A 288,358-nucleotide genomic window follows, 5' to 3' on the forward strand; every position below is an offset into this window, starting at 1 on the left:
ACTGGCATGACCTAGAGAGATACAACCTACTGTAACCGACTGGCATGACCCAGAGAGATACAACCTACTGTAGCCTACTGGCATGACCTAGAGAGTTACAACCTACTGTAGCCTACTGGCATGACCTAGAGAGATACAACCTACTGTAGCCTACTGGCATGACCTAGAGAGTTACAACCTACTGTAGCCTACTGGCATGACCTAGAGAGTTACAACCTACTGTAACCTACTGGCATGACCTAGAGAGATACAACCTACTGTAACCTACTGGCATGACCTAGAGAGTTACAACCTACTGTAGCCTACTGGCATGACCTAGAGAGATACAACCTACTGTAGCCTACTGGCTTGACCTAGAGTTACAACCTACTGTAACCTACTGACCTAGAAAGCTAAAGTTATAAAATTCCTGGAATTTAAATGCATATTTTCCAGTAATAATGATAATTTGTATCTTCCTATCCACATGTGGGATCCCTCTCCTTTGTCCTCCTCTCTACACCAATAACAGACAACTACTGTGGAACTCCCAATCACGGCCGGATGTGATACAGCCCGGATTCGAACCAGGGACTGTAGTGACACCTCTTGCACTGAGATGCAGTGGCTTAGACCGCTGCATCCGTGTGTGTGTTAACTATTAGAATGCTGTACTAGAATGCTTTAAAGGCCTCTAAAATTTTAAATACCGGTTATCGGTATCGTTTTTTGGGGCAAGGAAAATATTGGATATCGGTATTGGCCAAAAATGTAATATCGGTGCATCCCTTTATTCTAAAATGTATCACAATACCCCATAATGACATCACAATACCCCATAATGACATCACAATACCCCATAATGCCAAAGCAAAAACAGGTTTAGGTTTTTTGCAATGTATTGAAACTATTCCCCAGGATAACTAGTCTCAGAGTAATGTAAGATCTCAGGATAACTAGTCTCGGAGTAATGTACGATCTCAGGATAACTAGTCTCAGAGTAATGTAAGATCCCAGGATAACTAGTCTCAGAGTAATGTAAGATGCCAGGATAACTAGTCTCAGAGTAATGTAAGATCCCAGGATAACTAGTCTCAGAGTAATGTAAGATCCCAGGATAACTAGTCTCAGAGTAATGTTAGATCCCAGGATAACTAGTCTCAGAGTAATGTTAGATCCCAGGATAACTTGTCTCAGAGTAATGTAAGATGCTTGGAAAAAGAAGCTGAAAAGAATAACAGAACGGCACCATTAGAACTAAAATGTGTATCCTGGATGTCAGACCCCGAACCCTCCAAACTGTAAATAAATAATACAATGTGTGTCCTGGATGTCAGACCCCCAACCCTCCAAACTGTAAATAAATAATAAAATGTGTCCCTGGATGTCAGACCCCCAACCCTCCAAACTGTAAATAAATAATAAAATGTGTATCCTGAATGTCAGACCTCCAAACTGTAAATAAATAATAAAATGTGTAGCCTGGATGTCAGACCCCCAACCCTCCAAACTGTAAATAAATAATAAAATGTGTATCCTGAATGTCAGACCCCCAACCCTCCAAACTGTAAATAAATAATAAAATGTGTCTCCTGGATGTCAGACCCCCAACCCTCCAAACTGTAAATAAATAATAAAATGTGTATCCTGGATGTCAGACCCCAAACCCTCCAAACTGTAAATAAATAAATAAATGTGTATCCTGGATGTCAGACCCCCAACCCTCCAAACTGTAAATAAATAATAAAATGTGTCGCCTGGATGTCAGACCCCCAACCCTCCAAACTAAATAAATAAATGTGTCTCCTTGGCAACATTAGAACCTCGGTACGTTTACTGTGTACTGGGTCGAGACAAAAGCTGTAAACTAATAATCCAAAATATTTTGTCAATGAGACAGTATATAAACAAAGGAATGACCGAACCCCCTTTGGTGACTGAATGCTTGTAAAGAAAACTAGATGATCAAAACATTAGATCACATCAAATAAGCCTGAGTGGTTTCACCTCCTCCCAGACTATACTGGATACTACAGTTATAACTATACATAGTTATACAGGATACTACAGTTATACAGGATACTACAGTTATACAGGATACTACAGTTATAACTATACATAGTTATTCCAAAGGTGGGCTACTTACTATCCACTGTTTGCAAGCCACCGTTGCTGATCTATTTAATTTATTTATTTCACCTTTATTTAACCAGGTAGGCAAGTTGAGAACAAGTTCTCATTTAGAACTGTGACCTGGCCAAGATAAAGCAAAGCAGTTCGACACATACAACACACAGAGTTAGTTGTTGATATGTGAAGTTATGGGTTCTACAGTAGGTCTATGTTATTGTTAGGTGAAGTTATGGGTCCTACAGTAGGTCTATGTTATTGTTATAGGTGACATTATGGGTCCTACTGTAATATTCAGAATACATTGTGAAAACTAAAATCTTCGCTCACCATTTTTGCTCCAGGCAGATATACATCCATAACTAGTGGTTTCCTCATTAGCAGATATACTACATCCATAACTAGTGGTTTCCTCATTAGCAGATATACTACATCCATAACTAGTGGTTTCCTCATTACCAGATATACTACATCCATAACTAGTGGTTTCCTCATTACCAGATATACTACATCCATAACTAGTGGTTTCCTCATTACCAGATATACTACATCCATAACTAGTGGTTTCCTCATTACCAGATATACTACATCCATAACTAGTGGTTTCCTCATTACCAGATATACTACATCCATAACTAGCGGTTTCCTCATTAGCAGATATACTACATCCATAACTAGTAATCAAATTGTGCTTTGCCCTCCTGCTGCAATTGTATCAAACACAGGAAGGGGCCTATATTGGAGACCAAAAGTCGTCTGGCACACTGCTTAGAGTTTCAACAACATGAATAACTTATTTCTAGTCTACAATCTTAGATGTTACTACTAATGTGAAAACAAGACAATATATGACTATTCTTGCTCCTTTTAAGACAAATGTCAAATCATTACATTCATTACAGACGTCAATTGTTGTACAACATCATGGCTACGCTGTTGGCATCACCTTTTACAATGGATTTCTGCTGTTGTGGGCCTTTAACCATCTGTATGACTTTGTCATTCACACAGGAAAGAGACGTGACTGTCCTGGATCCTCTGGGGAGCCTCAACAACCTCATGATGCTAAAAAGGCAGAGAAGAGTCTCTCCAGATCAGAACTCCTCAATAAACACCAGCAGAGTTCCACAGGGAAGAGAACTCACTGCCGCTCTGACTGTGGAAAGAGATTCATCTCATCAGGCATTAAAATTCATCAGAGAACACACACAGGGGAGAAATCTTGTAGCTGTGGTCAATGTGGGAAGAGTTTTTCTACATCTGGAGCTCTGACTCTGCACCAGAGAACACACACAGGAGAGAAACCTTATAGCTGTGGTCAATGTGGGAAGAGTTTTAGTCAATCTGGACAGCTGACTCAACACCAGAGAATATATACAGGAGAGAAGCCTTACAGCTGTGATCAATGTGGGAAGAGTTTTGGTCATTCTGGCCATCTGACTCAACACCAGAGAACACACACAGGAGAGAAACCTTATAGCTGTGATCAATGTGGGAAGAATTTTGGTCGATCTGGAGAGCTGACAGTGCACCAGAGAACACACACAGGAGAGAAACCTTATAGCTGTGATCAATGTGGGAAGAGATGTACTACATCTGGCACTCTGACTTTACACCATAGAACACACACAGGAGAGAAACCTTATAGCTGTGATCAATGTGGGAAGAGATGTACTACATCTGGCACTCTGACTCTACACCAGAGAACACACACAGGAGAGAATTCTTATCACTGTGATCTGTGTGACCAGAGATACTCTGATAAAAGATCTCTGATCAAACATCAGAAAATACATACATGAAGGAATTGTTTCGTGATATCAATGAAATAATGTCACAATGTAGAATGTTTTTAACATTTTAGTTGGAGTATTTTAAGGAATTTCACAATGTAGAACCCTAAACGTTTGCCACATTCAATTGATTTCAGCATGATTTGGATATTAGCCTCTGGGGGGAAATCCAGGCTCTGATTTGGAAGAGTACTATTTGTGTGATTTAACAAAAAGTGACTAACACAAAAAGAGCTGTGTTACACTTACCATGTTGGTGACCCACTTGAATGAAAATGCGACACTTCAAAATGTAGCTAGCTGTTTTCTACAAATTGTCCTCTAACCAGTGATGTACACATTATTCCTAGATTAGCAAATGTAGCTAGTACACATTATTCCCAGATTACGTGTGGTTTTTGAGCTGTTAGTTTTAACAGGACGTGCAACCTCATCTCCCTCCTCTTGGCACAATTGATTTCAACATGATATTGATGAGTGATGACAAATGTTTTTTTATTTTTTTATTTCACCAGGTAGGCCATGATGTCATAATGATAGTTTAACCAGGTGACCATGATGTCATAATGATAGTTTAACCAGGTGGCCATGATGTCATAATGATAGTTTAACCAGGTGACCATGATGTCATAATGATAGTTTAACCAGGTAGGCTAGTTGAGAACAAGTTCTCATTTGCAACTGCGACCTGGCCAAGATAAAGCAAAGCAGTGTGACACAGACAACAACATAGAGTTACACATGGAATAACATACAATAAACAAGCCAATAACACAATAAGCAAGTCAATGACAGTAGAAAAAAAGAAAGTCTATATACAGTGTGTGCAAAAGGCATGAGGAGGTAAGCAATGAATAGTCCATAGTAGTGAAGAATTACAATTTAGCAGATTAACACTGGAGTGATAAATGAGCAGATGATGATGTGCAAGTAGAGATACTGGTGTGCAAAAGAGCAGAAAAGTAAATCAAATAAAAACAGTATGGGGATGAGGTAGGTGGACTGGGTGGGTTATTTACAGATGGACTATGTACAGCTGCAGCGATCGGTAAGCTGCTCAGATAGCTGATTTTTAAAGTTAGTGAGGGAAATATAGGTCTCCAACTTCAGCAATTTTTTGCAATTCGTTCCAGTCACTGGCAGCAGAGAACTGGAAGGAGAGGCGGCCAAATGAGGTGTTGGCTTTTTGGATGATCAGTGAGATATACCTGCTGGAACGTGTGCTACGGGTGGGTGTTGTTATCGTGACCAGTGAACTGAGATAAGGCGGAGCTTTACCTAGCATAGACTTATAGATGACCTGGAGCCAGTGGGTCTGGCGACAAATATGTAGCGAGGGCCAGCCGACTAGAGCATACAAGTCGCAGTGGTGGGTGGTATAAGGTGATTTGTTAACAAAACGGATGGCACTGTGATAGACTGCATCCAGTTTGCTGAGTAGAGTATTGGAAGCTATTTTGTAGATGACATCGCCGAAGTCGAGGATCGGTAGGATAGTCAGTTTTACTAGGGTAAGTTTGGTGGCGTGAGTGAAGGAGGCTTTGTTGGGAAATAGAAAGCCAAATCTAGATTTGATTTTGGATTGGAGATGTGAGTTTGGAAGGAGAGTTTACAGTCTAGCCAGACACCTAGGTATTTATAGTTGTCCACATATTCTAAGTCGGAACCGTCCAGGGTGGTGATGCTGGACGGGGGGGTGCAGGCAGCGAACGGTTGAAGAGCATAGAGAGCATTTGGTAGCAGTTGGAGGCCACGTAAGGAGTGTTGTATGGCATTGAAGCTCGTTTGGAGGTTAGTTAACACAATGTCCAAGGAAGGGCCAGAAGTATACAGAATGGTGTCTGCGTAGAGGTGGATCAGGGAATCGCCTGCAGAGCAACATCATTGATGTATACAGAGAAAAGAGTGTTGTGTTGTGTTCCTTTGTTTAGCAACCCCTACATTTAAATGCATCACTCCCAAATGTAGCTGACTGTCTTCTACAAGTTGTCCTCTAACCAGTGAGCTAAAATATATCTCCCATTTCCATGTGTTTTTTTAGTTGTGTTAGTTTCAACAGTGCGTTCCTTTGTTTAGCGACCCCTAAATTTAAATGCATCACTCCAAAATGTAGCTGACTGTCTTCTGCAGGTTTTCCTCTAACCAGTGAGGTAAAATATATCTCCCATTTCCATGTTTTTTAGTTGTTGTTAGTTTCAACAGCACCTACAACCTGATTTCCCCCCTAATCGATATCAGTGATTTATTGCTACTTGTCAAAACAACAGTGTTTCTGGTGCTTGTGCAGATTATAAGGTGCTTGTTTAAGTAATATGATTATTGTGGCAGATGTTTGTGTATATACCACATGTTAGGTTTTCAATTTATCCCAAACTGTTTCTGCATATTGGTTATTGATTTGTACACTTTAAAACTGTGTTTTGACATTGAGGCTATCCCACCTAGCACAATGTAATTGAAAAGCCGTTGAAAATAATACTATGCAACCAAATATTTCATATTTACATTTCATGTAACATTTAGTAATGAAAATTATTCATGCAACCAACTGACAGTTTTTTGGTACAATTATATTGACATTGTTGCCCTGTTTTTATAATATCAGGGTTCATTCTCTCATGTGCCAAACCAAATGTATTAGAGCATGACATTGGGGACTGGGCCCCGATCCAACAACATGCCTATCTAGTGAACCCTGAAAAGAGAGAGAAGCTCTGCAGTGAGGTGGAAAGTTACTACGGATATTGCAGGAGTTTCCTCTTGAAATCAGACATGTCCGTGGTAAGAACAACCTGGTTGCTGATTGTCTCAAGGGGGGCAGTCAAAATGTTTTGTGTTTTGCGTTTAGCCAGTGCATTGCCATGGATCACAGTTTATTTTTACTGCACGTTTTTCCGTATTGGAGATGAGTTTTGTTTGGGCTCGTTCCAAGGGGACGAGAGTTCTAGAAGCGAGTGAGTTTTAGGAAGACGAGAGTTCTAGAAGCTATAGAAAGAAAAATCTTTGTGGGAATAATAAAAAATAAATATTGTTTTTAATTGTTGTTTGCCAGTAGACAGACACCATGTTTATATTGGTGACGGTGAAGCATTGTAGTTGATTATAATGTGAAATGGAAGTTGTTTTCTGTTGTTGGTGAGCAAACTCTTAAGGTGTTAGTTAGTCTTTGGTTTTTCCATTTATGTTTTGAGGTTGGACTTTGGCACGTCTAGCTCGTTTAGCCCGTATAGCTCGTCAGCATGTAGGATGCACTGATTAGTGTCACCTCGTTAGTCAGTATGTGTTACACCTGTGCTGGCTTGTCCATCTCGTTAGTGGGAAGGTGTTTCACCTGAGCTGGTCCAGGTTCTATTTAAGAGTGTCTGGCCCAGTGCTCCAGTTGTCTTGATAGATGTGGAGAGTCAACACCTTTAGTTGCTCCACCTTTTTGGTTTGCTTCCTGTCTTTAAGTTTGTTGTGGGTTTTTCTTTTGTTTGTCTCTTCTTGGGCAGATTTAGTGGGTCTCATGGTGGGTGTCTTTTATGTCCCAGTTGTTGTTACTAGTCAACTTTCAGTCGACACCCCCATAGTGTCTTTGAGAACCCCTCCTAAAAAACAAGCTTATATTTTGGGTTGGATATTGCTTTCAATTCGTGTTTTAATCAATGGCATTTCCTTAGAATGCTCATTGGTCTTTCAGTTAATCTTCTGTTTTTTTTATCCTGTTATTTTTGTGTACTACGTATTTCTGTTTATTTTCATTGTTTTCTCCTGTGAAGCCATTGTGTTGCATCCATGTCTGAAATGTGCTGTATAAATAAAGCTTGATTTGATTTCAACAAATGAACCCAATGACTGACCAATCAACAGACCCTCCATCTTAGTATGAAAAACAGAATCTATCCCACTTTTCCAGCCTGCTGAAGGCGTGGTGGAGTGGTAAACACCACCCCCGGCTCTACCAGGGGCTTGAGGTGGTCTCCCACAGCTCTGCTGGTGGAGTGGTAGACACCACCCCCGGCTCTACCAGGGGCTTGAGGTGGTCTCCCACAGCTCTGCTTATGTCATGTTCTGTGGCCTTGCAGTTCCATTTCTTGACTGCCCCTGCAACACAGAAAGAAACATATTTAGTCATATTATATAAAACACTCAAAGTAATGGATATGGAGCATCTATGGCCTCAGTTACACCTGGCACCTAAATGTGACTTCTGTCATCTGATCACTCCAAGCTGAATTAGGTTCAGATCTACCAGGATGGGCCTTTGACAGTCTGGATGCAGTCAGGTCACCACATATAAATAAGCAATGTAAATAGATGGGGTGAATGAGTGGGGAAAAGTACATTCTATACAAATGACCTTCATAATAACAATCAACTAATGTGTGTGCCTGAGGGGAAATTAATTTTCCTACTGACAAAATGGGTGAGAAATTACACCAAAACCAGCGGACAATTTGCACTGCTGCTGAAAAACATCTCCACAGCATGATGTTGCCATGACCACCGCTTCACCGGGATGGTACCGATTTTCTCCAGACATGACACATGACATTCAGGCCAAAGAGTTGGTTTAATCAGACCAGAGAATCTTGTTTCTCATGGTTAGAGTCCTTTAGGTGCCTTTTGGCAAACTCCAAGCGGGCTGTCATGTGCCTTTTACTGAGGAGTAGCTTCCGTCTGGTCTCTACCATAAAGGCCTGATTTGTTGGAGTGCTGCAGAGATGATTGTCCTTCTGGAAGATTCTCCCATCTCCACAGAGGAACTCTGGAGCTCTGTCAGAGTGACCATCGAGTTTTTGGTCACCTCCTTGACCAAGGCCCTTCTCCCCCGATTTCTCCGTTTGGCAGGGCGGCCAGCTCTAGGAAGAGTAATGGTGGTTCCTAACTTATTCCATTTAAGAATGAGGGCGGACACTGTGTTCTTGGGGACCTTCAATGCTGCATACATTTTTTGGTACCTTTTCTCCAGATCTGTGCCTCGACACATTCTTGTCTCAGAGCTCTACGGACAATTCCTTTGACCTCATGGCTTGGTTTTTGCTCTGACATGCACTGTAAACTGTGGGACTTTATATAGACAGGTGTGTGCCTCTCCAAATCATGTCTAATCAATTGAATTTACCACAAGTGGACTCCAATCAAGCTGGAGAAACATCTCAAGGATGATCAATGGAATCAGGATGCATCTGAGCTCCATTTCGAGTCTCATAGCAAAGGGTCTGAATACTTAAGTAAATACATTTGCCAGAATGTTTACAAACCTGTTTTTGGTTTGTCATTATGGGGTATTGTGATGTCATTATGGGGTATTGTGTGTAGATTGATGAGGGGAAAAATATTCCATTTTAGAATAAGGCTGTAATGTAACTGAATTTGGAAAAAGTGAAGGGGTCTGAATACTTAACGAATGCACTGTATACCACTGGCAGAGTCTTCTACCGCTGGCAGAGTTTTCTACCTCTGGGAGAGTTTTCTACCTCTGGCAGAGTTTTCTACCACTGGCAGAGTTTTCTACCTCTGGCAGAGTTTTCTACCTCTGGGAGAGTTTTCTACCGCTGGCAGAGTTTTCTACCTCTGGCAGAGTGCAGAGTTTTCTACCTCTGGGAGAGTTTTCTACCGCTGGCAGAGTTTTCTACCACTGGCAGAGTTTTCTACCTCTGGCAGAGTTTTCTACCACTGGCAGAGTTTTCTACCTCTGGCAGAGTTTTCTACCGCTGGCAGAGTCTTCTACCACTGGCAGAGTTTTCTACCGCTGGCAGAGTCTTCTACCACTGGCAGAGTTTTCTACCTCTGGGAGAGTTTTCTACCTCTGGCAGAGTTTTCTACCACTGGCAGAGTTTTCTACCACTGGCAGAGTTTTCTACCTCTGGCAGAGTGCAGAGTTTTCTACCTCTGGGAGAGTTTTCTACCGCTGGCAGAGTTTTCTACCTCTGGCAGAGTGCAGAGTTTTCTACCTCTGGGAGAGTTTTCTACCTCTGGCAGAGTTTTCTACCGCTGGCAGAGTTTTCTACCACTGGCAGAGTTTTCTACCTCTGGCAGAGTTTTCTACCACTGGCAGAGTTTTCTACCTCTGGCAGAGTTTTCTACCGCTGGCAGAGTTTTCTACCTCTGGCAGAGTTTTCTACCGCTGGCAGAGTTTTCTACCACTGGCAGAGTTTTCTACCATTGGCAGTTTTGTACACAGTCACGTGATACGTGGTATAGAAAAGTCCAATCTTAGGAGAGTTCATGGGAGGCACTATACTGTGTGTCTGCAGGTGTCTATCTGGTCAAAACCACTGATACAGGTGCCCCTCCACCCTCTGGTGGGATGAATCATGTCTACAGAGAAACCTAGATTCAAATACTTAGATGTGTGTGTATTGGGTATATGTTGTGAAATTATTAGATATTACTTGTTAGATATTACGGCACTGTCGGAGCTAGAACCACAAGCATTTCACTACACCCCCAATAACATCTGCTAAACACGTGTATGTGACCAATAAAATGTGATTTGATTTTGATTGTCAATAAACGTCCTATTTATCAAAGGTGCTTTTGGCTGGGGTCAAAATGACTCCAAAGGATTTGAGTCTGTTAAAAGTCCATTTTGATACAGAAACACTAAACCATGATTTAGATTTATTAACAACCATTTCATTGTGGGTGTAAAGCTTGTTTTAAATTCTCACTCATTAAACACGAATCAATCAACACATGCTTCTCTTTGAACGGCATAATATAATATTAAACTTTTATGAAATAAATGAAAAATAAACTTTTGGTTCCTCAACTTTGGTTCCCACTCCAGTCAGCAGATGGCGATGTGCGTCTTTTAGGTTCAGGCGATGCTGCCAGTGTGACGTATAATCTAGTGGACGGGACGCTCCTTCAACAACAACAGCTAGTCAGACACCTCGGTAGCTTTCTAGCAAACATAGCTACAACATTCACCCTCTTTACACTGTTTTGGTGTATATTAGGCGCTGTGTATTAAACACACTTCTGTCGTATGTACTTGTTGGCCCATTTAATTATATATTTACGTTGTTTGTCAGCTAGCTGGTTTGCTAAGTTAGCTTTGAACTAGGCTAGTCGCTAATGCTAGCTAGCTAACATCTCCGACCATGAGTTCACTAAGCTACTCTCCTCCTGCTATAGAAGAGGGGGACTGCTGGACGGAGAAAGAAGCTTTCGTCAAAGAGGAGGAGGCTGTTACAATACAAATACAAGTAGAGGGTGAGGCTGTTACTGTGAAAGAAGAAGAGAAAGACGTTACAGGGAAAGAAGAGGAAGACGCGTTCAGAGTGAAAGAGGAGGAAGATGTTACAGTAAAAGAAGAAGAGGAAGAGAAAGAGGAGGATGCAGTTTTTGGAGTGAAAGAGGAGGAGGAGGAGATGACTGTCACATTGAAGGAGGAGAAGGAAGAAGAGGAGGTTGGAGATCTGTTTAACACCAGTAAGTACCGTCTCTGCAGTCGTTGAACCAATATGCAGTAAAGGGGTTCTACACTTTAATGTTGTTCTGTAGGAATGGCTGAAGCTACACTGTAACGTGTAGAACATCAAGAGTGGACCATCAACAAAACGTTAACAATTGATCAAATGCATCTAATGACAATGCCTGAAATACTGTAGTCCTCAATATCTCCTATTAGATTAGCCCAATATGTAGTCTTAAAGGGGCAATCAGCAGTTGTTACATCCATTTGGGGACTTATACATTAATGATATGTACCCATTGTTTCTTGAAGAAATCACTTATAAATGCCTGATCAGCTTAGTTCAACTGTCGTACCCCATCAGAACCCAAAATATAAGCATTTTTTTATTCCAATGTTTATCAGTAAATATGAACAAACACTGTATATCCTCAACATGATTAATTGATTTGAGTCTCAAGAATTTCTAAAACATTTAACGTTCTCATTTAATTCTTTAAAAAAAATCTAATTTAGAATAAGTAACGTAACAAAATGTGTAAAAGGGAAGCGGTCTGAACTTAATGAATGCACTAGGGCCCCAACTAAAAACATCTTGGGTCAACCAAGAGTCGTCTTTTCTTTCTACCAACTGATTGGTAGAAATGTTATAACGTGTATTTTTCCATATATAGACACACCCCATGTGTTTTAATTAAATCAACTATATGTACTGAACTGGTCTGATGCTTTAAGCACGCTGTTTGATTAAATAATTAAGACACACAAATGACTCGGAAGCCAGAGATCAAGATAGCCTAACCATCAGAAAAAAACTCTTCCTCCTCCCGCTGCTGCTGGCCTTCGTAAATTCTGATGTTATGCTCCTATAGTTTCTGGTAATAAGCTACACTAGCAGTCGGCGACCTTTTCCATTCCATCCATCCTTTGGGTTCCTTTTGTCAAACTCCAAGCAGGCTATCATGTGTCTTTTACTGAGGAGTGGCTTCCGTCTGGCCAATCTACCATAAAGGCCTGATTGTTGGAGTGCTGCAGAGATGGTTGTCCTTCTGAAAAGTTCTCCCATCTCCACAGAGGAACTCTGGAGCTCTGTCAGAGTGACCATCAGGTTTTTGGTCACCTCCCTGACCAAGGCCCTTCTCCCCCAATCGCTCAGTTTGGCCAGGTGACGAGCTCTAGGAAGCGTATTCCATTTAAAAATGATGGAGGTCACTGTGTTCTTGGGGACCTTCAATGCTGCAGAATTTTTTTGGTACCCTTCCCCAGATCTGTGCCTCGACATAATCCTGTCTTGGAGCTCTACGGACAATTCCTTCGACCTCATTGCTTGTTTTTTTCTCTGACATGCACTGTCAACTGTGGGACCTTATATAAACAGGTGTGTGAATTCCAAATCATATCCAATCAATTTAATTTACCACAGGTGGACTCTGAACAAGTTGTAGATACATCTCAAGGATGATAAATGGAAACAAGATGCACCTGAAAGCAATTTTGAGTCTCATAGCAAAGGGTCTGAATACTCCATCAGAACACGGTGACAGTAGAGCCCAGGGGGCTGTTTGTCCACCCCTCAACCCCCTTCTCATTAACAGGGGACAGTCAGAACAGGCCCACTTGTCACCACACTGACACCCCAGTCATCCCATTAGAAATTAGGGCTAATTAAGCAATAAGGCACGGGGGGGTTTGGTATATGGTATATACAGAGCCTTGGTAAAGTATTCAAACCCTTGACTTTTCACACCTTTTGTTACGTTTCAGCCTTATTCTAAAATGGATTACATATAACAATTTCCTCAGCAATCTGCAAACAATACCCCATAAGGACAAAGCGAAAACAGATTTATGTAAATAAGGTATTTCTGTTTTTTACCTGTTTTCACGTTGTCATTATGGGCTATTGATGACACCCCTCTGAAACAAGATAACCATCAGAAAAACCTCTTCCTTAGCCTACTCCTCCCGCTGCTGCTTGCCTTCGTAAATTCTGATGTTCTGCTCCTATATTTTCTGGTAATAGGCTACACCAGCAGTCGTTATGCTCCTATAGTTTCTGGTAATAGGCTACACCAGCAGTCGTTATGCTCCTATAGTTTCTGGTAATAGACTACACCAGCAGTCGTTATGCTCCTATAGTTTCTGGTAATAGACTACACCAGCAGTCGTTATGCTCCTATAGTTTCTGGTAATAGACTACACCAGCAGTCGTTATGCTCCTATAGTTTCTGGTAATAGACTACACCAGCAGTCGTTATGCTCCTATAGTTTCTGGTAATAGGCTACACCAGCAGTCAGCAACCTTTTCCATTTGGAGTGCCAATTTATCTGACCATTTCTACTGATCTGGTGCCAGTTAGGATTTTCATATTCACATTTTACTGGAACAGTTTCATTTAATTTATAATAGTAATAATAATTATAATAGTCTTTATCTCAACATCATTATCTGTGATTAATCTACATTCTATCTAAATGAAAATTATAAAAATCTAAAAGTAACTTTTATTGCCGTTGCCAACTATGTAAAAATAGCCTACATGAAACCAACAAACAAAAACATTTGCAGCCTGCAGGTAGAAAATATCCTGATTTTTAAAAATAAATATCCTATAAATCACATTGGCTGCACATGGCCTGTCAACAACGAACTTGAAACATTCTATCAGCTATCAACTGGGTCCTCTGAAACTTGCAACATTGTATAAAATATTCTGGGCCCTCAGTTTCCCGCGCCAGTGAGTTCTGGACAGACACATCTGTTGTCTATTTGTGCAAAGGACAAGAAGTAATCAGGTATTTTATAACATTTCCACTGGATCAGAGCATTACATTTTTCCCTTTAATGCTGAGTGGTTATCGAAAGGGCGAAAGCTGGAAATAATTTACAAATACTTTGAGCAACTATTGTCATTCGTAATGAATTCTAATAAGACTTTGTTAACCTGCTGTTTGAGGTGAAGAAAAAATTAGTTGGAGAAGTTGAATCATTTTTTTGTTGAGAAGCTCCACAACTCATTAGTGGTGGTGCGTTAAGACAATCTGAAATACTATCAGACATCCCCAAATAGGCACATTTGTGTGCGGGCCATGTAGACTAATCCTACTTCTATATGTGTAATCAGGAGTGCGTCCTTACTCAACATTGACAGGAGTGTTTCAAACAAAAGACAATGAATAAATTGACAAAACTGACGCATCTTGCGGGGTCAGGTCTGGGTGGTCTGCAGGGGGCCGTGGCGGGGATTCCAGGAAGGCGTGGATTTGATAGTATGTTGTACCTAGTTTCCCTCCTTCAGGGAACAGTAGTTATAGTCATAACATGTGGATATGATAGTATGTTGTACGTAGTTTCCCTCCTTCAGGGAACAGTAGTTATAGTCATAACATGTGGATTTAATAGTATGTTGTACCTAGTTTCCCTCCTTCAGGGAACAGTAGTTATAGTCATAACGTTACGCTTGTCATATGATGAACTTCAACTTAAATACTGGATCTTGCAGTGGGACAGTTTTTTTGTATTCAGATCTCTGAAATGCTCTCTAACTACGTCACATTTAGTGTCTCCTTATGTTACGCTGGGAAAACAGTTTTCAATCATTTCAGAGTTTGCTAAATCCAATGGTTCTAACCGAAAGTCCCCTTAACTTTATTGACAACACCCAAATGGATACTGTCATTAACATGGTTTTTCAATAATTACACACAATTCTTAATACTGTAGCTGTTTAGTTACAGTCACATGTTCAACTATCATCAGCTGATCCAGGAAATCATTTTCTGAATGACAGTCACATGACATCACGACATGCAACAACAACCAAAGTGCTTCTTCATTCATTACTCTGGTAAAGACAGTTATGCCGTGCTCCACGTTGGATCCAACATCCCTAACAAATTGGTGCTTATAATGTTATTGTCTGCTTGATTTACAGTAGGGTCTCGTTAGTCTGTTTGCACACAGAGATACTTAGCTCATAATGTGTGGAGAACTGTTCCTTGATGGATAGGCTATTGTATAACACACAGAGCTATTTTCCTTTATTAAGGACATTTAGAATGACAACACATTACAGAGTAGCCTAGTGGGATTATTCACAAAATTATCTGGTGATCAGGTTATGAGATGTCATGACAAAGACATTTTTGTTTCCATGTTTCACCTGAAATATTAAATTGTATATAGTCCTAGGTCTATGTTGTTGTTAGGTGAAGTTATGGGTCCTACAGTAGGTCTATGTTGTTGTTAGGTGAAGTTATGGGTCCTACAGTAGGTCTATCTTGTTAGGTGAAGTTATGGGCCAATTTGTTAAACACTTAATGTACAAACCCTCAGTTTCAGGCTGATGGCAAAGCCTAAGAACATTTTACTGGTTGAAGTGTTTCAGTATAAAGCAGTTGATTTGTGACAACAACACAAACATATTAAGCAGGAGTTTCAAACGAGCCTTAAAATTATAATCCAATAGTAATGTGAAATGCACTCATAATCAACCTGTAAAATGGAGGCTATTATTGCTGTCAGCCTATGAGAACTCCCCTGAGTTTTCCTCCACGGTGGTGAATTAGTGAATAGACACAGAGCTTAATGTGAGTTTCCTTGAGTAGCACTCCTGATCTTGTGCTGTAATATTCAGAATACATTGTGGAAAACTAAAATCTTTGCTCACCATTTTTGTTCCAGGCAGATATACTACATCCATAACTAGTGGTTTCCTCATTAGCAGATATACTACATCCATAACTAGCGGTTTCCTCATTACCAGATATACTACATCCATAACTAGTGGTTTCCTCATTACCAGATATACTACATCCATAACTAGTGGTTTCCTCATTACCAGATGTACTACATCCATAACTAGCGGTTTCCTCATTAGCAGGGAGGAGTTTCTGCAACCTAATTGCATCAACCAAATTGTGTGCGCATCGCCCTCGTGCCGCAATTTTAGCAAACACAGAAAGGGGCCTATATTGGAGACCAAACGTCGTCTGGCACAGTGCTTAGGATTTCAACAACTTGAATAACTTATTTCTAGTTACCACTAATGTGAAAACAAGACAAAATATCACTATTGTTGCTATCTTGACTGTCTTAATTGTTAAATTTAACAGAGGTCAATTGTTGTACAACTTCATGGGTACGCTCTGGGCATCATCCTTTACCTCAAATAAACAATGGATTTCTGCTGTTGTTGGCATTTAACCATCTATATGACTTTGTTGTTCACACAGGAGAGAGACGGAACTATCGTGGATCCTCTGGGGATCCTCAACAACATCATGATGCTGACAAGGCAGAGGAGAGTCTCTCCAGATCAGAACACATCAAGAAACACTCGCAGAGATCCACAGGGAAGAAATCTCACTGCTGCTCTGACTGTGGGAAGAGTTTCACCTCCTCAGCAGGCATTATAATTCATCAGAGAACACACACAGGAGATAAACCTTATAGCTGTGATGAATGTGGGAAGAGATTTATGAGGTCTTGCAATCTGATAACACACCAGAGAACACACACAGGAGAGAAACCTTACAGCTGTGATCAATGTGGGAAGAGTTTTGTTTCATCTGGCCTTCTGACTGTACACCAGAGAATACACACAGGAGAGAAACCTTTTAACTGTGATCAATGTGGGAAGAGTTTTACTCAGCAAAGCAACCTGATAACACACCGGAGAACACACACAGGAGAGAAACCGTACAGCTGTGATCAATGTGGGAAGAATTTTACTCAGCTAAGCAGCATGATAACACACCAGAGAACACACACAGGAGAGAACCCTTTTAACTGTGATCAATGTGGGAAGAATTTTACTCAGCTAAGCAGCATGATAACACACCAGAGAACACACACAGGAGAGAAACCTTACAGCTGTGGTCAATGTGGGAAGAGTTTTACTACATCTAGCAATCTGACTCTACACCAGAGAACACACACAGGAGAGAAACAATATAGCTGTGGTCAATGTGGGAAGAGTTTTGGTCGATCTGGCCAGCTGACATTACACCAGAGAATACACACAGGAGAGAAATCTTATAGCTGACAAGAGACAAAGATCTCTGATCAAAGGAGTTATTTTGTGATATCAATGAAATGATGTCACAATGTAGAATGTTTTAACATTGTAGTAGGAGTGTTTTAATGATGTCACAATGTAGAACCCTAAATGTTTGTCCCCTGTTCTATTGATTTCAGCATGATATGGATATTAGCATCAGGGGGGAAAATCCAGGCTCTGAAATGAAAGAGTACTATTTATGTGATTTATCAAAAAGTGACTAACACAAAAAGAGCTGTGTTACACTTACCATGTCGGTGACCCACTTGAATCAAAATGCAACACCTCAAAATGTAGCTAGCCGTTTTCTACAAGTTGTCCTCTAACCAGGGATGTACACATTACTCCCAGATTCTGTGTGGTTTTTGAGCTGTTAGTTGTAACAGGACGTGCAACCTCATCTCCCTCCTGTCACACAGTTGATTTCAACATGATATCGATGAGTGATGACAAATAAGTGTTGCGTTCCTTTGTTTAGCGACCCCTAAATTTAAATGCATCACTCCAAAATGCAGGTTGTCCTCTAACCAGTGAGCTAAAAGATATCTCCCAGTGTGGTAGTGTAGTATATTCTAGAATTCATCCATGATGTCATAATGATAGTTATGTATAATATATCTCCCAGTGTAGTAGTGTAGTATATTCTAGAATTCATCCATGATGTCATAATGATAGTTATGTATAAAAGATATCTCCCATTTCCATGTGTTTTTTTAGTTGTTAGTTTCAACAGCAGGTACAACCTGATTTCCCCCCCTAATTGATATCAGTGATTTATTGCCACTCAAAACAACAGCGTTTCTGGTGATATGATGAAATGGTGAAATTATTATGATATGATTATTGTGGCAGATGTTTGTCTATATAGCACATGTTATGTTTAGGTTTTCAATTTATCCCAAACTGTTTCTACATATTGGTTATTGATTTGGACACGTTAAAACTGTGTTTTGACATTGAGGCTATCCCACCTAGCACAATGTAATTGAAAAGACGTTGAAAATAAGACTATGCAACCAAATATTTCATATTTACAATTCATGTAACATTTAGTAATGAAAATTATTTATGCAACCAACTGACACATTTTTTTATACAATTATATTGACGTTGTTGCCCTGATGTTAGAATTCCAGGGTTAATTCTCAGATGTGCCAACCCAAATGTACTAGAGCATGACATTGGGGACTGGGGCCCGATCCAACAACATGCCTATCTAGTGAACCCTGAAAAGAGAGAGAAGCTCCGCAGTGAGGTGGAAAGTTACTACAGATATTACAGGAGTTTCCTCTTGAAATCAGACATGTCCGTGGTGAGAACAACCTGGTTGCTGATTGTCTCAAGGGGGGGCAGTCAAAATGTTTTGTGTTGTGCGTTTAGCCAGTGCATTGCCATGGATCACAGTTTATTTTTACTGCACGTTTTTCCGTATTGGAGATGAGTTTTGTTTGGGCTCGTTCCAAGGGGACGAGAGTTCTAGAAGCTAGTGAGTTTTAGGAAGAGGAGAGTTCTAGAAGCTATAGAAAGAAAAATCTTTGTGGGAATAATAAAAAATAAATATTGTTTTTAATTGTTGTTTGCCAGTAGACAGACACCATGTTTATATTGGTGACGGTGAAGCATTGTAGTTGATTATAATGTGAAATGGAAGTTGTTTTCTGTTGTTGGTGAGCAAACTCTTAAGGTGTTAGTTAGTCTTTGGTTTTTCCATTTATGTTTTGAGGTTGGACTTTAGCACGTATAGCTCGTCAGTACGTAGGATGCACTGATAAGTGTCACCTCGTTAGTCAGTATGTGTTACACCTGTGCTGGCTTGTCCATCTCGTTAGTGGGAAGGTGTTTCACCTGAGCTGGTCCAGGTTCTATTTAAGAGTGTCTGGCCCAGTACTCCAGTTGTCTTGATAGATGTGGAGAGGCAACACCTTTAGTTGCTCCACCTTTTTGGTTTGCTTCCTGTCTTTAAGTTGTGTGAGTTTTTCTTTTGTTTGCCTCTTCTTGGGCAGATTTAGTGGGTCTCATGGTGGGTGTCTTTTAGGTCCCAGTTGTTGTTACTAGTGAACTTTCTGTCGACACCCCCATAGTGTCTTTGAGAACCCCTCCTAAAAAACAAGCTTATATTTTGGGTTGGATATTGCATCCAATTAGTGTTTTAATCAATGGCATTTCCTTAGAATGCTCAATGGTCTTTCAGTTGTTAATCTTCTGTTTTTTTTCATCCTGTTATTTTTGTTTACCAAGTATTTCTGTTTATTTTCATTGTTTTCTCCTGTGAAGCCATTGTGTTGCATCCATGTCTGAAATGTGCTGTATAAATAAAGCTTGATTTGATTTCAACAAATGAACCCAATGACTGACCAATCAACACACCCTCCATCTTAGTATGAAAAACAGTATCAATCCCACTTTTCCAGCCTGCTGAAGGCGTGGTGGAGTGGTAAACACCACCCCCGGCTCTACCAGGGGCTTGAGGTGGTCTCCCACAGCTCTGCTGGTGGAGTGGTGAACACCACCCCCGGCTCTACCAGGGGCTTGAGGTGGTCTCCCACAGCTCTGCTTATGTCATGTTCTGTGGCCTTGCCGTTCCATTTCTTGACTGCCCCTGCAACACAGAAAGAAACATATTTAGTCATATTCTATAAAACACTCAAAGTAATGGATATGGAGCATCTATGGACTCAGTTACACCTGGCACCTAAATGTGACTTCTGTTATCTGATCACTCCAAGCTGAATTAGGTTCAGATCTACCAGGATGGGCCTTTGACAGTCTGGATGCAGTCAGGCCACTGAATATAAATAAGCAATGTAAAGAGATGGGGTGAATGAGTGGGGAAAAGTACATTCTATACAAATGACCTTCATAATAACAATAAACTAATGTGTGTGCCTGAGGGGAAATTAACTTTCCTACTGACAAAATGGGTGAGAAATTACACCAAAACCAGTGGACAATTTGCACTGCTGCTGAAAAACATCTCCACAGCATGATGTTGCCATGACCACCGCTTCACCGGGATGGTACCGATTTTCTCCAGACATGACACATGACATTCAGGCCAAAGAGTTGGTTTAATCAGACCAGAGAATCTTGTTTCTCATGGTTAGAGTCCTTTAGGTGCCTTTTGGCAAACTCCAAGCGAGCTGTCATGTGCCTTTTACTGAGGCGTAGCTTCCGTCTGGTCTCTACCATAAAGGCCTGATTTGTTGGAGTGCTGCAGAGATGATTGTCCTTCTGGAAGGTTCTCCCATCTCCACAGAGGAACTCTGGAGCACTGTCAGAGTGACCATCGAGTTTTTGGTCACCTCCTTGACCAAGGCCCTTCTCCCCCGATTTCTCCGTTTGGCCCGGGCAGCCAGCTCTAGGAAGAGTAATGGTGGTTCCTAACTTATTCCATTTAAGAATGAGGGCGGACACTGTGTTCTTGGGGACCTTCAATGCTGCATACATTTTTTGGTACCTTTTCTCCAGATCTGTGCCTCAACACATTCTTGTCTCAGAGCTCTACGGACAATTCCTTTGACCTCATGGCTTGGTTTTTGCTCTGACATGCACTGTAAACTGTGGGACTTTATATAGACAGGTGTGTGCCTCTCCAAATCATGTCTAATCAATTGAATTTACCACAAGTGGACTCCAATCAAGCTGGAGAAACATCTCAAGGATGATCAATGGAATCAGGATGCATCTGAGCTCAATTTCGAGTCTCATAGCAAAGGGTCTGAATACTTAAGTAAATACATTTGCAACAATGTTTACAAACCTGTTTTTGGTTTGTCATTATGGGGTATTGTGATGTCATTATGGGGTATTGTGATGTCATTATGGGGTATTGTGATGTCATTATGGGGTATTGTGTGTAGATTGATGAGGGGGAAAATATTCAATTTTAGAATAAGGCTGTAAAGTAACTGAATGTGGAAAAAGTGAAGGGGTCTGAATGCTTAACGAATGCACTGTATACCACTGGCAGAGTTTTCTACCACTGGCAGAGTTTTCTACCATTGGCAGTTTTGTACACAGTCACGTGATACGTGGTATAGAAAAGTCCAATCTTAGGAGAGTACATGGGAGGCACTATACTGTGTGTCTGCAGGTGTCTATCTGGTCAAAACCACTGATACAGGTGCCCCTCCACCCTCTGGTGGAATGGATCATGTCTACAGAGAAACCTAGATTCAAATACTTAGATTTGTGTGTATTGGGTTGTGAAATTATTAGATATTACTTGTTAGATATTACTGCACTGTCGGAGCTAGAACCACAAGCATTTCACTACACCCCCAATAACATCTGCTAAACACGTGTATGTGACCAATAAAATGTGATTTGATTTCGATTTTCAATAAACGTCCTATTTATCAAAGGTGCTTTTGGCTGGGGTCAAAATGACTCCAAAGGATTTGAATTTGTTAAAAGTCCATATTGATACAGAAACACTAAACCATGATTTAGATTTAATAAGAACAAGTTGATTGACAAAGTCATGAAAAATTGGAGGAATTGAATAACCCACATTTGGGCTATGATCAAAGATATGCCTCTGGGGTCAAAATGATCCATGTCAGAAGTATGGTTCAATGCAAATATGTAGTGGGTGTAAAGTTTGTTTTAAACTCTCACTCATTAAACACGAATCAATCAACACATGCTTCTCTTTGAACGACTTTATATAATATTAAACTTTTATGAAATAAATGAAAAATAAACGTTTGGTTCCTCAACTGCGTTTCCCACTCCAGTCAGCAGATGGCGATGTGCGTCTTTCAGGTTCAGGCGATGCTGCCAGTGTGACGTATAATCTAGTGGACGGGACGGTCCTTCAACAACAACAGCTAGTCAGACACCTCGGTAGCTTTCTAGCAAACATAGCTACAACATTCACAGCTTTACACTGTTTTGTTGTATATTAGTCGCTGTGTATTAAACACACTTCTGTCGTATGTACTTGTTGGCCCATTTAATTATATATTTACGTTGTTTGTCAGCTAGCTGGTTTGCTAAGTTAGCTTAGAACTAGGCTAGTCGCTAATGCTAACTAGCTAACATCTCCGACCATGAGTTCACTAAGTTACTCTCCTCCTGCTAAAGAAGAGGGGGACTGCTGGACGGAGAAAGAAGCTTTCGTGAAAGAGGAGGACGAAGAGGAAGCTGTTTCAATACAAAAACAAGTAGAGGGTGAGGCTGTTACCGTGAAAGAAGAAGAGAAAGACGTTTCAGTTAAAGAAGAGGAAGACGCGTTCAGAGTGAAAGAGGAGGAGGGTGTTACAGTAAAAGAAGAGGAGGAAGTTACAGTAAAAGGAGAGGAGGATGCAGTTTTTGGAGTGAAAGGGGAGGAGGGGGAGATTACTGTCACATTGGAGGAAGAAGAGGAGGTTGGAGATCTGTTTAACACCAGTAAGTACCGTCTCTGCAGTCGTTGAACCAATATGCAGTAAAGGGGTTCTACACTTTAATGTTGTTCTGTAGGAATGGCTGAAGCTACACTGTAACGTGTAGAACATCAAGAGTGGACCATCAACAAAACGTAAACAATTGATCAAATGCATCCAATGACAATGCCTGAAATACTGTAGTCCTCAATATCTCCTATTATATTAGCCCAATATGTAGTCTTAAAGGGGCAATCAGCAGTTGTTACATCCATTTTGGGACTTATACATTAATGATATGTACCCATTGTTTCTTTAAGAATTCACTTATAAATGCCTCATGAGCTTAGTTCAACTGTCGTACCCCCATCAGAACCCAAAATATAAGCTTTTTTTACTCCAATGTTTGTCTGTAAATATAAACGAACACTGTATATCCTCAAAACATGGTTAAAACTATAATGTTGGTATCATGGATGGTTGCATTTCTCCAGCCCCATCCCTCAGCTTTTTACCGAAACGGGCAGGGAGTACGCTTTGTTATTGTTTCTACTGCTGATTCTCTGCCCCCGTTACTCCTCAAAATAATTTCACATAATAATTTCATATCACATAACAATTATTTCACACAATACTTTCATATCACATCAAAATAATTTAAAATACTTTAACATCAAAATAATTTCACACAATACTTTCATATCACATCTAAATAGGTAACCAGTCTGTATAGATAGATAGCTAAGTGAATTAAATATCACCAGCTACCTAACTTCATATTAGCTATCTTGATGTATTTATCACTGTAAAAAACAAACTCCAAATGCATTTGTAGGTAGCTAGCTAACAGCCATGGAGGGTGAAAGGATAGCAGCCCCAACTGTCAGTGAGAGAGGAGGCTATTCTGGATAGGGCAGGTACTTTTGTGTAGTTCCTGTCCCTAGAAGTGAGGACGGAGATAATAGTAACATAATATTCAGTGTGGTGTAATTTGACTATAATGAAGTGTGTTTCTTGTGAGGTTTTCTGTCCTCAGATAAAGAGCTCTATGAAAGCCAGTCTACATATGAAGAGGTCCCAATGAAGAGCAGTGGTTCTCAGTCCTGGGGACTCAAAGAGGCACATTGTTGTTTTTGCCTCAGCACTGCACAGCTGATTCAAATGATCAACTCATCATCAAGCTTCAAGTGGTATTTATGTATTCATTTGTGATGCTGTCCTTGATATGATCCTGTTATTGTCACATGTACACATGTACATATGTGTGCCCATGCATCTATCAATCCAATGTTATCATGATTTGTTATCAGGGATATTATACTTTAGTAATCCACAATGACCTGTTGATGTAAAAGTCTAATAATGACATTGTCTTCCATATTCCTACAGATACCTTGTAACTGGAGATTCCTTCAAAACGATTGCCTACAGTTACCGTGTAGGGCACTGCAAGGTTGGGTGACCAGGGTCATCTGGGACTGCCTCCTGGAGGAATTCAGATGTGTGAAGGCTACCTGTGTCCTGCGTAACTTCATGAGGATGGACACGAGGACCAGGAGGGGATCTGCAGCTCGCCGCCGTGTCCCAGAGGAGGAGTCTGCTGCTCTGCAGGATGTATCAAGGATGGGGTCCAACAACGCAGCAAGAGAGGCAATCCGTGTGCAGGAGATCTTCACCTCCTACTTCTTCAAAGAGGGTGCTGTTCTCTGGCAACACCATAGACTACACTATGCACAACCAAAGGCTCTTTTAAGAGGGTGCTGTTCCCTGGCAACACCATAGACTACACTATGCTCAACCAAAGGCTCTTTTAGGAGCCATTCACATTGCAATAAGATTATTCTTCCATTTACTTAGCTATGTCAACTTCAGTTGTTCAATTCATAGTTTCTCTCCCTTTGATTTCTACTTCTCAGGTGAGGGTGCTGTTTAGGTAAGAGTGTGATGTCTGTGCAAAAACAAAACAGGCTATTTTAAATCACCCATATTGAAAACATGTAGAACAATTAGACACCCTATAACCCACACCCACACACTCATGTATCAATCTGATTGATGGATTGTGTTGTGCAGTAAGCAGGTTCAGGTGTATAACTGTGGCTCCTTCCACCTTCAAAGAATAGGCAAGAGGGCCAACCATGGAGAATAGTAAGACACTTCATTATTTCTGTAACTACGCTATATTGTTTGTCCTCGTGGGTCCGTTCATGTTTTTCAGCATAAAGTACTCTGCAGCCACTTAGTGTGGTGTGGACACCAGGTGAGGCCACACACAGATTCCTGTTGAACACTGTGGCTTTAACTACCTTATTTTCTCAATAACAGTATCTCTCCTTCACTTCATCCCTCTCTCCCCTTCTCCCTAAATCCTCTAGGTTATATCAGCTGTGTCGGTGAACCCCTCCTGCATCTGAACTGGCTACATAGAGGGCACAGCATGGTCAGAGGTGAGAGGTCACTTGGTCAGGTCAACAGGAAGTATTATTAAAGAGATGCTTTACATTGAAATACAGATAGATGCAGTAGTCCCAGAGTTAATGATCCCAGGTCAGTTTTGCATTTCACCTCCTGATTGATGATTAACAATGTTAGAATAAAAAATAAAAACAAGGCTTAAACATGCTCTCTCTCTCCATCTGTCTCTCGTCTGCAGATATGTTTTGATGTGAGAGAATGCCAACCCCCAGTCCCATCATCACCACCTCACCCTCTTTTAAGATAACCTTTGGGCCGACTAGAGACACTATTATGTAATTGTGATGAACTGAGAGAATATTTAGGTAGCACCGTGTTTCATTAATCATGTGCTGCCTTCCCTGCTCCTATGTGCTTACCTCTTTCCCTTTCTGTCTTTTACACCTCTCTCTCCACCTCCTCTTTCTTCCTCTGTTTTTATAATTCACAACAGATTGAAGGACAGATTGAACTTGTATTTACAACACTTGGATAATGAGCTTTTCAATAAAGCGTTTCACATTCTCTACTGGTTGAAATGAAGTGTAATGTGATGAAATACTCCACCTATCCTGTGTTTATCAGATCAATGCAGATGAAGGGTATTAGATGTTGAGATGAACCGGTGTTGGAGTATTTACATGATGCATAGGAAGTGTAGTGTTCTGGCTTTTAACATTATATTTCTGTATATATGAATTAACTAGTTAAATCCTGTTTCTAGTCTATTAGTTACAATGTGTAACCATTGATGTCCCAGGACCAAGATTGGTAAACACTGTTGAAGTGTATAATTGTAATACATACATGCAGACACAGCATCATTCAAAGACTGGAATTTGATACTCCTGGTATTGGATATGACTGAAAAATCATCTCAAAGACATTCATACCTAAACTGCACCTTTATTTGCCAAGGTAGAGTACATGATCAGTGAATATATTAAATGTACAGGCTACAATGTGGGGATCTCATGCATGGTAATAACTACATGTATATACGACTTGCATCCTTGGCACAACATGATATTATATTCTACTCAATCCATAGGCTTCATTAATGTCATTCAGGTTGTTTTGAAGTTGATACAACTGGCTATGATAGCTGAGGTTCATAGCTAGGTTCTGAACTAATATGTATACCAAACGTTTGGGTCCATACACAGATCGGCTAGATAGCTAGCTACACATCCATGGGCATACAGGGATTTTAATCATCCACTGCACAATAAGCAAGAGCATAGCTAGCTACGTGATTTCATCTATCTGCATGGCAAATATCAGCAAGACAAGCTTACAAAATTGTACATTCAATTTGCAGTAAATTCTTCAGCTAGCTAGATTCTTTACATCCACTGTTACACAAAACGAAAGCCTGGTTTGCTGGTTGTTTCAGGAGTCCTTAAAACAACCAGAATTACAATTTCATACTCATGTCACAACACCCATAAAGCTAGTCAGCTAGCTGGCTAATGTTAGCTGGGTCAGCTAGCTGGCTAATGTTAGCTAGTCAGCTAGCTTGCTAAATCACGATTTTTGGAAATGAACTTTATGATTAAAAAAATGCATAATCGTTTGTCTCTACATTAACTAACATTCCTGTCAACTGTGCATGTTTTTGCATGATTCGTTTTGACGTTATAATCCCTTACATTTGCTTCCATCTTAGTACTGTTGTCCACCATCTTTGATTCAGTTCTGTGTAGGGGTTCCCCTCTCGAAGTATTTCTTTCAGCCATCTTTGCTAACAGTCACTAGTGCTGCAGCAGCCTCCCCCGGTCCTAGTGCCGGCCCGGTAAGAAGTTTAAGATGCGATGGAATGGTTGACGAAAAAAATAAATCACAGAAAAAATATATAGACTGATATTGATTTATTCAGGGGGGGGGGGGGCTAATTAATATTTTAGTTCTAGCGACGTCTCTGGTTCCTACCCTTTAACTTTTTGTCTGAAAATTAAATATACATTTTACTCAACTACCCAATCCAGTCAGCAGTTGGGGGTGTGGGTATTTAAGGCGACGCTGTTGGTGTGACGTATAATTTAGTGGACGGAACGCTTCTTTCAGCAGCAGCAATAGTTAGTCAGACACCTCGGTAGCTTGCTGGACACAATAGACGAACCAATAAAGCTCTTTAGATGATTTCATTTTTTTATTAGCCACTGTGTTTTAAACCATCTTCTGTCGTCTAGTTAGTTATCCGATTTAATTTAATTTAATAATTTTGTAATTTTGTAATTTAATTTTACGGTGTTCTTGTTATTAGTCAGCTGGCGGGCTGGTTAAGTTAGCATTAGCCTAGCTAGCTAACATCCCCGACCATGCGGTCACTAAGCTACTCTTCTCCTGCCAAAGATAATATCTGCTGGACGGAGAAAGAAGCTCTGATCTTTCCGGTGAAAGAGGAGAAGGAAGAGGAGGATATCACAGTAAAACAAGAAGTAGAGGATGAGGCTCTTACAGTGAAAGAAGAGGAAGACGCGTTCAGAGTGAAAGAGGAAGAGGATGTTACAGTAAAAGAAGAGGAAGAGAAAGGGGATGATGCCGTATTTGGAGTGAAAGAGGAGGAAGGGGAGATTACATCGAAAAAGGAGAACGAGGAGGAAACTGGATGTCTGAGGCCGGTTTCCCAAACGCATCTTAAGGCATCCAACGATGAAATTAGCCGTAAGATGGTTTTGAGAAACAGCGTCCTGATTAATACTAGTAAGTACTGTCTTAAATACCAAACTCAGCAGTTGTTGAACTGATGTGTGGCGTTAAAGGGGGAAATATGCAATTGACTTTTAAATTATTTATATATAGCCATTGATTCTTGAAGAATATAACACATGCCTCATGAGCTTAGTTCAGCTGTTTACCCCATCAGAACACCAAATAAGCTTTTTTTACTCCAATGTTTAGAAACAATGTAAACCAACACTGTATCGCCTCAACATGGTTAAAACTATAATGTTGATATCATGGATGGTCTCTCTATGAATTTGAAAGTAGTTACATTTCTCTTATTACCAAAACAGTGGTGGAATGATTTTTTAAAACCGCAACAAAATGGCTGCTCAGAAACTTGGTTTGGTAAACAGCTGAGGGATGGGGGCTGGAGAAATGTAACCACTCTCAAATTCATAGAGAAAAGCCATTGTAGCAACCTTCAGGCTATCCCCCGAATTCACTACACTATGAATACAAAGACTAGCCATCCATGAGGTCAAAAGTATTGTTTTAAACAGAATTCTAGGCTATATAGTATATTCTAGAATTCATCCATGATGTCACAATGGTAGTTTAACCAGGTTTCTAGGCTATATAGTATATTCTTGGATATATAGTATATTCTAGAATTCATCCATGATGTCCTCCGAAACTTGTGATAGCAAGCTTGCGACATTGTCTAAAATGTTCTGGGCCCTCAGTTTCCCGCGCCAGTGAGTTCGGGACAGACACAGCTGTCGGCTATTTGTGCAAAGGATAAGAAGTTATCAGGTATTTTATGACATTTCCACTGGATCAGAGAATTACATTTTTTCCCTTTCATGCCGAGTGGAAATGTTTTACGAAAATAATTTGAGGAACTATTGTCGTACGCAATTGATTTTGATTAGACTTTGTTTACTTGCTGTTTGAGGTGAAGAAAAAATTTCTTTGAGAAATACTATCAGACATCCTCAAATGGGCACATTTATAGGCCTACATTTGCACACAGGCCAGGTAGACTAGTCCTACTTCTATATGCGTAGTTAGGTGTGCGTCCTTACTCAACATTGACAGGAGTGTTTCAAACAAAAGACAATGAATAAATTGACAAAACTGACGCATCTTGCGGGGTCAGGTCTGGGTGGTCTGCCAGGGGCCGTTTCATTTAGTATCCGTTTGGTTCGGCATGGGGAATGATTGTATTTTCCCATAGTATGTTTTACTGAAGTTGACCGACTGAAAGGGAGTGTAACTTTATGACTATTGTTGGGTTCGGGCTAAACTTTGAAAATTGAGATATTAAAGACATGATAGATCAGACGCAGAGTATATAAAGGAGTGAGATCTGTAGAAAGACAGTGGCTGTGGAATGTGCTGGGTGGATGGGAGGAGATCACAGGATTGCTTTAGGGGAAGCGGATGGACATCTGTGGATTAGATAAGGAGGGGTTGAGGTCAGGTCAGATCCCCTGAAGGGAGTAATAAGGGTTTAGTATCCTGTTATCCTCTTCCTGTTGACCCAGAATATGTAAGGACTGGAGAGGAGGATTGCCCAAAGTGGGGTATATATACTTGTGATGGTGAGAACATGTTGTTGTCTGAATTACAACTTTAACGACCCTTTGGGAAGAATTAAACTTGGTTAACCTCTCTTGTGTATGTGGGACGCTAGCGTCCCAACTCGACCACAGCCATTGAAATAGCAGGGCGCCAAATTCAAAACAACAAAAATCTCATAATTCAAATTTCTCAAACATACAAGTATTATACACCATTTTAAAGATAAACTTCTCGTTAATCCAACCACAGTGTCCGATTTCAAAAAGGCTTTTCGGCGAAAGCATACCATTAGATTATGCTAGGACAGTGCCAGGACAAGAAAACCACACAGCCATTTTACAAGCAAGGAGAAATACAGCTAAAATTAATCACTAACCTTTGACGATCTCCTTCAGATGACACTCCCAGGACTCAATGTTACACAATACATGTATGTTTTGTTCGATAAAGTTCATATTTATATCCAAAAACCTCAGTTTACATTGGTGCGTTATGTTCAGAAATACTTTGCCTCCAAAACTCTCCAGGGAAATTCCAGAGAGCCACATCAAATGACAGAAATACTCATCATAAACGTTGATAAAAGATATAAGTGTTTTACATGGAATTAAATATAAACTTGTTCTTAATGCATCCGCTGTGTCAGATTTCAAAAAAGCTTTGCGTCGAAAGCACATTGTTCAATATTCTGAGTACAGCGCTCAGAGACAAAGCAAGCCATACAGTTACCAGCCATGTTGTGGAATCAACAAAAGTCAGAAACAGCGTTATAAATCTTCACTTACCTTTGCTGATCTTCGGTGGAATGCACTCGAAAGACTCTCAGTTCCACAATAAATGTTAGTTTTGTTCGATAAAGTCCATATTTATGTCCAAAATCCTCCGTTTTGTTCAGGTGTTTCCTTCACTCTTCCAAATGCACCAGGCGCGCTCAGAACATCAATACGAAAAGTCAAAAAAGTACCATCAAAGTTCGTAGAAACATGTCAAACGTTGTTTACAATCAATCTTTAGGATATTTTTATCAAAAATCTTCAATAATAATCCAACCGGTCAATTGCGTATTACAGAAGAAAAAGAAAGTAAGGCGAGCATCACGGGAATGCGCGAGAGTGCACTAAGGTTCTTCAGGAAGCCCCCTCGTCAAACAGCTCTTATTCTCTCATTTTCCACAATAGAAGCCTCAAACAACGTTTTAAAGACTGTTGACATCTGCTGGAAGGCTTGGGAAGTGACCCCATAGACACAGTATATTAGTAAGTCATTCAATTGAAAAACTACAACCCTCAATCTCCAACTTCCTGGTTGGATTTCCTCAGGTTTTTGCCTGCCATATGAGTTCTGTTATACTCACAGACATTATTTTAACAGTTTTGGAAACTGTAGAGTGTTTTATATCAAAATCTACACGTTGTATGCATATCCTAGCTTCTGCGCCTGAGTAACAGGCAGTTTACTTTTTGCACGCTTTTAATCCTCTTCGAAGGGGGTGACACTCTAGACCCAAACTATTACAGACCTATATCCATCCTGCCCTGCCGTTCTAAAGTCTTTGAAAGTCAAGTTAATTATCAAACAGATCACTGACCATTTTGAATCCCACCGTACCTTCTCCGCTGTGCAATCCAGTTTCCGAGCTGGTCACGAGTGCACCTCAGCCACGCTCAAGTTACTAAACGATATCATAACCGCCATCGATAAAAGACAGTACTGTGCAGCCGTCTTCATCAACGTGACCAAGGCTTTCGACTCTGTCAATCACCGTATTCTTATCGGCAGAATTAACAGCCTTGGTTTCTCAAATGACTGACTCGCCTGGTTCACCCACTACTTCTCAGACAGAGTTCAGTATGTCAAATCGGAGGGCCTGTTGTCTGGAGCTCTGGCAGTCTCTATGGGGGAACCACAGGGTTCCATTCTCGGACCGACTCTTTTCTCTCTATATACCAATGATGTTGCTCTTGCTGCGGTTGATTCTCTGATCCACCTCTACGCAGACGACACCATTCTGTATACATCTGGCCCTTCTGTGGACACTGTGTTAACAAACCTCCAAACGAGCTTCAATGCCATACAACACTCTTCCGTGGCCTACAACTGCTCTTAAACGCTAGTAAAACTAAATGTATGCGCTTCAACCTATCGCTGCCCGCACCGGCCCGTCCAGTATCATTACTCTGGACAGTTCTGACTTAGGTATTTATAGTTGTCCACATATTCTAAGTGTCTGGCTAGACTGTAAACTCTCCTTCCAGACTAATATTAAGCGTTTCCAATCCCAAATTAAATCTAGAATCTGCTTCCTATTTTGCAACAAAGCGTCCTTCACTCATGCTGCCAAACATACCCTCGTAAAACTGACTATCCTACCGATCCTTTACTTCGGTGATGTAATTTTCAAAATAGCCTCCAACACTCTACTCAGCAAACTGGATGTAGTCTATCACAGTGCCATCCGTTTTGTCACTAAAGCCCCATATACTACCCACCACTGCGACCTGTATGCTCTCGTTGGCTGGCCCTCGCTACATATTTGTCGCCAAACCCACTGGCTCCAGGTCATCTATAAGTCTTTGCTAGGCCGCCTTAACTCAGCTCACTGGTCACCATAACAACAACCACCCATAGCACGCGCTCCAGGAGGTATATCTCACTGGTCATCACCAAAGCCAACACCTCTTTGGCCGCCTTTCCTTCCAGCTCTCTGCTGCCAATGAATGGAACGAATTGCAAAAATCGCTGAAGTTGGAGACTTATATCTCCCTCACTAACTTTAAGCATCAGCTATCTGAGCAGCGTACCGCTCGCTGCAGCTGTGCACAGCCCATCTGTAAATAGCCCATCCAATGCTGACCTCATCCCCATGTTTTTTTTTTTTTTACTTTTTTTGCTCTTTTGCACATCAGTATTTCTACTTGCACAACATCATCTGCACATCTATCACTCCAGTGTTAATATGTTAAATTGTAATTACTTCGCTACTATGGCCTATTTATTGCCTTACCTCCTTACTCCATTTGCACACACTGTATATAGACTTTCTATTGTGTTATTGACTGTACTTTTGTTTATCCCACGTGTAACTCTGTTGTTGTTTTGTCGCACTGCTTTGCTTTATCTTGGCCAGGTTGCAGTTGTAAATGAGAACTTGTTCTCAACTGGCCTACCTGGTTAAATAAAGGTGAAAAACGAAATTTAATTCAAAATACTTTTAAAAAATCATAACTTTATTGACACCACCCAAATGGATACTGTCATTAACGCGGTTCTTAATACTGTAGCAAACATTATATTAAAAACTTCTCTAGGGGGCAGATTTTTCACTTAGGGAAAAATAGCGTGCCCAATTTCAACTTCGTTCTACTCATCCCCAGAATGAGATATGCATATTATTAGTAGATTTGGATAGAAAACACTCTGAAGTTTCTAAAACAGTTTGAATCATATCTGTAAGTATAACAGAACTCATGTAGCAGGCAAAACCCTGAGGACTAACCTTTTTTTTTAAGTCACTGTCTGTTCATTGAGGTTTTATGGGCAGGCCAGATTTATAATCACTCTATTCTCAGTTCCTACTGCTTCCACTGGATGTCACCAGTCTAGGGAAATAGGTTGAGGTTATTCATTTGTGAAATGAAGAAGAAGGCCACCAGGAAGTAGAGTAACGTCTTGTGTACTGTCTTTTGTACTGTTTGAGAGCTGCGCAATATCTCCTGTATTGAAAACAGATTGACCCGTCTTCAATTTGATCGATTATTAACGTTTACAAATACCTTAAGTTGTATTACAAAAGTACTTTGAAATGTTTTGGCAAAGTTGAGGTAATTTTTTAGATATTTTGTCGTGACTTTGCGCAAATTGGAAGCTGTTTTTTTCTGGTACAACGGCGCCAAATAAATGGACAATTTGGATATATATGGACGGAATTAATCGAACAAAAGGACCATTTGTGATGTTTATGGGACATATTGGAGTGCCAACAAAATAATCTCGTCAAAGGTAATGCATGTTTTATATTTTATATCTGCGTTTTGAGTAGCGCCGGCATGGTTGAAATAGGCTACACTCTCTTTGTTGACATTGTGCTATCATCAGATAATAGCATCTTATGCTTTCCCCGAAAAGCCTTTTTGAAATCTGACATGTTGGCTGGATTCACAACGAGTGTAGCTTTAATTTGGTATCTTACATGTGTGATTTAATGAAAGTTTGATTTTATCATTTTTTTTTTTTAAATCTGGCGCTCTACATTTTAACTGGCTATTGGCCAGAGAGGTTTTAAGCAGGACATTCAAGAAAGCCTTACAATTATAATCCAAAGTAGTGTGAAATGTACTAATAAGCAACCTGGAAATGGAGGTTACTCCCCTGAGTTTTCCCCCATTCACATTCAGAATACGTTGTGAAAAACTAAAATCTTTGCTCACCATTTTTGCTCCAGGCAGATATACTACATCCATAACTAGTGGTTTCCTCATACAATTTTAGCAAACACAGAAAGGGGCCTATATTTGAGACCAAAAGTCGTCTGGCACACTGCTTAGAGTTTCAACGACATGAATAACTTATTTCTAGTCTACAATCTTAGATGTTACTACTAATGTGAAAACAAGACAATATATGACTATTCTTGCTCATTTTAAGACAAATGTCAAATCATTACATTCATTACAGACGTCAATTGTTGTACAACATCATGGCTACACTGTTGGCATCACCTTTTACAGTGGATTTCTGCTGTTGTGGGTCTTTAACCATCTGTATGACTTTGTTGTTCTCACAGGAGAGATATGGGACTACCGTGGGTCCTCTGGGGAGCCTCAACAACCTCATGATGCTAAAAAGGCAGAGAAGAGTCTCTCCAGATCAGAACTCCTCAATAAACACCTGCAGAGATCCACAGGGAAGAGAACTCACTGCTGCTCTGACTGTGGGAAGAGATTCACCTCATCAGGCATTAAAATTCATCAGAGAACACACACAGGAGAGAAACCTTATAGCTGTGGTCAATGTGGGAAGAGTTTTGCTGCATATAGCATTCTGACTCTACACCAGAGAATACACACAGGAGAGAAACCTTATAGTTGTGATCAATGTGGGAAGAGTTTTAGTCGATCTGGAGATCTGACAGTGCACCAGAGAAAACACACAGGAGAGAAACCTTATAGCTGTGTTCAATGTGGGAAGAGTTTTGGTCAATCTTGCCATCTGACTCAACATCTGAGAATACACACAGGAGAGAAACCTTATAGCTGTGGTCAATGTGGGAAGAGTTTTGCTGCATATACCATTCTGACTCTACACCAGAGAATACACACAGGAGAGAAACCTTATAGCTGCTGTCAATGTGGGAAGAGTTTTGGTCAATCTAGAGCTCTGACAGTGCACCAGAGAACACACACAGGAGAGAAACCTTATAGCTGTGGTCAATGTGGGAAGAGTTTTGGTCAATCTAGAGCTCTGACTGTACACCAGAGAATACACTCAGGAGAGAAACCTTATAGCTGTGGTCAATGTGGGAAGAGTTTTACTACATCTGGCTCTTTGACTCTACACCAGAGAACACACACAGGAGAGAAACCTTACAGCTGTGATCAATGTGGGAAGTGTTTTACTACATCTAGCCATCTGACTGGACACCAGAGAACCCACACAGGAGATAAACCTTACAGCTGTGATCAATGTGGGAAGTGTTTTACTACATCTAACCATCTGACTCAACACCAGAGAACCCACACAGGAGAGAAACCATATAGCTGTGATCAATGTGGGAAGAGTTTTATTCAATCTGGCCATCTGACTCAACACCAGAGAACACACACAGGAGAGAAAACTTATAGCTGTGGTCAATGTGGGAAGAGTTTTGGTCGATCTGACCAGCTGACATCACACCAGAGAATACACACAGGAGAGAAACCTCATAGCTGTGATCTGTGTGACAAGAAATACTCTGATAAAAGATCTCTGATCAAACATCAGAAAATACATGGAGTTATTTCATGATATCAATTAATTAATGTCACAATGTAGAATGTTTTAACATTGTAGTAGGAGTATTTTAATGATGTCACAATGTAGAATGTTTTAACATTGTAGAAGGAGTATTTAAATGATGTCACAATGTAGAACCCTAAATGTTAGTCCCCTGTTTTATTGATTTCAGCATGATATGGATATTAGCCTCAGGGGGAAAATCCAGGCTCCGAATTGAAAGAGTACTATTTATATGATTTAACAAAAAGTGACTAACAAAAAAAGAGCTGTGTTACATTTCCCACGTTGGTGACCCACTTGAATCAAAATGCAACACTTCAAAATGTAGCAAGCTGTTTTCTACAAATTGTCCTCTAAGCGGTGATGTACACATTATTCCCAGATTCCGTGTGGTTTTTGGGCTGTTAGTTTTAAAAGGACCTGCAACCTCATCTCCCCTCTCTCGCTCAATTGATGTCAAAGCGATATTTATATGAGTGATGACAAATAAGTGTTATTTTTCTTTGTTTAGCAACCCCTAAATTTAAATGCAACACTCAAAAATGTAGCTGACTGTCTTCTGCAGGTTGTCTAACCAGTGAGGTAAAATATATCTCACATTTCCATGTGTTTTTTGTTTTGTGTTACTTTCAAGAGCTGGTTCAACCAGATTTTCTCCCAAATCGATATGCGTTGCCATGGATCTTAATTTATTTTGACTGCATATTTTTCCGTATTGGAGTTTTGTTTCGTTCCAAGGAGACGAGAGTTCTAGAAGCTAGTGAGTTTTAGGATTCTATAGAAAGAAAAAGGAGAAAAAAAATATGATTGTATATTATTATTTAGAAATAGGTGTTTTTAATTGTTGACAGCAAGTAGACACTATGTTTATATTGTAGAAGGTGAAGCATTGTAGTTGATTATAATGTGAAATGGTAGTTTTCTGTTGGTGGTGAGCAAACTAGTCCAACAAAAATATAGAATTTATTTGTTGTCTTAAGGGGAAGGTGTTACAGGCTTTGGTTTTTCCATTTATGTTTTGAGGTTGGACTTTAGCACCTATATATATAGTATAGCTCGTTAGCTCGTCAGCACGTAGGACGCACTGATTGGTGTCACCTCGTTAGTCAGTATGTGTTACACCTGTGCTGGCTTGTCCATCTCGTTAGTGGGAAGGTGTTTCACCTGAGCTGGTCCAGGTTCTATTTAAGAGTCTGGCCCAGTGCTCCAGTTGTCTTGATAGATGTGGAGAGTCAACACCTTTAGTTGCTCCACCTTTTTGGTTTGCTTCCTGTCTTTAAGTTTGGTGTGGGTTTTTCTTTTGTTTTCCTCTTCTTTGGCAGATTTAGTGGGTCTCATGGTGGGTGTCTTTTAGGTCCCAGTTGTTGTTACTAGTCAACTTTCAGTCAACTTTCAATTTTCAGTCGACACCCCCATAGTGTCTTTGAGAACCCCTCCTAAAAAACAAGCTTATATTTTGGGTTGGATATTGCATCCAATTAGTGTTTTAATCAATTGCATTTCCTTAGAATGCTCATTGGTCTTTCAGTTGTTAATCTTCTGTTTTTTTTATCCTGTTATTTTTGTGTACTAAGTATTTCTGTTTATTTTCATTGTTTTCTCCTGTGAAGCCATTGTGTTGCATCCATGTCTGAAATGTGCTGTATAAATAAAGCTTGATTTGATTTCAACAAATGAACCCAATGACTGACCAATCAACAGACCCTCCATCTTAGTATGAAAAACAGTATCAATCCCACTTTTCCAGCCTGCTGAAGGCGTGGTGGAGTGGTAAACACCACCCCTGGCTCTACCAGGGGCTTGAGGTGGTCTCCCACAGCTCTGCTGGTGGAGTGGTAAACACCACCCCCGGCTCTACCGGGGGCTTGAGGTGGTCTCCCACAGCTCTGCTGGTGGAGTGGTAAACACCACCCCCGGCTCTACCAGGGGCTTGAGGTGGTCTCCCACAGCTCTGCTTATGTCATGTTCTGTGGCCTTGCTGTTCCATTTCTTGACTGCCCCTGCAACACAGAAAGAAACAAATTGAGTCATATTATATAAAACTCTCAAAGTAATGGATATGGAGCATCTATGGCCTCAGTTACACCTGGCACCTAAATGTGACTTCTGTCATCCGATCACTCCAAGCTGCATTAGGTTCAGATCTACCAGGATGGGCCTTGACATAGTCTGGATGCAGTCAGGCCACTGAATATAAATATTCAATATAAAGAGATGGGGTGAATTAGTAGGGAAAAGTACATTTGACACAAATTACCTTCATAATATCGAAGAACAAATGTGTGTGCCTAAGGGGAAATTAACTTTCATACAGCCAAAAGGCGTGAGAAATTACACCCATATCAGTGAACAATTTGCACTAATGTAAATAAACATAGATGATGGAACATATTCCCTTTTGCTGACGTGATGCACCCCTGTACCTGTACACAGCCAATCTGTAACCCGACTACCTCATCCCCATGTTATTACTTGCTCTTTTGCACCCCAGTATCTCTACTTGCCCGTCATCATCTGCACATCTATCACTCCAGTATTCATGCTAAATTGTAATTATTTTCACCTCCAGGGCCTATGTATTACCTCCCTACTCTTCTACATTTGCACACACTACATAGATTTTTCAATTTTTCTTTTGTGTTGTACATTTGTTTTCGTGTGTTGTTGTTTGTGTCGCACTGAGAACTAAATGAGAACTTGTTCTCAACTGGCCTACCTGGTTAAATAAATAAAAAATGGGACATAAATATTTACCATCTAAACCATGTGTGACCTCTCACCTCTCTGGCTGTAGAAGTGTTCTTCCTAACCAGTCCCTCAACAGCTCTCTGACTGAGCTCCACCCTCACTGGGTCTTCAGAGGAGAGGAAGGCTGAGGAGGGATGGAAGGATGAATGGATCAGTCAGTCAATAAAGTGTAGAGCTGCTGTCTGACAAAATCACTATTTTAGTAGTTCATTAAAGTAAATAAGGTTTTATGACTGCTGAATACCAACTATCAAACACTTAGATCATGTATTTTCAGGTAGAGATAAATCCTTGGGACTTCCCTAGCCCATTGAAGTTGACATTTAAAATGGTTAAGGTAGGGGTTATGGTTAAGGTTTAGGGTAGTGATGTCCCAAGGATTCCAGATTGCATTGACCATTGCACATTCTTCTGTCTCTTTCCTCTACTTCCGGCGCCGACCGAGATGGCCGCCTCGCTTCGCGTTCCTTGGAAAATATGCAGTATTTTGTTTTTTTATGTGTTATTCCTTACATTGGTACCCCAGGTAATCTTAGGTTTCACTACATACAGTCGGGAGGAACTACTGAATATAAGAGCAACGTCAACTCACCACCGTTACAACCAGGAATATGACTTTCCCGAAACGGATCCAGTGTTTTGCCTTCCACCCAATACAATGGATCTGATCCCAGCCGGCGACCCTATGCGACGCCGTAAAAGGGGCAAACGTAGCGGTCTCCTGGTCAGGCTTCGGAGACGGGCACATCGCGCTCCACTCCCTAGCATACTACTCGCCAATGTCCAGTCTCTTGACAATAAGGTTGATGAAATCCGAGCAAGGGTTACATTCCAGAGAGACATCAGAGATTGTAACGTTCTCTGCTTCACGGAAACATGGCTAACTCAAGTGACGCTATCGGAGTCGGTGCAGCCAGCTGGTTTCTTCACGCATCGCGCCGACAGAAACAGACATCTTTCTGGTAAGAAGAGGGGCGGGGGTGTATGCCTTATGATCAACGAGACGTGGTGTGATCATAACAACATACAGGAACTCAAGTCATTCTGTTCACCTGATCTAGAATTCCTCACAATCAAATGTCGACCGCATTATCTACCAAGGGAATTCTCTTCGATTATAATCACAGCCGTATATATTCCCCCCCAAGCAGACACATCGATGGCACTGAACGAACTTTATCTAACTCTTTGTAAACTGGAAACCACACACCCTGAGGCTGCATTCATCGTAGCTGGGGATTTTAACAAGGCTGATCTGAAAACAAAACTCCCTAAATTCTATCAGCATATCGATTGTGCTACCAGGGCTGGTAAAACCTTGGATCATTGTTATACTAACTTCTGCGACGCATATAAGGCCCTCCCCCGCCCTCCTTTCGGAAAAGCTGACCACGACTCCATTTTGTTGCTTCCAGCCTACAAACAGAAACTAAAACAACAAGCTCCCTCGCTCAGGTCTGTTCAACGCTGGTCCGACCAATCTGATTCCACGCTTCAAGACTGCTTCGATCACGCGGATTGGAATATGTTCCGCATTGCGTCCAACAACAACATTGACGAATATGCTGATTCAGTGAGCGAGTTCATTAGAAAGTGCATTGACGATGTCGTACCCACAGTCTACAGTCAATCACGGATTACAAAAAGAAAACCAGCCCCGTCGCGGACCAGGATGTCTTGCTCCCAGACAGGCTAAATAACTTTTTTTCTCGCTTTGAGGACAATACAGTGCCACTGACACGGCCCGCTACCAAAACCTGCGGGCTCTCCTTCACTGCAGCCGAGGTGAGTAAAACATTTAAACGTGTTAACCCTCGCAAGGCTACAGGCCCAGACGGCATTCCCAGCCGCGTCCTCAGAGCATGCGCAGACCAGCTGGCTGGTGTGTTTACGGACATATTCAATCAATCCTTATCCCAGTCTGGGATAACACCATAGTACCCTCCAAACTCGTCATCAAGCTCGAGACCCTGGGTCTCGACCCCGCCCTGTGCAACTGGGTCCTGGACTTCCTGACGGGCCGCCCCCAGGTGGTGAGGGTAGGTAACAACATCTACACCCCGCTGATCCTCAACACTGGGGCCCCACAAGTGTGCGTTCTGAGCCCTCTCCTGTACTCCCTGTTCACCCACGACTGCGTGGCCATGCACGCCTCCAACTCAATCATCAATTTTGCGGATGACACTACAGTGGTAGGCTTGATTACCAACAACGACGAGACGGCCTACAGGGAGGAGGTGAGGGCCCTCGGAGTGTGGTGTCAGGAAATAACCTCACACTCAACGTCAACAAAACAAAGGAGATGATTGTGGACTTCAGGAAACAGCAGAGGGAGCACCCCCCTATCCACATCGACGGGACAGTAGTGGAGAAGGTGGAAAGTTTTAAGTTCCTCGGTGTACACATCACGGACAAACTGAATTGGTCCACCCACACAGTCAGTGTTGTGAAGAAGGCGCAGCAGCGCCTCTTCAACCTCAGGAGGCTGAGGAAATTCGGCTTGTCACCAAAAGCACTCACAAACTTCTACAGATGCACAATCGAGAGCATCCTGTCGGGCTGTATCACCGCCTGGTACGGCAACTGCTCCGCCCACAACCGTAAGGCTCTCCAGAGGGTAGTGAGGTCTGCACAACGCATCACCGGGGGCAAACTACCTGCCCTCCAGGACACCTACACCACCCGATGTCACAGGAAGGCCATAAAGATCATCAAGGACAACAACCACCCAAGCCACTGCCTGTTCACCCCGCTATCATCCAGAAGGCGAGGTCAGTACAGGTGCATCAAAGCAGGGACCGAGAGACTGAAAAACAGCTTCTATCTCAAGGCCATCAGACTGTTAAACAGCCACCACTAACATTTAGCGGCCGCTGCCAACATACTGACTCAACTCCAGCCACTTTAATAATGGGAATTGATGTAAATTATGTAAAAATGTACCACTATCCACTTTAAACAATGCCACTTAATATAATGTTTACATACCCTACATTACTCATTTCATATGTATATGTATATACTGTACTCTATCATCTACTGCATCTTGCCATCTTTATGTAATACATGTATCACTAGCCACTTTAAACTATGCCACTTTATGTTTACATACCCTATATTACTCATCTCATATGTATATACTGTACTCTTTACCATCTACTGCATCTTGCCTATGCCGTTCTGTACCATCACTCATTCATATATCTTTATGTACATATTCTTTATCCCTTTACACTTGTGTGTATAAGGTAGTAGTTGTGGAATTGTTAGGTTAGATTACTTGTTGGTTATTACTGCATTGTCGGAACTAGAAGCACAAGCATTTCGCTACACTCGCATTAACATCTGCTAACCATGTGTATGTGACAAATAAAATTTGATTTGATTTGATTTACATAGCAGGTGTAAAAGAAACACAGACAAGACAAGTAGGCACGCAATGGATTATGGTCATTGTAGTTAATTATGTTTTATGTGCTAAATTATGTAGAATATTGGCCTGTTGGAAACTACAACTCTACTTCATCACACAGTTCAGGCTGGATCTGATTTATCTCTAGAGAAACTACAACTCCCTACTACATCACAGTTCAGGCTGGGTTTGATTTATCTCTGTGTTGTGAGGGAAAAATCTATGTTAACCTCTTTAACTTTATACGACTTCTAATGTGTTGAAGGATCTTTAAGGTTGAGAAGTTTATGTGTATGTTTGTGGGGGTCTGTAACCACACACCCTCTCGACAGACAGGCCAAAGGTGCTCGGACCAATTCAGGGAACCAGTGATCTACTTCAGAGGAACAGTGTCTAGAGTGACTTCCTGTTGTTTTGACACCTCACTGGAAAACTAGAATAACTAGCTGTTGATACAGAACGAGACGACCAATTCACAGTTAGTCTGTGTCTCGTTCTCCACACACGGACACACACCAAGATCAGGTGTTTTCTATATGCACAAGATAGTTTGACTATATAAGGCTTCTGAACTCCTTGTGTCATCGAGCTCTCGGCCTTCCACCTCAGAGTGTAGGGCTGACCAGCTACATTATTGCAATTCTTATCAAATAAAGGTTGATTGTTTGAAGAAATGACAAAGTCTCTCCTGATTGGTTAGAATTTCCACCACAATGTGCAGTAGGCTTTTTCAATACCAACAATGATAGACCAGACTGAGTACAGAATGAATGACTGACATTTCACTCTAAAGGTAAAACTCAATTTGATTTGATAGACTCATAGTTCAGAATGAATGACTGATTGCCCGGTTCAACATCAGTTCACCGTCTCACCTCATACTGCATTGGAGCAGCAGCAGCAGCTGACTGCCCGGTTCAACATCAGTTAACCATCTCACCTCATACTGTATTGGAGCAGCAGCAGCTGACTGCCCAGTTCAACATCAGTTAACCATCTCACCTCATACTGTATTGGAGCAGCAGCAGCTGACTGCCCAGTTCAACGTCAGTTCACCGTCTCACCTCATACTGTATTGGAGCAGCAGCAGCTGACTGCCCGGTTCAACGTCAGTTCACCGTCTCACCTCATACTGTACTGGAGCAGCAGCAGCTGACTGCCCGGTTCAACGACAGTTCACCGTCTCACCTCACTGTATTGGAGCAGCAGCAGCTGACTTGATCGTTGATGCTAATCATCATGTGTTGAATCTGAGAGTAAATAGAGCCGACTACAACTCTAAAAATGAAGGGTTCAACTGGAGTTGTTCTCAGATCCCCTAAGAACCGTAGGGTTCTTGGTCAATGAAAAACAGCCCCAAAAGGTTCTTCAAAGAACTTGTTAGAAGGTGGGTTCATCGAGGAACCTCCGTTGTTGCTGGACTTCTTCCGGGAACTTCGCAATTACAACTGAAAACGATTGTGACAAGTTTGGATGCGACAACAGTTAAAAAGGTTAAATTGGGTTGATGTTTGGCTCTGAATATGTCTCGAAAATGTTTATATAGTAATATAACATACTAATAATGAATAAGGAAGAGAATGATGGTTTTCTGTGAATAGCTTCCATAACGTTACTATAGCTAATTACCGTAAATATTTGAAAGCCGGGTTTGACCGTCGTCTGACCTCTGTCGAGTTGAAGTATCTGCTCTCCAGTTGAAATTTCAGCTCTGGTGCAGATGTGCCCATCTGCTCTCCAGGTGTAGACCCAGGGGGCCCGTTTAGAACCTTTTTAGGACATTTCGAGATGACAGATGTTTGTGTTTGGTCTATTAATGTACCTGTGAGTTGAAATTTTTATCATTTTTGCATTTTTGACAAAATTAGACTCCTTTAAAGTGCCAGTTTTTCGCTCAGGTAGGGTATCAGCCTGAGCTATTTAAAAACACGTTTTCAACATTTCAAGATAGTAGTTAGTTTAGTTTGATGTAAATAAAGATAGCTGAGAAGTGGGACTCTGTCATTGTTTCTGACAAGATCTCTCATTGATCTCGGGCTCAGCCACCAGGGGGCACCAAACCTCTTTGAAAAGTTCATGTGAATAGTTACCACTTCTCAGGAGATGATAGACTTAGCCTTTCAAATGTTTTGTAATGATGGGATGGCTATTGAACAGAACTTTAAAACCTGGTTTTCTTGTATGTACCAGTTCATGAAATCACACATTTGACATTTATGCTCACTGAGTCTGTACATAGTCAAAGCTTTCCTTATGTTTGGGTCAGTCACAGTGGTCAGGTATTCTGACCTTTCTCCGCCTCTCTCCCTTTTCACTCCCCTCTCTCCCTTTTCACTCCCTCTCTCCGCCTCTCTCCCTTTTCACTCCCTCTCTCCGCCTCTCTCCCTTTTCACTCCCTCTCTCCGCCTCTCTCCCTTTTCACTCCCTCTCTCCGCCTCTCTCCCTTTTCACTCCCTCTCTCCGCCTCTCTCCCTTTTCACTCCCTCTCTCCGCCTCTCTCCCTTTTCTCTCCGCCTCTCTCCCTTTTCACTCCCTCCCTCTCCGCCTCTCTCTCTTTTCACTCCCTCTCTCTCCCTTTTCACTCCCTCTCTCTCCCTTTTCACTCTCTCTCTCCCTTTTCACTCCCTCTCTCCGCCTCTCTCCCTTTTCACTCCCTCTCTCCGCCTCTCTCCCTTTTCACTCCCCTCTCTCCGCCTCTCTCCCTTTTCACTCCCCTCTCTCCCTTTTCACTCCCCTCTCTCCGCCTCTCTCCCTTTTCACTCCCCTCTCTCCCTTTTCACTCCCCTCTCTCCGCCTCTCTTCCTTTTCACTCCCCTCTCTCCGCCTCTCTCCCTTTTCACTCCCTCTCTCCGCCTCTCTCCCTTTTCACTCCCTCTCTCCGCCTCTCTCCCTTTTCACTCCCTCTCTCCGCCTCTCTCCCTTTTCACTCCCTCTCTCCGCCTCTCTCCCTTTTCACTCCCTCTCTCCGCCTCTCTCCCTTTTCACTCCCTCTCTCCGCCTCTCTCCCTTTTCACTCCCTCTCTCCGCCTCTCTCCCTTTTCACTCCCTCTCTCCGCCTCTCTCCCTTTTCACTCCCTCTCTCCGCCTCTCTCCCTTTTCACTCCCTCTCTCCGCCTCTCTCCCTTTTCACTCCCTCTCTCCCTTTTCACTCCCTCTCTCCGCCTCTCTCCCTTTTCACTCCCTCTCTCCCTTTTCACTCCCTCTCTCCCTTTTCACTCCCTCTCTCCGCCTCTCTCCCTTTTCACTCCCTCTCTCCGCCTCTCTCCCTTTTCACTCCCTCTCCCCGCCTCTCTCCCTTTTCACTCCCTCTCTCCGCCTCTCTCCCTTTTCACTCCCTCTCTCCGCCTCTCTCCCTTTTCACTCCCTCTCTCCGACTCTCTCCCTTTTCACTCCCCCTCTCCGCCTCTCTCCCTTTTCACTCCCTCTCTCTCCCTTTTCACTCCGCCTCTCTCCCTTTTCACTCCCTCTCTCCCTTTTCACTCCCTCTCTCCGCCTCTCTCCCTTTTCACTCCCTCTCTCCGCCTCTCTCCCTTTTCACTCCCTCTCTCCGCCTCTCTCCCTTTTCACTCCCTCTCTCCGCCTCTCTCCCTTTTCACTCCCTCTCTCCGCCTCTCTCCCTTTTCACTCCCTCTCTCCGCCTCTCTCCCTTTTCACTCCGCCTCTCTCCCTTTTCACTCCCTCTCTCTCCCTTTTCACTCCCTCTCTCTCCCTTTTCACTCCCTCTCTCTCCCTTTTCACTCCGCCTCTCTCCCTTTTCACTCCCATCTCTCCGCCTCTCTCCCTTTTCACTCCCCTCTCTCCGCCTCTCTCCCTTTTCACTCCCTCTCTCCGCCTCTCTACCTTTTCACTCCCTCTCCCTCTCTAAGAACTTCCCATTTGAATCAATAAGGATTGCAGTTGTGGGTGACTATCTGGGTGGAGCAGACTGGGAGGCTGGTATTCTGACCTGGGCTGGAGCAGACTGGGAGACTGGTATTCTGACCTGGGCTGGAGCAGACTGGGAGACTGGTATTCTGACCTGTGCTGGAGCAGACTGGGAGGCTGGTATTCTGACCTGTGCTGGAGCAGACTGGGAGACTGGTATTCTGACCTGTGCTGGAGCAGACTGGGAGGCTGGTATTCTGACCTGTGCTGGAGCAGACTGGGAGGCTGGTATTCTGACCTCGGCTGGAGCAGACTGGGAGGCTGGTATTCTGACCTGGGCTGGAGCAGACTGGGAGGCTGGTATTCTGACCTGGGCTGGAGCAGACTGGGAGGCTGGTATTCTGACCTGGGCTGGAGCAGACTGGTAGGCTGGTGCAGTGTCATCAGGCTGTGTGGTGGAGGCCATCCTGTTCTCGGGTTCTGCTTGTGTTATGCCAACCACCAGGTCATTATAACCACCAGGTCATTATAACCACCAGGTCATTATAACCACCAGGTCATTATTACCACCAGGTCATTATAACCACCAGGTCATTAGAACCACCAGGTCATTAGAACCACCAGGTCAGGGAGAAAAGACTCACCTTGTCGCTCAGGTAGGGTACCGGTCCATACTTCTTTCACTTCCTTCGACACATGTTCCACGATAAGTAGCATTAAATCTAATGAGCATTTGTTGAGTATTTCACCCCAAATTATAATGTTGGAATCATGGATGGTCAGTCCTTGCATCCATAGGTCTGTCTATGAATTTGAGAGTAGTTAAATGTCTCCAGCCCCATAATCATCTTATTACCTAAACAGTGGTGGAATGACAGATTTGTTATTGGTTGAACTGCAGATTGGTTGATTGATTTGTGGCTTTTTTAAAACCTAGGATTTAAACAGAAGCAAAATGGCAGCCCAGAGACCTGAGCTGTGTTCGAATACTAACCGTACTATTTGTGACGTAAATAGAGTATATAGTATGCTTGTTGGTCATAGTATGCATATAGTTAGTATGCCAAAGGTTCCTGGATGTTGTACTACATTTGCCAAAATACGAAGTATACGAGCAGTGGACACTATTTCAGTTCTAAAGAAAATGGCCGTGGCTTCACAATTTGTTCAGAATCGAAGAAAATGGCGGAAAACATGCAAGTCAGGCGAGAGCCGATACAAATTCATTTCTTTAACTAATTATGACAAATGTTAAGAAAATGTTGAGCATTGTAAAAAAGTAATGGCTTTTCAAATAAGTTAACTGGTGATAATTTGTTAGCTACAATGTCCTTATGAACCACATAACATATCATTACAGCAGTATGTACCGGTATGTTAGCTACACTGTCCTTATGAACCACATAACATATCATTACAGCAGTATGTACCGGTATGTTAACTACACTGTCCTTATGAACCACATAGCATATCATTACAGCAGTATGTACCGGTATGTTAACTACACTGTCCTTATGAACCACATATCATTACAGCAGTATGTACCGGTATGTTAAATACACTGTCCTTATGAACCACATAACATATCATTACAGCAGTATGTTAGCTACACTGTCCTTATGAACCACATAACATATCATTACAGCAGTATGTACCGGTATGTTAACTACACTGTCCTTATGAACCACATAACATATCATTACAGCAGTATGTACCGGTATGTTAGCTACACTGTCCTTATGAACCACATAACATATCATTACAGCAGTATGTACCGGTATGTTAACTACACTGTCCTTATGAACCACATAACATATCATTACAGCAGTATGTACCGGTATGTTAGCTAGCTACACTGTCTTTATGAACCACATAGCATATCATTACAGCAGTATGTACCGGTATGTTAACTACACTGTCCTTATGAACCACATAGCATATCATTACAGCAGTATGGACCGGTATGTTAACTACACTGTCCTTATGAACCACATAACATATCATTACAGCAGTATGTACCGGTATGTTAGCTACACTGTCCTTATGAACCACATAACATATCATTACAGCAGTATGTACCGGTATGTTAACTACACTGTCCTTATGAACCACATAACATATCATTACAGCAGTATGTACCGGTATGTTAGCTACACTGTCCTTATGAACCACATAACATATCATTACAGCAGTATGTACCGGTATGTTAGCTACACTGTCCTTATGAACCACATAACATATCATTACAGCAGTATGTACCGGTATGTTAGCTACACTGTCCTTATGAACCACATAACATATCATTACAGCAGTATGTACCGGTATGTTAGCTACACTGTCCTTATGAACCACATAACATATCATTACAGCAGTATGTACCGGTATGTTAGCTACACTGTCCTTATGAACCACATAGCATATCATTACAGCAGTATGGACCGGTATGTTAACTACACTGTCCTTATGAACCACATAACATATCATTACAGCAGTATGGACCGGTATGTTAACTACACTGTCCTTATGAACCACATAGCATATCATTACAGCAGTATGGACCGGTATGTTAACTACACTGTCCTTATGAACCACATAACATATCATTACAGCAGTATGGACCGGTATGTTAGCTAGCTACGCTGTCCTTATGAACCACATAGCATATCATTACAGCAGTATGTACCGGTATGTTAACTAGCTACGCTGTCCTTATGAACCACATAACATATCATTACAGCAGTATGTACCGGTATGTTAGCTACGCTGTCCTTATGAACCACATAGCATATCATTACAGCAGTATGTACCGGTATGTTAACTACACTGTCCTTATGAACCACATAACATATCATTACAGCAGTATGTACCGGTATGTTAACTACACTGTCCTTATGAACCACATAACATATCATTACAGCAGTATGGACCGGTATGTTAACTACACTGTCCTTATGAACCACATAGCATATCATTACAGCAGTATGGACCGGTATGTTAACTACACTGTCCTTATGAACCACATAACATATCATTACAGCAGTATGGACCGGTATGTTAACTACACTGTCCTTATGAACCACATAGCATATCATTACAGCAGTATGTACCGGTATGTTAACTACACTGTCCTTATGAACCACATAACATATCATTACAGCAGTATGTACCGGTATGTTAACTACACTGTCCTTATGAACCACATAGCATATCATTACAGCAGTATGTACCGGTATGTTAACTACACTGTCCTTATGAACCACATAACATATCATTACAGCAGTATGGACCGGTATGTTAACTACACTGTCCTTATGAACCACATAACATATCATTACAGCAGTATGTACCGGTATGTTAACTACACTGTCCTTATGAACCACATAACATATCATTACAGCAGTATGTACCGGTATGTTAACTACACTGTCCTTATGAACCACATAGCATATCATTACAGCAGTATGTACCGGTATGTTAACTACACTGTCCTTATGAACCACATAACATTACAGCAGTATGTACCGGTATGTTAGCTACACTGTCCTTATGAACCACATAACATATCATTACAGCAGTATGTACCGGTATGTTAACTACACTGTCCTTATGAACCACATAGCATATCATTACAGCAGTATGTACCGGTATGTTAACTACGCTGTCCTTATGAACCACATAGCATATCATTACAGCAGTATGGACCGGTATGTTAACTACGCTGTCCTTATGAACCACATAACATATCATTACAGCAGTATGTACCGGTATGTTAGCTACACTGTCCTTATGAACCACATAGCATATCATTACAGCAGTATGTACCGGTATGTTAGCTACACTGTCCTTATGAACCACATAACATATCATTACAGCAGTATGTACCGGTATGTTAACTACACTGTCCTTATGAACCACATAACATATCATTACAGCAGTATGTACCGGTATGTTAACTACACTGTCCTTATGAACCACATAGCATATCATTACAGCAGTATGTACCGGTATGTTAACTACACTGTCCTTATGAACCACATAGCATATCATTACAGCAGTATGTACCGGTATGTTAACTACACTGTCCTTACGAACCACATAGCATATCATTACAGCAGTATGTACCGGTATGTTAGCTACACTGTCCTTATGAACCACATAGCATATCATTACAGCAGTATGGACCGGTATGTTAACTACACTGTCCTTATGAACCACATAGCATATCATTACAGCAGTATGTACCGGTATGTTAGCTACACTGTCCTTATGAACCACATAACATATCATTACAGCATTATGGACCGGTATGTTAACTACACTGTCCTTATCAATCAATTTTATTTTATATAGTCCTTTGTACATCAGCTAATATCTCGAAGTGCTGTACAGAAACCCAGCCTAAAACCCCAAACAGCTAGTAATGCAGGTGTAGAAGCACCTAAGCACCTTATGAACCACATAACATATCATTACAGCAGTATGTACCGGTATGTTAGCTACACTGTCCTTATGAACCACATAACATATCATTACAGCAGTATGTACCGGTATGTTAACTTCTTCTGGCTGCAAGCCCGAGGCCGCCCACAATATGACAACAGCCAGCTCAAGTGCAGGGCGCGAAATTCAAAATATATATATTTTTAAATATTTAACTTTCACACATTAACAAGTCCAATACAGCAAATGAAAGATACACATCTTGTGAATCCAGCCAACATGTCCGATTTTTAAAATGTTTTACAGCGAAAACAGCACGTTTATTTATGTTAGCTCACCACCAAATACAAAAAAGGACAGACATTTTTCACAGCACAGGTAGCATGCACAAAATCAACCAAACTAACCTAGAACAAACCAAAGAAACCAAGAAACAACTTAATCAGATGACAGTCTTATAACATGTTATACAATAAATCTGTTTTGTTCGAAAAATGTGCATATTTCAGGTATAAATCATAGTTTACATTGCGGCTACAATCAGAAATTGCACCGAAAGCAGCCAGAATAATTACAGACACCAACGTGACATACCGAAATACTCATCATAAAACATTTCTGAAAAAATACATGGTGTATAGCAAATGAAAGACAAAGATCTTGTGAATACAGACAATATTTCCGATTTTTTTGTGTTTTACAGCGAAAACACAATATAGCGTTATATTAGCTTACTACAATAGCCTACCACACTACCGCATTCATTCATCAAGGCACGTTAGCGATAGCAATAGGCACGTTAGCGTTAGCGAATAAACCAGCAAAAGATATTAAATTTCACTAACCTTCATAAACCTTCCTCAGATGACAGTCCTATAACATCAGGTTATACATACACTTATGTTTTGTTCGAAAATGTGCATATTTAGAGCTGAAATCCGTGGTTATACAACGTAGCATAACGTAGCATAACGTGCTAACGTAGCATCTTTTTCCCAGAATGTGCGGATATTTCTATTAGACTCTCACCTATTCTGACCAAATAGCTATTCATAAACATTACAAAAAAATACATGTTGTATAGGAAACGATAGATCCATTAGTTCTTAATGCAATCGCAGTGTTAGAATTCTAAAAATATCTTCATTATGACATAAGACTTAGTTATGGTAAGGGAATAACCAAAACCTGAGCGCAAAGCTACTAGTACACAGTTCGACAGATATATATGAAATAGCATCACAAAATGGTTCCTACTTTTGCTGATCTTCTATCAGAATGTTGTAGAAGGGGTCCTTTGTCCAGAAGCGTCTTTGTTTGGATTCAGAACGTTCTTTTTCCCTCTTGAATTAGCAAGCACACTGGCCATGCGGCGCTAAGCTCTCCAACGTCAACAAAGTCAAACAACGCAACACGCCTAAAGTCCCGAATAAATTTCAATAATCTAATGAAACTATATTGAAAAAACATACTTTAGGATGATATTGTAACATGTATCAAATAAAATCAAAGCCGGAGATCATATTCGACCATAACGACAGCTTTCCAGTAGGCAATAACAGGTCCCTCCACGCGCCTTGCAGAAAACAGAAAATGGGGGACACGTTGTTCCAAGAGGGCTTATTCAACGTCAGACAGAGATAATCAACTCATTTTTCCTCTCACTTCCTCTTGACATCCGGGTGAAGGTGTATGACGTGCCCGTATAGTCATACACCTTCACTGAAAAATGTCTGTGCTTTTTTTCTATTTGTTGGTGAGCTAACATAAATATATATTGTGTTTTCCCTGTAAAACATTTTAAAAAATCGGACATGTTGGCTGGATTCACAAGATGTGTGTCTTTCATTTGCTGTATTGGACTTGTTAATGTGTGAAAGTTAAATATTTCAAAAAAATATTTTTTGAATTTCGCGCTCTGGCTTTTCAGTGGAATGTGGGAGGAGTTCCGCTAGCGGAACGCCGGGGCTAGACAGGTTAAAGAACTCCAGGCCTCAAGAGGGCATGTGTGGCTTTTTTAAGGGCCAACCTAGGGTTTAAACAGAAACAAAATGGCTGCCCAGGGACTTTGTTTGGTAAACAGCTGAGGGATGGGGTCTGGAGAAATGTAACCACTCTCAAATTCATAGAGAAAGCTATTGTATCAACCGTAACCCAACACCTAGCGACCTCGTCAAGAAGTTCGGCCATCTTGGTGTAACAGTTATAAGGTGTTGGCTTGACAGTCGCTGGACCCAGGTTTGAGTTCAGCTCAGGGCTACCCCCTGAATTCACTACACTATGAATACAAGGACTGGCCATCCATGATGTCATAATGATAGTTTAACCAGGTTTCTAGGATATATAGTATATTCTAGAATTTATCCATGATGTCATAGTGATAGTTTAACCTCTAATTCCTCCCAAACCCGGATCCGGGAGCACCCCCATCAGTAAAAAGGCTGACTAGCATAGCCTAGCATAGCGTCACAAGTAAATACTAGCATCTAAATATCATTAAATCACAAGTCCAAGACACCAGATGAAAGATACACATCTTGTGAATCCAGCCATCATTTCTGATTTTTAAAATGTTTTACAGGGAAGACACTATGTAAATCTATTAGCTAACCACGTTAGCAAAAGACACCACTTTTTTTACTCCATCATTTTTTTACTGCATCAGTAGCTATCACAAATTCGACCAAATAAAGATATAAATTGCCACTAACTAAGAAACAACTTCATCAGATGACAGTCTGATAACATATTTATTGTACAGCATATATTTTGTTAGAAAAATGTGCATATTTCAGGCATAAATCATAGTTTACCATTGCAGCCACCATCACAACTCTCACCAAAGCGACTAGAATAACTACAGAGACCAACGTGAATTACCTAAATACTCATCATAAAACATTTATGAAAATACACAGCGTACAGCAAATGAAAGACAAAGATCTTATAAATCCAGCCAATATTTCAGATTTTTTAAGTGTTTTACAGCGAAAACACAATATAGCATTATATTAGCTTACTACAATAGCCAACCACACAACAGCATTGATTCAAGCCAACAATAGCGATAACGAATAAACCAGCAAAAGATATATAATTTTTTCACTAACCTTCTCAAACTTCTTCAGATGACAGTCCTATAACATATTACACAATACATATAGAGTTTGTTCGAAAATGTGCATATTTAGCGGCACAAATCGTGGTTATACAATGAGAATAGTAGCCAAGCTGCCAACAATATGTCGGGAGAAATCTTGGGAGAGGCACCTAATCTAATCAGTAACTAATCATAAACTTGACTAAAAAATACAGGTTGGACAGCAAATGAAAGATACATTAGTTCTTAATGCAATCGCTGTGTTAGATTTTTTAAATTAACGTTACTACGACATACAGCGTGCGTTAAAGCGAGACCGCACCGAAATTAATGGCGGAATATGAGTTTTACATTTTTCAACAGAACAACGAATTAACATCATAAATAGTTCTTACTTTTTGATGAGCTCCCATCAGAATCTTGGGCAAGGTGTCCTTTGTCCAAAAGAATCGTTGCTCGGTTGTAGATTGTCGCCTTCAACTTTGGAATTAGCTGTAAACATTAGCCATGTGGCCCAGACGTGCCCAACTCACTAGAACGCAGCACAAATAAATACCCGAAAATCGCAATATACTGATATAAACTGATATAACTCAGTTTAAAATAACATTATGATGTCTTTAACACCTATATCGAATAAAATCAGAGCCGGATATATCTAAGGGCTATAACGGGAGCTTTCTAGAACGCCATCCTGAGGTCTGTCTTGCGTCATGGCGAAGGAAGGAAAGAGAGGACCCCACGTTGCCAGCCCATTTATAAGGCCTCAGATCTGCCTAGCAACTCCATTCCAATTCTCACTATTTGCTGACATCCAGGGGAAGGCGTATGCAGTGCATCTCAACCAATAGAAGACATGCAAATTAATAAACTGACCTCAGAACAGCCTGCAGATTTCAGATTTCTCACTTCCTCATAGGAAAATTGCTCCAACTCGAGTTCTGTTTTACTCACAGATATAATTCAAACGGTTTTAGAGAGTGTTTTCTATCCAATAGTAATAATAATATGCATATTGTACGAGCAAGAATTGAGTACGAGGCAGTTTAATTTGGGAACGAAATTTTTACAAAGTGCAAACAGCACCCCCTATTGAGGAACGGTTAAAGTGTTTTTTAAATACAAAGTGGTTGATTTGCGATGATGACGCAAACATTATATTAAGCAGGAAATTCAAACGAGCCTTACAATTATAATCCAAAGTAGTGTGAAATGCACTCATAAGCAACCTGGAAATGGAGGTTACTCCCCTGAGTTTTCCCCCATTCACATTCAGAATACATTGTGAAAAACTAAAATCTTTGCTCACCATTTTTGCTCCAGGCAGATATACTACATCCATAACTAGTGGTTTCCTCATTAGCAGATATACTACATCCATAACTAGTGGTTTCCTCATTACCAGATATACTACATCCATAACTAGTGGTTTCCTCATTACCAGATATACTACATCCATAACTAGTGGTTTCCTCATTAGCAGATATACTACATCCATAACTAGTGGTTTCCTCATTACCAGATATACTACATCCATAACTAGTGGTTTCCTCATTAGCAGATATACTACATCCATAACTAGTGGTTTCCTCATTACCAGATATACTACATCCATAACTAGCGGTTTCCTCATTAGCAGATATACTACATCCATAACTAGTGGTTTCCTCATTACCAGATATACTACATCCATAACTAGTGGTTTCCTCATTACCAGATATACTACATCCATAACTAGTGGTTTCCTCATTACCAGATATACTACATCCATAACTAGTGGTTTCCTCATTAGCAGATATACTACATCCATAACTAGTGGTTTCCTCATTACCAGATATACTACATCCATAACTAGTGGTTTCCTCATTACCAGGGAGGAGTTTCTACAACCAGATTGTTTGTGCATCATCTTCGTGCCGCAATTTTATTAAACACAGAAAGGGGCCTGTATTGGAGACCAAAAGTCGTCTGGCACACTGCTTAGAGTTTTAACAACATGAATAACTTATTTATAGTCTACAATCTTAGATGTTACTACTAATGTGAAAACAAGACCAAATATGACTATTCTTGCTCCTTTTAAGACAATTTTCAAATAATTTTAACATTCATTACAGACATCAATTGTTGTACAACATCATGGCTATGCTGTTGGCATCACCTTTTACAGTGGATTACCGCTGTTGTGGGCCTTTAATCATCTGACTGACTTTGTTGTTCACACAGGAGAGAGACGGGACTATCGTGGATCCTCTGGGAATCCTCAACAACCTCATGATGCTGACGAGGCAGAGAAGAGTCTCTCCACATCAGAACTCCTCCAGAAACACCAGCAGAGACCCACAGGGAAGAAATCTCATTGCTGCTCTGACTGTGGGAAAGGTTGCAAATCTTCATCAGAACTTAAAATACACCAGCGAGTACACACAGGAGAGAAACCTTATAGCTGTGATCAATGTGGGAAGAGTTTTACTACATCTAGCAGTCTGACTCGACACCAGAGAATACACACAGGAGAGAAATCTTATAGCTGTGATCAATGTGGGATGAGTTTTACTACATCTAGCAGTCTGACTCGACACCAGAGAATACACACAGGAGAGAAATCTTATAGCTGTGATCAATGTGGGAAGAGTTTTGGTGCATCTAGAGATCTGACAGTGCACCAGAGAACACATACAGGAGAGAAACCTTATAGCTGTGGTCAATGTGGGAAGAGTTTTACTACATCTGGCTCTCTGACTCTACACCAGAGAACACACACAGGAGAGAAACCTTATAGCTGTTGTCAATGTGGGAAGAGTTTTACTGCATCAAACCATCTGATTCGACACCAGAGAACACACACAGGAGAGAAACCTTATAGCTGTGGTCAATGTGGAATGAGTTTTACTGCATCAAACCATCTGATTCGACACCAGAGAACACACACAGGAGAGAAACCTTATAGCTGTGATCAATGTGGGAAGAGTTTTGGTCAATCTAGCAATCTGACTCAACACCAGAGAATTCACACAGGAGAGAAACCTTATAGCTGTGATCAATGTGGCAAGAGTTTTACTACATCTGGCTCTCTGACTCTACACCAGAGAACACACACAGGAGAGAAACCTTATAGCTGTTGTCAATGTGGGAAGAGTTTTGGTAGATCTGACCAGCTGACATTACACCAGATAACACACACAGGAGAGAAACCTTACAGCTGTGATCAATGTGGGAAGAGTTTTGGTCAATCTAGCAATCTGACTCAACACCAGAGAATTCACACAGGAGAGAAACCTTATAGCTGTGATCAATGTGGCAAGAGATACTTTGATAAAAGATCTCTGATCAAACATCAGAAAATACATACATGAAGGAGTTATTTCGTGATATCAATAAATTTATGTCACAATTTAGAATGTTTTAACATTGTAGTAGGAGTATTTTAAGGAGTTTCACAATGTAGAACCCTAAATGTTTCCCCCATTCAATTTATCAATTGATTTCAGCGTAATATGGATATTAGCCTTGGGAAAAGTCCAGGCTCTGAATAAAAATGTATGTGATTTAACAAAAAAGTGAAAAAAAGAGCTGTGTTACACTTACCATGTTGGTGACCCACTTGAATCAAAATGCAACACTTCAAAATGTAGCCAACTGTTTTCTACAAATTGTCCTCTAACCAGGGAAGTATACATTATTCCCAGATTCCGTGTGGTTTTTGAGTTGTTAGTTTTAACAGGACGTGCAACCTCATCTTCCTCCTCTCGCACAACTGATTTTAGCATGATATCGATGAGTGATGACAAATAAGTGTTGTGTTCCTTTGTTTAGCGACCCCTACATTTTAAATGCATCACTCCAATATGTAGCTGACTGTCTTCTGCAGGTTGTCCTCTAACCAGTGAGGTAAACGATATATCCCATTTCCATGTGTTTTTTTAGATGTTAGTTTCAACAGCAAGTACAACCTGATTTCCCCCCTAATCGATATCAGTGATTTATTGCTACTTGTCAAAACAACAGCGTTTTTGGTGCTTGTGTCCATGGTGAGGACAACTTGGTTTCTGATTGTCTCAAGGTTGGGCAGTCAAAAAGATTTGTGTTTTGTGTTTAGCCAATGCGTTCCATGGATCACAAATTATTTTGACTTTCCGTATTAGAGATTAGTTTTGTTTGGGCTCGTTCCAAGGGGACGAGAGTTCTAGAAGCTAGTGAGTTTTAGGAAGACGAGAGTTCTAGAAGCTATTGGGTTTTCAAAATATATATATTTTTTTCTTGTTTTTAATTGTTGACAGCCAGTAGAAACCATGTTTATATTGTATTTGATTATATTCTCTTAAGGTGTTACAGTCTTTGGTTTTTCCATTTATGTTTTGAGGTTGGACATTAGCGCGTTAGCACGTAGGGCGCACCGATTGGTGTCACCTCGTTAGTCAGTTAACACCTTTAGTTGCTCCACCTTTTTGGTTTGCTTCCTGTCTGTAAGTTTGGTGTGGGTTTTTCTTTTGTTTGCCTCTTCTTGGGTAGATTTAGTGGGTCTCGTGGTGGGTGTCTTTTTCAGTTGTTGTTACTAGTCAATTTTCAGTGGACACCCCCATATTGTCTTTCAGAGCCCCTCCTAAAAAACAAGCTTATATTTGGGTTGGATATTGCGTCCGATTAATATTTGAATCAATGGTATTTCCTTAGGGTCCTCATTAGTCTTTCAGTTGTTAGTCTTCTGTTTGTTGTGTACTAAATATGTTTATTTTCATTGTTTTTTACTGTGAAGCCATTGTGTTGCATTCATGCCTGAAATGTGCTGTATAAATAAAGCTTGATTTGATTTCAACAACAAAATGTTATTTTTGTTTCACCTTTATTTAACCAGGTAGACCAGTTGAGAACAAGTTCTCATTTACAACTGCGACCTGGCCAAGATAAAGCAAAGCAGTGTGACAAAAACAAAAGTACAGGCATTAACAAAACAGAAAAATCTATATACAGTGTGTGCAAATGGAGTAAGGAGGGTAAGGTGTGAAATAATTACAATTTAGCAATTAAACACGGGAGTGATAGATTTGCAGAAGAAGAATGTGCAAGTAGAGATACTTGAGGTGGTCTCCCACAGCTCTGCTGGTGGAGTGGTAAACACCACCCCCGGCTCTACCAGGGGCTTGAGGTGGTCTCCCACAGCTCTGCTGGTGGAGTGGTAAACACCACCCCCGGCTCTACCAGGGGCTTGACGTGGTCTCCCACAGCTCTGCTGATGGAGTGGTAAACACCACCCCCGGCTCTACCAGGGGCTTTAGGTGGTCTCCCACAGCTCTGCTTATGTCATGTTCTGTGGCCTTGCCGTTCCATTTCTTGACTGCCCCTGCAACACAGAAACACATTTAGTCATATTATATAAAACACTCAAAGTAATGGATATGGAGCATCTACGGCCTCAGTTACACCTGGCACCTAAATGTGACTTCTGTCATCTGATCACTCCAAGCTGCATTAGGTCTGGATGCACAAAAGTCACGATGTGCTGCATTAGGTTTAGATCTGCCAGGATGGGCATTGTGTTCGGAATTTGAGTCTGGCCACCGAATATTCATAAGCAATGCAAAGAGATGGGGTGAATGAGTGGGGAAAAGTACATTTGACACAAATTACCTTCATAATATCAAAGAACAAATGCATGTGCCTGAGGGGAAATTAACTTTCATACAGCCAAAAGGGGTGAGAAATTACACCAATACAATTTGCACTAATGAGAAATTACACCAATATGCATGTAATGTAAATAAACATAAATGATGGAACATATTCCTTTTGCTGATGTGATGAACCGCTAAGGGGACAAAAATATTTACCATCTAAACCATGTGTGACCTCTCACCTCTCTGGCTGTAGAAGTGTTCTTCCTGAGGAGAAATTAACTTTCCTACAGCCAAAAGGGGTGAGAATGCAGCACTTCAAAATGTAGCTAGCTGTTTTCTACAAGTTGAAAAAGCTGCTTGTTTAAAAAAATACATGTAATATGATAATTGTTGCAGATGTTTGTGTATATACACACATGAATAATAATAAATTGGTCTATAATCAATTTTATTAACAATCTGACATCACTCCAGTATTTCTTGACAACATTCAAATGCTAATTGTCTTTATTCCACTACTGAAGAAGCATGACTCAAATCACCTCATATTTCAAACATGCAGCCTGACGAAAGATACGTTTTATTATTCCATGCCTCACCATTAAGTTAATTATTGCCAATACATATTAACAAAGGGGTGAACATTTGGTTTTGATATTTCAGATTTACAATTTATGTAACATTTAGTAATCATAATTATTTATGCAACCAGCTGACCGTTTTTGGGTACAATTATATTGACGTTGTTACCCTTCTTCTAGAATATCAGGATTCATTCTCAGATGTGCTAACCCAAATGCATGACATTGGGGACTGGGCCCCGATCCAACAACATGCCTATCGAGTGAGCCCTGAAAAGAGAGAGAGAAGTAAGGTGGAAAGTTACTACGGATATTGCAGGTGTTGGTTGCTGATTGTCTCAAGGGTGGGCAGTCAGCAAGTTTTGCGTTTAGCCAGTGCGTTGCCATGGATCACAATTTATTTTGTTCCAAGTGGACGAGAGTTCTAGAACTAAGTGAGTTTTAGGAAGACGAGAGTTCTAGAAGCTTGTGGGGGAAAAACATAGGATCTATTTGTTCTCTTAAGGGGGAAGGTGTTACAGGCTTTGGTTAACCATTTATGTTTTGAGGTTGGACTTTATCGCGTATAGCTCATTAGCACGTATAGCTCGTTAGCTCGTATAGCTCGTTAGCTCGTATAGCTCGTTAGCTCGTATAGCTCGTTAGCTCGTATTGCTCGTTAGCTCGTATAGCTCGTTAGCTCGTATAGCTCGTTAGCTCGTATAGCTCGTTAGCTCGTATAGCTCGTTAGCTCGTATAGCTCGTTAGCTCGTATAGCTCGTTAGCTCGTATAGCTCGTTAGCTCGTAGGACGCACTGATGGTGTCACCTCGTTAGTCAGTAAAACCCCACCTGTTTAGTTGTCAGTGACTCTTTGTTAGTTCGCTATTAAGTGTTATTTCTGGTTTTCTTTATAACAATGTAGTAAAAACAAGCTTATATTTTGGGTTGGATGTTGCATCCAATTGTTAATATTTTAATCAATGGCATTTCTTTAGGCTTATTCGTCTTTCAGTTGTTAATCTTCTGTTTGCTAAATATATATATATTTTTTTAATGTGATGTATAAATAAAGCTTGATTTGATTTGAACATATTTTAAAACAAATTGCAAAACAAATTAACCCAATGACCAATCAACAGACTCTTGCTAAACCAATGAATAAATATGTGCAAAAGCAACACATATCTTGGTCCATCTTAGTAAGAAAAACAGTATAAATTCAGTATATCTTCCACTATGTCAAAATAGTGCTGGTATGTACGTTTAGTATCACTTTTCACCCAACCCAGTTCATATGTTGAAAATGAAACATTTTGAAATCAACAATACGTCAAAGGATTCAAACACTGAAAACTGAAACAAACAAATGGATCAATCCCACTTTTCCAGCCTGCTGAAGGCGTGGTGGAGTGGCAGGGGCGAAAATTTGATATCAACTTTGGAGGGGACAATTACATTACATTTTCTCAAGAGCAAATCCTGAGGGGGACACCAAAAGTAGTGCTGTAACACATAGCCTACGTTGTAATATGTTAAATGTATATTGAGGAACCATAATCACTACTACTGGATAATTGATAGGTACAGTAGTTAACTGAAGGGTTGTCCCAACTTGTTCAAATATTTAAATCATTATAATAATAATAATAATAATAGTTATAGCAGTGTTCCTTATCAGTCCAGTATGTATGCAGGTATTTGTACTTACAACCAGCAATACCAAGAAAGGCCAGTAGGTGGCAATGGTACTGTACACTGTATGGGTGCAGTTTTCGTAAATACAATGAACATGGTGTGATCTCGTCTAAAATAATCTCCATTGAGAACCATCACAAAGTTGGTCTCCACTGGCCTGAGTCTACTACAATAGTTTTACAAGAACAAAAATATACAAATAAGTACAGTTCTAAAAGCAAAATAACTACTTCAATGAATAACCCAAATAAATCAAACAAAATATCCTTCAGTCAGTGTCTCAACTTTTCAAACAGCAGGTCACACAAAGTATGCAATTATGTCACACAAAGTATGCAATTTTAAATAAAATAGCATTAAATAAATAATTAGTAAGTGTAGTCATGTACTAAAAACTGAAAACTACTAAACAAAAGAACAAATATCATACTATACACCAGGGGTTCTCAAACAGGGGTCCATGGACCCCTAGGGGTGTAATTGAAAGGGGTCCGTGAAATCAAAAAGTGTAATGAACGTATTCAGTACCACAAGGTTTCCAGTAACTTTACATATAATATAGAGGGGGTGGAGGTCCCTGAGGACCGCTCAAAACCTTGCCTGCCTTGCCTCAAAATATGCATGGGTTCCAGTACCCCAAAAAAGGTTGAGAACCACTGCTATACACATTACTGAACAAAAGAACTGAACATATGTTTGCGGGTTTCAATGGATCCAACAAATTACTAGCAGATATTTTCCCTCTTGAGACTGTCCAGCCTGTCTTTATGTACATTACAGACAACTACGCCGTTCAGTCTCTCTTGGCCAATGCTAGCCCGTAGCCAAGTCTTTAACCTGCGGAGTGCACTGAAACTCCTCTCAGCCTCACATGAAGACACTGGCACCACAGACAAAATTCTGATCAGCACCTCAACTTGGTCAACTTGGTCTTCAATAGAGTCAATCAATGTTGTTGCTTTCTCATACAGTCAAAGGTAGCTTTCATCATTTCTCGTGCCCCTAAGAGATGACCGCACACACTCGACTGCAGCCTGCATACCAGAGACAGTCTGAGTTTTCTTCTGCAGTGAAATGTTTAGACATTCAAGCTCTCCAAGAACAGCAGAGGCAAGTGTGAGGCCCAACACAGTCTTGCCTTTGCTGAAGTGCTCGAATAAGCCACTGGCAGTTGAAGCTGTCTTGGATGCAGATTTTGCCATCTCCTCTAGGCTGCTTAGTACCCGCTCATACTGCCCTAGCACAGCTCTAATAGCAGTATTCCACACAGTCCACCCTGACCAGGGTGGTCAGATTTGTATCTTTGGACGTGGCAATCGATTCAAACATGCTCTTAAACTTTCCTGACTGGCCATAGAGGACACCTAACTGATGGACCCAAGAAAGGGAATCCCGGATCAGTGGGGGGCTGAGCAGCCAGCCTGTATAATCAGATTTACACAGTGTGCTCCACAATGGACATAGAGGGCTAATGGCTGCTGCCTCCTCACAATTGCCTGTGCACCTGTGTATTTTCCTGCCATGTTTGAGGCACCATCGTAACTCTGCCCACGTAAGCCAGACATGGGCAAATTGAGCCTCAACAACACATCAGTTGCCACTTTCGCAATGCCCTCGCCTGTTGTCTCCAACACCCTGTATAGCCCAATAAACTCCTCGTGAGGGACAAGGTCATGGTCAACATAACGCAGACAGACACTCTCCTGTTCAGCACCAGAGACATCTTGAGTACCATCAACAATGAATGAAAATTGTACAATCGGAAGAGACCTAATCTCAGCTGCAATGCCTCGAATGACTGTATTGGCCATGATGTTCAGAATTTCATTCTGTGCTTTGGGGCCTGTGTACATTGTGGTACGCTCTGTTAACCACTTCAGTAAAATGGGATCATCCTCTTCTGCCCTAAGTTTCAAAAGCTGGTATAAATTCCCACTGTCATCCGTGTGGCCTCTAAAGGCTTGTCCCTGTCTTACTACATGCCGCACCGAACTAACAATTTTCATCAAGCAATGCCTTGCGTCATCCTGCTGTTTACCCCACGCGCTGGATAACTGGACACTGATTGGATTTAGCTGGTGTGCTGTTACAGTTACAAAGTGGCGGTGGGTTTGGCAGTTTTGATGTGCTGTGAATTTTTCAATGCCTTTTCTCCAGTTCCTAAATCCTGCACTAATGAAGGCAGCATCAGCTCTTTGGCCAAAAGATGGCTGGCTTGAAAACCCTTGGCTACAGTGAAAACACAACACTCCTTTTATTGATGGATTATAATGTAGCCAGGGGAAATCGCGAAACCATCTCTCTTGAAACGTCAACACTCTGTTGGCAAGAGTTTGCGGTTCTATAAATTGTGGGTGTGGCTGATATGGTTTTGTGCCATCACTGTGGTAACTGGACAATGCTGTGCCACTGTCCCCTATACTGGTGCTGCTGGCAACAAGGGTGAAACCTGGTCCTGCCGTGGCTGTGACACTGTCCTCTGAAGTCTCTCTCCCTGGCTCTTTCCCTTTCACCCCCCTCACTGACTCACAGTCTGTCTCCTAGAAAATAAATAAGGTGTTTGCCGTACTCCTAACTACCGGGACCCAAAACAACACAATTAATCACAACAGCAATACCATTGCCGTAAACAAATCTTAGTTTAGTCACCAGTTTGAGTTGAGAGTGGGGGAATCCATGGCATTTTCCAATTATGTCCCTATTTTACAAGTCAAAAAAATTGAGAACCTTTCATAATGTTGCCAAACAAAGAGTCAACAAACTTACCTGAGACTCCCTGTCTGCCAATCTGTCCCTGCCAGTCTGTCTCTGCATATCTGTCCCCAACTCTGCTGTCTGTGTGCCATCTGTTGCCTGCTCTGCCTAATGACATCATTGTGAAACATTTCCATTAGCATTTCACTTCTTTCTTATGAACATTTTATCAACTAGTCTTTGAGATATTAGGATACTAGAGTTCTTACTATGCGTTTTGGTGTACTGAAAAATACTCTGATGTCCGTCTTTTTACTTTTTTCTGACATTTTTCTACCTGGCTGGCTGGCTGACCGGTCTAGCTGCACACACACATTTACACAACACATGCTGCAACGTTTTGAAATTTTAACATAGTTTGTTTCATATTGGCAGGCTTCCAACAATAGCTGAATTTGCAAAGCTAGCGAGCACCAATTCCGTTTCTGTGGTGTTTGCTATAATCTTTGCTACCTGGTTAAATAAAGGTGAAAAAAAAAAAAGAATCACTAGCGACAATTTAGCTTTTGCAACGAGACCATTAAATATATTTAAGACAATGGTATAAGAGAGTGTAGTTCTGTTTAGTTTGGACTTCAGTTTATCGCTAACCTTATCACAGGGACTTTGAAGCACTACAGCTGCATGCTAATCTTGGAATAAACTGACGATAGCAAATATTCCATCTTTGACGACGCCACATAAATGGAATAGGTACTAGCTAGCTTGATAGTTAATGTTTGCTTTAGTTTGCGCGCTAGCTCTGCAAATTCAGCTAGTGTGTGAACCCTGCAACATTTAAAAAATATATACATTGCTATGGCGCGATTGACTGGATTACCTCACGTCAGTTACGTACATTGAGTGCCTTTCGGACAGTAGATACGAACCCTCTATTACCTTGCAAGCTAAAGAACTGGCAGTGGATCAAATCATTGTGAGGCAAAGGGCGGGGGGGTTGCAATCTTGTGAAACTTAAAAACGCACTATTAAGTGTCTATAATCAGCACAAGTGCTTTCATTGCGTATTATTAATATTATTGAAATTACATAGTTATGTTTACAGTGATATATTGGGGGGGACAAATCATATTTTTCCCAGGATGGGGGGGTCGTGTCCCCCCCGTCCCCCCTGGGATTTCCGCCTATGTAACTGTGTTAGAGAACATATAAAACGAACTGATCCTAGATCTGTCCAAAGGCATAACATCTACAGCAGGAACAACTGTCTGTGTTAGAGAACATATAAAATGAACTGATCCTAGATCTGTCCAAAGGCATAACATCTACAGCAGGAACAACTGTCTGTGTTAGAGAACATATAAAACGAACTGATCCTAGATCTGTACAAAGGCATAACATCTACAGCAGGAACAACTGTCTGTGTTAGAGAACATATAAAATGAACTGATCCTAGATCTGTACAAAGGCATAACATCTACAGCAGGAACAACTGTCTGTGTTAGAGAACATATAAAACGAACTGATCCTAGATCTGTACAAAGGCATAACATCTACAGCAGGAACAACTGTCTGTGTTAGAGAACATATAAAATGAACTGATCCTAGATCTGTACAAAGGCATAACATCTACAGCAGGAACAACTGTCTGTGTTAGAGAACATATAAAATGAACTGATCCTAGATCTGTACAAAGGCATAACATCTACAGCAGGAACAACTGTCTGTGTTAGAGAACATATAAAACGAACTGATCCTAGATCTGTACAAAGGCATAACATCTACAGCAGGAACAACTGTCTGTGTTAGAGAACATATAAAACGAACTGATCCTAGATCTGTACAAAGGCATAACATCTACAGCAGGAACAACTGTCTGTGTTAGAGAACATATAAAACGAACTGATACTAGATCTGTACAAAGGCATAACATCTACAGCAGGAACAACTGTCTGTGTTAGAGAACATATAAAACGAACTGATCCTAGATCTGTCCAAAGGCATAACATCTACAGCAGGAACAACTGTCTGTGTTAGAGAACATATAAAACGAACTGATCCTAGATCTGTACAAAGGCATAACATCTACAGCAGGAACAACTGTCTGTGTTAGAGAACATATAAAACGAACTGATCCTAGATCTGTACAAAGGCATAACATCTACAGCAGGAACAACTGTCTGTGTTAGAGAACATATAAAACGAACTGATCCTAGATCTGTACAAAGGCATAACATCTACAGCAGGAACAACTGTCTGTGTTAGAGAACATATAAAACGAACTGATCCTAGATCTGTCCAAAGGCATAACATCTACAGCAGGAACAACTGTCTGTGTTAGAGAACATATAAAACGAACTGATACTAGATCTGTACAAAGGCATAACATCTACAGCAGGAACAACTGTCTGTGTTAGAGAACATATAAAACGAACTGATCCTAGATCTGTACAAAGGCATAACATCTACAGCAGGAATAACTGTCTGTGTTAGAGAACATATAAAATGAACTGATCCTAGATCTGTACAAAGGCATAACATCTACAGCAGGAACAACTGTCTGTGTTAGAGAACATATAAAATGAACTGATCCTAGATCTGTACAAAGGCATAACATCTACAGCAGGAACAACTGTCTGTGTTAGAAAGGCCCAGCTGGATTGAATTGAGCTGTTTAAATGACATATCTGAATGTCAAATGATTTGTTCTGTTTGTCAATACAAGACAGGGTCTGTGGAGGCTTGGACTATCAGTGGGAGAATTGGGGGAGAATTTGACATGTATTAGTGATAGATTTTTGGAGGGACCCTTGTCACTACAGCCAATCAGTGAGCAGCTTCCCTTCCCCCACATATCAGGCAGTTCTGTTACTCACGACACTTCCTGCTTTCCTAAACAATGGAAAAGCCCACTGAGCTAAAGCCTTGACATTTTACCTAACCCTAACCCTAACCCACTGAGATAAAGCCTTGACATTTTTACAATTAGGAAATAATATGTCATGTTTTACTGGTACCTCAGCCAGCATTGTGAATGGTTAGGAAATAATATGTCATGTTTTACTGGTACCTCAGCCAGCATTGTGAATGGTTAGGAAATAATATGTCATGTTTTACTGGTACCTCAGCCAGGATTGTGAATGGTTAGGAAATAATATGTCATGTTTTACTCGTACCTCAGCCAGCATTGTGAATGTGAATGGTTAGGAAATGGTTGTGAATGGTTAGGAAATAATATGTCATGTTTTACTGGTACCTCAACCAGCATTGTGAATGGTTAGGAAGTAATATGTCATGTTTTACTGGTACCTCAACCAGCATTGTGAATGGTTAGGAAATAATATGTCATGTTTTACTGGTACCTCAACCAGCATTGTGAATGGTTAGGAAATAATATGTCATGTTTTACTGGTACCTCAGCCAGCATTGTGAATGGTTAGGAAATAATATGTCATGTTTTACTGGTACCTCAGCCAGCATTGTGAATGGTTAGGAAATAATATGTCATGTTTTACTCGTACCTCAGCCAGCATTGTGAATGGTTAGGAAATAATATGTCATGTTTTACCCGTACCTCAGCCAGCATTGTGAATGGTTAGGAAATAATATGTCAAGTTTTACTCGTACCTCAGCCAGCATTGTGAATGGTTAGGAAATAATATGTCATGTTTTACTCGTACCTCAGCCAGCATTGTGAATGGTGTCTGAGGCGATGACATACTAGACCAGGGCAGTAAATCTAACACTTAGGTGTTTTTAGTCAAGCATGAAAGGTCTGGGGTGGTTCTGTGGTTATAAGTTACTGACCTTGGAATACATTTCTGGCCATGCTGGCAGGGTCTGAATAAAACCCAATGACCACCTGGCACACTGGCAGGGTCTGAATCAAACCCAATGTCCACCTGGCACACTGACAGGGTCTGAATCAAACCCAATGTCCACCTGGTACACTGGCAGGGTCTGAATCAAACCCAGTGTCCACCTGGTACACTGACAGGGTCTGAATCAAACCCAGTGTCCACCTGGTACACTGGCAGGGTCTGAATCAAACCCAATGTCCACCTGGCACACTGATAGGGTCTGAATCAAACCCAATGTCCACCTGGTACACTGGCAGGGTCTGAATCAAACCCAGTGTCCACCTGGTACACTGACAGGGTCTGAATCAAACCCAATGTCCACCTGGCACACTGGCAGGGTCTGAATCAAACCCAATGTCCACCTGGCACACTGGCAGGGTCTGAATCAAACCCAATGTCCACCTGGCACACTGGCAGGGTCTGAATCAAACCCAATGTCCACCTGGCACACTGGCAGGGTCTGAATCAAACCCAATGTCACACTGACAGGGTCTGAATTAAACCCAATGTCCACCTGGCACACCGGCAGGGTCTGAATCAAACCCAATGTCCACCTGGCACACTGACAGGGTCTGAATCAAACCCAATGTCCACCTGGTACACTGGCAGGGTCTGAATCAAACCCAATGTCCACCTGGTACACTGACAGGGTCTGAATCAAACCCAATGTCCACCTGGTACACTGACAGGGTCTGAATCAAACCCAATGTCCAGTGGGATTGATCTGTTTGATCCAATTGTTTGTTTCAGTTTTCAGTAGTTGAATCCTTTGACGTATTATTGTTGATTTCAAAATTTTTCATTTTCAACAAATGAACTGGGTTGGTTGAAAAGTGATACTAAACTTACATACCAGCACTATTTTGACATAGTGGAAGATATACTGAATTTATACTGTTTTTCATACTAAGATGGTACGTGGTGTTGCTTTTGCACATATTTGTTCATTGGTTTTGCAAGAATCTGTTGATTGGTCAGTCATTGGGTTAATTTCTTTTGCAATATGTTCAAATCAAGTCAAGCTTTATTTATACAGCACATTTCAGACATGGATGCAACACAATGGCTTCACAGGAAAAAAATATATAAAAAACAATGAAAATAAACAGAAATATTTACTACACAACAAACATAAGAGGATAAAAAACAGAAGACTAACAACTGAAAGACTAATGAACATCCTAAGGAAAATCCATTGATTAAAATATTAACAATTGGATGCAACATCCAACCCTAACAAGATGGACAAGCCAACACAGGTGTACCACATTCTGACTAACGAGATGGACAAGCCAGCACAGGTGTACCACATTCTAACTAACGAGATGGACAAGCCAGCACAGGTGTACCACATTCTGACTAACGAGATGGACAAGCCAGCACAGGTGTACCACATTCTGACTAACGAGATGGACAAGCCAGCACAGTTGTAACACATACTGACTAACGAGGTGACACCAATCAGTGCGTCCTACGTGCTAACGAGCTATACGTGCTAACGAGCTATACGTGTTAAAGTAAAGTCCAACCTCAAAATATAAATGAAAAACCGAAGCCTGTAACACCTTCCCCCTTAAGACAACAAATAAATCCTATATTTTCAATGGACAAGTTTGCTCACTACCAACAGAAAACAACTTCCATTTCACATTATAATCAACTACAATGCTAAACCTTCTACAATATAAACATGGTGTATACTGGCTGTCAACAATTAAAAAAGAGAAAAAAAAACATTTCTAAGTATATATATTTGCTACAATCTTATTTTTTTTGAAAAAACTCACTAGCTTCTAGAACTCTCGTCCCCTTGGAACGAGCCCAAACAAAACTCATCTCCAATACGGAAAAATGTGTAGTCAAAATAAATTGTGATCCATGACAACGCACTGGCTAAACGCAAAACACAAATATTTTTGACTGCCCACCCTTGAGACAATCAGCAACCAAGTTGTCCTTACCACGGACGTGTCTGATTTCAAGAGGAAACTCCTGCAATATCCGTAGTAACTTTCCACCTCACTGCAGAGCTTCTCTCTCTTTTCAGGGTTCACTAGATAGGCATGTTGTTGGATCGGGCCCAGTCCCCAATGTCATGCATTAGTACATTTGGGTTGGCACATCTGAGAATGAACCCTGATATTCTAAAAGCAGGGCAACAATGTCAATATAATTGTACCCAAAGAATTGTCAGTTGGTTGCATAAATAATTATCATGACTAAATGTTACATGAAATGTAAATATGAAATATTTGATTGCATAGTATTATTTTCAACGGCTTTTCAATTACATTTTGCTAGGTGGGATAGCCTCAATGTCAAAACACAGTTTTAACGTGTCCAAATCAATAACCAACATGCAGAAACAGTTTCTGATATATTGAAAACCTAAACAAAAAATGTGCTATGTACACAAACATCTGCCACAATAATCATATTACTTGTATTTTTTTAAACAAGCACCTTATAAACTGCACAGGCACCAGAAACACTGTTGTTTTGACAAATAGCAATAAATCAATGATATCAACTAGGGGGGAAATCAGGTTGTCCGTGCTGTTAAAACTAACACAACTAAAAAAACACATGGAAATGAGAGATATCTTTTACCTCACTGGTTAGAGGACAACCTGTAGAAGACAGTCAGCTACATTTTGGAGTGATGTATTTCAATTTAGGCATCGCTAAACAAAGGAACGCAACACTTATTTGTCATCACTCATCAATATCATGTTGAAATCAATTGTGCCGAGAAGAGGGAGATGAGGTTGCACGTCCTGTTCAAACTAACAGCTCAAAAACCACACAGAATCTGGGAATAATGTGTACATCCCTGGTTAGAGGACAATTTGTAGAAAACAGCCAGCTACATTTTGAAGTGTTGCATTTTGATTCAAGTGGGTCACCAACGTGGTAAGTGTAACAAGGCTCTTTTTTTGCTAATCACTTTTTGTTAAATCACATAAATAGTACTCTTTCAATTCAGAGCCTGGATTTCCCCCTGAAGCTAATATCCATATCATGTTGAAATCAATAGAACAGGGGGCAAACATTTAGGGTTCTACATTGTGAAATTCCTTAAAATACTCCATAAAAAAACATTAAAAACTTAAAAACATTCTACATACTACAATATTCAACATTGTGACATCATTTCTTTTATATCATGAAACAACTCCTTCATGTATTTTCTGATGTTTGATCAGAGATCTTTTAAGAGAGTATCTCTTGTCACAATGAACACAGCTATAAGTTTTCTCTCCTGTGTGTGTTCTCTGGTGTAGAGTCAGACTGCTAGATGAAGCAAAACTCTTTCCACAATGACCACAGCTATACGGTTTCTCTCCTGTGTGTGTTCTCTGGTGTAGAGTCAGATAGTCAGACCGAACAAAACTCTTCCCACATTGACCACAGATATAAGGTTTCTCTCCTGTGTGTGTTCTCTGGTGTACAGTCAGAGAGCCAGATGTAGTACATCTCTTCCCACATTGATCACAGCTATAAGGTTTCTCTCCTGTGTGTATTCTCTGGTGTGATGTCAGATAGCCAGATCTACCAAAACTCCTCCCACATTGACCACAGCTATAAGGTTTCTCTCCTGTGTGTATTCTCTGGTGTGATGTCAGATAGCCAGATCTACCAAAACTCCTCCCACATTGACCACAGCTATAAGGTTTCTCTCCTGTGTGTATTCTCTGGTGTGATGTCAGATCTCTAGATGCACCAAAACTCTTCCCACATTGAACACAGCTATAAGGTTTCTCTCCTGTGTGTGTTCTCTGGTGTCGAGTCAGATGGCCAGATGTAGTAAAACTCTTCTCACATTGAACACAGCTATAAGGTTTCTCTCCTGTGTGGATCCTCTGATGAATTATAATGCCTGATGAGGTGAATCTCTTCCCACAGTCAGAGCAGCAGTGAGTTCTCTTCCCTGTGGATCTCTGCAGGTGTTTCTTGAAGTGTTCTGATCTGGAGAGACTCTTCTCTGCCTCGTCAGCATCATGAAGTTGTTGAGGCTCCCCAGAGGATCCACAATAGTCCCGTCTCTCTCCTGCGTGAACAACAAAGTCAGACAGATGATTAAAGGCCCACAACAGCGGTAATCCACTGTAAAAGGTGATGCCAACAGCATAGCCATGATGTTGTACAACAATTGATGTCTGTAATGAATGTTAAAATTATTTAACAATTGTCTTAAAATGAGCAATTTGTCTTGTTTTCACATTAGTAGTAACATCTAACATCATTTCACACTACTTTGGATTATAATTGTAAGGCTAGATTGAATGTCCTGCTTAATATGTTTGCTACAGTATTATGAATGATGTGTAATTATTGAAGAACGGCGTTAATGACAGAATCCATTTGGGTGTTAGTTAATATTATTATTCACCTTTATTTAACCAGGTGACCATGATGTCATAATGATAGTTTAACCAGGTGGCCATGATGTCATAATGATAGTTTAACCAGGTGGTCATGATGTCATAATGATAGTTTAACCAGGTAGGCCAGTTGAGAACAAGTTCTCATTTACAAGTGCGACCTGCCAAGATAAAGCAAAGCAGTGCGACAAAAAACAACACAGAGTTACACTTGGGATAAACAAACGTACAATCAATAACACAATAGAAAGTCTATATACAGTGTGTGCAAATGGAGTAAGGAGGTAAGGCAATAAATAGGCCATAGTAGCGAATTAATTACAAATTAACACTGGAGTAATAGATGTGCAGATGATGATGTGCAAGTAGAATTACTGGTGTGCAAAAGAGCAAAAAAAGTAAATAAAAACATGGGGATGAGGTAGGTAGTTAGATGGGCTATTTACAGATGGGCTGTGTGCAGCTGCAGCGATCGGTAAGCTGCTCAGATAGCTGATGCTTAAAGTTAGTGAGGGAGATATAAGTCTCCAACTTCAGCGATTTTTGCAATTCGATCCAGTCATTGGCAGCAGAGAACTGGAAGGAAAGGCGGCCAAAGTAGGTTTTTGGCTTTGGGGATGACCAGTGAGATATACTTCCTGGAGCGCGTGCTATGGGTGGGTGTTGCTATGGTGACCAGTGATCTGAGTTAAGGCGGCCTAGCAAAGACTTATAGATGACCTGGAGCCAGTTGGTTTGGCGATGAATATGTAGCGAGGGCCAGCGAGGGCCAGCCGACGAGAGCAGTGGTATATGGGGCTTTGGTGACAAAACGGATGGCACTGTGATAGACTGCATCCAGTTTACTGACTAGAGTGTTGGAGGCTATTTTATAGGTGACATCACCGAAGTCGAGGATTGGTAGGATGGTCAGTTTTACGAGGGTATGTTTGGCAGCAAAAGTGAAGGATGCTTTGTTGCGAAATAGGAAGCCGATTCTAGATCTAGTTTTGGATGGGAGATGCTTAATGTGAGTCTGGAAGGAGAATTTACAGTCTAACCAGACACCTAGTTATTTGTAGTTGTCCACGTATTCTAAGTCAGAGCCGTCCAGAGTAGTGATGCTGGACGGGCGAGCAGGTGCAGGCAGTGATCGGTTGAATAGCATGCATTTAGTTTTACTTGCGTTTAAGAGCAGTTGGAGGCCACGGAAGGAGAGTTGAATGGCATTGGTAGGTGGATTGGATACCACCAGCAGGTATATCTCTCTGGTCACCCCCAAAACCAATTCCTCCTTTGGCCGCCTCTCCTTCCAGTTCTCTGCTGTCAATGACTGGAACGAACTACAAAAATCTCTGAAACTGGAAACACTTATCTCCCTCACTAGCTTTAAGCACCAGCTGTCAGAGCAGCTCACAGATTACTGCACCTGTACATAGCCCATCTATAATTTAGCCCAAACAACTACCTCTTCCCCTACTGTATTTATTTATTTTGCTCCTTTGCACCCCATTATTTCTATTTCTACTTTGCACATTATTCCACTGCAAATCTACCATTACAGTGTTTGACTTGGTATATTGTATTTACTTCGCCACCATGGCCTTTTTTTGCCTTTACCTCCCTTATCTCACCTCATTTGCTCACATTGTATATAGACTTATTTTTCTACTGTATTATTGACTGTATGTTTGTTACACTCCATGAGTAACTCTGTGTGTTGTATGGGTTGAACTGCTTTGCTTTATCTTGGCCAGGTCACAGTTGTAAATGAGAACTTGTTCTCAACTTGCCTACCTGGTTAAATAAAGGTTAAATAAATAAATAAAATAGATCAGCAACGGTGGCTTGCAAACAGTGGATAGTAAGTAGCCCACCTTTGGAATAACTATGTTAAGTTATAACTGTAGTATCCTGTATAACTGTAGTATCCTGTATAACTGTAGTATCCTGTATAACTATGTATAGTTATAACTGTAGTATCCTGTATAACTATGTAGTTATAACTGTAGTATCCAGTATAGTCTGGGAGGAGGTGAAACCACTCAGGCTTATTTGATGTGATCTAATGTTTTGATCATCTAGTTTTCCTTACAAGCATTCAGTCACCAAAGGGGGTTCGGTCATTCCTTTGTTTATATACTGTCTCATTGACAAAAATATTTTGGATTATTTGTTTACATCATTCCTTTGTCTCGACATATACAGTAAACGTGCTGAGGTTCTACTGTTGCCAAGGAGACACATTTTATTATTTATTTACAGTTTGGAGGGTTGGGGGTCTGACATCCAGGATACACATTTTATTATTTATTTACAGTTTGGAGGGTTGGGGGTCTGACATCCAGGAGACACATTTTAGTTCTAATGGTGCCGTTCTGTTATTCTTTTCAGCTTCTTTTTCCAAGCATCTTACATTACTCTGAGACGAGTTATCCTGGGATCTTACATTACTCTGAGACTAGTTATCCTGGGATTTACATTTTACATTTTTACATTTACATTTTTAGTCATTTAGCAGACGCTCTTATCCAGAGCGACTTACAGTAGAGTGCATACATTTTATTACATTTTTACATACTGAGACAAGGATATCCCTACCGGCCAAACCCTCCCTAACCCAGACGACGCCAATTGTGCGTCACCCCACGGACCTCCCGGTTGCCGCCGGCTGCGACAGAGCCTGGGCGCGAACCCAGCCCAGCCTGGGCGCGAACCCAGAGACTCTGGTGGAGCAGCTAGCACTGCGATGCAGTGCCCTAGACCACTGCGCCACCCGGGAGGTCACAGGGATCTTACATTACTCTGAGACTAGTTATCCTGGGATCTTACATTACTCTGAGACTAGTTATCCTGGGTTCTTACATTACTCTGAGACTAGTTATCCTGGGTTCTTACATTACTCTGAGACTAGTTATCCTGGGATCTTACATTACTCTGAGACTAGTTATCCTGGGGAATAGTTTCAATACATTTGCAAAAAACCTAAACCTGTTTTTGCTTTGGCATTATGGGGTATTGTGATGTCATTATGGGGTATTGTGATGTCATTATGGGGTATTGTGATGTCATTATGGGGTATTGTGATGTCATTATGGGGTATTGTGATACATTTTAGAATAAAGGGATGCACCGATATTACATTTTTGGCCAATACCGATATCCAATATTTTCCTTGCTCCAAAAAACGATACCGATAACCGGTATTTAAAATTTTAGAGGCCGTTTAAGCATTCTAGTACAGCATTCTAATAGTTAACACACACACGGATGCAGCGGTCTAAGCCACTGCATCTCAGTGCAAGAGGTGTCACTACAGTCCCTGGTTCGAATCCAGGCTGTATCACATCCGGCCGTGATTGGGAGTCCCACAGTAGTTGTCTGTTATTGGTGTAGAGGACGACAAAAGAGAGGGATCCCACATGTGGATAGGAAGATACAAATTATCATTATTACTGGAAAATATTCATTTAAAATCCAGGAATTTTACAACTTTAGCTCTCTAGGTCAAGCCAGTAGGTTGTAACGCTCTAGGTCATGCCAGTAGGTTACAGTAGGTTGTAACTCTCTAGGTCATGCCAGTAGGTTACAGTAGGTTGTATCTCTCTAGGTCATGCCAGTAGGTTGTAACGCTCTAGGTCATGCCAGTAGGTTACAGTAGGTTGTAACTCTCTAGGTCATGCCAGTAGGTTACAGTAGGTTGTAACTCTCTAGGTCATGCCAGTAGACTACAGTAGGTTGTATCTCTCTAGGTCATGCCAGTAGGCTACAGTAGGTTGTATCTCTCTAGGTCATGCCAGTAGGCTACAGTAGGTTGTATCTCTCTAGGTCATGCCAGTAGGCTACAGTAGGTTGTAACTCTCTAGGTCATGCCAGTAGGTTACAGTAGGTTGTATATCTCCAGGTCATGCCAGTAGGTTACAGTAGGTTGTATCTCTCTACGTCATGCCAGTAGGCTACAGTAGGTTGTATCTCTCTAGGTCATGCCAGTAGGCTACAGTAGGTTGTAACTCTCTAGGTCATGCCAGTAGGTTTCAGTAGGTTGTAACTCTCTAGGTCATGTCAGTAGGTTACAGTAGGTTGTATCTCTCTAGGTCATGCCAGTAGGCTACAGTAGGTTGTATCTCTCTAGGTCATGCCAGTAGGCTACAGTAGGTTGTATCCAAGTGGAAACAATTATCAACCCAATATGGAAAGTGTCGAATTTGGTCAACAACAAAATGAATGGCTTATTTGCTACGTGAGGTTTACTTGATCTAACAGAAGTTTCGTAATGCTTAAGTTGTTATGTGAACACGTGACATACCGACAACTTTGATAAAAACGCTATAGGAGTTGTCTCCAGATCGCTATGCATATTCATGCTAGTAGCTTAGCATCTCTCTCCATTGAATACAGGCGGTGCATATTCATGCTAGTAGCTTAGCATCTCTCTCCATTGAATACAGGCGGTTGACGTCAACAACCCTCATAGAATATAAACAATAGATTACAATAATAAGATTAATCCACCAATCCAAAGAAAGGATAGGCGGGAGCTAGACAACCCGCAGTGCCGCTTTGTGGGCAACAACTCCCCTTGTTAGGGCGGAGAGACATCTTGTCAGTATATCCATAATCTTTGGTGTAGCCAACCCAACTCTCACATGGCACTATTGGGGGGCACGGTGTGTAGTAAAACATCACTACATGAAAATCACTACATGCCGTGCCCCCCAGTCTGCAGTCAGCAGATCGACCCTTCTCAAATATAAATGTTAAGTCACTTTTGGAAACGGAACGGAGAAAACAAGGGGTAGCTTGTTCTCTACGTCGTCTGATTCTAGACATATCAGTCATCATCTTGGGCCTTCCGTTGAAGAGGTATTGACGAGCCAACTCCGAATATCCAAAGTTAAAAACACATTTAAGGCGGTACTTACTGGTGTTAATCAGATCTCCTATCTCTACCTCTTCATCTTTCAATGTGACAGTCATCTCCCCTTCCTTCTTCACTCCAAAAACGGCATCCTCCTCTTCCTCTTTCACTCTGAACTCGTCTTCCTCTTCTTTCACTGAAACGTCTTTCTCTTCTTCTTTCACTGTAACAGCCTCATCCTCTACTTCTTGTTTTACAGTGACAGCCTCTTCTTCCTTCTCCTCTTTCACGACAATGTTCAGCCCCAGAGCTTCTTTCTCCGTCCAGCAGACCCCCTCTTCTTTAACGAGAGGGGAGATGTTTAGGGAGCTCATGTTCGGGGATGTTAGCTAGCTAGCTATCATTAGCGACTAGGCTAGTGCTAACTAAACCAGCCAGCTACTATAGCTGACTAATAAAAAATAACGTAATATTAAATGATATAGGTTAACAAGTAGATACGACAGAAGTGTGTCGAAAACACAGTAGGTAATATACACCGAAAGCGTATAAATAGCTTGAATCTTTCGGCTATGTTGGCTAGCAAGCTACCGAGGTGGTTGACGAGCTGTTTATGTAGAACCGTCCACTAGATTATACGTCACGCTGGCAGCGTCGCCTGAAAGACGCACATCGCCGTCTGCTGACTGGAGGGGAAACGCAGTTGAGGATCATATTTTATTTTCAGACAAAGATTATTGTAAATGGATTGAATTAAATAATATCATTATATTGAGACATACAAAGGCAGGAATGTGTTGATTGATTAGTGCGGATAAAAAATGTTTACTACAGCACATTTAAGGCAGTTTCATTAAGTTATATTACATCTAAATTAGCAGCTAGCTACTGTAGGTCCATACTGCTCCTACATGGTGTAACAATACATCATGTAGATGTATATAATGAACAGACTAGGTCTATACTGCTCCTACATGGTGTAACAATACATAATGTAGATGTATGTAATGAACAGACTAGATCTATACTGCTCCTGTATGGTGTAACAATACATCATGTATATAATGAACAGACTAGGTCTATACTGCTCCTACGTGGTGTAACAGTACATCATGTAGATGTATGTAATGAACAGACTAGGTCTATACTGCTCCTACATGGTGTAACAATACATCATGTAGATGTATATAATGAACAGACTAGGTCTGTACTGCTCCTACATGGTGTAACAATACATCATGTAGATGTATATAATGAACAGACTAGGTCCATACTGCTCCTACATGGTGTAACAATACATCATGTAGATGTATATAATGAACAGACTAGGTCTATACTGCTCCTACATGGTGTAACAATACATCATGTAGATGTATATAATGAACAGACTAGGTCTATACTGCTTCTACATGGTGTAACAATACATCATATAGATGTATATAATGAACAGACTAGGTCTATACTGCTCCTACATTTTTGTATTATTATGTGTTATTTATTTCTCCTTTATTTAACCAGGTCGGCCAGTTGAGATTAAGTTCTCATTTACAACTGCAACCTGGCCAAGATAAAACAAAGCAGTTCGACAAAAACAACACAGAGTTACACATGGAGTAAAACAAACATACAGTCAATAATACAGTAGAAAAATAAGTCTATATACAATGTGAGCAAGTGAGGTGAGATAAGGGAGGTAAAGGCAAAAAAAGGCCATGGTGGCGAAGTAAATACAATATAGCAAGTAAAACACTGGAATGGTAGATTTGCAGTGGAAGAATGTGCAAAGTAGAGATATAAATAATGGGGTGCAAAGTAGCTAAATAAATAAATAAATACAGTAGGGGAAGAGGTAATTTAAGGTTGAAAGTTACTACGGCTATTGCAGGAGTTGGTTGCTGATTGTCTCAAGGGTGGGCAGTCAACAAGTTTGCGTTTAGCCAGTGCGTTGCCATGGATCACAATTTATTTTGACTGCACGTTTTTCCGTATTGGAGATTTAGTTTTTTGGGCTCGTTCCAAGGGGACCAGAGTTCTAGAAGCTAGTTAGTTTTAGGAAGAGGAGAGTTCTAGTAGCCAGTACTATAATACTATTGTATATTATTATTTAGAAATGTTTTTTTTCTTGTTTTTAATTGTTGACAGCCAGTAGACACTATGTTTATATTGTAGTTGATTATAATGTGAAATGGAAGTTGTTTTCTGTTGGGGGTGAGCATACTTGTCCAACAAAAATATAGGATATATTTGTTGTCTAAAGGGGGAAGGTGTTACAGGCTTTGGTTTTTCCATTTATGTTTTGAGGTTGGACTTTAGCACGTATAGCTCGTTAGCACGTATAGCTCGTCAGCACGTATAACTCGTCAGCACGTATAGCTCGTCGTCAGCACGTATAGCTCGTCGTCAGCACGTATAGCTCGTCAGCACGTATAGCTCGTCAGGACGTATAGTTCGTCAACACGTATAGCTCATAGCACGTATAGCTCGTCAGCATGTATAACTCGTTAACATGTAGGACGCACAGATTGGTGTCACCTCGTTAGTCAGTATGTGTTACACCTGTGCTGGCTTGTCCATCTCGTTAGTGGGAAGGAAGGTGTTTCACCTGAGCTGGTCCAGGTTCTATTTAAGAGTGTCTGGCCCAGTGCTCCAGTTGTCTTGATAGATGTAGAGAGTCAATACCTTTAGTTGCTCCACTTTTTGGTTTGCTTCCTGTCTTTAAGTTTGGTGTTAGTTTTTCTTTTGTTTCCTCTTCTTGGGCAGATTTAGTGGGTCTCATGGTGGGTGTCTTTTAGGTCCCAGTTGTTGTTACTAGTCAACTTTCAGTGACACCCCCATAGTGTCTTTGAGAACCCCTCCTAAAAAAAAGCTTATATTTTGGGTTGGATATTGCATCCAATTAGTGTTTTAATCAATGGCATTTCCTTAGAATGCTCATTGGTATTTCAGTTGTTAATCTTCTGTTTTTTTATCCTGTTATTTTTGTGTACTAAATATTTCTGGTTATTTTCATTGTTTTCTCCTGTGAAGCCATTGTGTTGCATCCATGTCTGAAATGTGCTGTATAAATAAAGCTTGATTTGATTTTAAGAAATGAACCCAATGACTGACCAATCAACAGACTCTTGGTCCATCTTTGTATGAAAATCAGTCTCAATCCCACTTTTCCAGCCTGCTGAAGGCGTGGTGGAGTGGTAAACACCACCCCCGGCTCTACCAGGGGCTTGAGGTGGTCTCCCACAGCTCTGCTTATGTCATGTTCTGTGGCCTAGCCGTTCCATTTCTTGACTGCCCCTGCAACACAGAAAGAAACACATTTAGTCATATTATATAAAACACTCAAAGTAATGGATATGGAGCATCTATGGACTCAGTTACACCTGGCACCTAAATGTGACTTCTGTCATCTGATCACTCCAAGCTGCATTAGGTTCAGATCTACCAGGATGGGCCTTTGACAGTCTGGATGCAGTCAGGCCACTGAATATAAATAAGCAATGTAAAGAGAGGTGGTGAATGAGTGGGGAAAAGTACATTTGACACAAATAACCTTCATAATAACAAAGAACAAATGTGTGTGTCTGAGGGGAAATTAACTTTCATACAGCCAAAAGGGGTGAGAAATTACACCAATATCAGTGGACAATTTGCACTAATGTAAATTAACATAGATGATGGAACATATTCCCTTTTGCTTACGTGATGAACCGCTAACGGGACATAAATATTTACCATCTAAACCATGTGTGACCTCTCAATCTAATTGCATCAGTAAAATCTGTTGAAATAAAACCACAGATAAATACACCTAACATAGTACAATCTAATAGCATCAGTAAAATCTGTTGAAATAAAACCACAGATAAATATACCTAACATAGTACAATCTAATAGCATCAGTAAAATCTGTTGAAATAAAACCACAGATAAATATACCTAACATAGTACAATCTAATAGCATCAGTAAAATCTGTTGAAATAAAACCACAGATAAATATACCTAACATAGTACAATCTAATAGCATCAGTAGAATCTGTTGAAATAAAACCACAGATAAATATACCTAACATAGTACATCTATTAAACAATACATCACAATACATCAGAAATAGTTACACATTATAGAGATCCATTCCTGGATGTACAGGTCTGTTGGATAAACCATCAGAAATAGTTACACATTATAGAGATCCATTCATGGATGTACAGGTCTGTTGGATAAACCTCCAGAAATAGTTACACATTATAGATCCATTCATGGATGTACAGGTCTGTTGGATAAACCATCAGAAATAGTTACACATTATAGATCTATTCATGGATGTACAGGTCTGTTGGATAAACCTTCAGAAATAGTTACACATTATAGAGATCCATTCATGGATGTACAGGTCTGTTGGATAAACCTCCAGAAATAGTTACACATTATAGAGATCCATTCATGGATGTACAGGTCTGTTGGATAAACCTTCAGAAATAGTTACACATTATAGAGACCCATTCATGGATGTACAGGTCTGTTGGATAAACCTTCAGAAATGTCCGCTGCTGATTTCTTCCAGGTGTCCATAGCGGACACCCTGGTCCTGTGAATCCTGGCCGTGGACAAATTCTCAGTCAGAAACACAAGTCAGAACACAGCCTCTCTATTCTCTCGTGTGTTTTCAGGTCCTCTGACTGGGAAAATGTCTTTTCACAATGAGAGCAGTGGTATGTTGTCTCCTCCTGTGTATTAGTATGTTGGAAAGGCTTCTCTCCTGTGTGTGTTCTCTCATGCTTTTTCAGAGTCCCTGACCACCTAAAACTCTTTCCACACTGGGAACAGTGGTAGGGCATTTCTCCTGTGTGTATTCTCTCATGCTTTTTCAGAGTCCCTGACCACCTAAAACTCTTTCCACAGTGAGAACAGTGATAAGGCTTTTCTCCTGTGTGTATTCTCTCATGCGTTTTCAGACTCCCTGACCATCTAAAACTCTTTCCACAGTGAGAACAGTGATAAGGCTCTTCTCCTTTGTGTATTCTCTCATGCGTTTTCAGACTCCTTGACCACCTAAAACTCTTTCCACAGTGAGAACAGTGATACGGCGTTTCTCCTGTGTGTATTCTCTCATGCGTTTTCAGGACCCATAACCACCTAAAACTCTTTCCACAGTGAGAACAGTGATAAGGCTTTTCTCCTGTGTGTGTTCTCTCATGCGTTTTCAGACTCCCTGACAACCTAAAACTCTTTCCACAGTGAGAACAGTGATACGGCTTTTCTCCTGTGTGTTTTCTCTCATGCGTTTTCAGACTCCCTGACCACCTAAAACTCTTTCCACAGTGGGAGCAGTGGTGTTGGTTAGGCGTCTCTAGGTCTGTTTCCTCTGAGGAACTCTTCCCGCTGTCAGAGTCTGGTCTCTCTCCTGCCAAAAGACAAACAGATTATTTAGTTAAACAGAGAGACCTGAATGAAGCCTGTATTAAATAAAATTGTCTTCCTATGAGGTTTAATCTAGACTAGATCCCTCAATAACCTGAGGTCAGTCTTCACAACATTACATCATTAAAAATATACTTGGTGACGGTGAGATTTAAAAACAAATGATGTAGAGCTCCAAATCTAATCTCTCAGGGAATGTCATGATGTCATAATAAGAGCTCTATAATAATAGATAATGTCATGGTTACAGGCTGAACAGAGCTCTATAATAATAGATAATGTCATGTTTTAGGCTGAACAGAGATGGTTGTTTGCCATTCTGTGAGACAATTAAGTTGTGATTTTGTGGTGGGGGGACTCTGATGGTATACACATGTTACAGTTAAGCAATAAGACCCGAGGAAGTGTGGTATATGGCCAATATAGCATGGTTAAAGACTGTCCTTAAGCACGACGCAACGCAGAGTGCCTGGATACAGCCCTTAGCCGTGGTATATTGGCCATATATCACAAACCCCTGGGGTGGATTATTGCAATTATAAACTGGTTACCAACGTAATTAGAGCAGTAAAAATACATGTTTTGTCATACCCATGGTATACGGCCTGATATACCACGGCTGTCAGCCAATCAGCATTCAGGGCTTTAATCACCCATTTTAAAATGTAGCTTTAACATTATATTATCACATAAATTCTTATAGTACAGAACAACATTTTCAAGTATAGAATTTCAGTAGCATGCTGCTTAAAAACCACACATTCATTCAAAAACTTTGGACAGTTAGTGCCCGTTTTTAAGACAGTACTTACTGGTGGTAATCAAATCTCCTGACTCCTCTGTCAATATGACCGTTATCTCTCCCTCTTTCTCCTTCTTCACTCCAAAAACTGCATCCTCCTCTTTCTCTTCCTCCTCCTCTTCTTTCACTCTGAACGCGTCTTCCTCTTCTTTCACTGAAACGTCTTTCTCTTCTTCTTTCAGGGTAACAGCCTCATCCTCTACTTCTTGTTTTACTGTGACACCCTCTTCTTCCTTCTCCTCGTTCATGACAATGTTCAGCCCAAGAGCTTCTTTCTCCGACCAGCAGACCCCCTCTTCTTTAACAGGAGGGGAGTAGTTTAGGGAGCTCATGTTCAGGGATGTTAGCTAGCTAGCTATCATTAGCGACTAGGCTAGGATTCATTCGACGTCATCCAATAGGCCCGTCATCACCACCACCGCCCACAAGGTAATTGTCATTCAGGTTATCAATGGGAAGAGCATTAGCAATATGTCCTGTTTGGTAACTTGTCTCGTTCAATGGATTTACATTGGCAGGTGTAAAAAAAAAACTCAGTTGATTTCAAACTGAGGAAAAACCTTTGTAAGTCTTTAACTGTATCAAAGTCTGTGGCCTGTGATGTTGGGACAAATGATAGTCCCTTATTATACAATAGACAAAATCCACAAATTCTACAGCACAACGGCAGAGTCATGTCTTAAGTGTAAAACGAGAAAATAAAGGAGAGCCGCACACTCTAGGAGCTCAGATGCAAAAATATTTAATTTACCAACGTTTCGACAGGCAAGCTGTCTTCATCAGGGTACAATCACAGACACTGCGGGATGACTCCTTTATATATAGTGTCAAGACACACAGGTGTCTGTAATCATGGCCAAGAGTGGCCTAATATCATTGGTTAATTTCTCAAATATTAAAATGGCATAGAAAGAGCAGCATACAATAAATACAAATGGATAGCATACGATCATAGACTCACTTAACACCACACAAGCCTACAAACAACCACAATGGCAAATTTACAACAATCACAAGAATGGCTTCAGATCAAAGTCCACGTTGAGACCGAAGAGATCAAGAGTCTTTAAGTTAAAGATCCAAGCAGCCTCTCGTTTTAACAATAAATTATCAAGGTCACCCCCTCTCCTAGGGAGGGTGACATGTTCGATGCCAATATAACGCAGAGACGAAATCGAGTGGCCTGCATCCAAAAAGTGAGCCGCAACTGGGTAGGTCAAGTTTTGGCACCTAATGGTGCTACGATACTCTGAGATAAATACTTTTAATTCACGCTTTGTTTTACCCACATAATTTTTACCACAAGGACAAGTTATAAGATAAATAACTGCCTTAGTGGAGCACGTAATAACACCTTTGATTGGGATCGATTTCCCTGTTAGTGGGTGTTTGAAGGATCTGCATTCATAAGGTGAATGCACCAACTTGTAAGTCGCTCTGGATAAGAGCGTCTGCTAAATGACTTAATGTAAAATGTAAATGTATAAGTGCCATTGCATTGAGCACAGCCATTACACTTATAATTTCCATCCAGTAGGGGTGCAAATAGACATTGTTCAGGAATATCTTGGGGTGGTAAATCAGAGTGAACCAATTGGTCTCTGAGATTTCTGCCCCGCGAAAATACGACCAAGGGAAAGTCCGAAAACACATTACCGAGACTATCATCGGATTTTAGAATGTGCCAATGTTTGTGAACGATTCCCTTAATTTGTTCAGAGCGCTTTGAATAGCGGGTAGTTAGAATGCAAGAATGCGTCTTTTTGCGAGACTGCCCTTGAAAAAGGTCATGTCTGGTTTTGTTTTGAATTTTCTCAATGGCAATATTAATCTGATCATTTTTGTACCCCCTCTCCTTGAACTTTCTTTGCGTCTCAGCCATATTTCTGTCAAAATCTGATTGTTTTTTGCAAATTCTTTTGATTCGACAGAATTGGCTGTAGGGCAAACTATTTTTCAAGGGAAGTGGGTGACAACTGTCAGCCCTCAACAAACTGTTACGATCAGTAGGTGTAAAGTGTAAAACTAACAATGACTCAATAATCCTTCTGGGAATGTAATGACATCATAAAGTTATGGGCGGAGTTAGAACGTTGGCTGTCAGAAGTACAGTTATACAATGCAAAATTACTTTTAATCTGTCTGTCTGTATATTTCAAAACATGGCATTTGAGGGTGCAGTGAGATACCCCAGAGTTGGACGATACTTTTCTCATCAATCATCTTAAATATTATACTTTATTAAACCTGGAAATCAACCAATCCTCTGTTGTTAATTCAATAGAAAGGTCAAATGCTTTATTATCTAAAAGTTGAAAGTGACAGAGAGAAATAAAATGGTGCTGATGCGGGCACTTGAGATGGAGGTGTGTTCTAGTGGGTCTGGGCAGGTGTGATGTAGTTTTAATGGAGATGGAGGTGTGTTCTAGTGGGTCTGGGCAGGTGTGATGTAGTTAATGGAGATGGAGGTGTGTTCTAGTGGGTCTGGGCAGGTGTGATGTAGTTAATGGAGATGGAGGTGTGTTCTAGTGGGTCAGGTGTGATGTAGTTAATGGAGATGGGGGTGTGTTCTAGTGGGTCTGGGCAGGTGTGATGTAGTTAATGTTTCTATGATGTTGTTTGTATGTGTATGTTTTGTATTGTTTAGAAAATATCAAATAAAATATTAAAACATTTCCAATGCAAAATAACACCTCACAGTTCTATTTTTGGAGTTATTACATTAAACCAATCAGAATTTAGAAGAATGCCAAAGTCAGGTGTGAAGTAATATGGACCAGCCTATTCCCTATGATGTATACTACAACAGAAATAACTTAAAATGTATCACTTTAAATTAAACCAATAATTTGCACTCATGACTTGAGTGATTAAAGTAAACCACAATTTTGTAAATACATAATGCCATCTAACCAAATATCAAAGAATGTTAGCTATATGCAGTTATCTTAGCCAGCCAGCTAACGTTAGCTATATGCAGTTATCTTAGCCAGCCAGCTAACGTTAGCTATATGCAGTTATCTTAGCCAGCCAGCTAACGTTAGCTATATGGAGTTATCTTAGCCAACCAGCTAACATTAGCTATAAGCAGTTATCTTAGCCAACCAGCTAACGTTAGCTATTTAGCCAACTAGCTATTAGCCTAACCAGCGTAGCCAACCAGCACGGTTATGGTCAGCGAGACCAACTACCGGAGAAAAAGTTACAAAACTCCCGTAGTCTAGTTCACAGAAAACATGCTGAAAATCAGTGATGGGGAAATAACGCTTCCTGAAGCATTGATGCTTTCGAGCCAATTGTATAAAAAATTGGTTCATTACTCAAGGCTTTGAGCGACACAGAATTTAGAACAGCCACATTTTATAGATGAAGTCACACGCCGTAGCAGCGTAGCCATTACGTCATATATTAAACCACTGGCCGTGTTCGAGAGCATCAAATACATGCTGCATTGTGGGTAAGCGGTGACTGGCTGACAGATTTATAAATAATAATGAGTAGTTATTTATGATGCAAGGTGATTTGTAAATTAGTCAGTCAGCAGTCAGCAGCCACCTGCACTGTCGGCTGCAATGTCGAACGAGCCCAATACCAAACCAATCAGGTGTTCGACGAAATGATTCTTCAGACGTCATTGATCACGTGCTGCTGATAAAGTGACACTGCTTTGAATTATACCGCTTAGCGACTTCAGTACATGCCTCATAGCTCCAGTCTCAAACTTACCCAGTTCCTGTTGAAGAAGAGGAGGTCTGCTGGATGGAGAAAGAAGCTCTCGTGAAAGAGGAGGAGGAAGAGGAGGCTGTTACAATACAAAAACAAGTAGAGGGTGAGGCTGTTACAGTGAAAGAAGAAGAAAAAGACGTTTCAGTTAAAGAAGAGGAAGACGCGCTCAGAGTGAAAGAGGATGACGAAGTTTCAGTGAAAGACGAGGAGACTGACGATGAACGTAAGTTCTGTCTTAACAGAAGCACAAACTCTGTGGTTGGAAGTTGAACTGATGTGTGGTGTGCTTGGTGTTAAAGCGGAAATCTGCAATTGCTACATCCATATTTTGACTTTTACATTATTTATTTATATATATATATATATATATATTTTTATAGCCATTGATTCTTGAAGAATATAACACATGCATCATGAGCTTAGTTCAACTGTTTGCCCCATCAGAGCCCCAAATAAACTTTTTTTACTCCAATGTTTAGAAACAATGTAAATTAACACTGTATAGCCTCAACATGGTTAAAACTATAATGTTGATATCATGGATGGTCAGTCCTTTCATCCATAGTCTGTCTATGAATTTGAGACTCGTTAAATTTCTCCAGCCCCATAATCATCTTATTACCAAAACAGTGGTGGAATTACAACTTTGTTATTGGTTGAACTGCAGATTGGTTGGTTGATTGATTGTTGTGTCGCTTTTTTAAAGGGGCAACCTAGTTTTTAAACAAACAAAATGGCTGCCCAGAGTCCTGAGCTGTGTTAGAATACTCATACTAACCGCACTATTTGTGATGTTAATAGAGTATATAGTCTGCTTATTGGTCATAGTATGATGTAGTTAAGTATGCCAAAAGTTCCCGGATGTCGTACTAAATTCGCCAAAATACGAAGTATACACGCAGTACTTTAGGGCCCATAATGCAATTCTTCAGGAAATGGTTGTGGCTTAAACGTTTTCAGATTTTATGAAAATGGGGGAAAATATGCAGCCGAAGTCCAACGAGAGAGCGGATACAAATGAACTGTTGAATAATTATGACAAATGTTGAGCAATGTAATAAAGTACTGACTTTTCAAATAAGTTACCTTACACGTTACATGACTATTGTTGTTCACTTGACAATCTTAAGACAAATGTCAAATAATGAACATTCATTACAGACGTCATTGTTTGTACAACATCATGGCTACACATCACCTTTTACAGTGGATTTCTGCTGTTGTGGGCCTTAAACCATCTGTCTGACTTGCTGTTCACACAGGAGAGAGACGTGACTATCGTGGATCCTCTGGGGGGCCTCAACAACCTCATGATGCTGATGAGGCAGAGAAGAGTCTCTCCACGTTGAAACACCAGCAGAGAACCACAGGGAAGAAATCTCATTGCTGCTCTGACTGTGGGAAAGGTTGCACATCTTCATCAGAACTTAAAATACACCAGAGAATACACACAGGAGATAAATCTTATAGCTGTGATCAATGTGAGATGAGATTTACCAAATCAAGCAATCTGATAAGACACCAGAGAACACACACAGGAGAGAAGTCTTATACCTGTGATCAATGTGGGATGAGTTTTACTACACCAAGCAATCTGACTGTACACCAGAGAACACACACAGGAGAGAAGCCTTATATCTGTGATCAATGTGGGAAGAGTTTTACTACATCTAGCTCTCTGACTATACACCAGAGAAAACACACAGGAGAGAAACCTTTTAGCTGTGATCAATGTGGGATGAGTTTTGGCCAATCTGGAGCGCTGACAGTGCACCAGAGAACACACACAGGAGAGAAACCGTATAGCTGTATTCAATGTGGGAAGAGTTTTACTCAGCCAAACAGCCTGATAGTACACCAGCGAACACACACAGGAGAGAAATCTTATAGCTGTGATCAATGTGGGATGAGTTTTACTACATTTTGCTCTCTGACTGTACACCAGAGAACACACACAGGAGAGAAACCTTATAGTTGTAATCATTGTGAGAAGAGTTTTCCTACATCTAGCCAGCTGACTTCACACCAGAGAACACACACAGGAGAGAAACCTCATAGCTGTGATCAATGTGACAAGAGATACTCTGATAAAAGATCTCTGATCAAACATCAGAAAATACATACATGAAGAAGTTGTTTCATGATATCAATGAAATAATGTCACAATGTAGAATGTTTAAACATTGTAGTAGGAGTATTTTAATGATGTCACAATGTAGAATGTTTTAACATTGTAGAAGGAGTATTTTAATGATGTCACAATGTAGAATGTTTTAACATTGTAGAAGGAGTATTTTAATGATGTCACAATGTAGAATGTTTTAACATTGTAGAAGGAGTATTTTAATGATGTTCTACCTTTTTCGTTTGCCCTGTTCAATTGATTGCAGCATGATATGGATATTAGCCTCAGGGGAAAATCCAGGCCCTGAATTGAAAGAGTATTATTTAACAAAAAGTGACTAACAAAAAAAGAGCTGTGTTACACTTACTGCATTGGTGACCCACTTTAATCAATTTGCAGCACTTCAAAATGTAGCTAGCTGTTTTCTACAAGTTGAAAAAGCTGCTTGTTTAAAAAAATACATGTAATATGATAATTGTTGCAGATGTTTGTGTATATACACAGATGAAAGCAGTATAATAAATTGGTCGACAATCAATTTTATTAACAATCTGACATCACTCCAGTATTTCTTGACAACATTCAAATGCTAATTGTCTTTATTCCACTACTGAAGAAGCATGACTCAAATCACCTCATATTTCAAACATCCAGCCTGACAAAAGATACATGTTTTATTATTCCATGCCTCACCATTAAGTTAATTATTGCCAATACATATTAACAAAGGGGTGAACATTTGGTTTTGATTTTCATATTTACAATCATGTAACATTTAGTAATCATAATTATTTATGCAATCAGCTGACCATTTTTGGGTATAATTATATTGAAGTTGTTACCCTTCTTTTAGAATATCAGGATTAATTCTCAGATGTGCCAACCCAAATGTACCAGAGCATGACATTGGGGAATGGGCCCTGATCCAACAACATGCCTATCGAGTGAACCCTGAAAAGAGAGAGAAGCTCCGAAGTGAGGTGGAAAGTGACTACGGATATTGCAGGTGTTGGTTGCTGATTGTCTCAAGGGTGGGCAGTCAGCAAGTTTTGCGTTTAGCCAGTGCGTTGCCATGGATCTCAAGAGTTCTAGAACTAAGTGCGTTTTAGGAAGACGAGAGTTCTAGAAGCTTGTGGGGGAAAAATATAGGATCTATTTGTTGTCTTAATGGAGAAAGTGTTACATTTATGTTTTGAGGTTGGACTTTATCACGTTTAGCACGTATAACTCGTTAGCTCGTTGGGCGCACTGATTGGTGTCACCTCGTTAGTCAGTATGTGTTACACCTGTGCTGGCTTGTCCATCTCGTTAGTGGGAAGGTGTTTCACCTGAGCTGGTCCAGTTTCTATTTAAGAGTGTCTGGTCCAGTGCTCCAGTTGTCTTGATAGATGTGGAGAGTCAACACCTTAGTTGCTGCACCTTTTTGGTTTGCTTCCTGTCTTTAAGTTTGGTGTGGGTTTTTCATTTGTTTTCCTCTTCTTGGGCAGATTTAGTGGGTCTCGTGGTGGGTGTCTTATGTCCCAGTTGTTGGTACTAGTCAACTTTCAGTGGACACTGAGAGCAAAACTGCAACATTATGTTGTAATAGTTTTATTGGATCAAATGGTTGTTTTATGCAACAGAATAGAGGGTTCTTAGAACTATTGTGTCTGTGTTCTACTGAGGATGGGCCTCTGGGAGAAAACACTGACAGGAGATTTACAATGTCTTTTGGGTGATAAGACCTAAAGAGACCACATTCCAGAGCATGAGTTAATGTTTCTGTTCTATCTGGTACCAGGGAGAGATGACCTCAGGGCCAGACCCTAGTCTCTACACAGAGTACTGTTTTTACAGCAGATACTGTCTGCTGAGAATTATAAGTATCTTTCATACAAATCTTAACCTTGTGACCCGTTCTATACATCTGTTGTTGGTCATGTAGGTTGAAAGGGGTGTATCTTGGCTATAAAAGACCTTTGTACTTTTGTCTCGTGGCTCTCAAAAAATCATCTGGGAGTGATTTGTCGACCAGCCATCATTATCGTAGAGCACTCAATTGATTCACTTTATATGTGTGCGTTGTATTGACCTGCTCCCTTATTAATAAGTGAATAAAGATTTAGTTTAAGAATAACTCTGACTTGTGTGATAAGTTTGTCTCATTTGATATGAAAGAAAATAACCACATTTGGCGATGAGGATGTGAATCTTCACTTGGTGACGCCCCTGACGGACCTGGGTAAATGGTGCATGAGGGATCCCTTTATTAACATGGGATCTCAGGGAGACCTGATGCACATTTGTGGCCTGCTGGAGGTCATTTTGCAGGGCTCTGGCAGTGCACTTCCTTGCACAAAGGCGGAGGTAGCAGTCCTGCTGCTGGGATGTTGCCCTCCTACGGCCTCCTCCACGTCTCCTGATGTACTGGCCTGTCTCCTGGTAGCGCCTCCATGCTCTGGACACTACACTGACAGACACAGCAAACCTTTTTGCCACAGCTCGCATTGATTTGCCATCCTGGATGAACTGCACTACCTGAGCCACTTGTGTGGGTTGTAGACTCCGTCTCATGCTACCACTGGAGTGAGAGCACCGCCAGCATTCAAAAGTGACCAAAACATCAGCCAGGAAGCATAGGAAGTGGTCTGTGGTCACCACCTGCAGAATCACTCCTTTATTGGGGGTGTCTTGCTAATTGCCTATAATTTCCACCTGTTGTCTATTCCATTTGCACAACAGCATGTGAAATTTATTGTCAATCAGTGTTGCTTCCTAAGTGGACAGTTTGATTTCACAGAAGTGTGATTGACTTGGAGTTACATTGTGTTTAAGTGTTCCCTTAATTTTTTTGAGCAGTGTATATCTCCCATTTCCATGTGTTTTTTAGTTGTGTATGTGACCATTAACATCCGCTAACCATGTGTATGTGACCATTAACATCTGCTAACCATGTGTATGTGACCATTAACATTTGATTTGACATGACCCCGCAAGATGTGTCAGGTTTGTCAATTTATTAATTGTCTTTTGCTTGAAACCCTCCTGTCAATGTTGAGTAAGGACGCACACCTGATTATGCATATAGAGGTAGGACTAGTCTACCTGGTTACACATATAGAAGTAGGACTAGTCTACCTGATTACACATATAGAAGTAGGACTAGTCTACCTGGTTACACATATAGAAGTAGGACTAGTCTACCTGGTTACGCATATAGAAGTAGGACTAGTCTACCTGGTTACGCATATAGAAGTAGGACTAGTCTACCTGGTTACACACATAGAAGTAGGACCGAGCACTAATGTAGATCTATAAATGTGCCCATTTGGGGATGTCTGATAGTATTTCTGATTGTCTTAACGCTGCACCACTAATGAGTTGTGGAGCTTCTCAAAGCACATTTTTTTCTCACCTCAAACAGCAAGTAAACAAAGTCTAATCAAAATCAATTACAAATGAGAATAACTCCTCAAAGTATTTGTAAAATATTTCCAGCTCTCACCCTTTCGATAACCACTCGGCACAAAAGTGAAAAACGTAATGCGCTGATCCAGTGGAAATGTCAAAACACCTGATTACTTCTTATCCCTTTCACAAATAGCCTAGAGCTGTGTCGGTCGAGAACTCACAGGCACGGGAAACTGAAGGCCCAGAATATTTTATACAATGTTTCAAGTTCGTTATGGACAGGCCATGTGATTTATAGGACAGTTATTTGCAATGTTTTTATTTGTTGGCTTTATGTAGGCTATTTTTTACATAGGTGGCAATGGCAATAAAAGTTACTTTAAATTTGTATAATTTCCATTTAGATAGAATGTAGATTAATCACAGACAATGATTGAGATACTATTATAAATGAAATGAAACTGTTCCAGTAAAATGAACATATGAAAATCATAACTGTCACCAGATCAGTAGAAATGGTAAGATACATTTGCACTCCAAATGTAGGTTGCCGACTGCTTGTGTAGCCTATTATCAGCAACGTCAGAATGTATGAAGGACAGCAAGAGGAGGTGGTTCAGGAAGAGTTTCTTCTCTTCTGGTTGGGCGTTATTGATGTAATGGCATGAAAATAAAAGCTGAATATTATACAATGATTTATCAACAGCTCTAACAATTTGCCCCCCACAGGAAATCTACACTGGCAATTCTAGAATATACTATATAGCCTAGAAACCGGTTCAACTATCATTATGACATCATGGATGAATTCTAGAATATACTATATATCCTAGAAACCTGGTTAAACTACCATTATGACATCATGGATGAATTCTAGAATATACTATATATCCTAGAAACCTGGTTAAAATATCATTATGACATCATGGATGGCCAGTCCTTGTATTCATAGTGTAGTGAATTCAGGGGGTAGCCCTGAGCTGGACTCAAACCTGGGTCCAGCGACTGTCAAGCCAACACCTTAAAACTGTTTTGCCAAGATGTCTGAACTTCTTGACGAGGTCGCTAGGTGTTGGATTACGGTTGATACAATAGCTTTCTCTATGAATTTGAGAGTGGTTACATTTCTCCAGACCCCATTCCAGCCCCCATCCCTCAGCTGTTTACCAAACCAAGTCTCTGGGCAGCCATTTTGTTGCTGTTTAAATACTAGGTTGTCCCTTTAAAAAAGCCACACAAGAATCAATCAACCAATAACAAAGCTGTAATTCCACCACTATTTTGCTAATAAGATGATGATGGGGCTGGAGAAATTTAACTACTCTCAAATTCATAGACAGACCTATGGATGCAAAGACTGACCATCCATGATATCAACATTATAGTTTTAACCATGTTGAGGCTATACAGTGTTGATTTACATTGTTTCTATACATTGGAGTACAAAATCTTATTATGGGTTCTGATGGGGTACAACAGGTGAACTAAGCTCATGAGGCATGTGTTATATTCTTCAAGAATCAATGGCTATAAATAAATAATTTAAAAGTCAAAATATAGATGTAGCAATTGCAGATTTCCCCTTTACCACCATACATCCTTCCAGTTCTCTGCTGCCAGTGACAGGAGCGAATTTCAAAAATCGCTGAAGCTGGAGACTTATATTTCCCTCACCAACTTTAAACATCAGCTATCTGAGCAGCTAACCAATCGCTGCAGCTGTACATAGTCCATCTGTAAATAGCCCACCCAGTCCACCTACCTCATCCCCAAACTGTTTTTATTTACTTTTCTGCTCTTTTGCACACCAGTATCTCTACTTGCACATCATCATCTGCTCATTTATCCCTCCAGTGTTAATCTGCTAAATTGTAATTCTTCGCTACTATCGACAATTCATTGCCTACCTCATGCCTTTTGCACACACTATATATAGACTTTCTTTTTTTCTACTGTGTCATTAACTTGCATATTGTGTTATTGGCTTGTTTATTTTTTATTCCATGTGTAACTCTGTGTTGTTGTCTGTGTCACACTGCTTTGCTTTATCTTGGCCAGGTCGCAGTTGTAAATGAGAACGTGTTCTCAACTGGCCTACCTGGTTAAACTATCATTATGACATCATGGCCTACCTGGTTAAACTATCATTATGACATCATGGCCACCTGGTTAAACTATCATTATGACATCATGGTCACCTGGTTAAACTATCAGTATGACATCATGGTCACCTGGTTAAACTATCATTATGACATCATGGTCACCTGGTTAAACTATCATTATGACATCATGGTCACCTGGTTAAACTATCATTATGACATCATGGCCACCTGGTTAAATAAAGGTTAAATAAAAAAACATCAGTTCAACAACTGCAGAGTTTGTGTCCCTGTTTTTAAGACAGTACTTACTAGTGTTAATCAGGGAACGGTCTCTCAAAAACATCTTATGGCTAAGATCATCCTTAGAACCATTGGATGCCTTAAGATGCGTTTGGGAAACCGGGCCCAGATATCCAGTTTCCTCCTCCTCCTTTTTCGATGTGACAGTCATCTCCCACTCCTCCTCTTTCACCCCGAAAGCTGCATCCTCCTCTTCTTTTACTGTAAAATCCTCTTCCTCTTTGAACGCGTCTTCCTCTTCTTTCACTGAAACGTCTTTCTCTTCTTCTTTCACTGTAACAGTCTCATCCTCTACTTCTTGTTTAACTGTAACAGCCTCGCCCTCTAATTCTTGTTTTACGGTGATATCCTTCTCTTCCTCCTCCTCTTTCACCAGAGCTCCTTTCTCCGTCCAGCAGTCCTCCTCTTCATTAACAAGAGAGTAGCTTAGTGACCTCATGGTTGGAGAGGTTAGCTAGCTAGGCTAATGCTAACTTAACCAGCCCGCTAGATGAATAAAAACAATACCGTAAATATGAAAATTATGAAATTAAAAGGGATAACTAACTAGACGACAGACGTGGGTTTAAAATAGTGGCTAATATACACTAAAGCGTCTAAAGAGCTTTATTGGTTCGTCTATATTGTCTAGCAAGCTACCGAGGTGTCTGACGAACTGTTGCTGCTGTTGAAAGAAGCGTTCCGTCCACTAGATTATACGTCACACTAGCAGCATTGCCTTAAAGCCCCAGACCGCCATCTGCTGACTGGAGTGGGTAACGCAGTTGAGTAAAATGTAAATTTTCAGACAAAAGGTAGGTAGGAATCAGGAACATAGCTAGTCCTAAAATATTAATTAGCCCCCCCCCCCCCTAAATAATTCAATATCAGTCAATATATTTTATCTGTGATTTCTTATTTTCGTCAACCGTTCCATCGCATCTTAAACTTTTTACAGGGCCGGCACTAGGACCGGGGGAGGCTGCTGCTGCGCTAGTGACTGTTAGACTTTCTTCAGCATAGATGGCGGACAGAAATACTAGGAGAGAGGGGAACCCCTACACAGAACTGAACTGAATCAAAGATGGCTGACAGAAATACTAGGAGAGAGGGGTACCCCTACACAGAACTGAATCAAAGATGGCTGATAGAAATACTAGGAGAGAGGGGAACCCCTACACAGAACTGAATCAAAGATGGCGGACAGAAATACTAGGATGGAAAAAAATGTAAGGGATTATAACGTCATAAAAAATCATGCAAAAACATGTACAGTTGACAGGAATGTTAGTTCATGTAGAGACAAACGATTATGCATTTTTTTTATCATAAAGTTCATTTACGAAAATCGTGATTTAGCCAGCTAGCTGACTAGCTAACATTAGCCAGCTAGCTGACCCAGCTAACATTAGCCAGATAGCTGACTAGCTAACATTAGCCAGCTAGCTGACCCAGCTAACATTAGCCAGCTAGCTGACTAGCTAACATTAGCCAGCTAGCTGACCCAGCTAACATTAGCCAGCTAGCTGACTAGCTAACATTAGCCAGCTAGCTGACCCAGCTAACATTAGCCAGATAGCTGGCTAGCTTTATGGGTGTTGTGACATGAGTATGAAATTGTAATTCTGGTTGTTTTAGGGACTCATGAAACAACCAGCAAACCAGACTGTCGTTTTGTGTAACAGTGGATGTAAAGAATCTAGCTAGCTGAAGAATTTACTGCAAATTGAATGTACAATTTTGTAAGCTTTCCTTGCTGATATTTGCCACGCAGATAGATGAAATCACGTAGCTAGCTATGTTCTTGCTTATTGTGCAGTGGATGATTAAAATCCCTGTATGCCCATGGATGTGTAGCTAGCTATCTAGCCGATCTGTGAATGGACCCAAACGTTTGGTATACATATTAGTTCAGAACCTAGCTATGAACCTCAGCTATCATAGCCAGTTGTATCAACTTCAAAACAGCCTGAATGACATTAATGAAGCCTATGGATTGAGTAGAATATAATATCATGTTGTACCAAGGATGCAAGTCGTATATACATGTAGTTATTACCATGCATGAGATCCCCACATTGTAGCCTGTACATTTAATATATTCACTGATCATGTACTCTACCTTGGCAAATAAAGGTGCAGTTTAGGTATGAATGTCTTTGAGATTATTTTTCAGTCATATCCAATACCAGGAGAATCAAATTCCAGTCTTTGAATGACACTGTCTGCATGTATGTATTACAATTATACATTTCAACAGTGTTTACCAATCTTGGTCCTGGGACATCAATGGTTACACATTGTAACTAATAGACTAGAAACAGGATTTAACTAGTTAATTCATATATACAGAAATATAATGTTAAAAAAACAGTACACTACACTTCCTATGCATCATGTAAATACTCTAACACTGGTTCATCTCAACATCTAATGCCCTTCATCTGCATTGATCTGGTAAACACAGGATAGGTGGAGTATTTCATCACATTACACTTCATTTCAACCAGTAGAGAATGTGAAACGCTTTATTGAAAAGCTCATTATCCAAGTGTTATAAATACAAGTTCAATCTGTACTTCAATGCACATCTGTTGTGCATTATAAGAACAGAGGAAGAAAGAGGTGGAGAGAGAGGTGTAAAAGACAGAAAGGGAAAGAGGTAAGCACATAGGAGCAGGGAAGGCAGCACATGATTCATGAATCACAGTGCTACCTAAATATTCTCTCAGTTCATCACAATTACATAACAGTGTCTCTAGTCGGCCTAAAGGTTATCTTAAAAGAGGGTGAGGTGGTGATGATGGGACTGGGGGTTGGCATCCTCTCACATCAAAACATATCTGCAGACGAGAGACAGATGGAGAGAGAGAGCATGTTTAAGCCTTGTGTTTTTATTTTTTATTCTAACATTGTTAGTCATCAATCAGGAGGTGAAATGCAAAACTGACCTTGGATCATTAACTCTGGGACTACTGCATCTATCTGTATTTCAATGTAAAGCATCTCTTTAATAATACTTCCTGTATAATATAAACTGACCTGGGATCATTAACTCTGGGACTACTGCTTCTCTGTCTGTATTTCAATGTAAAGCATCTCTTTAATAATACTTCCTGTATAATATAAACTGACCTGGGATCATTAACTCTGGGACTACTGCATCTCTGTCTGTATTTCAATGTAAAGCATCTCTTTAATAATACTTCCCGTTGACCTGACCAAGTGACCTCTCACCTCTGATCATGCTGCGCCCTCTATGTAGCCAGTTCAGATGCAGGAAGGGTTCACCGACACAGCTGATATAACCTAGAGGATTTAGGGAGAAGGGGAGAGAGGGATGAAGTGAAGGAGAGAGACTGTTATTGAGAAAAGAAGGTAGTTAAAGCGACAGTGTTCAACAGGAATCTGTGTGTGGCCTCACCTAGTGTCCACACCACACTAAGTGGCTGCAGAGTACTTTATGCTGAAAAACATGAACGGACACACAAGGACAAACAATATAGCGTAGTTATAGAAATAATGAAGTGTCTTACAATTCTCCATGGTTGGCCCTCTTGCCTATTCTTTGAAGGTGGAAGGAGCCACAGTTATACACCTGAGCCTGCTTACTGCACAACACAATCCATCAATCAGATTGATACATGAGTGTGTAGGTGTGGGTTATAGAGAGTCTAATTGTTCTACATTTTTTCAATATGGGTGATTTAAAATAGCCTAAACAGCACCCTCACCTGAGAAGTAGAAATCAAAGGGAGAGAAACTGGGAATTGAATAACTGAAGTTGACATAGCTAAGTAAATGGAAGAATACTCTTATTGCAATGTGGATGGCTCTTAAAAGAGCCTTTGGTTGTGCATAGTGTAGTCTATGGTGTTGCCAGGGAACAGCACCCTCTTAAAAGAGCCTTTGGTTGTGCATAGTGTAGTCTATGGTGTTGCTAGGGAACAGCACCCTCTTAAAAGAGCCTTTGGTTGTGCATAGTGTAGTCTATGGTGTTGCCAGGGAACAGCACCCTCTTAAAAGAGCCTTTGGTTGTGCATAGTGTAGTCTATGGTGTTGCCAGGGAACAGCACCCTCTTTGAAGAAGTAGGAGGTGAAGATCTCCTGCACACGGATTGCCTCTCTTGCTGCGTTGTTGGACCCCATCCTTGAAACATCCTGCAGAGCAGCAGACTCCTCCTCTGGGACACGGCGGCGAGCTGCAGATCCCCTCCTGGTCCTCGTGTCCATCCTCATGAAGTTACGCAGGACACAGGTAGCCTTCACACATCTGAATTCCTCCAGGAGGCAGTCCCAGATGACCCTGGTCACCCAACCTTGCAGTACCCTACACGTTAACTGTAGGCAATCGTTTTGAAGGAATCTCCAGTTACAAGGTATCTGTAGGAATATGGAAGACAATGTAATTATTAGACTGTTACATCACCAGGTCATTGTGGATTACTAAAGTATAATATCCCTGATAACAAATCATGATAACATTGGATTGATAGATGGATGGGCAAACATATGTGCATGTGTAGCATGTGACAATAACAGGATCATATCAAGGACGGCATCACAAATGAATACATAAATACCACTTGAAGCTTGATGATGAGTTGATCATTTGAATCAGCTGTGCAGTGCTGAGGCAAAAACAACAATGTGCCTCTTTGAGTCCCCAGGACTGAGAACCACTGCTCTTCATTGGGACCTCTTCATATGTAGACTGGCTTTCATAGCACTCTTTATCTGAGGACAGAAAACCTCACAAGAAACACACTTCTTTATAGTCAAATTACACCACACTGAATATTATGTTACTATTATCTCCGTCCTCACTTCTAGGGTCAGGAACTACACAAAAGTACCTGCCCTATCCAGAATAGCCTCCTCTCTCACTGACAGTTGGGGCTGCTATCCTTTCACCCTCCATGGCTGTTAGCTAGCTACCTACAAATGCATTTGGAGTTTGTTTTTTACAGTGATAAATACATCAAGACAGCTAGCTAATATGACGTTAGGTAAGTCAGCTGGTGATATTTCATTCACTTAGCTATCCATCTATACAGTATTTGAAGTTGGCTAGATAGTTAGCTATCTATCTATATGTAACAGTATAACTTTAGTACGTCCCCTCGCCCCGACCCGGGCGCGAACCAGGGACCCTCTGCACACATCAACAACGGTCGCCCACGAAGCATCGTTACCCATCGCGCCACAAAGGCCGCGGCAGAGCAAGGTGCAACACTACTTCTAGGTTTCAGAGCAAGTGACGTAACTGATTGAAACCCTAGTAGCGCGTACCCGCTAACTAGCTAGCCATTTCACATCCGTTACATATACAGTATGTGAAGTTGTCTAGATAGCTAGCTAGCCAACTAGATAGCTCATTTAGCAGCTCATTTGAGTTAGCCTGCACTGTAGCTAGTTAGCTAATAATACATCGTTGTTTTTTTACATTTTCAAAATCTATTTACTTACTTGAATAGGTTCTCCCAGCCATGTGGACAACTGGAAACAGGGCAGCAAAGTTTGTCACCAGAGCGTTTTAGAGGATATTACTATTGAACTATGTACCCATTTAATAACCAGACCTGCATACAAACTTGCTCTGCTGAATTATTGACGGAGTCACAACGGGCGACCAAAGCGGCATCTAGTCCATCTGCTGACTGGACCCAGTTCAGTAAAACGTACATTTTATTTTCAGACAAAAAGTTAAAGTGTAGGAAGCATGAGTTTTTACTCACCAGTGTAACAACACAGTGTGGTTAAAGACTTAGTAACTTAGTTGTAGTCACGATCTGGTTACCTACAAGTACAAACAGTAATGTTTGTTTTTTTAATTTACAAAATTAAAATTACCAATTTACATTTGAAATGTTTCCTTTACTCAAGTATTACAATTGTTTTTTTAGGGGTGTCTCCACGTAACAGGGAATTCCTGTCCGTCTGCTTCCTGTATAGGTCTGTGCTAAAACCACACCCCTCCTTCTTAATCAAAATGTCCAGATAACTTGTTTCATGCGCATCAAAGGTGAGGGTGAATTTCAGATGTTCACTGCTTGTTTTGATGAAGGAGTGGAATCGATGAAGTTCCTCTGCTGTCCCCTGGAATAGAAGGAACACGTCATCAATGAAGACTTTTTCAGAGCCTGATGAGGTGCTAGAATGGATTGTTAGGGCTGACAATCACATTCTTCTCTAACAACCCCACATACAGTTACGCATAATTAGATGCTATTTTTTAAACTACAATGGCCATAATGACCTGAGCGCCTACTTGTCTTGTCTGTTTATTTTACACCTGCTATGTAAAAGAGACAGAAGAATGCATGGTGGTCAATGCTATCCGGGATGTCCCAAGAATCCCAGATAGCATTGACCATTGTGTACCTACTTGTCTTGTCTGTGTTTCTTTTACACCTGCTACGTAAAAGAGACCGAAGAATGTGTAACAGTATAGTTTCCGTCCCTCTCCTCGCCCCTACCTGGGCTCGAACCAGGGACTCTGCACACATGAACAACTGCCTCCCACGAAACATCGTTACCATCTCTATTAGCGCGCACCCCGCTAACTAGCTAGCCATTTCACATCGGTTACAATGGTCAATGCTTTCTGGGATTCTTGGGACATTCCTACCCTAAACCCTAACCTTAACCATTTTAAATGTCAACTTCAATGGGCTAGGGAAGTCCCAAGGATGTATCTCTACCTGAAAATACATGATCTAAGTGATTGATAGTTGGTATTCAGCAGTCATAAAGCCATATTTACTCAAATGAACTACAAAAATAGTGATTTTGTCAGACATCAGCTCTACACTTTATTGACTGACTGATCCATTCATCTTCCATCCCTCCTCAGCCTTCCTCTCCTCTGAAGACCCAGTGAGGGTAGAGCTCAGTCAGAGAGCTGTTGAGGGACTGGTTAGGAAGAACACTTCTACAGCCAGAGAGGTGAGAGGTCACACATGGTTTAGATGGAAAATATTTATGTCCCCTTAGCGGTTCATCACGTAAGCAAAAGGGAATATGTTCCATCATCTATGTTTATTTACATTAGTGCAAATTGTCCACTGATATTGATGAAATTTCTCAGGCACACACATTTGTTCTTTGATATTATGAAGGTCATTTGTGTAAAATGTACTTTTCCCCACTCATTCAGCCCATCTCTGTATATTGCTTATGCATATTCAGTGACCTGACTGCATCCAGACTATGTCAAGGCTCATCCTGGTAGATCTGAACCTAATGCAGCTTGGAGTGATCAGATGACAGAAGTCACATTTAGGTGCCAGGTGTAACGGAGGCCATAGATGCTCCATATCCATTACTTTGAGTGTTGTATATAATATGATTAAATGTGTTTCTGTGTTGCAGGGGCTGTCAATAAATGGAACGGCAAGGCCACAGAACATAAGCAGAGCTGTGGGTGACCACCTCAAGCCCTTGGTAGAGCCGGGGGTGGTGGTTACCACTCCACCACACCTTCAGCAGGCTGGAAAAGTGGGATTGATACTGTTCTCATACTAAGACGGACCAAGACTCTGTTGATTGGTCAGTCATTTGGTTAATTTGTTTTGCAATATGTTCAAATCAAGCTTTATTTATACAGCACATTTCAGACATGGATGCAACACAATGGCTTCACAGGAAAAACCTATGAAAATAAACAGAAATATTTAGTACACAAACATAAGAGGATAAAAATACAACTTAAAGACTAATGAGCATCCTAAGGAAATGCCATTGATTAAAATGTTAAAATATTCAACCAAAAATATTAGCTTGTTTTTTAGGAGGGGTTCTGAAAGACACTATGGGGGTGTCCACTGAAAATTGACTAGTAACAACAACTGGGACCTAAAAGACACCCACCATGAGGCCCACTAAATCTGCCAAAGAAGAGGCAAGCAAAAGAAAAACTCACAGACAGGAAGCAAACCAAAAAGGTGGAGCAACTAAAGGTGTTGACTCTCCACATCTATCAAGACAACTGGAGCACTGGGCCAGACACTCTTAAATAGAACCTGGACCAGCTCAGGTGAAACACCTTCCCACTAACGAGATGGACAAGCCAGCACAGGTGTAACACATACTGACTAACGAGGTGACACCAATCAGTGCGTCCTACGAGCTAATGAGCTAGACGTCCTAAAGTCAGACGTCCTAAAGTCAGACGTCCTAAAGTCCAACCTCAAAACATAAATGGAAAAACCAAAGTCTGTAACACCTTCCCCTTACGACAACAAATATATTTTATATTTATGACTCAATTTATTAGGATTGTTAATAAAATTGATTATAGACCGATTTATTATACAGCGTCCATGTGTATAGGCTGCAAGTATGTTGAAATTTAAAAAAAAATCTTTTCAACTTTCAACTAAAACCAAACTTATATTGTACGTCGGGCATAGTCTGAATTTCAATGACATTTTGCTAGGTGGGATATCCCCAATGTCACAGTTGCAAACAAATCACAAATCCAAATGCAGAAACAGTTTGTGATAAATTGAAAACCTAAACGTAAAATGTGCTATATACACAAACATCTGCCACAATAATCATATTACTTGTATTTATATAAACAAGCTCCTTATAAACTGCACAAGCACCAGAAACGCTGTTGTTTTGACAAGTAGCAATAAATCACTGATATCAATTAGGGGGGAAATCAGGTTGTTCGTGCTGTTGAAACTAACAACAAAAAAAACACATGGAACTGGGAGATATCTTTTAGCTCAATGGTTAGAGGACAACCTGCAGAAGACAGTCAGCTACATATTGGAGTGATGCATTTAAATTTAGGGGTCGCTAAACAAAGGAACGCAACACTTATTTGTCATTATTCATCGATATCATGTCAAAATTCATTGTGTGACAGGAGGGAGATGAGGTTGCATGTCCTGTTAAAACTAACAGCTCAAAAACCACACGGAATGTGGGAGTAATGTGTACATCCCTGGTTAGAGGACAATTTGTAGGAAACAGATCGCTCGCCACATTTTGAAGTGTTGCATTTTGATTCAAATGGTTCACCAACATGGTAAGTGTAACACAGCTCTTTTTGTGTTAGTCACTTTTTTGTTAAATCACATAAATAGTACTCTTTCAAGAGCCTGGATTTTTACTAAGGCTGAAATCAATTGAATGGGGCAAACGTTTAGGGTTCTATATTGTGTAATTCCTTAAAATACTCCTTCTACATTGTTAAAAACATTCTACATTGTGACATTAATTCATTGATATCATGAAACAACTGCTTCATGTATTTTCTGATGTTTGATCAGATGTCTTTTAACAGAGTATCTCTTGTCACATTGATCACAGGTATGAGCTTTCTCTCCTGTGTGTGTTCTCTGGTGTGATACCAGATTGGCAGAATGACCAAAACTCTTCCCACATTGACCACAGCTATAAGGTTTCTCTCCTGTGTGTGTTCTCTGGTGCACTGTCAGATCTCCAGCTTGACGAAAACTCTTCCCACATTGATCACAGCTATAAGGTTTCTCTCCTGTGTGTGTTCTCTGGTGTTGAGTCAGATGGCAAGATCGACCAAAACTCTTCCCACATTGATCACAGCTATAAGGTTTCTCTCCTGTGTGTGTTCTCTGGTGTTGAGTCAGATGGCAAGATCGACCAAAACTCTTCCCACATTGATCACAGCTAGAAGGTTTCTCTCCTGTGTGTGTTCTCTGATGAATTTTAATGCCTGATGAGGTGAATCTCTTCCCACAGTCAGAGCGGCAGTGAGTTCTCCTCCCTGTGGGTCTCCGCTGGTGTTTATTGAGGTGTTCTGATCTGGAGAGACTCTTCTCTGCCTCTTCAGCATCTTGAAATTGTTGAGGCTCCCCAGATGATCCACAATAGTGAAGTATCTCTCCTGTGTGAACAACAAAGTCAGACAGATGATTAAAGGCCCACAACAGCGGAAATCCATTGTAAAAGGTGATGCTTTAAAAAAAATAAAAAAAAGCCTAAAAATAAAGGAGAGCCACACACTCTTAAAGTTATTTGGTCTTAAAATGAGCAACAAGTTATATTTTTTCTTGTTTTCACATTAGTAGTAACATCAATGATTGTAGGCTAGAAATAAGTTATTCATGTTGTTGAAACTCTAAGCAGTGTGCCAGATGACTTTTGGTCTCCAATATAGGCCCCTTTCTGTGTTTAATAAAATTGCGGCACGAGGGCAAAGCACATACAATTTGATTGTAGAAACTCCTCCCTGCTAATGAGGAAACCGATAGTTATGGATGTAGTATAACTGGTAATGAGGAAACCACTAGTTATGGATGTAGTATATCTGGTAATGAGGAAACCACTAGTTATGGATGTAGTATATCTTCTATTGAGGAAACCACTAGTTATGGATGTAGTATATCTGGTAATGAGGAAACCACTAGTTATGGGTGTAGTATATCTGGTAATGAGGAAACCACTAGTTATGGATGTAGTATATCTGGTAATGAGGAAACCACTAGTTATGGATGTAGTATATCTGGTAATGAGGAAACCTCTAGTTATGGACGTAGTATATCTGGTAATGAGGAAACCACTAGTTATGGATGTAGTATATCTGCCTGGAGCAAAAATGGTGAGCAAAGATTTTAGTTTTTCACAATGTATTCTGAATGTGAATGGGGTAAAACTCAGGGGAGTAACCTCCAATTCCAGGTTGCTTATGAGTACATTTCACACTACTTTGGATTATAATTGTAAGGCTTGTTTGAATGTCCTGCTTAATATAATGTTTGTGTCATCATCACAAATCAACCGCTTTGTATTTAAAAAACACTTCAACCAGTAAAATGCTCTTTGTCTAGCTTTTCCATCAACCTGACAATGAGATTTTGTACGCAGTTTGTCAAATTGGCCCGTAACTTCACCTAACAACAAATATACCTGTAATGAACAAAGAAGCACTTTGGTTGTTATTGCATGACATACATAGTGTACTCTAGGACCCATAACAACAACATAGACCTACTGTAGGACCCATAACTTCACCTAACATAGACCTACTGTAGGACACATAACAATAGCATAGACCTACTGTAGGACCCATAACTTTACCTAACAACAACATAGACCTACTGTAGGACCCATAACATTACCAAACTACAAATAAAGGAAAATAGCTCTGTGTATTGTACAATAGCCTATCCATCAAGGAACAGTTCTCTACACATTATGAGCAAAGTATCTCTGTGTCCAAACAGACTAACGAGACTCTACGGTAAATCAAGCAGACAATAACATTATAAACATCAATTTGTTAGGGATGTTGGATCCAACGTGGAGCACGGCATAACTGTCTTTACCAGAGTAATGAATGAAGAAGCACTTTGGTTGTTGTTGCATGTCGTGATGTTTGTCATGTGACTGGAATTCAGAAAATGATTTCCTGGATCAGCTGATGATAGTTGAACATGTGACTGTAACTAAACAGCTACAGTATTAAGAATGATGTGTAATTATTGAAGAACCACGTTAACCTCTTGAGAATATAGGGGGTGCTATTTCGACTTAGTGAAAATTGGTCTCCAAATTAAACTGCCTCTTACTCAATTCTTGCTCGTACAATATGCATATTATTACTACTATTGGATAGAAAACAATCTCTAGTTTCTAAAACCGTTTGAATTATGTCTGTGGGTGAACCAGAACTCTTTCTGCAGAGAAATCCATGACAGGAACTGCGAAGGTCTGAAAATTAGTCTCTGTTCTCTGATCAGTTTTAAGCTCTGTATGTATCCTATGGGTCGACATGAACTGCACCCGCCTTCCCCTGGATGTCAGTAACCAATGAGAAGTGGAATGGACTTTCTACGTAGCTCTCAGAGTTTATAAAAGGCCAAGGAGCGAGGGGAGCTCTCTTTTCGACGCTCGCCATTACGCAAAGAAAGACCTCAGGATGGCATTTTCAAACGCTCAGTTATCAACCTTAGATTTATCTGTCTGTAATTTAATTCGATATAGGTGTTAGAAACATCATAACGAAGCTATTTTAAACCGAGTTATATCAGTTTATGCGAGTATATTGCTATTTTTCGGAATTTCCTCAGTATTGCGTTTTGAGGATTTGGGCATGTTGGGGCCACATAGCTATTGTTAGCTGCTAAATCCGAAGTTGAAGACGACGTTTTACAACCAAGCAACGATTCTTTTGGACAAAGGACCACTTGGCCAAGATTCTGATGGAAGCTCGTCCAAAAGTAAGAGCTATTTATGATGTTATTCCGTATTTATGTGGAAAAATGTAAACGTATTTGTCCGCCATTATTGCGGCACTAGTCTGGCTGTAACGCACACTGTATGTCTAGTAACGTTAATTTTAAAAATGTAATTCAGCGATTGCATTAAGAACTAATTTGTCTTTCAATTGCTGTCCACCCTGTATTTTTTAGTCAAGTTTACGATTATTTATCGATTAGACTAGGTGACTATCCAAGATGGCGCCCAACATTTTTCTGGACAGTTTGGTTACTTTTCTCATTGTATAACCACAATTTTTGTGGCTAAATATGCACATTTTCGAACAAACTCTATATGTATGTTGTAATATGATGTTACAGGAGTGTCATCTGAAGAATTCTGAGAAGGTTAGTGAAAAAATTAATATATTTTGGTGGTGATAACGTTATCGCTCTCTTTGCCTTGAATCAATGCTGGGGTAATGTTTGCACATGTGGTATGCTAATATAACGATTTATTGTGTTTTCGCTGTAAAACACTTAGAAAATCTGAAATATTGTCTGAATTCACAAGATCTGTGTCTTTCCATTGCTGTGCGCTGTGTATTTTTAAGAAATGTTTTATGATGAGTAAATAGGTAATACACGTTGCTCTCTGTAGTAATTCTAGTCGCTTTGGGGAGATTTGTGATGGTGGCTGCAATGGTAAACTAGGATTTATACCTGAAATATGCACATTTTTCTAACAAAACATATGCTATACAATAAATATGTTATCAGACTGTCATCTGATGAGGTTGTTTCTTGGTTAGTGGCTGTTTATATCTTTATTTGGTCGAATTTGTGATAGCTACTGATGCAGTAAGAAAATGGTGGAGTAAAAAAAAGTTGTCTTTTGCTAACGTGGTTAGCTAATAGATTTACATATTGTGTCTTCCCTGTAAAACATTTTAAAAATCAGAAATGATGGCTTTATTCACAAGATCTGTATCTTTCATTTGGTGTCTTGGACTTGTGATTTCATGAACATTTTATTATATGATATCCCTGTGGCTTTAGGCTAGGCTATGCTAGTCAGCTTTTGTGATGGGGGGGATCCCGGATCCGGGTTTGTGAGGCGTTAGAGGTTAATGACAGTATCCATTTGGGTGTTGTCAATAAAGTTACGGTTATTATTATTTAATTTATTTCAGCTTTATTTAACCAGGTAGGCCAGTTGAGAACAAGTTCTCATTTACAACTGCGACCTGGCCAAGATAAAGCAAAGCAGTGCGACAAAAACAACACAGAGTTACACGTGGGATAAACAAACGTACAGTCAATAACACAATAGAAAAATCTTTATACAGTGTGTGCAAATGGAGTACGGAGGTAAGGCAATAAATAGGCCATAGTAGCGAAGTAATTACAATTTAACAAATTAACACTGGAGTGATAGATGTGCAAGTAGAAATTCTGGGGTGCAAAAGAGCAAAAAAAGTAAATAAAAACATGGGGATGAGGTAGGCAGTTGGATGGGCTATTTACAGATGGGGTGTGTACAGCTGCAGCGATCGGTGAGCTGCTCAGATAGCTGATGCTTAAAGTTAGTGAGGGAGATATGTCTCCAACTTCAGCGATTTTTACAATTCGTTCCAGTCATTGGCAGCAGAGAACTGGAAGGAAAGGTGGCCAAAGAGGTGTTGGCTTTGGGGATGACCAGTGAGATATACCTCCTGGAGCGCGTGCTATGGGTGGGCGTTGCTATGGTGACCAGTGAGCTGAGTGAAGGCGGCCTAGCAAAGACTTATAGATGACCTGGAGCCAGTGGGTTTGGCGACGAATATGTAGCGAGGGCCAGCCGACTAGAGCATACAGGTCTCAGTGGTGGGTGGTATATGGGGCTTTGGTGACAAAACGGATGGCACTGTGATTTACTGGATGCAGTCTAAGGTAGTTTTACTTGCGTTTAAGAGCAGTTGGAGGCCACAGAAGGAGTGTTATATGGCATTGAAGCTCGTTTGGAGGTTTGTTAACACAGTGTCCAAAGAAGGGTCAGATGTATACGGAATAGCCCGAGAATTGAACCCTGTGGCACCCCCATAGAGACTGCCAAACGTCCGGACAACAGGCCCTCCGATTTGACACACTGAACTCTATCAGAGAAGTAGTTGGTGAACCAGGTGAGGCAGTCATTTGAGAAACCAACCATTAATCTACACACAATAGAATCCTCATTCATCTACACACAATAGAATCCTCATTCATCTACACACAATAGAATCCTCATTAATCTACACACAATAGAATCCTCAATAATTAACACAAATGTGAAAACAGGTAAAAAAATATATATACTTAGTTTTTTTCTGATGGTTAGGCTATCTTGTTTCAGAGGGGTGACATCAATAGCCCATAATGATAACAGATAATAAACAGAAATACCTTATTTACGTAAGTATTCAGACCCTTTGCTATGAGACTCGAAATTGCTTTCAGGTGCATCTTGTTTCCATTAATCATCCTTGAGATGTATCTACAACTTGTTCAGAGTCCACCTGTGGTAAATTCAATTGATTGGACATGATTTGGAAGGCACACACCTGTCTATATAAGGTCCCAGAGTTGACAGAGCATGTCAGAGAAAAAAACAAACAATGAGGTCGAAGGAATTGTCCGTAGAGCTCCAAGACAGGAGTGTGTCGAGGCATAGATCTGGGGAAAGGTTCCCAAGAACACAGTGGCCTCCATCATTCATAAATGGAATACTCTTCCTAGAGCTCGTCACCCGGCCAAACTGAGCGATTGGGGGAGAAGGGCCTTGGTCAGGGAGGTGACCAAAAACCTGATGGTCACTCTGACAGAGCTGCAAAGTTCCTCTGTGGAGATGTGAGAACCTTCCAGAAGGACAACCATCTCTGCAGCACTCCACCAATCAGACATTTCTGGGATAGTGGCCAGATGGAAACCACTCCTCAGTAAAAGGCACATGACAGACCACTTGGAGTTTGACAAAAGGCACCTTAACGACTCTCAGACCATGAGAAACAAGATTCTCTGGTCTGATGAAACCAAGATGGAACTCTTTGGCCTGAATGCCAAGAGTCACATCTGGAGGAAACCTGATGTGATATGAAAGTATTGTGTGAAATTATTCTCAATTGATATGAAAGTGCAGCGATTTATGTTTCTAGAAATGTATCGCAATTGAGAATGGATTCACATTTAGATGAAATATTTGACAATTTTACCTGCCAGAGCCAGTCTACCTCTGAAAATAACATACAGTCCTTGGACCTTGAGGAGTAACGGGGGCAGCAATCAGCAGTAGAAACAAGAACAAAGAGTACTCCCTGCCCGTTTCAGTAAAAAGCTGAGGGATGGGGCTGGAGAAATGCAACCATCCATGATATCAACATTCTAGTTTTAACCATGTTTTGAGGATATACAGTGTTTGTTTATATTTACTGACAAACTTTGGAGTAAAAAAAAGCTTATATTTTGAGTTCTGATGGGGTACGACAGTTTAACTAAGCTCATGAGGCATTTATAAGTGATTTCTTCAAGAAACAATGGGTACATATCATTAATGTATAAGTCCCAAAATGGATGTAACAACTGCTGATTGCCCCTTTAAGACTACATATTGGGCTAATCTAATAGGAGATATTGAGGACTACAGTATTTCAGGCATTGTCATTGGATGCATTTGATCAATTGTTAACGTTTTGTTGATGGTCCACTCTTGATGTTCTACACGTTACAGTGTAGCTTCAGCCATTCCTACAGAACAACATTAAAGTGTAGAACCCCTTTACTGCATATTGGTTCAACGACTGGAGAGACGGTACTTACTGGTGTTAAACAGATCTCCAACCTCCTCTTCTTCCTCCAATGTGACAGTAATCTCCCCCTCCTCCTCTTTCACACCAAAAACAGCCTCCTCTTCCTCCTCTTTCACAACAATGTTCAGCCCCAGACCCTCTTTCTCCGTCCAGCAGACCACCTCTTCTTTAGCAGGAGGGGAGAAGCTTACTGACCTCATGTTCGGGGATGTTAGCTAGCTAACTATCATTAGCGACTAGGCTAGTGCTAACTTAACCAGCCAGCTACTATAGCTGACTAATAGAAAATAACGTAATATTAAATTAAATAGATTAACAAGTAGATACGACCTAAGTGTGTCTAAAACACAGCAGGTAATATACACCGAAAGCTTATAAATAGCTTGAATCTTTCGGCTATGTTGGCTAGCTAGCTACCGAGGTGGTTGACAAGCTGTTTCTGAAGAACCGTCCACTAGATTATACGTCACGCTGGCAGCGTCGCCTGAAAGACGCACATCGCCGTCTGCTGACTGGAGGGGAAACTCAGTTGAGAATCATACTTTATTTTCAAACAAATATTATTTGAAATGGATTTAATTAAATAATACTATTATATTGAGACATACAAAGACAGGAATGTGTTGATTGATTAGTGCGAATAAAAAATGTTTACCACAGCATATTTAAGGCAGTTTCATTAAGTTATACTACATCTAAATTAGCAGCTAGCTACTGTAGGTCTATACTGCTCCTACATGGTGTAACAATACATCATATAGATGTATATAATGAACAGACTAGGTCTATACTGTTCCTACATGGTGTAACAATACATCATGTAGATGTATATAATGAACAGACTAGGTCTATACTGCTCCTACATGGTGTAACATTACATCATGTAGATGTATATAATGAACAGACTAGGTCTATACTGCTCCTACATGGTGTAACATTACATCATGTAGATGTATATAATGAACAGACTAGGTCTATACTGCTCCTACATGGTGTAACAATACATGATGTAGATGTATATAATGAACAGACTAGGTCTATACTGCTCCTACATGGTGTAACAATACATCATATAGATGTATATAATGAACAGACTAGGTCTATACTGCTTCTACATGGTGTAACAATACATCATGTAGATGTATATAATGAACAGACTAGGTCTATACTGCTCCTACATGGTGTAACAATACATGATGTAGATGTATATAATGAACAGACTAGGTCTATACTGCTCCTACATGGTTTAACAATACATCATATAGATGTATATAATGAACAGACTAGGTCCATACTGCTCCTACATTGTGTAACAATACATCATGTAGATGTATATAATGAACAGACTAGGACTATACTGCTCCTACATGGTGTAACAAAAGTTTGGGGTCACTTAGAAATGTCCTTGTTTTTGAAAGTTTGTTTTTGAAAAAACTCACATTTTTTTGTCCATTAAAATAACATCAAATTGATCAGAAATACAGTGTAGACATTGTTAATGTTGTAAATGACTATTGTAGCTGGAAACGGGAGAATTTTTATGAAATATCTACATAGGCGTACAGAGGCCCATTATCAGCAACCATCACTCCTGTGTTCCAATGGCACGTTGTGTCAGCTAATCCAAGATAATCATTTTAAAAGGCTAATTGATCATTAGACCTATCATTACCCTTTTGCAATTATGTTAGCACAGCTGAAAACTGTTGTGCTGATTTAACAAAGCTTTTGTAAACAGTGTGTGGGTCTTCTTGTTCTTTAACAAAGCTTTTGTAAACAGTGTGTGGGTCTTCTTGTTCTTTAACAAAGCTTTTGTATATATGGAGGAGTACATAGAGGAGTCTCTGGTCACTGTCCGTCCGTCTGCATCTCCTGCCGGCGCAGGGTTTTTCTTTGTGGAGAAGAAGGACAATAACCTGCGTCCGTGCATTGACTACCGGGGACTTAACGACATTACTGTCAAGAATCGTTACCCCCTACCTCGGCGTTTGCACCTCCCAAAATGGGGGCCACCATTTTGGACCTTCTAAATGCCTAAAACATAAATTGCTAATGTACGATGTAAAAGGTGGATTTTATGATGTAATGTCAACTTTATACATTTCTATCCCCGGGACCAAAAAACTCATGCTTCCTACATTGAACTTGTCTGCACATTTTAAATATACGTTTTACTCAGCAGCGTGACCCACTTCAGTCAACAGATGGCGGTATGCGACTTTAAGGCAATGCTGTTAGTGTGACGTATAATCTAGTGGACGGAACGCTTCTTTCAACAGCAGCAACAGTTCGTCAGACGCCTCGGTAACTTGCTAGACAAAATAAACGAACCAATAAAGCTCTTTAGACGCTTTAGTATATTTTATCCACTTTGTTTTAAACCCATTTCTGTTGTCTAGTTAGTTATCCGATTTAATTTCATATTTACTCTGTTGTTTTTGGTCAGCTAGCGGGCTGGTTAAGTTAGCACTAGCCTAGCTAGCTAACATCCCGACCATGAGGTCACTAAGCTACTCTCCTGTTAAAGAAGTGAAAGAGGAGGAGGCTGTTACAGTGAAAGAAGAAGAAAAAGACGTTGCAGTGAAAGAAGAGGAAGACTCGTTCAGAGTGAAAGAGGAGGAGGAAGAGAAAGAGGAGGATGCAGTTTTTGGAGTGAAAGAGGAGGAGGAGGAGATGACTGTCACACCCAAAAAGGAGGAGGAGGAAACTGGATATCTGGGCCCGGTTTCCCAAAGGCATCTTAAGGCATCCAATGGTTCTAATGATGAACGGGCCCTGGTTAACACTAGTAAGTACTGTCTTAAAAACAGAGGCACAAACTCTGCAGTTGTTGAACTGATGTTTGGTGTTAAAGGGGAAATATGCAATTGCTACATCCATATTTGGACTTTTAAATTATTTATTTATAGCCATTGATTCTTGAATAATATAACACATGCCTCATGAGCTTAGTTCAACTGTTTACCCCATCAGAACCCCAAATAAGCTTTTTTTACTCCAATGTTTAGAACCAATGTAAATCAACATGGTTAAAACTATAATGTTGATATCATGGATGGTCAGTCCTTGCATCCATAGGTCTGTCTATGAATTTGAGAGTAGTTAAATGTCTCCAGCCCCATCATCATCTTATTACCTAAACAGTGGTGGAATGACAGATTTGTTATTGGTTGAACTGCAGATTGGTTGATTGATTTGTGGCTTTTTTAAAACCTAGGATTTAAACAGAAGCAAAATGGCAGCCCAGAGTCCTGAGCTGTGTTAGAATACTCATACTAACTGCACTATTTGTGACGTAAATAGAGTATATAGTCTGCTTGTTGGTCATAGTATGCATATAGTTAGTATGCCAAAGGTTCCTGGATGTTGTACTACATTTGCCAAAATCCGAAGTATACGAGCAGTGGACACTATTTCAGTTCTAAAGAAAATGGCCGTGGCTTCACAATTTGTTCAGAATCGAAGAAAATGGCGGAAAACATGCAAGTCAGGCGAGAGCCGATACAAATTCATTTCTTTAACTAATTATGACAAATGTTAATAAAATGTTGAGCATTGTAAAAAAGTAATGGCTTTTCAAATAAGTTAACTGGTGATAATTTGTTAGCTACACTGTCCTTACGAACCACATAGCATATCATTACAGCAGTATGTACTGGTATGTTAACTACACTGTCCTTATGAACCACATAACATATCATTACAGCAGTATGTACCGGTATGTTAGCTACGCTGTCCTTATGAACCACATAACATATCATTACAGCAGTATGTACCGGTATGTTAGCTACACTGTCCTTATGAACCACATAGCATATCATTACAGCAGTATGGACCGGTATGTTAACTACACTGTCCTTATGAACCACATAACATATCATTACAGCAGTATGTACCGGTATGTTAGCTACACTGTCCTTATGAACCACATAACATATCATTACAGCAGTATGGACCGGTATGTTAACTACACTGTCCTTATGAACCACATAACATATCATTACAGCAGTATGGACCGGTATGTTAGCTACGCTGTCCTTATGAACCACATAGCATATCATTACAGCAGTATGTACCGGTATGTTAGCTACGCTGTCCTTATGAACCACATAACATATCATTACAGCAGTATGGACCGGTATGTTAGCTACACTGTCCTTATGAACCACATAGCATATCATTACAGCAGTATGTACCGGTATGTTAGCTACACTGTCCTTATGAACCACATAACATATCATTACAGCAGTATGGACCGGTATGTTAGCTACACTGTCCTTATGAACCACATAACATATCATTACAGCAGTATGTACCGGTATGTTAACTACACTGTCCTTATGAACCACATAGCATATCATTACAGCAGTATGTACCGGTATGTTAGCTAGCTACACTGTCTTTATGAACCACATAGCATATCATTACAGCAGTATGTTAACTACGCTGTCCTTATGAACCACATAGCATATCATTACAGCAGTATGTACCGGTATGTTAGCTACACTGTCCTTATGAACCACATAACATATCATTACAGCAGTATGTTGCATCAAAAAACGGAACACTCAAAACATGAGCACAATGGCAGCTCTTCCTTTAAAGAACTCCAGGCCTCAAGAGGGCATGTGTGGCTTTTTTAAAGGGCCAACCTAGGGTTTAAACAGAAACAAAATGGCTGCCCAGAGACTTTGTTTGGTAAACAGCTGAGGGATGGGGTCTGGAGAAATGTAACCACTCTCAAATTCATAGAGAAAGCTATTGTATCAACCGTAACCCAACACCTAGCGACCTCGTCAAGAAGTTCGGCCATCTTGGTGTAACAGTTATAAGGTGTTGGCTTGACAGTCGCTGGACCCAGGTTTGAGTTCAGCTCAGGGCTACCCCCTGAATTCACTACACTATGAATACAAGGACTGGCCATCCATGATGTCATAATGATAGTTTAACCAGGTTTCTAGGCTATATAGTATATTCTAGAATTCATCCATGATGTCATAGTGATAGTTTAACCAGGTTTCTAGGATATATAGTATATTCTAAAATTCATCCATAATGTCATAATGATAGTTTAACCAGGTTTCTAGGCTATATAGTATATTCTAGAATTCATCCATGGTCTCATAATGATAGTTTAACCAGGTTTCTAGGCTATGTAGTATATTCTAGAATTCATCCATGATGTCGTGGTCCCGTGTGGCTCAGTTGGTAGAGCATGGCGCTTGCAACGCCAGGGTTGTGGGTTCAATTCCCACGGGGGGACCAGGGTTCAATTCCCATGGGGGGACCAGGATGAATATGTATGAACTTTCCAATTTGTAAGTCGCTCTGGATAAGAGCGTCTGCTAAATGACTTAAATGTAAAATGTAAATGTCATAATGATAGTTTAACCAGGTTTCTATGATATTTAGTATATTCTAGAATTCATCCATAATATCATAATGATAGTTTAACCAGGTTTCTAGGCTATATAGTATATTCTAGAATTCATCCATGATGTCATAATGATAGTTTAACCTTTTATGGCGGCAGCCCGACACCGGTACACTTATGACAACAGCCAGCTCAAAGTGCAGGGCGCAAAATTCAAAAGATATTTTTTTTAAATATTTAACTTTCACACATTAACAAGTCCAAGACACCAGATGAAAGATACACTTCTTGTGAATCAAGCCAACATGTCCGATTTTTAAAATGTTTTACAGGGAAGACAAAATATGTAAATCTATTAGCTAACCACGCAAAAGACACCACTTTTCTAACTCCATCAGTTTCTTACTCCATCAGGTGCTATCACAAATTCGACCAAATAAAGATATAAATAGCCACTAACCAAGAAACAAATTCATCAAATGACAGTCTGATAACATATTTATTGTATAGCATATGTTTTGTTCGAAAAATTTGCATATTTCATGTATAAACCATAGTTTACATTTCAGCTACAATCAGAAATTGCACCGAAAGCAGCCATAATATTTACAGACACCAACGTCAAATAGCTAATTACTCATCATAAAACATTTCTGAAAAATACATAGTCTGCAGCAATTGAAAGACAGGCATCTTGTGATTCCAAACAATATTTCCGATTTATTAAATGTTTTACAGCGAAAACAAAATGTATCGCTATATTAGCGTAGCCACAATAGACAGAAACAATTGGGCGCCCCACGGCCAGTTCACATGCACGACAGATATATGAAATAACATCATAAAATGGGTCTTACTTTTGCTGATCTTTCATCAAAATGTTGAACAAGGTGTCCTCTGTCCAGATGAGTCGTTGTTTGGATTCAGAATGGCAAATGTCCCTCTTCAATTAGCATTGGCACTAGCCGAGTGGCACAATTCTCTCCAACGTAATCAAAGTCAGAGGACGGAACACGGCAAAACTCCCGAAAAAATGTCAATAATCTGATTAAACTATATTGAAAAAACATACATTACGATGATATGGTCACATGTATCAAAAAAAATCCGAGCCGGAGATGTTAGTCATCCATTACGGCAGCAAAACAGAAGGCAATCGCACTTCCAAGTCGCGCGCTTCAGATTACCGGAAGTGGACGGTCACGTCATACAAAGAGCTTGTATTCCACCCCAGATCAAGATATACACAAAATTTCTTCTCTCACATCATCTTGACACCCAGAGGAAGGCGTATAGAGTGTAAGTAGACTCCTAAGTGTCAAGACCATGTATAGGCATCAAGTTGAAAAGAGCATCGATTTCTGGCATTTCACTTCCTGGTCAGGAAAAGTGCTGCAGAAGGACTTCTGTTTCACTCAGAGAAATAATTCCAACTGTTTTAGAAACTAGAGAGTGTTTTCTATCCAAAAAGAATAATAATATCCATATTGTACGAGCAAGATTTGAGTAGGAGGCCGTTTGAAATGGGCACGATTTCACTGGTTATTCAACACTTTGCCTTGCAGCCATAAGAAGTTTTTAAGGTACCGGAAAGAGCATGAAACAATACATACAAATACACAGGAGGAGAATACATACCACTGCTCTCAGGGTGGAAAGACATTTTCCCAGTCAGAGTACCTAAAAACACATGAGAGAATAGAGAGGCTGTGTTCTGACTTGTGTTTCTGACAGAGAATTTGTGTTTTTGTTTGGACTGTCAGACTTGAGTTTACTTTTTGTAATGTTAATTAATCGATTAATCCATTGTTTGAAAGGGTTAAAAACACACTGAAAACATCCTAAATACATACTATATACCGCTGCAATCTACAACGTCATGTAAAAACAAGATGTCATGAAGGTTAAATAAAGTCTGCTTTATCAATGGAACATATTGTGACCCGTCATGGAGGTTAAATAAAGTCTGCTTTATCAATGGAACATATTGTGACCCGTCATGAAGGTTAAATAAAGTCTGCTTTATCAATGGAACATATTGTGACCCGTCCACTGTGGGGCGCTGTAGAGTCATAATATCCATAACAACTACAGGTCAAACAGGGAAATGGTTCACATCGTTTTTCCACCATTCATTTTTCCCACAGGGCTGTGTTTTGTTTAGGCGCACCCTGGTGTGACGTTTTGATAACCATGTAAATCTCTCTAGGACAAGGTGACTGAGGGTGAATGTACACTAGATAAATAGCGGTAAACTGCTGTGTGCCGCTTAGGCCGCTCGTTGTGACTCCGTCAAGAATTCAGCAGAGCAAGTTTGTATGAAGGTCTGGTTATTAAATGGGTACAACGCTCTGGTGACAAACTTTTCTGCCCTGTTTCCAGTTGTCCACATGGCTGGGAGAACCTATTCAAGTAAGTAAATAGATATTGAAAATGTAAAAACAACGATGTATTACTAGCTAACTAGCTACAGTGCAGGCTAACTCTAATGAGCTGCTAAATGAGCTAGCTAGCTATCTAACCAACTTCAAATACTGTATAGATAGATAGCTAAGTGAATGAAATATCACCAGATACCTAACGTTATATTAGCTAGCTATCTTGATGTATTTATCACTGTAAAAAACAAACTCCAAATGCATTTGTAGGTAGCCAGCTAACAGCCATGGAGGGTGAAAGGATAGCAGCCCCAACTGTCAGTGAGAGAGGAGGCTATTCTGGATAGGGAAGGTACTTTTGTGTAGTTCCTGTCCCTAGAAGTGAGTACGGAGATAATAGAAACATAATATTCAGTGTGGTGTAATTTGACTATAATGAAGTCTGTTTCTTGTGAGGTTTTCTGTCCTCAGATAAAGAGCGCTATGAAAGCCAGTCTACATATGAAGAGGTCCCAATGAAAGCAGTGGTTCTCAGTCCTGGGGACTCAAAGAGGCACATTGTTGTTTTTGCCTCAGCACTGCACAGCTGATTCAAATGATCAACTCATCATCAAGCTTCAAGAGGTATTTATGTATTCATTTGTGATGCCGTCCTTGATATGATCCTGTTATTGTCACATGCTACACATGTACATATGTGTGTCCATGCATCTATCAATCCAATGTTATCATGATTTGTTATCAGGGATATTATACTTTAGTAATCCACAATGACCTGTTGATGTAAAAGTCTAATAATTACATTGTCTTCCATATTCCTACAGATACCTTGTAACTGGAGATTCCTTCAAAACGATTGCCTACAGTTGCCGTGTAGGGCACTGCAAGGTTGGGTGACCAGGGTCATCTGGGACTGCCTCCTGGAGGAATTCAGATGTGTGAAGGCTACCTGTGTCCTGCGTAACTTCATGAGGATGGACACGAGGACCAGGAGGGGATCTGCAGCTCGCCGCCGTGTGCCAGAGGAGGAGTCTGCTGCTCTGCAGGATGTTTCAAGGACGGGGTCCAACAACGCAGCAAGAGGCAATCCGTGTGCAGGAGATCTTCACCTCCTCCTTCTTCAAAGAGGGTGCTGTTCCCTGGCAACACCATAGACTACACTATGCACAACCAAAGGCTCTTTTAAGAGGGTGCTGTTCCCTGGCAACACCATAGACTACACTATGCTCAACCAAAGGCTCTTTTAAGAGCCATCCACATTGTAATAAGAGTATTCTCCATTTACTTAGCTATGTCAACTGCAGTTATTCAATTCACAGTTTCTCTCCCTTTGATTTCTACTTCTCAGGTGAGGGTGCTGTTTAGGTAAGGGTGTGATGTCTGTGCAAAAAACAAAACAGGCTGTTTTAAATCACCCATATTGAAAAAATGTAGAACAATTAGACACCCTATAACCCACACCTACACACTCATGTATCAATCTGATTGATGGATTGTGTTGTGCAGTAAGCAGGCTCAGGTGTATAACTGTGGCTCCTTCCACCTTCAAAGAATAGGCAAGAGGGCCAACCATGGAGAGTAGTAAGACACTTCATTATTTCTATAACTACGCTATATTGTTTGTCCTTGTGGGTCCGTTCATGTTTTTCAGCATAAAGTACTCTGCAGCCACTTAGTGTGGTGTGGACACCAGGTGAGGCCACACACAGATTCCTGTTGAACACTGTGGCTTTAACTACCTTATTTTCTCAATAACAGTCTCTCTCCTTCACTTCATCCCTCTCTCCCCTTCTCCCTAAATCCTCTAGGTTATATCAGCTGTGTCGGTGAACCCCTACAGCATCTGAACTGGCTACATCGAGGGCACAGCATGGTCAGAGGTGAGAGGTCACATGGTCAGGTCAACAGGAAGTATTATTAAAGAGATGCTTTACATTGAAATACAGATAGATGCAGTAGTCCCAGAGTTAATGATCCCAGGTCAGTTTATATTATACAGGAAGTATTATTAAAGAGATGCTTTACATTGAAATACAGACAGAGAAGCAGTAGTCCCAGAGTTAATGATCCCAGGTAAGTTTATATTATACAGGAGGTATTATTAAAGAGATGCTTTACATTGAAATACAGATAGATGCAGTAGTCCCAGAGTTAATGATCCCAGGTCAGTTTTGCATTTCACCTCCTGATTGATGACTAACAATGTTAGAATAAAAAATAAAAACACAAGGCTTAAACATGCTCTCTCTCTCCATCTGTCTCTCATCTGCAGATATGTTTTGATGTGAGAGGATGCCAACCCCCAGTCCCATCATCGCCACCTCACCCGCTTTTAAGATAACCTTTGTGCCGACTAGAGACACTATTATGTAATTGTGATGAACTGAGAGAATATTTAGGTAGCACTGTGATTCATTAATCATGTGCTGCCTTCCCTGCTCCTATGTGCTTACCTCTTTCCCTTTCTGTCTTTTACACCTCTCTCTCCACCTCCTCTTTCTTCCTCTGTTTTTATAATGCACAACAGATGTGCATTGAAGGACAGATTGAACTTGTATTTATTACACTTGGACAATGAGCTTTTCAATAAAGCGTTTCACATTCTCTACTGGTTGAAATGAAGTGTAATGTGATGAAATACTCCACCTATCCTGTGTTTATCAGATCAATGCAGATGAAGGGCATTAGATGTTGAGATGAACCGGTGTTAGAGTATTTACATGATGCATAGGAAGTGTAGTGTTCTGTTTTTTAACATTATATTTCTGTATATATGAATTAACTAGTTAAATCCTGTTTCTAGTTTATTAGTTACAATGTGTAACCATTGATGTCCCAGGACCAAGATTGGTAAACACTGTTGAAGTGTATAATTGTAATACATACATGCAGACAGCGTCATTCAAAGACTGGAATTTGATACTCCTGGTATTGGATATGACTGAAAAATAATCTCAAAGACATTCATACCTAAACTGCACCTTTATTTGCCAAGGTAGAGTACATGATCAGTGAATATATTAAATGTACAGGCTACAATGTGGGGATCTCATGCATGGTAATAACTACATGTATATACGACTTGCATCCTTGGCACAACATAATATTATATTCTACTCAATCCATAGGCTTCATTAATGTCATTCAGGCTGTTTTGAAGTTGATACAACTGGCTATGATAGCTGAGGTTCATAGCTAGGTTCTTAACTAATATGTATACCAAACGTTTGGATCCATACACAGATCGGCTAGATAGCTAGCTACACATCCATGGGCATACAGGGATTTTAATCATCCACTGCACAATAAGCAAGAACATAGCTAGCTACGTTATTTCATCTATCTGCATGGCAAATATCAGCAAGACAAGCTTACAAAATTGTACATTCAATTTGCAGTAAAATCTTCAGCTAGCTAGATTCTATACATCCACTGTTTCCCAAAACGACAGTCTGGTTTGCTGGTTGTTTCATGAGTCCCTAAAACAACCAGAATTACAATTTCATACTCATGTCACAACACCCATAAAGCTAGCCAGCTAGCTGGCTAATGTTAGCTAGTCAGCTAGCTGGCTAAATCACGATTTTCGTAAATGAACTATGATTAAAAAAATGCATAATCTTTTGTCTCTACATGAACTAACATTCCTGTCAACTGTACATGTTTTTGCATGATTAGTTATGACGTTATAATCCCTTACATTTGCTTCCATCCTAGTATTTCTGTCCGCCATCTTTGATTCAGTTCTGTGTAGGGGTTCCCCTCTCTTCTAGTATTTCTGTCCGCCATCTTTGATTCAGTTCTGTGTAGGGGTACCCGTCTCTTCTAGTATTTCTGTCCGCCATCTTTGATTCAGTTCAGTTCTGTGTAGGGGTACCCCTCTCTTCTAGTATTTCTGTTCGCCATCTTTGATTCAGTTCAGTTCTGTGTAGGCGTACCCCTCTCTCCTAGTATTTCTGTTCGCCATCTTTGATTCAGTTCAGTTCTACTATATCTTTGCTGAAGAAAGTCTAACAGTCACTCGTGCAGCAGCCTCCCCCGGTCCTAGTGCCGGCCCGGTAAAAAAGTTTAAGATGAGATGGAACGGTTGACAAAAAAAGAAATTACAGAAAAAATATATTGACTGATATTGATTTATTTAGGGGGGAGAGGCTAATTAATATTTTAGTTCTAGCGACGTCCCTGATTCCTATCCTTTCATTTTTTGTCTGAAAATAAAATATACGTTTTACTCAACTGTGTTACCCACTCCAGTCAGCAGATTGCGGTCTGCGACTTTAAGGCAATGCTGCTACTGTGACGTATAATCTAGTGGACGGAACGCTTCTTTCAACAGCAGCAACAGTCAGTCAGTCAGTCACTTCGGTAGAACACTCTTCTGTCGTCTAGTTAGTTATCCGTTTTAATTTCATATTTACGGTGTTGTTGTTATTATTCCGTTAGCGGGCTGGTTAAGTTAGCATTAGCCTAGCTAGCTAACATCCCCGACCATGCGGTCACTAAGCTACTCTCGTGCTAAAGGAGAGGAGGATATCACAGTAAAGCAAGAGGTAGAGGATGAGGCCGTTACTGTGAAAGAAGAGGCAGAAGCGTTCAGATTGAAAGAGGAGGAGGATGTTACAGTAAAAGGAGAGGAGGATGGAGTGAAAGAGGAGGAGGAAGAAGAAGAGAAGGAAACTGGATATCGGGGCCCGGTTTCCCAAACGCATCTTAAGGTGTCCGATGGTTCTAACGGTGAACTTAGCCATAAGATGGTTTTGAGAAACCGTTCCCTGATTAACACTCGTAAGTACCTTCTAAAAAACAGAGGCACAAACTCTGCAGTTGTTGAACTGATGTTTGGTGTTAAATGGGAAATCTGCAATTGCTACATCCATATTTGGACTTGTAAATTATTTATTTATAGCCATTGATTATTGAAGAATATAACACATGCCTCATGAGCTTAGTTAAACTGTTGTACCCCATCAGAACCCCAAATAAGATTTTTTTACTCCAATGTTTAGAAACAATGTAAATCAACACTGTATAGCCTCAACATGGTTAAAACATGGTTAAAACTATAACGTTGATACCATGGATAGTCAGTCCTTGCATCCATTGGTCTGTCTATGAATTTGAGAGTTGTTACATTTCTCCAACCCCATCATCATCTTATTAGCAAAACAGTAGTAGAATTACAGCTTTGTTATTGTTTCAACTGCAGATTGGTTGTTTGTTGTGTGGCTTTTTTAAAGAGACAACCTAGGATTTAAACAGAAACAAAATGGCTGCCCAGAGACTTGGTTTGGTAAACAGCTGAGGGATGGGGGTTGGAGAAATGTAACCACTCTCAAATTCATAGAGAAAGCTATTGTATCAACCTTAACCCAAAACCTGGGGACCTCGTCAAGAAGTTCGGACATCTTGGTGTAACAGTTATTAGGTGTTGGCTTGACAGTCGCTGGACCCAGGTTTGAGTTCAGCTCAGGGCAACCCCCTGAATTCACTACACTATGAATACAAGGACTGGCCATCCATGATGTCATAATGATAGTTTAACCAGGTTTCTAAGATATATAGTATATTCTAGAATTCATCCATGATGTCATAATTATAGTTTAACCAGGTTTCTAGGATATATAGTATATTCTAGAATTCATCCATGATGTCATAATGATAGTTTAACCAGGTTTCTAGGCTATATAGTATATTCTAGAATTCATCCATGATATCATAAAGATAGTTTAACCAGGTTTCTAGGCTATATAGTATATTCTAGAATTCATCCATGATATCATAAAGATAGTTTAACCAGGTTTCTAGGCTATATAGTATATTCTAGAATTCATCCATGATATCATAATGATAGTTTAACCAGGTTTCTAGGCTATATAGTATATTCTAGAATTCATCCATTATGTCATAATGATAGTTTAACCAGGTTTCTAGGCTATATAGTATATTCTAGAATTCATCCATGATGTCATAAAGATAGTTTAACCAGGTTTCTAGGATATATAGTATATTCTAGAATGGCCAGTGTAGATTTCCTGTGGGGGTCAAATTGTTAGAGCCGTTGATAAGTCATTGTATAATATTCAGCCAATTTATTTTCATGCCATTACATCAATATCGCCCAACCAGAAGAGAATAAACTCTTCCTGAACCAACTCCTGCTGGCCTTCATACATTCTGACGTTGCTGGTAATCGGCTACACAAGCAGTCGGCAACCGACATTTAGAGTGCAAATTTATCTGACCATTTCTACCGATCTGCGTGCCGGTTATGATTTTCATTTGCACATTTTACTGAAACAGTTTAATTTAATTTATAATAGTATCTCAAAATCATTGTCTGTGATTAATCTACATTCCATCTAAATGACAATTATACAAATCTAAAAGTAACTTTTATTGCCATTGCCAACTATGTAAAAATAGCCTACATGAAACCAACAAACAAAAACATTTGCAGCCTGCAGGTATAAAATATCCCGATTTAAAAATAAATATCCTATAAATCCCATTGGCTGCACATGGCCTGTCAACAACGAACTTGAAACATTCTATCAACTATCAACTGGGTCCTCCGAAACTTGCAACATTGTATAAAATATTCTGGGCCCTCAGTTTCCCGCGCCAGTGAGTTATGGACAGACACATCTGTCGTCTATTTGTGCAAAGGATAAGAAGTAATCAGGTATTTTATAACATTTCCACTGGATCAGAGCATTACGTTTTTCCCTTTAATGCTGAGTGGTTATCGAAAGGGCGAGAGCTGGAAATAATTTACAAATACTTTGAGCAACTATTGTCATTCGTAATGGATTCTAATAAGACTTTGTTTACCTGCTGTTTGAGGTGAAGAAAAAATTAGTTGGAGAAGCTCCACAACTCATTAGTGGTGGTGCGTTAAGACAATCAGAAATACTATCAGACATCCCCAAATAGCCACATTTATAGGCCTACATTTGTGCTCAGGCCAGGTAGACTAGTCCTACTTCTATATGTGTAATCGGGTAGACTAGTCCTACCTCTATATGTGTAATCAGGTGTGTGTCCTTACTCAACATTGACAGGAGTGTTTCAAACGAAAGAATGAATAAATTGACAACTGACGCATCTTGCAGGGTCAGGTCTGGGTGATCTGCCATGGGTCGTTTAATTTAGTATCCGTTTGGGTCGGCATGGGAAATGAATCTATTTCTCCATAGTATGTTGTACCGAAGTTGACCGACTGAAAGGAAGTGTAACTTTGACTATAATTACTGTTTCCTGAAGGAGGGAAACGAGGTACAACACCTGATTGGCCCCACCCCTTCCTGGGTCGGTGAAGAGCGGTATTAAGTTTCAGGAATAAAATCCAAGCCTCACGCTCATCACCTGTGGAAGACAGGGATTCCAGGAAGGCGTGAAACAGTAGTTATAGTCATAACATGTGGATTTAATAGTATGTTGTACCTATTTTCCCTCCTTCAGGAAACAGTAGTTATAGTCATAACGTGGATTTAATAGTATGTTGTACCTAGTTTCTCTCCTTCAGGGAACAGTAGTTATAGTCATAACGTTAAGCTTGTCATATGATGAACTTCAACTTAAATACGGGATCTTGCTGTCGGACAGTTTTATTGTATTCAGATCTCTGAAATGCTCTCTAACTACGTCACATTTAGTGTCTCTTTATGTTACGCTGGGAAAACAGTTTTCATGGGAACAGAAATCCTAAATCATTTCAGAGTTTGCTAAATCCAATGGTTCTAACTGAAAGTCCCCTTAGCTTTATTGACAACACCCAAATGGATACTGTCATTAACATGGTTTTTCAATAATTACACATAATACTTAATACTGTAGCTGTTTAGTTAGTCACGTGTTCAACTATCATCAGCTGATCCAGGAAATCATTTTCTGAATGCCAGTCAAATGACAAACATCACGACATGCAACAACAACCAAAGTGCTTCTTCATTCATTACTCTGGTAAAGACAGTATGCCGTGCTTGGATCCAACATCCCTAACAAATTGATGTTTGTAATTAGAGGTCGACCGATTAATCGGGGCCGATTTCAAGTTTTCATAACAATCGGAAATCTGTATTTTCGGACACCGATTTGGCCGTTTTTTTTACACCTTTATTTAATCTTTATTTAACTCGGCAAGTCGGTTAAGAACACATTCTTATTTTCAATGACGGCCTACCGGGGAACGGTGTAGGAATGGTGGGTTAACTGCCATGTTCAGGGGCAGAACGACAGATTTTCACCTTGTCCGCTCGGGGGATCCAAAAATCATAATCGGTCGACCTCTGTTTATAATGTGTTATTGTCTGCTTGATTTACTGTAGGGTCTCGTTAGTCTGTTTGGACACAGAGATACTTAGCTCATAATGTGTAGAGAACTGTTCCTTGATGGATGGGCTATTGTACAACACACAGAGCTATTTTCCTTTATTCAGGACATTTATAAATACAACACATTACAGAGTAGTCTAGTGGGATTATTCACAAAATTATCTAGTGATCAGGTTATGAAATGTCATGACAGACATTTTAGTTTCAATGTTTCACCTGAAATATTAAATTATTTATAGTCCTAGGTCTATGTTGTTGTTAGGTGAAGTTATGGGTCCTACAGTAGGTCTATGTTGTTGTTAGGATAAGTTATGGGTCCTATAGTAGGTCTATGTTGTTGTTAGGTGAAGTTATGGGTCCTACAGTAGGTCTATGTTATTGTTAGGTGAAGTTATGGGTCCTACAGTAGGTCTGTTATTGTTAGGTGAAGTTATGGGTCCTACAGTAGGTCTGTTATTGTTAGGTGAAGTTATGGGTTCTACAGTAGGTCTGTGTTGTTGTTAGGTGAAGTTATGGGTCCTACAGTAGGTCTATGTTGTTGTTATGTGAAGTTATGGGTCCTACAGTAGGTCTATGTTATTGTTAGGTGAAGTTATGGGCCAATTTGTTAAACACTTAATGTACAAACCCTCAGTTTCAGGCTGATGGCAACGCTAGCCAAAGAACATTTTAGTGGTTGAAGTGTTTCAGTATAAAGCAGTTGATTTTGCGACAATAACACAAACATATAGGAGATTCAAACAAGCCTTACAATTACAATGCATGTGCATCGCTGCAATTTTAGCACAGAACACAGAGGGGTCCTTTTTTGGAGACCAAAGGTCGTCTGGCACACTGCTTAGGTCTTGACTGTCTTAAGACAATTGTAAAATAATTTAACAGACATCAATTGTTGTACAACTTCATGGGTACGATCTGGGCATCGCCTTTTACCTCAAATAAACAGTGGATTTCTGCTGTTGTGGGCCTTTAACCGTCTGACTTTGTTGTTCACACAGGAGAGATACGGGACTATCGTGGATCCTCTGGGGAGCCTCAACAACAACATGATGCTGAGGGGTCAGAGAAGAGTCTCTCCCGATCAGAACACCTCAAGAAACACCCGCAGAGATCCACAGGGAAGATAACTCACTGCTGCTCTGACTGTGGGAAGAGATTAAACTCCTCAGTACAACTTAAAATACATCAAAGAATTCACACAAGAGAGAAACCTTATAGCTGTGATCAATGTGGGAAGAGTTTTGCTAAATCCAGCCATCTGACTGAACACCAGAGAACACACACAGGAGAGAAACCTTATAGCTGTGGTCAATGTGGGAAGAGTTTTACTACATCTAGCCAGCTGACTGTACACCAGAGAATACACACAGGAGAGAAACCTTATAGCTGTGGTCAATGTGGGAAGAGTTTTTCTTCTGGCGATCTAACTATACACCATAGAACACACACAGGAGAGAAACCTTATAGCTGTAATCAATGTGGGAAGAGTTTTAGTCATTCTAGCTCTCTGACAGTGCACCAGAGAATACACACAGGAGAGAAACCATATAGCTGTGCTCAATGTGGGAAGAGTTTTGTTAAATCTAGCCATCTGACTGAACACCAGAGAACACACACAGGAGAGAAACCTTATAGCTGTGATCAATGTGGGAAGAGTTTTGCTAAATCCATTCAGCTGACTTTACACCAGAGAACACACACAGGAGAGAAACCTTATAGCTGTAATCAATGTGGGAAGAGTTTTAGTCAATCTAGCTCTCTGACAGTGCACCAGAGAATACACACAGGAGAGAAACCATTTAGCTGTGGTCAATGTGGGAAGAGTTTTAGTCAATCTGGAGATCTGACAGTGCACCAGAGAATACACACAGGAGAGAAATCATTTAGCTGTCATCAATGTGGGAAGAGTTTTTCTACTTCTACCTATCTAACTATACACCAGAGAACACACACAGGAGAGAAACCATATAGCTGTGGTCAATGTGGGAAGAGTTTTTCTTCTTCTAGCTACCTAAATATACACCATAGAACACACACAGGAGAGAAATCTTTTAGCTTTAACCAGAGATAATCTGATAAAAGATCTCTGATCAAATATCAGAAAATGTATATATGAAGGAGTTGTTTCATGATATCAATGTAATATTGTAATAATGCAGAATGTTTAAACATTGTAGTAGGAATATTTTAATGTCTCAATGTAGAATGTTTTAATATATAGTATATTAATGTACTCTGCAGTCAGTCAGTCAGAATGTCACAATGTAGAACCCTAAACGTTTGCCCCCTTATCAATTGGTTTCAACATGATATGGATATTAGGCTCATTGGGGGAAATCCAGGCTTTGAATTGAAAGAGTACTATTTATGTGATTTAACACAAAGTGACTAACAAAAAAAGAGTTGTCCTCTAACCAGTGATGTACACATTATTCCCAGAATCAACTGATTTCAACATAATATCGATGAGTTATGACAAATAAGTGTTGTGTTCCTTTGTTTAGCGACCCCTACATTTAAATGCATCACTCCAATATGTAGCTGACTGTCTTCTGCAGGTTGTCCTCTAACCAGTGAGCTAAAAGATATCTCCCATTTCCATGTTTTTTGTTGTTGTTGTTAGTTTCAACAGCACGAACTAATCGATATCCGTGATTTATTGCTACTTGTCAAAACAACAGTGTTTTTGGTGCTTGTGCAGTTTATAAGGAACTTGTTTTGAAAAAGACAATTATTGTGGCAGATGTTTGTGTATATACCACATGTTAGGTTTTCAATTTATCCCAAACTGTTTCTGCATATTGGTTATTTGATTTGGACACGTTTAAACTGTGTTTTGACATGGGGCTATCCCACCTAGCAAAATGTAATTGAAAAGCCGACTATGCAATCAAATATTTCATATTTACATTTCATATAACATTTAGTAATCATAGTTATTCATGCAACCAACTGACATTTTTTGGTACAATTATATTGACATTGTTTCCCTGCTTTTAGAATAGCAGGGTTCATTCTCAGATGTGCCAACCCAAATGTACTAGAGCATGACATTGGGGACTGGGCCCCGATCCAACAACATGCCTATCTAGTGAACCCTGAAAAGAGAGAGAAGCTCTGCAGTGAGGTGGAAAGTTACTACGGATGTTGCAGGAGTTTCCTCTTGAAATCAGACATGTCCGTGGTGAGAACAACCTGGTTGCTGATTGTCTCAAGGGGGGCAGTCAAAATGTTTTGTGTTTTGCGTTTAGCCAGTGCATTGCCATGGATCACAGTTTATTTTTAGTGCACGTTTTTCCGTATTGGAGATTAGTTTTGTTTGGGCTCGTTCCAAGGGGACCAGAGTTCTAGAAGCTAGTGGGTTTTAGGATTCTATTGAAAGAAAAAGGATTTAAAAAATAATACGATTGTATATTATTATCTAGAAAGGTTTTTTTCTTGTTTTTAATTGTTGACAGCCAGTAGACACCATGTTTATATTGTAGAAGCATTGTAGTTGATTATGTGAAATGGAAGTGGTTTTCTGTTGGTGGTGAGCAAACTTGTCCAACAAAAATATAGGATATATTTGTTGTCTTAAGGGGGAAGGTGTTACAGGCTTTGTTGTTGGTGAGCAAACTCTTAAGGTGTTAGTTAGTCTTTGGTTTTTTCATTTATGTTTTGAGGTTGGACTTTTCCACGTCTAGCTCGTTAGCACGTAGGACGCACTGATTGGTGTCACCTCGTTAGTCAGTATGTGTTACACCTGTGCTGGCTTGTCCATCTCGTTAGTGGGAAGGTGTTTCACCTGAGCTGGTCCAGGTTCTATTTAAGAGTGTCTGACCCAGTGCTCCAGTTGTCTTGATAGATGTGGAGAGTCAACACCTTTAGTTGCTCCACCTTTTTGGTTTGCTTCCTGTCTTTAAGTTTGGTGTGGGTTTTTCTTTTGTTTGCCGCTTCTTGGGCAGATTTAGTGGGTCTCATGGTGGGTGTCTTTTAGGTCCCAGTTGTTGTTACTAGTCAATTTTCAGTGGACACCCCCATACTGTCTTTCAGAGCCCCTCCTAAAAAACAAGCTTATATTTTGGGTTGGATATAACATTATATTGTTAATATTTTAATCAATGGCATTTCTTTTTTCAGTTTTTCTTCTGTTTTTTTCTCTTAAGTTTGTACTAAATATCTCTTTATTTTCATTGTTTTTTCCTGTGAAGCCATTGTGTTGCATCCATGTCTGAAATGTGCTGTATAAATAAAGCTTGATTTGATTTGAACATATTGCAAAACAAATTAACCCAATGACCGACCAATCAACAGACTCTGGTATGAAAATCAGTCTCAATCCCACTTTTCAAGCCTGCTGAAGGCGTGGTGGAGTGGTAAACACCACCCCCGGCTCTACCAGGGGCTTGAGGTGGTCTCCCACAGCTCTGCTTATGTCATGTTCTGTGGCCTTGCCGTTCCATTTCTTGACTGCCCCTGCAACACAGAAACACATTTAGTCATATTATATAAAACATTAAAAGTAATGGATATGGAGCATCTATGGCCTCAGTTACACCTGGCACCTAAATGTGACTTCTGTCATCTGATCACTCTAAGCTGCATTAGGTTCAGATCTACCAGGATGGACCTTTGACATAGTCTGGACGCAGTCAGGCCACCGAATATGCATAAGCAATGTCAAAAGATGAGTGGGGAAAAGTACATTTTACACAAGTGACCTATATAATAATTTAAATGTTATTTGTCACATATGTATGTTATTGCGGGTGTAGCTAAATGCTTGTGTTTCTAGCTCCAACAGTGCAGTAATATCTAACCAAATGTTTGTGTTCCTAGCTCCAACAGTGCAGTAATATCTAACTAAATGCTTGTGTTTCTAGCTCCAACAGTGCAGTAATACCTAACTAAATACTTGTGTTCCTAGCTCCAACAGTAATATCTAACTAAATGCTTGTGTTCCTAGTTCCAACAGTGCAGTAATATCTAACTAAATGCTTGTGTTCCTAGCTCCAACAGTACAGTAGTATCTAACTAAATGCTTGTGTTCCTAAATCCAACAGTGCAGTAATATCTAACTAAATGCTTGTGTTTCTTGTTCCAACAGTGCAGTAATATCTAACATATTCACAACAAATACCTAATACACACAAATTTAAGTAATGGAATAAGAATATATCAAATCAAATGTATTTATGTAGCCCTTCTTACATCAGCTGATATCTCAAAGTGCTGTACAGAAACCCAGCCTTAAACCTCAAACAGCAAGCAATGCAGGTGTAGAAGCACGGTGGCTAGGAAGAACTCCCTAGAAAGTCCAAAACCTAGGAAGAAACCAGGCTCTGAAGGGTGGCCAGTCCTCTTCTGGCTGTGCCGGGTGGAGATTATAACAGAACATGACCAAGATGTTCATAAATGACTAGCATGGTCAAATAATAATAATCACAGTAGTTGTCGAGGGTGCAACAGGTCAGCACCTCAGGAGTAAATGTCAGTTGGTTTTCATAGCCGATCATTGAGTATCTCTACCGCTCCTGCTGTCTCTACAGAGTTGAAAACAGCAGGTCTGGGATAGGTAGCACGTCTGGGATAGGTAGCACGTCCGGTGAACAGGTCAGGTTTACATAGAACAGTTGAAACGGGAGCAGCAGCACGGCCAGGGGACAGCAAGGAGTCATCATGCCAGGTAGTCCTGAGGCATGGTCGTAGGGCTCTTGTTCTCCGAGAGAGAGAAAGGAAGAGAGAATTAGAGAGAGCATACTTAAATTCACACAGGACACCGGATAAGAGTAGAAATAGTCCAGATATAACAAACTGACCCTACACAAACTAATGCAGCATAAATACCAGAGGCTGAGACAGGAGGGTTCAGGAGACACTGTGGCCCCATCCGATGATACCCCCAGACAGGGCCAAACAGGCAGGATATAACCCCACCCACTTTGCCAAAGCACAGTCCCCACACCACTAGAGGGATATCTTCAACCACCAACTTACCATCCTGAGACAAGGCGCCAACCCAGACAGGAAGACCACGTCAGTGACTCAACCCACTCAAGTGACGCACCCCTCCTAGGGACGGCATGGAAGAGCACCAGTAAGCCAGTGACTCATATATATATATAAATATATGGACAAGCAATGTCAGAGCGGCATAGACAGATACAGTAGAATAGGATAGAATACAGTATATACATATGAGATGAGTAATGCATAGACTAAGATACAGTAGTATAGAATAGAATACAGTATATACATTTGAGATGAGTAATACATAGACTAAGATACAGTAGAATAGGATAGAATACAGTATATACATTTGAGATGAGTAATACATAGACTAAGATACAGTAGAATAGGATAGAACACAGTATATACATATGAGATGAGTAATGCCAGATATGTAAACATGCAGGAGATCCATGAAGGAAAGACAGTGATGGTGCTCAGTGACGTTGTTGCAAATGGTGGGTAAAATGGTAAAATGGTGGGGGAACAACCAAGTTCATTCTGTCCATTATTACATCATTACATCAAGTGTTCCAATGGTAAAACGTTTGAGTTCATTCTGTCCATTATTACATCATTACATCAAGTGTTCCAATGGTAAAACGTTTGAGTTCATTGTGACATGGTCATTTTGCCTACTGTTTATTGCCACGTTGGGATGCAACCTTTGTTTGTTGTCATTTAAAAAAATAATAATAATAATTTTACCCCCGTTTTTTCTCCCCAATGTGGATCTTGTCTCATCGCTGCAACTCCCCAATGTGGATCTTGTCTCATCGCTGCAACTCCCCAATGGGCTCAGGAGGCGAAGGTCAAGTCATGCGTCCTCTGAAACATGACCCGTCAAACCGCGCTTCTTAACAGCCGCCAGCTTAACCCGGAAGCCAGCTGCACCAATGTGTAGGAGGAAACACCGGGCGACGCTTGGCCAATTGTGTGCCGCCCTATGGAACTCCCGATCACGGCAGGTTGTGGTACAGCCCGGGATCGAACCCGGGTGACGCCTCTAGTGACGCCTCTAGCACTGCCATGCAGTACCTTAGACCGCTGCACCACTCGGGTCTATAGTGACGCCTCTAACACTGTGATCCAGTTCCTTAGATCGCTGTGCCACTCGGGTCTATAGTGACACCTCTAACACTGTGATACAGTACCTTAGACTGCTGCACCACTCGGGTCTATAGTGACGCCTCTAACACTGTGATCTAGTACCTTAGACTGCTGTACCACTCGGGTCTATAGTGACACCTCTAACACTGTGATCTAGTACCTTAGATCGCTGTGCCACTCAGGCATAACCTTTTTTTAACCAATTCTGATGGTTGTTAAAAGTGGAATTTTGACATTATTACCGTTAAATCAACACACTGGACACTCCCAACACCACCAACTATCAATCTATTTGATACCGTAGACATCTAGTGACCACTTGATTCCATGTGACCAAACATTTCTGAGGCTCAAATACTCACAGGTCCCTTTTAATAGCCAGGCAATGGCACACATTATAGCAAATACATTTTGGGTCTGAATTAAAGGAGATACAATTAAAATGTAATTACGTGTTTTAAATAAAATGTCCATAATATCTGCATTAATAGTGGAATGATAGTGTTTCACAATATTCCAAAACAGAAAAAGAAATTACATTTTCTATTGGGTTGTTGACTGAATATTTGTTTATGTGTAACTCTGTGTTGTTGTTTTTGTCGAACTGCTTTGCTTTATCTTGGCCAGGTCGCAGTTGTAAATGAGAACTTGTTCTCAACTGGCCGACCTGGTTAAATAAAGGAGAAATAAATAACACATAATAATACATAAAAATATAGGAGCAGTATAGACTTAGTCTGTTCATTATATACATCTACATGATGTATTGTTACACCATGTAGTAGCAGTATAGACCTAGTCTGTTCATTATATACATCTACATGATGTAATGTTACACCATGTAGGAGCAGTATAGACCTAGTCTGTTCATTATATACATCTATATGATGTATTGTTACACCATGTAGGAGCAGTATAGACCTAGTCTGTTCATTATATACATCTATATGATGTATTGTTACACCGTGTAGGAGCAGTATAGACCTAGTCTGTTCGTTATATACATCTACATGATGTATTGTTACACCATGTAGTAGCAGTATAGACCTAGTCTGTTCATTATATACATCTACATGATGTAATGTAACCATGTAGGAGCAGTATAGACCTACAGTAGCTAGCTGCTAATGTAGATGTAGTATAACTTAATGAAACTGCCTTAAATATGCTGTGGTAAAAAAAAAATATTCGCACTAATCAATCAACACATTCCTGTCTTTGTATGTCTCAATATAATGGTATTATTTAATTAAATCCATTTAAAATAATCTTTGTCTGAAAATAAAATATGATCCTCAACTGCGTTTCCCCTCCAGTCAGCAGACGGCGATGTGCGTCTTTCAGGCGACGCTGCCAGCGTGACGTATAATCTAGTGGACGGTTCTTCATAAACAGCTCGTCAACCACCTCGGTAGCTTGCTAGCCAACATAGCCGAAAGATTCAAGCTATTTATACGCTTTCGGTGTATATTAGCTACTGTGTTTTCGACACACTTAGGTCGTATCTACTTGTTAACCTATTTAATTTAATATTACGTTATTTTGTATTAGTCAGCTATAGTAGCTGGCTGGTTAAGTTAGCACTAGCCTAGTCGCTAAGGATAGCTAGCTAGCTAACATCCCTGAACATGAGCTCCCTAAACTACTCCCCTCTTGTTAAAGAAGAGGTCTGCTGGACGGAGAATGAAGCTCTGGAGCTGAACATTGTCGTGAAAGAGGAGAAGGAAGAAGAGGATGTCACAGTGAAACAAGAAGAGAAAGCCGTTTCAGTGAAAGAAGAGGAAGACGCGTTCAGAGTGAAAGAGGAGGAGGATGTTACAGTAAAAGAAGAGGAGAAGGATGTGAAAGAGGAGGACGCAGTTATTGGTGTGAAAGAGGAGGAGGAGGAGATGACTGTCACATTGGAGGAAGAAGAGGAGGTTGGAGATCCGTTTAACCCCAGTAAGTACCGTCTCTGCAGTCGTTGAACCAATATGCAGTAAAGGGGTTCTACACTTTAATGTTGTTCTGTAGGAATGGCTGAAGCTACACTGTAACGTGTAGAACATCAAGAGTGGACCATCAACAAAACGTTAACAATTCATCAAATGCATCCAATGACAATGCCTGAAATACTGTAGTCCTCAATATCTCCTATTAGATTAGCCCAATATGTAGTCTTAAAGGGGCAATCAGCAGTTGTTACATCCATTTTGGGACTTATACATTAATGATATGTACCCATTGTTTCTTGAAGAATTCACTTATAAATGCCTCATGAGCTTAGTTCAACTGTTGTACCCCATCAGAACCCAAACTATGAGCTTTTTTTACTCCAATGTTTATAAGTAAATGTAAACAAACACTGTATATCCTGAAACCATGATTAATTGATTTATTTGAGTCTCAAGCATTTCTAAAACATTTTAACATTTTCATTTAATTCTTTAAAAAAAATCTAATTTAGAATAAGTAACGTAACAAAATGTGTAAAAAGGGAAGCAGTCTGAACTTAATGAATGCACTAGGGCCCCAACTAAAAAAATCTTGGGTCAACCAAGAGTCTTCTTTTCTTTCTACCAACCGATTGGTAGAAATGTTATGTGTATTTTTCCATATATAGACACACCCCATGTGTTTTAATTAAATCAACTATATGTACTGAACTGGTCTGATGCTTTAAGCACGCTGTTTGATTAAATAATTAAGACACACAAATGACTCGGGAGCCAGAGATCAAGATAGCCTAACCATCAGAAAAAAACTCTTCCTCCTCCCGCTGCTGCTGGCCTTCGTGAATTTTGATGTTATGCTCCTATAGTTTCTGTCAAACTCCAAGCAGGCTGTCATGTGTCTTTTACTGAGGAGTGGCTTCCGTCTGGCCACTCTACCATAAAGGCCTGATTGTTGGAGTGCTGCAGAGATGGTTGTCCTTCTGAAAAGTTCTCCCATCTCCACAGAGGAACTCTGGAGCGCTGTCAGAGTGACCATCAGGTTTTTGGTCACCTCCCTGACCAAGGCCCTTCTCCCCCAATCGCCCGGTTTGGCCAGGTGACTAGGAAGAGTATTACATTTTAAAATGATGGAGGCCGCTGTGTTCTTGGGGACCTTCAATGCTGCAGAATTGTTTTGGTACCCTTCCCCAGATCTGTGCCTCGACATAATCCTGTCTTGGAGCTCTACGGACAATTCCTTCGACCTCATTGCTTGGTTTTTTCTCTGACATGCACTGTCAACTGTGGGACCTTATATAGGTGTGTGCCTTACAAATCATATCCAATCAATTGAATTTACCACAGGTGGACTCTGAACAAGTTGTAGATACATCTCAAGGATGATTAATGGAAACAAGATGCACCTGAAAGCAATTTTGAGTCTCATAGCAAAGGGTCTGAATACTTATGTAAATAAGGTATTTCTGTTTTTTACCTGTTGTCACTGTCATTCTGGGCTATTGATGACACCCCTCTGAAACAAGATAGCCTAACCATCAGAAAAACTTCTTCTTTAGCCTACTCCTCCCGCTGCTGCTGGCCTTCGTAAATTCTGATGTTATGCTCCTATAGTTTCTGATAATAGGCTACACCAGCAGTCGTTATGCTCCTATAGTTTCTGGTAATAGGCTACACCAGCAGTCGTTATGCTCCTATAGTTTCTGGTAATAGGCTACACCAGCAGTCGTTATGCTCCTATAGTTTCTGGTAATAGGCTACACCAGCAGTCGTTATGCTCCTATAGTTTCTGGTAATAGGCTACACCAGCAGTCGTTATGCTCCTATAGTTTCTGGTAATAGGCTACACCAGCAGTCGTTATGCTCCTATAGTTTCTGGTAATAGGCTACACCAGCAGTCGTTATGCTCCTATAGTTTCTGGTAATAGATTACACCAGCAGTCGTTATGCTCCTATAGTTTCTGGTAATAGGCTACACCTGCAGTCGTTATGCTCCTATAGTTTCTGGTAATAGATTACACCAGCAGTCGTTATGCTCCTATAGTTTCTGGTAATAGGCTACACCAGCAGTTGTTATGCTCCTATAGTTTCTGGTAATAGGCTACACCAGCAGTCGTTATGCTCCTATAGTGTCTGGTAATAGGCTACACCTGCAGTTGTTCTACTCCTATAGTGTCTGGTAATAGGCTACACCAGCAGTCGTTATGCTCCTATAGTTTCTGGTAATAGGCTACACCAGCAGTCGTTATGCTCCTATAGGTTCTGGTAATAGACTACACCAGCAGTCGTTATGCTCCTATAGTTTCTGGTAATAGGCTACACCTGCAGTCGTTATGCTCCTATAGTTTCTGGTAATAGGCTACACCAGCAGTCGTTATGCTCCTATAGTTTCTGGTAATAGGCTACACCAGCAGTCGTTATGCTCCTATAGTTTCTGGTAATAGGCTACACCTGCAGTTGTTATGCTCCTATAGTTTCTGGTAATAGATTACACCAGCAGTCGTTATGCTCCTATAGTTTCTGGTAATAGGCTACACCTGCAGTCGTTATGCTCCTATAGTTTCTGGTAATAGATTACACCAGCAGTCGTTATGCTCCTATAGTTTCTGGTAATAGGCTACACCTGCAGTCGTTATGCTCCTATAGTTTCTGGTAATAGATTACACCAGCAGTCGTTATGCTCCTATAGTTTCTGGTAATAGGCTACACCAGCAGTCGTTATGCTCCTATAGTTTCTGGTAATAGGCTACACCAGCAGTCGTTATGCTCCTATAGTTTCTGGTAATAGATTACACTAGCAGTCGTTATGCTCCTATAGTTTCTGGTAATAGGCTACACCTGCAGTCGTTATGCTCCTATAGTTTCTGGTAATAGATTACACCAGCAGTCGTTATGCTCCTATAGTTTCTGGTAATAGGCTACACCAGCAGTCATTATGCTCCTATAGTTTCTGGTAATAGACCACACCAGCAGTCGTTATGGTCCTATAGTTTCTGGTAATAGGCTACACCTGCAGTCGTTATGCTCCTATAGTTTCTGGTAATAGACTACACCAGCAGTCAGCAACCTTTTCCATTTCATGCCAATTTCTCTGACCATTTCTACTAATCTGGTGCCAGTTAGGATTTTCATATTCACATTTTACTGGAACAGTTTCATTTAATTTATAATAGTAATAATAATTATAATAGTCTTTATCTCAACATCATTATCTGTGATTAATCTACATTCTATCTAAATGAAAATTATACAAATCTAAAAGTAACTTTTATTGCCATTACCAACTATGTAAAAATAGCCTACATGAAACCAACAAACAAAAACATTTGCAGCCTGCAAGTAGAAAATATCCTGATTAAAAATATATATCCTATAAATCACATTGCCTGCACATGGCCTGTCAACAACGAACTTGAAACATTCTATCAACTATCAACTGGGTCCTCCAAAACTTGCAACATTGTATAAAATATTCTGGGCCCTCAGTTTCCTGCGCAAGTGAGTTCTGGACAGACACAGCTGTCGTCTATTTGTGCAAAGGATAAGAAGTAATCAGGTATTTTATAACATTTCCACTGGATCAGAGCATTACATTTTTCCCTTTAATGCTGAGTGGTTATCGAAAGGGCGAGAGCTGGAAATAATTTACAAATACTTTGAGCAACTATTGTCATTCGTAATGGATTCTAATAAGACTTTCTTTACCTGCTGTTTGAGGTGAAGAAAAAATTAGTTGGAGAAGCTGAATAATTTTTTTGTTGAGAAGCTCCACAACTCATTAGTGGTGGTGCGTTAAGACAATCTGAAATACTATCAGACATCCCCAAATAGGCACATTTTATAGGCCTACATTTGTGCTCAGTCCAGGTTGACTAGTCCTACTTCTATATGTGTAATCAGGTGTGCGTCCTTACTCAACACTGACAGGAGTGTTTCAAACAAAAGACAATGAATAAATTGACAAAACTGACGCATCTTGCAGGGTCAGGTCTGGGTGATCTGCCAGGGGCCGTTTCATTTAGTATCCGTTTGGTTCGGCATGGGGAATTATTGTATTTCTCCATAGTATGTTGTACCGAAGTTGACCAACTGAAAGGGAGTGTAACTTTGATTATAATTACACTTCCCTGAAGGAGGGAAACGAGGTACAACACCTAATTGGCCCCACCCCTTCCTGGGTCGGTGAAGAGCGGTGTTAAATTGAAGGATTAAATCCAAACCTCACGCTCATCACCTGTGGAAGGCGGGGCTTCCAGCGAGGCGTGAATTTGTGATAGTATGTTGTACCTAGTTTCCCTCCTTCAGGGAACAGTAGTTATAGTCATAACGTTACGCTTGTCATATGATGAACTTCAACTTAAATACGGGATCTTGCTGTCTGACAGTTTTTTTTGTATTCTGAAATGCACTCGAACTACGTATCATTTAGTGGCTCCTTATGTTACGCTGGGAAAACAGTTTTCATGGGCACAGAAACACAAAATAATTTCAGAGTGTTAAAAACCATTGGATTTAGCAAAGACTCATCTTGTAATCCAAGACGGCAACCCGCCTCACCCATTATGATACGGATCTGCTATTTATTTTTTTTAGACCTTATAGCTAGAACCTCCATCAGAAGCTAGCCATCAGAAGCTAACCAGCTAATTAGCTACTAGCTATTTAGTCATTGTTAGCCACTGCTAAAGGCCTTTACCTTTTTAGCTCAGACACCAGCCGCTTTTAGCCTGGATAGTACCTGCCAGTCTGCACAGCGCGATATCAACCCTGAGCATATCGGACTGTTTTTCTCCACTACATCACCGTATTCCTGCCGTAAGCTCTGGACCATTACACCGGATAATCGCAGCTAGCTAGCTGCCACCGAGTGGCCCAGACCCGAAGCTAGCCTTGAGCCAGGCCCATCTCCCGGCCTGCTCAGTGGACCCTATGATCACTCAGCTACACAGCTGATGTCTCCCAGACTCTTCACTAAGACGACTAGAAGCCACTACATCACCGGATTCCTGCCGTAAGCTCTGGACCTTTGCACCGGTCGCACTGGAGTGGCTATAGTGGCTAATGCCCTTGTCCCGACGCTAGCACCAGTTAGCCTCGAGCCAGGCGCATCTCCCGGCTAGCGTAGTAATGACTACCTAACGGCTTCCCTAGTTCATATATTGCTGTTCACTGGACCCTATGATCACTTGGCTACATAGCTGATGCCTGCTGGACTGTTCATTAATCACGGTTCTCCATTTTGTTTATTTTGTTTATCTGTCGGCCCCAGCCTCGAACTCAGGCCCTGTGTGTAGTTAACTGACCCTCTCTGCCCATTCATCGCCATTTTACCTGTTGTTGTCTTAGCTGATTAACTGTTGTCTTACCCGTTGTTGTCTTAGCTAGCTCTCCCAATCAACACCTGTGATTGCTTCATGCCTCGCTTTATGTCTCTCTAATGTTAATATGCCTTGTATACTGTTGTTTAGGGTAGTTATCATTGTTTTATTTTACTGCGGAGCCCCTAGTCCCACTCAACATGCCTCAGAGAACTCTTTTGTCCCACCTCCCACACATGCGGTGACCTCACCTAGCATAACTGGTGCCTCCAGAGATGCAACCTCTCTTATCGTCACTCAATGCCTAGGTTTACCTCCACTGTACCCGCACCCTACCAAACCCTGTCTGTACATTACATTATGCTCCTTTTATTCTCTGTTCACACCGCACTAGATGACCAGTTCTGATAGCCTTTAGCCCGTACCCTCATCCTACTCCTCTGTTCCTCGGGTGATGTAGAGGTTAACCCAGGACCTGTCCCCAGGCACTCTCAATTGTTGACTTCTGTAACCGTTAAAGCCTTGGTTTAACTACTGCATAGATGGCCTGCAAAGTCCTCGGGGTTTCGCCTGCTAAATAAGTTCTGTTATACACACAGACATGATTCAAACATTTTTAGAAACTTCTGAGTGTTTTCTATCCAAATCTACTAATAATATGCATATCTTATCTTCTGGGGATGAGTAACTGGCAGTTGAATTTGGGTATGCTTTTCATCCAAACGTGAAATTGCTGCCCCCTATCCTAGAGAAGTTAGATAACGATCAAACGATCACTGTCAAACGCTCCCTAAAACACTTCTGCAAGCAGGCCTTTCTAATCGACCTGGCCCGGGTATCCTGGTATCCTCCCGTCGGTAGAGGATGCCTGGTTGTTCTTTAAAAGTAATTTCCTCACCATCTTAAATAAGCAAGAAATGTAGAACTAAGAACAGATATGGCCCTTGGTTCACTCCAGACCTTACTGCCCTCGACCAGCACAGAAACATCCTGTGGCGTACTGCACTAGCATCGAATAGTCCCTGCGATATGCAACTTTTCAGAGAAGTCAGGAACCAATACACACAGTCAGTTAGGAAAGCAAATGCAAGCTTTTTCAAACAGAAATTTGCATCCTGTAGCTCTAACTCCAAAAAGTTGTGGGACACTGTAAAGTCCATGGAGAATAAGAGCACCTAATCTCAGCTGTCCACTGCACTGAGGCTAGGAAACACTGTCACCACCGATAAATCCACGATAATCGAGAGTTTCAATAAGCATATCTCTATGGCTGGCCATGCTTTCCTCCTGGCTACCCCAACCCCGGCCAACAGCTCCTCACCCCCCTCAGCTACTTGCCCAAGCCTCCCCAGCTTCTCCTTCACCCAAATCCAGATAGCTGATGTTAGTCAAACATCAAACATCTCCAATCCAAAGTTAAATCTAGAATTGGCTTCCTATTCCGCAACAAAGCATCCTTCACTCATGCTGCCAAACATACCCTTGTAAAACTGACCATCCTACCAATCCTCGACTTCGGTGATGTCATTTACAAAATAGCCTCCAAAACCCTACTCAATAAATTGGATGCAGTCTATCACAGTGCCATCCGTTTTGTCACCAAAGCCCCATATACTACCCACCACTGCGACCTGTACACTCTCGTTGGCTGGCCCTCGCTTCATACTCGTCGCCAAACCCACCAGTAATTCTACTTGCACATCATCATCTGCACATCTATCACTCCAGTGTTAATTTGTTAAATTGTAATTACTTCGCTACTATGGCCTATTTATTGCCTTACCTCCTTACTCCATCACACTGTATATAGATTTTTCTATTGTGTTATTGACTGTACGTTTGTTTGAGGTTACTCCCCTGAGTTTTCCCCCATTCACATTCAGAATACGTTGTGAAAAACTAAAATCTTTGCTCACCATTTTTGCTGCAGGCAGATATACTACATCCATAACTATCGGTTTCCTCATACAATTTGAGCAAACACAGAAAACACAGAAAGGGGCCTGTATTGGAGACCAAAAGTCATCTGGCACACTGCTTAGAGTTTCAACAACATGAATAACTTATTTCTAGTCTACAATCTTAGATGTTACTACTAATGTGAAAACAAGACAATATGACTATTCTTGCTCATTTTAAGACAAATGTCAAATCATTACATTCATTACAGACGTCAATTGTTGTACAACATCATGGCTACGCTGTTGGCATCACCTTTTACAGTGGATTTCTGCTGTTGTGGGCCTTTAACCATCTGTATGACTTTGTCATTCACACAGGAAAGAGACGTGACTGTCCTGGATCCTCTGGGGAGCCTCAACAATCTCATGATGCTAAAAAGGCAGAGAAGAGTCTCTCCAGATCAGAACGCCTCAATAAACACCTGCAGAGATCCACAGGGAAGAGAACTCACTGCTGCTCTGACTGTGGGAAGAGATTCACCTCATCAGGCATTAAAATTCATCAGAGAACACACACAGGAGAGAAACCTTATAGCTGTGGTCAATGTGGGAAGAATTTTGCTGCATATAGCATTCTGACTCTACACCAGAGAATACACACAGGAGAGAAACCTTATAGCTGTGGTCAATGTGGGAAGAGTTTTACTACATCTGGGTCTTTGACTCAACACCAGAGAACACACACAGGAGAGAAACCTTACAGCTGTAATCAATGTGGGAAGTGTTTTACTACATCTAACCATCTGACTCAACACCAGAGAATACACACAGGAGAGAAACCTTACACCTGTGATAAATGTGGAAAGAGTTTTACTACATCTGGCTCTTTGACTCTACACCAGAGAACACACACAGGAGAGAAACCTTACAGCTGTGCTCAATGTGGGAAGTGTTTTACTACATCTAACCATCTGACTCGACACCAGAGAACCCACACAGGAGAGAAACCATATAGCTGTGGTCAATGTGGGAAGAGTTTTACTACATCTGGGTCTTTGACTCTACACCAGAGAACACACACAGGAGAGAAACCTTACAGCTGTGCTCAATGTGGGAAGTGTTTTACTACATCTAACCATCTGACTCGACACCAGAGAACACACACAGGAGATAAACCTCATAGCTGTGATCAATGTGGGAAGAGTTTTACTGATTCTAGTCAACTGATTAGGCACCAGAGAACACACACAGGAGAGAAACCTTACAGCTGTGATCAGTGTGGGAAGAGTTTTACTACATCTAGCTATCTGACTATACACCAGAGAACACACACAGGAGAGAAGCCTTATAGCTGTGATCAATGTGACAAGAGATACTCTGATAAAAGATCTCTGATCAGACATCAGAAAATACATACATGAAGAAGTTGTTTCATGATATCAATGAAATGTCACAATGTAGAACCCTAAGCGTTTGTTAAATTGATTTTAGGGAAAAAGAGGAAATATCCAGGCTCTGAATTGAAAGAGTATTATTTATGAGATTTATCAAAAAGTGACTAACATAAAAGAGCTGTGTTACACTTACCATGTTGGTGACCCACTTGAATCAAAATGCAACACTTCAAACTGTTTCTGCATATTGGTTATTGATTTGGACACGTTAAAACTGTGTTTTGACATTGCACTATTCCCATTTATCAAAATGTCATTCAAAAGACGTTGAAAATAAGACTATGCCCGACGTCCAATATATGTTCTGTCCAGTATATGTTCTGTCCAGTATATGTTCTGTCCAGTATATGTTCTGTCCAGTATATGTTCTGTCCAGTATATGTTCTGTCCAGTATATGTTCTGTCCAGTATATGTTCTGTCCAGTATATGTTCTGTCCAGTATATGTTCTGTCCAGTATATGTTCTGTCCAGTATATGTTCTGTCCAGTATATGTTCTGTCCAGTATATGTTCTGTCCAGTATATGTTCTGTCCAGTATATGTTCTGTCCAGTATATGTTCTGTCCAGTATATGTTCTGTCCAGTATATGTTCTGTCCAGTATATGTTCGGTTGTAGTTGAAAGTGAAAGTTGAAAAGATGTCTTTTCGGGTCGATTTTTTTCAATGACTTGAAAACTGCTTAATTTCAACGTACTTGCAGCCGATACACCTATAATCAATTTTTATTAACAATCTGACATCACTCCAGTATTTCTTTACAACATTCAAATGCTAATTGTCTTTATTCCACTACTGAAGAAGCATGACCCAAATCACCTCATATATTTCAAACATTCAGCCTGACGAAATATATGTTTTATTATTCCATGCCTCACCATTAAGTTAATTATTGCCAATACTAATAACAAAGGAGTGAACATTTGGTTTTGATATTTCATATTTACAATTATGTAACATTTAGTAATCATAGTTATTCATGCAACCAGCTGACCATTTTTGGGTACAATTATATTGACATTGTTACCCTGCTTTTATATCCAACAACATGCCTATCTAGTGAACCCTGAAAAGAGAGAGAAGCTCCGCAGTGAGGTGGAAAGTTACTACGGATATCGCAGGAGTTTCCTCTTGAAATCAGACATGTCCGTGGTAAGGACAACTTGGTTGCTGATTATCTCAAGGGTTGGCAGTCAAATAGATTTGTGTTTTGCATTTAGCCAGTGAGTTACCATGATCACAATTTATTTTGACTGCACGGTTTTCCGTATTGGAGATGAGTTTTGTTTGGGCTCGTTCCAAGGGGACGAGAGTTCTAGAAGCTAGTGGGTTTTAGGAAGACGAGAGTTCTAGAAGCTAGTGGGTTTTAGGAAGACGAGAGTTCTAGAAGCTAGTGGGTTTTAGAAGATAGTGAGTTTTAGGATTCTATAGAAAGAAAAAAATAATAATACGATTGTATATTATTATTTAGAAATATGTGTTTTTTCTTGTTTTTAAATGTTGACGGCCAGTAGACACCATGTTTATATTGTAGAAGGTGAAGCATTGTAGATGATTATGTGAAATGGAAGTTGTGGAGATACTCTGAATGATTGGCTATGAAAAGCCAACTGACATTTACTCCTGAGGTGCAGATCTGTTGCACCCTCGACAACCACTGTGATTATTATTATTTGACCCTGCTGGTCATTTATGAACATTTGAACATGTTGGCCATGTTCTGTTATAATCTCCACCCGGCACAGCCAGAAGAGGACTGGCCACCCCTCAGAGCCTGGTTTCTTCCTAGGTTTTGGACTTTCTAGGGAGTTTTTCCTAGCCACCGTGCTTCTACACCTGCAATGCTTGCTGTTTGGGGTTTTAGGCTGGGTTTCTGTACAGTACTCTGTGACATCAGCTGATGTAAGAAGGGCTTTATAAATACATTTGATTGATTGTACAACTGAATGCATTCAACTGAAATGTGTCTTGGGAGTACTGATTGGTGTCACCTCGTTAGTCAGTATGTGTTACACCTGTGCTGGCTTGTCCATCTCGTTAGTGGGAAGGTGTTTCACCTGAGCTGGTCCAGGTTCTATTTAAGAGTGTCTGGCCCGGTGCTCCAGTTGTCTTGATAGATGTGGAGAGTCAACACCTGTAGTTGCGCCACCTTTTTGGTTTGCTTCCTGTCTTTAAGTTTATTGTGGGTTTTTCTTTTGTTTTCCTCTTCTTGGGCAGATTTAGTGGGTCTCATGGTGGTTGTCTTTTAGGTCCCAGTTGTTGTTACTAGTCAACTTTCATTGGACACCCCATAGTGACTTTCAGAGCCCATCCTAAAAAACAAGCTTATATTTTTGGATTGGATATTTTAATATTTTAATCAATGGCATTTCCTTAGGATGCTCATTAGTCTAAGTTGGTATTATTGTTTTTTATCCTCTTATGTTTGTGTTTCTAAATATTTCTGTTTATTTTCTTAGTTTTTTTCCTGTGAAGCCATTGTGTTGCATCCATGTCTGACATGTGCTTTATAAATAAAGCTTGATTTAAAAATATCAACAGACTCTTGGTCCATCTTAGTATGAAAATCAGTGTCAATCCCACTTTTCCAGCCTGCTGAAGGCCTGGTGGAGTGGTAAACACCACCCCCGGCTCTACCAGGGGCTTGAGGTGGTCTCCCACACCTCTGCTTATGTCATGTTCTGTGGCCTTGCCGTTCCATTTCTTGACTGCCCCTGCAACACAGAAATAAACACTTTTAGTCATATTATATAAAACATTAAAAGTAATGGATATGGAGCATCTATGGCCTCAGTTACACCTGGCACCTAAATGTGACTTCTGTCATCAGATCACTCCAAGCTCCATTAGGTTCAGATCTAACAGGATGGGCCTTTGACAGTCTGGACGCAGTCAGGCCACTGAATATAAATAAGCGACTTAAAGAGGTGGGGTGAATGAGTGGGGAAAAGTACATTCTACACAAATGACCTTCATAATAGCAAAGAACAAATGTGTGTGCCTGAGGGGAAATTAACTTTCATACAGCCAAATGGGGTGAGAAATTACACCAATATGAGTGGACAATTTGCACTAATGTAAATAAACATGGATGATGGAACATATTCCCTTTTGCTGATGTGATGAACCACTAAGGGGACATAAATATTTACCATCTAAACCATGTGTGACCTCTCACCTCTCTGGCTGTAGAAGTGTTCTTCCTAACTAGTCCCTCAACAGCTCTCTGACTGAGCTCCACCCTCACTGGGTCTTCAGAGGAGAGGAAGGCTGAGGAGGGTTGGAAGGATGAATGGATCAGTCAGTCAATAAAGTGTAGAGCTGCTGTCTGCTGTTTGACAAAATCACTATTTTAGTAGTTCATTAAAGTAAATAAGGCTTTATGACTGCTGAATACCAACTATCAATCACTTAGATCATGTATTTTCAGATAGAGATACATCCTTGGGACGTCCCTAGCCTGTTGAAGTTGACATTTAAAATGGTTAAGGTTAGGGTTTCGGGTAGGGATGTCCCAAGGATCCCAGGTAGCATTGACCATTGTGCATTCTTCTGTCTCTTTTACATACCAGGTGATGGGTTCTGACTTCTGAACTTTTAAATATGAAATATCCTTATTATGTGAAATTGAATGAAACAATAATGTATGTTGATGCTAATATGATGTACAATATTCCATGATGTTTCTATATGATAACAACAGAGTAATATATTTAATGTGATGTACAATATTCCATGATGTTTCTATATGATAACAATAGAGTAATATATTTAATATGATATACAATATTCCATGATGTTTCTATATGATAACAATAGAGTAATATATTTAATATGATATACAATATTCCATGATGTTCCTATATGATAACAATAGCATAATATATTTAATTTGCCATATACTATTTTTTAACAGTTTCACTAATACATTTTTATTAACTTAATTATGATTCAACGTCAGTTCACCGTTTCACCTCATACTGTATTGGTTCTTCCGGGTTTGACCGTCGGCGTTGTATGAGCTACAGTACAGTACCGTTATCTAGCTAGCTAACGTTATGTCATAATTACGCAGAACTAGGTTTGGATTATTTCCCTCAACTATATTCTTTCCCATATATTGTACATCGTTTCCATAAAGCTAACATGGCTTTACACACATTAACGTAAGTTTCCAATCTAGAGCAGTTCTCACTTTTGTGATAATGAACTAGCTAACGTTAACTAACTAAGGACGGTGACCTGTCCAGACGAGATGTTACAACGAACTGAATCGTCATTGGAGGTCTTCCTCTTTATATAGCCTGCTACAGCATGCAATACTATTAACTCACAAGGGGGCATTACGTTACATGGACAATACTATCCCATTTTGGAAACGTTACATGGACAATACTATCCAATTTTGGAAACATTACATGTACAATACTATCCCATTTTGGAAACGTTACATGGACAATACTATCCCATTTTGGAAACGTTACATGTACAATACTATCCCATTTTGGAAACGTTACATGGACAATACTATCCCATTTTGGAAACGTTACATGTCTGCCCCCTTGTGGAGGGACATTAATATCTTAGATGGTAGCTGTAGATGGGATTCAAATGCATAATGGTATTAATACAGTGTCTAGACTACCTCTTTTGTATAAAGGCCCTTCAGAATCCAAACACAGTATTGCCACGCAGCAAAATGTTGCGTATAATCTTTCAAGTCAGCCTGATAAAATATTGAACAATATGTGTACAAAGATATCTTGAAATGTGATATTAGGCCTGTATGGCAGTATTGTTACTCTATGGCAGTACTATTTTGGCTAGTGCTTTCTCCAATATGTTCTAATATTTTGCTTTCAATTGTATGTCGATGACATTTATCTTTCAATATTTATTTAATATATATATATATATATATATGTTTTAATGCTTGTAAGACTATTCTTTGACACATTTTCTCTTCCTTTGAAATTCTTATAGGACAGAACATGGACACAATGCAATTGGGATCAAGAAGAAGGTACAGATCTGTTGTAGGACAGCTGCATTTGAAGTGTACATTTAACCTACATAGCAGTCAATACAAACTGAAAATCTATTAGCATACAAATGTGTGCAAATGATCTTTTCAGATCTTCTCATAAATGAATCAAGTCCATGGAATGGATATAGACAAAAAGATAATTCAAGGACTATCAGAGGTAGAGAGGCAAGGCAGGGGTGAGGACATCATCCTGCTATTTTGACAGTCCCTGAAGGACAATACAGAAGAGGGATTTGCTCTTATTCCTTCCCTTTCTCTAATGTATTTTGTAATAAAATTAGCAATTGTAGTAAGATCATTGCTTTACTTTACTAGGACTCGAGAGCACAGCAGCGATTCTGCTCTTGCCCTACCTCTTCAATGAGGACCCGAGTGGCCTTTATGTCCGTGACAAGGTATGCCTATGCACCAATCATCTGTTTCTTCATAAACATAGGTGTGCATGCTGATATAAAACTACAGCTGAACATTTGTTATGTTCTTTGTTAATTGTATGTGTTTTAATCTTTTCTTACTTTTGTTGACACAGATTTCACCGCTCTTCACTCCTTTACTGCACATCGGCAGAAATCCATTTCACCATGAGAGTGAAATCCCGCTGGCCTTTGATGAGGAGAACATCCACGCCCTCGAGGACGTCTCCATGGGACTTGGGGCTCTGCTAGGGCTGTATTTTTTATTTTCCCTTAAATTTCCCCAAAAAGTCAGAAACGCTTATGTTGTTAAGTTACTGTGTTCGGATAAGAGAAGTTGGGGTGAAGTTACAAGGGCCGGTCATAAAGATGGCAAACTTCCTAACATAACTAAGTGGATATGATATACACACTAAAGCTGAAAAATCTGTATTTAGCATCAAGTCTACAATATTGTTAGTTTACCTATGATTCATTTTTAATGTATGTTGTTTTTATTGTACATCATTATTTATGCATTTTTAAATGTCATTAAAATCACTATACAAAGTAAATGTATTATTTATTATGGTCTGACATGTCTGCAGAAATGTTGCAATTTTGTAATGTGTTTTTTTTGGGTAAATTGTTTGGTAAATTTAATATACAATTAATTAATTATTTAAATCAATATTGTTATTATTAAAATATGTTTTTATAATGGAGGGAGGGTGGACAGGGAGTTTAAAAAATTTACCCCAAAAGGTTCTTCGAGGAACCATGATAAGGGGTTCTTCAAATAACTTACGGGCGTTCCCACAAAAGGTTCTTCAAGTAACATTTAGGGGTTCCCTCACAGTTTCCATTTGAAGAACACCTAAAGGATACTCGAGGAACCTTTACTTTTTAGAGTGTATATTGATGAAGTCACCTTGTCTGAGAGACATTTACATAGTTACACACAGCCAAATTTGGGATTAGTATTTTGGGGCGAAATAGCGGCCACAACAGACAGACCTGATATGGCCCATAATTCAACGTCCTTGGACGTCACGTGCTGACTGGGTATGACCAAAGTTATTCTATTTAGCTACACTTTGTAGTACATTTTTACACTATAATAAATGTTTCTGATGCCACATCGCCCGTTTTCAAAGGGAGTCGTTGGTTTTTAGATGCAGTCGCTTTTTAGCTTTTTGTCTGAAAGTATTTTCTCAACTGCGATACCAACTCCAGTCAGCAGATGGCGATGTGTGTCTTTCAGGTGATTCTGCCACTGTGACGTATAATCTAGTGGACGGGACGCTTCAACATCAACAGTTAGTCAGTCACCTTGTTTCACTCTAACTTTATGGAAAAATGTTTAATTAATAAATCTAGCAACTCCTCTCATACTGGGAATAATTACAGGTGCACCTTACTAGCTTATACATGGTCTTAACTAGTAAACACAGATTATAGTTTTCCTCCAGTTAACACAGATAGCTGGCTCGGCCCTCTTCACACCTCCAAGGTGTCCCCCTCACACAGTAATACACACTCAAAGCCTACGAGGCTTTTATAAAAACTCTGCTGGTTTCACTCACCTTTTTCTTTTTTTTTAACCTGTCTAGGATGAGAGTGCCGCTAGCGGCACTCCCCCCCCACCCCCACTGAAAAACCAGTGCCGCGAAATTCAAAAAAAATATTTTTTTTAAATATTTAACTTTCACACATTAAAGTCCAATACAGCTAATGAAAGACACAGATCTTGTGAATCCAGCCAACATGTCCGATTTTTAAAATGTTTTACAGGGAAGACACAATATGTAAAGATGTACATCTATTACCTAAAAACACATTAGCATAATCCACCATCTTTTATTTGTCCACCAACACCAGTAGCTATCACCAATTCGGCTAAACTAAGATATTTATAGCCCCTAACCAAGAAAAAAACTCATCAGATGACAGTCTGATAACATATTTATGGTATGGGATAGGTTTTGTTAGAAAAAAGTGCATATTTCAGGTAGATGGCATAGGTTACAATTGCACCCACCGTCACAAATGGACTAGAAAAACTACATTGAGCAACGTGTTTACCTACTTACTAATCATCAAACATTTCGTAAAAATACACAGCATACACTAATCGAAAGACACAGATCCTGTGAATACAGACAATATTTCAGATTTTCTAAGTGTCTTACAGCGAAAACACAATAAATCGTTATATTAGCATAGCACATAGCACATAGCAGCCCAGCATTGATTCTAGCCAAAGTGAGCGATAAAAGTCAACATCGCCAAAATATATTAATTTTTTCACTAACCTTCTCAGAATTCTTCAGATGACACTCCTGTAACATCATATTACACAATCCATATAGAGTTTGATCGAAAATGTTTATATTTAGCCACCAAAATCATGGTTAGACAATGTGAAATGTAGCCAAGCTGGTGAGAAAATGTCCGTGCGCCACTTAGACAGTGATCTACTCTTATACATAAATACTCATAAACGTGACTAAAAAATATAGGGTGGACAGGGATTGATAGACAATTTAATTCTTAATACAATCGCGGAATTACATTTTTTAAATTATCCTTACTTTTCAATACAGTTTGCGCCAAGCGAAGTTACGTCAAAAAACATGGCGTCCTAAGCCACTAACATTTTTCGACAGAAACACGATTTATCATAATAAAAATGTCCTACTTTGAGCTGTTCTTCCATCAGTATCTTGGGCAAAGGATCCTTTCTTGGGAGTAATCGTCTTTTGGTGGAAAGCTGTCCTCTTGCCATGTGGAAATGCCAACTGCGTTCGGGATGAACTGGAAGCGTGCCCAGCAATTCACAGCGTTACAGAAATAAATGTCCCAAAATCGCACTAAACGGATATAAATTGCTATAAAACGCTTTAAATTAACTACCTTATGATGTTTTTAACTCCCATAACGAGTAGAAACATGACCCGAGTAATATTACTCCCTCCACTAATGCTTGGAACAGGTGCGGCTCGGTGTCCTCTAGGCGCATGACGCAGCTCCAAAAGAGTGACTAGCCTCAGGGTTTTTTAATTTGTAGTGCCTGTGAACGCGCAATCGACCCCATTCAAATCGTCATCACGTAAAGGCATCCAGGGGAAGACGTAAGCAGTGTCCATATACTCATAGCAATAACAGTGCCCTTTTAACTGACTCCAGATCAGGGGCCAAAATTTCTGAAATCTGACTCCATGTCAGGGAAATTGCTGTAGAATGGGCTCTGTTCCACTTAGAGACAAAATTTCAACTCCTATAGAAACTATAGACTGTTTTCTATCCAATAATAATAATAATATGCATATTGTACGATCAAGGATTTTGTGGGAAGCCGTTTCAAAAATTACACGATTAGCATAAATAGTCACAACAGCGCCCCCATCCTCAACAGGTACTACGTTTGAGACGTGGTATCCACTCGGCTCGCTGCCTCTCAGATCAAAGGTGGGTCCATCTGCTCCGATCCCAAAGTGTGGTCTCCTGTGATCCCAAGTTTGAGGGATCCCTCGTGTACCATTTACCCAGGTCCGTCAGGAGAGTCACCAAGTGAAGATTCACATCCTCATCGCCAAATGTGGTTATTTTCTTTAATATCAAATGAGGAGACAAACTTATCACACAAGTCAGAGTTATTCTTAAACTAAATCTTTATTCACTTATTAATAAGGGAGCAGGTCAATACAACGCACATATATAAAGTGAATAAATTGAGTGCTCTACGATAAGGATGGCTGGTCGACAAATCACCCCCAGATTATTTTTTGAGAGCCACGAGACAAAAGTACAAAGGTCTTTTATAGCCAAGATACACCCCTTTCAACCTACATGACCAACAACAGATGTATAGAACGGGTCACAAGGTTAAGATTTGTATGAAAGATAATTATAATTCCGAGCAGACAGTATCTGCTGTAAAAACAGTACTCTGTGTGTAGAGACCAGGGTCTGGCCCTGGGGTCATCTCTCCCTGGTACCATATAGAACAGAAACATTAACTAATGCTCTGGAATGCAGTCTCTTTAGGTTTTATCACCCAAAAGACATTGTAAATCAGCTGACAGTGTTTTCTCCCAGAGGCCCATCCTCAGTAGAACACACAGACACAATAGTTCTAAGAACCTTCTATTCTGTTGCATAAAACAACCATTTGATGCAATAAAAGTATTATAACATAATGTTGCAGTTTTGCTCTCAGTGTCCACTGAAAGTTGACTAGTAACAACAACTGGGACCTAAAAGACACCCACCATGAGACCCACTAAATCTGCCCAAGATGAGGCAAACAAAAGAAAAACCCACACCAAACTTACAGACAGGAAGCAAACCAAAAAAGTGGAGCAACTAAAGGTGTTGACTCTCTACATCTATCAAGACAACTGGAGCACTGGGCCAGACACTCTTAAATAGAACCTGGACCAGCTCAGGTGAAACACCTTCCCACTAACGAGATGGACAAGCCAGCACAGGTGTAACACATACTGACTAACGAGGTGACACTAATCAGTGCATCCTACATGCTGACGAGCTATACGGGCTAAACGAGCTAGACGTGCTAAAGTCCAACCTCAAAACATAAATGGGAAAACCAAAGACTAACACCTTAATTAAGAGAATGCTCACCAACAACAGAAAACGACTTCCATTTCGGATTATAATCAACTACAATGCTTCACCGTCACCAATATAAACATGGTGTCTGTCTACTGGCAAACAGCAATTAAAAACAATATTTAATTTTTATTATTCCCACAAAGATTTTTCTTTCTATAGCTTCTAGAACTCTCGTCTTCCTAAAACTGACTAGCTTCTAGAACTCTCGTCCCCTTGGAACGAGCCCAAACAAAACTCATCTCCAATACAGAAAAACGTGCAGTAAAAATAAACTGTGATCCATGGCAATGCACTGGCTAAACGTTAATAAATTGAAAACCTAACATGTGGTAAATACACAAACATCTGGCACAATAATTGTATTTTTTTTAAACAAGCACCTTATAAACTGCATAAGCACCAAAAACAGTGTTGTTTTGACAAGTAGCAATAAATCACGGATATCGATTAGGGGGAAATCCGGTTGTACGTGCTGTTGAAACTAACAACAACAGAAAAACATGGAAATGGGAGATATCTTTTAACTCACTGGTTAGAGGACAACCTGCAGAAGACAGTCAGCTACATTTTGGAGTGATGCATTTAAATTTAGGGGTCACTAAACAAAGGAACACAACACTTATTTGTCATAACTCATCGATATCATGTTGAAATCAGTTGATTCTGGGAATAATGTGTACATCACTGGTTAGAGGACAACTCTTTTTTTGTTAGTCACTTTGTGTTAAATCACATAAATAGTACTCTTTCAATTCAGAGCCTGGATTTCCCCCAATGAGCCTAATATCCATATCATGTTGAAACCAATTGATAAGGGGGCAAACGTTTAGGGTTCTGTAACACCTAACGAGCTAGACGTGCTAACGAGCAGGACGTGCTAACGAGCAGGACGTGCTAACGAGCAGGACGTGCTAACGAGCAAGACGTGCTAAAGTCCAACCTCAAAACATAAATGGATAAACCAAAGTCTGTAACACCTTCCCCTTAGGACAACAAATATATTTTATATTTATGACTCAATTTATTAGGATTGTTAATAAAATTGATTATAGACCGATTTATTATACTGCGTCCATGTGTATAAGCTGCAAGTACGTTGAAATTAAATATTTTTCTTTTCAACTAAAACCAAACTTATATTGTACGTGGGGCATAGTCTTATTTTCAACGTCATTTTGCTAGGTGGGATATCCCCAATGTCACAGTTTAAACGTGTCCAAATCAATAGTCCAAATGCAGAAACAGTTTGTGATAAATTGAAAAAATAAACGTAAAATGTACTATATACACAAACATCTGCCACAATAATCATATTACTTATATTTATTTAAACAAGCTCCTTATAAACTGCACAAGCACCAGAAACGCTGTTGTTTTGACAAGTAGCAATAAATCAATGATATCAATTAGGAGGGAAATCAGGTTGTAGGTGCTGTTGAAACTAACACAACTAAAAAAAACACATGGAAATGGGAGATATATTTTACCTCACTGGTTATAGGACAACCCGCAGAAGACAGTCAGCTACATTTTGGAGTGATGCATTTAAATCTAGGGGTCGCTAAACAAAGGAACAACACTTATTTGTCATCACTCAACGATATCATGTTGAAATCAATTGTGTGACAGAAGGGAGATGAGGTTGCACGTTCTGTTAAAACGAACAGCTCAAAAACCACACAGAATCTGGGAGTAATGTGTACATCCCTGGTTAGAGGACAATTTGTAGAAAGCAGTTTGCTACATTTTGAAGTGTTGCATTTTGATTCAAGTGGGTCACCAACGTGGGAAGTGTAACAGGGACAAATGTTTAGGCTTCTACATTGTGACATCAATAAAATACTCCTACTACAATGTTAAAACGTTCTACATTGTGACATTATTTCATTGATATCATGAAACAACTCCTTGATGTATTTTATGTTTAATCAGAGATCTTTTATCAGAGTATCTCTTCCCCTGTGTGTGTCCGCTTGTGTATATTCAGGCTGTTTGGCTGAGTAAAACTCTTCCCACATCGATCACAGCTATATGGTTTCTCTCCTGTGTGTATTCTATGGTGTATAGTTAGATAGCGAGAAGAAGAAAAACTCTTCCCACAATGATCACAGCCATAAGGTTTCTCTCCGGTGTGTATTCTATGGTGTATAGTTAGATAGCTAGAAGAAGAAAAACTTTTCCTACATTGATCACAGCTAAAAGGTTTCTCTCCTGTGTGTGTTCTCTGGTGTATAGTTAGATACCTAGGAGTACAAAAACTCTTCCCACATTGATCACAGCACGGATTATCTCCTGTGTGTGTTCTATGGTGGTTAGTTAGATTGCTAGATGTAGAAAAACTCATCCTACATTGATCACAGCTATATGGTTTCTCTCCTGTGTGTGTTCTCTGGTGTGTAGTCAGATTGCTAGATCTAGCAAAACTCTTCCCACATTGATCACAGCTATATGGTTTCTCTCCTGTGTGTGTTCTCTGGTGTGCAGTCAGATGGCTAGATTTAGCAAAACTCTTCCCACATTGATCACAGCTATATGGTTTATCTCCTGTGTGTGTTCTCTGGTGTACAGTCAGAGAGCTAGATATAGTAAAACTCTTCCCACATTGATCACAGCTATAAGGTTTCTCTCCTGTGTGTGTTCTCTGGTGTCGAATCAGATGGCTTGATGTAGTAAAACTCATACCACATTGATCACAGCTATAAGGTTTCTCTCCTGTGTGTGTTCTCTGGTGTCGAATCAGATGGCTTGATGTAGTAAAACTCTTCCCACATTGATCACAGCTATAAGGTTTCTCTCCTGTGTGTGTTCTCTGGTGTATTTTAAGTTCTGATGGAGATGTGCAACCTTTCCCACAGTCAGAGCAGTAATGAGATTTCTTCCCTGTGGTTCTCTGCTGGTGTCTCTTGAGGAGTTCTGATCTGGAGAGACTCTTCTCTGCCTTGTCAGCATCATGAGGCTGTTGAGGCTCCCCAGAGATTCCACGATAGTCCCGTATCTCTCCTGTGTGAACAACAAAGTCAGACGGTTAAAGGGCCACAACAGCAGAACTCCACTGTTTATTTGAGGTAAAAGGTGATGCCCAGAGGTCTGTTAAATTATTTTACAATTGTCTTAAAACAGTCAAACTCTAAGCAGTGTGCCAGACGACCTTTGATCTCCAAAAAAGGCCCCTTTCTGTGTTTGCTAAAATTGCAGCACGAGGGCGATGCACACACAATTTGATTGCAGAAACACCTCCCTGCTAATGAGGAAATCACTAGTTATGGATGTAGTATATCTGCTAATGAGGAAACCACTAGTTATGGATGTAGTATATCTGGTAATGAGGAAACCACTAGTTATGGATGTAGTATATCTGGTAATGAGGAAACCACTAGTTATGGATGTAGTATATCTGCCTGGAACAAAAATGGTGAGCAAAGATTTTAGTTTTCCACAATGTATTCTGAATATTACAGCGCATAATCAGCGCAAGATCAGGAGTGCTACTGAAGGAAACTCACATAAAGTTCTGTGTCTATTCACTAATTCACCACTGTGTGGGAAAACGCAGGGGGGGGGGGTGGCTGACAGCAAAAATAGCCTCCATTTACAGGTTGTTTATGAGTTCATTTCACATTACTATTGGATTACAACTGTTAGGCTCCTTTGAATCTCCTGCTTAATATGTTTGTGTTATTGTCGCAAATCAACTGCTTTATACTTATAAAACACTTCAACCAGTAAAATGTTCTTTAGCTAGCTTTGCCATCAGCCTGAAACTGAGGGTTTGTACATTAAGTGTTTAACAAATTGGCCCATAACTTCCCCTAACAACAACATAGACCTACTGTAGGACCCATAACTTCACCTAACAACATAGACCTACTGTAGGACCCATAACTTCACCTAACAACAACATAGACCTACTGTAGGACCCATAACTTCACCTAACAATAACATAGACCTACTGGAGGACCCATAACTTCACCTAACAACAAATATAGACCTACTGTAGGACCCATAACTTCACCAACATAGACCTAGGACTATAAATCATTTAATATTTCAAGTGAAACATGGAAACTAAAATGGCTGCCATGACATTTCATAACCAGATAATTTTGTACTAATCCCACTAGGCTACTCTGTAATGTGTTTTCATTCTAAATGTCCTGAATAAAGGAAAATAGCTCTGTGTGTTGTACAATAGCCTATCCATCAAGGAACATTTCTCTACACATTATGAGCTAAGTATCTCTGTGTCCAGACAGACTAACGAGGCCCTACTGTAAATCAAGCAGACAATAACATTATAAACATCAATTTGTTAGGGATGTTGGATCCAACGTGGAGCACGGCATAACTGTCTTTACCAGAGTAATGAATGAAGAAGCACTTTGGTTGTTGTTGCATGTCGTGATGTTTGTCATTTTTTATATATTTTTATTTTTAACTTTATTTAACTAAGTTAGTTAAGAACAAATTATTTTTTTCAATGACGGCCTAGGAACAGTGGGTTTGTTCAGGGGCAGAACGACAGATTTTTACGATCTTGCAACCTTTCGGTTACTAGTCCAACGCTCTAACCACTAGGCTACCTGCTGCCCCGATTTGACTGTCATTCAGAAAATGATTTCCTGGATCAGCTGATGATAGTTGAACATGTGACTAACTAAACAGCTACAGTATTAAGAATGATGTGTAATTATTGAAGAACCACATTAATGACAGTATCCATTTGGGTGTTGTCAATAAAGCTAAGGTAACTCTCAGTTAGAACCATTGGATTTAGCAAACTCTGAAATGATTTAGGATTTCTGTGCCCATGAAAACTGTTTTCTCAGCGTAACATAAGGAGACACTAAATGTTACGTAGGTAGAGTGTATTTTAGAGATCTGAATACAAAAACTGTAGGAACAGGAAAATAACCTAAACCACAAGGCCAAATCTACACTGGAGGAGATTACCAAGATGACATTGAATGTTCCTGAGTGACCTAGTTACAGTTTGGACTTAAATCGTCTTGAAGGTCTATGGCAAGACTTGAAAATGGCTTTTTAGCAATGATCAACAACCAACTTGACAGAACAGGAAGGATTTTAAAAAAGAATAATGAATATTCACATGAAGATCAGTCTCCTATTGGATGACATCACGACTTCCCATCAAGCCAACTCCTTGAAGGCCTTACTATGACATCACTCACTCCTTCTAGTTTGGAGTTGTCTAAAAAAACACTATTTTGCTCAAAACATTTATTTGTTTCCCGTTAGTGTGTTTATACTTTACTGTATTTATATATCACTTTTCAACAGGAAAAGTTTTATTTTTTTAATCACTGGAGGACACCATGAACAATACAGTGTGTGCAAATGGAGTACAGAGGCAATAAAGGCAATAAGGCAATAAATAGGCCATAGTAGAAAAGTATTTACAATTTAGCATATTAACACTGGAGTGATAGATGTGTAGATGATGATGTGCAAGTAGAAATACTGGTGTGCAAAAGAGCAACAAAAGTAAATAAAAACATGGGGATGAGGTAGGTGGATTGGATACCACCAGCAGGTATATCTCTCTGGTCACCCCCAAAACCAATTCCTCCTTTGGCCGCCTCTCCTTCCAGTTCTCTGCTGCCAATGACTTGAACGAACTACAAAAATCTCTGAAACTGGAAACACTTATCTCCCTCACTAGCTTTAAGCACCAGCTGTCAGAGCAGCTCACAGATTACTGCACCTGTACATAGCCCATCTATAATTTAGCCCAAACAACTACCTCTTCCCCTACTGTATTTATTTATTTTGCTCCTTTGCACCCCATTATTTCTATTTCTACTTTGCACATTCTTCCACTGCAAATCTACCATTCCAGTGTTTTACTTGCTATATTGTATTTACTTCGCCACCATGGCCTTTTTTTGCCTTCACCTCCCTTATCTCACCTCATTTGCTCACATTGTATATAGACTTATTTTTCTACTGTATTATTGACTGTATGTTTGTTACACTCCATGTGTAACTCTGTGTGTTGTATGTGTCGAACTACTTTGCTTTATCTTGGCCAGGTCGCAGTTGTAAATGAGAACTTGTTCTCAACTTGCCTACCTGGTTAAATAAAGGTGAAATAAATAAATAAAATAGATCAGCAACGGTGGCTTGCAAACAGTGGATAGTAAGTAGCCCACCTTTGGAATTACTATGTATAGTTATAACTGTAGTATCCTGTATAACTGTAGTATCCTGTATAACTGTAGTATCCTGTATAACTGTAGTATCCTGTATAACTGTGTATAGTTATAACTGTAGTATCCTGTATAACTATGTATAGTTATAACTGTAGAATCCTGTATAACTGTAGTATCCTCTATAACTGTAGTATCCTGTATAACTGTAGTATCCTGTATAACTGTAGTATCCAGTATAACTGTAGTATCCTGTATAACTGTAGTATCCTGTATAACTATGTATAGTTATAACTGTAGTATCCTGTATAACTGTAGTATCCTGTATAACTGTAGTATCCTGTATAACTATGTATAGTTATAACTGTAGTATCCTGTATAACTATGTATAGTTATAACTGTAGTATCCTGTATAACTATGTATAGTTATAACTGTAGTATCCTGTATAACTGTAGTATCCTGTATAACTGTGTATAGTTATAACTGTAGCATCCTGTATAACTGTAGTATCCTGTATAACTGTAGTATCCTGTATAACTATGTATAGTTATAACTGTAGTATCCTGTATAACTGTAGTATCCTGTATAACTGTAGTATCCTGTATAACTATGTATAGTTATAACTGTAGTATCCTGTATAACTATGTATAGTTATAACTGTAGTATCCTGTATAACTATGTATAGTTATAACTGTAGTATCCTGTATAACTGTAGTATCCTGTATAACTGTGTATAGTTATAACTGTAGCATCCTGTATAACTGTAGTATCCTGTATAACTGTAGTATCCTGTATAACTATGTATAGTTATAACTGTAGTATCCTGTATAACTGTAGTATCCTGTATAACTATGTATAGTTATAACTGTAGTATCCAGTATAGTCTGGGAGGAGGTGAAACCACTCAGGCTTATTTGATGTGATCTAATGTTTTGATCATCTAGTTTTCCTTACAAGCATTCAGTCACCAAAGGGGGTTCGGTCATTCCTTTGTTTATATACTGTCTCATTGACAAAAATATTTTGGATTATTTGTTTACATCATTCCTTTGTCTCGACATATACAGTAAACGTGCTGAGGTTCTACTGTTGCCAAGGAGACACATTTTATTATTTACAGTTTGGAGGGATGGGGGTCTGACATCCAGGAGACACATTTTATTATTTATTTAGTTTGGAGGGTTGGGGGTCTGACATCCAGGCGACACATTTTAGTTCTAATGGTGCCGTTCTGTTATTCTTTTCAGCTTCTTTTTCCAAGCATCTTACATTACTCTGAGACGAGTTATCCTGGGATCTTACATTACTCTGAGACGAGTTATCCTGGGATCTTACATTACTCTGAGACTTGTTATCCTGGGTTCTTACATTACTCTAAGACTAGTTATCCTGGGGAATAGTTTCAATACATTTGAAAAAAAACTAAACCTGTTTTTGCTTTGGCATTATGAGGTATTGTGATGTCATTATGGGGTATTGTGATGTCATTATGGGGTATTGTGATACATTTTAGAATAAAGGGATGCACCGATATTACATTTTTGGCCAATACCGATATCCAATATTTTCCTTGCCCCAGTAAACGATACCGATATTTAAAATTTTAGCGGCCTTTTAACATTCTAGTACAGTTAAAAAGTTAAACACACACACGGACACAGCGGTCTAAGCCACTGCATCTTAGTGCAAGAGGTGTCACTACAGTCCCTGGTTCGAATCCAGGCTGTATCACATCCGGCCGTGATTGGGAGTCCCACAGTAGTTGTCTGTTATTGGTGTAGAGAGGACGACAAAGGAGAGGGATCCCAAATGTGGATAGGAAGATACAAATTATCATTATTACTGGAAAATATTCATTTAAAATCCAGGAATTTTACAACTTTAGCTCTCTAGGTCAAGCCAATAGGTTACAGTAGGTTGTAACGCTCTAGGTCATGCCAGTAGGTTACAGTAGGTTGTAACTCTCTAGGTCATGCCAGTAGGTTACAGTAGGTTGTAACTCTCTAGGTCATGCCAGTAGGTTACAGTATGTTGTATCTCTCTAGGTAATGCCAGTAGGCTACAGTAGGTTGTATCTCTCTAGGTCATGCCAGTAGGTTACAGTAGGTTGTAACTCTCTAGGTCATGCCAGTAGGCTACAGTAGGTTGTATCCAAGTGGAAACAATTATCAACCCAATGTGGAAAATGTTGAATTTGGTCAACAACATAATGAAAGGCTTATTTGCTACATGAGGTTTACTTGATCCAACAGAAGTTTCGTAATGCTTCAGTTGTTATGTGGACACGTGACATACCAACAACTTTGATAAAAACACTATAGGAGTTGTCTCCAGATCGCTATGCATATTCATGCTAGTAGCTTAGCATCTCTCTCCATTGAATACAGGCGGTGCATATTCATGCTAATAGCTTAGCATCTCTCTCCATTGAATACAGGCGGTTGACGTCAACAACCCTCATAGAATATAAACAATAGATTACAATAAAAAGATTAATCCACCAATCCAAAGACAGGATAGGCGGGAGCTAGACAACCCGCAGTGAAGCTTTGTGGACAACGACTCCCCTTGTTAGGGCGGAGAGACATCTTGTCAGTATATCTATAATCTTTGGTGTAGCCAACCCAACTCTCACATGGCACTATTGGGGGGCACGGTGTGCAGTAAATCATCACTACATGCCGTGCCCCCCAGTCTGCGGTCAGCAGATAGACCCTTCTCAAATATAAATGTTAAGTCACTTTTTGGAAACGGAACGGAGAAAACAAGGGGTAGCTTGCTCTCTACGTCGTCTGATTCTAGACATATCAGTCATCATCCTGGGCCCTCCGTTGAAGAGGTATTGATGAGCCAACTCGGAATATCGAAAGTTAAAAACAAATTTAAGATGGTACTTACTGGTGTTACTCAAATCTCCTATCTCCACCTCTTCATCTTCCAATGTAACAGTAATCTCCCCTCCCTTCTTCACTCCAAAAACTGCTCTCTCCTCTTTCTCATCCTCCTCCTCTTTCACTCTGAACGCGTCTTCCTCTTCTTTCACTGAAACGTATTTCTCTTCTTCTTTCACTGTAACAGCCTCACCCTCTACTTCTATTTTTACTGTGATACCCTCCTCTTCCTTCTCCTCTTTCACGACAATGTTCAGCCCCAGAGCTTCTTTCTCCGTCCAGCAGACCCCCTCTTCTTTAACGAGAGGGGGGATGTTTAGTGAGCTCATGTTCAGGGATGTTAGCTAGCTAGCTATCATTAGCGACTAGGCTAGTGCTAACTATTCCAGCCAGCTACTATAGCTGACTAATACAAAATAACGTAATATTAAATAGGTTAACAAATAGATACGACCTAAGTGTGTCGAAAACACAGTAGCTAATATACACCGAAACGTATAAATAGCTTGAATCTTTCGGCTATGTTGGCTAGCAAGCTACCGAGGTGGTTGACGAGCTGTTTATGAAGAACCGTCCACTAGATTATACGTCACGCTCACAGCGTCGCCTGAAAGACGCACATCGCCGTCTGCTGACTGGAGGGGAAACGCAGTTGAGGATCATATTTTATTTTCAGACAAAGATTATTTTAAATGGATTGAATTAAATAATACTATTATATTGAGAGATACAAAGACAGGAATGTGTTGATCGATTAGTGCGAATAAAAAATGTTTATTACAGCACATTTAAGGCAGTTTCATTAAGTCAAACTAAATCTAAATAAGTAGCTAGCTACTGTAGGTCTATACTGCTCCTACATGGTGTAACAATACATCATGTAGATGTATATAATGAACAGACTAGGTCTATACTGCTCCTACATGGTGCAACAATACATCATGTAGATGTATATAATGAACAGACTAGGTCTATACTGCTCCTACATGGTGCAACAATACATCATGTAGATGTATATAATGAACAGACTAAGTCTATACTGCTGCTACATTTTTGTGTTATTATGTTGTATTTATTTGTCCTTTATTTAACCAGGTCTGCCAGTTGAGAACAAGTTCTCATTTACAACTGCGACCTGGCCAAGATAAAGCAAAGCAGTTCGACAAAAACAACAACACAGAGTTACACATGGAACAAACATTCAGTCAACAACACAATAGAAGACAGAGAATATATTTTTATATTTCGAAATATTGTGAAACACGATCATTCCACTATTAATGCAGATATTATGGACATTTTATTTAAAACATGTAATTAAACTATAATTGTAGCTCCTTTAATTCAGACCCAAAATGTATTTGCTATGTGTGCTATTGCCCGGCTATTAAAATGGACAGGTGACTATTTGAGACTCAGCCTCAGAAATGTTTGGTCACATGGAATCAAGTGGTCACTAGATGTCTACGGTGCCAAAGAGAATTATAGTTGGGAGTGTTGGGAGTGTTAAGTAATAATGTCAAAATTCCACTTTTAACAACCATCAGAATTGGTTAAAAAAAGGTTATGCCTGAGTGGCACAGCGATCTAAGGTACTAGATCACAGTGTTAGAGGTGTCACTATAGACCCGAGTGGTGCAGCAGTCTAAGGTACTGTATCACAGTGTTAGAGGTGTCACTATAGACCCGAGTGGTACAGCGATCTAAGGTACTGTATCACAGTGTTAGAGGTGTCACTATAGACCCGAGTGGTGCAGCAGTCTAAGGTACTAGATCACAGTGTTAGAAGTGTCACTATAGACCCGAGTGGTGCAGCAGTCTAAGGTACTAGATCACAGTGTTAGAGGTGTCACTATAGACCCGAGTGGTGCAGCAGTCTAAGGTACTGTATCACAGTGTTAGAGGTGTCACTATAGACCCGAGTGGTGCAGCAGTCTAAGGTACTGCATCACAGTGTTAGAGGCGTCACTATAGACCCGAGTGGTGCAGCAGTCTAAGGTACTAGATCACAGTGTTAGAGGTGTCACTATAGACCAGAGTGGTGCAGCAGTCTAAGGTACTAGATCACAGTGTTAGAGGTGTCACTATAGACCCTAGTGGAACAGCAGTCTAAGGTACTAGATCACCGTGTTAGAGGCGTCCCTATAGACCCTAGTGGAACAGCAGTCTAAGGTACTGCATCACAGTGTTAGAGGCGTCACTATAGACCCGAGTGGCACAGCGATCTAAGGTACTGTATCACAGTGTTAGAGGCATCACTATAGACCCGAGTGGTGCAGCGGTCTAAGGTACTGTATCACAGTGTTAGAGGTGTCACTATAGACCCGAGTGGTGCAGCAGTCTAAGGTACTGTATCACAGTGTTAGAGGCATCACTATAGACCCGAGTGGTGCAGCGGTCTAAGGTACTGTATCACAGTGTTAGAGGTGTCACTATAAACCCGAGTGGTGCAGCAGTCTAAGGTACTAGATCACAGTGTTAGAGGTGTCACTATAGACCCGAGTGGTGCAGCAGTCTAAGGTACTAGATCACAGTGTTAGAGGTGTCACTATAGACCCGAGTGGTGCAGCAGTCTAAGGTACTAGATCACAGTGTTAGAGGTGTCACTATAGACCTGAGTGGTGCAGCAGTCTAAGGTACTAGATCACAGTGTTAGAGGTGTCACTATAGACCTGAGTGGTGCAGCAGTCTAAGGTACTAGATCACAGTGTTAGAGGTGTCACTATAGACCCGAGTGGTGCAGCAGTCTAAGGTACTAGATCACAGTGTTAGAGGTGTCACTATAGACCCGAGTGGTGCAGCAGTCTAAGGTACTGTATCACAGTGTTAGAGGCGTCACTATAGACCCGAGTGGTGCAGCGGTCTAAGGTACTGCATGGCAGTGCTAGAGGCGTCACTAGAAGCGTCACCCGGGTTCGATCCCGGGCTGTACCACAACCTGCCGTGATCGGGAGTTCCATAGGGCGGCACACAATTGGCCAAGCGTCGCCCGGTGTTTCCTCCTACACATTGGTGCAGCTGGCTTCCCGGTTAAGCGGGCGGGTGTTAAGAAGCGCGGTTTGACGGGTCATGTTTCAGAGGACGCATGACTCGACCTTCGCCTCCTGAGCCCATTGTGGAGTTGCAGCGATGAGACAAGATCGAAATTGGGGAGAAAAAACGGGGGTAAAATGATAAAAAATGTTTAAAAAATGACAACAAACAAAGGTTGCATCCCAACGTGGCAATAAACAGTAGACAAAGTGACCGTGTCACAATGAACTCAAACGTTTTACCATTGAAACACTTGATGTAATGATGTAATAATGGACAGAATGAACTCAAACGTTTTACCATTGAAACACTTGATGTAATGATGTAATAATGGACAGAATGAACTCAAACGTTTTACCATTGAAACACTTGATGTAATGATGTAATAATGGACAGAATGAACTCAAACGTTTTACCATTTGGAACACTTGATGTAATGATGTAATAATGGACAAAATGAACTCAAACGTTTTACAATTGGTTGTTCCCCACCATTTGCAACAACGTCACTGAGCACCATCACTGTCTTTCCTTCGTGGATCTCCTGCATGTTTACATATCTGGCATTACTCATCTCATATGTATATACTGTATTCTATCCTATTCTACTGTATCTTAGTCTATGCATTACTCATCTCATATGTATATACTGTATTCTATCCTATTCTACTGTATCTTAGTCTATGTATTACTCATCTCATATACTGTATTCTATCCTATTCTACTGTATCTTAGTCTATGTATTACTCATCTCATATGTATATACTGTATTCTATCCTATTCTACTGTATCTTAGTCTATGTATTACTCATCTCATATACTGTATTCTATCCTATTCTACTGTATCTTAGTCTATGTATTACTCATCTCATATGTATATACTGTATTCTATCCTATTCTACTGTATCTTAGTCTATGCATTACTCATCTCATACGTATATACTGTATTCTATCCTATTCTACTGTATCTTAGTCTATGTATTACTCCTCTCATATGTATATACTGTATTCTATCCTATTCTACTGTATCTTAGTCTATGTATTACTCATCTCATATGTATATACTGTATTCTATACTATTCTACTGTATCTGCTTCTACACCTGCATTGCTTGCTGTTTGGGGTTTTAGGCTGGGTTTCTATACAGGACTTTGAGATATCAGCTGATATCCTGTTCCAAGATGGCGTAGCAGTCGGACGTGTGTTTGTCTTGTCCCGTCTTGTCCCGCGTAAATAGTCCTCGTATTTTTTGTATACATTTCGTATATATTTTAATTTCACTTTCCATCTAGGAACTGAATATACATTCCCGCAACCCGCCTCACCCAATGTGGTACGGATCTGCTATTTTTTATACTTTAGAACCGTAACCCCAATCAGAAGCTAGCCAGATAACTAGCTACTAGCTAGTAGTCAGTTAGCCACTGCTGCGGTCTTCACCCTTAACTCGGACACCAGCCAGCTTCAGCTCGGGCCAATACCTGCCAGTCTGCAGGCGCGATATCAACCCAGAGCATATAGGACTGCTTTTTCTCTACCACATCACCGGATTCCTGACGCAAGCTCTGGACAATTACACCGGATCAACCGAGTGGCTACTACTGGCTAACACCTCTGTCCCGAAACAAGCACCAGTTAGCCTTGAGCTAGCCTCGAGCTAGGCCCATCTGCCGGCTAGCCGAAGAGGTCTACCAGCGAATTCTTGGGCTACAATACCTCTTTTGCCAATTGGACTGGACCCTTTTTTGCCGACAAGGAGCCCCGCCGATCCATCACGACTGGTCTGCCGACGTAATTGTCCGAGGTGGTTTCAAAAGGCATTTCCATTGAGACGTTTCTGAATACCCATCTGCTAATTATTAGCTGTCTTATCGGCTGCTATCTAAATAAGTATACCGGACAAAAAAAATAATCTTTTTTTTTCTTGGGTCACTATATCTTTTTTGCCAATTGGATCGATCCCCTCTACCACACGGAACCCCACTAATCTACCGACGGAAACGAACGAGGTGACAAAAAAATAAAATAATAATAATAATAAAAAAAAAAAAAAAAAAAAAACAGACCTCCATCCTATGTTATCTTGCTACCGATAGCCAGCTACCCGGCCAGCTGTCTGGATCGCCGTGACCCCAACCAACCTCTACTCACTGGACCCTTATGATCACTCGATTAAGCATGCCTCTCCTTAATGTAAATATGCCTTGTCCATTGCTGTTCTGGTTAGTGTTTATTGGCTTATTTCACTGTAGAGCCTCTAGCCCTGCTCACTATATATCCAACCTTTCAGTTCCACCACCCACATATGCGATGACATCACCTGGTTTCAATGATGTTTCTAGAGACAATATCTCTCTCATCATCACTCATTACCTAGGTTTACCTCCACTGTATTCACATCCTACCATACCTTTGTCTGTACATTATTCCTTGAAGCTATTTTATCGCCCCCAGAAACTTCCTTTTACTCTCTGTTCTAGACGTTCTAGACGACCAATTCTCATAGCTTTTAGCCGTACCCTTATCCTACTCCTCCTCTGCTCCTCTGGTGATGTAGAGGTGAATCCAGGCCCTGCAGTACCTAGCTCCACTCCTATTCCCCAGGCGCTCTCTTTTGATGACTTCTGTAACCGTAATAGCCTTGGTTTCATGCATGTTAACATTAGAAGCCTCCTCCCTAAGTTTGTTTTGTTCACTGCTTTAGCACACTCTGCCAACCCAGATGTTTTAGCCGTGTCTGAATCCTGGCTTAGGAAGACCACCAAAAATTCTGACATTTTCATCCCTAACTACAAGATTTTCAGACAAGATAGAACGGCCAAAGGGGGCGGTGTTGCAATCTACTGCAAGGATTGCCTGCAGAGTTCTGTTTTACTATCCAGGTCTGTTCCCAAACAATTTGAACTTCTACTTTTAAAAATCCACCTCTCTAAAAACAAGTCTCTCACTGTTGCCGCCTGCTATAGACCACCCTTTGCCCCCAGCTGTGCTCTGGACACCATATGTGAACTGATTGCCCCCCATCTATCTTCAGAGCTTGTGCTGCTAGGCGACCTAAATTGGAACATGCTTAACACCCCAGCCATCCTACAATCTAAGCTTGATGCCCTCAATCTCACACAAATTATCAATGAACCTACCAGGTATCACCCCAATTCCGTAAACACGGGTACCCTCATAGACATCATCCTAACCAACTTGCCCTCCAAATACACCTCTGCTGTTTTCAACCAAGATCTCAGCGATCACTGCCTCATTGCCTGTATCCGTAATGGGTCAGCGATCAAACGACCTCCACTCATCACTGTCAAACGCTCCCTGAAACACTTCAGCGAGCAGGCCTTTCTAATCGACCTGGCCGAGGTATCCTGGAAGGATATTGATCTCATCCCGTCAGTAGAGGATGCCTGGATATTTTTTAAAAATGCCTTCCTCACCATCTTGAATAAGCATGCCCCATTCAAGAAATTTAGAACCAGGAACAGATATAGCCCTTGGTTCTCTCCTGACCTGACTGCCCTTAACCAACAGAAAAACATCCTATGGCGTTCTGCATTAGCATCGAACAGCCCCCGTGATATGCAACTTTTCAGGGAAGCTAGAAACCAGTATACACAGGCAGTTAGAAAAGCCAAGGCTAGCTTTTTCAAGCAGAAATTTGCTTCCTGCAACACAAACTCAAAAAAGTTCTGGGACACTGTAAAGTCCATGGAGAATAAGAACACCTCCACCCAGCTTCCAACTGCACTGAAGATAGGAAACACTGTCACCACCGACAAATCCACTATAATTGAGAATTTCAACAAGCATTTTTCTACGGCTGGCCATGCTTTCCACCTGGCTACCCCTACCCCGGTCAACAGCACTGGCCTCCCCTCTGCTACTCGCCCACGCCTTCCCCATTTCTCTTTCTCCCAAATACAGTCAGCTGATGTTCTGAAAGAGTTGCAAAATCTGGACCCTTACAAATCAGCCGGGCTAGATAATCTGGACCCTTTCTTTCTAAAACTATCTGCTGAAATTGTTGCCACCCCTATTACCAGCCTTTTCAACCTCTCTTTCGTGTCGTCTGAGATTCCCAAAGATTGGAAAGCAGCTGCGGTTATCCCCCTCTTCAAAGGGGGGGACACTTGACCCAAACAGCTACAGACCTATATCTATCCTACCCTGCCTTTCTAAGGTCTTCGAAAGCCAAGTCAACAAACAGATTACCGACCATCTCGAATCCCACCATACCTTCTCCGCTATGCAATCTGGTTTCAGAGCTGGTCATGGGTGCACCTCAGCCACGCTCAAGGTCATAAACGATATCTTAACCGCTATCGATAGGAAACAGTACTGTGCAGCCATATTCATTGACCTGGCCAAGGCTTTTGACTCTGTCAATCACCACATCCTCATCGGCAGACTCGACAGCCTTGGTTTCTCTAATGATTGCCTCGCCTGGTTCACCAACTACTTCTCTGATCGAGTTCAGTGTGTCAAATCGGAGGGTCTGTTGTCCGGACCTCTGGCAGTCTCTATGGGGGTGCCACAGGGTTCAATTCTTGGACCGACTCTCTTCTCTGTATACATCAATGATGTCGCTCTTGCTGCTGGTGAGTCTCTGTTCCACCTCTACGTAAACACCATTCTGTATACTTCTGGCCCTTCTTTTGACACTGTGTTAACAACCCTCCAGGCGAGCTTCAATGCCATACAACTCTCCTTCCGTGGCCTCCAATTGCTCTTAAATACAAGTAAAACTAAATGCATGCTCTTCAACCGATCGCTGCCTGCACCTGCCCGCCTGTCCAACATCACTACTCTGGACGGCTCTGACTTAGAATATGTGGACAACTACAAATACCTAGGTGTCTGGTTAGACTGTAAACTCTCCTTCCAGACTCACATCAAGCATCTCCAATCCAAAGTTAAATCTAGAATCGGCTTCCTATTCCGCAACAAAGCATCCTTCACTCATGCTGCCAAACATACCCTTGTAAAACTGACCATCCTACCAATCCTCGACTTCGGTGATGTCATTTACAAAATAGCCTCCAAAACCCTACTCAATAAATTGGATGCAGTCTATCACAGTGCCATCCGTTTTGTCACCAAAGCCCCATATACTACCCACCACTGCGACCTGTACGCTCTCGTTGGCTGGCCCTCGCTTCACACTCGTCGCCAAACCCACTGGCTCCAGGTCATCTACAAGACCCTGCTAGGTAAAGTCCCCCCTTATCTCAGCTCGCTGGTCACCATAGCAACGCCCACCCGTAGCACGCGCTCCAGCAGGTATATCTCTCTGGTCACCCCCAAAACCAATTCTTCCTTTGGCCGCCTCTCCTTCCAGTTCTCTGCTGCCAATGACTGGAACGAACTACAAAAATCTCTGAAACTGGAAACACTTATCTCCCTTACTAGCTTTAAGCACCAGCTGTCAGAGCAGCTCATAGATTACTGCACCTGTACATAGCCCATCTATAATTTAGCCCAAACAACTACCTCTTTACCTACTGTATTTATTTATTTTTCTCCTTTGCACCCCATTATTTCTATCTCTACTTTGCACCTTCTTCCACTGCAAACCAACCATTCCAGTGTTTTTTTACTTGCTATATTGTATTTACTTCGCCACCATGGCCTTTTTTATATTTTTATTTATTAATATATTTTATTTGCCTTCACCTCCCTTATCTCACCTCACTTGCTCACATTGTATATAGACTTATTTTTCACTGTATTATTGACTGTATGTTTGTTCTACTCCATGTGTAACTATGTGTTGTTGTATGTGTCGAACTGCTTTGCTTTATCTTGGCCAGGTCGCAATTGTAAATGAGAACTTGTTCTCAACTTGCCTACCTGGTTAAATAAAGGTGAAATAAAAATAAATAAAATAAATGTAAGAAGGGCTATATAAATATAAATTGATTTGATTTATTCCATTACTTAGATTTGTGTGTATTAGGTATTTGTTGTGACATTGGTAGATATTACTGCACTGCTGGAGTTAGAAACACAAGCATTTAGTTAGATATTACTGCACCGTTGGAGCTAGAAACACAAGCATTTAGTTAGATATTACGGCACTGTTGGAGCTAGGAACACAAGCATTTAGTTAGATATTACTGCACTGTTGGAGCTAGGAACACAAGCATTTAGTTAGATACTACTGCACTGTTGGAGCTAGGAACACAAGCATTTAGTTAGATATTACTGCACTGTTGGAGCAAGGAACACAAGCATTTAGTTAGATATTACTGCACTGTTGGAGCTAGGAACACAAGCATTTAGTTAGATACTACTGCACTGTTGGAGCTAGGAACACAAGCATTTAGTTAGGTATTACTGTTGGAGCTAGAAACACAAGCATTTAGTTAGATATTACTGCACTGTTGGAGCTAGGAACACAAGCATTTAGTTAGATACTACTGCACTGTTGGAGCTAGGAACACAAGCATTTAGTTAGATATTACTGCACTGTTGGAGCTAGGAACACAAGCATTTAGTTAGATATTACTGCACTGTTGGAGCTAGGAACACAAGCATTTAGTTAGATACTACTGCACTGTTGGAGCTAGGAACACAAGCATTTAGTTAGGTATTACTGTTGGAGCTAGAAACACAAGCATTTAGTTAGATATTACTGCACTGTTGGAGCTAGGAACACAAGCATTTAGTTAGATACTACTGCACTGTTGGAGCTAGGAACACAAGCATTTAGTTAGATATTACTGCACTGTTGGAGCTAGGAACACAAGCATTTAGTTAGATATTACTGCACTGTTGGAGCTAGGAACACAAGCATTTAGTTAGATATTACTGCACTGTTGGAGCTAGGAACACAAGCATTTAGTTAGATATTACTGCACTGTTGGAGCTAGGAACACAAGCATTTAGTTAGATATTACTGCACTGTTGGAGCTAGGAACACAAGCATTTCGCTACACCCGCAGTAACATATGTGACATATAAGATTTGATTTATTATGAAGGTCATTTGTGTCAAATGTACTTTTCCCCACTCATCTCTTTATATTGCTGATGCATATTCAGTGGCCTGACTGCATCCAGACTATGTCAAAGGTCCATCCTGTTAGATCTGAACCTCATGGAGCTTGGAGTGATCAGATGACAGAAGTCACATTTAGGTGCCAGGTGTAACTGAGGCCATAGATGCTCCATATCCATTGCTTTGAGTGTTATATATAATATGACTAAATGTGTTTCTGTGTTGCAGGGGAAGTCAAGAAATGGAACGGCAAGGCCACAGAATATGACATAAGCAGAGCTGTGGGAGACCACCTCAAGCCCCTGGTAGAGCCGGGGGTGGTGTTTACCACTCCACCAGCAGAGCTGTGGGAGACCACCTCAAGCCCCTGGTAGAGCCGGGGGTGGTGTTTACCACTCCACCAGCAGAGCTGTGGGAGACCACCTCAAGCCCCTGGTAGAGCCGGGGGTGGTGTTTACCACTCCACCACGCCTTCAGCAGGCTGGAAAAGTGATACTGTTTTTCATACTAACAGGGACCAAGAGTCTGTTGATTGGTCATTGGGTTCATTTGTTGAAATCAAATCAAGCTTTATTTATACAGCACATTTCAGACATGATGCAACACAATGGCTTCACAGAAAAAAAAATGAAAATAAATTTGACTCAATTTATTAGGATTGTTAATAAAAATTGATATAGACCGATTTATTATACTGCGTCCATGTGTATAAGCTGCAAGTAGTTTGAAATTAAACAGTTTTCTTTCAACTTTCAAATAAAACCAAACTTATATTGTACGTCGGGCAAAGTCTTATTCAACGACATTTTGCTAGGTGGGATATCCCCAATGTCACAGTTTAAACGTGTCCAAATCAATAGTCCAAATGCAGAAACAGTTTGTGATAAAATGAAAACCTAAACGTAAAATGTACTATATACACAAACATCTGCAACAAAAATCAGATTACTTAAACAAGCACCTTATAAACTGCACAAGCACCAGAAACAATGTTGTTTTGACAAGTAGCAATAAATCACTGATATCGATTAGGGGGGAAATCAGGTTGTAGGTGCTGTAGAAACTAACATCTAAAAAAACACATGGAAATGGGAGATATATTTTACCTCACTGGTTAGAGGACAACCTGCAGAAGACAGTCAGCTACATTTGGGAGTGATGCATTTAAATTTAGGGGTCGCTAAACAAAGAAACACAACACTTATTTGTAATCACTCATCGATATCATGTTGAAATCAATTGTGCCGAGAGGAGGGAGATGAGGTTGCACGTCCTGTTAAAACTAACAGCTCAAAAACCACACGGAATATGGGAATACTGTGTACACCACTGGTTAGAGGACAATTTGTAGAAAACAGCTCCCTACATTTTGAAATGTTGCATTTTGATTCAAGTGGGTCACCAACGTGGTAAGTGTAACACAGCTCTTTTTGTGTTAGTCACTTTTTAGTCACTTTTTGGTTAAATCACAAAAATAGTAACTCTTTCAAGAGCCTGGATTTTTCCTGAGGCTGAAATCAATTGAATGGGGCAAACGTTTAGGGTCCTTTATTGTGAAATTCCTTAAAATACTCCTTCTACATTGTTAAAAACATTCTACATTGTGACATTAATTCATTGATATCATGAAACAACTCCTTCATGTATGTATTTTCTGATGTTTGATCAGAGATCTTTTATCAGAGTATCTCTTCCCACATTGACCACAGCTATAAGGTTTCTCTCCTGTGTGTATTCTCTGGTGTAATGTCAGCTGGCCAGATCTACCAAAACTCTTCCCACATTGACCACAGCTATATGGTTTCTCTCCTGTGTGTGTTCTCTGGTGTAGAGTCAGAGTGCTAGATGCACCAAAACTTTTCCCACATTGATCACAGCTATAAGATTTCTCTCCTGTGTGTATTCTCTGGTGTACAGTCAGAATGCTAGAATGACCAAAACTCTTCCCACATTGACCACAGCTATAAGGTTTCTCTCCTGTGTGTGTTCTCTTGTGTGATGTCAGCTGGCCAGATCTACCAAAACTCTTCCCACATTGACCACAGCTATAAGGTTTCTCTCCTGTGTGTATTCTCTGGAGTATAGTCAGAGTTCTAGATGCACCAAAACTCTTCCCACATTGACCACAGCTATAAGATTTCTCTCCTGTGTGTGTTCTCTGGTGTAATGTCAGCTGGCCAGATGTAGTACATCTCTTTCCACATTGATCACAGCTGTAAGGTTTCTCTCCTGTGTGTATTCTCTGGTGTAATGTCAGCTGGTCAGATCTACCAAAACTCTTCCTACATTGACCACAGCTATAAGGTTTCTCTCCTGTGTGTGTTCTCTTGTGTGATGTCAGCTGGCCAGATGTTGTAAAACTCTTCCCACATTGATCACAGCTATAAGGTTTCTCTCCTGTGTGTGTTCTCTGGTGTACAGTCAGACTGCTAGATGTAGTAAAACTCTTCCCACATTGATCACAGCTATAAGGTTTCTCTCCTGTGTGTGTTCTCTGGTGTAATGTCAGCTGGATAGATGTAGTAAAACTCTTCCCACATTGACCACAGCTATAAGGTTTCTCTCCTGTGTGTGTTCTCTGGTGTACAGTCAGACTGCTAGATGTAGTAAAACTCTTCCCACATTGATCACAGCTATAAGGTTTCTCTCCTGTGTGTGTTCTCTGATGAATTTTAATGCCTGAGGAGGTGAATCTCTTCCCACAGTCAGAGCAGCAGTGAGTTATCTTCCCTGTGGATCTCTGCAGGTGTTTCTTGAGGAGTTCTGATCTGGAGAGATTCTTCTCTGCCTCGTCAGCATCATGAGGTTGTTGAGGCTCCCCAGAGGATCCACGATAGTCCCGTATCTCTCCTGTGTGAACAACAAAGTCAGACAGATGGTTAAAGGCCCACAACAGCGGTAATCCACTGTAAAAGGTGATGCCAACAGCATAGCCATGATGTTGTACAACAATTAATGTCTGTAATGAATGTTACAATTATTTAACAATCGTCTTAAAATGAGCAAGAATAGTCATAGTTTGTCTTGCTTTCACATTAGTAGTAACATCAATGATTGTAGGCTAGAAATAAGTTATTCATGTTGTTCATGTTGTCTCCAATATAGGCCCCTTTCTGTGTTTAATAAAATTGCGGCACGAGGGCGATGCAACACAACTTGATTGTAGAAACTCCTCCCTGCTAATGAGGAAACCACTAGTTATGGATGTAGTATATCTGCTAATGAGGAAACCACTAGTTATGGATGTAGTATATCTGGTAATGAGGAAACCACTAGTTATGGCTGTAGTATATCTGGTAATGAGGAAACCACTAGTTATGGCTGTAGTATATCTGGTAATGAGGAAATCACTAGTTATGGATGTAGTATATCTGGTAATGAGGAAACCACTAGTTATGGATGTAGTATATCTGGTAATGAGGAAACCACTAGTTATGGATGTAGTACATCTGGTAATGAGGAAACCACTAGTTATGGATGTAGTATATCTGCTAATGTGGAAACCGATAGTTATGGATGTAGTATATCTGGTAATGGGGAAACCACTAGTTATGGATGTAGTATATCTGGTAATGAGGAAACCACTAGTTATGGATGTAGTATATCTGGTAATGAGGAAACCACTAGTTATGGCTGTAGTATATCTGGTAATGAGGAAACCACTAGTTATGGCTGTAGTATATCTGGTAATGAGGAAATCACTAGTTATGGATGTAGTATATCTGGTAATGAGGAAACCACTAGTTATGGATGTAGTATATCTGGTAATGAGGAAACCACTAGTTATGGATGTAGTACATCTGGTAATGAGGAAACCACTAGTTATGGATGTAGTATATCTGCTAATGAGGAAACCGCTAGTTATGGATGTAGTATATCTGCTAATGAGGAAACCACTAGTTATGGATGTAGTATATCTGCTAATGAGGAAACCACTAGTTATGGCTGTAGTATATCTGGTAATGAGGAAACCACTAGTTATGGCTGTAGTATATCTGGTAATGAGGAAACCACTAGTTATGGCTGTAGTATATCTGGTAATGAGGAAATCACTAGTTATGGATGTAGTATATCTGGTAATGAGGAAACCACTAGTTATGGATGTAGTATATCTGGTAATGAGGAAACCACTAGTTATGGATGTAGTACATCTGGTAATGAGGAAACCACTAGTTATGGATGTAGTATATCTGCTAATGTGGAAACCGATAGTTATGGATGTAGTATATCTGGTAATGGGGAAACCACTAGTTATGGATGTAGTATATCTGGTAATGAGGAAACCACTAGTTATGGATGTAGTATATCTGGTAATGAGGAAACCACTAGTTATGGATGTAGTATATCTGATAACGAGGAAACCACTAGTTATGGATGTAGTATATCTGGTAATGAGGAAACCACTAGTTATGGATGTAGTATATCTGGTAATGGGGAAACCACTAGTTATGGATGTAGTATATCTGGTAATGAGGAAACCACTAGTTATGGATGTAGTATATCTGGTAATGAGGAAACCACTAGTTATGGATGTAGTATATCTGATAACGAGGAAACCTATAGTTATGGATGTAGTATATCTGGTAATGAGGAAACCACTAGTTATGGATGTAGTATATCTGGTAATGAGGAAACCACAAGTTATGGATGTAGTATATCTGGTAATGAGGAAACCACTAGTTATGGATGTAGTATATCTGTATATCTGGTAATGAGGAAACCACTAGTTATGGATGTAGTATATCTGATAACGAGGAAACCACTAGTTATGGATGTAGTATATCTGGTAATGAGGAAACCACTAGTTATGGATGTAGTATATCTGGTAATGAGGAAACCACTAGTTATGGCTGTAGTATATCTGGTAATGAGGAAACCACTAGTTATGGATGTAGTATATCTGGTAATGAGGAAACCACTAGTTATGGATGTAGTATATCTGGTAATGAGGAAACCGCTAGTTATGGATGTAGTATATCTGGTAATAAGGAAACCGCTAGTTATGGATGTAGTATATCTGGTAATGAGGAAACCACTAGTTATGGATGTAGTATATCTGGTAATGAGGAAACCACTAGTTATGGGTGTAGTATATCTGGTAATGAGGAAACCACTAGTTATGGATGTAGTATATCTGGTAATGAGGAAACCACTAGTTATGGGTGTAGTATATCTGGTAATGAGGAAACCACTAGTTAACGATGTAGTATATCTGGTAATGAGGAAACCACTAGTTATGGATGTAGTATATCTGCTAATGAGGAAACCGCTAGTTATGGATGTAGTATATCTGGTAATGAGGAAACCACTAGTTATGGATGTAGTATATCTGCTAATGAGGAAACCGCTAGTTATGGATGTAGTATATCTGGTAATGAGGAAACCACTAGTTATGGATGTAGTATATCTGGTAATGAGGAAACCACTAGTTATGGATGTAGTGTATCTGGTAATGAGGAAACCACTAGTTATGGGTGTAGTATATCTGGTAATGAGGAAACCACTAGTTATGGATGTAGTGTATCTGGTAATGAGGAAACCACTAGTTATGGATGTAGTATATCTGGTAATGAGGAAACCACTAGTTATGGATGTAGTATATCTTCTAATGAGGAAACCACTAGTTATGGATGTAGTATATCTGGTAATGAGGAAACCACTAGTTATGGATGTAGTATATCTGGTAATGACGAAAGCACTAGTTATGGATGTAGTATATCTGGTAATGAGGAAACCACTAGTTATGGATGTAGTATATCTTCTAATGAGGAAACCACTAGTTATGGATGTAGTATATCTGGTAATGAGGAAACCACTAGTTATGGACGTAGTATATCTGGTAATGAGGAAACCACTAGTTATGGATGTAGTATATCTGGTAATGAGGAAACCACTAGTTATGGATGTAGTATATCTGGTAATGAGGAAACCACTAGTTATGGATGTAGTATATCTGGTAATGAGGAAACCACTAGTTATGGATGTAGTATATCTGCTAATGAGGAAACCACTAGTTATGGATGTAGTATATCTGGTAATGGGGAAACCACTAGTTATGGATGTAGTATATCTGGTAATGAGGAAACCGATAGTTATGGATGTAGTATATCTGGTAATGAGGAAACCACTAGTTATGGATGTAATATATCTGCTAATGAGGAAACCACTAGTTATGGATGTAGTTTATCTGGTAATGAAGAAACCACTAGTTATGGATGTAGTATATCTGGTAATTAGGAAACCACTAGTTATTGTTGTAGTATATCTGGTAATGAGGAAACCACTAGTTATGGATTTAGTATATCTGGTAATGAGGAAACCACTAGTTATGGATGTAGTTTATCTGGTAATGAGGAAAACACTAGTTATGGATGTAGTATATCTGGTAATGAGGAAACCACTAGTTATGGATGTAGTATATCTGGTAATGAGGAAACCACTAGTTATGGATGTAGTATATCTGCTAATGAGGAAACCACTAGTTATGGATGTAGTATCTCTGGTAATGAAGAAACCACTAGTTATGGATGTAGTTTATCTGGTAATGAAGAAACCAGTAGTTATGGATGTAGTATATCTGGTAATGAGGAAACCACTAGTTATGGATGTAGTATATCTGGTAATGAGGAAACCACTAGTTATGGATGTAGTATATCTGCCTGGAGCAAAAATGGTGAGCAAAGATTTTAGTTTTCCACAATGTATTCTGAATATTACAGCGCAAGATCAGAAGTGCTACTGAAGGAAACTCACATTAACCTCTGGTGTCTATTCACTAATTCACCACCATGGGGGAAAACTCAGGGGAGTTCTCATAGGCTGACAGCAATAATAGCCTCCATTTCCAGGTTGCTTATGAGTGCATTTCACACTACTTTGGATTATAATGGTAAGGCTCATTTGAATCTCCTGCTTAATATGTTTGTGTTTTTGCCGCAAATCAACTGCTTTATACTGAAACACTTCAACCAGTAAAATGCTCTTTGGCTCCATCAGCCTGACAATGAGGGTTTGTACACGAAGTGTTTGACAAATTGGCCCATAACTTCACCAAACAATAACATAGACCTACTGTAGAACCCATAACTTCCCCTAACAATAACATAGACCTACTGTAGGACCCATAACAACAACATAGACCTAGGACTATAAATAATTTAATATTTCAGGTGAAACATGGAAACTAAAATGTCTTTGTCGTAACATTTCATAACCTGGTCACCAGATAATTTTGTGAATAATCCCACTAGGCTACTCTGTAATGTGTTGTCATTCTAAATGTCCTGAATAAAGGAAAATAGCTCTGTGTTGTACAATAGCCTATCCATCAAGGAACAGTTCTCTACACATTATGAGCAAAGTATCTCTGTGTCCAAACAGACTAACGAGACCCTACAGTAAATCAAGCAGACAATAACATTATAAACATCAATTTGTTAGGGATGTTGGATCCAACGCGGAGCACGGTATAACTGTCTTTACCAGAGTAATGAATGAAGAAGCACTTTGGTTGTTGTTGCATGTCGTGATGTTTGTCATTTGACTGTCATTCAGAAAATGATTTCCTGGATCAGTTGATGATAGATGAACATGTGACTAACTAAATAGATTCAGAATTAAGAATTATGTGTAATTATTGAAGAACCGCGTTAATGACAGCATCCATTTGGGTGTCAATAAAGTTAAGGTGACTCTCGGTTAAAACCATTGGATTTAGCATACTCTGAAATTATTTAGGATTTGTGTGTCCATGAAAACTGTTTTCCCAGCGTAACATAAGGAGACACTAAATGCGTCAGTTTTGTCAATTTATTCATTGTCTTTCATTTGAAACACTCCTGTCAATGTTGAGTAAGGACGCACACCTGATTATGCATATAGAAGTAGGACTAGTCTACCTGGTTATACACATAGAAGTAGGACTAGTCTACCTGGCCTTCGCGCAAATGAAGGCCTATAAATGTGCCCATTTGGGGATGTCTGATAGTATTTCTGATTGTCTTAACGCTGCACCACTAATGAGTTGTGGAGCTTCTCAAAGCACATTTCTCTTCACCTCTAACAGCATGTAAACAAAGTCTAATCAAAATCAATTTCAAATGAGAATAGTTCCTTAAAGTAATTTCTTAAAATATTTCCAGCTCTCGCCCTTTCGATAACCACTTGGCACAAAAGGGAAAATGTAAAGCGCTGATCCAGTGGAAATGTCATAAAATACCTGATTACTTCTTATCCTTTGCACAAATAGCCGACAGCTGTGTCTGTCCCAAACTCACTGGCGTGGGAAAACTGAGAGCCCAGAAAATGTTATACAATGTTGCAAGCTTGTTGTAGACAGGCCATGTGCAGCCAAAGTGATTTCTAGGATATTTTTATCAGGATATTTTCTAAATGCAGAATGCAACGTTTTTATGTGTTGGCTTTATGTAGGCAATTTTTTACATAGTGGGCTATAAAAGTTACTTTTAGATTTGTATAATTTTCATTTAGATTTAGATAGAATGTAGATTAATCACAGACAATGATTTTGAGATACTATTATCAATGAAATTAAACTGTTCCAGTAAAATGAACATATGAAAATCATAACTGGCACCAGATCAGTAGAAATGGTAATAATGCACTTCCGGGTTGGAGCGAGTAGTCGCATTTCGCTTCGCTCCACAGGTAGTATTACATTTCATTTCATTTCATTACAGTACAACGGTTTGATTTGTTTGATCTTAGCAATTTTTTCTTAGCTAGCTACATAGCCGTCTTTGTCTCAAAGATAATTGTGTAGTTTAGAGTAATTATCGAGGTTAGCTAGCCAGCTATTTTCGTCCGCCGCGCCGCCGTTCTCCTACCTAGTCAACACTGCTAGCTAGCCAGCTAGCCAACTTCTACCAAATAGCAGCACTGTAGAAACTATTACATTACAACGGAACGACTTGATTAGTGTAGTGTTAGCTAGCTACATAGTTGTCTTTGCTGTCTTTGTATCCAAGATAATTGTGAAGTTTAGAGTAATTATCGAGGTTGTCGAGGTTACCTAGCCAGTTATCGAGGTTACCTAGCCAGCTACACTTTCAAACAAAGTCAACAACGCAGCCACTGCTAGCTAGCCTACTTCACCAGCTAGCAGTACTGTATCATTTTAGTAAATAAGATTTTTTGCAACGTAAGCTTAACTTTCTGAACATTCGAGACGTGTAGTCCACTTGTCATTCCAATCTCCTTTGCATTAGCGTAGCCTCTTCTGTAGCCTGTCAACTATGTGTCTGTCTATCTCTCTTCTCTCCTCTCTGCACAGACCATACAAACGCTTCACACCGCGTGGCCGCTGCCACTCTAACCTGGTGGTCACAGCGCGCACGACCCACGTGGAGTTCCAGGTCTCCGGCAGCCTCTGGAACTGCCGATCTGCGGCCAACAAGGCAGAGTTCATCTCAGCCTATGCTTCCCTCCAGTCCCTCGACTTCCTGGCACTGACGGAAACATGGATTACCACAGATAACACTGCTACTCCTACTGCTCTCTCCTCATCTGCCCACGTGTTCTCGCACACCTCGAGAGCTTCTGGTCAGCGGGGTGGTGGCACTGGGATCCTCATCTCTCCCAAGTGGACATTCTCTCTTTCTCCCCTGACCCATCTGTCTATCGCCTCCTTTGAATTCCATGCTGTCACAGTTACCAGCCCTTTCAAGCTTAACATCCTTATCATTTATCGCCCTCCAGGTTCCCTTGGAGAGTTCATCAATGAGCTTGACGCCTTGATAAGTTCCTTTCCTGAGGATGGCTCACCTCTCACAGTTCTGGGTGACTTTAACCTCCCCACGTCTACCTTTGACTCATTCCTCTCTGCCTCCTTCTTTCCACTCCTCTCCTCTTTTGACCTCACCCTCTCTTCTTCCCCCCCTACTCACAAGGCAGGCAATACGCTTGACCTCATCTTTATTAGATGCTGTTCTTCCACTAATCTCATTGCAACTCCCCTCCAAGTCTCCGACCACTACCTTGTATCCTTTTCCCTCTCGCTCTCATCCAACACTTCCCACACTGCCCCTACTCGGATGGTATCGCGCCGTCCCAACCTTCGCTCTCTCTCCCCCGCTACTCTCTCCTCTTCCATCCTATCATCTCTTCCCTCTGCTCAAACCTTCTCCAACCTATCTCCTAATTCTGCCTCCTCAACCCTCCTCTCCTCCCTTTCTGCATCCTTTGACCCTCTATGTCCCCTATCCTCCAGGCCGGCTCGGTCCTCCCCTCCTGCTCCGTGGCTCGACGACTCATTGCGAGCTCACAGAACAGGGCTCCGGGCAGCCGAGCGGAAATGGAGGAAAACTCGCCTCCCTGCGGACCTGGCATCCTTTCACTCCCTCCTCTCTACATTCTCCTCTTCTGTCTCTGCTGCTAAAGCCACTTTCTACCACTCTAAATTCCAAGCATCTGCCTCTAACCCTAGGAAGCTCTTTGCCACCTTCTCCTCCCTCCTGAATCCTCCTCCCCCTCCCCCCCCTCCTCCCTCTCTGCGGATGACTTCGTCAACCATTTTGAAAAGAAGGTCGACGACATCCGATCCTCGTTTGCTAAGTCAAACGACACCGCTGGTTCTGCTCACACTGCCCTACCCTGTGCTTTGACCTCTTTCTCCAGATGAAATCTCGCGTCTTGTGACGGCCGGCCGCCCAACAACCTGCCCGCTTGACCCTATCCCCTCCTCTCTTCTCCAGACCATTTCCGGAGACCTTCTCCCTTACCTCACCTCGCTCATCAACTCATCCTTGACCGCTGGCTACGTCCCTTCCGTCTTCAAGAGAGCGAGAGTTGCACCCCTTCTGAAAAAACCTACACTCGATCCCTCCGATGTCAACAACTACAGACCAGTATCCCTTCTTTCTTTTCTCTCCAAAACTCTTGAACGTGCCGTCCTTGGCCAGCTCTCCTGCTATCTCTCTCAGAATGACCTTCTTGATCCAAATCAGTCAGGTTTCAAGACTAGTCATTCAACTGAGACTGCTCTTCTCTGTGTCACGGAGGCGCTCCGCACTGCTAAAGCTAACTCTCTCTCCTCTGCTCTCATCCTTCTAGACCTATCGGCTGCCTTTGATACTGTGAACCATCAGATCCTCCTCTCCACCCTCTCCGAGTTGGGCATCTCCGGCGCGGCCCACGCTTGGATTGCGTCCTACCTGACAGGTCGCTCCTACCAGGTGGCGTGGCGAGAATCTGTCTCCGCACCACGTGCTCTCACCACTGGTGTCCCCCAGGGCTCTGTTCTAGGCCCTCTCCTATTCTCGCTATACACCAAGTCACTTGGCTCTGTCATATCCTCACATGGTCTCTCCTATCATTGCTATGCAGACGACACACAATTAATCTTCTCCTTTCCCCCTTCTGATAACCAGGTGGCGAATCGCATCTCTGCATGTCTGGCAGACATATCAGTGTGGATGACGGATCACCACCTCAAGCTGAACCTCGGCAAGACGGAGCTGCTCTTCCTCCCGGGGAAGGACTGCCCGTTCCATGATCTCGCCATCACGGTTGACAACTCCATTGTGTCCTCCTCCCAGAGTGCTAAGAACCTTGGCGTGATCCTGGACAACACCCTGTCGTTCTCAACTAACATCAAGGCGGTGACCCGTTCCTGTAGGTTCATGCTCTACAACATTCGCAGAGTACGACCCTGCCTCACACAGGAAGCGGCGCAGGTCCTAATCCAGGCACTTGTCATCTCCCGTCTGGATTACTGCAACTCGCTGTTGGCTGGGCTCCCTGCCTGTGCCATTAAACCCCTACAACTCATCCAGAACGCCGCAGCCCGTCTGGTGTTCAACCTTCCCAAGTTCTCTCACGTCACCCCGCTCCTCCGCTCTCTCCACTGGCTTCCAGTTGAAGCTCGCATCCGCTACAAGACCATGGTGCTTGCCTACGGAGCTGTGAGGGGAACGGCACCTCCGTACCTTCAGGCTCTGATCAGGCCCTACACCCAAACAAGGGCACTGCGTTCATCCACCTCTGGCCTGCTCGCCTCCCTACCTCTGAGGAAGTACAGTTCCCGCTCAGCCCAGTCAAAACTGTTCGCTGCTCTGGCACCCCAATGGTGGAACAAACTCCCTCACGACGCCAGGTCAGCGGAGTCAATCACCACCTTCCGGAGACACCTGAAACCCCACCTCTTTAAGGAATACCTAGGATAGGATAAAGTAATCCTTCTAACCCCCCCCCCCCCCCCCCCCCTTAAAAGAGTTAGATGCACTATTGTAAAGTGGTTGTTCCACTGGATATCATAAGGTGAATGCACCAATTTGTAAGTCGCTCTGTATAAGAGCGTCTGCTAAATGACTTAAATGTAATGTAAATGTAAGATACATTTGCACTCCAAATGTAGGTTGCTGACTGCTTGTGTAGCCGATTACCAGCAACGTCAGAATGTATGAAGGCCGGCAGGAGGAGGTGATTCAGGAAGAGTTTCTTCTCTTCTGGTTGGGCGTTATTGATGTAATGGCATGAAAATAAATGCTGAATATTATACAATGACTTATCAAAAGCTCTAACAAGTTGACCCCCACAGGAAATCTACACTGGCAATTCTAGAATATACTACATAGCCTAGAAACCTGGTTAAACTATCATTATGACATGATGGATGAATTCTAGAATATACTATACACCCTAGAAACCTGGTTAAACTATCATTATGACATAATGGATGAATTCTAGAATATACTATATATCCTAGAAACCTGGTTAAACTATCATTATGACATAATGGATGAATTCTAGAATATAACATATAGCCTAGAAACCTGGTTAAACTATCATTATGACATCATGGATGGCCAGTCCTTGTATTCATAGTGTAGTGAATTCAGGGGGTAGCCCTGAGCTGGACTCAAACCTGGGTCCAGCGACTATCAAGACAACACCTTATAACTGTTACACCAAGATGTCTGAACTTCTTGACGAGGTCCCTAGGTTTTGTGTTAAGGTTGATACAATAGCTTTCTCTATGAATTTGAGAGTGGTTACATTTCTCCAGCTCCCATCCCTCAGCTGTTTACCAAACAAAGTCTCTGGGCAGCCATTTTGTTTCTGTTTAAATCCTAGGTTGTCCCTTTAAAAAGCCACACAACAATCAATCAACCAATAACAAAGCTGTCATTCCACCACTGTTTTGGTAATAAGATGATGGATGGGGCTGGAGAAATGTAACTACTTTCAAATTCATAGACAGACCTATGGATAAAAGGACTGACCATCCATGATATCAACATTATAGTTTTAACCATGTTGAGGCTATACAGTGTTGATTTACATTGTTTCTAAACATTGGAGTAAAAAAGCTTATTCTGGGTTCTGATGGGGTACAACAGTTGAACTAAGCTCATGAGGCATGTGTTATATTCTTCAAGAATCAATACCTATAAATAAATAATTTAAAAATCACAATATGGATGTAGCAATTGCAGATTTCCTCTTTAACACCAAACATCAGTTCAACAACTGCAGAGTTAATCAGGGCCCGGTTTCTCAAAACCATCTTATGGCTAAGTTCACCGTTAGAACCATTGGATGCCTTAAGATGCGTTTGGGAAACCGGGCCCAGATATCCAGTTTCCTCCTCTTCTTCCTCCTCCTTTTTCAATGTGACAGCCATATCCTCCTCATCCACTCCATAAACTGCATCCCCTCCTTCCTCTTCTTTCATTGAAACTTCTTCCTCCTCTTCTTTTACTGTAACATCCTCTTCCTCTTTCACTCTGAACGCGTCTTCCTCTTCCTTCACTGCAACGTCTTTCTCTTCTTCTTTCACTGTAACAGCCTCACCCTCTACTTTATGATTTACTGTGACATCCTCCTCTTTCACGACAATGTTCAGCCCCAGCTTCTTGCTCCGTCCAGCAGAAATCCTCTTCTTTAACTTCTAGTTGGTCCCAATCCCGGATCCGGGAGCATCCTCATCAGTAAAAAAGCCGACTAGCATAGCCTAGCATAGCGCCACAAGTAAATACTAGCATCTAAATATCATGAAATCACAAGTCCAAGACACCAGATGAAAGATACACATCTTGTGAATCCAGCCATCATTTCCGATTTTTAAAATGTTTTACAGCGATAACACAATATGTATTTCTATTAGCTAACCACGATAGCAAAAGACCCAACCGCATATTTTCACCATTTTTTTACTGCATAGGTAGCTATCACAAATTCGACCAAATAAAGATATAAATAGTCACTAACCAAGAAACAACTTCATCAGATGACAGTCTTATAACAGATTTATTGTATAGCATATGTTTTGTTCGAAAAATGTGCATATTTCAGGTATAAATCATAGTTTTACATTGCAGCCACCATCACTAATCTCACCAAAGCAGCTAGAATAACTACAGAAACCAACGTGAAATACCTAAATACTCATCATAAAACATTTATGAAAAATACAAGGTGTACAGCAAATGAAAGACAAACATCTTGTGAATCCAGACAATATTTCAGATTTTTAAAGTGTTTTACAGCGAAAACACAATATAGCATTATATTAGCTTACTACAATAGCCTACCACACAACCGCATTCATTCAACGCAACGTTAGCGATAGCGAATAAACCATCAAAAGATATACATTTTTTCACTAACCTTCACAAACTTCATCAGATGACAGTCCTATAACATCATATTACACAATACATATATGGTTTGTTCGAAAATGTGCATATTTAGCGGTACAATTCGTGGTTGAACAATGTGAATACGTAGCCAAACTGCACAAAATTATCCGGATATATTTCTGACACTCACATAATCGAACCAAATAACTAATCATAAACTTTACTAAAAAATACAGGTTGGACAGCAAATGAAAGATACACTAGTTCTTAATGCAACCGCTGTTAGATTTTTAAAAATAATGTTAGTATGACATACAGCTTACGTTATAGCGAGACAGCGCCCAAAATAATGGCGGAATATACGTCTAAACATTTTCGACAGAAATACGAAATAACATCATAAATGGTTCCTACTATTTGATGAGCTTCCATCAGAATCTTGTACAAGGTGTCCTCTTTCCAGAATAATCGTTGTTCGGTTGTAGAATGTCGTCTTCATCTTTCGAATTAGCTAACAAAGCTGTCCATGCGGCACAGAAGTGTCCAACTGACCATAACGCATAACAAAGAAAATACTGAAAATCGCAATAAAATGATATAAACTGATATAACTCGGTTTAAAATAACTACCTTATGATGTTTTTAACACATATATCAAATTAAATCAGAGCCGGAGATATCTAACGTCTATAACGAAGGCTTTTAAGAACGCAATCCTGAGGTCCCTCTCGCGCCAAGCTGAACGGTGAAAAGACTAGACCCACCGTTCCAAGAGGTCTTGTTCGGCCTCAGATCTAGCTATACACCCCATTCCAACTCTCACTGCCTACTGACATCTAGTGGAAGGCGTATGCAGTGCATGTAGACCCATAGATTCCATGCAAATTAATAGGATGATCCTGGAACAGAGCCCCCGATTTCAGATTTCTCACTTCCTGACAGGAAGTTTGCTGCAAAATGAGTTCTGTTTTACTCACAGATATAATTCAAACGGTTTTAGAAACTAGAGAGTGTTTTCTATCCAATAGTAATAATAATATGCATATTGTACGAGCAAGAATTGAGTACGAGGCAGTTTAATTTGGGAACGAATTTTTACAAAGTCGAAATGGCGCCCCCCTATTGAGAAAAGGTTTTAAGGTAATTTGTGTAGAATGTACTTTTCCCCACTCATTCACCCCATCTCTTTACATTGCTGATGCATATTCAGTGGCCTGACTGCATCCAGACTATGTCAAGGCCCATCCTGGTAGATCTGAACAGAATGCAGCTTGGAGTGATCAGATGACAGAAGTCACATTTAGATGCCAGGTGTAACTGAGGCTGTAGATGCTCCATATCCATTACTTTTGAGTGTTTTATATAATATGACTAAATGTGTTTCTGTGTTACAGGGGCAGTCAAGAAATGGAACAGCAAGGCCACAGAACATGACATAAGCAGAGCTGTGGGAGACCACCTCAAGCCCCTGGTAGAGCCGGGGGTGGTGTTTACCACTCCACCAGCAGAGCTGTGGGAGACCACCTCAAGCCCCTGGTAGAGCCGGGGGTGGTGTTTACCACTCCACCACACCTTCAGCAGGCTGGAAAAGTGATACTGCTTTTCATACTAAGAGGGACCAAGAGTCTGTTGATTGGTCATTGGGTTCATTTGTTGAAATCAAATCAAGCTTTATTTATACAGCACATTTCAGACATGGATGCAACACAATGGCTTCACAGGAAAAAAACTAATTAAAAAATGAAAATAAACAGAAATATTTAGTACACAACAAACAGAAGACTAACAACTGAAAGACTAATGGGCACCCTAAGAAAATGCCAACAAAATAAAAATCCACACAAACTTAAAGACAGGAGGTGGAGCAACTAAAGGTGTTGACTCTCCACATCTATCAAGACAACTGGAGCACTGGGCCAGACACTCTTAAATAGAACCTGGACCAGCTCAGGTGAAACACCTTCCCACTAACGAGATGGACAAGCCAGCACAGGTGTAACACATACTGACTAACGAGGTGACACCAATCAGTGCGTCCTACGTGCTAACGAGCTATACCTGCTAACGAGCTATTCATGCTAACGAGCTATACATGCTAAAGTCCAACCTCAAAACATAAATGGAAAAACCAAAGACTTTAACACCTTCCCCTTACGACAACAAATATATTTTATATTTATGACTCAATTTATTAGGATTGTTAATAAAATTGAATATAGACCGATTTATTATACTGCGTCCATGTGTATAAGCTGCGAGTATGTTGAAATTAAATAGTTTTCTTTTACACTTTCAACTAAAACCAAACTTATATGGCATAGTCTTATTTTCAATGACATTTTGCTAGGTGGGATATCCCCAATGTCACAGTTTAAACGTGTCCAAATCAATAGTCCAAATGCAGAAACAGTTTGTGATAAATTGAAAACCTAAACGTAAAATGTACTATATACACAAACATCTGCCACAAGAATCATATTACTTGTATTTATATTTATTTAAACAAGCTCCTTATAAACTGCACAAGTACCAGAAACACTTGTTTTGACAAGTAGCAATAAATCACTGATATCGATTAGGGGGGAAATCAGGTTGTACGTGCTGTTGAAACTAACACAACTAAAAAAACACATGGAAATGGGAGATATATTTTACCTCACTGGTTAGAGGACAACCTGCAGAAGACAGTCAGCTACATTTGGGAGTGATGCATTTAAATGTAGGGGTCGCTAAACAAAGGAACGCAACACATATTTGTAATCACTCATCGATATCATGTTGAAATCAATTGTGCCGAGAGGAGGGAGATGAGGTTGCACGTCCTGTTAAAACTAACAGCTCAAAAACCACACGGAATCTAGGAATAATGTGTACATCCCTGGTTAGAGGACAATTTGTAGAAAACAGCTAGCTACATTTAGAAGTGTTGCATTTTGATTCAAGTGGGTCACCAATATGGTAAGTGTAACACAGCTCTTTTTGTGTTAGTCACTTTTTGTTAAATCACATAAATAGTACTCTTTCAATTCAGAGCCTGGATTTTCCCCCTGAGGCTAATATCCATATCATGTTGAAATCAATAGAACAGGGGACAAACGTTTAGGGTTCTACATTGTGACATCATTAAAATACTCCTACTACAATGTTAAAACATTCTACATTGTGACATCATTAAAATACTCCTACTACAATGTTAAAACATTCTACATTGTGACATCATTTAATTGATATCATGAAACAACTCCTTCATGTATTTTCTAATGTTTAGTCAGAGATCTTTAATCAGATTATCTCTGGTCACAGCTATAAGATATCTCTCCTGTGTGTGTTCTCTTGTGCACTGTCAGATAGCTAGAAGTAGTAAAACTCTTCCCACATTGATCACAGCTAAATAATTTCTCTCCGGTGTGTGTTCTCTTGTGCACTGTCAGAGAGCCAGTTGTATTAAAACTCTTCCCACATTGATCACAGGTATAAGGTTTCTCTCCTGTGTGTATTCTCTGGTGCACTGTCAGATTTCCAGAAGCAGTAAAACTCTTCCCACAGTGATCACAGCTATAAGATTTCTCTCCTGTGTGTGTTCCCTGGTGCACTGTCAGATAGCCAGAAGTAGTAAAACTCTTCCCACATAGATCACAGCTATAAGGTTTCTCTCCTGTGTGTGTTCTCTGGTGCACTGTCAGATCTCTAGATGCACCAAAACTCTTCCCACATTGACCACAGCTATATGGTTTCTCTCCTGTGTGTGTTCTCTTGTGCTGAGTCAGCTGGCCAGATGTAGTACATCTCTTCGCACATTGAGCACAGCTATAAGGTTTCTCTCCTGTGTGTATTCTCTGGTGTTGAGTCAGCTGGCCAGATGTAGTACATCTCTTCCCACATTGACCACAGCTATAAGGTTTCTCTCCTGTGTGTGTTCTCTGGTGTAATGTCAGCTGGCCAGATGTAGTATAACTCTTCCCACATTGACAACAGCTATAAGGTTTCTCTCCTGTGTGTGTTCTCTGGTGCACTGTCAGCTCTCCAGATTGACGAAAACTCTTCCCACATTGAGCACAGCTATAGAGTTTCTCTCCTGTGTGTGTTCTCTGGTGCAGAGTCAGATGGCAAGATCGATTAAAACGCTTCCCACATTGAGCAAAGCTATAAGATTTCTCTCCTGTGTGTATTCTCTGGTGCACTGTCAGCTCTCCAGATTGACGAAAACTCTTCCCACATTGATCACAGCTATAAGGTTTCTCTCCTGTGTGTGTTCTCTGGTGTACAGTCAGATTGCTAGATGTAGTAAAACTCTTCCCACATTGATCACAGCTATAAGGTTTCTCTCCTGCGTGTATTCTCTGGTGCACTGTCAGATCTCTAGATGCACGAAAACTCTTCCCACATTGACCACAGCTATACGGTTTCTCTCCTGTGTGTGTTCTCTGGTGTTGAGTCAGCTGGCCAGATGTAGTACATCTCTTCCCACATTGACCACAGCTATAAGGTTTATCTCCTGTGTGTGTTCTCTGATGAATTTTAATGCCTGATGAGGTGAATCTCTTCCCACAGTCAGAGCAGCAGTGAGTTCTCTTCCCTGTGGGTCTCTGCAGGTGTTTATTGAGGTGTTCTGATCTGGAGAGACTCTTCTCTGCCTCTTCAGCATCATGAGGTTGTTGAGGATTCCCAGAGGATCCACGACAGTCCCGTCTCTCTCCTATGTGAACAACAAAGTGTTAGAGATGATTAAAGGCCCACAACAGCGGTAATTCACTGTAAAAGGTGATGCCAACAGCATAGCCATGATGTTGTACAACAATTGATGTCTGTAATGAATGTTAAAATTATTTGACAATTTATTTAAAATGAGCAACAAGTCATATTTTGTGAAAAATTTCACATTAGTAGTAACATCTAAGATTGTAGACTAGAAATAAGTTATTCATGTTGTTGAAACTCTAAGCAGTGTGCCAGACGACTTTTGGTCTCCAATATAGGCCCCTTTCTGTGTTGCTAAAATTGCGGCACGAGGGCGATGCAAATGCAATTTGGTTGTAGAAACTCCTCCCTGCTAATGAGGGAACCACTAGTTATGGATGTAGTATATCTGGTAATGAGGAAACCACTAGTTATGGATGTAGTATATCTGGTAATGAGGAAACCGCTAGTTATGGATGTAGTATATCTGGTAATGAGGAAACCACTAGTTATGGATGTAGTATATCTGGTAATGAGGAAACCACTAGTTATGGATGTAGTATATCTGGTAATGAGGAAACCACTAGTTATGGATGTAGTATATCTGGTAATGAGGAAACCGCTAGTTATGGATGTAGTATATCTGGTAATGAGGAAACCGCTAGTTATGGATGTAGTATATCTGGTAATGAGGAAACCACTAGTTATGGATGTAGTATATCTGGTAATGAGGAAACCACTAGTTATGGATGTAGTATATCTGGTAATGAGGAAACCACTAGTTATGGATGTAGTATATCTGGTAATGAGGAAACCACTAGTTATGGATGTAGTATATCTGGTAATGAGGAAACCACTAGTTATGGATGTAGTATATCTGGTAATGAGGAAACCGCTAGTTATGGATGTAGTATATCTGGTAATGAGGAAACCACTAGTTATGGATGTAGTAGATCTGGTAATGAGGAAACCACTAGTTATGGATGTAGTATATCTGGTAATGAGGAAACCACTAGTTATGGATGTAGTATATCTGGTAATGAGGAAACAACTAGTTATGGATGTAGTATATCTGGTAATGAGGAAACCACTAGTTATGGATGTAGTATATCTGGTAATGAGGAAACCACTAGTTATGGACGTAGTATATCTGGTAATGAGGAAACCACTAGTTATGGATGTAGTATATCTGGTAATGAGGAAACCAATAGTTATGGATGTAGTATATCTGGTAATGAGGAAACCGATAATTATGGATGAGTATATCTGGTAATGAGGAAACCACTAGTTATGGATGTAGTATATCTGGTAATGAGGAAACCGCTAGTTATGGATGTAGTATATCTGGTAATGAGGAAACCGCTAGTTAAGGACGTAGTATATCTGGTAATGAGGAGCAAAAATAGTGAGCAAAAATTTGAGTTTTTCACAATGTATTCTGAATGTGAATGGGGGAAAACTCAGGGGAGTAACCTCCATGTCCAGGTTGCTTATGAGTGCATTTCACACTACTTTGGATTATAATTGTAAGGCTCGTTTGAATGTCCTGCTTAACATAATGTTTGTGTCATCATCGCAAATCAACCGCTTTGTATTTAAAAAACACTTCAACCAGTAAAATGCTCTTTGGCTTTTCATAACTAACAACTGTCTAGCTTTTCCATCAACCTGACAATGAGGGTTGTACACTGTTTGCCAAATTGGCCCGTAACTTCACCTAACAACAAATATACCTGTAATGAACGAAGAAGCACTTTGGTTGTTGTTGCATGACATACATAGTGTACTCTAGGATCCATAACAACAACATAGACCTACTGTAGGACCCATCACTTCACCTAACAACAACATAGACCTACTGTAGGACCCATAACTTCACCTAACAACAACATAGACCTACTGTAGGACCCATAACTTCACCTAACAACAACATAGACCTACTGTAGAACCCATAACTTCACCTGACAACAACATAGACCTACTGTAGGACCAATAACTTCACCTAACAACAACATAGACCTACTGTAGGACCCATAACAATAACATAGACCTACTGTAGGACCCATAACTTCACCTAACAACAAATATAGGAAAATAGCTCTGTGTGTTGTACAATAGCCTATCCATCAAGGAACAGTTCTCTACACATTATGAGCTAAGTATCTCTGTGTGTAAACAGACTAACGAGACCCTACAGTAAATCAAGCAGACAATAACACATTATAAACATCAATTTGTTAGGGATGTTGGATCCAACGTGGAGCACGGCCTAACTGTCTTTACCAGAGTAATGAATGAAGAAGCACTTTGGTTGTTGTTGCATGTCGTGATGTTTGTCATGTGACTGGCATTCAGAAAATGATTTCCTGGATCAGCTGATGATAGTTAAACATGTGACTAACTAAACAGCTACAGTATTAAGTATTATGTGTAATTATTGAAAAACCACGTTAATGACAGTATCCACTTGGGTGTTGTCAATAAAGTTAAGGTGACTCTCGGTTAGAATCATTGGATTTAGCAAACTCTGAAATGATTTTGGATTTCTGTGCCCATGAAAACTGTTTCCCAGCGTAACATAAAGAGACACTAAATGATACATAGTTCAAGTGCATTTCATAATAAAAAAAACTATCCAACAGCAAGATCCAGTATTTAAGTTGAAGTTCATCATATGACACCACCGCCATCCACAGGTGAGGCTCGGATTTATTCCTTAAATTTAATACCGCTCTTCGCCAACCCAGGAAAGGGTGGGGCCAAACAGGTGTTGTACCTCGTTTCCCTCCTTCAGGGAAGAGTAATTATAGTCAAAGTTACATTTGGGGATGTCTGATAGTATCTCTGATTGTCTTAACGCACCACCACTAATGAGTTGTGGAGCTTCTCAAATACATGTTTTCTTCACCTCAAACATCAAGTAAACAAAGTCTGATCAAAATCAATTGCGAATGACAATAGTTCCTCAAAGTATTTTCGTTAAATATTTTCAACTCTCGCCCTTTCGATAACCACTCAGCATAAAAGGGGAAAATGAAATGCTCTGATCCAGTGGAAATCTCATAAAACACCTGATTACTTATTATCCTTTGCACAAATAGCCAACAGCTGTGGCTGTCCCGAACTCACTGGCGCGGGAAACTGAGGGCCCAGAATATTTTACACAATGTTACAAGCTTGCTATAACAAGTTTAAGCCAACCCAGTTGATAGTTGATACAAATGTTTCAAGTTTGTTGTAGACAGGTTGTGCAGCCAATGTGATTTATAGGATATTTATTTTTATTAGGATATTTTCAACCTGCAGAAAGCAATGTTTTTATTTGTTGGATGTATGTAGTTTCTTTTTTTTTACTTAGCAATGTCAATAAAAATGTTTCTTTATAATTTTCATTTAAATAGAATATAGATTAACCACAGAGAATGATGTTGAGATACAAAGACTATTATAAATTAAATGAAACTGTTCCAATAAAATGTGAATATGAAAATCACAACTGGCACCAGATCAGTAGAAATGGTCAGATAAATTAGCATACCAAATGGAAAAGGTTGCTGACTGCTGGTGTAGCCTATTACCCGAAACTATAGGAGCATAACGACTGCTGGTGTAGTCTATTACCAGAAACTATAGGAGCATAACGACTGCTGGTGTAGCCTATTACCAGAAACTATAGGAGCATAACGACTGCTGGTGTAGCCTATTACCAGAAACTATAGGAGCATAACGACTGCTGGTGTAGTCTATTACCAGAAACTATAGGAGCATAACGACTGCTGGTGTAGTCTATTACCAGAAACTATAGGAGCATAACGACTGCTGGTGTAGCCTATTACCAGCAACTATAGGAGCATAACGACTGCTGGTGTAGTCTATTACCAGAAACTATAGGAACTATAGGAGCATAACGACTGCTGGTGTAGTCTATTACCAGAAACTATAGGAGCATAACGACTGCTGGTGTAGCCTATTACCAGAAACTATAGGAGCATAACGACTGCTGGTGTAGCCTATTACCAGAAACTATAGGAGCATAACGACTGCTGGTGTAGTCTATTACCAGAAACTATAGGTGCATAACGACTGCTGGTGTAGCCTATTACCAGCAACTATAGGAGCATAACGACTGCTGGTGTAGCCTATTACCAGCAACTATAGGAGCATAACGACTGCTGGTGTAGTCTATTACCAGAAACTATAGGAGCATAACGACTGCTGGTGTAGTCTATTACCAGAAACTATAGGAGCATAACGACTGCTGGTGTAGCCTATTACCAGCAACTATAGGAGCATAACGACTGCTGGTGTAGCCTATTACCAGAAACTATAGGAGCATAACGACTGCTGGTGTAGCCTATTACCAGAAACTATAGGAGCATAACGACTGCTGGTGTAGCCTATTAACAGAAACTATAGGAGCATAACGACTGCTGGTGTAGCCTATTACCAGAAACTATAGGAGCATAACGACTGCTGGTGTAGCCTATTACCAGCAACTATAGGAGCATAACGACTGCTGGTGTAGCTTATTACCAGAAACTATAGGAGCATAACGACTGCTGGTGTAGCCTATTATCAGAAACTATAGGAGCATAACGACTGCTGGTGTAGCCTATTACCAGAAACTATAGGAGCATAACGACTGCTGGTGTAGCCTATTACCAGAAACTATAGGAGCATAACGACTGCTGGTCTAGCCTATTACCAGGAACTATAGGAGCATAACGACTGCTGGTGTAGCCTATTACCAGAAACTATAGGAGCATAACGACTGCTGGTGTAGTCTATTACCAGAAACTATAGGAGCATAACGACTGCTGGTGTAGCCTATTACCAGAAACTATAGGAGCATAACGACTGCTGGTGTAGCCTATTACCAGAAACTATAGGAGCATAACGACTGCTGGTGTAGCCTATTACCAGAAACTACAGGAGCATAACGACTGCTGGTGTTGTCTATTACCAGAAACTATAGGAGCATAACATCAGAATTTACGAAGGCCAGCAGCAGCGGGAGGAGTAGGCTAAAGAAGACGTTTTTCTGATGGTTATAACGACTATCTTGGCTATCTTGTTTCAGAGGGGTGTCATCAATAGCCCATAATGACAAAGTGAAAACAGGTAAAAAACAGAAATACCTTATTTACTTAATTATTCAGACCCTTTGCTATCAGACTTTTTATTTGTTGGCTTTATGTCGGCTATTTTTTACATAGTTGGTGTAACGGATGTGAAATGGCTAGCTAGTTAGCGGGTACGCGCTAGTAGCGTTTCAATCAGTTACGTCACTTGCTCTGAAACCTAGATGTAGTGTTGCCCCTTGCTCTGCAAGGGCCGCGGCCTTTGTGGAGCGATGGGTAACGATGCTTCGTGGGCGACCGTTGTTGATGTGTGCAGAGGGTCCCTGGTTCGCGCCCGTGTCGGGGCGAGGGGACAGTGTATAGTTATACTGTTACATTGGCAATAAAAGTTACTTTTAGATTTGTATAATTTCCTTTTAGATTTAGATGGAATGTAGATTAATCACAGACAATGATTTTGAGAAACTATTATCAATGAAATTAAACTGTTTCAGTAAAATGAACATATGAAAATCATAACCGGCACGCAGATCAGTAGAAATGGTCAGATACATTTGCACTCCAAATGTAGGTTGCCGACTGCTTGTGTAGCCTATTACCAGCAACGTCAGAATGTATTAAGGCCAGCAGGAGGAGGTGGCTCAGGAAGAGTATATTCTCTTCTGGTTGGGCGATATTGATGTAATGGCATGAAAATAAATTGGCTGAATATTATACAATGACTTATCAACAGCTCTAACAACTTGACCCCCACAGGAAATCTACACTGGCAATTCTGGATGAATTCTAGAATATACTATATATCCTAGAAACCTGGTTAAACTATCATTATGACATCATGGATGGCCAGTCCTTGTATTCATAGTGTAGTGAATTCGTGGAGAAGCCCTGAGCTGAACTCAAACCTGGGTCCAGCGACTGTCAAGCCAACACCTTATAACTGTTACACCAAGATGTCTGAACTTCTTGACGAGGTCGCTAGGTTTTGGGTTAAGGTTGATCCAATAGCTTTCTCTATGAATGTGAGAGTGGTTACATTTCTCCAACCCCCATCCCTCAGCTGTTTACCAAACCAAGTCTCTGGGCAGCCATTTTGTTTCTGTTTAAATCCTAGGTTGTCCCTTTAAAAAAGCCACACAACAAACAACCAATCTGCAGTTGAAACAATAACAAAGCTGTAATTCTACTACTGTTTTGCTAATAAGATGATGATGGGGTTGGAGAAATGTAACTACTCTCAAATTCATAGACAGACCTATGCATGCAAGGACTGACCATCCATGATATCAACATTATAGTTTTAACCATGTTGAGGCTTTAACACCAAACATCAGTTCAACAACTGCAGAGTTTGTGCCTCTGTATTTAAGACAGTACTTACTAGTGTTAATCAGGGAACGGTTTCTCAAAACCATCTTATGGCTAAATTCATCGTTAGAACCATTGGATGCCTTAAGATGCGTTTGGGAAACCGGGACCAGATATCCAGTTTCCTTCTCTTCTTCCTCCTCCTTTTCGATGTAACAGTCATCTCTTCCTCCTCCTCTTTCACTCCATAAACTGCATCTTCCTCTCCTTTTACTGTAACATCCTCCTCCTCTTTCACTCTGAACGCGTCTTCCTCTTCTTTCACAGTAACGGCCTCACTCTCTACCTCTTGTTTTACTGTGATATCCTCCTCTCCTTTTGCACGGGAGTAGCTTAGTGACCGCATGGTCGGGGATGTTAGCTAGCTAGGCTAATGCTAACTTAACCAGCCCGCTAACGGAATAATAACAACAACACCGTAAATATGAAATTAAAACGGATAACTAACTAGACGACAGAAGAGGGTTTAAAACACAGTGGCTAATAATTACGAAAGCGTCTAAAGAGCTTTATTGGTTCAGCTATTTTGTCTAGCAAGCTACCGAGGTTGCTGATTGTCTGTTGTTGCTGTTGAAAGAAGCGTTCCGTCCACTAGATTATACGTCACAGTAGCAGCATTGCCTTAAAGTCGCAGGCCGCTATATGCTGACTGGAGTGGGCAACACAATTGAGTAAAACGTATATTTTATTTTCAGACAAAAAGTTAAAGGGTAGGAATCAGGGACGTCGCTAGAACTAAAATATTAATTAGCCCCCCCTAAATAAATCAATATCAATATATTTTTTCTGTAATTTCTTTTTTTTGTCAACAGTTCCATCTCATCTTAAACTTTTTAACGGGCCGGCACTAGGACCGGGGGAGGCTGCTGCTGCACTAGTGACTGTTAGACTTTCTTCAGCAAAGATATAGTAGAACTGAACTGAATCAAAGATGGCGAACAGAAATACTAGGAGAGAGGGGTACGCCTACACAGAACTGAACTGAATCAAAGATGGCGGACAGAAATACTAGGAGAGAGGGGAACCCCTACACAGAACTGAACTGGATTAAAGATGGTGGATATAAATACTAGAATGGAAGCAAATGTAAGGGATTATAACGTCATAACGAATCATGCAAATAACATGTACAGTTGACAGGAATGTTAGTTCATGTAGAGACAAACGATTATGCATTTTCTTATCATAAAGTTAATTTATGAAAATCGCGATTTAGCCAGCTAGCAGACTAGCTAACATTAGCCAGCTAGCTGACTAGCTAACATTAGCCAGCTAGCTGACTAGCTAACATTAGCCAGCTAGCTGACTAGCTAACATTAGCCAGCTAGCTGACCCAGTTAACATTAGCCAGATAGCTGACTAGCTTTATGGGTGTTGGTACATGAGTATGAAATTGTAATTCTGGTTGTTTTAGGGACTCTTGAAACAACCAGCAAACCAGGCGGTTGATTTGTGAAACAGTGGATGTATAGCTGAAGAATTTACTGCAAATTGAATGTACAATTTTGTAAGCTTGTCTTGCTGATATTTACAATGCAGATAGATGAAATCACGTAGCTAGCTATGTTCTTGCTTATTGTGCAGTGGATAATTAAAATCCCTGTATGCCCATGGATGTGTAGCTAGCTATCTAGCCGATCTGTGTATGGACCCAAACGTTTGGTATACATATTAGTTCAGAACCTAGCTATGAACCTCAGCTATCATAGCCAGTTGTATCAACTTCAAAACAGTCTGAATGACATTAATGAAGCCTATGGATTGAGTAGAATATAATATCATGTTGTGCCAAGAATGCAAGTCGTTATTGTATACATGTAGTTATTACCATGCATGAGATCCCCACATTGTAGCCTGTACATTTAATATATTCACTGATCATGTACTCTACCTTGGCAAATAAAGGTGCAGTTTAGGTATGAATGTCTTTGAGATTATTTTTCAGTCATATCCAATACCAGGAGTGTTAAATTCCAGTCTTTGAATGATGCTGTGTCTGCATGGATGTATTACAAGTATACACTTCAACAGTGTTTACCAATCTTGGTCCTGGGACATCAATGGTTACACATTGTAACTAATAAACTAGAAACAGGATTTAACTAGTTAATTCATATATACAGAAACATAATGTTAAAAACAGAACACTACACTTCCTTTGCATCATGTAAATACTCATCTCAACATCTAATGCCCTTCATCTGCATTGATCTGATAAACACAGGATAGGTGGAGTATTTCATCACATTACACTTCATTTCAACCAGTAGAGAATGTGAAACGCTTTATTGAAAAGCTCATTATCCAAGTGTTATAAATACAAGTTCAATCTGTACTTCAATGCACATCTGTTGTGAATTATAAAAACAGAGAAAGAAAGAGGTGGAGAGAGAGGTGTAAAAGACAGAAAGGGAAAGAGGTAAGCAGGGAGCAGGGAAGGCAGCAAATGATTAATGAATCACAGTGCTACATAAATATTCTCTCAGTTCATCACAATTACATAACAGTGTCTCTCGTCGGCCCAAAGGTTATCTTAAAAGCAGCTGAGGTGGCGATGATGGGACTGGGGGTTGGCATCCTCTCACATCAAAACATATCTGCAGACGAGAGACAGATGGAGAGAGAGAGCATGTTTAAGCCTTGTGTTTTTATTTTTTATTCTAACATTGTTAGTCATCAATCAGGAGGTGAAATGCAAAACTGACCTTGGATCATTAACTCTGGGACTACTACATCTATCTGTATTTCAATGTAGAGCATCTCTTTAATAATACTTCCTGTATAATATAAACTGACCTGGGATCATTAACTCGGGGACTACTGCATCTCTGTCTGTATTTCAATATAAAGCATCTCTTTAATAATACTTCCTGTATAATATAAACTGACCTGGGATCATTAACTCGGGGACTACTGCATCTCTGTCTGTATTTCAATATAAAGCACCTCTTTAATAATACTTCCTGTATAATATAAACTGACCTGGGATCATTAACTCTGGGACTACTGCTTCTCTGTCTGTATTTCAATGTAAAGCATCTCTTTAATAATACTTCCCGTTGACCTGACCAAGTGACCTCTCACCTCTGATCATGCTGCGCCCTCTATCTAGCAAGTTCAGATGCAGGAGGGGTTCACCGACACAGCTGATATAACCTAGAGGATTTAGGGAAAAGGGGAGAGAGGGATGAAGAGAAGGAGAGAGACTGTTATTGAGAAAATAAGGTAGTTAAAGCCACAGTGTTCAACAGGAATCTGTGTGTGGCCTCACCTGGTGTCCACACCACACTAAGTGGCTGCAGAGTACTTTATGCTGAAAAACATGAACGGACCCACAAGGACAAACAACATAGTGTAGTTATAGAAATAATGAAGTGACTTACTATTCTCCATGGTTGGCCCTCTTGCCTATTCTTTGAAGGTGGAAGGAGCCACAGTTATACACCTGAGCCTGCTTACTGCACAACACAATCCATCAATCAGATTGATACATGATTGTGTAGGTGTGGGTTATAGAGAGTCTAATTGTTCTACATTTTTTCAATATTAGTGATATAAAATAGCCTGTTTTGTTTTTGCACAGACATCTCACCCTTACCTAAACAGCACCCTCACATGAGAAGTAGAAATCAAAGGGAGAGAAACTATGAATTGAATATCTGAAGTTGACATAGCTAAGTAAATGGAAGAATAATCTTATTGCAATGTGAATGGCTCTTAAAAGAGCCTTTGGTTGTGCATAGTGTAGTCTATGGTGTTGCCAGGGAACAGCACCCTCTTAAAAGAGCCTTTGGTTGTGCATAGTGTAGTCTATGGTGTTGCCAGGGAACAGCACCCTCTTAAAAGAGCCTTTGGTTGTGCATAGTGTAGTCTATGGTGTTGCCAGGGAACAGTACCCTCTTAAAAGAGCCTTTGGTTGTGCATAGTGTAGTCTATGGTGTTGCCAGGGAACAGCACCCTCTTTGAAGAAGTAGGAGGTGAAGATCTCCTGCACACGGATTGCCTCTCTTGCTGCGTTGTTGGACCCCATCCTTGAAACATCCTGCAGAGCAGCAGACTCCTCCTCTGGGACACGGTGGCGAGCTGCAGATCCCCTCCTGGTCCTCGTGTCCATCCTCATGAAGTTACGCAGGACACAGGTAGCCTTCACACACCTGAATTCCTCCAGGAGGCAGTCCCAGATGACCCTGGTCACCCAACCTTGCAGAGCCCTACACGGTAACTGTAGGCAATCGTTTTGCAGGAATCTCCAGTTACAAGGTATCTGTAGGAATATGGAAGACAATGTAATTATTAGACTGTTACATCACCAGGTCATTGTGATTTACTAAAGTATAATATCCCTGATAACAAATCATGATAACATTGGATTGATAGATGCATGGGCACACATATGTACATGTGTAGCATGTGACAATAACAGGATCATATCAAGGATGGCATCACAAATGAATACATAAATACCACTTGAAGCTTGATGACGAGTTGATCATTTGCATCAGCTGTGCAGTGCTGAGGCAAAAACAACAATGTGCCTCTTTGAGTCCCCAGGACTGAGAACCACTGCTCTTCATTGGGACCTCTTCATATGTAGACTGGCTTTCACAGCGCTCTTTATCTGAGGACAGAAAACCTCACAAGAAACACACTTCATTATAGTCAAATTACACCACACTGAATATTATGTTACTATTATAGCCTCCTCTCTCACTGACAGTTGGGGCTGCTATCCTTTCACCCTCCTCCATGGCTGATAGCTAGCTACCTACAAATGCATTTGGAGTTTGTTTTTTACAGTGATAAATACATCAAGATAGATAGCTAATATGAAGTTAGGTAGCTGGTGATATTTAATTCACTTAGCTATCTATACAGTATTTGAAGTTGGTTAGATAGATAGCTAATATGAAGTTAGGTAGTTGCTGATATTTAATTCACTTAGCTATCTATCTATACAGTATTTGAAGTTGGTTAGATAGCCAGCTAGCCAACTAGCTAGCTCATTTAGCAGCTCATTTGAGTTAGCCTGCACTGTAGCTAGTTAGCTCATTTAGCAGCTCATTTGAGTTAGCCTGCACTGTAGCTAGTTAGCTAATAATACATCGTTGCTCCTTTACATTTCCAAAATCTATTTACTTACTTGAATAGGTTCTCCCAGCCATGTGGACAACTGGAAACAGGGCAGCAAAGTTTGTCCCCAGAGCGTTTTAGAGGATATTACTATTGAACTATGTACCCATTTAATAACCAGACCTTCATACAAACTTGCTCTGCTGAATTCTTGACGGAGTCACAAAGGGCGTCCTAAGCGGCACACAGCAGTTTACCGCTATTTATCTAGTGTACGTTCACCCTCAGTCACCTTGTCCTGGAGAGATTTAGATGGTTATCAAAACGTCACACCAGGGTGAGCCTAAACAAAACACAGCCCTGTGGTGAAAATTAATGGTGGAAAAACGATGTGAACCATTTCCCTGTTTGACCTGTAGTTGTTATGGATATTATGACTCTACAGCGCCCCACAGTGGACGGGTCACAATATGTTCCATTGATAAAGCAGACTTTATTTAACCTCCATGACGGGTCACAATATGTTCCATTGATAAAGCAGACTTTATTTAACCTCCATGACATCTTGTTTTTACATGACGTTGTAGATTGCAGCTGTATATAGTATATATATTTAGGATGTTTTCAGTGTGTTTTTAACCCTTTCAGACAATGGATTAGTCACAATTTTAAATAACAGTACACTAACATTACACTAAGTAAACTCAATTTTGACAGTCCAAAAGAAAACACACATTCTCAGTCAAAAACACAAGTCTTTTTTAGGTACCTTAACCCGGGTAAATCTCTTTCCACACTGGGAGCAGTGGTGCATCTTTTTTTCCTGTGTGTGTCCTCTCATGCTGGTTCAGGTTTCCTAACTGGACAAAATTATTTCCACAATGGGAACATTGGTAAGGCTTTTCTCCTGTGTGTATTCTCTCATGCTTCTTCAGGCTCCCTAACCACCTAAAACTCTTTCCACACAAGGAGCAGTGGTAAGGCTTCTCTTCTTTGTGTATTCTCTTATGTGTTTTCAGGCTCCCTAACTGAGTAAAACTCTTTCCACACAAGGAGCAGTGATGTCGTCCTGCTGGTTTGGACGTCTCTGGGTCTGGTTCCCCTGAAGGACTCTTCCTGCTGTCAGAAGGAGAGTCTGGTCTCTCTCCTGTCAAAGACAAACATATTATTTAATTAAACAGACTTGAATGAAACCTCCACATGATCAAACTTCCTATGACGTTTAATCTAGACTAGATCCCTCAATAACCTGAAGTCAGTTTTCACAAGTATTATAAAACCGACTTCAAAATGCAGGTCTCTGTGTGCTTCTTAGGATGTCCAGGCAGGTAATTCACTTCTAACTTAAGTCTTGCAGGTGTTTACATAGTTTGACACATCTGCCAGGTGATTCACTTCTAACTTAAGTCTTGCAGGTGTTTACATGGTTTGACACATCTGCCAGGTGATCGAAAAATCAGTACCAGCGTATTATTATTACTTTGTTGTACTTTTACCCCTTTTTCGTGAAATCCAATTGTAACTCCCCTCCGGACTCGGGGGAGAGGCGAAGATCGAGAGCCATGCATCCCCCGAAACACGACCCTGCCAAGCCACACTGCACTTCTTGACACACTGCTCGCTTAAAACTTCTTATGGCTGAGATCCCGGTAACGGGATCGATATGACAACAGCCAGTGAAAGTGCATGGCGCCAAATTCAAACAACAGAAATCTCATAATTAAAATTCCTCATACATACATGTATCTCATACCATTTTAAAGGTAATCTTGTTGTTAATCCCACCAAAGTGTCCGATTTCAAATAGGCTTTACAGCGAAAGCACCAAAAACGATTATGTTAGGTCACCGCCAAATCACAGACAAACACAGTCATTTTTACGGCCAAAGACAAGAGTCACAAAAAGCACAAATAGAGATAAAATTAATCACTAACCTTTGATGATCTTCATCAGATGACACTCATAGGACTTCATGTTACACAATACATGCATGTTTTGCTTGATAAAGTTCATATTTATATAAAAAAATCTGAGTTTACATTGGCGCGTTACATTCACTAGTTCCAAAAACATCCAGTGATTTTGCATAACCACATCGATTCAACAGAAATACTCATCATAAATGTAGATGATAATACAAGTTATACACATGGAATTATAGATATACCTCTCCTTAATGCAACCGCTGTGTCAGATTTCAAAAAAACTTTACGTAAAAAGCAAACCATGCAATGATCTGAGACGGCGCTCAGAACAATAGTCAAATTAGCCGCCATGTTGCAGTCAACAGAAACCAGAAAATACATGATAAATATTCCCTTACCTTTGATGATCTTCATCAGAATGCACTCCCAGGAATCCCAGGTCCACAATAAATGCTTGATTTGTTCGATAATGTCCGTTATTTATGTCCAATTAGCTACTTTTGTTAGCGCGTTTGGTAAACAAATCCAAAGTCACGAAGCGCGTTGCCTAAAAGCTGACGAAATGTCCAAAAGTTCAGTAACAGTCAGTAGACACATGTCAAACGATATATTGAATCAATCTTTAGAATGTTTTTAACATAAATCTTGAATAACGTTCCAACCGGAGAATTACATTGACTTCAGATGAGCGATGGAACAGAGCTCCCTCTCATGTGAACGCGCATGGTTAGAGGATGGTCAGGTCATGGCAGACCTGACGAATTACCCTCTCATTCGGCCCCCCTTCACAGTAGAGGCATCAGACAACGTTCTACAGACTGTTGACATCTAGTGGAAGCCAAAAACTCATCCACATCTCGCTGTGATTTCAATAGGATCTTGGTTGAAAATCGACCAGCCTCATAATTCCCACTTCCTGTTTGGATTTTTTTCTCAGGTTTTTCCCTGCCATATGAGTTCTGTCATACTCACAGACATCATTCAAACAGTTTTAGAAACTTCAGAGTGTTTTCTATCCAATATGAATAATACTATGCATATATTAGCAACTGGGACTGAGGAGCAGGCAGTTTACTATGGGCACCTCTGTGCACCTTTCATCCAAGCTAGTCAATACTGCCCCTGCACCCATAAGAAGTTAACCCTGGAAGCCAGCCACACCAATGTGTCGGAGGAAACACCGTCCAGCTGGCGACCGAAGTCAGCGTGCATGCGCCCGGCCGCCACAAGGAGTCGCTAGAGCGCGATGGGACAAGGACATCCCGGCCGGCCAAACCCTCCCCTGACCTGGACAATGCTGGGACAATTGTGCGCCGCCTCTATGAGACTCCCGATCACAGCTGGTTGTGATACAGCCTGGATTAGAACCAGGGACTGGTTGACAAGCATGACAAGCATACCCATAACATGATGCAGCCACCACCATGCTTGAAAATATGAAGAGTGGTAGTCAGTGATGTGTTGGATTTTCCCCAAACATAAAACACTTTGTATTCAGGATATAAAGTTAATTTCTTTGCCAATTATTTTTGCAGTATTACTTTAGTGCCTTATTGCAAACAGGATAAATGTTTTGTAATAAAAAAAAAATCTGTACAGGCTTCCTTCTTTTCACTCTGTCATTTAGGTTAGTATTGTGGAGTAATTACAATGTTGTTGATCCATCCTCAGTTTTGTCCTATCACAACCTTTAAACACTAACTATTTTAAAGTCACCATAGGCCTCATGGTGAAATCCCTGAGCGGTTTCCTTCCTCTCCAGCAACTGAGTTAGGAAGGACGCCTGCATCTTTGTAGTGACTGGTTGTATTGATACATCATCTAAAGTGTCATTAATAGTACAATAGTACAATCTAATAGCATCAGTAAAATCTGTTGAAATAAAACCACAGATAAATATACCTAACATAGTACAATCTAATAGCATCAGTAAAATCTGTTGAAATAAAACCACAGATAAATATACCTAACATAGTACATCTATTAAACAATACATCGGAATACATCAGAAATAGTTACACATTATAGAGATCCATTCATGGATGTACAGGTCTGTTGGATAAACCTTCAGAAATAGTTACACATTATAGAGACCCATTCATGGATGTACAGGTCTGTTGGATAAACCTTCAGAAATGTCCGCTGCTGATTTCTTCCAGGTGTCCATAGCGGACACCCTGGTCCTGTGAATCCTGGCCGTGGACAAATTCTCAGTCAGAAACACAAGTCAGAACACAGCCTCTCTATTCTCTCATGTGTTTTCAGGTCCTCTGACTGGGAAAATGTCTTTTCACAATGAGAGCAGTGGTATGTTGTCTCCTCCTGTGTATTAGTATGTTGGAAAGGCTTCTCTCCTGTGTGTGTTCTCTCATGCGTTTTCAGACCCCTTGACCACCTAAAACTCTTTCCACAGTGAGAACAGTGATAAGGCTCTTCTCCTGTGTGTATTCTCTCATGCGTTTTCAGATACCTTGACCACCTAAAACTCATTCCACAGTGAGAACAGTGATACGGCTCTTCTCCTGTGTGTATTCTCTCATGCGTTTTCAGGTTCCCTGACCACCTAAAACTCTTTCCACAGTGAGAACAGTGATACGGCTTTTCTCCTGTGTGTATTCTCTCATGCGTTTTCAGACTCCCTGACCACCTAAAACTCTTTCCACAGTGAGAACAGTGATAAGGCTTTTCTGCTGTGTGTATTCTCTCATGCGTTTTCAGACTCCCTGACAACCTAAAACTCTTTCCACAGTGAGAACAGTGATAAGGCTTTTCTCCTGTGTGTATTCTCTCATGCGTTTTCAGGCTCACTAACCACCTAAAACTCCTTCCACAGTGGGAACAGTGGTAGGGCTTTTCTCCTGTATGTATTCTCTCATGCGTTTTCAGGTTCCCTAACCACCTAAAACTCTTTCCACAGTGGGAGCAGTGGTGTTGGTTAGGCGTCTCTGGGTCTGTTTCCTCTGAGGAACTCTTCCCGCTGTCAGAGTCTGGTCTCTCTCCTGCCAAAAGACAAACAGATTATTTAGTTAAACAGAGAGACCTGAATGAAGCCTGTATTAAATAAATTTGTCTTCCTATGAGGTTTAATCTAGACTAGATCCCTCAATAACCTGAGGTCAGTCTTCACAACATTACATCATTAAAAATATACTTGGTGACGGTGAGATTTAAAAACAAATGATGTAGAGCTCCAAATCTAATCTCTCAGGGAATGTCATGATGTCATAATAAGAGCTCTATAATAATAGATAATGTCATGTTTACAGGCTGAGCAGAGCTCTATAATAATAGATAATGTCATGTTTATAGGCTGAACAGAGCTCTATAATAATAGATAATGTCATGTTTATAGGCTGAGCAGAGCTCTATAATAATAGATAATGTCATGTTTATAGGCTGAACAGAGCTCTATAATAATAGATAATGTCATGTTTATAGGCTGAGCAGAGCTCTATAATAATAGATAATGTCATGTTTATAGGCTGAACAGAGATCTATAATAATAGATAATGTCATGTTTATAGGCTGAGCAGAGCTCTATAATAATAGATAATGTCATGTTTATAGGCTGAACAGAGATCTATAATAATAGATAATGTCATGTTTATAGGCTGAGCAGAGCTCTATAATAATAGATAATGTCATGTTTATAGGCTGAGCAGAGCTCTATAATAATAGATAATGTCATGTTTATAGGCTGAACAGAGATCTATAATAATAGATAATGTCATGTTTATAGGCTGAACAGAGCTCTATAATAATAGATAATGTCATGTTTATAGGCTGAACAGAGCTCTATAATAATAGATAATGTCATGTTTATAGGCTGAGCAGAGCTCTATAATAATAGATAGTGTCATGTTTATAGGCTGAGCAGAGCTCTATAATAATAGATAATGTCATGTTTATAGGCTGAACAGAGCTCTATAATAATAGATAATGTCATGTTTATAGGCTGAGCAGAGCTCTATAATAATAGATAATGTCATGTTTATAGGCTGAACAGAGCTCTATAATAATAGATGATGTCATGTTTATAGGCTGAACAGAGATCTATAATAATAGATAATGTCATGTTTATAGCAGAGCTCTATAATAATAGATAATGTCATGTTTATAGGCTGAGCAGAGCTCTATAATAATAGATAATGTCATGTTTATAGGCTGAGCAGAGCTCTATAATAATAGATAATGTCATGTTTTAGGCTGAGCAGAGCTCTATAATAATAGATCATGTCATGTTTACAGGCTGAACAGAGCTCTATAATAATAGATAATGTCATGTTTATAGGCTGAGCAGAGCTCTATAATAATAGATAATGTCATGTTTATAGGCTGAACAGAGCTCTATAATAATAGATAATGTCATGTTTATAGGCTGAGCAGAGCTCTATAATAATAGATAATGTCATGTTTATAGGCTGAACAGAGATCTATAATAATAGATAATGTCATGTTTATAGGCTGAACAGAGATCTATAATAATAGATAATGTCATGTTTTAGGCTGAGCAGAGCTCTATAATAATAGATCATGTCATGTTTACAGGCTGAACAGAGCTCTATAATAATAGATAATGTCATGTTTATAGGCTGAGCAGAGCTCTATAATAATAGATAATGTCATGTTTATAGGCTGAACAGAGCTCTATAATAATAGATAATGTCATGTTTATAGGCTGAGCAGAGCTCTATAATAATAGATAATGTCATGTTTATAGGCTGAACAGAGATCTATAATAATAGATAATGTCATGTTTATAGGCTGAACAGAGATCTATAATAATAGATAATGTCATGTTTATAGGCTGAACAGAGATCTATAATAATAGATAATGTCATGTTTATAGGCTGAACAGAGCTCTATAATAATAGATAATGTCATGTTTATAGGCTGAGCAGAGCTCTATAATAATAGATCATGTCATGTTTACAGGCTGAACAGAGCTCTATAATAATAGATCATGTCATGTTTACAGGCTGAGCAGAGCTCTATATTAATAGATAATGTCATGTTTATAGGCTGAGCAGAGCTCTATAATAATAGATCATGTCATGTATTTAAGCTGAACAGAGCTCTATAATAATAGATAATGTCATGTTTACAGGCTGAGCAGAGCTCTATAATAATAGATAATGTCATGTTTACAGGCTGAGCAGAGCTCTATAATAATAGATCATGTCATGTTTATAGGCTGAACAGAGCTCTATAATAATAGATAATGTCATGTTTATAGACTGAACAGAGCTTTATAATAATAGATAATGTCATGTTTATAGCAGAGCTCTATAATAATAGATAATGTCATGTTTATAGGCTGAACAGAGCTCTATAATAATAGATAATGTCATGTTTATAGGCTGAACAGAGCTCTATAATAATAGATAATGTCATGTTTTAGGCTGAGCAGAGCTCTATAATAATAGATAATGTCATGTTTATAGGCTGAGCAGAGCTCTATAATAATAGATAATGTCATGTTTTAGGCTGAACAGAGATGGTTGTTTGCCATTCTGTGAGACAATTAAGTTGTGATTTTGTGGTGGGGGGGACTCTGATGGTATACACATGTTACAGTTAAGCAATAAGACCCGAGGAAGTGTGGTATATGGCCAATATAGCATGGTTAAAGACTGTCCTTAAGCACGACGCAACGCAGAGTGCCTGGATACAGCCCTTAGCCGTGGTATATTGGCCATATATCACAAACCCCTGGGGTGGATTATTGCAATTATAAACTGGTTACCAACGTAATTAGAGCAGTAAAAATACATGTTTTGTCATACCCATGGTATACGGCCTGATATACCACGGCTGTCAGCCAATCAGCATTCAGGGCTTTAATCACCCATTTTAAAATGTAGCTTTAACATTATATTATCACATAAATTCCTATAGTACAGAACAACATTTAAGTATAGAATTTCAGTAGCATGCTGCTTAAAAACCACACATTCATTCAAAACCTTTAGAGAGTTAGAGCCCGTTTTTAAGACAGTACTTACTGGTGGTAATCAGATCTCCTGACTCCTCTGTCAATATGACCGTTATCTCTCCCTCTTTCTCCTTCTTCACTCCAAAAACTGCCTCCTCCTCTTTCTCTGTAACATCCTCCTCCTCTTTCCCTTCCTCCTCTTCTTTTACTGTAACATCCTCCTCCTCTTTCACTCTGAACGCGTCTTCCTCTTCTTTCACTGTAACAGCCTCATCCTCTACTTCTTGTTTTACTGTAACATCCTCCTCTTCCTCCTCCTCTTTCACGACAATGTTCAGCCCCAGAGCTTCTTTCTCCGTCCAGCAGACCACCTCTTCTTTAACAGGAGGGGGGATGTTTAGGGAGCTCATGGTCGGGGATGTTAGCTAGCTAGTTAGCATTAGCGACTAGCCTAGCGCTAGGCAAATTTAAGACGTCTGCCTGACTAACAACGTAAATATGAAAATAAATGGGGCAACTCGCTATAAAACAGAAGTATGTCTAAAACACATAGGCAAATATGCACTGAAACAGTCTAAAAAGCTTGAATGTTTAGGCCATGTCGCCTAGCAGGCTACTGAAGTGACTGACTCGCTGTTGTTGTTGAAGTGTCCCGTCCACTAGATTATACGTCACACTGGCAGCATCGTCATCAGCTGACTGGAGTGGGTAACGCAGTATAAGGAAATGTTTATTTAATTTCCTGACAAAAAGTTGTATTTTAAAATGTATTTCATTAAATAATATTACATTGATACGTCCAAAGGAAAGCATGTGTTGATTGATTAGTGAAGATGTGTAATGAATGAGAATTTAAACTTTACATCTAACGCTGCATTTAAGGCAATGTCATATTCATTCAGTCAAACAAACGCTCTGCAGCGTCTGGTTTAACAGTGATCTACGTTCTATGAAAGCTAATGGGAGCAAACTGGAGAATAGCTAGAGGAAAACAACGCTAACTGTGCATCACCAGTCCCTGGTATATCCCCAGACTGCATACAAACCTAACTGCATCCCCAGGCCCTGGTATATCACCAGACTGCATGCAAACCTAACTGCATCCATAGTCCCTGGTATATCACCAGACTGCATACCAACCTAACTGCATCCCCAGACCCTGGTATATCACCAGACTGCATACAAACCTAACTGCATCCATAGTCCCTGGTATATCATCAGACTGCATACAAACCTAACTGCATGCCCAGTCCCTGGTATATCACCAGACTGCATACACACCTAACTGCATGCATAGTCCCTGGTATATCACCAGACTGTACAAACCTAACTGCATGCATAGTCCCTGGTATATCATCAGACTGCTGTGACCCTCCCACTCTGTCTGCAGAATTCTTTCTCTTTGCTCTTGTTTTCCTTAATGTCGGTGGGCGGAGCCGGGAGGGTCTTCAGTGAAATGGGACACACCTGGGCTCGGGTGTGTCCCAGGATAAATGCACCTCTTCCCCAGTCATTGAGGAGACTCTCTCCATGCAGACACAGACAGATTTTGGTTGTTTGGGCTCGGGTGTGTCCCAGGATAAATGCACCTCTTCCCCAGTCATTGAGGAGACTCTCTCCATGCAGACACAGACAGATTTTGGTTGTTTGCGTTGGCACCTTTCAACACCCCTCATTATCACATGTAAACACGCGACCAATCACTTACACTACTGACTAAACACACACCAGTGTTAATTGTATTTATTTTACTTCAGTTAATAAATATATTTTGTTATTCTTTATCTCCACGTTGTCTCACTTTTTGTCACGGTCTTCAAGCCGGTTCGTGACACTATGGTCAGTGAGCTGGAGCCCAACTAATGGAGACCAGTTAGAACCCAACTAACAAAACCCAACTAAAACAGGACTGCAGATCAAAAGAGACATACAGAATGATGGCAGGGAAAATCCCCAACATCCAAAATAGATAGATTCCATGATGGTGAAACAAAGCTTCCTGAAGCATTGACTCTTTCCAGCCAATTGTGTCAAAAATAGGTTCATTACTCAATGCTTTGAGCAACACAGAATTTAGAACAGATAAATTATTATAGATGACATCCCACACCGTAGCAGCATAGCCTTCATGTCATTATTATAGAATACATCCCACACCGTAGCAGCATAGCCTTTATGTCATTATTATAGATGACATCCCACACCGTAGCACGTAGCAGCATAGCCTTTATGTCATTATTATGGATGACATCCCACACCGTAGCAGCATAGCCTTTATGTCATTATTATAGATGACATCCCACACCGTAGCAGCATAGCCTTTATGTCATTATTATAGATGACATCCCACACCGTAGCACGTAGCAGCATAGCCTTTATGTCATTATTATAGATGACATCCCACACCGTAGCAGCATAGCCTTTATGTCATTATTATAGATGACATCCCACACCGTAGCAGCATAGCCTTTATGTCATTATTATAAATGACATCCCACACCGTAGCAGCATAGCCTTTATGTCATTATTATAGATGACATCCCACACCGTAGCAGCATAGCCTTTATGTCATTATTATAGATGACATCCCACACCGTAGCAGCATAGCCTTTATGTCATTATTATAGATGACATCCCACACCGTAGCAGCATAGCCTTTATGTCATTATTATAGATGACGTCCCACACCGTAGCACGTAGCAGCATAGCCTTTATGTCATTTACTAAACCACTGGCCGTGTTTGAGAGCATCAAATCCATGCTGCATTGTGGGTAAATGGTGACTGTCTGACTGATTTATAAATAATAATGAGTAGTTATTTATGATGTAAGGTGATTTGTAGATCAGTCAGTCGCCTGCAGTGTCGAACCAGCCCAAAACCAAACCAATCAGGTGGTTGTTCGATGAAATTCATCTCCAGACGTCATTGATGACGTGCTGCTGATAAAGTGATACAGGCATCAACACAAAAAAAGTTTACTGCTTTCAAGGCCTCGTACCTCCGGTATCAAACATATCATCCCCATCGAAAAGTTGACAAAACAAAAAGGAGCAAGCAGGTTGATTTCCTCTGTCGTCTTGAGCCCACGGCAAGAAGTCACCAGAGCCCACCGTGCTAATGGGTTCCCACTAGATAACACAACCACACAGTTAATGAAAAGCATGAGGTGAAGCTTGAGCTAGATATCAACCTATCGAGCTAGTGTGACCTTCCTGGTCTCTCAAGTCAGTGAGTCAACACAGGAAGAAGCAATGGATGGATAGTTCATTTATTTCCAAAGCTGCAATGATGGGACACACACAGTATGGATGAATGATCAGTAGTGACGGGATATAAATAGCACTCCCACAGCAATTCTACATTAATCTGCCCTATAATATAGTAACAAAAAAACAATTGAAATGTCTATCAAAGTCATTGTGATCGTATAGTGGATTTAACAATTCCTACTAATTCCTAATTTACTATAATAAAATAAATACATTGTTTCCATGTGTCTCATATTCACTACATCAGAATAAACTGTCATCCATTTTACTATCAAAATATATCAAATTAACCTGAAGATTTACTCAATGTCCCCCTCTGGTGGCAAAGAAGTATAATACACCTAAACTAACAAAACCGGGCTGATAAACTGGCTGGTGTTCATGAGTTTATAAAACATGTACTTTATACATTTGTCATAAATGACCTGCATTGATGAGACACACAGTGTGGATGAATGATCAGTAGTCGACAGGGTAAAAATAGCACTCCTAAAGAAGATGCATTTTCCAGTTAGATACCAACTTGAAAGAGGGAACTTTAGCATAAAACCTACATGGAAAACGGAGATTTGGCAAATAACATATAAAGAGAGGTTTATTTGACGCCAAACCAACAACAATAGTTACTAAAACATAAATTGCTAATGTATGATTTAAAAGGTGGATTTTATGATGTAATGTCAAATTTATATATTTCTATCCCGGGACTATTCCATTTTGAACTCACCCACAGCAATTCTCCATAAATCTGCTGTGGATTACCCAGAATCCCGAAATAAATTAATACATATGTGATCATTCAAAAACATAACTGGTTGTGCTTATAGGGAACCAGATCGTGAACACAACTAAGTTACTAAGTCTTTAACCACACTGTATTGTTACACTGGTGAGTAAAAACTCATGCTTCCTACACTAACTTTTTGTCTGAACATTATAATATATATTTTACGTCACACTAGCGTCATTGTCTTAAAGTCGCACATCTCCATCGCAGTCAGAGGTTCAGACTGAGCGTTACCCACTCCAGTCAACAGATGGCGGTGTGCGATTTTAAGGCAATGCTGTTAGTGTGACGTATAATCTAGTGGCCGGAACGCAATGCTGTTAGTGTGACGTATAATCTAGTGGACGGAACGCTTCTTTCAGCAGCAGCAACAGTTATTCAGCCACCTCGGTAGCTTGCTAACCAAAATAGCCGGACCCATAAAGCTCTTTAGACGCTATAGTGTATATTAGCCACTGTGTTTTAAACCCTCGTCTGTCGTCTAGTTAGTAATTTATCCTATTTCATTTCATATTTACGGTGTTGTTGTTATTATTCAGCTGGCGGGCTGGTTAAGTTAGCATTAGCCTAGCTAGCTAACATCTCCGACCATGAGTTCACTAAATTACTCTCTTCCTGCTGAAGAAGAGACGGTCTGCTGGACGGAGAAAGAAGCTCTCATCAAAGAGGAGGAGGAAGAGGAGGATGTTACAATACAAAAACAAGTAGAGGGTGAGGCTGTTACAGGGAAAGAAGAAGAGAAAGACGTTACAGTGAAAGAAGAGGAAGACGCGTTCAGAGTGAAAGAGGAGGAGGGTGTTACAGTTAAAGATGAGGAGGATTCAGTTTTTGAAGTGAAAGCGGAGGAGGGGGAGATTACGGTCTCATCGGAAGAAGAGGAGGAGGAAACTGGATATCTGGGCCCGATTTCCCAAACGCAATTTAAGGCATCCTGTGGTTCTAAAGATGAACTTAGCCATAAGATGGTTTTGAGAAACCGGGCCGTGATTACCACTGGTAAGTACTGTCTTAAAAACAGAGGTACAAACTCTGCAGTTGTTGAACTGATGTTTGGTGTTAAAGGGGAAATCGGCAATTGCTACGTCCATATTTTGACTTTTAAATTATTTATTTATAGCCATTGATTCTTGAAGAATATAACACATGCCTCATGAGCTTAGTTCAACTGTTGTACCCCATCAGAACCCAAAATAAGCTTTTTTTACTCCAATGTTTAGAAACGATGTAAATCAACAGCCTCAACATGGTTAAAACTATAATGTTGATATCATGGATGGTCAGTCCTTGCATCCATAGATCTGTCTATGAATTTGAGAGTAGTTAAATGTCTCCAGGCCCATCATCATCTTATTACCAAAACAGTTGTGGAATGACTGCTTTGTTATTGTTTCAACTGCAGATTGGTTGATTGATGTGTGTTTTTTTTAAAGGGACAACCTAGTATTTGAACAGCAACAAAATGGCTGTCAAGAGACTTGGTTTGGTAAACAGCTGAGGGATGGGGGCTGGAGAAATGTAACCACTCTCAAATTCATAGAGAAAGCTATTGTATCAACCGTAACCCAACACCTAGCGACCTCGTCAAGAAGTTCAGACATCTTGGCGTAACAGTTATAAGGTGTTGGCTTGACAGTCACTGGACCCAGGTTTGAGTTCAGCTCAGGTCTTCCCCCTGAATTCACTACACTATGAATACAAGGACTGGCCATCCATGATGTCATAATGATAGTGTAACCAGGTTTCTAGGCTATATAGTATATTCTAGAATTCATCCATGAGGTCATAATGACAGTTTAACCAGGTTTCTAGGATATATAGTATGTTCTAGATTTCATCTATGATGTCATAGTGATAGTTTAACCAGGTTTCTAGGATATATAGTATATTCTAGAATTGCCAGTGAAGATTTCCTGTAGAGGCAAATTATTAGAGCTGTTGATAAGTCATTGTATAATATTCAGCCAATTTTTTTTCACGCCTTTACATTAAAGGCAAGACATACCTAGATGCAATTACATTCATGAATTGGTTTGAAACCTTTGTTTTAAACCCTTCTCAAAGTTGGTGACTTGACGGATTTGTAAAAAATGGTTTGTCAGGAAACACTATTTACTTATTTATTTGAATGTAACCTTTATTTAACTAGGCAAGTCAGTTATGAACAAATTCTTATTTACAATGACTGCCTACCCCGGAAGACGCTGGGCCAATTGTGCGCCGCCCAGTCAACAATATAACAATATAATAATAAATGAGACACACAAATGACTAGAGTGAGCTAGTCGTCAACATAACCTGACCAGAGGGAGCCGGTCGTCAACACAACCCGACCAGAGGGAGCCGGTCGTCAACACAACCCGACCAGAGGGAGCCGGTCGTCAACACAACCCGACCAGAGGGAGCCGGTCGTCAACACAACCCGACCAGAGGGAGCCGGTCGTCAACACAACCCGACCAGAGGGAGCCGGTCGTCAACACAACCCGACCAGAGGGAGCCGGTCGTCAACACAACCCGACCAGAGGGAGCCGGTCGTCAACACAACCCGACCAGAGGGAGCCGGTCGTCAACACAACCCGACCAGAGGGAGCCGGTCGTCAACACAACCCGACCAGAGGGAGCCGGTCGTCAACACAACCCGACCAGAGGGAGCCGGTCGTCAACACAACCCGACCAGAGGGAGCCGGTCGTCAACACAACCCGACCAGAGGGAGCCGGTCGTCAACACAACCAGACCAGAGGGAGCCCCCCTCCCCCCTCTGCTGCTGGACTTCGTAAATTCTGCCGTTCTGCTCCTGAAATTTTCAGTAATCAACTACGCCAGCAGTCGGCAACCTTTTCCAGTTGGAGTGCCAATTTATCTGACCATTTCTACCAATCTGTGTACCAGTTATAATTTTCATATGCACATTTTCGTGGAACAGTTTCATTTAAATTATAATAGTATCTCAAAATCATTGTCTGTGATTAATCTACATTCTATCTAAATCTAAATGAAAATTATAGATATCTAAAAGTAACTTTTATTGCCATTGCCAACTATGTAAAAAAAATAGCCTACATAAAGCCAACAAATAAAAACATTGCATTCTGCAGGTAGAAAATATCCTGATAAAAATAAATATCCTAGAAATCACATTGGCTGCACATGGCCTGTCTGCGACAAACTTGAAACATTGTATCAACTATCAACTGGGTCAAGAAACTCGGATAGCAAGCTTGCAACATTGTATAAAATATTCTAGGCCCTCAGTTTCCTGCTCCAGTGAGTTCTGAACAGTGATCAGGTATTTTATGAAATTTCCACTGGATCAGAGCATTACATTTTTCCCTTTTATGCCGAGTGGTTATCGAAAGGGCGAGAGCAGGAAATATTTTACAAAAATACTTTGAGGAACTATTGTCATTCGCAATTTATTTTGATTAGACTTTGTTTACTTGCTGTTTGGATGTGAAGAAAAAATTACTTTGAGAAGCTCCACAACTCATTAGTGGTTCAGCGTTAAGACAATGAGAAATACTATCAGACATCCCCAAATGGGCACATTTATAGGCCTACATTTGTGTGCCGGCCAGATAGATTAATCCTACTTCTATATGGGTAATCAGGTGTGCGTCCTTACTCAACATTGACAGGAGTGTTTCAAACAAAAGACAATTAATAAATTGACAAAACTGACGCATCTTGTAGGGTCAGGTCTGGGTGGTCTGCAGGGGGCCGTTTCATTTAGTATCCGTTTGGGTCGGCTGGTGAATGATTTCATTTCCCCATAGTATGTTGTACCGAAGTTGAATGACTGAAAGGGAGTGTAACTTTGATTATAATTACACTTCCCTGAAGGAGGGAAACGAGGTACAACACCTGTTTGTTCCCGCCCTTTCCTGGGTCGGTGAAAAGCGGTATTAAATTTAAGGAATAAATCCAAGCCTCACGCTCATCACCTGTGGAAGGCGGGGATTCCAGCGAGCCGTGGATTTGATACTATGTTGCACCTAGTTTCCCTCCTTCAGGGAACAGTAGTTATAGTCATAACGTTACGCTTGTCATATGATGAACTTCAACTAAAATAAGGGATCTTGCTGTCGGACAGTTTTTTTTGTATTCTGAAATGCACTCGACCTACTTATCATTTAGTGGCTCCTTATGTTATGCTGGGAAAACAGTTCATGGGCACAGAAATACTAAATAATTTCAGAGTTTGCTAAATCCAATGGTTTTTAACTGAGTCATCTTGTAATCCAAGATGGCGTAGCATTAAGACGTGTTTGTTGTTGTAAATGTTATCTTTTTTTGTATATCCTGTTGAGGATAGGGGGTGCTGTTTTCACTTTGGGGGAAAATCGTTCGCAATTTAAACGGCCTCGTACTCAATTCTTGCTCGTACAATATGCATATTATTATTACTATTGGATAGAAAACACTCTCTAGTTTCTAAAACCGTTTGAATTTTGTCTGTGGGTAAAACACAACTCATTTGGCAGCACACTTTGTGACCAGGAAGTGGAAAGTCTGAAATCGATGCTGTGTTCAAGTGGCTGCCTATAAATGGGCATGATACGTATGACTATACGTGCACGTCATACACCTTCCCCTGGATGTCAAGAGGAAGTGAGAGGAAAAAGGAGTTGATTATCTCTGTCTGACGTTGAATGAGCCCTCTTGGAACAACGTGTCCCCCATTTTCTGTTGTCTGCAAGGCGCGTGTTGGACCTGTTATTGCCTACTGGAAACCTGTCGTTATGGGCCAATATGATCTCCGGCTTTGATTTTATTTGATACATGTTACAATATCATCCTAAAGTATGTTTTTTCAATATAGTTTCATTAGATTATTGAACTTTATTCGGGACGTTCGGCGTGTTACGTTGTTTGACTTTGTTGACGTTGGAGAGCTTAGCGCTGCATGGCCAGTGTGCTTGCTAATTCAAGAGGGAAAGAGGACGTTCTGAATCCAAAACAATGACGTTCTGGACAAAGGACCCCTTATACAACATTCTGATGGAAGATCAGCAAAAGTAGGAACCATTTTGTGATGCTATTTCATATATCTGTCGAACTGTGTACTAGTAGCTTTGCGCTCAGGTTTTGGTTATTCCCTTACCATAACTAAGTCTTATGTCGTAATGAAGATATTTTTAGAATTCTAACACTGCGATTGCATTAAGAACTAATGGATCTATCGTTTCCTATACAACATGTATTTTTTTGTAATGTTTATGAATAACTATTTGGTCAGAATAGGTGAGAGTCTAATAGAAATATCCGCACATTCTGGGAAAAAGATGCTACGTTATGCTACGTTATGCTACGTTGTATAACCACGGATTTCAGCTCTAAATATGCACATTTTCGAACAAAACATAAGTGTATGTATAACCTGATGTTATAGGACTGTCATCTGAGGAAGGTTTATGAAGGTTAGTGAAATTTAATATCTTTTGCTGGTTTATTCGCTAACGCTAACGTGCCTATTGCTATCGCTAACGTGCCTTGATGAATGAATGCGGTAGTGTGGTAGGCTATTGGAGTAAGCTAATATAATGCTATATTGTGTTTTCGCTGTAAAACACTTAAAAAATCGGAAATATTGGCTGTATTCACAAGATCTTTGTCTTTCATTTGCTATACACCATGTATTTTTCAGAAATGTTTTATGATGAGTATTTCGGTATGTCACGTTGGTGTCTGTAATTATTCTGGCTGCTTTCGGTGCAATTTCTGATTGTAGCCGCAATGTAAACTATGATTTATACCTGAAATATGCACATTTTTTGAACAAAACATAGATTTATTGTATAACATGTTATAAGACTGTCATCTGATTAAGTTGTTTCTTGGTTTCTTTGGTTTGTTCTAGGTTAGTTTGGTTGATTTTGTGCATGCTACCTGTGCTGTGAAAAATGTCTGTGCTTTTTTCTATTTGTTGGTGAGCTAACATAAATATATATTGTGTTTTCCCTGTAAAACATTTAAAAAATCAGACATGTTGGCTGGATTCACAAGATGTGTATCTTTCATTTGCTGTATTGGACTTGTTAATGTGTGAAAGTTAAATATTTCAAAAAAAATATTTTTTGAATTTCGCGCTCTGCCTTTTCAGTGGAATGTGGGAGGAGTTCCGCTAGCGGAACCCCTATCCTAGACAGGATATATTGCAATATCTCTTTTTAAATTTTTTAATTACATATACCTTCCGGCAACCCGCCTCACCCAATGTGATACGGATCTGCTATTTTATATACCTTATAGCTAGAACCTCCATCAGAAGCTAGCCATCAGAAGCTAACCAGCTAATTAGCTACTAGCTATTTAGTCATTGTTAGCCACTGCTAGCGGCCTTTACCTTTTTTAGCTCAGACACCAGCCGCTTTTAGCCAGTCTGCACAGCGCGATATCAACCGTGAGCATATCAGACTGTTTTTCTCCACTACATCACCGTATTCCTGCCGTAAGCTCTGGACCATTACACCGGATAATCGCAGCTAGCTAGCTGCTACCGAGTGGCCCAGCCCCGAAGCTAGCCTTGAGCGAGGCCCATCTCCCGGCCTGCTCAGTGGACCCTATGATCACTCGGCTGCACAGCTGATGCCTCCCAGACTCTTCACTAAGACGACTAGAAGCCACTACATCACCGGATTCCTGCCGTAAGCTCTGCACCGGATTGGCTATAGTGGCTAACGCCCTTGTCCCGAAGCTAGCACCAGTTAGCCTCGAGCCAAGCGCATCTCCCGGCTAGCATTGTATCGACTACCTAACGGCTTCCCTGGTTCATATATTGCTATTCACTGGACCCTATGATCACTTGGCTACATAGCTGATGCCTGCTGGACTGTTCATTCATCACGGTACTCCATTTTGTTTATCTGTCGGCCCCAGCCTCGAACTCAGGCCCAGTGTGTAGTTAACTGACCCTCTCTGCCCATTCATCTCCATTTTACCTGTTGTTGTCTTAGCTGATTACATTTACATTACATTTAAGTCATTTATCAGACGCTCTTATCCAGAGCGACTTACAAATTGGAAAGTTCATACATATTCATCCTGGTCCCCCCGTGGGGAATGAACCCACAACCCTGGCGTGTTGCTCTACCAACTGAGCCACACGGGACTAAATACACGGGACTAAATTAACTGTTGTCTTGCCCGTTGTCTTAGCTAGCTCTCCCAATCAACACCTGTGATTGCTTTATGCCTCGCTTTATGTCTCTCTAATGTCAATATGCCTTGTATACTGTTGTTTAGTTATCATTGTTTTATTTTACTGTGGAGCCCCTAGTCCCACTCAACATGCCTCAGGGAGCTCTTTTGTCCCACCTCCCACACTTGCGGTGACCTCACCTAACATAACTCCAGAGATGCAACCTCTCTTATCGTCACTCAAAGCCTAGGTTTACCTCCACTGTACCCGCACCCTACCAAACCCTGTCTGTACATTACATTATGCTCCTTTTATTCTCTGTTCACACCGCACTAGACGACCAGTTCTGATAGCCTTTAGCCGTACCCTCATCCTACTCCTCTGTTCCTCGGGTGATGTATTGGTTAACCCAGGCCCTGTGTGTCCCCAGGCACTCTCAATTGTTGACTTCTGTAACCGTAAAAGCCTTGGTTTCATGCATGTTATCAGAAGCCTCCTCCCTAAGTTTGTTTTACTCACTGCTTTAGCACACTCTGCCAACCTTGATGTCCTTGCTGTGTCTGAATCCTGGCTTAGGAAGGCCACCAGAAATTTGGAAATTTCTATCCCCATCTACAACATTTACCGTCAAGATATAACTGCCAAAGGGGGAGGAGTTGCAATCTACTACATAGATGGCCTGCAAAGTCCTCGGGGTTTCGCCTAAATACGTTATGTTATACACACAGACATGATTCAAACATTTTTAGAAACTTCAGAGTGTTTTCTATCCACATCTACCAATAATATGCATATCTTATCTTCTGGGGATGAGTAACTGGCAGTTGAATTTGGGTATGCTTTTCATCCAAACGTGAAATTGCTGCCCCCTATCCTAGAGAAGTTAGATAACGATCAAACGATCACCCCTCATCACTGTCAAATGCTCCCTAAAACACTTCTGCAAGCAGGCCTTTCTAATCGACCTGGCCCGGGTATCCTGGTATCCTCCCGTCGGTAGAGGATGCCTGGTTGTTATTTAAAAGTAATTTCCTCACCATCTTAAACCTCTTGTCAATATAGGGGGTGCTGTTTCAACTTTGTAAAATATTGTTCCCAAATTAAACTGCCTCGTACTCAATTCTTGCTCGTACAATATGCATATTATTATTACTATTGGATAGAAAACACTCTCTAGTTTCTAAAACCGTTTGAATTATTTCTCTGAGTGAAGCAGAACTCATTCTGCAGCACACTTCCTGTCAGGAAGTGAGATTTCTGAAAATCGAGGTCTCTGTTCTAGGGTCAGTTTATAAATTCCCATGTAAGCTATGGGGCTACATGCACTGCATGCGCCTTCCCCTGGATGTCAGTAACCAATGAGAATTGGAATGGTGTTGCTGGGCAGATCTGAAGCAGTATAAATAGACTTGGAACGGAAAGTCTGGCCTTTTCAAGGGGGGGCCTGACGCAGGAGGGACATCACCATGGCGTCCTGAAAAGCTTTCGTTTTAGCAGTTCTATATCTCCGGCTCTGATTTAATTTGATTTTTTGTCTTAACTTCATAAGGTAGTTAATTTAAACCGACTTATAGCAGTTTATATCAGTTTATTGCGATTTTCTGGAATTTCTTTGTGACGTGTTATCGCGAGTTGGACACCTCTCCGGCACATGGCTAGCGTTAGCTGCTAATTCTACAGGAGAAGAGGACATCTTTCAACCAAAAGACGATTGTTCTGGACAAAGGCCCAAGATTCTGATGGAAGCTCAACAAATAGTAATAAGTCTTTATGCTGTTAATTCGTATTTATGTTGAAAAATGTTAAACAATAATTCCGCCACTAATTTCAGGTGCGATCTCGCTGTAACGCACGCTGTATGTCGAGTAACGTTAATTTAAAAAATCTAACACAGCGGTTGCATTAAGAACTAATGTATCTTTCATTTGCTGTCCAACCTGTATTTTTTAGTCAAGTTTACGATTACTTATTGATTAGATTAGGTGCCTCTCCAAGATGGCGCAGGACAGATTACTTGAAGTTTGGCTGCTATTCACATTGTATAACCACGATTTGTGCCGCTACATATGCACATTTTCGAACAAACAATATATGTATTGTGTAATATGATGTTGTTATAGGACTGTCATCTGATGAATTTTGAGAAGGTTAGTGAAAAATTAATATCTTTTGCTGGTTTATTCGTTATCGCTACTGTTGGCTTGAATCAATGCTGTTGTGTTTTTGGCTATTGTGGTAAGCTAATATAATGCTATATTGTGTTTTCGCTGTAAAACACATAAAAAAATCTGAAATATTGGCTGGATTCACAAGATGTTGGTCTTTCATTTGCTGTACGCTGTGTATTTTTCATAAATGTTTTATGATGAGTATTTAGGTAATTCACGTTGGTCTCTGTAGTTATTCTAGCCGCTTTGGTGAGATTTTGTGATGGTGGCTGCAATGTCAAACTATGATTTATACCTGAAATATGCACATTTTTCGAACAAAACATATGCTATAAAATAAATATGTTATCAGACTGTCATCTGATGAAGTTGTTTCTTGGTTAGTGACTATTTATATCTTTATTTGGTCGAATTTGTGATAGCTACCTATGCAGTAAGAAAATGGTGGAGTCTTTTGCTATCGTGGTTAGCTAATAGAAATACATATTGTGTCTTCCCTGTAAAACATTTTAAAAATCAGAAATGATGGCTGGATTCACAAGATGTGTATCTTTCATCTGGTGTCTTGGACTTGTGATTTCATGATATTTAGATGCTAGTATTTACTTGTGGCGCTATGCTAGGCTATGCTAGTCAGCTTTTTTACTGATGAGGGTGCTCCCGGATCCGGGATTGGGACCAATTAGAAGTTAAATAAGCATGCCCCGTTCAAGAAATGTAGAACTAAGAACAGATATAGCCCTTGGTTCACTCCAGACCTGACTGCCCTCGACCAGCACAGAAACATCCTGTGGCGTACTGCACTAGCATCGAATAGTCCCCGCGATATGCAACTTTTCAGAGAAGTCAGGAACCAATACACACAGTCAGTTAGGAAAGCAAATGCAAGCTTTTTCAAACAGAAATTTGCATCCTGTAGCTCTAACTCCAAAAAGTTGTGGGACACTGTAAAGTCCATGGAGAATAACAGCACCTAATCTCAGCTGCCCACTGCACTGAGGCTAGGAAACACTGTCACCACCGATAACTCCACGATAATCGAGAGTTTCAATAAGCATTTCTCTATGGCTGGCCAGACACTCTTAAATAGAACCTGGAACAGCTGGCTACCCCAACCCCGGCCAACAGCTCCGCACCCCCCAGATACTTCCCCAAGCCTCCCCAGCTTCTCCTTCACCCAAATCCAGATAGCTGATGTTCTGAAAGAGTTGCAAAACCTGGACCCGTACAAATCAGCTGGGCTAGACAAGCTGGACCCTCTCTTTCTAAAATTATCCGCTGCCATTGTGGCAACTCCTATTACTAGTCTGTTCGACCTCTCTTCCGTATCGTCCGAGATTCCTAAAGATTGGAACGCTTCCGCGGTCATCCCCCTCTTCAAAGAGTGTGACAATCTAGACCCAAACTGTTATAGACCTATATCCATCCTGCCCTGCCTTTCCAAAGTCTTCGACAGCCAAGTTGACAAACAGATCACTGACCATTTCGAATCCCACCGTACCTTCTCCGCTGTGTAATCCCGTTTCCGAGCTGGTCACGGGTGCACCTCAGCCTCGCTCAAGTTACTAAACGATATCATAACCGCCATCGATAAAAGACAGTACTGTGCAGCCGTCTTCATCAACCTGACCAAGGCTTTCGACTCTGTCAATCACCGTATTCTTATCCGCAGAATTAACAGCCTTGGTTTCTCAAATGACTGACTCGCCTGGTTCACCCACTACTTCTCAGACAGAGTTCAGTGTGTCAAATCGGAGGGCCTGTTGTCTGGAGCTCTGGCAGTCTCTATGGGGGAACCACAGGGTTCCATTCTCGGACCGACTCTTTTCTCTCTATATACCAATGATGTTGCTCTTGCTGCGGTTGATTCCTTGATCCACCTCTACGCAGACCACACCATTCTGTATACATCTGACCCTTCTTTGGACACTGTGTTAACAAACCTCCAAACGAGCTTCAATGCCATACAACACTCCTTCCGTGGCCTACAACTGCTCTTAAACGCTAGTAAAACTAAATGTATGCTCTTCAACCTATTGCTGCCCGCACCCGCCCGTCCAGCATCACTACTCTGGACGGTTCTGACTTAGAATACGTGGACAACTATAAATACCTAGGTGTCTGGCTAGACTGTAAACTCTCCTTCGACTAATATTAAGCATTTCCAATCCCAAATTAAATCTAGAATCGGCTTCCTATTTTGCAACAAAGCGTCCTTCACTCACGCTGCCAAACATACCCTCGTAAAACTGACTATCCTACCGATCCTTTACTTCGGTGATGTCATTTTCAAAATAGCCTCCAACACTCTACTCAGCAAACTGGATGTAGTCTATCACAGTGCCATCCGTTTTGTCACTAAAGCCCCATATACCACCCACCACTGCGACCTGTATGCTCTCGTTGGCTGGCCCTCGATACATATTCGTCGCCAAACCCACTGGCTCCAGGTCATCTTTAAGTCTTTGCTAGGCCGCCTTAACTCAGCTCACTGGTCACCATAGCAACACCCACCCATAGCACGCGCTCCAGGAGGTATATCTCACTGGTCATCCACAAAGCCAACACCTCTTAGGCCGCCTTTCCTTCCAGCTCTCTGCTGCCAATGACTGGAACGAATTGCAAAAATCGCTGAAGTTGGAGACTTATATCTCCCTCACTAACTTTAAGCATCAGCTATCTGAGCAGCTTACCAATCACTGCAGCTGTACACAGCCCATCTGTAAATAGCCCATCCAACTGCCTACCTCATCCCCATGTTTTTATTTACTTTTTTTGCTCACACCAGTATTTCTACTTGCACATCATCATCTGCACATCTATCACTCCAGTGTTCATTTGTTAAATTGTAATTACTTCGCTACTATGGCCTATTTATTGCCTTACCTTCGTACTCCATTTGCACACACTGTATATAGATTTTTCTATGGTGTTGTTAACTGTACGTACTGTACACACTGTACACACACTGTATATATATATATTTTGTGTTCCTGACTGTACGTTTGTTTATGTGTAACTCTGTTTTTGTCACACTGCTTTGCTTTATCTTGGCCAGGGTTGCAGTTGTAAATGAGAACTTGTTCTCAACTGGCCGACCTGGTTAAATAAAGGTTAAGTAAAAAAAAATATTAATTGTTCATGACGTCCTCCAGTGATTTTAACTTTTCCTGTTGAAAAGTGATATATAAATACAGTAAAGTATAAACACACTAAAGGGAAACAAATAAATGTTTTGAGCAAAATAGTGTTTTTTTTAGACAACTGCAAACTAGAAGGAGTGAGTGATGTCATAGTAAGGCCTTCAAGGAGTTGGCTTGATGGGAAGTCGTGATGTCGTCCAATAGGAGACAGATCTTCATGTGAATATTCATTATTCTTTTTTAAATCCTTCCTGTTCTGTCAAGTTGGTTGTTGATCATTGCTACAAAGCCATTTTCAAGTCTTTCCATAGATTTTAAAGACGATTTAAGTCCAAACTGTAACTAGGCCACTCAGGAACATTCAATGTCATCTTGGTAAGCTCCTCCAGCGTAGATTTGGCCTTGTGGTTTAGTTTATTGTCCTGTTAGTACAGTTTTTTTGTATTCAGATCTCTGAAATACACTCTACCTACGTAACATTTAGTTTCCTTATATTATGCTGGGAAAACAGTTTTCATGGGCACAGAAATCCTAAATAATTTCAGAGTTTGCTAAATCCAATGGTTCTAACTGAGAGTCACCTTAACTTTATTGACAACACCCAAATGGATACTGTCATTAACGCAGTTCTTCAATAATTACACATCATTCTTAATACTGTAGCTGTTTAGTTAGTCACATGTTCAACTATCATCAGCTGATCCAGGAAATCATTTTCTGAATGACAGTCAAATGACAAACATCACGACATGCAACAACAACCAAAGTGCTTCTTCATTCATTACTCTGGTAAAGACAGTTATGCCATGCTCCACGTTGGATCCAACATCCCTAACAAATTGATGTTTATAATGTTATTGTCTGCTTGATTTACAGTAGGGTCTCGTTAGTCTGTTTGGACACAGAGATACTTTGCTCATAATGTGTAGAGAACTGTTCCTTGATGGATAGGCTGTTGTATAACACACAGAGCTATTTTCCTTTATTTGTTGTTTGGTGAAGTTATGGGTCCTACAGTAGGTCTATGTTATTGTTAGGTGAAGTTATGGGTCCTACAGTAGGTCTATGTTATTGTTATGGGTCCTACAGTAGGTCTATGCTGTTGTTAGGTGAAGTTATGGGTCCTACAGTAGGTCTATGTTATTGTTAGGTGAAGTTATCGGTCCTACAGTAGGTCTATGTTATTGTTAGGTGAAGTTATGGGTCCTACAGTAGGTCTATGTTGTTGTTATGGGTCCTAGAGTACACTATGTGTGTCATGCAATAACAACCAAAGTGCTTCTTCGTTCATTACAGGTATATTTGTTGTTAGGTGAAGTTATGGGCCAATTTGGCAAACAGTGTACAAACCCTCATTGTCAGGTTGATGAAAAAGCTAGACAAAGAGCATTTTACTGGTTGAAGTGTTTTTTAAATACAAAGCGGTTGATTTGCGATGATGACACAAACATTATATTAAGCAGGACATTCAAACGAGCCTTACAATTAAATCAAATCAAGTTTATTTTATATAGCCCTTCGTACATCAGCTAATATCTCGAAGTGCTGTACAGAAACCCAGCCTAAAACCCCAAACAGCAAGCAATGCAGGTGTAGAAGCACGGTGGCTAGGAAAAACTCCCTAGAAAGGCCAAAACCTAGGAAGAAACCGAGAGAGGAACCAGGCTATGAGGGGAGGCCAGTCCTCTTCTGGCTGTGCCGGGTGGAGATTATAACAAAACATGGCCAAGATGTTCAAAATGTTCATAAGTGACAAGCATGGTCAAATAATAATCAGGAATAAATGTCAGTTGGCTTTTCATAGCCGATCATTAAGAGTTGAAAACAGCAGGTCTGGCACAGGTAGGGGTTCCATAACCGCAGGCAGAACAGTTGAAACTGGAATAGCAGCAAGGCCAGGTGGACTGGGGACAGCAAGGAGTCATCATGCCCGGTAGTCCTGACGTATGGTCCTTGGGCTCAGGTTCTCCGAGAGAGAGAAAGAAAGAGAGAAGGAGAGAATTAGAGAGAGCATACTTAAATTCACACAGGACACTGGATAAGACAGGAGAAGTACTCCAGGTATAACCAACTGACCCTAGCCCCCCGACACAAACTACTGCAGCATAAATACTGGAGGCTGAGACAGGAGGGGTCAGGAGACACTGTGGCCCCATCTGATGATACCCCCGGACAGGGCCAAACAGGAAGGATATAACCCCACCCACTTTGCCAAAGCACAGCCCCCGCACCACTAGAGGGATATCTTCAACCACCAACTTACAATCCTGAGACAAGGCCGAGTATAGCCCACAAAGATCTCCACCACAGCACAAACCAAGGGGGGGCGCCAACCCAGACAGGAAGATCACGTCAGTAACTCAACCCACTCAAGTGACGCACCCCTCCTAGGGACGGCATGAAAGAGCACCAGTAAGCCAGTGACTCAGCCCCTGTAATAGGGTTAGAGGCAGAGAATCCCAGTGGAGAGAGGGGAACCGGCCAGGCAGAGACAGCAAGGGCGGTTCGTTGCTCCAGAGCCTTTCCGTTCACCTTCACACTCCTGGGCTAGACTACACTCAATCATATGACCTACTGAAGAGATAAGTCTTCAGTAAAGACTTAAAGGTTGAGACTGAGTCTGCGTCTCTCACATGGGTAGGCAGACCGTTCCATAAAAATGGAGATCTATAGGAGAAAGCCTTGCCTCCCGCTGTTTGCTTAGAAATTCTAGGGACAATTAGGAGGCCTGCGTCTTGTGACCGTAGCGTACGTATAGGTATGTACGGCAGGACCAACTCGGAAAGATAGGTAGGAGCAAGCCCATGTAACGCTTTATAGGTTAACAGTAAAACCTTGAAATCAGCCCTTGCCTTAACAGGAAGCCAGTGTAGGGAAGCTAGCACTGGAGTAATATGATCAAATTTCTTGGTTCTAGTCAGGATTCTAGCAGCCGTATTTAGCACTAACTGAAGTTTATTTAGTGCTTTATCCGGGTAGCCGGAAAATAGAGCATTGCAGTAGTCTAACCTAGAAGTAACAAATGCATGGATAAATTTTTCTGCGTCATTTTATAATTTGATCATTTTAAATTGTATAATTATAATCCAAAGTAGTGTGAAATGCACTCATAAGCAACCTGGAAATGGAGGCTACTCCCATGAGTTTTCCCCTATTCACATTCAGAATACATTGTGAAAAACTCAAATCTTTGCTCACCATTTTTGCTCCAGGCAGATATACTACATCCATAACTAGTGGTTTCCTCATTACCAGATATACTACATCCATAACTAGTGGTTTCCTCATTACCAGATATACCACATCCATAACTAGTGGTTTCCTCATTACCAGATATACTACATCCATAACTAGTGGTTTCCTCATTACCAGATATACTACATCCATAACTAGTGGTTTCCTCATTACCAGATATACTACATCCATAACTAGTGGTTTCCTCATCAGCAGATATACTACATCCATAACTAGTGGTTTCCTCATTAGCAGATATACTACATCCATAACTAGTGGTTTCCTCATGACCAGATATACTACATCCATAACTAGTGGTTTCCTCATTACCAGATATACTACATCCATAACTAGTGGTTTCCTCATTACCAGATATACTACATCCATAACTAGTGGTTTCCTCATCAGCAGATATACTACATCCATAACTAGTGGTTTCCTCATTAGCAGATATACTACATCCATAACTAGTGGTTTCCTCATGACCAGATATACTACATCCATAACTAGTGGTTTCCTCATTACCAGATATACTACATCCATTACTATCGGTTTCCTCATTAGCAGGGAGGTGTTTCTGCAATCAAATTGTGTGCGCATCGACCTCGTGCCACAATTTTAGCAACACAGAAAGGGGCCTATATTGGAGACCAAAAGTCGTCTGGCACACTGCTTAGAGTATCAACAACATGAATAACTTATTTCTAGTCTACAATCTTAGATGTTACTACTAATGTGACATTTTTGACAAAATATGACTTGTTGCTCATTTTAAATCAATTGTCAAATAATTTTAACATTCATTACAGACATCAATTGTTGTACAACATCATGGCTATGCTGTTGGCATCACCTTTTACAGTGAATTGCCGCTGTTGTGGGCCTTTAATCATCTCTATGACTTTGTTGTTCACATAGGAGAGAGACGGGACTATCGTGGATCCTCTGGGAATCCTCAACAACCTCATGATGCTGACGAGGCAGAGAAGAGTCTCTCCACATCAGAACTCCTCCAGAAACACCAGCAGAGACCCACAGGGAAGAAATCTCATTGCTGCTCTGACTGTGGGAAAGGTTGCAAATCTTCATCAGAACTTAAAATACACGAGCGAGTACACACAGGAGAGAAACCTTATAGCTGTGATCAATGTGGGAAGAGTTTTGGTAGATCTGACCAGCTGACATCACACCAGAGAATACACACAGGAGAGAAACCTTATAGCTGTGATCAATGTGGGAAGAGATGTACTACATCAAGCAATCTGACTTCACACCAGAGAACACACGCAGGAGAGAAACCTTATAGCTGTGGTCAATGTGGGAAGAGTTTTTTTCAATCTTGCTCTCTGACTGTACACCAGAGAACACACACACAACACACAGGAGAGAAACCTTATAGCTGTGCTCAATGTGGGAATAGTTTTACTACATCAAGCAATCTGACTTCACACCAGAGAACACACACAGGAGAGAAACCTCATAGTTGTGATCAATGTGGGAAGAGTTTTGGTGCATCTTGCTATCTGACAGTGCACCAGAGAATACACACAGGAGAGAAACCTTATAGCTGTGATCAATGTGACAAGAGATACTCTGATAAAAGATCTCTGATCAAACATCAGAAAATACATACATGAAGTTGTTTCATGATATCAATGAAATAACGTCACACTGTAGAATGTTTTAACATTGTAGTAGGAGTATTTTAATGATGTCACAATGTAGAATGTTTTAACATTGTAGTAGGAGTATTTTAATGATGTCACAATGTAGAATGTTTTAACATTGTAGTAGGAGTATTTTAATGATGTCACAATGTAGAATGTTTTAACATTGTAGTAGGAGTATTTTAATGATGTTCTACCTTATCCTTATCCTTTGCCCTGTTCAATTGATTGCAGCATGATATGGATATTAGCCTCAGGGGAAATCTAGGCTCTGAATTGAAAGAGTATTATTTAACAAAAAGTGACTAACAAAAAAAGAGCTGTGTTACACTTACTGCGTTGGTGACCCACTTTAATCAAAATGCAGCACTTCAAAATGTAGCCAGCTGTTTTCTACAAGTTGAAAAAGCTGCTTGTTTAAAAAAATACATGTAATATGATAATTGTTGCAGATGTTTGTGTATATACACACATGAAAGCAGTATAATAAATTGGTCTATAATCAATGTTATTAACAATCTGACATCACTCCAGTATTTCTTGACAACATTCAAATGCTAATTGTCTTTATTCCACTACTGAAGAAGCATGACTCAAAAGTAATCATAATTATTCATGCAACCAGCTGACCGTTTTTGTGTATAATTATATTGACAATGTTGCCCTGCTTTTAGAATATCAGGATTCATTCTCAGATGTGCTAACCCAAATGCATGACATTGGGGACTGGGCCCGATCCAACAACATGCCTATCGAGTGAACCCTGAAAGAGAGAGAGAAGTAAGGTTGAAAGTTACTACGGCTATTGCAGGAGTTGGTTGCTGATTGTCTCAAGGGTGGGCAGTCAACAAGTTTTGCGTTTAGCCAGTGCGTTGCCATGGATCACAATTTATTTTGACTGCACGTTTTTCCGTATTGGAGATTTAGTTTTTTGGGCTCGTTCCAAGGGGACCAGAGTTCTAGAAGCTAGTTAGTTTTAGGAAGAGGAGAGTTCTAGTAGCCAGTACTATAATACTATTGTATATTATTATTTAGAAATGTGTTTTTTCTTGTTTTTAATTGTTGACAGCCAGTAGACACTGTTTATATTGTAGTTGATTATGTGAAATGGAAGTTGTTTTCTGTTGGGGGTGAGCATACTTGTCCAACAAAAATATAGGATATATTTGTTGTCTAAAGGGGGAAGGTGTTACGGGCTTTGGTTTTTCCATTTATGTTTTGAGGTTGGACTTTAGCACGTATAGCTCGTTAGCACGTATAGCTCGTTAGCACGTATAGCTCATCAGCACGTATAGCTCGTTAGCACGTATAGCTCGTCAGCACGTATAGCTCGTTAGCACGTATAGCTCGTCAGCACGTATAGCTCGTCAGCACGTATAGCTCGTCAACACGTATAGCTCGTCAGGACGTATAGCTCGTCAACACGTATAGCTCATAGCACGTATAGCTCGTCAGCACGTATAGCTCGGTAGCACGTATAGCTCGTCAGCATGTATAACTCGTTAACATGTAGGACGCACTGATTGGTGTCACCTCGTTAGTCAGTATGTGTTACACCTGTGCTGGCTTGTCCATCTCGTTAGTGGGAAGGTGTTTCACCTGAGCTGGTCCAGGTTCTATTTAAGAGTGTCTGGCCCAATGCTCCAGTTGTCTTGATAGATGTAGAGAGTCAATACCTTTAGTTGCTCCACTTTTTGGTTTGCTTCCTGTCTTTAAGTTTGGTGTTAGTTTTTCTTTTGTTTTCCTCTTCTTGGGCAGATTTAGTGGGTCTCATGGTGGGTGTCTTTTAGGTCCCAGTTGTTGTTACTAGTCAACTTTCAGTGACACCCCCATAGTGTCTTTGAGAACCCCTCCTAAAAAAAAAGCTTATATTTTGGGTTGGATATTGCATCCAATTAGTGTTTTAATCAATGGCATTTCCTTAGAATGCTCATTGGTATTTCAGTTGTTAATCTTCTGTTTTTTTTATCCTGTTATTTTTGTGTACTAAATATTTCTGGTTATTTTCATTGTTTTCTCCTGTGAAGCCATTGTGTTGCATCCATGTCTGAAATGTATAAATAATGTATGTATAAATAAAGCTTGATTTGATTTTAAGAAATGAACCCAATGACTGACCAATCAACAGACTCTTGGTCCATCTTTGTATGAAAATCAGTCTCAATCCCACTTTTCCAGCCTGCTGAAGGCGTGGTGGAGTGGTAAACACCACCCCCGGCTCTACCAGGGGCTTGAGGTGGTCTCCCACAGCTCTGCTTATGTCATGTTCTGTGGCCTTGCCGTTCCATTTCTTGACTGCCCCTGCAACACAGAAAGAAACACATTTAGTCATATTATATAAAACACTCAAAGTAATGGATATGGAGCATCTATGGCTTCAGTTACACCTGGCACCTAAATGTGACTTCTGTCATCTGATCACTCCAAGCTGCATTAGGTTCAGATCTACCAGGATGGGCCTTTGACATAGTCTGGATGCAGTCAGGCCACTGAATATAAATAAGCAATGTAAAGAGAGGTGGTGAATGAGTGGGGAAAAGAACATTTGACACAAATAACCTTCATAATAACAAAGAACAAATGTGTGTGTCTGAGGGGAAATTAACTTTCATACAGCCAAAAGGGGTGAGAAATTACACCAATATCAGTGGACAATTTGCACTAATATAAATTAACATAGATGATGGAACATATTCCCTTTTGCTGACGTGATGAACCGCTAAGGGGACATAAATATTTACCATCTAAACCATGTGTGACCTCTCACCTCTCAATCTAATTGCATCAGTAAAATCTGTTGAAATAAAACCACAGATAAATATACCTAACATAGTACAATCTAATAGCATCAGTAAAATCTGTTGAAATAAAACCACAGATAAATATACCTAACATAGTACAATCTAATAGCATCAGTAAAATCTGTTGAAATAAAACCACAGATAAATATACCTAACATAGTACATCTATTAAACAATACATCACAATACATCAGAAATAGTTACACATTATAGAGATCCATTCATGGATGTACAGGTCTGTTGGATAAACCTCCAGAAATAGTTACACATAGAGATCCATTCATGGATGTACAGGTCTGTTGGATAAACCATCAGAAATAGTTACACATTATAGCGATCCATTCATGGATGTACAGGTCTGTTGGATAAACCATCAGAAATAGTTACACATTATAGAGATCCATTCATGGATGTACAGGTCTGTTGGATAAACCATCAGAAATAGTTACACATTATAGAGATCCATTCATGGATGTACAGGTCTGTTGGATAAACCTTCAGAAATGTCCGCTGCTGATTTCTTCCAGGTGTCCATAGCGGACACCCTGGTCCTGTGAATCCTGGCCGTGGACAAATTCTCAGTCAGAAACATAAGTCAGAACACAGCCTCTCTATTCTCTCGTGTGATTTCAGGTCCTCTGACTGGGAAAATGTATTTTCACAATGAGAGCAGTGGTATGTCTTCTCCTCCTGTGTATTAGTATGTTGGAAAGGTTTTTCTCCTGTGTGTTTTCTCTCATGCTTTTTCAGACTCCCTGACCACCTAAAACTCTTTTCACACTGGGAACATTGGAAAGGTTTTTCTCCTGTGTGTGTTCTCTCATGCGTTTTCAGGCTCACTAACCACCTAAAACTGTTTCCACAGTGAGAACAGTGATAAGGCTTCTCTCCAGTGTGTATTCTCTCATGCTTTTTCAGGACCCATAACCACCTAAAACTCTTTCCACAGTGAGAACAGTGATAAGGCTTCTCTCCAGTGTGTGTTCTCTCATGCCCAACCAGGGCCCCTAACTGAGTAAAATTCTTTCCACAGTGAGAACAGTGGTAGGGCTTTTCTCCTGTATGTATTCTCTCATGCGTTTTCAGGCTCCCTAACCACCTAAAACTCTTTCCACAGTGGGAGCAGTGGTGTTGGTTAGGCGTCTCTGGGTCTGTTTCCTCTGAGGAACTCTTCCCGCTGTCAGAGTCTGGTCTCTCTCCTGCCAAAAGACAAACAGATTATTTAGTTAAACAGAGACCTGAATGAAGCCTGCATTAAATAAAATTGTCTTCCTATGAGGTTTAATCTAGACTAGATCCCTCAATAACCTGAGGTCAGTCTTCACAACATTACATCATTAAAAATAAACTTGGTGACGGTGAGATTTAAAAACAAATGATGTAGAGCTCGAAATCTAATTTCTCAGGGAATGTCATGTTTATAGGCTGAGCAGAGCTCTATAATAATAGATAATGTCATGTTTACAGGCTGAACAGAGTTCTATAATAATAGATAATGTCATGTTTATAGGCTGAGCAGAGCTCTATAATAATAGATAATGTCATGTTTACAGGCTGAGCAGAGCTCTATAATAATAGATAATGTCATGTTTATAGGCTGAACAGAGATGGTTGTTTGCCATTCTGAGACAATTAAGTTGTGATTTTGTGGTGGGGGGGGGGGGGACTCTGATGGTATACACATGTTACAGTTAAGCAATAAGACCCGAGGAAGTGTGGTATATGGCCAATATAGCATGGTTAAAGACTGTCCTTACGCACGACGCAACGCAGAGTGCCTGGATACAGCCCTTAGCCGTGGTATATTGGCCATATATCACAAACCCCTGGGGTGGATTATTGCAATTATAAACTGGTTACCAACGTAATTAGAACAGTAAAAATACATGTTTTGTCATACCCGTGGTATACGGCCTGATATACCACGGCTGTCAGCCAATCAGCTTTCAGGGCTTTAATCACCCATTTTAAAATGTAGCTTTAACATTATATTATCACAAATTCCTATAGTACAGAACAACATTTTCAAGTAGAGAATTTCAGTAGCATGCTGCTTAAAAACCACACATTCATTCAAAACCTTTAGAGAGTTAGAGCCCGTTTTAAAGACAGTACTTACTGGTGGTAATCAGATCTCCTGACTCCTCTGTCAATATGACCGTTATCTCTCCCTCTTTCTCCTTTTTCACTCCAAAAACTGCATCCTCCTCTTTCTCTTCCTCCTCTTCTTTCACTGTAACATCCTCCTCCTCTTTCACTCTGAACGAGTCTTCCACTTCTTTCACTGAAACGTCTTTCTCTTCTTCTTTCACTGTAACAGCCTCATCCTCTACTTCTTGTTTTACTGTGATATCCTCTTCTTCCTCCTCCTCTTACACGACTCCTCTACTTCTTGTTTTACTGTGATATCCTCTTCTTCCTCCTCCTCTTACACGACAATGTTCAGCCCCAGAGCTTCTTTCTCCGTCCAGTAGATCTCCTCTTTAGCAGGGGGAGAATACGTCAGTGAGCTCATGGTCGGGGATATTAGCTAGCTAGCTAGTTAGCATGAGCGACTAGTTTAGTGCTAGGCTAACTTATCAAGCCAGCTAGTTGACTAACAATGTACCTATAACATTTAAATGGGGGCAATTAACTAGATGTCAGACGTATATTTAAAACACAGAGGCAAATATGCACAGAAACAGTCTAAATGTTTCGGCTATGTTGGCTACCAAGGTGGCTGACTCGTTGTTGTTGATCCGTTCCGTCCACTAGATTATACGTCACGCTCGCAGCATCGCCTGAAAGACGCACATCGCCGTCTGCTGATTGGTGGGGAACGCAGTTAAGATACTTTTTTTCACAGTTGAGGATCATATTTTATTTTCAGACAAAGATTATTGTAAATGGATTTAATTAAATAATACCATTATATTGAGACATAAAAAGACAGGAATGTGTTGATTGATTAGTGCGAATAAAAAATGTTTACTACAGCACATTTAAGGCAGTTTCATTAAGTCATACTACATCTAAATAATTAGCAAGCTACTGTAGGTCCATACTGCTCCTACATGGTGTAACAATACATCATGTAGATGTATATAATGAACAGACTAGGTCTATACTGCTCCTACATGGTGTAACAATACATCATGTAGATGTACACTACCATTCAAAAGTTTGGGGTCACTTAGAAATGTCCTTGTTTTTTAAAGAAAATCTATTTTTTTCATTTATTTACCTGTTTTTGCTTTGTCATTATGGGGTATTGTGATGTCAATATGGGGCAATGTGATGTCATTATGGGGTATTGTGATGTCATTATTGGGTGTTGTGTAGATTGATGAGGGGAAAAATGATTGAATCAATTTTAGAATAAGGCTGTAACGTAACAAAATGTGGAAAAAGTGAAGGGGTCTGAATGCTTTCCAAATGCATTGTATATATAGGGGCAGTACTTAGTGACATCACTTCATGAAACAGGAGGTACAAATATATAACATAGTTTCACAGTATCAACATTCAATGTATCAAAATATATGACCAAGCTGGAAGTGGAAACACCAGCCCAGCCACAATCCTAGAGGTTCACTGACGATCAACCTCCTCTTTCACATCTGACTCCTGATGATCAACCTCCTCCTTCACATCTGACTCCTGATGATCAACCTCCTCCTTCACATCTGACTCCTAATGATCAACCTCCTCTTTCACATCTGACTCCTGATGGTCAACTTCCTCCTTCACATCTGACTCCTAATGATCAACCTTCTCCTTCACATCTGACTCCTGATGATCAACCTCCTCCTTCACATCTGACTCCTGATGATCAACCTCCTCCTTCACATCTGACTCCTGATGATCAACCTCCTCCTTCACATCTGACTCCTGATGATCAACCTCCTCCTTCACATCTGACTCCTGATGGTCAACTTCCTCCTTCACATCTGACTCCTAATGATCAACCTCCTCCTTCACATCTGACTCCTGATGATCAACCTCCTCCTTCACATCTGACTCCAGTGATCAATCCAGAGCGTCTTCTTTTGTGGGGAACCCCGATGGACGACGTCATCCAATAGGACGCCATTACCACAACCGCCCACAAGTTAATTGTCATTGAGGTTATCAATGGGAAGAACATTAGCAATATATCCTTTCTGGTAACTTGTCTCGTTCAAAGGATTCACATTGGCAGGTGCACAGGGAGAAATACCATTTAAAAAACTCAGTTGATCTTAAACTGCGGAAACACTTTTGGAAGTCTTTAACTGCATCAAAGTCTGTGGCCTGTGATGTTGGGACAAAATTATAGTCCCTTATTATACAAGAGACAAAATTCACAAATTCTACAGCACAACGGCAGAGTCATGTCTTCAGTGTAAAACTAACAATGACTCAATAATCCTTCTGGGAATGTTATGACGTCATAAAGTTATGGGCGGAGTTAGAAAGTTGGCTGTCAGAAGTACAGTTATACAATGTAAAATTACTTTTAATCTGTCTGTCTGTATATTTCAAAACATGACATTTGAGGGTGCAGTGAGATACCCCAATGTTGGACGATACTTTTCTCATCAATTATCTTAAATATTATACCTAATTAAAACCTGGAAATCAACCAATCCTCTGTTGTTTATTCAATAGAAAGGTCAAATGCTTTATTATCTAAAAGTTGAAAGTGAGTTGAAAGTGACGGAGAGAAAAAAAATGGCACTGATGAATGCGCTGGCTGTGTTCTAGTGGGTCTGGGCAGGTGTGATGTAGTTAATGGAGATGGAGGTGTGTTCTAGTGGGTCTGGGCAGGTGTGATGTAGTTAATGGAGATGGAGGTGTGTTCTAGTGGGTCTGGGCAGGTGTGATGTAGTTAATGGAGATGGAGATGTGTTCTAGTGGGTCTGGGCAGGTGTGATGTAGTAAATGGAGATGGAGGTGTGATGTAGTTAATGGAGATGGAGGTCTGTTCTAGTGGGTCTGGACAGGTGTGATGTAGTTAATGGAGATGGAGGTGTGTTCTAGTGGGTCTGGGCAGGTGTGATGTAGTTAATGGAGATGGAGGTGTGTTCTAGTGGGTCTGGACAGGTCTGATGTAGTTAATGGAGATGGAGGTGTGTTCTAGTGGGCCTGGGCAGGTGTGATGTAGTTAATGGAGATGGAGGTGTATTCTAGTGGGTCTGGGCAGGTGTGATGTAGTTAATGGAGATGGGGGTGTGTTCTAGTGGGCCTGGGCAGGTGTGATGTAGCTAATGGAGATGGAGGTGTGTTCTAGTGGGTCTGGGCAGGTGTGATGTAGTTAATGGAGATGGAGGTGTGTTCTAGTGGGTCTGGGCAGGTGTGATGTAGTTAATGGAGATGGAGGTGTGTTCTAGTGGGTCTGGGCAGGTGTGATGTAGTTAATGGAGATGGAGGTGTGTTCTAGTGGGTCTGGGCAGGTGTGATGTAGTTAATGGGGATGGAGGTGTGTTCTAGTGGGTCTGGGCAGGTGTGATGTAGTTAATGGAGGCGTGTTCTAGTGGGTCTGGGCAGGTGTGATGTAGTTAATGGAGATGGAGGTGTGTTCTAGTGGGTTAGGTGTGATGTAGTTAATGGAGATGGAGGTGTGTTCTTGTGGGTCTGGACCAGTGTGATGTAGTTAATGGAGATGGAGGTGTGTTCTAGTGGGTCTGGACCAGTGTGATGTAGTTAATGGAGATGGAGGTGTGTTCTTGTGGGTCTGGGCAGGTTTGATGTAGTTAATGGAGATGGAGGTGTGTTCTAGTGGGTCTGGGCAGGTGTGATGTAGTTAATGGAGATTGAGGTGTGTTCTAGTGGGTCTGGGCAGGTGTGATGTAGTTAATGGAGATGGAGGTGTGTTCTAGTGGGTCTGAACAGGTGTGATGCAGTTAATGGAGATGGAGGTGTGATGTAGTTAATGGAGATGGAGGTGTGTTCTAGTGGGTCTGGGCAGGTGTGATGTAGTTAATGGAGATGGAGGTGTGTTCCAGTGAGTCTGGGCAGGTGTGATGTAGTTAATGTTTGTATGGTGTTGTAATTTGTATGTGTATGTTGATAAAATATCAAATGAAATATATGTTTTAAGTCCCAATGCAAAGTTATACCTTATTACATAAAACCAATCAGAATTTAGAAGAATGCCAAAGTCAGGTGTGTGTAATATGGAGGACCAGCCTATTCCCTATGATGTAAACTACAACAGAAATAACTTCAAATGTAGAACTTCAAATTAAACCAATCGTTTGCACTCGTGACTTGAGTGATTAAAGTAAACCAACGTTTTGGAAATACATAACGCCATCTAACCAACTAATTATCTTAGCCAGCCAGCTAACATTAGCTATTTAGTCAACTAGCTATGGTCAGCGAGCTGGAGCCCAACTATTTGAGACCAGTTAGAACCCAACTAACAAAACCCAACTAAAACATAACTGCAGATCAAAAGAGACAAACAGAATGATGGCAGGGAAAATCCCAAAAATATAAAGATTACAGGTGTCAATCAGCTAGCGCGCTAGCAGTTAGCCAAGGTTGTAAAAGTTGCAGAACTCCCATAGTCTACTTCACAGAGAACATGCTGAAAAGTAGTGATGGGGAAACAAAGCTTCCTGAAGCATTGATGCTTTCCAGCCAATTGTGTCAAAAATAGGTTCATTACTCAAGGCTTTGAGCGACACAGAATTTAGAACAGCCACATTTTATAGATGAAGTCACACGCCGTAGCAGCATAGCCTTTATGTCATTATTATAGATGACATCCCACACCATAACACGTAGCAGCATAGCCTTTATGTCATTATTATAGATGACGTCCCACACCGTAGCAGCATAGCCTTTATGTCATTATTAAAGATGACACCCCACACCGTAGCAGCATAGCCTTTATGTCATTATTATAGATGACATCCCACACCGTAGCAGCATAGCCTTTATGTTATTATTATAGATGACATCCCACACCGTAGCAGCATAGCCTTTATGTCATTATTATAGATGACATCCCTCACCGTAGCAGCATAGCCTTTATGTCATTATTATAGATGACATCCCACACCGTAGCAGCATAGCCTTTATGTCATTATTATAGATGACATCCCACACCGTAGCAGCATAGCCTTTATGTCATTATTATAGATGACATCCCACACCGTAGCAGCATAGCCTTTATGTCATTATTATAGATGACATCCCTCACCGTAGCAGCATAGCCTTTATGTCATTATTATAGATGACATCCCACACCGTAGCAGCATAGCCTTTATGTCATTATTATAGATGACATCCCACACCGTAGCAGCATAGCCTTTATGTCATTATTATAGATGACGTCCCACTCCGTAGCAGCATAGCCTTTATGTCATTATTATAGATGACGTCCCACACCGTAGCAGCATAGCCTTTATGTCATTATTATAGATGACATCCCACACCGTAGCAGCATAGCCTTTATGTCATTATTATAGATGACATCCCACACCGTAGCAGCATAGCCTTTATGTCATTATTATAGATGACGTCCCACACCGTAGCAGCATAGCCTTTATGTAATTTATTAAACCACTGGCCGTGTTCGAGAGCATCAAATCCATGCTGCATTGTGGGTAAACGGTGACTGGCTGACTGATTTATAAATAATAATGAGTATTTATGCTGAATAATGCAGTATTTATGCTGCAGTAGTTTGTGTCGGGGGGCTAGGGCCAGTTGGTTATATCTGGAGTACTTCTCCTGTCTTATCCAGTGTCCTGTGTGAATTTAAGTATGCTCTCTCTAATTCTCTCCTTCTCTCTTTCTTTCTCTCTCTCGGAGGACCTGAGCCCTAGGACCATACGTCAGGACTTCTGGGCATGATGACTCCTTGCTGTCCCCAGTCCACCTGGCCTTGCTGCTATTCCAGTTTCAACTGTTCTGCCTGCGGTTATGGAACCCCTACCTGTCCCAGACCTGCTGTTTTCAACTCTTAATGATCGGCTATGAAAAGCCAACTGACATTTATTCCTGATTATTATTTGACCATGCTTGTCACTTATGAACATTTTGAACATCTTGGCCATGTTCTGTTATAATCTCCACCCGGCACAGCCAGAAGAGGACTGGCCACCCCTCATAGCCTGGTTCCTCTCTAGGTTTCTTCCTAGGGTTTGGCCTTTCTAGGGAGTTTTTCCTAGCCACCGTGCTTCTACACCTGCATTGCTTGCTGTTTGGGGTTTTAGGCTGGGTTTCTGTACAGCACTTCGAGATATTAGCTGATGTACGAAGGGCTATATAAAATAAACTTGATTGATTGATAGTTATTTATGATGCAAGGTGATTTGTAAATTAGTCAGTCGCCTGCAGTGTCGAACCAGCCCAATACCAAACCAATCAGGTGGTTGTTCGATGAAACAAAGCTTCAGACGTCATTGATCACGTGCTGCTGATAAAGTGATACAGGCATCAACACAAAAAAAGTTTACTGCTTTCAATGCAATGATTCAATTCAATTCAATGATACCTCCGGTATCAAACATAACATCCATATCGAAAAGTTGACAAAACAAAAAGGAGCAAGCAGGTTGATTTCCTCTGTCGTCTTGAGCCCACGGCAAGAACGCACCAGAGCCCACCGTGCTAACGGGTTCCCACTAGGTAACACAACCACACAGTTCATGAAAAACATGATTTGTGGTTAACGTTTGCAAGCTTGAGCTAGATATCGACCTAGTGTGACCTTCCTGGTCTCGTCTCTCAAGTCAGTGAGTCAACACAGGAAGGAGCAATGGATGGATAGTTCATTTATTTCCAAAGCTGCAATGATGGGACACACACAGTCTGGATGAATGATCAGTAGTGACGGGATATAAATAGCACTCCCACAGCAAGTCTACATAAATCTGCCCTATAATATACTAACAAAAAAACTATTGAAATGTCTGTCAAAGTTATTGTGATCGTATAGTGGATTTAACCATTCCTAATAATTCCTAATTTACTATAATAAATGAATCAATTGTTTACATGTGTCTCATATTCACTCCATCAGAATAAACTGTCATCCATTTTAGTATCAAAATATATCAAATTAACCTGGAAAATGACTCAATGTCCCCCTCTGGTGGCGAAGAAGTATAATACACCTAAACTAACAAAACCGGGCAAATAAACTGTCTGGTGTTCATGAGTTTATAAAACATATACTTTATACATTTGTCATAAATGACCTGCATTGATGAGACACACAGTGTGGATGAACGATCAGTAGTCGACAGGGTAAAAATAGCACTCCTAAAGAAGATGCATTTTCCAGTCAGATACCAACCTGAAAGAGGGAACTTTAGCATAAAACCCACATGGAAAACTGAGATTCGGCAAATAACATATAAAGAGAGGCTTATTTGACGCCAAACCAACAACAGTAGTTAGTAAAACATAAATTGCTAATGTATGATTTAAAAGGTGGTTTTTATGATGTAATGTCAACTTTATATATTTCTATCCCGGGACTATTCAATTTTGAACTCACCCACAGCAATTCTCCATAAATCTGCTGTGGATTACCCAGAATCCCGAAATAAATTAATACATATGTGATAATTCAAAAACATAACTGGTTGTGCGTATAGGGAACCAGATCGTGAACACAACTAAGTTACTAAGTCTTTAACCACACTGTATTGTTATGTAACGGATGTGAAATGGCTAGCTAGTTAGCGGGTACGCGCTAGTAGCATTTCAATCAGTTACGTCACTTGCTCTGAGACTTAAGTAGTGTTGCCCCTTGCTTTGCAAGGGCCGTGGCCTTTGTGGAGCGATGGGTAACGATGCTTCGTGGGCGACCGTTGTTGATGTGTGCAGAGGGTCCCTGGTTCGCGCCCGTGTCGGGGCGAGGGGACGACGTAAAGTTATACTGTTACATTGGTGCCGTGACCCGGATCACTGGTTGCTGCGGAAAAAGAGGAGGTTGAAAGGGGGGTGAGTGTAACGGATGTGAAATGGCTAGCTAGTTAGCGGGTACGCGCTAGTAGCATTTCAATCAGTTACGTCACTTGCTCTGAGACTTAAGTAGTGTTGCCCCTTGCTTTGCAAGGGCCGTGGCCTTTGTGGAGCGATGGGTAACGATGCTTCGTGGGCGACCGTTGTTGATGTGTGCAGAGGGTCCCTGGTTCGCGCCCGTGTCGGGGCGAGGGGACGACGTAAAGTTATACTGTTACAGTTACACTGGTGAGTAAAAACTCATGCTTCCTACACTAACTTTTTGTCTGAACATTATAATATATATTTTACGTCACACTAGCGTCATTGTCTTAAAGTCGCACATCTCCATCGCAGTCAGAGGTTCAGACTGAGCGTTACCCACTCCAGTCAGTAGATGGCGGTGTGCGATTTTAAGGCAATGCTGTTTGTGTGACGTATAATCTAGTGGACGGAACGCAATGCTGTTAGTGTGACGTATAATCTAGTGGACGGAACGCTTCTTTCAGCAGCAGCAACAGTTATTCAGCCACCTCGGTAGCTTGCTAGCCAAAATAGCCGAACCCATAAAGCTCTTTAGACGCTTTAGTGTATATTAGCCACTGTATTTCAAACCCTCGTCTGTCGTCTAGTTAGTTAGTTATCCTATTTCATTTCATATTTACGGTGTTGTTGTTATTATTCAGCTGGCGGGCTGGTTAAGTTAGCATTAGCCTAGCTAGCTAACATCTCCGACCATGAGTTCACTAAATTACTCTCTTCCTGCTGAAGAAGAGACGGTCTGCTGGACGGAGAAAGAAGCTCTCATCAAAGAGGAGGAAGAGAAGGATGTTACAATACAAAAACAAGTAGAGGGTGAGGTTGTTACCCTGAAAGAAGAAGAGGAAGACGTTACAGTGAAAGAAGAGGCGTTCAGAGTGAAAGAGGAGGAGGGTGTTACAGTAAAAGATGAGGAGGATTCAGTTTTTGAAGTGAAAGCGGAGGATGGGGAGTTTACGGTCTCATCGGAAGAAGAGGAGGAAGAAACTGGATATCTGGGCCCGATTTCCCAAACGCAATTTAAGGCATCCAGTGGTTCTAAAAATGAACTTAGCCATAAGATGGTTTTGAGAAACCGGGCCGTGATTACCACTGGTAAGTACTGTCTTAAATACAGAGGTACAAACTCTGCAGTTGTTGAACTGATGTTTGGTGTTAAAAGGGAAATCTGCAATTGCTACATCCATATTTTGACTTTTAAATGATTTATTTATAGCCATTGATTCTTGAAGAATATAACACATGCCTCATGAGCTTAGTTCAACTGTTGTACCCCATCAGAACCCCAAATAAGCTTTTTTTTCTCCAATGTTTAGAAACAATGTATATCAACACTGTATAGCCTCAACATGGTTAAAACTATAATGTTGATATCATGGATGGTCAGTCCTTGCATCCATAGATCTGTCTATGAATTTGAGAGTAGTTAAATGTCTCCAGGCCCATCATCATCTTATTACCAAAACAGTGGTGGAATGACTGCTGTGTTATTGTTTCAACTGCAGATTGGTTGATTGATGTGTGGCTTTTTTAAAGGGACAACCTAGTATTTAAACAGCAACAAAATGGCTGCCAAGAGACTTGGTTTGGTAAACAGCTGAGGGATGGGGCTGGAGAAATGTAACCACTCTCAAAATCATAGAGAATGCTATTGTAGCAACCGTAACCCAACACCTACCGACCTCGTCAAGAAGTTCAGACATCTTGGCGTAACAGTTATAAGGTGTTGGCTTGACAGTCGCTGGACCCAGGTTTGAGTTCAGCTCAGGGCGACCCCCTGAATTCACTACACTATGAATACAAGGACTGGCCATGCATGATGTCATAATGGTAGTTTAACCAGGTTTCTAGGATATATAGTATATTCTAGAATTCATCCATGATGTCATAATGATAGTTTAACCAGGTTTCTAGGATATATAGTATATTCTAGAATTCATCCATGATGTCATAGTGATAGTTTAACCAGGTTTCTAGGATATATAGTATATTCTAGAATTCATCCATGATGTCATAGTGATAGTTTAACCAGGTTTCTAGGCTCTATAGTATATTCCAGAATTCATCCATGATGTCATAGTGATAGTTTAACCAGGTTTCTGGGATATATAGTATATTCTAGAATTCATCCATGATGTCATAATTATAGTTTAACCAGGTTACTAGGCTATATAGTATATTCTAGAATTGCCAGTGAAGATTTCCTGTGGAGGCAAATTATTAGAGCTGTTGATAAGTCATTGTATAATATTCAGGCAATTTTTTTCCATGCGCTTACATTAAAGGCAAAACATACCTAGATTCAATTACATTCATGAATTGGTTTGAAACCTTTGTTTTAAACCCTTCTCAAAGTTGGTGCCTTGACGGATTTGTAAAAAATAGTTTGTCATGAAACACTATTTATTTATTTAAATGTAACCTTTATTTAACTAGGTGTAACAGTATAACTTTACGACGTCCCCTCACCCATACCCGGGCGCGAACCAGGGACCCTCTGCACACATCAACAACTGACACCCACGAAGCGTCGTTACCCATCGCTCCACAAAAGCCGCGGCCCTTGCAGAGCAAGGGGAAACCCTACTTCAGTCTCAGAGCAAGTGACGTAACCGATTGAAATGCTATTAGCGCGTACCCGCTAACTAGCTAGCCATTTCACATCCGTTACACTCACCCCCCTTTCGACCTCCTCCTTTTCCGCAGCAACCAGTGATCCGGGTCAACAGCATCAATGTAACAGTATAACTTTATGGCGTCCCCTCGCCCCGACACGGGCGCGAACCAGGAACCCTCTGCACACATTAACAACGGTCGCCCACGAAGCGTCGTTACCCATCGCTCCACAAAAGCCACGGCCCTTGCAGAGCAAGGGGAAACCCTACTTCAGTCTCAGAGCAAGTGACGTAACCGATTGAAATGCTATTAGCGCGTACCCGCTAACTAGCTAGCCATTTCACATCCGTTACATAGGCAAGTCAGTTAATTAAGAACAAATTCTTATTTACTAAGACTGCCTAACCCGGACGACGCTGGGCCAATTGTGCGCCGCCCTATGGGACTCCCAATCACGGCCGGTTGTGATACAGCCTGGATTTGATCCAGGGTGTCTGTAGTGGCGCCTCAAGCCCTGAGATGCAGTGTCCTCTGCGCCACCTGGGAGCCCCAAAATCATGTTCTAGTGCTGTCCCCAACTAAAATACATCTTGGTCAACCAAGAGTCATCTGTTCTTTCTAACAATCACCCCATGTGTTTTTATAAAATCTATATGTACTGAACTTGTCTGATGCTTTAAGCACGCTGTTTGATTTAATAAATAAGACACACAAATGACTAGAGGGAGCCGGTCGTCAACACAACCTGACCAGAGGGAGCCGGTCGTCAACATAACCTGACCAGAGGGAGCCGGTCGTCAACACAACCCGACCAGAGGGAGCCGGTCGTCAACACAACCCGACCAGAGGGAGTCGGTCGTCAACACAACCCGACCGGAGGGAGCCGGTCGTCAACACAACCCGACCGGAGGGAGCCGGTCGTCAACACAACCCGACCGGAGGGAGCCGGTCGTCAACACAACCCGACCGGAGGGAGCCGGTCGTCAACACAACCCGACCGGAGGGAGCCGGTCGTCAACACAACCCGACCGGAGGGAGCCCCCCTCTGCTGCTGGACTTACTGAAATTTTCAGTAATCAACTACACCAGCAGTCGGCAACCTTTTCCAGTTGGAGTGCCAATTTATCTGACCATTTCTACCAATCTGTGTGCCAGTTATGATTTTCATATGCACATTTTCGTGGAACAGTTTAATTTAATTTATAATAGTATCTCAAAATCATTGTCTGTGATTAATCTACATTCTATCTAAATCTAAATGAAAATTATACAAATCTAAGAGTAACTTTTATTGCCATTGCCAACTATGTAAAAAAAATAGCCTACATAAAGCCAACAAATAAAAACATTGCATTCTGCAGGTAGAAAATATCCTGATAAAAATAAATAACCTAGAAATCCCATTGGCTGCACATGGCCTGTCTACAACAAACTTGAAACATTGTATCAACTATCAACTGGGTCAGGAAACTCTGATAGCATGCTTGCAACATTGTATAAAATATTCTAGGCCCTCAGTTTCCTGCTCCGGTGAGTTCTGGACAGACATAGCTGTAGGCTATTTGTGAAAGGGATAAGAAGTAATCAGGTATTTTATGACATTTCCACTGGATCAGAGCATTGCGTTTTTCCCTTTAATGCTGAGTGGTTATCGAAAGGGTGAGAGCTGGAAATATTTTACAAAAATACTTTGAGGAACTATTGTCATTCGCAATTGATTGTGATTAGACTTTGTTTACTTGCTGTTTGGATGTGAAGAAGAATTACTTTGAGAAGCTCCACAACTCATTAGTGGTGCAGCGTTAAGACAATGGGAAATACTATCAGACATCCCCAAATGGGCACATTTATAGGCCTATATTTGTGTGCCGGCCAGGTAGACTAGTCCTACTACTATATGGGCAATTAGGTGTGCATCCTTACTCAACATTGACAGGAGTGTTTCAAACAAAAGACACTGAATAAATTGACAAAACTGACGCATCTTGTAGGGACAAGTCTGGGTGGTCTGCTGTTTCATTTAGTATCCGTTTGGTTTCGGTTTAGGTTTGAATTTATTTCCCCATAGTATGTTGTACCGAAGTTGAATGACTGAAAGGGAGTGTAACTTTGATTATAATTGCACTTCCCTGAAGGAGGGAAACGAGGTACAACACCTGTTTGTTCCCGTCCTTTCCTGTGTCGGTGAAGAGCGGTATTAAAGAGCAGAATAAATCCAAGCCTCACTCTCATCACCTGTGGGTGGCGGGGCTTCCAGCGAGGCGTGGATTTGATAGTATGTTGTACCTAGTTTCCCTCCTTCAGGGAACAGTAGTAATAGTCATAATGTGTGGATTTAATAGTATGTTGTACCTAGTTTCCCTCCTTCAGGGAACAGTAGTTATAGTCATAACGTTACGCTTGTCATATGATGAACTTAAGTACGGATCTGGATGTCGGACAATTTTTTTGTATTCTGAAATGCACTCGACCTACTTATCATTTAGTGGCTCCTTATGTTACGCTGGGGAAACAGTTTTCATGGGCACAGAAATACTAAATCATTTCAGAGTTTGCTAAATCCAATGTTTTTTAACTGAGTCATCTTGTAATCCAAGATGGCGTAGCAGTAAGACGTGTTTGTTGTTGTAAATGTTATCTTGTTTTTGTATATATTGCAATATATTTCAATCTCTTTTTCCATTTTTTAATTACATATACCAGCCGCTTTTAGCCTGGATAATACCTGCCAGTCTGCACTGCGCGATATCAACCCTGAGCATATCGGACTATTTTTCTCCACTACATCGCCGTATTCCTGCCGTAAGCTCTGGACCATTACATCAGATAATCGCAGCGTGCTAGCTGCTACCGAGTGGCCTGACACCAGCCCTGTTCTTAGCCTGGATATTACTCGCCAATCTACCAGCATCGGACTGTCTCTCCACAACAACGCTGGATTCCTGCCGTAATCCCTGAGCCACTACTTCTGATCCTCACAGCTAGCTAGCTCACAGCTAGCTTGCACCCTCCGTGGCACCCAGTACCGAAGCTATCCCTGAGGCCCACCCCCGGCCTACTCAGCTGTTTACCCGAACCCCACTCAAACACGACTAGAGCCCAATATTCCACCGGATCCTTGCTGTTAACTCTGGACCTTGGCACCGGATCACCACTGCTACCGATTGGCTATAGTAACTAACGCCACTGCCACGAAGCTAGCACCAGTTAGCAAACAAAATTCTACAATACCTCTTTCGCCATCTAGCTTGGATTCTCTGTCGACACGGCGCCCCGCCGCACCACCACGTCTGGTCTGCCGACGAATACTCCATCCGTTGTGCCCTCAACCGGCCTCCGTCTGAGCAGACCACCCCCCCGGGCTACTAACTTTAAACGCCGCGTGCTAGCGTAGTGACGGCCTCCCTGTTCCATCTACTGCTGCCCCCTGGACACTACGATCACTTGGCTACATGCCTGCTGGACCGTCCATTAATCACTCCATTCTGTTTATTTGTGTTTTATCTGTCGGCCGCGAACTCAGGCTCTGTGTGTAGTTAATCCGACCCTCTCTGCCTAGTCATCGCCATTTTACCTGCTGTTGTTGTGTTAGCTGACTAGCTGCTGTTGTCTCACCTGTTGTTTTAGCTAGCTCTCCCAATCAAGACCTGCGATTACTTTATGCCTTACTATATGTCTCTCTCAAATATCAATATGCCTTGTATACTGTTGTTCGGGTTAGTTATCATTGTTTCAGTTTACAATGGAGACCGTAGTTCCACTCCTAATACCTCTGATACCTCCTTTGTCCGACCTCCCACACATGCGGTGACCTCACCCATTATAACCAGCATGTCCAGAGATACAACCTCTCTTATCATCACCCAGTGCCTGGGCTTACCTCCGCTGTACCCGCACCCCACCATACCCCTGTCTGCACATTATGCCCTGAATATATTCTACCACGCCCATAAATCTGCTCCTTTTATTCCCTGTCCCCAACGCTCTAGGCGACCAGTTTTGATAGCCTTTAGCCGCACCCTCATCCTACTACTCCTCTGTTCCTCGGGTGATGTGGAGGTAAACCCAGGCCCTGCATGTCCCCAGGCACCCTCATTTGTTGACTTCTGTGATCGAAAAAGCCTTGGTTTCATGCACGTTAACATTAGAAGCCTCCTCCCTAAGTTTGTTTTACTCACTGCTTTAGCACACTCCGCCAACCCTGATGTCCTTGCCGTGTCTGAATCCTGGCTTAGGAAGGCCACCAAAAATTCTGAGATTTCCATACCCAACTATAACACTTTCCGTCAAGATAGAACTGCCAAAGGGGGAGGAGTTGCAATCTACTGCAGAGATAGCCTGCAAAGTTCTGTCATACTTTCCAGGTCTGTGCCCAGACAGTTCTAGCTTCTAATTTTAAAAATGAATCTCTCCAGAAATAAGTCTCTCATTGTTGCCGCCTGCTACCGACCCCCCTCAGCTCCCAGCTGTGCCCTGGACACCATCTGTGAATTGATTGCTCCCCATCTAGCTTCAGAGTTTGTTCTGTTAGGTGACCTAAACTGGGATATGCTTAACACCCCGGCAGTCCTACAATCTAAGCTAGATGCCCTCAATCTCACACACATCATCAAGGAACCCACCAGGTACAACCCTAAATCCGTAAACATGGGAACCCTAATAGACATTATCCTGACCAACTTGCCCTCCAAATACACCTCTGCTGTCTTCAATCAAGATCTCAGCGATCACTGCCTCATTGCCTGTATCCGCTACGGGTCCGCGGTCAAACGAGCACCCCTCATCACTGTCAAACGCTCCCTAAAACACTTCTGCGAGCAGGCCTTTCTAATCGACCTGGCCCGGGTACCCTGGAAGGATATTGACCTCATCCCGTCAGTTGAGGATGCCTGGTCATTCTTTAAAAGTTACTTCCTCACCATATTAGACAAGCATGCTCCATTCAAAAAATGCAGAACTAAGAACAGATATAGCCCTTGGTTCACTCCAGACCTGACTGCCCTTGACCAGCACAAAAACATCCTGTGGCGGACTGCATTAGCGTCGAATAGCCCCCGCAATATGCAACTGTTCAGGGAAGTCAGGAACCAATACACGCAGTCAGTCAGGAACCAATACACGCAGTCAGTCAGGAACCAATACACGCAGTCAGTCAGGAACCAATACACGCAGTCAGTCAGGAACCAATACACGCAGTCAGTCAGGAGCCAATACACGCAGTCAGTCAGGAGCCAATACACGCAGTCAGTCAGGAACCAATACACGCAGTCAGTCAGGAAAGCAAAGGCCAGCTTTTTCAAGCAGAAATTTGCATCCTGTAGCCCTAACTCCAAAAAGTTCTGGGATACTGTAAAGTCCATGGAGAACAAGAGCACCTCCTCCCAGCTGCCCACTGCACTGAGGCTAGGTAACACGGTCACCACCGATAAATCCGTGATAATCGAAAACTTCAACAAGCATTTCTCAATGGCTGGCCATGCCTTCCTCCTGGCGACTCCAACCTTGGCCAACAGCCCCCCCCGCTGCTACTCGCCCAAGCCTCCCCAGCTTCTCCTTTACCCAAATCCAGATAGCAGATGTTCTGAAAGAGCTGCAAAACCTGGACCCATACAAATCAGCTGGGCTTGACAATCTGGACCCCCTATTTCTGAAACTGTCCGCCGCCATTGTCGCACCCCCTATTACCAGCCTGTTCAACCTCTCCTTCGTATCATCTGAGATCCCCAAGGATTGTAAAGCTGCCGCGGTCATCCCCCTCTTCAAAGGGGGAGACACCCTGGACCCAAACTGTTACAGACCTATATCTTTCCTGCCCTGCCTATCTAAGGTCTTCGAAAGCCAAGTCAACAAACAGATCACTGACCATCTCGAATCCCACCGTACCTTCTCCGCTGTGCAATCCGGTTTCCGAGCCGGTCACGGGTGCACCTCAGCCACGCTCAAGGTACTAAACGATATCATAACCGCCATCGATAAAAGACAGTACTGTGCAGCCGTCTTCATCGACCTGGCCAAGGCTTTCGACTCTGTCAATCACCATATTCTTATCGGCAGACTCAGTAGCCTCGGTTTTTCTAATGACTGCCTTGCCTGGTTCACCAACTACTTTGCAGACAGAGTTCAGTGTGTCAAATCGGAGGGCATGTTGTCCAGTCCTCTGGCAGTCTCTATGGGGGTACCACAGGGTTCAATTCTCGGGCCGACTCTTTTCTCTGTATATATCAATGATGTTGCTCTTGCTGCGGGCGATTCCCTGATCCACCTCTACGCAGACGACACCATTCTGTATACTTCTGGCCCTTCCTTGGACACTGTGCTATCTAACCTCCAAACGAGCTTCAATGCCATACAACACTCCTTCCGTGGCCTCCAACTGCTCTTAAACGCTAGTAAAACCAAATGCATGCTTTTCAACCGTTCGCTGCCTGCACCCGCACGCCCGACTAGCATCACCACCCTTGACGGTTCCGACCTAGAATATGTGGACATCTATTAGTACCTAGGTGTCTGGCTAGACTGCAAACTCTCCTTCCAGACTCATATCAAACATCTCCAATCCAAAATCAAATCTAGAGTCGGCTTTCTATTTCGCAACAAAGCCTCCTTCACTCACGCCGCCAAACTTACCCTAGTAAAACTGACTATCCTACCGATCCTCGACTTCGGCGATGTCATCTACAAAATAGCTTCCAATACTCTACTCAGCAAACTGGATGCAGTTTATCACAGTGCCATCCGTTTTGTTACTAAAGCACCTTATACGACCCACCACTGCGACCTGTATGCCCTAGTCGGCTGGCCCTCGCTACATGTTCGTCGTCAGACCCACTGGCTCCAGGTCATCTACAAGGCTATGCTAGTTAAAGTGCCGCCTTATCTCAGTTCACTGGTCACGATGGCTACACCCACCCGTAGCACGCGCTCCAGCAGGTGTATCTCACTGATCATCCCTAAAGCCAAAACCTCATTTGGCCGCCTTTCCTTCCAGTTCTCTGCTGCCTGCGACAGGAACGAATTGCAAAAATCTCTGAAGTTGGAGACTTTTATCTCCCTCAACAACTTTAAACATCTGCTATCTGAGCAACTAACCGATCGCTGCAGCTGTACATAGTCCATCGGTATATAGCCCACCCAATTTACCTACCTCACCCCCATACTGCTTTTATTTATTTACTTTTCTGCTCTTTTGCACACCAGCATCTCTACTTGCACATGATCATCTGATGATTTATCACTCCAGTGTTAATCTGCTAAATTGTAATTATTCGATTTATTGCCTACCTCCTCATGCCTTTTGCACACATTGTATATAGATTCTCTTTTTTCTACCATGTTATTGACTTGTTTATTGTTTACTCCATGTGTAACTCTGTGTTGTTGTCTGTTCACACTGCTATGCTTTATCTTGGCCAGGTCGCAGTTGCAAATGAGAACTTGTTCTCAACTAGCCTGGTTAAATAACGGTAAAATAAAAATACGTTTCCTGTAGTTCTTGACCAGGTTTGCACACACTGCAGCAGGGATTTTGGCCCACTCCTCCATACAGACCTTCTCCAGATCCTTCAGGTTTCGGGGCTGTCGCTGGGCAATACGGACTTTCAGCTCCCTCCAAAGATTTTCTATTGGGTTCAGGTCTGGAGACTGGCTAGGCCACTCCAGGACCTTGAGATGCTTCTTACGGAGCCACTCCTTAGTTGCCCTGGCTGTGTGTTTCGGGTCGTTGTTAGGCTGGAACACCCAGCCACGACCCATCTTCAATGCTCTTACTGAGGGAAGGAGGTTGTTGGCCAAGATCTCGCGATACATGGGCCCCATCCATCCTCCCCTCAATACGGTGCAGTCGTCCTGTCCCCTTTGCAGAAAAGCATCCCCAAAGAATGATGTTTCCACCTCCATGCTTCACGGTTGGGATGGTGTTCTTGGGGTTGTACTCATCCTTCTTCTTCCTCCAAACACGGCGAGTGGAGTTTAGACCAAAAAGCTCTATTTTTGTCTCATCAGACCACATGACCTTCTCCCATTCCTCCTCTGGATCATCCAGATGGTCATTGGCAAACTTCAGACGGGCCTGGACATGCGCTGGCTTGAGCAGGGGGACCTTGCGTGCGCTGCAGGATTTTAATCCATGACGGCGTAGTGTGTTACTAATGGTTTTCTTTGAGACTGTGGTCCCAGCTCTCTTCAGGTCATTGACCAGGTCCTGCCATGTAGTTCTGGGCTGATCCCTCACCTTCCTCATGATCATTGATGCTCCACGAGGTGAGATCTTGCATGGAGCCCCAGACCGAGGGTGATTGACCGTCATCTTGAACTTCTTCCATTTTCTAATAATTGCGCCAACAGTTGTTGCCTTCTCACCAACCTGCTTGCCTCTTGTCCTGTAGCCCATCCCAGCCTTGTGCAGGTCTACAATTTTATCCCTGATGTCATTACACAGCTCTCTGGTCTTGGCCATTGTGGAGAGGTTGGAGTCTGTTTGATTGAGTGTGTGGACAGGTGTCTTTTATACAGGTAACGAGTTCAAACAGGTGCAGTTAATACAGGTAATGAGTGGAGAACAGGAGGGCTTCTTAAAGAAAAACTAACAGGTCTGTGAGAGCCGGAATTCTTACTGGTTGGTAGGTGATCAAATACTTATGTCATACAATAAAATGCCAATTAATTACTTAAAAATCATACAATGTGATTTCCTGGATTTTTGTTTTAGATTCCGTCTCTCACAGTTGAAGTGTACCTATGATAAGAATTACAGACCTCTACATGCTTTATAAGTAGATAAACCTGCAAAAACGGCAGTGTATCAAATACTTGTTCTCCCCACTGTATGTTGTTGTTAGGTGAAGTTATGGGTGCTACAGTAGGTCTATGTTGTTGTTATGGGTCCTAGAGTACACTATGTATGTCATGCAACAACAACCAAAGTGCTTCTTCGTTCATTACAGGTTTATTTGTTGTTAGGTGAAGTTATGGGCCAATTTGGCAAACAGTGTACAAACCCTCATTGTCAGGCTGATGGAAAAGCCAAAGAGCATTTTACTGGTTGAAGTGTTTTTTAAATACAAAGCGGTTGATTTGTGATGACACAAACATTATATTAAGCAGGACATTCAAACGAGCCTTACAATTATAATCCAAAGTAGTGTGAAATGCACTCATAAGCAACCTGGACATGGAGGTTACTCCCCTGAGTTTTCCCCCATTCACATTCAGAATACATTGTGAAAAACTCAAATCTTTGCTCACCATTTTTGTTCCTGGCAGATATACTACATCCATAACTAGTGGTTTCCTCATTAGAAGATATACTACATCCATAACTAGTGGTTTCCTCATTACCAGATATACTACATCCATAACTAGTGGTTTCCTCATTAGCAGATATACTACATCCATAACTAGTGGTTTCCTCATTACCAGATATACTACATCCATAACTAGTGGTTTCCTCATTACCAGATATACTACATCCATAACTAGTGGTTTCCTCATTACCAGATATACTACATCCATAACTAGTGGTTTCCTCATTACCAGATATACTACATCCATAACTAGTGGTTTCCTCATTACCAGATATACTACATCCATAACTAGTGGTTTCCTCATTACCAGATATACTACATCCATAACTATCGGTTTCCTCATTAGCAGGGAGGAGTTTCTACAATCAAATTGTATGTGCTTTGCCCTCGTGCCGCAATTTTATTAAACAAAGAAAGGGGCCTATATTGGAGACCAAAAGTCGTCTGGCACACTGCTGAGTTTCAACAACATGAATAACTTATTTCTAGCCTACAATCATCTACTAATGTGAAAACAAGACAAAATATGATTATTGTTGCTCATTTTAAGACAATTGTCAAATAACTTTAACATTCATTACAGACGTCAATTGTTGTACAACATCATGGCTACGCTTACCATTTTTGCTCCAGGCAGATATACTACATCCTCATTAGCAGGGAGGAGTTTCTGCAATCAAATTGTGTGTGCATCGCCCTCGTGCTGCAATTTTAGCAAACACAGAAAGGGGCCTTTTTTGGAGATCAAAGGTCGTCTGCCACACTGCCACCCTGCTTAGGTTTGACTGTCTTAAGACAATTGTAAAATAATTTAACAGACCTCTGGGCATCACCTTTTACCTAAAATAAACAGTAGATTTCTGCTGTTGTGGGCCTTTAACCGTCTGACTTTGTTGTTCACACAGGAGAGAGACGGGACTATCGTGGATCCTCTGGGGAGTCTCAACTACATCATGATGCTGACGAGGCAGAGAAGAGTCTCTCCACATCAGAACTCCTCAAGAAACAACCGCAGAGATCCACAGGGAAGAAATCTCACCGCTGCTCTGACTGTGGGAAGGGATTCACCTCAACAGGCATTAAAATTCATCAGAGAAGACACACAGGAGAGAAGCCTTATAGCTGTGGTCAATGTGGGAAGGGATTCACCTCACCAGTAAAACTTAAAATACATCAAAGATATCACACAAGAGAGAAACTATATGGCTGTGATCAATGTGGGAAGTGTTTTACTACTTCTAGCTATCTGACAGTACACCAGAGAACACACACAGGAGATAATCCGTGCTGTGATCAATGTGGGAAGAGTTTTACTACTTCTAGCTATCTGACAGTACACCAGAGAACACACACAGGAGATAATCCGTGCTGTGATCAATGTGGGAAGAGTTTTTCTTCTTCTAGCAATCTAACTATACACCAGAGAACACACACAGGAGAGAAATCTTATAGCTGTGATCAATGTGGGAAGAGTTATACTACTTCTAGCTATCTAACTATACACCAGAGAACACACACAGGAGAGAAACCATATAGCTGTGATCAATGTGGGAAGAGTTTTACTACTTCTAGCTATCTAACTATACACCAGAGAACACACACAGGAGAGAATCCGTTATGTGATCAATGTGGGAAGAGTTTTACTACTTCTAACTATCTAACGATACACCTTAGAACACACACAGGAGAGAAATCTTATAGCTGTGATCGATGTGGGAAGAGTTTTACTCAGCCAAACAGCCTGAATATACACAAGTGGACACACACAGGGGAAGGGATACTCTGATAAAAGATCTCTGACTAATCATCAGAAAATACATGAAGGAGTTGTTTCATGATATCAATGAAATAATGTCACAATGTAGAATGTCTTAACATTGTAGTAGGAGTATTTTAATGATGTCACAATGTAGAACCCTAAACGTTTGTTCCCTGTTCTATTGATTTCAACATGATATGGATATTAGCCTCAGGGGGAAAATCCAGGCTCTGAATTGGAAGAGTACTATTTATGAGATTTATCAGAAAGTGACTAACAAAAAACGAGTTGTCCTCTAACCAGGGATGTACACATTATTCCCAGATTCCGTGTGGTTTTTGAGCTGTTAGTTTTAACAGGACGTGCAACCTCATCTCCATCCTGTCACACAAATTATTTTAGCATGATATCGACGAGTGATGGCAAATAAGGGTTGTGTTCCTTTGTTTAGCGACACCTACATTTAAATGCATCACTCCAAAATGTAGCTGACTGTCTTCTGCGGGTTGTCATCTAACCAGTGAGGTAAATGATATCTCCCATTTCCATGTGTTATTTTAGTTGTGTTAGTTACAACAGCACATACAACCTGATTTCCACCCTAATCGATATCAGTGATTTATTGCTACTTGTCAAAACAACAGCGTTTTTGGTGCTTGTGCAGTTTATAAGGAGCTTGTTTAAATAAATACAAGTAATATGAATATTGTGGCAGATGTTTGTGTAAATAGCACATGTTATGTTAGGTTTTCAATTTGTCCCAAACTGTTTCTGCAAATTGGTTATTGATTTGGACATGTTAAAACTGTGTTTTGACATGGGGCGATCCCACCTGGCAAAATGTCATTGAAAAGACGTTGAAAATAAGACTATGCAACCAAATATTTAATATTTCCAATTCATGTAACATTTAGTAATGATAATTATTTATGCAACCAACTGACAATTGTTTGGTACAATTATATTGACATTGTTGCCCTGCTTTTAGAATATCAGGGTTCATTCTCAGATGTGCCAAACCAAATGTACTAGAGCATGACATTGGGGACTGGGCCCCGATCCAACAACATGCCTATCTAGTGAACCCTGAAAAGAGAGAGAAGCTCCGCAGTGAGGTGGAAAGTTACTAAGGATATTGCAGGAGTTTCCTTTTGAAATTAGACATGTCCGTGGTAAGGACAACTTGGTTACTGATTGTATCAAGGGTGGGCAGTCAAAAAGTTTAGCGTTTTGCGTTTAGGCAGTGAGTTGCCATGGATCACAATTTATTTTGACTGCACGTTTTTCTGTATTGGAGATGAGTTTTGTTTGGGTTCGTTCCAAGGGGACGAGAGTTCTTGAAGATAGTGAGTTTTAGGAAGACGAGAGTTCTTGAAGCTAGTGAGTTTTAGGAAGACGAGAGTTCGAGAAGCTAGTTTTTAATTGTTGACAGCCAGTAGACACCATGTTTATATTGGTGAAGATGAAGCATTGCAGTTGATTATAATGTGAAATGGAAGTTGTTTTCTGTTGGTAAGCTTTCTCTTACGGTGTTATAGTCTTTGGTTTTTCCATTTATGTTTTTTAGCACCTATATATATAGTATAGCTCGTCAGCACGTAGGACGCACTGATTGGTGTCACCTCGTTAGTCAGTATGTGTTACACCTGTGCTGGCTTGTCCATCTCGTTAGTGGGAAGGTGTTTCACCTGAGCTGGTCCAGGTTCTATTTAAGAGTGTCTGGCCCAGTGTTCCAGTTGTCTTGATAGATGTGGAGAGTCAACACCTTTAGTTGTTCCACTTTTTTGGTTTGCTTCCTGTCTTTAAGTTTGGTGTGGGTTTTTCTTTTGTTTGCCTCTTCTTGGGCAGATTTAGTGGGTGTCTTTTAGTTCCCAGTTGTTGTTACTAGTCAATTTTCAGTGGACACCCCCATAAAAAAACAAGCTTATATTTTGGGTTGGATATTGCATCCGATTTAATATTTTAATCAATGGAATTTCCTTACGGTGCTTGTTAGTCTTCTGTTTGTTGTGTACTAAATATTTGTGTTTTTTCATGCCTGGAGTGTGCTGTATAAATAAAGCTTGATTTGATTTCAACAACAAATGTTATTTTTATTTCACCTTTATTTCACCAGGTGACCATGATGTCATAATGATAGTTCTATTTTATTTATTTATTTCAACTTTATTAACCAGGTAGGCCATGATGTCATAATGATAGTTTAACCAGGTGACCATGATGTCATAATGATAGTTTAACCAGGTAGGCCATGATGTCATAATGATAGTTTAACCAGGTAGGCCAGTTGAGAACAAGTTCTAATTTACAACTGTGACCTGGCCAAGATAAAGCAAAGTAGTGTGACAAAAACACAGTTACACATGGGATAAACAAAAGTACAGTCAATAATACAACAGAAAAATCTATATACAGTGTGTGCAAATGGAGTAAGGAGGTAAGGCAATAAATAGGCAATCGTGGCGAAATAATTACAATTTAGCAATTAAACATGAGTGATAGATGTGCAAAGGAGCAAAAATAAATAAATAACAATATGGGGAAGAGGTAGTTGTTTGGGCTAAATTATAGATGGGCTGTGTACAAGTACAATAATCTGTAAGCTGCTCTGACAGCTGATGCTTAAAGTTAGTGAGGGAGATATATATGAATATATATGTACATATATATGAATATATATGTACATATATATATATGAATCCAATGACCGACTGTTACGGATACAAGTGTTCTGTTCTGTATCCTGTGTGTATTTCTTTTCTCTCCTTCTCCCCTACTCACAGGTGACCATCATCATTCCCCAATCAGTCATCAATCAGTCGCTAATCAGAAGACACCTGCTCCTTTTCCCTTACCCAATCACAGTCCCTTTCCCTTGGTTTAAAACCCCTGTCAGTTGTTTTCTCCCCAGCTCAATCTCTTTTGTAAATGCCTTCTGTCTGTAGATCGCTTGTGTGTTTTGCATCTACATGTCACTTGGTCTCCATCTGTGAGTATTGTTTTTGGTTATGGTGTTTGAGTGTTGTTTGATGGTGGGAAAAGGGGGTAACCAGACAAGTTGCCCTTGGGCTACACTACCCGTAGTTAAACATTGTTAAAAACACTAGTTAGAACTGGGTGGACCACCCCCTGTATTTTTGGTTAGTTAGCTGTTTGTGAAGTAGGCTAGTCTAGCTTAGGGGTGTTTTTGAATTATTATTCTTTCATTCCTTGGGTCCAGCTCAGCCCCTTTTCCTGCTCCCCCCATTACCGTGTGTTTATAAATAAACATTTAGTGTTTGACGGTAATTAAGTTGTCTGTGGTTATTTTTGGTTCTCACTGTTACGTTGTCACTATAATAATTTGCATGAGTTGTGTTACGGGTCCCATTACCATCACCCCTAGATTGTCGGGCCAAAGGGATTCGTAACATAACATAACATAATTCATACTAAGAGGGACCAATCGAAAGACTCTTGGTCCCTCTTAGTATGAAAATCAGTATCAATCTAATGTTAAAGGATTCAACTACTGAAAACAGAAACAAACAATTGGATCAACCAGATCAATCCCACTTTTCAAGCCTGCTGAAGGCGTGGTGGAGTGGTAAACACCACCCCCGGCTCTACCAGGGGCTTGAGGTGGTCTCCCACAGCTCTGCTTATGTCATGTTCTGTGGCCTTGCTGTTCCATTTCTTGACTGCCCCTGCAACACAGAAACACAGAAACACATTTAGTCATATTATATAAAACACTCAAAGTAATGGATGTGGAGCATCTATGGCCTCAGTTACACCTGGCACCTAAATGTGACTTCTGTCATCTGATCACTCTAAGCTGCATTAGGTTCAGATCTACCAGGATGGGCCTTTGACATAGTCTGGATGCAGTCAGGCCACTGAATATCCATAAGCAATGTAAAGAGATGTTGGGAAAAGTACATTGTACACAAATTACCTTCATAATATCGAAGAACAAATGTGTGTGCCTGAGGGGAAATTAACTTTCATACAGCCAAAAGGGGTGAGAAATTACACCAATATCAGTGGACAATTTGCACTAATGTAAATAAACATGGATAATGGAACATATTCCCTTTTGCTGAAGTGATGAACCGCTAAGGGGACATAAATATTTACCATCTAAACCGTGTGACCTCTCACCTCTCTGGCTGTAGAAGTGTTCTTCCTAACCAGTCCCTCAACAGCTCTCTGACTGAGCTCCATCCTCACTTGGTCATCAGAGGAGAGGAAGGCTGAGGAGGGATGGAAGGATGAATTGATCAGTCAGTCAAAGTGTAGAGCTGCTGTCTGACAAAATCACAATTTTAGTAGTTCATTAAAGTAATTAATGCTTTATGACTGATGAATACCAACTATCAATCACTTAGATCATGTATTTTCAGGTAGAGATACATCCTTGGGAAGTCCCTAGCCCGTTGAAGTTGACATTTAAAAAGGTTAAGGTTAGGGTAGGGATGTCCCAAGGATCCCGGATAGCATTGACCATTGTGCATTCTTCTGTCTCTTTTACATAGCAGGTGATGGGTTCTGACTTCTGAACTTGAAAATATGAAATATCCTTATGTGAAATTGAATGAAACAATAATTTATGTTGATGCTAATATGATGTACAATATTCCATGATGTTTCTAGATGATAACAATAGAGTAATATATTTAATATGATGTACAATATTCCATTATGTTTCTATGTGATAACAATAGAGTAATATATTTAATATGATGTACAATATTCCATGATGTTTCTATATGATAACAATACCGTAATATATTTAATATGATGTACAATATTCCATGATGTTTCTATATGATAACAATACCGTAATATATTTAATATGATGTACAATATTCCATTATGTTTCTATGTGATAACAATAGAGTAATATATTTAATATGCCATATAGTATATATATACTATTTTTTAACAGCTTTACTAATTCATTTTTATTAACTTCATTATTATTATGATTCAGCTGACTGCCCAGTTCAACGTCAGTTCACCGTCTCACCTCATACTGTATTGGAGCAGCAGCAGCTGACTGCCCGGTTCAACGTCAGTTCACCGTCTCACCTCATACTGTATTGGAGCAGCAGCAGCTGACTGCCCAGTTCAACGTCAGTTCACCGTCTCACCTCATACTGTATTGGAGCAGCAGCAGCTGACTGCCCAGTTCACCGTCTCACCTCATACTGTATTGGAGCAGCAGCAGCTGACTGCCCAGTTCAACGTCAGTTCACCGTCTCACCTCATACTGTATTGGAGCAGCAGCTGACTGCCCAGTTCAACGTCAGTTCACCGTCTCACCTCATACTGTATTGGAGCAGCAGCAGCTGACTGCCCGGTTCAACGTCAGTTCACCGTCTCACCTCATACTGTATTGGAGCAGCAGCAGCTGACTGCCCGGTTCAACGTCAGTTCACCGTCTCACCTCATACTGTATTGGAGCAGCTGACTGCCCGGTTCAACATCAGTTCACCGTCTCACCTCATACTGTATTGGAGCAGCAGCAGCTGACTGCCCGGTTCAACGTCAGTTCACCGTCTCACCTCATACTGTATTGGAGCAGCAGCAGCTGACTGCCCGGTTCAACGTCAGTTCACCGTCTCACCTCATACTGTATTGGAGCAGCTGACTGCCCGGTTCAACATCAGTTCACCGTCTCACCTCATACTGTATTGGAGCAGCTGACTGCCCGGTTCAACATCAGTTCACCGTCTCACCTCATACTGTATTGGAGCAGCTGACTGCCCGGTTCAACGTCAGTTCACCGTCTCACCTCATACTGTATTGGAGCAGCAGCAGCTGACTGCCCGGTTCAACATCAGTTCACCGTCTCACCTCATACTGTATTGGAGCAGCTGACTGCCCGGTTCAACATCAGTTCACCGTCTAAACTCATACTGTATTGGAGCAGCAGCAGCTGACTGCCCGGTTCAACATCAGTTCACTGTCTCAACTCATACTGTATTGGAGCAGCAGCAGCTGACTGCCCGGTTCAACGTCAGTTCACCGTCTCACCTCATACTGTATTGGAGCAGCAGCAGCTGACTGCCCGGTTCAACGTCAGTTCACCGTCTCACCTCATACTGTATTGGAGCAGCTGACTGCCCGGTTCAACATCAGTTCACCGTCTCACCTCATACTGTATTGGAGCAGCAGCAGCTGACTGCCCGGTTCAACGTCAGTTCACCGTCTCACCTCATACTGTATTGGAGCAGCAGCAGCTGACTGCACGGTTCAACATCAGTTCACCGTCTCACCTCATACTGTATTGGAGCAGCAGCAGCTGACTTGATCGTTGATGCTAATCATCATGTGTTGAATCTGAGAGTAAATAGAGCCGACTACAACTCTAAAAATGAAGGGTTGAACTGGAGTTGTTCTCAGATCCCCTAAGAACCGTAGGGTTCTTGGCCAATGAAAAACAGCCCCAAAAGGTTCTTCAAAGAACTTGTTAGAAGGTGGGTTCATTGAGGAACCTCCGTTGTTGCTGGACTTCTTCCGGGAACTTCGCAATTACAACTGAAAACGATGGTGACAAGTTTGGATGCGACAACAAGTTAAAAAGGTTAAGTTTTGGTTGATGTTTGGCTCTGAATATGTCTCGAAATATTTTATATAATAATATAACATACTATTAATAAATAACGAAGACAATGATGGTTTTCTGTGAATATCTTCCATAACGTTACTACAGCTAATTACCGTAAATATTAGAAAACCGGGTTTGACCGTCGGCGTTGTATGAGCTACAGTACAGTACCGTTATCTAGCTAGCTAACGTTATGTCCTAACTAGGCACAACTAGGTTTGGATTATTTCCCTCAACTATATTATTTCCCATATATTGTATATCGTTTCCATAAAGCCAACATGGCTTTACACTCATTAACGTAAGTTTCCAATCTAGAGCAGTTCTTTATTTTGTGATAATGAACTAGCTAACGTTAACTAACTAACTAAGGACGGTGACCTGTCCAGACGAGATGTTACAACGAACTGAATCGTCAATGGAGGTCTTCCTCTTTATATAACCTGCTACAGCATGCAATACTATTAACTCACAAGGGGGCATAACGTTACATGTACAATACTATCTCATTTTGGAAACGTTACATGGAAAATACTATCCCATTTTGGAAACGTTACATGGACAATACTATCCCATTTTGGAAACGTTACATGGAAAATACTATCCCATTTTGGAAACGTTACATGGACAATACTATCCCGTTTTGGAAACGTTACATGTCCGCCCCCTTGTGGAGGGAAATTAATATCTTAGATGGTAGCTGTAGATGGGATTCAAATGCATAATGGTATTAATACAGTGTCTAGACTACCTCTTTTGTATAAATGCCCTTCAGAATCCAAACACAGTATTGCCACGCAGCAAAATGTTGCGTATAATCTTTCAAGTCAGCCTGATAAAATACTGAACAATTTGTGAACAAAGATATCTTGAAATGTGATATTAGGCCTGTATGGCAGTACTGTTACTGTATGGCAGTACTATATTGGCTAGTGCTTTCTCCAATATGTTCTTCTATTTTACATTACATGTTATTTATTTTATATATATATATATATATATATATATATATATATATATATATATATATATATATATATATATATGTTTTAGTGCTTGGAAGACTATTCTTTGACACATTTTCTCATCCTTTGAAATTCTTATAGGACAGAACATGGACACAATGCAATTGGGATCAAGAAGAAGGTACAGATCTGTTGTAGGACAGCTGCATTTGAAGTGTACATTTAACCTACATAGCAGTCAACACAAACTGAAATCTATTAGCATACAAATGTGTGCAAATGATCTTTTCAGATCTTCTCAGAAATGAATCAAGTCCATGGAATGGATATAGACAAAAAGATAATTCAAGGACTAGCAGAGGTAGAGAGGCGAGGCAGCGGTGAGGACATCATCCTGCTATTTTGACAGTCCCTGAAGGACAATACAGAAGAGGTATTTGCTCTTATTCCTTCCCTTTCTCTAATGTATTTTCATAAAATTAGCAAGTGTAGTAAGATCGTTTCTTTACTTTACTAGGACTGGAGACCACAGCAGTGATTCTGCTCTTGCCCTACCTCTTCAATGAGGACCCGAGTGGCCTTTATGTCCGTGACAAGGTATGCCTATGCACCAATCATCTGTTTCTTCATAAACATAGGTGTGCATGCTGATATAAAACTACAGCTGAACATTTGTTATGTTCTTTGTTTATTGTATGTGTATTAATCTTTTCTTACTTTTGTTGACACAGATTTCACCGCTCCTCACTCCTTTACTGCACATCGGCGGAAATCCATTTCACCATGAGAGTGAAATCCCGCTGGCCTTTGATGGGGAGAACATCCACGCCCTCGAGGACGTCCCCATGGGACATGGGGCTCTGCTAGGGCTGTATTTTAAAATTTATGTTCTAAAGTTACTGTGTTCTGGGGATAAGAGAAGTTGGGGTGAAGTTACCAGGGCCGGTCATAAAGATGGCAAACTTCCTAACATAACTAAGTGGATACGATATACACACTAAAGCTGAAAAATCTGTATTTAGCATCAAGTCTACAATATTGTTAGTTTACCTATGATTTATTTTTAATGTATGTTGTTTTTATTGTACATCATTATTTTAGATTTTTTAAATGTCATGAAAAGCACTATACAAAGTAAATGTATTATTTATTATGGTCTGACATGTCTGCAGAAATGTTGCAATTTTGTCATGTGTTTTTTTTTTGTAAATTGTTTTGTAAATATTAATTCACATTTGTGGCGTCACTAAATAAACAATTAATTATTTAAATCAATATTGTTATTATTATTCCCCCCCCCCAAAAAAATAGAATGGAGGGTGGACAGGGATTTTTTTTTAATTAAAATATGTTTTTGTAATGCAGGGAGGGTGGACAGGGAGTTCAAAAATGAACCCCAAAAGATTATTTGAGGAACCATTATAAGGGGTTCTTCAAATAACTTATAGGGGTTTCCCACAAAAGGTTCTTCAAATAACTTTTAGGGGTTCCCCCCCCAGTTTCAATTTGAAGAACCCCTACTTTTTATAGTGTATATTGATGAAAGTCACCTTGTCCGAGAGACATTTACATAGTTATACACAGCCCAATTTGGGATGACTATTTTGGGGCGAAATAGCGGCCACAACAGACAGACCTGATATGGCCCATAATTCAACGTCCTTGGACGTCACGTGCTGACTGGGTATGACCAAAGTTATTCTGTTTAGCTGCACTTTGTAGTACATTTTTACACTATAATAAATGTTTCTGATGCCACATCGCCTGTTTTCAAAGAGAGTCGTTGGTTTTTAGATGCAGTCGCTATTTAGCTTTTTGTCTGAAAGTATTTTCTCAACTGCGATACCAACTCCAGTCAGCAGATGGCGATGTGCGTCTTTCAGGTGATTCTGCCACTGTGACGTATAATCTAGTGGACGGGACGCTCTTCAACAACTAGTCAGCCACCTTGGTTCACTAACTTTATGGAAAAATATTTTTTCAATAAATCTAGTAACTCCTCTCATCCATCCCCCCCCCCCCCCCCCAGGCCTTAAGGGCAGTTTTATTTCAAATGTAGTACCCGGACGGAGAAAATCCAATAAGCGTTTTATAGTTTCATTCTTAGGGAAACTTACCCTAAAGTGGTCATACTGGGAAAATACAGGAATACACACTCAGAGCCTCCTGACTGTGCCCTGTTAACACCTCCAAGGTGCCCCCCTCACACAGGAATACACACTACAAGGCTTTTCTAAAAACTACACTTTGCGTGTTTCGCTCACCTCTTTTTTTTTTAACTAGGTTTGAGATTTGGTATCCACTCGGCTCACTGCCTCTCAAATCAAAGGTGGGTCTATCTGCTCCATTCCCAAAGTGTGGTCTCCCTGAGATCCCAAGTTTGAGGGATCCCTGGTGCACCATTTACCCAGGTTGTCAGGAGCGGTCACCAAGTGAAGATTAACATCCCCAAATGTGGTTAATTTCTTTAATATCAAATGAGGAGACAAACTTATCACACAAGTCAGAGATATTCTTAAACTAAATCTTTATTCACTTATTAATAAGGAAGCAGATCAATACAACAAACACACATAAAGTGAATCAATTGAGTGCTCTACGATAATGATGGCTGGTTGACAAATCACCCCCAGATGATTCGTTGAGAAGCACGAGACAAAAGTACAAAGGTATTTTATAGCCAAGATACACCCCTTTCAATCTACATGATGACTAGCAGATGTATAGAACGGGTCACAAGATTAATATTTGGATGAAAGATACCTATAATTCTCAGCAGACAGTATCTGCTGTAAAAACAGTACTCTTTGTGTAGAGAGCAGGGTCTGGCCCTGGGGTCATCTCTCCCTGGTACCATATAGAACAGAAACATTAACTCATGCTCTGGAATGTGGTCTCTTTAGGTTTTATCACCCAAAAGACATTGTAAATCTCCTGTCAGTGTTTTCCCCCAGAGGCCCATCCTCAGTAGAACACACAGACACAATAGTTCTAAGAACCCTCTATTCTGTTGCATAAAACAACCATTTGATGCAATAAAAGTATTATAACATAATGTTGCAGTTTTGCTCTCAGTGTCCACTGAAAGTTGACTAGTAACAACAACTGGGACATAAAAGACACCCACCATGAGACCCACTAAATCTGCCCAAGAAGAGGCAAACAAAAGAAAAACCCACACCAAACTTACAGACAGGAAGCAAACCAAAAAAGTGGAGCAACTAAAGGTGTTGACTCTCCACATCTATCAAGACAACTGGAGCACTGGGCCAGACACTCTTAAATAGAACCTGGACCAGCTCAGGTGAAACCCCTTCCCACTAACGAGATGGACAAGCCAGCACAGGTGTAACACATACTGACCAATATTTATTTTTCCCACAGAGAAACCTAAAACTCACTAACTTCTAGAACTCTCGTCCCCTTGGAACGAGCCCAAACAAAACTCATCTCCAATACGGAAAAACGTGCAGTAAAAATAAACTGTGATCCATGGCAATGCACTGGCTAAATGCTAAACACAAAACATTTTGACTGGCTAAACGTTAATAAATTGAAAACCTAACATGTGGTAAATACACAAACATCTGGCACAATAATTGTCTTTTTTAAAACAAGCTCCTTATAAACTGCATAAGCACCAAAAACAGTGTTGTTTTGACAAGTAGCAATAAATCACGGATATCGATTAGGGGGGAAATCAGGTTGTAGGTGCTGTTGAAACTAACACAACTAAAAAAAACACATGGAAATGGGAGATATATTTTACCTCACTGGTTATAGGACATCCCGCAGAAGACAGTCAGCTACATTTTGGAGTGATGCATTTAAATCTAGGGGTCGCTAAACAAAGGAACAACACTTATTTGTCATCACTCAACGATATCATGTTGAAGTCATTTGTGTGCACGTTCTGTTAAAACGAACAGCTCAAAAACCACACAGAATCTGGGAGTAATGTGTACATCCCTGGTTAGAGGACAATTTGTAGAAAACAGCTTGCTACATTTTGAAGTGTTGCATTTTGATTCAAGTGGGTCACCAACGTGGGAAGTGTAACAGGGACAAATGTTTAGGCTTCTACATTGTGACATCAATAAAATTCTCCTACTACAATGTTAAAACATTCTACATTGTGACATCATTAAAACATTCTACATTGTGACATTATTTCATTGATATCATGAAACAACTCCTTGTATTTGATGTTTAATCAGAGATCTTTAATCAGAGTATCTCTTCCCCTGTGTGTGTCCGCTTGTGTATATTCCGGCTGTTTGGCTGAGTAAAACTCTTCCCACATTGATCACAGCTATATGGTTTCTCTCCTGTGTGTGTTCTATGGTGTATAGTTAGATAGCTAGAAGAAGAAAAACTCTTCCCACATTGATCACAGCTATATGGTTTCTCTCCTGTGTGTGTTCTATGGTGTATAGTTAGATAGCCAGAAGTAGTAAAACTCTTCCCACATTGATCACAGCTATAAGATTTCTCTCCTGTGTGTGTTCTCTGGTGTGTAGTCAGATGGCTAGATTTAGCAAAACTCTTCCCACATTGATCACAGCTATAAGGTTTCTCTCCTGTGTGTGTTCTCTGGTGTGCAGTCAGATTGCTAGATGTAGTAAAACTCTTCCCACATTGATCACAGCTATAAGATTTCTCTCCTGTGTGTGTTCTATGGTGTGATTTCAGGGAGCCTGACTGAGTAAAACTCCTCCCACATTGATCACAGCTATAAGGTTTCTCTCCTGTGTGTGTTCTCTGGTGTATTTTAAGTTCTGATGAAGATTTGCAACGTGTCCCACAGTCAGAGCAGCAAATAGATTTCTTCCATGTGGGCCTCTGCTGGTGTTTCTTGAGGAGTTCTGATCTGGAGAGACTTTTCTCTGCCCCATGATGTTGTCGAGGCTCCCCAGAGGATCCACGATAGTCACATCTCTCTCCTGTGTGAACAACAAGGTCAGACAGATGGTTAAAGGCCTGCAACAGCAGAAATCCACTGTGTATTTGAGGTAAAAGGTGATGCCCAGAGGTCTGTTAAATTATTTTACAATTGTCTTAAGACAGTCAAACCTAAGCAGTGTGCCAGACAAGCTTTGATCTCCAAAAATGGCCCCTTTATGTGTTTGCTAAAATTGCGGCACGAGGGCGATGCACACACAATTTAATTGCACAAACACCTCCCTGCTAATGAGGAAACCACTAGTTATGGATGTAGTATATCTGCTAATGAGGAAACCACTAGTTATGGATGTAGTATATCTGCCTGGAACAAAAATGGTGAGCAAAGATTTTAGTTTTCCACAAAGTATTCTGAATATTACAGCGCAAGATCAGGAGTGCTACTCAAGGAAACTCACATTAAGCTCTGTGTCTATTCACTAATTCACCACCGTGGGGGAAAACTCAGGGGAGTTCTCATAGGCTGACAGCAAAAATAGCCTCCATTTACAGGTTAGAGTGCATTTCACACTACTATTGGATTATAATTGTAAGGCTCGCTTGAATCACCTGCTTAAAATGTTTGTGTTATTGTCGCAAATCAACTGCTTTATACTTATAAAACACTTCAACCAGTAAAATGCTCTTTAGCTAGCTTTGCCATCAGCCTGAAACTGAGGGTTTGTACATTAAGTGTTTCACAAATTGGCCCATAACTTCACCTAACAACAACATAGACCTACTGTAGGACCCATAACTTCACCTAACAATAACATAGACCTACTGTAGGACCCATAACTTCACCTAACAATAACATAGACCTACTGTAGGACCCAAAACTTCACCTAACAACAACATAGACCTACTGTAGGACCCATAACTCCACCTAACAACAACATAGACCTAGGACTATAATACACTAGGCTACTCTGTAATGTGTTGTCATTCTAAATGTCCTGAATAAAGGAAAATATCCCTGTGTGTTGTACAATAGCCTATCCATCAAGGAACAGTTCTCTACACATTATGAGCTAAGTATCTCCGTGTCCAAACAGACTAACGGGACCCTACTGTAAACCAATCAGACCCTATTATAAATCAAGCAGACAATAACATTATAACATTATAAACATCAATTTGTTAGGGATGTTGGATCCAACGTGGAGCACAGCATAACTGTCTTTACCGGAGTAATGAATGAAGAAGCACTTTGGTTGTTGTTGCATGTTGTGATATTTATCATGTGACTGTCATTCAGAAAATTATTTCCTGGATCAGCTGATGATGGTTGAACATGTGACTAACTAAACAGCTACAGTATTAAGAATTGTGTAATTATTGAAGAACCACATTAATGACAGTATCCATTTGGGTGTTGTCAATAAAGTTAAGGTGACTCTCGGTTAGAACCATTGGATTTAGCAAACTCTGAAATTATTTAGGATTTCTGTGCCCATGAAAACTGTTTTCCCAGCGTAATATAAGGAAACTAAATGTTACGTAGGTAGAGTGCATTTCAAAGATCTGAATACAAAAAACTGTACTAACAGGACAATAACCTAAACCACAAGGCCAAATCTACACTGGAGGAGCTTACCAAGATGACATTGAATGTTCCTGAGTGGCCTAGTTACAGTTTGGACTTAAATCGTCTTTAAAATCTATGGAAAGACTTGAAAATGGCTTTCTAGCAATGATCAACAACCAACTTGACAGAACAGGAAGGATTCTAAAAAGAATAATGAATATTCACATGAAGATCAGTCTCCTATTGGACGACATCACGACTTCCCATCAAGCCAACTCCTTGAAGGCCTTACTATGACATCACTCACTCCTTCTAGTTTGCAGTTGTCTAAAAAAACACTATTTTGCTTAAAACATTTATTTGTTTCCCTTTAGTGTGTTTGTACTTAACTGTATTTATATATCACTTTTCAACAGGAAAAGTTTAAAAATAATCACTGGAGGACGTCATGAACAATTCACAGTACAAAAACATATTCAAGTATAGAATGCCCTTTCAAAAATCACACATTACTTCAACAACTGCAGAGTTTGTGCCCCTGTTTTATAAGATAGTGCTCACTGTATTTACTGGTGTTAATCAGATCAATGGCCCTGTTTTATAAGATAGTACTCACTGTATTTACTGGTGTTAATCAGATCAATGTCCCTGTTTTATAAGATAGTACTCACTGTATTTACTGGTGTTAATCAGATCAATGTCCCTGTTTTATAAGATAGTACTCACTGTATTTACTGGTGTTAATCAGATCAATGTCCCTGTTTAATAAGATAGTACTCACTGTATTTACTGGTGTTAATCAGATCAATGTCCCTGTTTTATAAGATAGTACTCACTGTATTTACTGGTGTTAATCAGATCAATGTCCCTGTTTTATAAGATAGTACTCACTGTATTTACTGGTGTTAATCAGATCAATGTCCCTGTTTTATAAGATAGTACTCACTGTATTTACTGGTGTTAATCAGATCAATGTCCCTGTTTTATAAGATAGTACTCACTGTATCTACTGGTGTTAATCAGATCAATGTCCCTGTTTTATAAGATAGTACTCACTGTATTTACTGGTGTTAATCAGATCAATGTCCCTGTTTTATAAGATAGTACTCACTGTATTTACTGGTGTTAATCAGATCAATGTCCCTGTTTTATAAGATAGTACTCACTGTATTTACTGGTGTTAATCAGATCTCCAGTCTTCTGTTCTTCGTCTTCGTCCTCCTCCAATGTGACAGTAATCTCCCCCTCCTCTTCCTCCTTCACTCCAAAAACGTCTTCCTCTACTTTCACTGTGACAGTCATCTCCCCCTCCTCCTCCTTCATTACAAAAACTGCATCTTCCTCTTCCTTCACTGTAACATCCTCTTCTTTCACGCTGAAAGCCTCTTCCTCTTCCTTCACTGTAACATCCTCTTCTTTCACGCTGAAAGCCTCTTCCTCTTCTTTCACTGTAACAGCCTCACCTTCTACTTCTTTCTTGACGGTAACTGTCTCCTCTTCCATGAGCTTTCCTTTCTCCGTCAAGCAATTCTCAGTGTATCTTAGTAAACTCATGTTCGGCGATGTTAGCTTAGCTAGGTAGCATTAGCGACTCTGCTAGTGCTAGCTTAACCAGCCAGCTGACTAACAGCAACAACGTCAATACGAAATGAAATGAGATAACTAGTTGTTTCCACAGAAGTGTGTTTAAAACATAGTTGCAAATTAAACCACAAAATTGTCTTAAAGAACTTGAATGTTCCGACTTTGTTGGCTAGCGAGCTACCGAGGAGGCTGCAGTTGTTGAAGAAGCGTTCCGTCCACTAGATTATACGTCACAGTAGAAACATCGCCTGAAAGACACATATCGCCATCTGCTGTCTGGAGGGAGGAAACGCAGTTGAGGAGGGAAAACTTTTTATCTTCTTCATTGAATTATAATATTATAAAGCAGTTTAGGGAAACGTTTTTTTTTTCTCAATTAAATATGAATATTTTATCAACACGTACAGAGAGCAACAAGTGTTGTTTGATTAGTTCAGATATAATAAACAGATATTATCAAAATAAACACCTACAGTTATTGACACCCTTGATAAAGATGAGGGGAAAAATTACTGTAAAAAATAAATAAAAATAAAAATACTTTGCTATATTGTATGGAATTTTTGGGGGGTTTTAATGTAATACAATCGCTAAGAGATCGAGCTGAACATAGAGCTCCTTGGCAACACACGCCAATGGTGGGTTTATAGTCAAATTAGAATACATCTGCATAAAATGACTCCATACAGACATGGCGACAGGTAGCCTAGTGGTTAGAGCATTGTTTTCCCACCTCAACTGCGGTTCCTCCCTCCAGACAGCAGATGGCGATATGTGTCTTTCAGGCGATGTTTCTAGTGTGACGTATTATCTAGTGGACGGAACACTTCCTCAACAACTGCAGCCACCTCGGTAGCTCGCTAGCCAACATAGTCGGAACATTCAAGTTCTTTAGACAATTTCGTGGTTCAATTTTCTTTGCAACTATGTTTTAAACACACTTCTTTGGAAAGAACTAGTTATCCCATTTAATTTCGTATTGACGTTGTTAGTCAGTTAGCTGGTGTAAGGAATTGTATTAGATATTGGTAACTTGTTTTAACAACTTCTCAACATTAGCTATGGTTGACACAATATACACACTCCCTTTTATATTGGACATATGCTGGACTCATTGGACACATGCACGACACCCACAACTCCCCTCCCCCATGACAATCACTCAGACACACACAACTCAGGGTTGGAGCTCCAGACAAAGAACTACCTCAGGAACCAATGGAACGTGGACACCAGGCCTGTACAGGACTACCCAAGACCCAGATCGACCAATCGGAAGGCCAGACTCGCAGATCAACCTACTTTGCTTGTTGTCTATATATAAAACTGTACAACTGTGGAAACTCTCCCTTTTCCTGACGACCCCATACGGATCAGATAGAAAGAGCCGTGCTGCACGCTTTGCATAATATTTTTACACTTGAATAAACCTGCCTTATTATAAAATTATCCACCTCGTCCTATGTCTCCACTTGGTCTCCTGTCTCAAGTAAAACGAATTATCAACAAACTTGGTAGCAGAGGATGGTTAAAACATATTTGAATTCGGCCCAATAGAAAATTCATCGGACAGGAGACGAGAGGGAGAAAGATTCAAGAAGGAGAGGTGACCCGCTCGAGGGAGACGTCGGCGATTCAACTCACCCAGGAAACTGATCAAAGAGCTCGAAAATATTAAGGTAAGCAGAGCCGGTTTAATCAAAATCTGCATATTGTATTATAGCCAATATCTAAATTCAATGATCAGAAGTACTGTGGTGAGTGTGAATTGTTGCTAAATTTATGTGGAATTGTTTAGAATCTAAGGCATTGTGTAAAGATATTTGCGAAGTATAAAATCAAGTCGAATTAGTAATCTGGAACTAGTTGAATTATTCTTCAACTAGGAGTATCGGGGATAAATCTAAGCTTGAGGCTGTTCAAGTCGAATTAGTAATCTGGAACTAGTTGAATTGTTCTTCAACTAGGAGTATCGGGGATAAATCTAAGCTTGACGCCGTTCAAGTCGAATTAGTAATCTGGGACTAGTGGACATGGCACCCCACTAGGAGCATCGGGGATAAACCTAAGCTTGATATAGGAGTAATGGTATTAAACTTGAAACTCAAAGTGTTGAAATGTAATGTAGCCTGTTCAAGTCGTATTAGTAATCTGAGGCTAGTGGATATGGCACTCCACTAGAAGCATCGGTGATAAATCTAAGCTTGGCGTATTGGGATTCAAGTCGCATTAGTAATCTGGGACTAGTCGAAATATTCTTCAACTAGGAGCATCGGTGATAAATCTAAGCTTGAAATAGGAGTAATGGTATTAAACCTGAAACTCTCCAAATTAATGTGAGTGATTGAACGTTCCACGAGACCGATTGCTACTAATTAGCCATATGCTGAGTTGAGGCTGTGTTTAAGTGACCGCCGAGTCAGATTGTGGGAGCTGCTGTGAAGCAGCTATTTTTCTGCTGATAAATTGACCTGGTTTTTCCCTCTGGTGCTGTTGGTAAATCCTTAAGGGTTAGAATTAATTTGATAATTATTCTAGAAGCGCTAGGATACACCATATATTGTCCTAAAAGGACACGTTTGAAATACTTTGGGAAAGTATTTAATTAATTAAGTTAGTTTTTGAGTTTTCAGTTTTTTAATTAGTTTTTGAGAAAAATGAGTCCTAGAATTAATTAAATATTTATTCTAGAAACGCTTGAATATACTAATATAATGTCACGAAAGGACATTTCTGAAATGTTTTGGCAAAGTATTTAAATAATTGAAAAAGTGAAAACGAATAATAACTGTTTGAAAATAGTTCCTAAAATTATTATTATATTTAAAATAGAAGCGCTAGATAATACTAGTAGAGTGTTCCAAAGGATATTGCCGAAATACTTTGGGAAAGTATTTAATTAATTCGCCAAACATAAAGCAATAACATTCTTTGTACACAAGGGGGAGACAGACACCAGAGATAAGACTGTGTCAGCACCAGAGATACATTGTTAGTTTTGGCCAGTGATGGGCTAAGTGCACCAAAATAGCATAGAGCCAGACATAGCTTAACGACAAAATGGCCACGACCACCGTCCCCAAACACAAATTCAATGAATACTTAGATCAGAGAATGAAAGATAGATCAGGGGGAAAGATGCAGTATAAGGAAGTTGAGAAGGTTTGGGAAGGTGTGAGGCTAAAATGGACCCAAGCAGGATACCTCAGTGGGGTGGCCCCATCAAAAGGGCAACTCCTCACTATGGAGAAGGAATTAGAGGAAGTAGTGAAGGAAGGGATAGAACGTGAAGTTGAGAGGAATAAGAACCACTTATTCAAAAAGGAAGGAACAAAGCATAGGGAAAGAGCAGAGGCTGAGCTGAAAATAGGAATTTGGGCAATTGAAGAAATTAGAAGAGCACTCCCGTACAGGAAACCTGATATGATGGGGGTGGCCACTGAAGCCCCAACTGACACCAAAGAAGGCAGGCCCAACAATAATGATGCCCCACCTACCACCATAGCAACCCCATCGGCCCCCACCCAACTATACCCGGAACTGCCACAGGGAGAGAAAATAACACCACCTCCCTATTCTCAAAATCCATTCAGCCACCTCCCTCAAAACCCTTTTTTGACCCCTGCTGTGGTACAGGCACCAGTGTTTGTGGTGCATGAAGGACACCTAAAAGGAAGCATGACTTTAGGGATCCAAGAAGGGCAACTCGTGTGTGAAGAGAGGCCTGATCATCGAGAAAGGAAGGAGAGGGACAGAGCGCACACACAGGGACGTGGGGGTGGTTCGAACCCCGCCTCACTACAGGGACATGGTGGGTCTCTACTAAAAAACCCACAAGAGGGGGGTAATGGGTCTCAACCAGGCCCTTTGAAGAGAGAAGACAGAGAGCTGATTCAGTTTTCTTCCACTCCAAACCCAGACTGGTTCAGAAACAGAACACAGGGGGATAGTCAAATAGTCTCTGAAGGGTCATGGTCGTCACCAGGACAATGTTCCTCTGGGGCCTCATTAAGAAGGAACCACAACAAGGACGATGAAGGTGAGAATAAAACAGGACAAGATGAAGAGGAGGTGGAGCGAGACCTCAGGGAGTCACTGGCACTGGCCAGATCTATGATAGAAGATGCTGAACGTGGAGAGGGCTCGTACCATATAAAAGGGGTAATGTTGGGGAAGGTGACAGATTTGGTCGAACCTATCAGACAGTCCGTACGTCTCAGGGAACAGAACAGCAGGGGTGTCTCGTCCAGGGCAGACTGGGATCTCCAATATGGTGGAAAGGAGATGCAGATGCCGTTGAGGCCCACTCCGGACGGAGGGCATGAAGAATACCAACCCTGGAAAATAACAGACCTTACCACTTTGATGGGACAATTACCCAGCCTGCATGGGGGTGCCTCTGCATGGCTCCTTCAACTGCAAACACTGACATCAGGCCTACGGCTCTGTCTAGGTGACATGAGGGCCCTTCTGGCTAGAGCAACAGACCATACCACCATGAGTGTTCTGATAAGAGAGGCAGATCTTGCCACAGCCCCGGCTGCACTGGCCCAGGAAGACTTCCGAGCGGAATTGTGGGCAGTGTTGAGAAGGGCATATCCCACAGAACGAAACCATGCAACCCTTTCATCATTCACCATCAATCCAGGGGAACAACCGGCAGCCTATCTCGACAGAGCGAAGACCACATGGAGAACTGTTCATGAAGAACCATATGACCATACTGGCACCACGGTCAGCATGTGGAAGGAGATGGTGGTGAGCGGTGCCCCAATTGAGGTCCGAACTAAACTTAGGGCCACGGTGGGGTTAATGGCACTTCCCCAGGCTCAGTTCAATTCCCATGTGCATCACCACATCACCCAATACAATAAGGATAAGGGAGGGGCTGAAACACAAGTCCAGTCCCTACAGGTACAACTTTTGAAACTACAATTGAAAGAGGCCCAGAAAGGAGAAAAACCCAAGAAACAGATGGTGGCTGAAGATCAACCAGACATCTCACAAATCATTGAAAAAACGGTTTCACAAATGATACAGCAACAACAACCCCCCATGTCAACCCCACAGGGACCTAACCTACCATCACAACTCCTGGATCAGCCATTACCCATGGACATCCCACCATACTATCAACCAACACAACAAGACTATCCTTCAACATGGGGACAACAACCACGATACCCATCACCCTGGGGGACAGGTCAAGCACGACCAATGAACTGCTACAATTGTAAACAAACTGGACATATGGCACGTCAGTGCCCATACCCATTGACACCGACCCAACATTACTGGATGACCAATCGGGCACGACAAACCAACCCAAGAGGACGTGGAGGAGTCCGGCCACAGATGTACCAACCACGTGCGGGGCCTCAACCTGCATATAATCACCCAAACCCAGACCCAAATCAGCAACCACCTCCTCTTTTCCAGGGCATGTCAGATGAATATGCCCCATGGCCCTGAAGCTGCCCACCACCACTGAACGAGAATGGGGGTCAACATTTTCCACTCCACACCGAACCAACTATCATGTGTGAGGTGGAGGGAGTGACCCACCAATTTTTGGTAGATACAGGATGCACGTATTCTGCCATAAGATCTCGTCAACCACTCTCTTCGGAAACAATACAGGTGGTGGGGGTATCAGGAACACCCGAAGCACAACAAAAAACCGTTCCGTTGCTCTTCTCCTGGGGCCCATCCAAGCTAAAGCATCAGTTCCTATACTGTCCCAATTGCCCAATCAACCTCCTTGGGAGAGACCTGTTGTGTAAACTGAAATGTTCAATTTACCTTACTGAAAGGGGCGTGGAGGTCTCCATTGATCCCATTCCTTCAACACCGGAGCACCCTGTTAGGGTGCTGATGTTACCCATCATCCCAACCCCTGAGTTGTCAGCAACACAAGAAATCTACTGGCTAAAATGCATTGAGACAGGTCCAGGGACCCCGGAGGTCCAGTTTAAGTTCAATCAACTGAAATCACAGATCTATGCATTACACCCATACAAGACCCCACAAGCTGAAATTCACTGTACACTGAATGTGACAGAAAATGACGAGAACACATACACTGATGACTGGGATGAGAACATGATGCACCTAACGCCATCCATTAGGTGTTGCACCATTGTGTGCGGACAAGAAGGAGTAGCAGCACCAGTCATCTTACCACCTCATCTGAAATCCTGGTACCTACTAGGGGAGGAGTCGGCTCCCCATGTTACACTAGCGGTGGGAAACGGTTTCGAAGCAAGAAGCCTGGGCCCTATGATCAGAAGAGCATCCAAACTTCAGTGGGAACCCACCCAAACACCGGGGATTCAAAAGGCCACTACTGAGAACATGTGGAGGTTCATGACTGTTGACACTGAAGAACACTGTCTTCCAGAACGATTTACCCTGCCAAGACACCATGGCAAGCCATACACTGACCACCCATCTACCAAAGCATTGATCTCCACCATAGATGAAAGAATATGGACACACACCCCTTTTGATGTGGGCCAACTACAGGTGGAACCAGTCACCATCACCCTGCTATATCCAGGTCAAATACCTATCTACCGATCACAATATCGTTTGAAACCCGAACAGATCATGGGGATAAAACCGACCATTGATGGGTTACTGAGAGCACAGGTTATCTATCGAACTGTATCTCCATGGAACACGCCGATCCTTCCAGTGCTGAAAGCTGGAGGAGTAACATACCGGATGGTTCAAGACTTCCGAGCAGTAAATGACGTTACTGCACCGATAGATCTACCTGTCCCTGACCCTCACATTACTCTGAGCAATCTGTCACCAAAACACCAATACTTCACGGTGGTGGATCTGGCTAATGCTTTCTTTAGCATCCCACTTGATGAAGCCTCTCAGCCACTCTTTGCTTTCACGTATGAACATCAACAGTACACTTATTTTGTTTTACCACAGGGTTATAGGTGCTCACCAGGAATATTCAATCATATCCTTAAGACACACCTGGCAGAGCTGAAAATCCCAGAAGGTGTGATACTGATCCAATATGTAGACGACCTTTTGTTGGGGGCTCCCACTTCTGATCTCTGTCTACAGATGACAAAAACGTTACTGGACTTCCTTGCTGTCAAAGGATACAAGGTCAAAATGAGCAAAGTCCAGACCTGTCGCAGAACTGTCCTTTTCCTTGGCAGAGAGATCTCGGGAGAAGGAGCAGGACTCTCCAAAACCCACAGAGACTCTATACTTCATCATACACGCCCCATCACTGTGTCGGGAATGTTGTCCTTCCTTGGCTTGACAGGGTACAGCCGAACTCACATCCCAGACTACACTGCCAGAACGGAGCCACTGAGAGAGATAGTGCGAGAGGCGGGACCAAGGAACCTACACTCGTCATTGACATGGACCACTGAAGCATCAAAGGCTTTTGCACTCTTGAAAACAGATCTCTCAGTGGCAGCAGCTCTGACAGCACCTGACTACAAGAACAAATTCCATCTGGATGTTTCTGAAAAGGAGGGATTCACATCTTCCATCCTTTTTCAGAAACAAGAGGGGGAGAGAAGAGTGTTGATGTATCACTCCTCCAAATTAGACCACATCGAAGTAGGACAAACTACATGTTCCAGGTATGTAGCTGCAGTGGCAAAAGCTATTGAAAAAACAGCCCACTTGGTAATGTGCCATCCATTGGAAATCCACACCCACCATGGGGTTGCAGCATATCTGATGAGCAAAGAATTCACGTTCAGCGCTGAAAGAAAAACAAGAATCCAGAATAAATGCACACAATCACACATCACTTTTGTCAACACTGACAAAAACATGGCAGACGCACTCAATGCTGAAGAAGGTCTACCCCACTCCTGCACAGAAAGAGCTGCACAAGAACTGAAACTGAGACCTGACCTGGGGAACGAACCACTCACCAACCCTGACCTATGGTTGTACACAGATGGGTGCTGCTATAGAGGAGAGGAAGGGAACATAGCAGCATACGCAGTGGTGCAGCAGCTCCCGGATAGATCACATGTGACTTTGGAATCGGCCATTATCACACAACCTGCATCAGCCCAGTTAGCTGAAATCATAGGGTTGACACAAGCTCTGGAAAGAGCTGAAGGAAAGACTGTAAACATCTACACCGACTCAGCGTATGCTCATGGAGCAGTCCATACTGATGGACCACAATGGGTTAGACGCAACTTCACCACCACAGGAAACATGCCAATCAAACACAAGACTCAGATGGAAAAACTGATCAAATCAGTCTCACTACCTAAGAAGGTGGCCATCATGAAGTGTAAAGGACATCAACAACTGAAAAACAGAGTCAGCGAGGGAAATGATGCAGCTGACAAAGCAGCCAAGAAAGCTGGTGGATACACCCCGAGACAAATGATACTTCAGATTCAACCAGCTCGGACTGAGCTCACAGGGCAACACATAAAAGAACTCCAGTTTTCAGCAGGACCCTATGAACACTCAGTATGGGGACAGAAAGGGGCCACCAAAGGACCTGATGAACTGTGGAGATGCCATGATGGCAGACTAGTGGCCCCTGCAAACCTCTGTCCAGAACTATTACGAGAAGCTCATGGGCCCACACACGAAGGCAAACTGAAAACTTTACAGAAGGTGTCCCACATCTGGTGGCACCCCCACATGAAAGACATGACAGATTTGTTTTGTGACGAGTGTAGCATTTGTGGTAGACACAATCCAAAGAAACCATATCAAACGCCCATGGGTTCATACCCAGTCCCAAATGCTTGTTTTCAGGACATCAGCATAGATTACACAGATATGGGGCAAGACAATGTGACAAATGGGAAAAGGTACCTGTTAGTTATGGTAGACAGGTTCTCTAAATGGGTTGAGGCAATACCAACAGCAAGGGAGGATGCAAAATCGGTCATTAAGTGGCTGCAAACCGAACTCATACCAAGGTATGGAGTCCCCAGGCAAATCAGATCCGACAATGGATCCCACTTCAGTAACAAACACCTGAGACAGGTAGAGGAAAGATTTGGCATTGTACACAAATTTGGGTCAGTGTACAAGCCCCAATCGCAGGGCCTCGTGGAGCGCTCAAATCAGACCCTTAAGGCTAAAATAGCTAAGGTATGTGCAGGTTCGAAGTTGACGTGGGTTGAAGCCCTGCCCCTGGCATTGATGGCCATGAGAGCCTCGCCAGGTGCAGGCACTCATCTCTCTCCTCATGAGATAATGACTGGTAGGGTCATGCCTGGTCCACCGAGGGAGGGAGGTCATATGCCCCCCCTTGATGTACAACAAATTGTAATGTCTGAATATGTGAGAAAACTGACGGAACTTTCTGCAGCTCTCTCCAAACAGATTCACAAGGTCCAGCAGGGGGAGCTGACGGGAGATCCTGCACCACAGAAGGTAAAAGTTGGCGACTGGGTAAGGGTGAAAGTCCACAAGAGAAAGTGGCTAGAACCCAGGTGGACTGGACCGTTCGAAGTGAAGGAAGTTACTTCACACTCAGTCCAGGTCAAGGGTAAATCGGGCGCACCTTGGCATCACCTTACACATTGTACACCAGCCCCAACTCCTTCCAGAACTCTGACTGAAGTCAGGGCCGATTTGGCCAATCTCAATTCGACTCCAACCAAACAAACCTTAGTTGGTGAAAATGGGACGCCAGCCCCAGTTTCCGCGAACTAAGGCTACTTGCCTAGGACAGGGATATCTCAATCCCTGGGAGAAACTGGGAATTTCAGGTCCCTTGTTTGTTATTTTCATAATCATTACTGGAGTGTCCCTAGGAACTCTCACATGGCTTATACAACAGCTCACACATCCACCCCACGCACATCTTACAACTACTAATGTCACGTCCAACATTACCCTCGATCTCACTAGTCCGGCCATACACAAACGAAGCACTACAACCACCGACCAACCCTGCACTCCAACAGAGGTTAGAAGCACCACCTTATGTGTACCCGTAAATGTGACCACCACCATTACACTGTCTTGGGGGTTATTGGGAAAAGCTAGGAATGGCCTGGGAGGGCATGCATTGGAGTACACCAGATTTAACTGGTATATGACAAGAGGGGGGTTTCAGGAGTGGTCATGGAAGAGCCTGGTCGCTGAGACTGGTCCTGACTGGTCCAGTTATTCATCAGGGCAAGCAGTTCTTATCTGGCGGAAAAGATTGTTACTGACTAGGACTAAATTGCGTAATTGGGGTTTATCACTAATTATCCGACCAGGTACTGGGACGGGTTGTCAGGATTTTATACTAGCACCTCAGGTAGAGTCTAGCAAGGATCTACTCTATTGGCCATTAAAAATCTGCATTACACAGCAGACTCAGCCCTCTGCTGTTTCTGACCGGTTTACTGTTTTAACATCTAGGGGGAAAGGTGATTGGGGTCCTATTAATATGGTCACCACTCCTACCACCCCTGATGATATCATTCTCACTGCCACCGGAATCTCAGGGTTCTCTAACAATTGGCTCCTATTGACTGAACAAGCAGCTAATATGACCCTGCAAAGCTGCGTCGTTTGTATGGGAGCAAGGCCATTGCTCCGCATAGTCCCAGCCGCTATTAGCGCAGACTGTCTAATGCCCCTTATGGGCAAAGACAACCCACCTGAAGAGTGTTCACAGTGGGACGCTGTTTATCCGGTAGTCACTACGGTGGTCAAGAAACCGTTATTCTCCTCTAGTGTGGTTAGAGCTAACTTCACATGCATAACCATGACAGGTGGAGGGACATTGTTGGGTAAGCTCCCTGTTAGTTGGTGCTCGTACACTCACATGCTCACGGCAATCTTTAAACCAGTGTCTAGAGCTGATGTGTGGTGGTGGTGTGGGGGAACTAGTCTGTTGGACAGACTTCCCCACAATGCCACTGGTACCTGTGCACTTGTAACTCTTCTGTTGCCTATCTCTGTTTACCCCATAGGCGTCCAAGATCTCCTCACCCGTATACAAGCCCTGGGTCCTGAAATTTGGCCTATCAGGACCAAGCGCACGGTGGGCCCCTCCGCTGGGGACCCAACTTACCTTGATGCAATTGGTGTCCCCAGGGGGGTACCAGATGAGTATAAATTGGTTGACCAAGTAGCCGCGGGTTTTGAATCATCATTTTGTTGGTGGTGTACAGTTAATAAAAATGTGGACAGAATTAACTACATTCATTTTAATGTCCAGAAACTGGGCAATTGGACCCAACAAGGCTTTGAGGCGGTCCATGGACAATTGGCAGCCACATCCCTGATGGCATTTCAAAATAGAATCGCGGTTGATATGTTATTGGCTGAACGGGGGGGGGTCTGTGCGATGTTTGGTGAACAGTGTTGTACTTTCATTCCCAATAACACAGCTACGGATGGGAGTCTGACTGTAGCATTGGAGGGACTTCGTACCCTTAATGGTAAGATGAAACAGCATTCTGGAGTGGACACTTCTATGTGGGACTCATGGATGGATGCTTTTGGTAAATATAAGACGCTGGTTTCCTCTATCCTAGTATCTATTTCCGTATTTGCAGGCATTCTTGTACTTTGTGGGTGCTGTTGCATTCCATGTGCGCGGACGCTTGCTAGCCGTGTTATCACTGCCGCCATAGACCCTATTCAGGAAAGGGCCCAAATGTTCCCATTGCTTGATGATGGGGAAGCTGGACCTGTTTATCTATTTGAGGACTAAGATACTTTTATGTCACGTCTCTTGTGAGACGTGAAGAGAGGGAATCAAAAATTTGTCTTCTGACAAATTTTATCCCTTAGCTTTGTCTTTTTATATACTTTTATGTCACGTCTCTTGTGAGACGTGAAGAGAGGGAATCAAAAATTTGTCTTCTGACAAATTTTATCCTTTAGTTTTGTCTTTTTATATACTTTATGTCACGTCTCTTGTGAGACGTGAAGAGGGGGATTTGTAAGGAATTGTATTAGATATTGGTAACTTGTTTTAACAACTTCTCAACATTAGCTATGGTTGACACAATATACACACTCCCTTTTATATTGGACATATGCTGGACTCATTGGACACATGCACGACACCCACAACTCCCCTCCCCCATGACAATCACTCAGACACACACAACTCAGGGTTGGAGCTCCAGACAAAGAACTACCTCAGGAACCAATGGAACGTGGACACCAGGCCTGTACAGGACTACCCAAGACCCAGATCGACCAATCGGAAGGCCAGACTCGCAGATCAACCTACTTTGCTTGTTGTCTATATATAAAACTGTACAACTGTGGAAACTCTCCCTTTTCCTGACGACCCCATACGGATCAGATAGAAAGAGCCGTGCTGCACGCTTTGCATAATATTTTTACACTTGAATAAACCTGCCTTATTATAAAATTATCCACCTCGTCCTATGTCTCCACTTGGTCTCCTGTCTCAAGTAAAACGAATTATCAACACTGGCTGGTTAAGTTAGCATTAGCCTGGAATCCCAGAGCTGACAAGGTACAAATCTGTCGTTCTGCCCCTGAACAATGCAGTTAACCCACTGTTCCCCGGTAGGCCGTCATTGTAAATACGAATGTGTTCTTAACTGACTTGCCTAGTAAAATAATTTAATAAATACCTACTGTAAAATATGGTGCTGGATCTTTGATGTCATGGGGCTATTTTGCTTCCACTGGTTCTGGGGCCCATGGCCCAGAAGCACACTGTTGTCTTACATTTCAACCCCAAACACTTTGTTTAGTTCGGTGGAGTACTTGTACCCCCTGAGTCTTGTGTCTATAGTAGCCGATGTAT

Source organism: Salvelinus namaycush, unplaced genomic scaffold (assembly GCF_016432855.1).
Source record: "Salvelinus namaycush isolate Seneca unplaced genomic scaffold, SaNama_1.0 Scaffold23, whole genome shotgun sequence".
Classification (NCBI taxonomy): domain Eukaryota; kingdom Metazoa; phylum Chordata; class Actinopteri; order Salmoniformes; family Salmonidae; genus Salvelinus; species Salvelinus namaycush.